Source organism: Amblyomma americanum, chromosome 1 (assembly GCF_052857255.1).
Source record: "Amblyomma americanum isolate KBUSLIRL-KWMA chromosome 1, ASM5285725v1, whole genome shotgun sequence".
In the NCBI taxonomy this organism is placed as follows: domain Eukaryota; kingdom Metazoa; phylum Arthropoda; class Arachnida; order Ixodida; family Ixodidae; genus Amblyomma; species Amblyomma americanum.
The window spans coordinates 291926959-292215316 of NC_135497.1; the positions used below are offsets into that span (position 1 = coordinate 291926959).

The window sequence follows — 288358 nt, forward strand, 5'->3', positions numbered from 1 at the left end:
CTTCGCTTGAATTTTAATACACCTCAGCCACTTTCTTATTCCGGACAACAAGGCTGAGGTCGTTATTTCGTTCTTCGGGAACCTCGAGATCCTTGCTCAGCACAGGATGGTCGCTGAGGTTACCCGACCCTCTTTAATGCTTTTACTAGTAGCCATTTCTAAAATTTCTTTAATTTTAATCACTACGTAGTAAAAATTAACATTTTATGTCCTCCACACCGGCGATGATTTTTCAGATTTATATAAAATTCTGTAGAAAACTTTCCTTTACCTTGAGCTTGGCGCATGATGACTTTAGTTGCCTAACCACCATAATACAACACAACTCACTAGGGTAAGGGTGCGGACTGGTTGGTGATTCACGATGAAAGTACTACAGCTCAACACAGAAACAACCAACAGAGAGACAAGATACACAAGCGCTGCTTCAGAGCCCGAAGTAAAAGAAATGAAATTCACTAGGGTAAGGGTGCAGGCTATTTGGTGCTTCCGGACTAAAGTACTACAGCGCAACACAGGAACAACAGAGAGACAAGACAATCATGCACTTCTTAAGAGCCCGAAGAAGATCTTAAAAAGAAGCACTTCTTAGGAAGCTCTTCAGATGACATGCCGGCTTTTTGATGCTCATCACTTTTCAGGAATTGCCCGGAGTGGCTGTGAACGCAGTGACGCTCTTCTACTTTCCATAGCCGGATGCAACTCTAGAACAAAGCGGCAATTGGCCCTCCAAGAAGGGCCAGGCAATGGCGTCGACCAGTTCTCGTCACGTCGCGGCTCATTCTTTTGTATACCTGCTAACGGGGCATCGCTGGGGTGGATGGCGAAAGAGGATTAACCACGGCTTACTCCAATTAACAGCAGGGTCATGAAAATCGGTCGACGCCATTGCTGCGGGACCTCCTCTGAGGGGCATCTGCCGCTTCGCTCTTGAGATGTATCCGACTATAATGTGTTGAGCGACGTTATCTCCGCCAGCTTTTCGGCTGCTTCCGGCATGCCCGTGCGCAAATGGTAAGCTTGTAGCCCCGCTGAATCTCAGTGCGCGTGGCGCCAAGTCCCGAAGTTGTGAATTTCACATCGTTCTTGAATGCCTGCATGATGCTGGCCGGCCTGCGCTCCTCGATAACGAGCCCGTATTTCGGCCACACGATCCCTTTGGCGTTTCCGACAGCGGATGGGGCAGCGTCCTCGACAAACGGCGCGTGAGCGAAATACCACCTCTACCTCCCTGGCGACCAGCCGCCCTCTGTATCGCTCCTTGCGTTGGTCCCCATCGACTGCTGAACATCGGTCACGTCGCTTGTTCCGGTTTTAGCCACGACCAGCGAATCCCGTTCGGCTCAGGCTAGCGACTCGTGCTAGCGCCAACTCAACTAGGCCAAGATGCAAGTCATCAAATGGTCCATACTTATGCGGAATGGCAAAAGAAGGTGAATATCGGTAATTTCGTAGCCCCGATGTGCAGGGTAACGAATTGCGTCGGCTCGTGGTACTCACATGCCTGTGAGCATCAGTAAACCATAGTTACGAAAGGAAGTATGCGGCGCGATACGAATGTGCACCACGGAGCACAGTGGGCGAATGCTCGTGCTTCGCGCACAACAGCTTCATGAGTGCATGGCTATGCGATGTCGGCATCATTGTCCGCAGCAACGAAATCAGTCCGTCGAAATTATGCGCGGCCAGTTATTGATCAATGACCTGTTGCCAGAAATCCACATGCGTATGATCACCTGGGTATTCGACAGCGTCATCTGTCGTCCTTATGGAATTTGCGATGAACATCGCAGTCAGTTCCATCCACGCTGCCTTATCATTTCCACCGCGGCGGACAAAAAGATCTAACCTGGTCGGCCATCTGCAAACAGCACACTCGCTAGAGAGAGAGAGAGAGAGAGAAAGTAATTTAATGAAAGGAAGGGTGGAGAGGTCGGCCAGCTGTAAGGTGACCCTGGCCGGCTACTCCACACTGGTGAAGGGGGAAAGGGAAAGTAAAAGGAGAGTGAGTGTGCAAATGGAGGGTGATGTAATAATACAATGAATTGCTTGGAGTGGTCAGGGGTGACTACGTACACACTGGGTGGCACTCATCTCGCGAGACGATATGTAGCACATGGAGCGTATGTATTCCTCATGGAGCACATGCCTTGCAAACACGCACAGCGCGCGCGGTGCAGAGAAGGGCTCTGCACACTCTCGCTACACACCCGATGACTAGTGGCTCATAGGACGTGAATGATGCCCATGTCCAGTGGCTGGATCTCGCACGTAGCATTCTGTGGCGAAAAGAGCATGGTCATGACAGTCTGGGAAACAACACGTTTTCCTGCTTGTGCTCCCATATGGCTGTCGAGCACGCCAGCCATGGTGGAAAAATCTCTCCGTCCGTCTGACTCCTCGGTTGGCAGGTGGCGAATCGCAGATGGAAAGCCCCCTCTTCACTTTCAGAATAGAGAGGGAGGACGAGAGAACGTGGAAGAGGAAAGGCGCGGCGGTTGGCGAGAGTGGATGGGATGCGGCTGTCCTACTGTGATTGCTGGTCTGGATCGGGAGAGTGAAGCAGGGTACAGCGTATCACTATGGGGGGAGGGGGGGGTGAAACTTTGTGTACCTCTCAGCGACGACGAATTACAATCTGTAGCGCTAATTCCTCCTTCATTTACGTTCATAGCGTTTGGTGTGCGCGTTATCTCCATGACAACGAACGATCGACCAACGCGGACGGGACGCGGGGGGGGGGGGGGGTGCAGACTGGTTCAAAATCAGGCCCGCATGGGGAGGTGGGTGGATGTATCGTTGTCCGCCTGCTGCCCGAGGCCGCGCGCCGCGCTTTATTTGGGTTTTCGTACATCCTTTCTTTGCGGTTGTGGAATGTTAAAATTAGTTGCGCTGCTGGTCAACAATGGCAACCGCAGCGCTGGGCCAATGTATGGCGAACAGACAACATTTTTCGTGGCTTTATTGACACATATATCCATCCCGTTACTTTCAGTCAAAAAGAGACCTTTCTCAAAATACACTTCATGTCTGCGTTACAGCATTCGGTACAATACAGATAATGTGTGTTGACGCACCAGAGGTGCTAAGTTTATCTCAGACGGCGCACTGAGATTTTCAGTACATCATTTCGCGCATAATTCACGCAATACATATGCGATCATTCCTGCATAATTTTCAAGCATTACAGAAGAATCAGTCTGTGCACAGCGAGTGCATGAAATTTAATGCATGCATGATGTACCAATCATAGACAATTGCAAAAAAAATTGTTTAGTATTTACGTAAACGCGTAAACCACTATCACGCAATGGCCTTCACTGTCCATGCTCATATGTGCGACAATAATAAAATTCAGTTAACATACAGCTGCATAATAGGTTCCCACGGTGTGCCGACTCTTGCGGACCAAACCCGATGACTGCTTCGTCAACAGCAGTGACTAAATCATTGATCATGATCCACGGCGCCCAAATGAGTGGTGGCTCCCGAGAAAGCGAGCGCAGGTAGTGGTTCCCGTCGTATCCGTGCGGGTCTCTCTCCACTCTTCGCAGTTTCCAAGGTCACGAGCACAAAACAAAACACCACAGTAGTTTCGATAGCACCGACATTACTAATACATGAAGGAACACGACATCAAAGTGTCTGTGACCGGTGCCGCAAAGCAGGCGACAGCGCCCGAGATAACGCGCCACTGACGGAGTTCGTGGAACACGCGAATGATGCGTGGCGATTGCAACGGCCGCGAGGGTCAGAAATTCAAAATTATAGGGAGTGAGAGAGAGAAACCGAGAGACCGTTTCTCCTTTCAGAGCCTTCTTGCGGTTAGATATTGTTATTCACTGTGGACGCTAGCGCCAATTCCTCCTTCATTTAAGTTCACAACGGATGGTGTACGGAGTTTCAGCTTCAGCGGAGGTTTCTGCAGTTAGCCGGAACGGAAGTGGCTCGTGTTTTCTTCCCCCTGATATCGCACGGTGATTGAGGGACTGGGTCACGCCACCCGCTCGCATTGTCCGAATCCGTCAGCGGCAGCAGCTGCTCTGGGCGGGAAAAACACTAATGCTAACGCATACTGTGCGCATCCGTCGCATTGATCGTTTATAATTTTTTCTCCCCATGTCACTGTCGAACACAACAAGCAATAAGCGACGTACAGCAATAGACTGTATGACGCCAGGAATCGTCGGGGACCAAGGCAACCAAGGCTCATTAGGGGTCTGAAGTCCGACAGCCTGGCCGTCATCGTTTTTCCCACGCCGGCAAGCATTCAACTGGTCAAGCACACCCCGCAAGAGTGACAGGTGCGCCGGTTCTGAGAGGAGGGCGAGGGAGACGCTCCAGCCTGGAAAGAAGGATCGCCCGAATGGACGGGAAAAGAAAGGAGAAAAAAAGCTAGTCAGCGGGGTGGCGAGCAGGGCCCGAGACGACATCGCTGGCAGTCAGTCCTGCGGCACCCGAAGCGTCATCGGGCAGAAGCTGAGCCGCAGCGAACGAACAACGTCAACTCCGCTGTCTCCGGTGCCAACGCAGCGGCATGTAAGCTTGGGGGCATCCCAGCCTCTGCATCATGTACTCGCTAAAATGTAATGCTAGAATATATATATATATATATATATATATATATATATATATATATATATATATATATATATATATATATATATATATATATATATATATATATATATATATATATATATATATATTAGCAGACAAGTCAAATGAAGTGAGGGGCTCGTTTGACAAACATATATTAAGGAAGCCAACAGTCACCGAAACCAAGGTGCATAGGAGAATGTTTCTATATATATATATATAGTGCCAATCAGTTTTTTTCTCTTAAAGAAAATTACTTATAAAGCAGCAGAAAAACAATCATGCCGCCGGTGGGATCCGAACCCACGACCTCCGAATATCGCTTCCGGTGCTCTTACCAACTGAGCTACGGCGACGGCTGTCCAATCTGCTGCTTTCGTGGGTATTTATGTTTACTGGGTGTAAGCGAACCTTGAGAGTGTTCACCAGCGCCACCCTCGTCCATAGCGGTGGACGTAGCACGTCCTGTAATACCGCAAATGTGACATGGAACGTCATCTAACAGCGAGGGCGGAAACTGTGCGAGAGCCCTCTTATTCTACCTATGGCATCAAGACTGCCAGAACCGAGACCCCCGTTAAGCTATGGACGAGGGTGGCGCTGGTGAACACTCTCAAGGTTCGCTTACACCCAGTAAACATAAATGCCCACGAAAGCAGCAGATTGGACAGCCGTCGCCGTAGCTCAGTTGGTAGTATTATAGTTGTAGTTGTCGGCACCGCGCATCAGAAATATTCCTTCCCTTACGCCGCTGTTCAGGTGTCCATCGAAATATGTGAGACAGGCGTCATTTCCTTTCCTTAAAACCAATTTTTATTTCCCTTTCCGTCTCTTACGGCGCGGTTCGGGTGTCCACCGAGATATGTAAGACAGGCGTCATTTCCTTTATTTAAATTGTCCAACGGGCAAGGCGTCGCGCCGAACGGGCGATGGCGTTCCGTATGCTCCTTCGCAACGCTGCCATAAGCGTCCTCCAATTTTTTACTTACGGCTTTTCTACACCCTGACTCCGCAATGCCTGCATGACTGCTGAAGTTTCGACTGAGTCAAGTGCTTTCTCGTAATCTATAAAAGCTACATATAGGGGTTGATTATACTCTGAGCATTTCTCTATCACCTGATTGATAGTGCGAATATGTTCTATTGTCGAGTACCCTTTGCGAAAGTTTGCTTGATCATTCGGTGTATTGAAGCTTAAGGTTGTCCTGACTCTATTAGCGATTACCTTAGTAAATACCTTATAGGCAACGGACATTAACCTGATTGGTACGCAGTTTTTCAAGTCCTTGAGATCTCCTTTCTTAAGGATTAAGATTAATAATTGGTTTTTTTTTAAAAACTAATTATTAATCTTAATCCTTAAGATTATGTTACCGTTTTTCGGAGATTCTGGCACGCTCGAGGTCAAAAGGCATTGCGTATAAGGGTGGCTAATTTTTCCAGCCCAATCTCCCCTCCCTTCTTCAACAGATCTGCTGATATACCTGATCCTCACCAGCTGCTTTATGTTGTTGTTGTTGTTCCCCTCACAAAATGGCACATACCAACAAGGGGGATTGGCCATAACCAGGCGCCCCGCCGCGGTGGCTCAGTGGGTAGGGCGCTCGACTACTGATCCGGAGTTCCCGGGTTCGAACCCGACCGCGGCGGCTGCGTTTTTATGGAGGAAAAACGCTAAGGCGCCCGTGTGCTGTGCGATGTCAGTGCACGTTAAAGATCCCCAGGTGGTCGAAATTATGCCGGAGCCCTCCACTACGGCACCCATTCTTCCTTTCTTCTTTCACTCCCTCCTTTATCCCTTCCCTTACGGCGCGGTTCAGGTGTCCAAAGATATATGAGACAGATACTGCGTCATTTCCTTTCCCCAAAAAAACCAATTATTATTATTAACCAGGCGGTGACTATTTAAATTGCAGATTGCATATGGCAAGCGTGGGATGACCTAACAAAAATTGTGTAACTCTGTTTCTGTAGCAGAGTAGGTTGCAGGAGGTTAGTGCGGCCTAACAAACTGAAAATTAGGTAAGGGAATCGGTTAAAAAAAGGTTGAGAGAGAGAGAGAGAGAGTTGGAATTGCAAAAAGTAGTTACCCAAATACGAAAGCTTATGATGTCATGGGCAGTACGAAATCTTATGAAGGTAGACGTTTTGATTCTAGGAGATAATTTTGAACGGCAGAGCAAACATACCCATTGATATGGCCAAGCATAGAAGCGCAAGGGACAGAACAACCGCAGAAGACGGACACAAATTGAGATTTTGCATCGGGACCTCTAATAGTCGCCTCCAGATCGATGAGTAGCGATGACAAAAGAGAAGAAAGTGCTCTATTGTTTCCGGCTCAGCACAATACGGACACAATGGGGAGACCGCCAGACCAGGCCTGTAGAGGTAAAAATTTAGTTGCGGCACCCGGCAACGAAGACGCGTGAAGGAAACTTCAAGTTTGCGCGATCGCCATGCTGTACTTCTCCAAGGGAACAGGAAGTGTTGGAAGTCGTCCAATGAAGTAAGCGCTGATGCGCCAAATTCTTTCATTACAGTTTACATTCGAAATCGTTCCGCCGTGTTGTAAGCAGTTGTTGGAAGGGGATCAACAATCGGTCCACTCACGGCTGCCTTCGCTAGAGCATCAGCTGATTCATTTAATAGAAGGTTCTGTGCCCAGGAACCCAAGGAAATCGAAATGATTTGACATGTCCAGGGATCAGGAATTTTAGTATTCGAAAGAGCTGCGATTCAGTGCACGCAGACAGGGAAGTGCATAAGGGTAACGAGTCCGTAACTATTATTACCGCTGATAAAGAGATGGGTACCTTGCGCAGAGCCAGAACCACTGCTAGAAACTCAGCCAGATAGATAGGTGTAAAATCTTGAAGACGGAGAGAAAAAGACCAGTCCAGGGACTGGGAGTAAATCCCTACACCTGCCTTTTCGTCACACACCGAGCCATCAGTCGCAATAGCAACATGTGTGCAGAAGGTCGACAAGTAATCCTGCAACATACCATTTAACAAAGAGAAAGGCAGTAATTTTTCATTACGTGGGTAAATATCGTCGAAGATGATGGTCACAGTTGAGGGGATGGACCGCACCGGAACAATTTCAGGTATTCTCACATTTACTGGACCCAGCAAGGATTCAACGAAACAGATTTGGGGAGATTGAAGCCGAGACCAACCGACACCAAAGAACTCCAAAGGAGTGCCACAGGGCTCCGTTCTCGCCCCCACATTATTTAATGTGGCTTTAATTCCTCTTGTTCGAGCCCTAGAGACCATCCCTTCTATCCGCGTGCTTGCATATGCCGATGATATCACCTTGTGGTGCTGTCATCCAGATGCGTCTATTCATCAGTCGGTCCTTCAACACGCGCTGGATGTATTGACATCTCGCCTCCCACCTCTGGGTCTAACACTCTCTCCTACTAAATCATGTTTCATTCGAATTGGAAATAAAGCCGCCTTACGGAAAGCTCCCCCTTTAAATTTTACGGTACATAATTCTCTGATTACTCAGGTAGAAACTGTTCGTATTCTTGGTCTTCTACTCCATACATCTGGGACTGGCACTCCGTGGCTGACAGCCACCCGTAAATCGGCTGACGCTACTCTAGGTCTGATTCGTCGCATAGCTATGCGCTCTGGTGGCGCACGTGCTCATACGGCCCGCCAGCTTGTGCGCTCTATCCTTCAGCCACGGATAGTATATCAGGCTCAATTTCAACGTCTCACCCGCAGACAGTGGGACTCCCTTGAAGCTATCAATCGTGAGGCTATGCGCGTCATAACATATCTGCCTCGTTTAACACCCATACCTGTGCTACAGGAGTTCGCCCAACTTAATACACTCAGTGAAATCATCGACCAACGGATGGCAAATAGAGCTCGAAAACAGTCTCTCAATCTTCATCGTTTAAAGACACTTACTTCCACCGTGGTCCTATTGCCAGCTCACTGACAATCGCCCCACTGTTTCCCCGTCGGTATCAGCAGCGTATCTGCCTGAAGGGTGCATATTATACACGGATGCATCTCATTCTGCAGAGAGGGGAGTTACTGCTGTGTATAGTCCATCTCATCCGCATCTCAACTCTCGCGCGACGTATACTGCGGATACGTGCACTCCCCTGGCATTGGAACTTCAAGCCATTTATAATGCCATTGCTTCCCTTCCGCTCGTTCCAACATTCAATACAGTTCACATTTACACCGACTCCCGCGCCGCCCTTAAACAGCTTAAGGTTGTTCGACGAACGTTCCAGATTTCACAATCTATTCATGTGCTCTGCGCAAAGTATCCATGTCCTGTGCGCATACACTGGATTCGCGGCCATGCCCAGGATCCACATAACATTCAAGCGGATGCTATGACTCATCTTCATACATTAGACGATCCGCCACCTTCCCCTCTTCCCCCAGATCCGTTCCTGTCCCACGTTTCCGATTCCGAAGTTCTGCGCCAGCGAACACGCGCTCTAATTCCTCCGTGTTCGCACCCTCTCCCCCGTAGTCTTACTCGGCAGGAGGAGGTATCCGTGCGCCGGATTCGGGCAGGGGCGGCTCTGACACCATCTGTCCGTCATCGGTGGCGTGCAAAAGATCTGCCAGTAACTGACAGGTGCCCTCACTGTGGCGCTGCACCGGACGTTTGTGATGTGCGGCACTTGTTGTGGATGTGTCCAGCGACGGCTGCTATTAGAAAACGGCCGCTCAGGAAGGTGGGCCTGCGGTGAAACAGCGAATGTGACTATGTGAAGTGAACTATGAACAATCACTTCATCGGCAACCTATGCGAATACCTCAGCGCAACGGTTCTTCACTCCTTCTTTTAACTTTCAATCCCGTGCATTCCTTCCCCCCCTTTCCTTTTTTCAACTTATGCCTCATGGCACACTTCTCGAATAAAAAAAAAAACTCCACTCGCTGCTCTAGGAAGATCAAATGGGATGCATGCTGCTCCGAGTCGCAAAATTTTAAAAACGTCTGTACCGTCAACAGGCGAAACCTTGCAGTAAGAGGCGGCACCCGCGCTTCCAGATACAAAACATTATTTCCCACGTATTTAGGGAGACCCAAACAGAGGCGCAAAGCTTCGCGCTCTAAGAGCAGAAGTGAGCGCAGTTTATATGCAGACGCGCCACAAAGCAGAACGCAGCCAAATTCCAAGATAGGCCGGATATACATTTTGTAAATCATCAGAAGAGCATGTCTGCGCATACCACAGCGTGGGCTACTCAGCCTTCTCAGAAGACTGACTGCTCGAACCCCTTTCGCAGCAACCTGATCTATATGTGACCGCCAAGAGAGAGAGGCGTCATAAGTTACCCCGAGATACTTTAAAGAACATACCTGAGGAATCACGTGATGACGATAAACCAGTGAAATGTTTACCTGTTAAGAAATCGGAAAAGGTAACAACGTGCATTTGTTTACATTAATACGTAAGTGGATTTCAGATAACCATCGGTCAAGTGAACTTAAATACGACTGTAACACCATATAAACAGAATGTAAATCACTCGCAGCAGCAAAGAAAGCTATATAGACTGCATACACGTATGTAGTCACGTCAGGAGAGGTCGGAATCGAACTGAGTAAGAGATTGAAAAGAACCGGGGAGAGAACTGCACCTTGAGGCACTCCTCTAGATTGACGAAATTTCCTTGTAGAAATCTCGCGTTGACAACAATAAAATTCCCTGTCAGCCAGGAAAGCTGACACTCATGCCACAAAATAACTTGGCAAGCCCAGAGCCCGTAGTCTATGCATCAGAGACCCATGCTCTACACTGTCATATTCTTTCGAGATGTCAAGAGTTACAAATGCAGCATATTGGCGATGGCGGCGAGCTAGTCTGACACGGCTTTCGAGGTCAGTATGCGCACACAATATGGAGCATCCAGACTTGAAACCAATCTGACAGGGGTTAAGCAGACCCTTTTCAATAATGATGGGCATGATTCGTCCATACAGCACGCGTTCAACCAGTTTCACCAGATTCGATGTCAAAGAAATTGGTCGAATGTTGTCTGAGACCAACCCTTCGCCTTGCTTTTTAAGCACCGGGATAACTTTTGAAACACGCCATACATCCGGGATCCATGGGGTTCTAATAGAGTAATTCACCAGCTCCAATAGATCATTGGGGGATTCATCAAAAAGAATTTTAATCATCGCCGAGGTGACGCGGTCAGTACAGGGAGCTGCAGGAGGTAACCGATTTATAACTTGGGAGAGCTTATAAACAGAGACATTAACAAAATCATCATAGTGATTCCCCAGCTTATGTGGGCGGGAAAGCACAGCCGAGAAACGGTGTTCCAGTCCTCTGCCAATTTCTTCTAATGTCCTGGCAAGCTCTACAGGGGTCAGCACATTAGAGGGAATGTTGTGTGCCGGTGGCAGCCTGTTCCTAGACCTCAGGAAGCGTAACAAGGCGCGTCTGTTATTCGATTTTGATAGATGTTCATAATTCTCCTCATCATATTTTTCCTTAGCCCGAGCGACTGTGCGCTTAAAGGTAGCTGCGAGAAATTTATAATCGATCCAATTCCGGGGGCACTGATTATGAATTAGTTTCTTCCAAGCTACCTTGCGCCGCCCATAATCCTTTGAACATTCTGCGTTCCACCAAGGGCTCGGCGGACTCCCCATACTATCGCGCACTATAAATTCTGATTGTCTCCGTACCTGATTTAATGCAGAGCATAATCCTAACACTCTACTCTCCTCAGACAAATTCGGCAAAGATTGTAATTTTTAACTTAGTGAACTTTTGAACTTGTTATAATCGACTAAGGTGCAACTGAATCCGCCGATAGAAGTAATCGGACTCACAATTTCAAAAGTTATTGGAAAATGGTCACTGTTTGTAGCAGAGTCAACAGGAGTCCAGGAGGAAAATGTGACCCCTGGGGTTGAAAACGCTAAATCTAATGCTGATCTTGATTGCCCATGGAGAAAGGTCGGAAAGCCCGAGTTTTTACAGTGTAGGTTATTCGCACAGGCCCAATCCCATAAACGCAAACCGCAGTGGTCTGTTCGAAAACCCCAAGTCAAGTGATGCGAATTGAAATCCCCGACCAGCAACACATGCGATCTGCTGACAGAGAGTAAGGAATCCAATGGACGTGTGTCATGAACCCCAGATAGAAAATATGCATTTGCGACTGTAATAGGATGAAAACCAGGAATTGAAAGATCCGCTGCCTGAACATCGCAATGAGCGTCCACACGCTGAAACACCAGTCCTGCCCTGTGACAAAATCTGGATGAAACCAACAGAAGCAAACCGCCCCCCTCCCCCTTGATGGGCGGTCAATTCTAAAAACTCGATAATTTTTCATACGAAATTAAAACTCTTTAGACAACCAGATTTCTTGAAGTGCAATTACATGTGGTGAAAATCGATTTGAAAGACTTACTAAATCAGAGTAGGCTGACTGAATTGAACGACAGTTCCACTGCAGCACTCTCAGAGACCCTATTCTGCCGAGAGATCTGCAGCAGCAACTGCATTTTCCAAAATGCTGTGGTTACCAGATTTTCCTGAATTACACTTTTTGTTTTGGAATGAGGGGGGCTAGACGGTCCATTAACGGCCAAAGGAGACCGGCTACGTTTTTGAGCTCGAGCATCGAGCTCCATCAACTCAACACACCCATCAATTGCTCCGGTCGAGACTTCAGGTAAATGGTTTGGAAACGTACGCTCTTTTTGTGGCTTCTTTGAAACAAGAGAAGGCTTCTCCGCACTCTGTGCAGGACCTACAGCAGGATCCACTGATGACATCATCGCAGCATTGGAGTTCAGAATTAAAGAGGACATTTGCGACACCATGACTTGCGTGATGCACTCTGTTACTGAAACCACTAAGCGATCCATGACCTTTGCCATAACCTTTTCAACCGCAGTAGCAATTGCAACTGACAGGCTTGAATCCACCACCGCAGTCGTCTGCCGTGCTGCCACACTTGAGTAACCGTACATCCTCTCCTTAACAATAGCCATGGCCTCGCTCCTTGGCTTTTCTAGCACCTCCAACACCTTAACCTCCTCAGCCCTCGCAGGACAATTAGAATATGTTGCAGAGTGGCTACCGCTGCATAAGCAACACATCTCATCTTTTGAGCAACTTCCTTCGCGATCATGATTTCCTCCGCACACACTGCACCGTGAGCTGGATTTACAGGTGTTCGCGCTGTGGCCAAACCTACAGCAGTTGCGGCATTGAAGTGGCCTTGAGGTGTACTGGTCCACCCTGAAAACCAGGGGCCACACCTTCAGCTCAGATGGGCAAGAGGTACCAGCAAAAGTGTCAATTACCGTTTCCGTTGGAATCTTCGTTGGAATCTTCGTTCCCTCAACTACCCGGGTGCAACGATGTACAGCAATCACCCCTGTGGGGGAGAGTTTCTCCAGCGTATCCATAGGACTAAGTCGCGAGTCAACACCTCGCACCAGACCTTTAGAGCACGCCAAGTGCGGCGGTGGGATGAATGCGCTTACCGACTGACTTCCAAAAGAGGTGCACTTTAGCAAATCCATGATGCAGGCCTGGTCTGCCGACCTGCACAACACGCCTCCTCTGCCGTACTGCCGGACGTCACAGATTTTTAAAAAGAGAGGCGAAATCGCCTGTAGCGCAGACTGGACCGCATCCGGGTTGTTGAGCCTAATGGCGCCTCCATCCAAAGGTACCAGAGCCACGGGAATAGTGCTGACGCCACTCCGAAAGAAGGCGTACAGGGGGAGTTGGTTAGGGGGAGGCTGGCCGACCATGGGGAGTTCCCCTGGCCGGGAGAGGACGTCGACATTGGCGGCCCTAACGACCTGCAAGCGCCCTGCAAAAGAGAAAAACAATCAAACAGTCAGAAGCTGGTAAGACAAACAGTCACCGCCCAGTGAGACCGCGCCCGCTTCATGGTTAGGCTCGTGGTTAGCAGCCGCTGGCACTCAGGGAAATCTTCTTCAGGGAAACTGAACGTTTGTGGATCGCTCGTTCAGGCTAGGCTCTCCGCCTTTTGCATTGTTCCTACAGCTTTCTTTACTGGCGGGATGTCCCAGTGCTGTGCGCTACTGCCTCTCTCTAACCTCCCGATTACAATGGCTACTGTATAGATTTATACAGAACTCTTCGGCTATTTTAACGATATTACCCATATTGATAATGACATTGCCCTCTTTGTCTCGCAACGAATGCATCTTGTTTTTTCCTATGCTTAGTTATTGTTGCCTCAAAAGCGATGGCACATACCCACGGTAGGGGATTGGCCAGGGTTTGATGCAGATTCAAACAGGAGAAAACTCATCCAGGTTTGTCTCAAACGGCTCATAAATATAAATAAAGGAATCTGTGTAAAAAAAAAACATGAATTTTAAAGATCTTGAGGAAATCGCAATGTAAATTGAGGAAACAAAGCGGTGAGGGTTGAATAACTAGATTTTAAAGCAAAAATCAGAAATAAAATAATTTTGAGACAAAACTAAATGCAAGGACAAGTTAACACAAAAATCTCTCCACGTCAACACTCTTGTCACGTCATTATTCCGTGTCATGCTCGTCTTCTTTCTTCCCCTTTCCTCTTTTGTCCAACACTTGGGTACAGCCACAGGGCTCTTTTTCCCACCGTTCAGACTTTCTAAACAAAGTTTATTCTCTCTCTCTCCTATTCGAATCATACCGCCTAGCTGTCATGCTAGTTCTTACAATATTTCCATTTCGGTTTCTGATTAACTAAAACCATCGCTATCTTCAGAAGTGCCGCCTAGTGATACTGTTATCGTCCACCTTTTTGTTTCGGTCTCTTTATATTAATTTTTCCCTTCGAAGCATTTGGCTGATTAGCTTCTCCATAGATATCCCAATTTTTAGTTGTTACTCTGCTGTGGGCGCGCGCCATTTGGTGTGATTTTCATCGTCATCATGCCGGTAGGCAGACTGGCCAGGCGCCATTGAGCTGAACTGGAGCGGACTCGGGTGAACAAATGGCGCAAGTGGATTAAGGAAATGCGGGCAGCTATGCAGGTGAGTCTGCAAGGTCGCTAACAATTTGGTGCTCCGCGATCCAGGCGTGTCTTCGAACGATATTGTATCGCTGGTCCGCCGCTGATCGACATATATACCAGTGCAGCGAAAGCGATCGCAGCGCAGGTGGAGGGCGCTACACCTAGTCTTGCAATGATTTCATGACTGCAGAAGCTGGGAATACAGCAGATATTTTCAAGCGTATACATTTGACTGTCGTAAGCACAGAGAAAAGGCCTGGACGTACCAGAAGCCACCCCTCCGTGTAACCCTTGCCTGCCTTGTGAGAGGAGCGGCTGACCGACTTCATATTCGATAACCAGCTGTGGTCTGTGGACAGGCCATGCAGAACGGCCACCGAAGCGATGGGAGACCAGGACCCCCCCTCCATAGCAATAGGCGACGAGACCACATTTCGTCAAAGTTTATTCTCTCTGTCCGCATTCGTACGTCCGTAAATGCTGGTTAAAGGTGAAATTTAAACGCAGCTGGGAACTTTTCTTTCGAACGTATGTGGCATTCCCATAATATCCATGGACACAATACTTATGTCATTGTACGGTCATTCTTTCCACATCGTGGTGGTACCACACAGACACAAGCACCCCACATTAGCAAGAGTGGGCATTATCAGTTTTGAAAGTAATGAACAAAACGCTCTCAAACCACATACCTGTGAGCACACCTGAAACGCGCGCGCTTGGGAGCTGCGACAATTGGTTCTAAATTTATCCGTTCCTGTGGGAATTCGCTTTCGAAGCTTGTAGGGCACGGACCGGCATTGTGACGGTTGAAGAAGGGTGCGTTCGCTGCTGGTGTCCATTGTTTACTCAGCACGCACGACACTCTTCCACTTCCAGACCTATATACCCTCGACGAACGCGGTGATCATTACAGCGACCACTGCGTATAACCAGCGCGAAACTCACTTCTAAAGGTTTATCTTCTCCAACCTTCGCTCGTCCGCTGTCCGGTCGTTGTGCAGGCCCCCGGAAGAGAGAGAAACAATTACCTGCACCTTTCCAGTAATCGTCAGATTTATATACTCAACCTTTCAAGAGTGCACTTCTGTCTGCACAATGCATTTCTTGAACTCTCGCTGAAATAAATGGGGACCAATGCAGATTTTCTATATATTTCTCCCCAATGAACAAACGTCGTTCCCTCCGTCCCCCCTTATATTTTTTTTAAATCCACCCTTGTTTCCACTCGAATTCATGTTTGCTCGAGTCCCTTTGCGAGACAACATACATTTTTTTTTTAAATTCATTAAAAATTTTTCATTGCAAGAGCAGATGAGGTGCACAGAAATGGTTCTCAACAAATTTCACAATTTTAGTACAGATAGTCAAGTGGTAAAACTTGGACATATCTGTCGCATTGGCACTAAATGAGGATAAAGAAAATGGGACGTATTTGTCCCATTCACGTACACATGGGTTTCCTCACTGAGTAAGTTTCTTCTAAGCACTTCATGAACTTGTTCGCACTTGTTCGCTTGTTGCTGAACTTGTTCGCACTACTTCTGCCGTCTCGGAGCACGAACGGCAACTACGCCTTTGTTCGACGTTCACAGGGTTGTGTTCTTTGCCGATTAGTCGACCTTCGCCCGAGATGCCAACTATATTTGGCCATTTTTTTCACCCTCCATGTTCATTCGGAAGGGCTTTTGCTGCTGGCGGTTCTGAATGCGTAGCTATTGATGATTTGGCTCCCAAGAACAAATTCTATTTACGATGTTTGAGAATTTGTAAAAAAAATTGTTTTCCTCTTATTACATGTCATCTCAAATCTTCCCGACAGTATGGGATGGGGTGGGACTCGCTTGGAGCTGAAGGTGAAGAACAGCGCCTGCTCGTGCAGCAGGCCATCGACGTCTTAGGCGCCTAAGTGTTGCGCCTATATAAAACGTCGTACTACTACTACTGCTGCTATCTCAAATCTTCGGAACAAGTGTACATTGTGATCTAGAGTTGTTGCTCTCTATGCAGAAAAAATGAATCACTCATTGGGCTTTTTTTGCGAGATCTACTATAGCCACAAACTTGCAACACGTCCGAAACAAAGAACGAAGTTTCAAGGTCTTGACTCGCTACCTCACCTAGCGGACGCGGCTGAAACCATTTTTAGCCAAATCATTGATACCTTAAGATAGGTGGGAGCACAGCTTAAGTGGGACTGCTGCGTCCCAATGCCTCTTACGAAAAGTTTAGTATGGGGAACAAAGAGGAACGTATGTGTTCCATTGTTCCACAAAGGGTTAACACATCATACGCCTCCACGCAGCGAACTGGCGCGCGGGGGTTCATTGGAAGAGGCCACCCTATGTAGCGCGGCATGCGGAGCCAGCTCCCAGCCTCGAAGTCCAGGTCGCAGTCCTCGAAGACGGCAACATGGCGTCCCACGATTGCGATCCCTCCTGCATCGTCTGCGGTGGCGCCCATCTTACGGGCTCGCAAGACTGCAAAGCCAAATTCCGACGGCTGCAACAACTGGGCAACACGACCGGTCATAGAAAACAACCACTGAGTGCAGTGGCCCCGGGTCCTGGCACCTCTCCGAAAGTCCCTTCGCCTAGCAACAAGATAGTGCAAGGCGCAATCAGACAAGCGCCCCCGGCGGGCGCCTTGCCCGGGCGTGCCCCGAAGCCTCCTCGATCAAGTAATTAGAAGCCGTCACGTGATCTAGGTGCCCCCGCATTCCAAAACGGGGATTTTCCGCCTCTCGTGGGCCCTCCGCCTGGCGCGCCAAAGAAGACATCACAGTCCAAAGTAGGCAGCCGAGATGGGCCTCCTCCGCCTCTCCATACTCCCCTACCTTCTCCTCCACCAAATCTTCCTCCCCCCCCCTTAACTCTGACGTCGCGGATCTCCGCCGCGAGCTCGAGACTCTCCGGGCACAAAATGCTCAACTCCACGCCAAAATTCATGCGCTAGAAACGGCTCGGTCCTCCCTGCCCTCTGCCCAGTTAGCTCCGGAACCGCTGCAAGAAGTGCCGGAGGACCCGACACCCTCTAGCTCTGACGTGCGTTTCACCGCCCTCGAAAATGCCCTCGCCCAATTAAGGACTTAGATGTCCAATTTTGGCCAAATCCAAGACAACCTGCCCAAGGCAGTCATGGCCACAGTTACGGCCGCCGTGACAGCAAACATTTCGACGTGGCTAGAGTCAAACCCTCGGCTTCTCCGCCGAATGGGACCTCTCAAAGACGCGAACCACCCATCAAGATTCATACGCCCCACTGATCTAACCGAATTCCGGAGGAGCCGGAACCGCTCCCGCTGCAGGTGACAGAACCTGTTCCGCCTCTCCAAGGCAATCTCTTCAAATCAGCATGGCTGCGTCCCCTCCCAACCAACCCCCTAAAGGGCGCCGCCCCCCGCAAAGGCAGCAAGCTCCTTCCCTTGTACAGTGGTACTGTCGGGGTTTCAAAGACAGGACCAAACGCGCCAACTTAAGGGCGTACATTGACAACTTCGAACACCCCACCGCAGTCCTTGCGTTGCAAGAAACCGGAGATGCGGTCAAACGACACCCGTTCACCTGTCTCCTAGTCCATAACGCCTACACAGCGCAGGAAGTTAATCTCGAGCTAAATCTGGAATATTCGTACGTGATGGTCTCTGTCCTCCCTCTACAGCGAACAGATAGTCCCGCACACATCCTTAATATCTACGGCCCCCGGAAACTCAAAAACATCATATTTTCTAACATCTTTAGCGCAGCACTAAGGATCGCGGGTTGCAACCGCCTCATTATAGTGGGCGATTTTAATGCCCCCTGTCCCATGTGGGGCTATCGCAAGGAAGAGCCGCATGGTCGTAAGTTGGCGGAGCTTATATCTACGCTGGGAATCAATCTTCCAACTGACCCTGCCCACCCGACACGGGAAGGGAATTGTGTCACTCTGGACACCTGCCCCGACCTTACCCCCACGAAATACATCCGACACGCAGAGTTGATCAACACTGAGGACGCATTCGGTAGCGACCACTGCATACGACCACTGTACGTAATTTACACTCGACCCTTACATCGCCCCTTGCACAAGCCAAACTTCCCGACAGGAATGCTTTCCGCCAGGCGCTCCCAGTAACTTCTCTCTTGGAGCAAGACTACTCAACTTGGGCACGCGGACTCATGCAAACACTCCGTTCACACGAAAAGCAGATCCAGCTTACGGCGCGTGCATCGGACGTGGATAACCACCTGATACACCTCTGGGAAGCTCGCCGCAGCCTCGCTAAACAATGGTGGCGGCAGAAACACAATCGTAAGCTCCGCGCTCGCATCTCTGACATCATCCAGCAAGCTGCCGAGTATGCTACCCAGCTAGCTGACAATAACTGGAAGGATAGATGCAACAACAGCGCAGCAAGACAGATGTCGAGCCGCAACACTTGGCGGCTTTTTAGGAGTCTCATATACCCTACACAAACACGCTCGGAAAACCAGAAACACCTCACTCACGCGATACACAATTTTCAAGGAAACACAGAGCAGCTAGCGAACGTTTTACGCTCACAATACCTCAGTCAGGATCAAGATCTGCGCGGGCAGGATTATTCGTAAGCAGGCAGCGGTACTCCGGAACTGGATCAGCTTTTCTAGCTTCACGTCCATCGCGCGGCTCTTGCCAAAATGCGCACGGGGACGGCGCCCGGGAGGGAAAAGGTAACAGTCAAACTGTTGGCAAACCTCCCCGATCGGGCGTACGAAACCCTGCTTGAATATATCAACGCCATTTTGACCGGGGACATTTCGTTGCCGCCAGATTGGAAGACATCATTGGTAACCTTTATCCCGAAGGCGGGGAAACCGGCAAACACAGACAACCTCCTGCCCATCACCTCACTTCATGCGTAGGGAAACTGATGGAAACGATGGTCCGTGACCGCCTCTCGGAAGGTCTCGAGAGCAAGAACACCTTCGCCGGCACCATATTCGGCTTCCGACCTCATAAGTCCGCACAAGACATACATTTACAGCTTCATCGCGAAATTCTCGAACCCATAGAACGCCCACACAATGACAAGATAGTCCTAGCACTCGATCTGAAGGGTGTGTTTGACAATGTTAAACACGCCGTCATATTAAAACATCTTAGCGAGACCAACTGCGGTCCTCGCACATTCAACTACATCAAACAATTCTTAAAAGACTGCTTGGCCTGCATGCGCATACAAGAGACCGAGTACGGCCTCTTTGAGATGGGAGCGCGGGGCACACCACAAGGCGCTGTTACATCTCGCCTACAACGCGCGGTATAGCCGGCGCGGATGCAACGGACGCCGCGGCTTCGTTCATCGCGGCCGCAACGCCTCCCGCCAAGCGTGTCCAGGCATGTTTCAGTGCCACGTGTCGTCGTGCGTGCGTGTGTGTGTGTGTGCATGTTGGTGCCCACGCTTGTCAAAGCGCGGCAGCCGGGGAGAGGAGCTCCCCAACTGGGAGGCGAGGAGGTCTGACCGGCGCCGGCCTGGCGGACGCGCCCGTCACGTCTGGACATGTCGAAGCGACGCCGTATCGGATGACTCTTCCCAAGCCGTTCCCTCTTGCCCTCGACTCCGATGGTATAAAACGCCGCTGCCCCGGACGCCGAGAGGGACTTCGATTTGCTTCCTTCGAGTAACGTGGTCGCCCTGACCGGCTGCTCTTTTGCGATGCCAGAATAAACAAGTTGTTCTGTTGCCAGTCGACTCTTCCTTTGCGGGACCTTCGGATGTTTCCAGCTTTGCCCCAGGCCGCCAGGCCAACGCTACCCTTGGGGCTTGCAACCCAAATGCAACAACTGGTTGCCAGCGGTGAGATCCCGACAACGGAGGCCAGCAGCGAAGATATGCGGTCAACTGTATGCTGAGCAGCACAACGACCATCCGGGAGCAGTGCAACGAGCCCTGTGTGATGACTGGTTGCCTGCAGCGGAACGACTGCGCTGAATTCTTGGCTGCGAGGTTTGGTGAGTGCGGGACTTTCTTCTTCTGAGTTTTGCCAGGCTTTTGTTAGTGTCAGAAACAGAGCTGGTAATTGTGTTGTCGTTGCTGCCGGGTTAGTTTGCGGCAAGACAATAGTAGGCAGTAGAGAAAGCAGCATTCGGAGCAGCCATGGATTTGAAGTCGTTGCGCAAACCGAAATTGCTGGAGCTTGCAAGAGAGTTGGGTCTGGATGTCTCAGACAAACTCAGAAAACCAGAACTGCTAAGGGCTATTCTTGAGTTGGAGGCTGAGGATGACGAGCTGTCGGAATGCCTTGAGACGATTGAGGAGAGGGAACAAAAAGAAAAAGAGAAAAACGAGCGCGAACGTAAAGAACAAAAAGAGAAAGAGGAGCGCGAACGTAAAGAGCAAAAAGATAAAGAGTAAGAAGAGCGCGACCGTCAACACGCTTTGGAAATGAAGCGTCTCGAGGTAGAGATGGAACGCGCTCGTAATGGAAGTCAGGCACACGGTGCAGGAGAACGGGTATCGTTCAAAATGACTGACCTGATGCGGCCGTTTAAGCTTGGAGAGGACATTGGTTTGTTCCTGGTTAACTTTGAGCGAACGTGCGAGAAGCAGGGGTTCTCTCGGGAAACGTGGCCACAGCGCTTGCTCACTTTGTTACCCGGCGAGGCGGCCGACGTAGTCGCTCGCTTGAAGAGAGAGGAGGCAGAGGATTTCGACCAAGTGAAATCGAGTCTGCTAAAAAAGTACAGGCTGTCAGCGGAGGCGTTCCGTCGGAAGTTTCGGGAAAATGAAAAAGGCAGAAATGAGTCATATACAGAGTTTGCCTACAGGCTTATGTCAAACATGCAGGAGTGGCTCAAAGAAGAGAAAGCGTTTGGTGACCACGAGAAAATTTTCAGTGTTTCGGGCTGGAACAGTTTTATAGTCGGTTACCTGAGAACGTGCGGTACTGGGTCTTGGATAGGCCAGACGTTAGTACAGTGGCTAAAGCCGCCGAGCTAGCCGAGGAGTTTGTGACGCGTCGGGCTCGCGGAGCTAAGGACGGTCAAAAGGGTGAATTTGGCTCCAAGTCTGAGAGGCCGAAGTTCACACCCATGAGAGTAAGGGGGGACACGCGTAGTGCGGATGCGAGTGAAAGCAGTCCGACCGAACGTAAGGAGACGGCGGCAGCCGAAGCCGAACGCAGAAAGCGGTTCGAGAGGAGGCAAGCGCGCGTGTGTTATACGTGCCAGAAGCCGGGTCACTTTTCGGCGCAGTGTCCAGAAACAAAAAGAGAAGTCGTGTGTTTGTCATTATGTAGCACTGACGAGAACATGAAGCTTCTCGAGCCTTACATGCGAGACTTCCTCGTGAACGGGAAAGAGTGCCGAGTGCTTCGTGATTCCGCAGCTACAATGGATGTAGTTCACCCCTCTTACGTAGAACCCGATATGTTCACGGGCGAGTGCGCATGGATCAAGCAAGCAGTGGAAGCTCATAGCGTGTGTCTGCCCGTAGCAAAAGTGCTTATTGAAGGACCTTTCGGAGCACTTGAGACGGAGGCCGTAGTGTCATCTAGGCTGCCCCCCCAGTACCCGTACCTTTTTTCGAACAGGTCCGATTACCTCCTGCGCGAGAAGGGGCTTTTGTTTGGTGAGGCTAGCGTTCAGGCCTTAACCAGACCGAGAGTTCGGGAGCTCGCTGCAAAGGCGGTGGTTGCGGGGCCGACGTTGTCGAACAATGAGAAAGGGTCGGAGGCGCAGCAAGCTGATATTCCGAGCACGTCAGAACTGGATAAAATTGAGCCTGTAGCGTTGAAGGCACCAGGTACTGGAGAGGAAATGCCCGACACGGGCAAGTTCGAAGAGCTTCCGGTCGAGCTTCCGGGACTAGGCTCAGTGACGAACAGGGAAGACACTGATCAGGTCATTAGTGACCTAATCATTAAAGCACCGCTGTCAGCTGAGCAGAAAACCGAACTACACCAACTCTTACAAGAGTTTCAAGGTCAGTTCTCTGAGAGGCCTGGTAGGACTTCTGTCCTTACTCATGATATAGAACTTACCTCCCCAGAGCCAGTACGATCCAAGGCGTACCGGGTGTCACCCCGCCAGCGCGATATTATGGAGGCTGAGGTAAAGAAAATGCTACAGCTCGGTGTTATTGAGGCGGGTGAGAGTGATTATACCTCCCCTTTGATTTTAGTTGAGGTACCGGGCAAGGAACCTCGTCCTTGCGTCGACTACCGCAGGCTTAATTCCATCACTAAGGATCAAATTTATCCGATCCCTAACATCGAGGAGCGCCTTGAGAAAGTTAGTAGCGCTCAGTTTATTTCCACCCTAGATCTTGTCAGGGGTTATTGGCAGGTTCCACTTACAGAAGAGGCTAGTAGGTATGCGGCGTTCATTTCACCAATGGGAACATTCCGTCCTAAAGTTTTGAGTTTTGGTTTGAAGAACGCGCCATACTGCTTTTCAAGCCTCATGGACAAAGTGTTGCGGGGACAGGAAGAATTCGCTTTACCGTATTTAGACGACGTAGCGATATTTTCCGCATCCTGGTCTGAGCATATGGCACACTTGCGGGCAGTGCTAACCCGCCTGCGCGAAGCGGGCTTGACAATCAAGGCTCCCAAGTGCCAATTAGCACAGGCCGAGGTTGTCTACCTCGGTCACGTGATTGGACAGGGTCGTCGCCGCCCCTCTGAAATAAAGGTGGCCGCTGTGCGAGACTTCCCGCAACCGCGCACGAAGACCGATATTCGGTCGTTCTTAGGTGTCGCCGGCTACTATCAGAGGTACATCCCCAGGTACTCCGATATCGCGGCTCCCCTGACGGATGCTCTAAGAAAAACAGAGCCCCAAACAGTCGTCTGGAGCGAGACAAAGGAAAGAGCTTTTAGCGCCCTAAAGAGCGCCCTAACAAGCCAGCCTGTGCTACGATCGCCAGACTATACCAAAGGGTTCGTTGTTCAGTGCGATGCTAGTGAGCGAGGCATGGGCGTTGTACTGTGCCAAAGGGACAATGGAGAAGTGGAACACCCCGTCCTGTATGCTAGTCGTAAGCTGACCTGTCGTGAGCAGGCGTACAGCGCCACCGAGAAAGAGTGTGCGTGTCTCGTGTGGGCCGTTCAGAAATTGTCATGCTACCTAGCCGGCTCGAGGTTTATCATTGAGACGGATCACTGCCCTCTCCAATGGCTGCAGACCATATCTCCCAAAAATGGCCGCCTCCTGCGCTGGAGCCTCGCTTTGCAACAATATTCCTTTGAGGTGCGTTACAAAAGGGGAGTCTCAACGGTAACGCCGATGGCTTAAGTCGAAGCCCCTAACGTAGGAATCCGCCTCAAAGTTGTTTGTTAGTGATGTTTTCTTCCTGAGGCAGGATTTTTAACATATTGCTTTTGTTTAGTGTTTCAAAGTGAATATGTGCTTTCTAGTGCAATTTTCCAATTTGTGGACGCGTTCTGAGTGCTGCTTGACTACTGTAAGGAACTAGGCAGTAGTATAAAAGGGGAAAGAGCCTGGCAGAGCTTAGTGAGGGTTGTCTCGTGCTTGCTGACTGAGCGGTTGCGTTTCGGCGTAGTTCTAACGCTTGCTGGGAACGAGCACAAAAATGGCAACACTCCCGAAGTGACTTTGCAGTGTCCTATGTGATCCTGAACCCGAGAACGAGGCATTCTCTGTGCGCTGCGCTCAAGCAACGTCGAGGGACGATCGGTTTCGATTACGAGCATCATCGAGCGACATCCCTCTGGACAGCGGATGCAGTCCCCTGACCATCGGGATCTCCTTCTCCCGGCGGGGCGGTCTGTTACGTCTCGCCTACAACGCGCGGTATAGCCGGCGCGGATTCAATGGACGCCGCGGCTTCGTTCATCGCGGCCGCAACGCCTCCCGCCAAGCGTGTCCAGGCATGTTTCAGTGCCACGTGTCGTCGTGCGTGCGTGTGTGTGTGTGTGCATGTTGGTGCCCACGCTTGTCAAAGCGCGGCAGCCGGGGAGAGGAGCTCCCCAACTGGGAGGCGAGGAGGTCTGACCGGCGCCGGCCTGGCGGACGCGCCCGTCACGTCTGGACATGTCGAAGCGACGCCGTATCGGATGACTCTTCCCAAGCCGTTCCCTCTTGCCCTCGACTCCGATGGTATAAAACGCCGCTGCCCCGGACGCCGAGAGGGACTTCGGTTTGCTTCCTTCGAGTAACGTGGTCGCCCTGACCGGCTGCTCTTTTGCGATGCCAGAATAAACAAGTTGTTCTGTTGCCAGTCGACTCTTCCTTTGCGGGACCTTCGGATGTTTCCAGCTTTGCCCCAGGCCGCCAGGCCAACGCTACCCTTGGGGCTTGCAACCCAAATGCAACAGCGCTGAGTTGTCCCCGCTTGTCTTTAATATTGCCATGATGCACCTCCCGTCACAACTGGCGGGTGTCGGCGGTGTTCAGCATGCATTGTACGCCAATGACATCACCGTCTGGGCTACTACGGGAAACATAGAAGAGATGGAGGAATGCCTGCATGCAGCGGCGAGCACAGTAGAACACTATGCTACGTACTGCGGCCTCCAGTGCTCCCCGTCCAAGTCTTAATTTGTGCATATTCGACATTCTAGGAAATGCAAAATTTCCGTTCAGCTCTCTCTCTCGTCAGCGGCCCCATCCGTGAAGCGCAGGAGCTGCGAATACTCGGTCTCTTCGTTAATGAGCATCGCAAGGTAGACACGACCCTTTCCAAAATCCGCTAAGTCGGCGACCAGGTGGGTCGAATGGTTCGCCGCGTTTCCAACAAGCGAGGAGGGTTGCGAAGTAAGGATGCAGTTCGGCTCGCCCATGCCTTCGTAACTAGTCGAGTACTGTGCTCGACTCCTTACCTCCGCTTACAGAAACATGAAGATTGCTTGGAGGTTGTCCTCCGCAAAATTTTCAAGAGAGCCCTCGACCTCCCGATCTCCACTTCCAACACGCAACTGCTCGCGTTGGGGATGGTGAACACCTATCGGGAACATCGCGAGGCCCATCGTTAACCAATACACGCGTCTCGCTCAGACCGTGTCCGGTCGCCGCCTCTTGGACCGGTTACATATCAGACATGACCACCATACGATGGAACGGGTTCGAGTGCCCGAACTGTGGAGACGCGCCCTCTACGCTCGACCCCTTCCGACTAAGATGAACAAGGAGGACCATAATGGCCGGCGCCAGGCGCGGGCGGATGCCCTGCACCGCCACTATGGCTCAAAGAAACACGTCTTCTACGTTGCAGGCCCCTACCACTCCAGGGGGGAATAGCACACGGCTGCAGTCATACACAAGGAAAAACAGGTGGACGGCCTCTCGTTCACAGCGCCCAGCTCAACTCATGCAGAGGAGGTAGCGATCGCCCTCGCAGCCTCCCATCCCGACTCTAAATTCATCCTCACAGACTCTCGCGGAGCCTGTCGTAACTTTGAGTTTGGTTGGATCACTCCACTTGCTCACCAAATTCTTCACCAGAGTTACTCAACTGCGATCCAACTCATCGTTCCATCATATGGGTGCCCGGCCACCAAGGCATGACAGGTAACGAAGCCGCCCATGAGGCAGCCCGAGCACTCACTTACAGGGCACTAAGCGTCTCCTGGGCGGACCTTAACCCAGATAACAGCCCTCTTTTTTTTTAAGACATTACTGAGCACTATCGTGCCGAGCACCGGCGCTACCCGTTTCCTATGAAGGGATAGGGTAAATTTGGCGAACGAACTCTCCTTAGGCTCTTTACAAACACCCTGCTGTGCCCGGCGGTCCTCAAGCACTTTGACTCTTCTTTTGACGGCCGCTGCTCATTCTTTGGGGAGGTGGCAGACACCTTTCACATGGTTGGGGCATTCAGGCAAAATCCTTCTCTGCCCCCCATCACCCCTTACCCTACCCGAGAGGACTGGGAGGCGGCTCTGCCCGGCTGCCAGGAACTATCGGCCCAACAGGCCCTGGTTCGGCGGACCTGCGCAGCGGTCAGGACCAACGGGGTCCCGGAATGAGGGTCTCCTCCTTCTATTGTAAGGGGCGATACCCGCTAGGGGCCTCTCCCCGAGCACCTCTCTGTACATATAGATTAATAAATGCTTTCCACCACCACCACCCAGCCGTAAGCTCCAGAAAACCAGCCAAGCGCCTTCGTTCCGCCATGAGGCCAGGGAACTCTAAGACCGCTCACGTACAGGCCCACACCAGACACGTCGCAAAGCGTCGCGCCGAATGAATCCAAATTATTTATCGATCGACTTGCATGAAAGCAGCGGCATTTCCGATACGAGGCTATACCGAGTGCCGTACATGCGTCAGGAGTTTGCTGAGTGGCGATCCTTCCTTATCTCCTTACTCCAAAACGTCGCTTGGAGTGCCCGCCGACCCACCGCGGTGGTTCAGTGGTTAGAACGCTCGGCTACTGATCCGGAGTTCCCGGGTTCGAACCCGACCGCGGCGGCTGCGTTTCGATGGAGGCGAACGCTAAGGCGCCCGTGTGCTGTGCGATGCCAGTGCACGTTAAAGATCCCCAAGTGATCGAAATTATTCCGGAGCCCACCACTACGGCACCTCTTCTTTCCTTTCTTCTTTAACTCCCTCCTTTATCCCTTCCCTTACGGCGCGGTTCAGGTGTCCGCCGATATGTGAGACAGATACTGCGCCATTTCCTTTCCCCAAAAACCAATTTTCCTCTTCCTTCCTTTTTTTCACTCCCTTCTTTATCCCTTCCCTTATGGCGCGGTACAGGTGTCCAACGATATATGAGACAGGTAGTGCGTCATGTCCTTTCCTCAAAAAAACATTATTATTATTATTATTATTTTCCCGCCGAACGCTATAGGCGCCCGTGTGCTGTGCGATGGTAGTGCACGTGGAAGATCCCCAAATGGTCGGAATTATTCCGGAGCCCTCCACTACGACACCTCTTTCTTCCTTTCTTCTTTCACTCCCTCCTTTATCCCTTCCCTTACGGCGCGGTTCAGGTGACCAACGGTAAATGTTACAGATACTGCGCCATTTCCTTTCCCCAAAAACCAATTATAATTATAATTACCTGCCGAGGCCGCCTCTGCGTGGACTGTTAGCCAAAGCTGCTCGGTCGAGCTGGAGTCCATCATGCCTCTCCTCCCGAGGAGATTGTGGGGTTTAGGAAGGTGTAGAAAAAGAGAGATTGAAATTGATTGGCTTCTCAATCCTCGAGCCATCCGTGTAGTAAAGATCGGTCAATTTAAAATTGCAGAACGCTTGCACGTCTCGGCCATTACGCTGCAATAAGCTCAGCAATCAGCACTTACGTCGATTTTGTAAAAATGTTCATATTCTAAGCACTTTTGACTAAGGAATGAGAGACAATAGATCCTTTAGAAAATTCAGTCTGGCAACTTGGCAGGCATCATCATCAGCAACTTCCGTCGGCACCGTCGCCATATTTTGGGCATCTAGAAGACGCACAGGTGCTTTGCTCAGCCTTTGCACCTGTTTCCACCTTGTTGCGTCTACAGTACTTTGGTTCCATTTGTGAAAGCGACGGCGGAAAATTTGCAGTGGTCGAAGGACCTGACCATCATCCCGGGCGGATTTTCGGAAAGGCTTTTGGACTCCTATTGTCATGCCCGCGGTGTGCGCGGTCCGTCCGGCTGCACCTCTCAGCGAAGCTACATGCATGCGAGACTTACTGCGATCCGTCGACAGTGCGCGTTGCCGTGTCATCCTGCAGGTACAGTATTAGTGCCTCTCTTGCGGACTTGCAAAAATTCGCGTTCTCGGTGCTTCTGCTGCGTCCGTGCATACCACTGAAGTGCGTCCGCGATGCACGTCAGTGGTAGAGAACGCGTTTAAATTTAGTTGCTAACCGCAGCATATATGTCTCCTCACTAGGAACAATATAAGCGTAGCGTGTTTAACAAATTTTAATGCACAGACTTGGACTCGGGCGTCATGTTGGGCGAAAATGCGATACGAACGCGACCTCGTACTTAATATTGTCTGAAGCCGTGTTGATGTGTGCACGCTGGTCTAGAGAGCTCAGGATCGGTGGGCTACACAAGTAACCAGAAATCTTAACGTAGCTGCTTTGTGTGAGAACTGCACTTTTTTTATGCTTTGTTTGGCTATGCTGCAGCGATTGCGTGCTGGGATTATCCCTGAAAACGCCCGTTTTTAAATTTCTCATCTCTAGCTTCGCGGGCCTCAGTTCGGGCGCTCTAGACAAGCCTGCGTCTGTACAGTGTTCTGCGCCAATGACTGAAGCGTGCTGCGTGGGCTGCTCTCTGTTCTCTTGGAACAAGCGTGTAGAGGAAGCAAGGGGGAAGCGACGCGACACGCCGGTGCCGTGTGTTCGGTAACTCGAGACGCCTCCTCGCCCATCTGCGCCGCTCGTCGGTCACGGGAGGCGCGCTGCAGCATAAATCTCTAGCCGCTTTGCCCTTTGAGATATATATATCTCTCTCTTTGACTCCGCACATCCTTTAGAATTAGTTTTCCTTTGTCGAGAATCAAGTCTGTGGTGAACCTGCACGCTCAGAACATGTTTCATGCTGTCTGGCGAACGAGGCTCTCGCTACAAACGTATACTCATGTTGCTGCCATACAAGAGTAGCAGGAGCACCATAGGGTACTAGTACCTGAAAAAATAAAAACAATATATTGTGAGCTCCACATGTCATCGTAATGCAGTTTCAAGCTAATGTAATTGTTTGGCATGTCTATAGTTCACCAAATAGGTTGCATGGAGCTATAATGAAAAGTGTACAAAAAACTGATATCAGTATGCAGTGGTCAAAAATTCCTCTAAATGGTTGAAATGAAATTTTTTCATTTTTTTGCAGGCCTGATGAGGTTTATGTCAAGTGCACTTGTTTTCGGAACCAGAAGAAGGCATCAAAGCTCTATGAGGTGTGCTTTACTTTGAAAAGCTGTGGATCAGTGGCGTCTGCAAGATGCGATTGCCCAGCTGGTGCTTGTGGAGTGTGTCGCCACAGTGTAGCTGCATTAAAGCTAGTGTTGCTACTTAAGAGCAATGGCTATAAGGAACCTCCACCAGAGGTAGAATGCATGCACCGAGCTGCTGCAGCAGCGGAGGTGCCCTCGTAGCAGCCCACTTGCACCGCTACCTTTGCAGTTTGTGGACTGGAGGAGTGTGCGACAAGGTGGCCTCTCAAAGCCGATCAGCACCACGTTTTATGATGCAAGACAGCACGCCCAGCCATTTGAGAACCTTCAAGAATAAGGACACTTGGGGCAAGCATTGGTGAACTGTGTCCTTCGTTATTTTCGAGACACCTTGAAAGCACCGAACTTGTTGAAACGACTTCAAAAATTGGGCCGACACCAGTTGGCAGTCCTTTGCAGTATTTGATGCCTCTCGTGCCACATGGATTTCAAGTTCATGTGGCACCAGAAATAGTGTGCACAAATGCTGGCACTGCAGAAATGCCGACTCCACCACGACTGTTTCAGTCGTGTCGCAAGTGGCATCTACAAGATGGGGATTTCTCTGCCGCTGAAGCAGCCATCCTTAAGGTATGTGCACGTTTTACCTGGAGGCTGGAGATAACGGAGTAAATGGCCTGCTGATCCACCTCGTGCATGACTCAATGAGGCCAAAGACGCTCTAGGTGGCATTCCCTCAATGTCATCGCAAGAAGTGGCAGATGGAAGGCAGTTAACAATGACTTAATCGGATTGGCCGCGGCGCAATGAAAATTGGTCGACACCACTGTCTTGTGTGTGTGGGGGGGGAGGGGTTCATTTGAGGGGAAGTGCCGCTTTTTTTCTTGAGTTGTATCCGACTATAGTGTGGCTTCCGTGTCGTGCTGTTTCTTTCATACCTTCCGTGTTGAAAATCTAGCTGCCCCAAACCGCACAGCAGTGTGACATTCCTTGTGTGCTACGAGGTACATTCCCTGTGTGTGCATCGAGTTGGGGCTTAAGGCCGCCCCTCTTTTCCAGCTGCATACCTTTGCAGAAAGCAGGACGCCGGCACACGCGGAAACCGAGAGCCCCCGAGTACATACGGGGAACGAAAATTGTCGCTTGACGCACGGACCCCCTCCCCCCCCCCCCCTTTGTCGTGGGCTATCGCCGGGAAGGCACCCACAGCTTCCCGCCGTGCCTCGTGAACAAAAGCGCATTCCCAGGAGGGCCGTGACGGACACCTGTCATGGCGGACAGGCAAGACTCGCCAAGAATGTGGGAAGACAGGGGCGACCCTTAATCTGGTTTCCCGGAGCGACAGACGAACCCCTTCATGCTTATTAGCTGTGTCCCGCCGTCGGTAGCCCGGCAGCATCGTGGGCCCTTTCGCCCCCTCCTCTGTTGCTGACGGGCGACGCGGACCGATGGTGGGTGGCGGTATGCATGCATGGGGCAAGGATTAGCTCCGAAGGGAGAGCCTGTGGATACTCTCACTTGAGAGAGAGTTGTGGCGTTTTTGTTTATTTAGTTTGTGTTGTTAACAAGACTCTGGGTTCGAGGCTAAGCCCAACCCAAGGGGTTGTCCCCATCTCGCATGTTATTTTTGATTGGAGAATTGATGCTTTGGGCGGGCCACTGAAAATGACCGCCCTTAGTCCTTTGTTAATCAAGTGCTTAAAATCGCATGTAAACGGATGCAGTCCTGTCTGAGCTGGGGCTCCATGCTTAGCATGTAATGTGATGCTACTTAGGCACTAACCTGCCCGGTCGATGAGTAAAGTAGTGCAAAGTTTGTTCTTTTGTAAATTCAGTTCTGCTTTTTCCAGTTTAACTCTCTGTATATGTATGTTGTAAAATTATGCTCTGCTGTCATCATCTACAAGCTCGCCTCCTGTTCATCTTCCAAGCCGAACGACACTAGAGGAAGGGTTTGTGAACCATCCTCGAAGAAACGGACGACATTGAAATTCTACTGCATAGAACGCTCAGGACGACATCGTTCGCCAAGAGGGCCTTCAGCGCCGAAGCCCGACGGCGTGCAGCTTCTGCCAGCAACCGCTCGAGCCCAACTCCGGAGCCACTCCATCGCCCCCATGAAGTCGTCGGCACGTAAGCTCGGACGCCCCAGCCTCTGATGTATAATATTAATCATGTGTAATTATTGAATATACCTGTTTGTTTAAACTGAGCCATACGGTGTCTCTTTGCCTCTCCGTCCCGTGTGGACCTGCGCATTATGGGGGTCATCACAGCAGTCTGTTTCGTAACTGCTGAAAGAAATAAAAATAGATGGTCACCCATGAATGAAAAAAAAATACACAAAAAGCAACAACTAGCAGCTGGTAGTTTAAGTAGCGGGTGTCCATTATAACGATTTCATTATTTCAGTTGCAGAGCAGTAACCTTGACTTCAAGCATCATTATAGTCGCTCAGATATTGAACGAATTGTTTATACAGGCTACTGCCTCGGTTGTGAGAAAAAGTTTGGTGTGTGATTGCTAGACCACTTTGCGCAATATGGGCCTGAAAAAGTGGTCCCTTTTTTTGAGAGAAATTTTTAAGCTATCTACACAAAGTGGTAGAGCCGTAGCAAACAGCACTGCCAATATAATATACTTTAAAAGAGTTAGATGTTGGGCTTGTTGGATTTGTGACAAATTATACATATTTTTAGCGCAACCAGGACAGGGACACAAAGAAAAGAGACAAACCCGAGCGGTCGTGTTTGTCTCTGTTCTTTGTGTCCCTGTCCTGGTTGCACTAAAAATATGCATAATTTGGCATTATAAGTAAGTCTGAGGTGAGAGGTTACACTGGAGAACAACTGTCATATCAGTAACTACATAAAATATGTTTTCTTTCCAGGGTTTGCAAGTATCCAGCCAGGAGGCCATTGATCTCGAAAAGAACACGAGGCAGCAGTCTGGCAGCGAGATGTGGGAGAGAGCCCGCGTCTATCGATTGACTGCTTCATCATTTGGGGTTGTGGTCAAGAAACCTACGTGAACAGAAAAAGGCCTGCAGAACCTGACTGCAGACAGACCTTTCCCGTGTCAGGGCTGTTCAGTAAGTGAGGTCTTATTTTACTAAGTACGGACAATGAATTTCAAACAACACATGGATCATGGATAGTGCTGTGAAGCCTCCTATGTGCACGTCGAATAGCTCAACAGGTGACCACATGCGGTAAATTTAATCACTATTTGAAACACCCAAGGTCAAAATTTTTCCCTTCAGAAAATGAAGAATGAATACCAACAAGTGCGAAGCAGATGACATGGCATGCAGAACGTTGCCTGGAGAGCTCACCATAGTTTCAGCAAAATATGTGGACGTCTGAAAAAAAGAAAACGTTGCCTTTATAGACTTTTTCAAAAAGAGGCCAAATGGTGTCGCCACATTTGCTTCTTTGCTGTGGATATGCACCAAGTCAGGTTCAGAACAGCATGTGTTCTTTCCTTTATCTTCATTTTTTGATTAGCCGACTGCCCTACAATACAATGCGAACAGTTATTTGCTGTAGACCAGGCAAGCACACCCAACTCTGCTCTAGGTGAAAGTTCCTCTTGAGATGAAAGTGCCTGTCTTTTTTATGTTATTGCAGGTACGGCATTACGAATGAGCAGCCGGCTGTGCAGAGAAATCTGAACTCGTCTTTTTACCGCAGGAACTCTATCTACACGTTCCAGGCATTCTTAGAAAATTCGAATTATCCTGTGCGGCCGATTGCCCTAATTAAATCGGATAAAACGTCCGGGCTCCCGCCTTTTTTGAACTGAATGCGGTAGGTAGGCGGAGTCAACCAACACGTGGAGTGCCTTTAAGCCAGTCCAGTGGTGGCTTCGCTTTCATTAAGTTTTAAGGTTTCTGTGAATAAACAGTTTCAGTTGCAGGCAATATAACCACAAATTAGGCCCACGGAAATAAAAATACATGTGGGCTCTTTGAATTACGTATCACTCCACCGATGGCAGAGCGGCAAGCCGCCACGGGACTGGCTGACGCGTTGGTTGACTCCTCCTACCTACCACGTTGAGTTAAAAAAAAAAGAAAAGGCGGGAGCTGGAACGTTTATTCCAATTTACTCAGGGCAATCGGCCACCAAGGACAATATTTCGAAGTTTGTAAGAATGCCTGGAACGTGTAGATTTCCCGCGGTAAAAAGATGAGTTCAGATTGATTCCTCTGTAGTACACCTTTAAGAATGCATAGTGCCTGTAAACCAACGATTCTGCTCTCAATATTGTTAAAAAGACGACAAAGAAAAGCGGGCAGTGGCACGGGACTGAGCGATGGCACTAGGCCTACAGCCATTAAAATTGTATTTCGCCTGCCATCATGTCGTACTGTTCTTTGGCTTGCCACCCCGTATCAATATCATTAAAGGAATGTAGACTCCAAATTTTTGTATGTTTTACCCCTCTGTCATGTGTGAGTTAAGTATAGCTCTTGTGAGACATGAAAACTTCAGCATGATTTCTTTGTCATCTTCATTCACTGTAGCACTAAATTCAGCCTGCCTGAACAGCCAGAAATAGTTGGCGAGTACCGAATGGTCTGTATTTACTAGTGTGGTACGAACCATGAAGAAAACCTAGCAACTAAAGTTTGGTGTCTGTACTGCTTTGGGGCATGTCTTATGTGACAGGGAATAGAATAGTTTTTGTTATCGAAAGGAGATGACAAGCATGTCACAATAATTAATGAACACTGGAAAATACATGCAAATATTTAATAAACTCTGGAAAATACACGGGAATCAATGGTGCCCCGTGCGTGCACAAATACTTGTTCTGTCGGTTCGATGGATATCCAGCAACCAGTTTGGAGTGTCCAAGTCTGCTGACATTCATGCCTCTCTTTATGGCAGTTGTGACTTCCACCTTCATATGCCTGTCTATAGAAACTTATCCTTCCATTTGTTCTTGCTTATTGTTGTGCTGTTATGCTGTAAAGCTGCTAGTGTGCCAAATTGGGTTTTTCATACCAGACTTTTTAATGTGCTTCTCTGGTAACCAAGCAACAAGGGATGAAGGAGACCACTCAGACCTTGTTGCTTTACCTGAGAGAACAACGAAGTCGAGCACTGACATTTATATTGCTCAGTTCTTGCGTCAAGTCGTAATGTGTATTGGGTGCATGGTGCATTTACTGATAACTCAGATTTTCTGGCATGCACATTGTATTCTGTATGTTGCATCCTGTAGCCTTTGTCTTTCTCTTTCATGTCTGTGTAAATAAAAAATGTCATGGTTGTGTGGAAATGGGTAATGGGCTGTACAGCTACCCTATTCACAAAGTCCATTCAGTTTTCAAGCATCACTTATTTGCTGTCACATACTACATAACATCAAGGCTCAGAAAAGGGAGAGCAAAGCTTGCCTTTTATTGACAGGAGCAGATTTGTCAAACATTCACTCATCAGATAGTTGCACCAGCGGAGACTGGAAGTTAGTTAGTATAGCACATACAATCCACATTTCATTTATGATGGGGCCCAGAGAAAGCGGTACCAGCCTATCGAAGATATGAAAACTTTTGATGTGCTGTATGCGTCGCTGAACATGTATCCGCAGGGATGCTATTTCTTCCGTTTCTTTTATCTCCTCTTCACTGAACTGACCTCGTCTGAGGAAAGGCGGGTTGTTCAAAGCCACGTTGATTGTCTTGAGCATATCTTCAATCTTGAAGCCTTTGTCTGCCATGACATCATCACCATCATTGAAAGGAAAGGCCAAGAAACCACTCTTGCTCACACATTCTTTGTCAGAAATAGATCCTGGAAACAAATTGGAGACAAAGGTCACTGTACCATTGGGCGAGATGCCAATCAGTCCTTTGAAGGTGTTCGCTGATTTGTACAATGAGAATGTTGCCGACTGCAGTGCAAGTGAGCTGGCTGCCTGACATTTAATTTCTGTTACATGCAGTATGACTCGAGTCGCAGAATACTTTCCTTGGAAGGAAAGTGGCATTTCCTTTTGAACATGTTCCTTTGACATCCACAAAGGTATCTGTGTTAGTTTAGTGAAAGCAAAACTAGCCCAGGTAATACCGATTCTTGATACTGTGGCAGTTGACGCACAGAACCTGTCAGCAAGGTCCTTTTCAAAAAGTCCAAGGCGCATTCTTACAATTAAAAGGAAAAACTCGTTTTCCACTGTCAGGCTTCTTGGTCTACCTGCCTGCGATGGGTGTGCTTGTGATGAAGATTTGAGTCTGATGTTTTCTCTCTGTTCCCCTGGATTACAGAAAACTAAAATTGTTTTAAACATTCCATATGATGGCAGATTGGTATAAAATCTTATCATCATCACTGTGCTTGAATCGGTCAATAGAAAACTCTCTTCCAACTTTCTTTTCAAGCTTCTCTGCTGTTGCCTTGGTGAGTTCCAGTTCTCTGCTGGTACGAAACAGCACTTCTTTCTTCTTCCTTTTCTTTTGCTTCTTGTTTAGCTCTTTGAAGTTCGACATGAGCCTGTTGGAGTTGTTCTTCGGTAACTTTCAGCTCATTCTTCACTGTTGTGAGTGATTGCCTCAGATCTTGTGTTTCTTTTTGTCCCGTGCAATCCCGTGTACATTGAGGCGGCTGTGATTTCAAGGAGCTGAAGTCCATTTCAGCATCCAGACATGCTGTTGGTACATGAGGCGTTACAGAAAGTTCATCACAAATGTCGTCGGCTTGCATTCCACTGGCTGTTGTCACTTCTCCATTCACAGCAACATTCTGCACGCAACGCTCTTTCGGTGGCTTCCTTTGCACTTTACTTTGCTTGTGTGCGAAACTAAATATGCTTGGCACTGCATCATTTTTGAGGCGCCTTGTGCCGGTAGCTTAGTTTGCATAAAAGTCACCATCGGCGAAGTGCTTTGAGCACACCTTTGTGTGCTTGTTTATGCGGAACTCCTTGCCCTCATCTGTCCTTATTGCGGCAATCCATTTTTTTTTTCAAACCAGGATTTGTGGGGAACCCTAGAAAAGAGACCTGCAAAAGTACAGCCCACTTAGTAATTGGTCAAGGTGCAGGTGTAAAAGCATCAATAAACATACACTTTGAAAAATGGTATCAGATGTCTTCTTGTGTATTCATCAAGGTGAAGAAATTAAAAATGTACATTTTCTTCACCTTTTCAGTACATACAGTTGAGGACAGAATAATGTGGACCATGCTTGTGCAATCAAGCTCGTCTAAGCACCATCTAGCAATACTACTGTAGTGTCTCATACTTCTGCGTCACGTGCACTTGCACATAGAGGAAGAAAACCTTCGTATGTTCATTAATAAATGCGAGGCAGGAGTTGAAGCCACAGAGTGTGGCCAATAATATTTTGTTTGCGAATGTGCTTCAGTCTGGCAGAGAGCTCCGGGCATGCGTATGCACAGGAAAAGTTTATCTGTCACGCAGTAGCAGAGTTAAGTGTCTAAGCGCACCCGTGTACCGTTAGTTACTACTAAGCTAGTGGGACGACTTTGAACTCACTAATAAGGCTGCTAAAGGCTGAGCTCTATGCACACGAAATTTCGAGCGAAGGCCCTAGCGATGAACGGCGCTGTCGCGCTATTTTTCCCGTGTCGCGCTAGGTTCTGCATTCACAAAAAAGTTGCCCGTAGCCCAGAAATGCATGCCGCTTATGCTTTGTTTTAGGCTTCCAGTTTGTGCGCTCCTCCCCATGATCCGGGGTACGGGCGTTCGATCAGCAGAGGCGGTGCGCCTAGCCGTCGGTGCAAAATCACTCGCGGTTTGCTCACTTCCATTAAGACAACAGATTATGGGAGTGTTTGCTAAGCCGGAGTGCGCAGGCACTGACCCAACGAAAACGCTGCTGCTGCTGCTGCTGCACTCCGCTTATGTTGCCATCGTTTGCTGCAGGTTCGCAACGGAGAGAACGACGGCGCTCCTCGCTGCGCCGCATCGTCGTTCTTTTTTTCGCGCACACAGAACTCGCTATGAATGGTTGAGACGTGGATGCTAGCAAATGCAAAAGAAGTGCGCATGAGCAACGTTTTGATTTTCTGACGGGCCGAAACGGTCGCCAGCATCGGAAGCAATGCGCCGGCTGCAGAAGGGCACACAGCAGCATGCCGGCATCGCGACTGTAGCTTGGAGCAGAGAGCCAATGTCAAGGAAGATGTCTAGGACTCAGAAACAAGAAAATTGCGCTTGTGGCTGCGCTGGGCGCCGTACCTTTCAATGCGGCCCGAGCGCAGTCCAGCAGGCCCAAGTAATGGCGGAGGCACCCCAGTTCGCGCGCCACATACCAGATGGCGCTAAATTTTCTAAAGGGTCTATTAGAGAAAACGGCCGCGGAGTAAAACCGCGGTTACATCCTGAGTAAAACGAAGTGGCACGAAACTGCATGAAATCAACAAACCAAATCTGGCGCCGGATCTGCGTAAGCATTTGTTCAAACAGCCAGTTTTGTTTTCTCAAAATATGAAGCTCATCTCGGGTACCGTGGCTATAGTATAATATTCACACTTCCTTACTCTAGACTCTTTCCAAACCCAGCAACCCAGCCACCGAGCGCTCTACCCACTACCAAAATGCTGCCGACGGTGATGTCTATGTTGGCAACCCTTTGAAACGGCGTAACGAGGCGAACGGACGAGAGGAAAGCAAAGACAGCAGTGGGGAGGAAGAGCTTAGGGAGATGACAGCAGGGGAATGGGACAGAGTAGAAGGCAAGGTTCCCATCGGAACGTGGACATGACCAGACGGCATACCTATGAGATCAACTACCATGCTAGGCCAAAGAAGCAAATTGAAATTACGACAGATCATTGAAAAAGTAGTAGGGGAGGAGACGTTCCAAAACACTGGAAAGTGAGCAGGATGAGATTAATATACAAAGGTAAAGAAAACAAGAACAACATTATAGATCCTACCGACCAATTACGGTCACATCAGTTATATGCAGGCTAGCAATGCAGGTGGTGATAATGAGAATGGAAGAATGGGCAGATCGTGAGGAGATCTTGGGAGAGTTGCAGAACAGCTTCCGAAAGGACAGACGGTTGGAGGACAATCTATTCATTATAACTCAGTGTATAGAGGTAGCCGAGACAAGTCGGAGGCATCTATGGTTAACATTTTTAGACATTAAGGGGGCATATGACAATGTGAATAAGGAAAAACTTTGGGGCCAATTGAAGGGGTATGGTTCAGATAGGAATCTGGTTGACTTTCTAGAATCTGTTAATCTAGAAACTATATAATCAGCTGAAATTAAAAGCGGGCTAAGACAGGGCTGCCCACTATCACCCCTACTTTTCATGATATATGTGAGTCAAATGGAAAACAGGTTGGAAGAGAGTAAGGTAGGAGTTGACATGAGTTATATGCAGAAAGGCCAGAAGGTAAGCCAATTGCTGGCTGGACTGATGTATGCGAATGACATTGTACTACAAGCAGACAAGCGAGATAGAGTGCAGGAATTAGTTAAGATCGGTGGTGAGGAGGGCAACAAGCTAGAACTCCATTTCAGTAGAGAGAAGTCTGGGATAATGATATATAATGATGAGAAGGGAGACCCACTAGAAATACAAGTGAGGACCATGTGAGGACTTGTAAGTATCTAGGCATATTGCTAAGTGAAAGGAAAAAATATCTGGAAGAGCACGAGAGGATTCTGAAGGATTAAGGAAAAAGGAATTCAGACATTATGAAGCATATAGAGCACTATAAATAATAATAGGTATGAGGTGGTTAGAGGGGTATGGATGGGTACCAAGGGGTATGGAAGGGTACCAGGCCGCACATTTGGAAATGCAGTCCTGCGCATGAAATCCGAAGTACAATCAAAGCTAGAAGTGAGACAAAGAAGTGTAGGAAGGCTAGCCTTGGGAGCACATGGGAGCACTCCGAATGAGGGAGTCCAGGGAGATATGGGATGGGCGTCGTTCGAGGTTCGAGAGGCAATCAGCAAACAAATATGATCAGAGACTAACACAAATGGAGGAAACGAGGTGGACAAAAAAAGGTGCTCAAGTATCTATACATTAAATGTATGAACACAAAATGAACAAATAGAACCAGAAAGCTAAGAACGAAGTACTTCCAGGTGAGTTATAGGGCTCAGCAAAATGCTAGCGTGAAAGCGGAGGTAAAGGAGACAGAAAGAAAGAATGCAGGAAAAATCGGCGCGTAGGACACGAAAACAGGACATCAAAAAAAACCTGTTATTTGATAATTCGCGGGACAATTCATTGCTTTCTGAGGCTAGGACAGGGGTTGAAGAAGTGGATACTTTGTGTTCTGCCTGTAAAACGGAAACTGCGCCATTTCCTTTCCCCAAAAACCAATTATTATTGACCATAGAGCACTTGGTTTTGAGGTGTGCATATGGAGGAAAAAAAACTTGGGAGGGAGCGGCGACGCCAAGCGGCCAGCCTTCGCAAGTCAAGCGCTCGTGAAGCCGCTCCCTCCCCAGTTTTTTTCGCTCTCCCAGTCAGTCCTTAGTATTTTGGTCTTTGGGTTTTATTGCACAAGCGTTTCGGTGCAGGTGGGCTGGAAACGCTGATTGGTCAAACAAAATGTGACGTCACGCCTAAAACGTCACGTGACGTCATGGTCACGTGACTTTTAATGACGTCGTGTCCGGTTGGGAAGAGACATATTTTCCCTAGGTTTTTCTCGGAATTCCCCACGTTTTTGACAGCGCGCGCGGGTTCAAAATGCGCACCTGATGCGCCGCGCTTTCACACACTGCATGCGCGTTTCTGTCCAGAATGGCGTCAGTGTTTCCAAACCAGAGTGAACGTCAACCTGAGCACGGTGACCATGATCTGCATCATGATCGACGTTGCGGCGTCTGCGACAAAGCCTTCACTCAGCGGAAAAACATGCTGCAGCATATGAGGATGGTGCACAAGTTGGAGACGAAAGGAGCCTTTCTTCACTGCGACCAGTGCAGCAGCCTGCTATCAACACTCGAAAATTTGGTTCATCACTACAACGTGGCGCACAAATTCCCAGCCGAAAATCTGCAACTGTCCTTTGGGAACGACAAAGGTAAGGAGACATGTTTGCAACGCGACGTGCATGAATTTTCCTGCGCTGCCTCTTTGGCTTTTTTTTTGTTTGTTTTGCTTTAACGTTCTTAGCAAGTCTGTGCGAATGCATCTATATATGTGCGCAGCGGGCGAATTTACAGCTTTTTGCAGCGAGCTAAATCCCGCATTTTATTTTTATTATATATGATATCCTTGAACTGCTGGTGTATTATTTTAGTGCGCTCGAACGGCGCGCTTCGTTGTGCATTTATTATAATCGCCACTGCCTGGCGGACCCGATACAGCTTTTGCAGACCTGAGAGGTTAAACACGTACTATCCATGCAAAGCCACGCAAATGCGCCTACAGGTGACCACGCCCGTCTATCAGCGCTCCGTCGAGTGCCTGCATTTACAATCGAGTGCTGTAGGACTATGAACCTGACCTAGAGCATACATATTATAATTTTTCCTTGTATTCTACATTCTCTACATGCAGGAGACTACACTCATAGCTTTCGTTAGTGCAGAAATTTCGTACAACCGTGTCAAAATTTGGCGGTCCGGTTTTGTTCTACACGACGTTTTGGAGGAGAAAAGCATTGGGTCTTTGAAGGACGACAGTCTATATAAACTCCTATTCACTGTGTCGTCGTACCTATCGTAATTAATGACGACATATAAAGGCTTTTGATACAACTCTCGTGATTTAAAACAAAACTGTTCGTTTCACTAACCCGCGAAAAAATATTGCGCGCAATCATTCGCCACAGCCCGTTGCTGCGTAATTTTTGTTTTGTGCGGATTTTCTTTTATAATATGACAGCTGCACGCGATAGCTTATAAATATAGTTGCGCAGCCGACCACTGCAGGTACCAGTAAACACGTACCCCGTTTAGAATGAATTTAAATATGCGGTCGGGAGTTGGAATTATTTGTCCGGGACGCTGCGGTCAAAGTTCGCAGTTTTGAAAATTGAAACACGGAAATTTTTGCGCATAGCTAGTCACTCTTGCATAAGTAAATATCTTATTCCTACCCATCATCCCTTTGTCAGAACACATATATTAATGAGAAAAACGACCCATTTGATGCAATTAAGTTCACAGTCCTACAGGGTGGGTTCCACAACAAAGAGAGCAACGGGAGTCGTACTTTATTTACAAATTTGTAACAATTCCTCACGGCATTAATGAAAGTCCGGGTTTATTGACCTCCATCGCCCCTTTCAGAGCCAGTGCTGACCTTAGGAGTGCCGGCGCGTCAAACCTCGGTCGTTTGCCGCCAGCGGCATCTTTTTCAAGCTTCGCTGCCCGTCCGCTTACACAAAGCTCATAATTCATCCCCCACCCCTGTCTTCCCAGTTCGACGTACCACCTTGTCGAGCGGGGTGCAATTGAAGAACCAAGAACCCTTGATTAAATGCTCCTGCCATTCCCCTTTACCCCCCCACAGGACACTTTCGCAAACTCGTATGTTTTGCCGCCTTTTTTCTTTTTCTTTTGTGTGTGTGTTTCATGCACAGTGCACGTGTGTGTAGTTAAGCTAACTGCGCCGCTGATTCCGCCTTCACTATTCGTACCGAAGACGCTCCTGGAACGTCTCCTGTCCTGTCTGAATTTATTGTTTATTTGTTTGCTCGTTTTGGCCGGCGGCACGGGCAGTACATGCATCTATGATTCTTATCTGCTCCGGGACTCCGCCAAAGTCTGTCATTGTTGCTTTGAGGGCCCGGATGCCCTCCCTCCCCTCGTTATTCCTTTTTTCCCCCTTGCTGGCCTCCCGCGCAAGCTCGCTGGGCGGCAGGGGACAAAGCGTTTTTCTTTTTCTCTTTATTTCTTTCTCCTTTTTCTAGTATTTTTCTTTTGTGCCCATCAAGGGTTCTTGGTTCTTCAATTGCACCCCGCTCGGCAAGGTGGTGCGTCGAACTGGCAAGACAGGGGTGGGGGATGAATTCAGAGCTTTGTGTAAGCGGGCAGCGAAGCTTGAAAAAGATGCCGCTGGCGACAAACGACCGAGGTTTGTCGCGCCGGAATTCCTAAGGTCAGCATTGGCTCTGCAAGGGGCGATGGAGGTCAATACACCCGGACTTTCATTAATGCCGTGAGGAATTGTTATTAAATTTGTAAATAAAGTACGACTCGCGTTGCTCGAGATCTTTTTGTTGTGGAACCCACCCTGTAGGACTGTTAACTTAATTGCATCAAATGGGTCGTTTTTCTCATTAATATATGTGTTTTAACAAGGGGAGGTAGGGATAAAATATGCGCGCGGTGGTTATTAAAGCGAATTCGTATAAAGTTAACGGCCTGCCCAATGTACTGCGTACTGCACACACTGCATCCTAGGAGGTATATTACGTTGCAGAAATCCCAATCAGAGTTGTCATTAATTTTTCATTTGAATCCTGAAGCTGTGCTTATTTCACAGCTTGATGTTTGTAATGTGTTTGCAGACCTGGAATCTACTTTTTCCACAAGGTCGACACCACAAAACCGGCTCTTTATGTGACTGAGTGTATTAGAATGTTTCGAATGTTTTTCGGTCGTCTGTAGACTGCATGAGGGAGAGCAGTGAAAATTTTGGCGAGGCGCTAGCTCGCTTTGTTTGAGAATGTTGAAATGTTTTTTTGAAGATTTTGTTTACGTACGTTAGGCGGCTGGGTTACTGGTGAAGGGAAGTACGAGATTTGCCTGATGGTCTGTTTGCTCGCTGTATCGACGTCACTCCAGTATTTGCTCTCGGTTGGGTTTAGATGTCCTTTGAATGGCATCGTCGGCAATGGCGACGGGTATCGCTGCTTAATGAGGACTTCTTGCATGCGTTTGGAATTTTTTACGAAGTCTTCATCTTGGGAACATATTCCTTTAGATCGATGTGTCTGAGAGTATGGGATGCTTGTTTTAGAGTGACGAGGATGGCAGCTTTGGAAGTGTACGTATTGTTGACGGTCCGTCGGTTTTCTATATACACTGGTGGTGAGTGAGCTTTCGTTTACCAAAATCTCAACATCTAGGAAGTTAATTGTGGTGTGGGTGCACGTGTAAGTGAAAGATATGTTGGGGTGGACGAGGTGTGTCAGTCCAAATTAAAAAGATGTCATCCAAGTAGCGTTTGTATAGAGTGGGCTTAATGGGACAATCTTTCAAAAATTTAGACTTATTACTATGCATGAAGATGTTGACGTAGGTGTGGGCCATCCTTGTACCCATGGCTGTGCCGTTAATTTGTGAATAGTGTTGATTGATGAATTCGAAGTTGTTATATTCGAGTACGATTTTCGACAGTATTTATAAAACACGTGGAGCAGGGGAGCATCAAATCACTGATCGAAGCGTATGAACAAAACAGAAAGGAGGAATCCCCTGCTGCACGTGTATTAGATATGTTGTTCACAGCAACATCTTGCATGAAGCTGCAGGGAAGAGAAAAGTCGATGAGACGTAGCCAGTTGTACTTGAGCCGTCTACATCGAAGGAATCACCACCGATCCTCTCACCAGGTTTCGTGAAGCTTGCGCTTTATCGTGCCGGTTTACCACTGTCCTTGCTAGAGAAGCGATTATTTTTTTAATGTTCTCTTTTTGCCCCATTTGCCATCTGCCATTTTTGATCGTGCCATCTTCTGGGCAAGTACTACGTTTGAGGTTCGAAAAAGGTGCATAAGCGATCACGACCTATGCAAACAATAACAAAGACGAAACACGCTACAAGAGCACCACTAGCTGCATATCTGCTATAAAAGTAAATATTTCCAACAATGCATTATCTTTTAGTATGCACCGTTTACTTGCCATACATACACACACACAAGCAAAAAAACACGCCATAATGAAGAAAACCGCGAAAAACAACGATAAACAAACCGGCCTCCGAACTCCACTTGCCACTTTTACACGCCAGGGCGCGCGGCACATTTCGGCGCGACATCTGAACCGCGCTGTGTGTGTCTTGTGTGTCCCTCCTGTGTCCGTGTCTTTTGCGCTGTTTAAAACAAGTATGCAGCACCAACTAGCCCGCACGTCTACCCTTGTAGCCTTCATTTAAACCGCTTTGAGCGGGCGCTCGAGGCCGCGCTTCCGCAGGACTGTTCCGCATAGTGTAGTCGATTTTTCTGTGCCAAAATTCCAAATTTAATTTTTGGTGGAGGGTTACCCTACCATACTCCCTTAAAGACGCACTGATATCATTGCCTTCAATACCTTTGATATTACTTTATTCATCGGGCGCACACGTCCACAAGACAATAGCGATAACACGAGGGGATCGCATTCCAGGATTCCACCACGCAATTGCATGCTTCAGCGTTAAAGTGGGTATTACGAGATAGTAACTAGGGCCACATAGCAAACACGCGTGCAGATATTGAGCCAGGTGATGGCAACAGAAGCATATAGCGCAAGTATCGCAAACCTTCGTGATATTGTTGAATTGGGCATTTGAATGCTGTATTTTCTGCAAGGTACAAAGTTCCGCTTTTTGGTATGTACAGTGTATACATGAAATTATGGTGCACATAATCCTCCATGTTTTTTCGAATATTTTTCAAGCATTGTTCATTCGTCACTGACAATGACAGTGCCTTCAGTTTTAACACCTTTCTACACAATATTTTCTAAAGTATTTTTTATGCATTTTACAGAGTTCCATGATTGGAAAGGACAGGAGGAAGCGAGCCAGGTGTGCAAGTTCGTAATATCCACAGGTGAAAAAAGGCTCACCAACGGATGTACGAGGACCTACTACGCTTGCAACAGGTCAGGAGTGGCACGACCAGGTCGAGGCAACAAGACTCGTGCGATGAAAAGTCAGGGAAGCTGCAGGAGCGGCAGGACATGCCTTTCTTTTCTGATCGTTACTAGAGACGAGGGTACTGTCAAGGTATCGTACCAAAGGACACATTATGGGCATGATGCAGATGTTGAACACCTGAGTATGACTGACCAGGAAAGGGCAAGCATTGCGGATGACCTTTCGAAAGGAGTGCCCATGAGGACAATATTGAAGAAAATAAGGGAATCGGTGACAAGCAAGCTAACTCCTCTGCATTTGACAAATCGCATGGACTTGCACATCAAGCGGCAATATAACCTCACAGTTCCTGAAAGATGTCATGATAATGATGCTGTGAGTGTAAGCATATGGGTGCAAAGCATGAGGAACAAGGGGCAACCTGTTGTTCGCTTGTACAAAGAGCAGGCAGTTGTTGACCCAACGAATACCTTTAGTACAAAAGACTTTGCTCTTGCCTTAATGACGGAGCCACAGGAAGAGCTGCTGAAAGTTCTAGGTACAGGAACAGTCTGTGTTGATTCCACACATGGAACAACGGGGTACCAATTTGAACTGGTGACTGTTCTGGTGCTGGATGAATATGGAGCAGGATTGCCTATGGCTTACTTCATCTGCAGCACGATTAATGAGAAAACCCTATCAGCATTCTTTGAACCCCTGAAGTCCTCCACAGGAGCCCTGTCAGCTAGAACTTTCATGAGAGATGATGCATCCGAATACTTCAAGGCCTGGTCAACAGTCATGGGCCCACCTCAACATCGACTACTCTGCACATGGCATGTGGACAAAAACTGGAAGCGAAGGATTTCTGAGAAGATAAAAGGAAAAGAACTCGCAGTAGATGTTTACCATGCTGTTCGTACACTGCTAGAGTGCCCAAAAAAAGACGAAGTGGCTGAGCTTCTCGAGTCATTTCTTGCCAACAAAGATCCCAGGCTTCAGGAGTTTATTCAGTACTTCAGAGGAAATTATGCTCACCGCCTGGAGATGTGGGCCTACAGTTTTCGAACTGGACTTGGCATCAACACAAACATGTATCTTGAAAGGATGCACAGGACTTTAAAGCATAGTTTCCTGGAAGGTAAGAAGAATCATCGTGTTGACAGGCTCATCACTGCACTGATGGACATGACATACGAGTCTTTGATGAAGAGGGTACAACACATTGTGAAAGCAAAGAGAACGAGCAAGATGAGCCGGATCGAGAAGAACCACAGATCTGCTGTGGCAATTACTACGCCTGCCAAGAGGAATGAAGATGGAACATGGACTGTGCAATCCCAGTCCACAAGAGGCCTCACATACAGGATTTCAAAAGAGAAAGGTAGTGCCTGCTGCCCTCTGAAGTGCAGCGAGTGCATGGTGTGTGTGCATAGCTATTCATGTGATTGTGAGGAGCACCGAATGAGCTTGACGATCTGCAAACACATTCACTGTGTGGTCATCGCTGGCGCACCTGAAGGAAGAGATCAGAAGATCCTGAAAGCTACTGAAGCAGTGTCATCCAATTCAAAGGCAAGCGAGGCTTTCCACATTTTGGAAAGTGTTCAAACAGCAGAAGCCTCTACAAGCATGACAAAATCTGACTTGGTCTTGGCCAAGATGGAATTGCTCAAAGAGTATGTCGCAGAGCAAGAAATTCCTCAAGAAGTGCACAACAAGGCCAGCAAGCTTTTGGACCCTGTACTGAAGATTTATGAAGGCACTAAGAAGCAAGAAATGCTCCACACATCAAGGGAGCCTGCAAACAAGAAAATCGAACACCAAGTCAGGTTTCATTCCACTAAGAAGCAGAGGCTGTCCAGCTCAGGTACAAGTTTTTCAAAGCCAACTGAGCTTCAGAAGGAGAACATAAAAAAGCAAATCCTTAACAGCACTGCTGAGGCAACTGTTATAATAACATCTCCAGGACACAACTACATATGAAAGATGAGATCGACTCTATGGCACTCTCTTCTGGTTTACAACCCGTCTACAAGTTCATCTCTGTACTTATAGACCTCACCTATGAGGTGTGCAGCTGTCTCGAACCAGATGGATGGTTTGTGCGTTAGAGCGCGAGAGGCACCTCCATACTGGCCATATATGCTGCAGGTAAGTATATTTTCCTTTCAGCAGCAGCTTTGTGGTACCAGTAGGATGGTGTGTGCGTTAGAGCGCGAGAGGCACCTCCATACTGGCCATATATGCTGCAGGTAAGTATATTTTCCTTTCAGCAGCAGCTTTGTGGTACCAGTAGGATGGTGTGTGCGTTAGAGCGCGAGAGGCACCTCCATACTGGCCATATATGCTGCAGGTAAGTATATTTTCATTTCAGCTCAGTGTGTTGCACACTTAAACAACTGAAGCGAAACCTACAGCACAATGGTTTCTCTGCATCTGGCTTAGCCAGACCATTTTTTTCTCTCGGCAGAACCTGACTGCTAGAGAGCGCGTCTCCCAGGTGGCGGATAGGGAGGCTCTTACCAAGCACCTGAAGTGTGCAGCTTGCAAAAGGCACAATAAGTTTGATGAAATGAGGGAACCTTCTGGCATGGTGTGTCTTATATGTACAGAGTGCTCGGTAAGAGTGGTGCGTGCACCCGCGGACCAACAGGGGTTTCACTGCCTTGACACATTCCCCACCTGTACATGCTTCCTTTTTCCTCAGGTCCATGGCTACACATTGCTGGCAATTCACAAAGTTGCTGTTAGGGTGCAACTTGATGCAGAGATTTTCTGAACAACTCTGCTAAGTGGCACATGGTACTATTATGCGCTGTCAAATAAGAGTTCAGTGTGTGCAGAGCTAAAAGCGACGACTGTTCTAATTTGCGCTGTTGTGATTGTCTTTCAGGTGACAAACAACCAAAGAGACGTGAAGACAACATTGATGGCCTTTCATGATTGTACTGAAGATGTCATTAGCATCAGTTATTGAAATACTTGGAAGATCGAAACTTATACTATGCCTTACCTTTCCTTCAGATTCTAGTATATTGCAATCTGCCTGTCATAGCACAGAAATAAACCTATATTTATTTTGTTCCTGCAACTGCGTTGTCGTCCAATCTCTTTGCAGGTACATGCATCCAGAGATTTGAATTCATTACCAGCATTGTCTGGCGTGCAGTGCAGAAATAAACAAAGCTGCAACACTTTTTAAAGATGCATTGCCACCACAAGCAATCGTAAATTATTTTTCCAATAAAAACAATCTATACATTGTAGATTGTTTACATATTTTCTTAAGCACCCACATAAATAAAAGTAGATAAACTGAGGTGTGACAACTGAACAGATGTGTGAATTGAGATATGGTTAAGTGAGTGCACAAAATAGACAAAGGGACCACAATAACACTGTTCATAACACTGCTCAAAATGCTATACTGTTGCAGTACTGTAGAATCTGCAGAAAGGGTCACACAGCATTTCACTGAGTTAATAGGTAAGATAGATTAGCCTGCATTCATAGTGACAGTCATTAGAACAGCTGCATGGCAAACTCTTTAAGAATGCATCCAAGTCATCAGAGCCTTTTTTTATTAAATAATTATTGCATTAGCACTGCACAAATATTCACTGTTTACATTACAATAGACTACATTGGTAACAATAGCTTGGATTATCATCTCCTGATATGCGTATACAGTTGAGCTTAAAGGGGTATAGACACAAAATTTTTGCTTACATCTTCTTTGAAATGATGCATCAAACATTAGTATAGACGGGTCATCACTTGACATTTGCCTACAGCCGCTAAATAATTTGTAACAATGTCACTAATTAGGTTACATTGTTCACGATACAAAATGTGTGATGCATGTTCTAGGTTTGGGCTAGGATTAGTGTAATGTATGCAAGTCATTTTTCATTTACAGGAGCTTATTCTAGATGTTCAATAAAGCCCAGGAAGGTGTTAGCAGAACACACAGTTATTCTTTTGATTCCATGACAGGTATGACTTAAGATGAACACCAAGATATTTATATCTTGTGATAAGCACGCTAATAGCCGTTATCTGGAAACTATCTGGAGGATATTCGGGTACTCTGTGAATGATGAATTCAGCATTAGAGACATTAAGGAGCAAGAAATTGTTTCATCGAGATGTGACCTTTAATATTAGCAGTCCATATGAGCAATCACACTGAGGTAAATCAAAGCATCATCAGTGAATAATCTAGTCATGCAGGCAATCTTATATTACGTGTCGATCAACGACTGGTTCCATGTGATGAGTATAGGGTAAACTGTGCTTGATGACCTGCTTCAATTCGAACTTCCTCCCCCATAAAAAGTAATGCTGATATTCATATGCCCATACACACGCCCATGCCAATATTCATATGCCCATACACAGAGTGTTTAGCGTGGCAGAGTTGAGATGCAAATATGCAGCAGTATGCAGACCTCCATTACATTTCTGCTACAAAACAGCTCGAATGAGTTCTGCACCAATTGCGTGAATTAATTATCAACTCTTGCAGGAGAAAATATACAATTTAGATTTCAACAACATATATCATACAAATGCTCACACTGAATTCGAAAATTTTGCTGAGGCTCTTGAGTCTGCCATATCGAAATGCACATTATGCACAACCCGTAGGTACGAACAATTCTTTGTGCCTGTGGATGAATCAGAACATACTTGAGGCTATACAAGAAAAGGATCAATGGTATCGTAAGTGGAAACGTCAAAAAGAAAACATTTGTTATTCAAACAAGTTCAGATCCTCCAGAAACTATGGAGTGGCATTAATACAGATGAGAAAGAAAGAATACAACTGTATGCTAATACAGAAAGCAGAAGGAAACTCCTGAAAAATGTGGGATGTGGGAAATAGCGTAATCGGTAGACAGTTAAAACAGCGCGTAGTTCCTGAACACATTGATGAAAACACAGTTGATAGGTTTGATAATTCCTTCACAAACATTGGCCCTGAGTTTGTAGCTCATATCCCTAATCTACCATGCTCTGTTAATGACCCTTGTGTTCATGACACCTTCTTACCGCAAGCTGTTGCCGATTGTGACATCACAGCAATCAAGAAAACTCGTTGCAAACAAGGCAACCAGACATGACGGGATTACTTTGAGAGCATTAAAGAGAACATCCACCAACTTGCTCCACTCCTATAAACAATAATGGATCATGCAGTTTACGAAGGTATTTATGCAAATATTTTGAGGATCGCTGCAGCTATACCAGTTCACAAACAAGGATAGTAATGATTCAGGCAGTTACCGTCCAATCTCGGTTTTGAGTATCATTAACACTGTGTTCGAAAAACTTGTCGGAAAGCAACTAAATGACTACTTGGAGAGAACTAGAATCATATCTCACTGTCAACAAGGCTTCAGAAATAACAGGTCTACATCTACAGCAGTAATGGCATTGTCTCAAGAGTTATGTTCATCTTTGCATAATTATGAAATGTCTGCAGCCTTGTTCCTAGACTGAAAGAAAGCATTTGATACTGTTAATCATAACATTTTAATTCACAAGCTAATGAAATATCTGCAGCCTTGTTCCTAGACTTAAAGAAAGCATTTGATACTGTTAATCATAACATTTTAATTCACAAGCTAGAGCACTATGGTTTTAGGGATTCCACTCTTGATTTCTTTACAAGCTACATTACTAACAGAAAACAATTTTTCCACATAAAACACTTAAAATCATCTCGACAGCCTGTGTGTGCTGGAGTGCCTCCAGGGGTCAGTCTTAGGCCCTGTGCTGTTGAGTGTTGCTTGCTAATACTTTGTTCACTGATCATTTATAACCAAGTTTCATGTTGGCATCTTCTGTTGCTGTAATAACAAATGTGTACATTGGGCCTATACTAGTTTCGGCTATTGACCCAGCAGTTTTTGCAAACGTTTTGTAGTATCTGAAGTTAAAAGAAAGTACATGCTCTGAATTAAGCATCTGTGATCACGACCACTGGTAGAGCCGGATCAAACAAGTGCATTACGTCACAAGTTGAAAGTAGTTGATTCACTTCATGAAAGCTTTGAACTGCCTCAGAGTCCCAAGCGAAAGCAACGTAGTGTCACAAGAGCCTGCGCAGAGGCTCAACAACACCTGCATAGTGAGACCACAATTGGGACCACTTGTTAAAACCACTTGTTTTGAGGTGGCACCACTTGAAAACAAGTGGGACCGTTTGGAATCCCACTTCATATTTGGAATCATTGTCTATAAAGTGGGGACATTTGGAATCCCACTTCATAGACACCTCGAATTGCCATGAACTACTTAAGCGCACACTCCAAGGGAATGTTGAAAATCCGCTGCAGCACGAAGAGGCTCATGACTGAAAAAATGCAGATGCAGGAACGATTGGAAGCAAGCTGTTGTCAATGCACAGTGTTTAGAGTAAATGGTACCACAGGCCCACAAAGCGCAGATTTTGTTTAAAAAATTGGCCGTCTTGTTAGCATCAATGCCGCAGTGTCCAGGTATCCAGTGAAAGCGCATTTCTTTAACATGTAGTGGAATGAAAAATCTTAGAGAATGGCCCAGAAGAGCGTCCTTCGAGCCTTCGAGTGAGTCAGGACAGAAAGGCGGTCAGCAAGTATAATGACATCAGTAACGATGCAAGAGACCTTATCTATAGGGCCAACTGAACCCCTAGAAAATGAACAGCGAATATAGGTGTATAATCAGGGGCCCGAAACGAATAACTGCAATCTAGAGCCAATAGCTGCCTATAGGCGACTTCATGCAAACATTTAAAGCGAAAGCCTTTAATGGCTCTCGTTATCCATCCGTCCGCGAAATCTGTCACACTATGACGTCATCAATGGTATAATAATTGATATAACCCATATAGTCTTAGCAATTAAGAAGTAATTGGTGATTAGAAATTGCGCATTAGTTTGTAATTACACAATAATTTGTGAAGTAAATTAATAGCTCAAAACGAAACGTTAAAAATAAAAATAAATAACAATTTTAAAGAAACAAAAATAAAAAGGAAAAATAACCTTATGTGACAATGCAGTTTCAGAAGCGAAAAATTAAAAATAATTAAATAAAAATTAAAAGAAGCAGCCACAGTGGGCGCAGAAAGGCTTTCGCCTCGCGCACTTTACATCGCCAAAGTGACCACTGAATTTTAAAAAAAAGTGCCTCTTCGTACAAGCGATTAATCGCCTTTTCCCGGTTCGCCCTGCACCTTCGAGCAACAATTTCATCCTATGAAGTTGTCCGACGCAACGCCAGAAACGAGCTGATCACGAACAACAGTGTTCACGGAATTGTCGAAGTCGCAGTTCTACGCAGGTTCGCGTAACTGAGCAATGTAAACCTGCAGCTGACAGGCTCGCCAGGGTTCTGTAAACATATCTTGAACCGCGGTAGCGTTCCGTCGTGGCTGAGGACAGACGGTTGCAAGTGCTGAGCGCGGTTTGAAACGTATCTTCGCCTTTCGTAACTTCACTTATGGCGAATTCCACTGGTGGATCTGAAGTGAGGCGCTCGAATCGCAAAAGAGCGCCCCAAACCGCCTCGGAGCAGATCCGCCACTGGTCGGCGTATCAACCTTGTGAGCTCCGTTGGAACGGAGTTGCTCCAATCGACCAGCGGAATTCGCGCGGTCGGTCCAGGTCGACCAGTTGAACTCGAATTCGTCGTCGCGGAGCAAGAAAAGCTGCTCCAGCACGACCAGTGGAAATCGCCATTAATTTAGGTCCCTGCTCCTTCATTTTGCGCTCGTGGCAGGAGGCGTTAATTGCGGAACGACGCTGACCTTCGACGCCGCGCAACTGCAAAGGCATGGCTTTGCGCCGGGTTGCAGCAAACTCAGGCCAGACGCCTCTAAGTAGGTAGAAAACAGTGCCTTCCACTGGTTCCATGGTACTGGTGACTGGCCCGGTGTTTCTAGGAATGTACGAGGGGGCGTAAGATCCCGTGCAACTCATAGTAACTGTTTACCTCGTCGACACGTTGTTGTATTGTAGATGCAAGATCGAACGACACACCGGAGCGAGCGATGTCATGATGACGCCAAGTTTCCGCCGAACCCCCCCCCCCCCTCTACTTTTCTTGCGTCACGTATACGTGGTGTCAAGAGACATGCATGTGACTGAAACTCTGAAGAAGCGAAACTGAAAGTAAGACAACCGAAACTGAAAATAAGAGAAGAGAAACTGAAACTGCCGCACAGTTCATTGCCTGATGGACACATGCAGTATCACGTATTATTTAACGTCTTCATAAAACCGCTGTTTGTTCTTCTATAGGATTAGCAGCATTAGTATATGTTTGCTATTAATGACACCCAGGTAATGAACATGATTTACCAACTTAAGTAGTTTTGGTTCTGGTGTAACACACGAAAAATTTATAGGCAGGCCTTTGTGTATACGCCAGAAATGAAATTGTGAAGCAAGCCTTGAAACTGCCTCTGCATTTCTCATAAAAAAAAAGAAAAACATTATTTTGTTTTCAAAGCATGCGTGTCATCTATATCAGATGTGACTAATGTTGAGCTATAACTTTAAATGGCTCATGCTGGCTGCCATCAAAAATCACTTTTTTTTATTCAACAAACCTCATAACTCATTTCTGTCACGAAAGCAACGAAATGCTTCACTTATATCTCATTGCTTTGGTGCAGTCATGGTTCATTATGCAATGTAAAATCTGATTCACGAATATTTTTGTTACTTGTTGCACGATATGTTTGTTCCTGAAATTCAGCACATCCACCAGTATTGCGTTCCCGCGCGGCTTTCTTTTTTTTAACTGAGTACAGGTGAATAGCCACCGGATTCTTGGCTGATCGCCCAGTGTAGGTATGTGCCATCTTTTGATAGGCTAACAACATCAACAAAATTCGTCTTTCACTTCCAATCATGTGTGCTGCGGTATACTTTTTCTTCGACTTTGTATTGATTCCATCCGTAGTAGGCATGGGAGGCATTGGCCACGCTATCAGCTTCCGCAAGTTAGGTTCACGCAGAATTTGTTAGCTCCGCTTCAAGTTGATCTGATCTCCTTGCAACGAGTTGCTGAAGAAAACGGGTGGACGGGGCAGTGCGGGAAGAAGAGTCGTCGAAGGAAGACATTTGTAATGTTTCTTGAATATAGCCAAAGTTTCTGTTACCGTTATTCAGTTTTTGTCCCCCTGTGATTTATCAGCTATTATTCGAACCCCCAAAGTTCAAAGTAGTAGCATTACTTTTAAATTCAGAAGAAGCTACTAAACATTACAATTGGGATATATTCGCAGGATCTGGCTTGGAGCTATTCTGTTTGTATCCCTGATTATACTCCTATATTCTTCGTAGAGTTTTTGGTTATTTTGGCTCTTCTCTTAATTCCCAGGCATGTAGCTTGAGTTCTCATTCTTGCAGACTGCCTTTCAGTTCTAGTCTCCAAAATTCCGGAAAATCGTTATTGAATTGGTCGCTTAGGTTTTATGTTCCGTGCACAGTGCGTGAGATCCACTTGGTCTGAGTACCTGCCTATTCGGGTGTTTATTTTAACGAGGTGGCTGATTTATTGGCAAGGTCAGCTCTCAGCGCTCCTGTAATCTTTCCTGTCCTTCACCTCATTATGTTGGAAACTTCACGTTTCCAGCGGTTCCAACATATTTCAGCCAGCTTGAGTGATCCGTTGCTCAATACCGTGGATTTTCACCACTTAAATTACCCATGGAATGTCCAGTGGTGTAAATCAAGGCGTTGCGAGGTGTCAGTGACGCTTCTGCGATGCAAAATCCCTCACTTAAATTTATACTTGCGCCGATGCGGGTTCGCTAGCTGCGACAAACCTTTGTGTCTCATGTGGGCAAGTTGAAACAATAGGTCATTTTCTCCTCTCTCGCCGGCGGTTCGCAGTTCAAGGAAAGCAGTATTTGGAGGTCCCTCTTTCGAGGTTAGGACTCCCTCTGTCTCTTCCAGTTCTTCTCTCGTTCGGTGCGAGCGCCAAGGAATTCCCGTTAAGCAGTGTTTGTGGCTACCTTCATGATTACGTAAGTGCGACTGATCGGTCACCTTGTTAGCTGCATACAAAATTCTGTTGCATGTCTAAAATGCTTGATTCTATTCTCGGTAATTCATATTTCTTAAATTTTATTGAATTTTCCAATTTTTATCCTGATTCAGTCTTCTACGCCGCCGCCTCACGTCTTTTTTTCCCCCCGTGCAAATATTTCATTGGCAATCTCCACTGTACCTTGGCAAATCCCCCCGCGTGGGCATGTGCCATATATATTTACTGACGTGAAGAAGAAGAGTGTGGGCTACAAACACTGTCTGTACTTGTGCTCTTCCTTTTATTTGTTGTCTGTTTGCATTGTAAGGCATTAATAGGTAGAAAGGCATGCACGTAATGGGCATACCCTGTACGCATGAATGCGGAAGATGGTCATGGTTGTCCAAGCATTGCCATCAAAGCAACGGGACCTTCAAGAAACAGCTAGGATATGGTTGTGACCCCTCACATGCAGTGATGCTCACACAATTTGAAAATGTTGCAAGTTACAGCAGTCCCGTGGTTATATTGCTGCAAAACAATTAAGCTAGCCCATTCATGCGGAAATATTTTTAGAGGCTGCCAAAAAGGAACATGTCAAAAAGTTACACGTCCTGTTTCATTGTGTTTGAAATGAGGCTTAAGATTAAATTAATGTTACAAATACGCGCTGAAGAAATGAAACGATTAAACTCTCATGTGAAGGAAATATAAAAGGGTATATTTACGAAAACTTATTTACAAGCTAAAATAGCATCGCACACACACTCTCACGGGTTCCTTGTCGTCTGTCACTTGACTGAGTCGCCTCCAAGCGCTGCAGGCTACCGCGCACCTGCAGTGCACCGGAAGCGCACACACACACAAACACACACACTCTCACGCGCACACGTGCATGGGTCCACTTGAAAGGAGACGCCGCATGGCTCTCCGGTTCGTACTTCTGGCAGCGGCGGCATTTCCCGCGGCCCTAACGACCACACCAGTAAGCTAACGAAGCGGGCGCCCATCGGTCCGTTCGCAGAACGGAGGGTGCCGCCAAGGACGCCCTCCCGCACCGAAAGCACACATGCGGGCACAAAAGAACGCTCGCTGCGCAGAACGACACTCGCAGAGAAACACATGTATATGAGAAATGGCCCCTTCTTACAAATGATAGTGGTAAACGAAATGAACAAGCAACTGCTGTGCAATCCATGCACTGTCATGCAGTACTTACACAATCACAGTCCAGTGACTGCAGAGCGGTCTGCAACCAGTAACTTGCAAAAAAACTATACTATGCAGCGAGCTTGTTTGCACGGTATTTGTTACATTTATCGAACGATCACATGAAATTGGTATGGCTATTTCTACACAGTGCATTTCCTAAAGACTCCTTTCTGCCATACTGTACTTTTTACCCAAAATGCTTCTTACAGAGCATAAATTGTTACGTACGCGTATAAAGATGTTTGTAGCAGGTGTGTGAGCCTGAACAAAAAAAAACCTTTTATTTTCCTTAATTCTTCAGTATTCCTGATTATGACGACATATGGGCATTTATATGTTAGTACAATTTTTTTCACGCATCACAATTAACTGATGCACCGATGTGTTTGGTACACATTCATCTTCAGACATTTCATGTCTGTTTGGTCAAAAAAATACGAAATAATAGTTGACTGCATTAGTTTTGACTACCATCACACAGCATGCTCTTGAAATTCCTCTAGCTGTTGTACAGAAGTCTGTAATTGGCTTCATTGCATAGCTTCATACTTGAACCATTTAAACTCTGCAAACTGTTCTTTTTACCGCACATGGCGACATGGCATGCGAAGCCGCGTGGGAACGGGCGAGGAGGATTCGGAGGTACAGCTGCAACTTCGCTGGAATCCAAAGACAGCTAGGCACTTGTCACGGTTAATTTCGGAAAGGCGGCTATGCCCCAGTAAAGTTGCGTAAGGTCTTTCCTCGCAGACCTTACTAAGTTCCTTCACTTCGCACCAGAAATGCTCACCGCCCGATTTTCACGGCAATGAATAAGCTTGCAAGGAATGTTATCGGCGGTCGCACGTGCATGACAATCCTTTCGACATGCGTGACGATGCCCACCGAAGGCATTTCAGGCTGTCGAAGGGACTTGTACGCTGGCTAAGCGAAGAGCGCGGAACATGCGTCACTGACAGCCCCCTTCCTTTCGCCGTCTTGTCCATCGTGCGTCGCGCCGAGCCCGACAAAGAAAAGGCCGTCACCCCCCCCCCCCCCCCTTCCCCTTCTGAATCGAGGGGCGGGGGGGGGCGGAAATTCCGCAAATAGTTTCCCAGAGGCATCCTTTTTTTTTTCATGGGGTCAAGGAAGGTGGCCCAAACAGTGCGAGGCAACGTTCTCTGTTCATTCTAGAGAAGCAAGCTTACACTGCAAAATTAAACCTTGTCTTTCTCTTCCAAATGCAATTAACTAGGAGTCCTGTCCAAAACCATTTCAGGTTGTTATGTGGGCACCCCCAACCTTTTTTATTTCTGTGTAACTCCAGCACTTCTTCACCTTTGTCATTGTAGCCGCTATTGTTCAAGTACCATGCAACATCTTGTTATTAAAGGACCTTTTTAATTGGAAATGAGAGCATGTGCACAGGGTGGAAAGCGCGTGATCTGCCAGGAAACACTAAAGCGGCCCCGAGAAGGGATCTTTATTAAGGATGCCAGCCATCTTGGGCCTCTCCACTTGGCAACGACGACAAAGCGTGTGCGGTCCCTATGGTTAGGCCCCAGCTGTGGAAGCCATCCTCGGACACGACCATGACCTTCGACATCTGATGTTTTTATTTAAAAACACAGGGACCAAAGTCGTGCTGTATGCAGTGCAATCGCCATGTGGTTCCATAATCATCCATTTAGCCCGGCTCTTTGGACGGATTCAGGAAACGACTGAAAAGAACAAAAGTAACGAGCAAACAAAAGTGCGCTGCATAAAAGTTAGAACGTAAAGAGACGAAGGCACGCTGTGCTAATGTTGTAGCGAGGTCTAACATGTAAAATTTCGCTGCTGGCGTCGATTTCTACAAAGCGCGAGTAGTGCCTACGGAAATAAACAAAGGCGCACTGGAGATGGGTAAGTCTGTATACAAGCACGAGTTTTTGTCTCTACCAGCGATTTACTAGCTCACACCGCGCGATTTTGATGTCTGGCGTCGATTTCGACAGAGAGGGAATACGGGCACGAAACGGGACGCTCGCGATCTGCCAGGAAACAATGAGGTGGCCCTAAAAAGGGCCGTTTGCAGGAGCACTTCAACCGCGACCTGCAGCGGCGTGGCGGCGCGGTGAGCAGTAGGCCCAGCAGTGGTCCGTCTTGTGCCCTTTGGCTCCGCACCGACGACACCGGTGCACGACGTACACCTCTCCTGGTCTTGCCCTTGAAGCCGACGCTATCCCTGGTCCGTAGATCTTGACGAGGGCCGCGACGATAATCTGACATCTGGTCGATGCCCCGGTCTGCGGCAAACAAGGACAGCATCGGCTCGCCAGAAGCATCCAGGAAACGATGCTGCAAAAAAAAGTTACGTTACAAGCGCCGCAATTTGGCGAGTTCTGCACGAGAAAACTTGCGAAAACGTTGTTCAACCCTTACCTCGTGATTGAGAACGTGCACGCCAGACAAGCGCTTCATCGTGGCTGTCAGACGGCGGTTCAGATGGCGACGCCGGCGGTCCTCAAACCGCACCTTATGTGGGTCGTCGTAATGGAGTTGCAAAATTTTGAACACCAGCACGACGTGCTCCTGCAGCAGGAAAACGAGGTCCTGGAATGCGCAAGGCATGTAGGTAAGCGGTACAGCACTTCATGAAGCGAAATTTGAGATAAAATGCGTACCTTTATGTCGCTGGCGATTTCTCGCGGGTCAGCGCCTTTTGGGGGTCGTCGCAATGTCGTGGAAGCAAGAACTGTACAGAAATTTCAGCTGGCTGCGCCGACGAGCGCACCACGCAAAAAAAAAAGCCATACCTGGACAGCTTCCGAAACGCGCGCGCCGCCGCCTACGCTCACGAAGAGAATGCCCGCAGACCACGCACGCCCGGCGGCCGGCCAGCCGGCCCTAGCGATTCCCTAGGCACTCTAGGGACAGGCCGAGAGAGGCGCGGCGAACCCACATCCGGTTGAGAACAAGGGAGAAGCAGAAAAACGTCACGGAGAAGCGCATCCCATCGACCAATCAGCGTTTCCAGCCCACCTGCACCGAAACGCTTTTTTTATTGCGCGCGTCTGCGCCGCCCGTGGCAACGTTTATAGATATACTTGAGTTTCGGAACTCTCCCGCCGATGCCGGGCGCGACTTGCCCCTAGGGAGTGTGAGGGCGCTGCAGTCGACGCTTGCGCCATCGTGGCCGCCGCGCGGTGCGGGCGACAGCGCTCATCTCGTTGTATATGGTGGTATATTTACTCTACGTCCAGTTTTTTTTCCTTGAGATTTAATGCCATTCATGGCTTTCAGTAACGGCTAGCCGTTCTCCTTCGCAGTTTGATATCTATCGACGAAAAGTTTTAAGGGTGTAATGGACGACACTACCGCTCATGCATATGCAGCCGCTTCCTGTGACCAGGAAGTGTTATTCTTCGAGCGTTTAATTGGTGCGGCACTTTTATCCTCGCCGATTGTCTGATATTCAACACATATGACTGCCTGCTTCATGCGCGGTTGCACCAGCGGCTGAGGATATGTAAGAATGGCCGCAATTTGCTCACTATGTGACCCTCTGTTCCTGAAAAAGGTAAAAACAGGAAAATCCTTGCGCTGTCAGGCTGGTCGAGAAAACACAATATATGTGATTAAGTTTCATTCAATCACTTAGCGTAAAAGCGTAGACATCAATGGTGACGTCGTGGAGATACACAAGGCGCACTAAAGAAAAAAAAATCCGTTTTTACGCGAATTCCGATCAGTCCTGCCTATACGCCGACTCTCTCCTTTTTAATATTAATTTGTTTTGGGCGATAAGGAAATGGCGCAGTATCTGTCTCATATATCGGCGGGCACCGGAACCGCGCCGTAAGGAAGGGATAAACGAGGGAGGGAAAGAAGAAAGGGGGAAAGAGTTGCCGTAGTGGAGAGCAAGGCCTACGGAACTAGAGACCTGCACATTTGATTTGGCGGGGTCCTATGGGACGACAGCGCAACAGCACACTCACACCAAGTAGGAGACGAGACACAAACTTGGTCTGTGTGTGCTGTTGCGCTGTCGAACCACCACTATGCATCACCAACTAGCCCAATCTGCAGTTCTCTTATGGGACTACGTGCGCCAACTTTCGTTAACTTTTTGGCCGTTGAGGGCGCTGGGTTGACCTGTTTGTCTCATTATCATCACCATCGTCTGCTTTCGACAAATGATTTCTCTTCTCTCACTGCCTACCTGTGCATTTGTCCGGTCTTATTATTTTGAAACTTAGTAAGGAACAATGCAAATACGACATTTCTTCAAGTCCTAGCGGCGAATATTTTGTTTGTGCGCATGCCAGGCGTGAGACTTTCTGGCATCTTTGCTAGGCAATGGATGAATGATGAATACACACAACGTAGACAAGTGACAAAACTATTGCATCCTTGAAGTAAAATAACTGACGTCCTCTTGCTCAACAGATTAATTGTAGCGCCAAGCCTCCCGTAGCTGCCGTTCCCTAGCGGCAAAAGGCATGAACTAGAAGGTGCGCGCTGGAGTAGTGCCAAATGTGCAGGTCTCTAGTACAGTGGGTCTTGGTGGAGAGCCCCGGGATAATTTCGACCATCTGGGGATCTTTTAACGTGCACTGACATCGCACAGCACACGGGCGCCTAAGCGTTTTGCCTCCATAAAAACGCAGCCGCCGCGGTCGGGTTCGAGCCCGGGAACTCCGGATCGGTAGTCGAACGCGCTAACCACTGAGCCACCACGGCGGGTATTCTTTTTAATGCATTTTTACTTTTTACGACTAGGCTTGAAGTGTCTCGCCGGTTGCACCCTCCTCAGTTTTTTTTTTTTCCTCCATGGGTGCTCAGAACTCCGCCCAGCCCTCCCCGAGGGAACAGCAACAGACAGAGAACGCTGGGATTTGCTGGGGAGGACGGGCGAGCGGACGAGAAAAGCGTGACATTAACGAAGGGGAGGTTTGGAAGATTGGTGGAGAAAATCAAGAGAGGGATGAATTTGGAGAGGAAAAAGATAGTAAAACTAACATTTTAAAAGCGAAATTGAAGGAAATAAAAAAGATAACAAAGAGGGAAATATACGCGCAGTGGCGCAAGCTGCCGCCTGATACAAAGAGCAAGGGCATTATCACCTATCCACCTATCCCTCCGACGTCCATGGGCCCTATTCTCGACACAATCCGACAAGCGTTTCGGTGCAGGCGGGCTGGAAACGCTGATTGGTCAAACAAAATGTGACGTCACGCCTAAAACGTCACGTGACGTCATGGTCACGGGACTTTTAATGACGTCGTGTTAGGTTGGGAAGAGACATATTTTCCCTAGGGTTTTCTCGGAATTCCCCACGTTTTTGACAGCGCGCGCGGGTTCAAAAAGCGCACCTGATGCGCCGCGCTTTCACACACTGCATGCGCGTTTCTGTCCAGAATGGCGTCAGTGTTTCCAAACCAGAGTGAACGTCAACCTGAGCACGGTGATCATGATCGACGTTGCGGCGTCTGCGACAAAGTCTTCACTCAGCGGAAAAACATGCTGCAGCATATGAGGATGGTGCACAAGTTGGAGACGAAAGGAGCCTTTCTCCACTGCGACCAGTGCAGCAGCCTGCTATCAACACTCGAAAATTTGGTTCATCACTACAACGTGGCGCACAAATTCCCAGCCGAAAATCTGCAACTGTCCTTTGGGAACGACAAAGGTAAGGAGACATGTTTGCAACGCGACGTGCATGAATTTTCCTGCGCTGCCTCTTTGGCTTTTTTTTGTTTGTTTTGTTTTAACGTTCTTAGCAAGTCTGTGCGAATGCATCTATATATGTGCGCAGCGGGCGAATTTACAGCTTTTTGCAGCGAGCTAAATCCCGCATTTTATTTTTATTATATATGATATCCTTGAACTGCTGGTGTATTATTTTAGTGCGCTCGAACGGCGCGCTTCGTTGTGCATTTATTATAATCGCCACTGCCTGGCGGACCCGATACAGTACTATCCATGCACGTACTATCCATGCAAAGCCACGCAAATGCGCCTACAGGTGACCACGCCCGTCTATCAGCGCTCCGTCGAGTGCCTGCATTTACAATCGAGTGCTGTAGGACTATGAACCTGACCTAGAGCATACATATTATAATTTTTCCTTGTATTCTACATTCTCTACATGCAGGAGACTACACTCATAGCTTTCGTTAGTGCAGAAATTTCGTACAACCGTGTCAAAATTTGGCGGTCCGGTTTTGTTCTACACGACGTTTTGGAGGAGAAAAGCATTGGGTCTTTGAAGGACGACAGTCTATATAAACTCCTATTCACTGTGTCGTCGTACCTATCGTAATTAATGACGACATATAAAGGCTTTTGATACAACTCTCGTGATTTAAAACAAAACTGTTCGTTTCACTAACCCGCGAAAAAATATTGCGCGCAATCATTCGCCACAGCCCGTTGCTGCGTAATTTTTGTTTTGTGCGGATTTTCTTTTATAATATGACAGCTGCACGCGATAGCTTATATATATAGTTGCGCAGCCGACCACTGCAGGTACCAGTAAACACGTACCCCGTTTAGAATGAATTTAAAAACGCGGTCGGGAGTTGGAATTATTTGTCCGGGACGCTGCGGTCAAAGTTCGCAGTTTTGATAATTGAAACACGGAAATTTTTGCGCATAGCTAGTCACTCTTGCATAAGTAAATATCTTATTCCTACCCATCATCCCTTTGTCAGAACACATATATTAATGAGAAAAACGACCCATTTGATGCAATTAAGTTCACAGTCCTACAAGGTGGGTTCCACAACAAAGAGAGCAACGGGAGTCGTACTTTATTTACAAATTTGTAACAATTCCTCACGGCATTAATGAAAGTCCGGGTTTATTGACCTCCATCGCCCCTTTCAGAGCCAGTGCTGACCTTAGGAGTGCCGGCGCGTCAAACCTCGGTCGTTTGCCGCCAGCGGCATCTTTTTCAAGCTTCGCTGCCCGTCCGCTTACACAAAGCTCATAATTCATCCCCCACCCCTGTCTTCCCAGTTCGACGTACCACCTTGTCGAGCGGGGTGCAATTGAAGAACCAAGAACCCTTGATTAAATGCTCCTGCCATTCACCTTTACCCCCCGCACAGGACACTTTCGCGAACTCGTATGTTTTGCCGCCTTTTTTCTTTTTCTTTTGTGTGTGTGTTTCATGCACAGTGCACGTGTGTGTAGTTAAGCTAACTGCGCCGCTGATTCCGCCTTCACTATTCGTACCGAAGACGCTCCTGGAACGTCTCCTGCTCTGTCTGAATTTATTGTTTATTTGTTTGCTCGTTTTGGCCGGCGGCACGGGCAGTACATGCATCTATGATTCTTATCTGCTCCGGGACTCCGCCAAAGTCTGTCATTGTTGCTTTGAGGGCCCGAATGCCCTCCCTCCCCTCGTTATTCCTTTTTTCCCCCGGGCTGGCCTCCCGCGCAAGCTCGCTGGGCGGCAGGAGACAAAGCGTTTTTCTTTTTCTCTTTATTTCTTTCTCCTTTTTCTAGTATTTTTCTTTTGTGCCCATCAAGGGTTCTTGGTTCTTCAATTGCACCCCGCTCGGCAAGGTGGTGCGTCGAACTGGCAAGACACGGGTGGGGGATGAATTCAGAGCTTTGTGTAAGCGGGCAGCGAAGCTTGAAAAAGATGCCGCTGGCGACAAACGACCGAGGTTTGTCGCGCCGGAATTCCTAAGGTCAGCATTGGCTCTGCAAGGGGCGATGGAGGTCAATACACCCGGACTTTCATTAATGCCGTGAGGAATTGTTATTAAATTTGTAAATAAAGTACGACTCGCGTTGCTCGAGATCTCTTTGTTGTGGAACCCACCCTGTAGGACTGTTAACTTAATTGCATCAAATGGGTCGTTTTTTCTCATTAATATATGTGTTTTAACAAGGGGAGGTAGGGATAAAATATGCGCGCGGTGGTTATTAAAGCGAATTCGTATAAAGTTAACGGCCTGCCCAATGTACTGCGTACTGCACACACTGCATCCTAGGAGGTATATTACGTTGCAGAAATCCCAATCAGAGTTGTCATTAATTTTCCATTTGAATCCTGAAGCTGTCCTTATTTCACAGCTTGATGTTTGTAATGTGTTTGCAGACCTGGAATCTACTTTTTCCACAAGGTCGACACCCCAAAACCGGCTCTTTATGTGACTGAGTGTATTAGAATGTTTCGAATGTTTTTCGGTCGTCTGTAGACTGCATGAGGGAGAGCAGTGAAAATTTTGGCGAGGCGCTAGCTCGCTTTGTTTGAGAATGTTGAAATGTTTTTTTGAAGATTTTGTTTACGTACGTTAGGCGGCTGGGTTACTGGTGAAGGGAAGTACGAGATTTGCCTGATGGTCTGTTTGCTCGCTGTATCGACGTCACTCCAGTATTTGCTCTCGGTTGGGTTTAGATGTCCTTTGAATGGCATCGTCGGCAATGGCGACGGGTATCGCTGCTTAATGAGGACTTCTTGCATGCGTTTGGAATTTTTTACGAAGTCTTCATCTTGGGAACATATTCCTTTAGATCGATGTGCCTGAGAGTATGGGATGCTTGTTTTAGAGTGACGAGGATGGCAGCTTTGGAAGTGTACGTATTGTTGACGGTCCGTCGGTTTTCTATATACACTGGTGGTGAGTGAGCTTTCGTTTACCAAAATCTCAACATCTAGGAAGTTAATTGTGGTGTGGGCGCACGTGTAAGTGAAAGATATGTTGGGGTTTACGAGGTGTGTCAGTCCAAATTAAAAAGATGTCATCCAAGTAGCGTTTGTATAGGGTGGGCTTAATGGGACAATCTTTCAAAAATTTAGACTTATTACTATGCATGAAGATGTTGACGTAGGTGTGGGCCATCCTTGTACCCATGGCTGTGCCGTTAATTTGTGAATAGTGTTGATTGATGAATTCGAAGTTGTTATATTCGAGTACGATTTTCGACAGTATTTATAAAACACGTGGAGCAGGGGAGCATCAAATCACTGATCGAAGCGTATGAACAAAACAGAAAGGAGGAATCCCCTGCTGCACGTGTATTAGATATGTTGTTCACAGCAACATCTTGCATGAAGCTGCAGGGAAGAGAAAAGTCGATGAGACGTAGCCAGTTGTACTTGAGCCGTCTACATCGAAGGAATCACCACCGATCCTCTCACCAGGTTTCGTGAAGCTTGCGCTTTATCGTGCCGGTTTACCACTGTCCTTCTTGCTAGTGAAGCGATTATTTTTTTAATGTTCTCTTTTTGCCCCATTTGCCATCTGCCATTTTTGATCGTGCCATCTTCTGGGCAAGTACTACGTTTGAGGTTCGAAAAAGGTGCATAAGCGATCACGACCTATGCAAACAATAACAAAGACGAAACACGCTACAAGAGCACCACTAGCTGCATATCTGCTATAAAAGTAAATATTTCCAACAATACATTATCTTTTAGTATGCACCGTTTACTTGCCATACATACACACACACAAGCAAAAAAAAAACACGCCATAATGAAGAAAACCGCGAAAAACAACGATAAACAAACCGGCCTCCGAACTCCACTTGCCATTTTTACACGCCAGGGCGCGTGGCACATTTCGGCGCGACATCTGAACCGCGCTGTGTGTGTCTTGTGTGTCCCTCCTGTGTCCGTGTCTTTTGCGCTGTTTAAAACAAGTATGCAGCACCAACTAGCCCGCACGTCTACCCTTGTAGCCTTCATTTAAACCGCTTTGAGCGGGCGCTCGAGGCCGCGCTTCCGCAGGACTGTTCCGCATAGTGTAGTCGATTTTTCTGTGCCAAAATTCCAAATTTGATTTTTGGTGGAGGGTTACCCTACCTTACTCCCTTAAAAACGCACTGATATCATTGCCTTCAATACCTCTGATATTACTTTATTCATCGGGCGCACACGACCACAAGACAATAACGATAACACGAGGGGATCGCATTCCAGGATTCCACCACGCAATTGCATGCTTCAGCGTTAAAGTGGGTATTACGAGATAGTAACTAGGGCCACATAGCAAACACGCGTGCAGATATTGAGCCAGGTGATGGCAACAGAAGCATATAGCGCAAGTATCGCAAACCTTCGTGATATTGTTGAATTGGGCATTTGAATGCTGTATTTTCTGCAAGGTACAAAGTTCCGCTTTTTGGTATGTACAGTGTATACATGAAATTATGGTGCACATAATCCTCCATGTTTTTCGAATATTTTTCAAGCATTGTTCATTCGTCACTGACAATGACAGTGCCTTCAGTTTTAACACCTTTCTACACAATATTTTTTAAAGTATTTTTATGCATTTTACAGAGTTCCATGATTGGAAAGGACAGGAGGAAGCGAGCCAGGTGTGCAAGTTCGTAATATCCACAGGTGAAAAAAGGCTCACCAACGGATGTACGAGGACCTACTACGCTTGCAACAGGTCAGGAGTGGCACGACCAGGTCGAGGCAACAAGACTCGTGCGATGAAAAGTCAGGGAAGCTGCAGGAGCGGCAGGACATGCCTTTCTTTTCTGATCGTTACTAGAGACGAGGGTACTGTCAAGGTATCGTACCAAAGGACGCATTATGGGCATGATGCAGATGTTGAACACCTGAGTATGACTGACCAGGAAAGGGCAAGCATTGCGGATGACCTTTCGAAAGGAGTGCCCATGAGGACAATATTGAAGAAAATAAGGGAATCGGTGACAAGCAAGCTAACTCCTCTGCATTTGACAAATCGCATGGACTTGCACAACATCAAGCGGCAATATAACCTCACAGTTCCTGAAAGATGTCATGATAATGATGCTGTGAGTGTAAGCATATGGGTGCAAAGCATGAGGAACAGGGGGCAACCTGTTGTTCGCTTGTACAAAGAGCAGGCAGTTGTTGACCCAACGAATACCTTTAGTACAAAAGACTTTGCTCTTGCCTTAATGACGGAGCCACAGGAAGAGCTGCTGAAAGTTCTAGGTACAGGAACAGTCTGTGTTGATTCCACACATGGAACAACGGGGTACCAATTTGAACTGGTGACTGTTCTGGTGCTGGATGAATATGGAGCAGGATTGCCTATGGCTTACTTCATCTGCAGCACGATTAATGAGAAAACCCTATCAGCATTCTTTGAATCCCTGAAGTCCTCCACAGGAGCCCTGTCAGCTAGAACTTTCATGACAGATGATGCATCCGAATACTTCAAGGCCTGGTCAACAGTCATGGGCCCACCTCAACATCGACTACTCTGCACATGGCATGTGGACAAAAACTGGAAGCGAAGGATTTCTGAGAAGATAAAAGGAAAAGAACTCGCAGTAGATGTTTACCATGCTGTTCGTACACTGCTAGAGTGCCCAAAAAAAGACGAAGTGGCTGAGCTTCTCGAGTCATTTCTTGCCAACAAAGATCCCAGGCTTCAGGAGTTTATTCAGTACTTCAGAGGAAATTATGCTCACCGCCTGGAGATGTGGGCCTACAGTTTTCGAACTGGACTTGGCATCAACACAAACATGTATCTTGAAAGGATGCACAGGACTTTAAAGCATAGTTTCCTGGAAGGTAAGAAGAATCATCGTGTTGACAGGCTCATCACTGCACTGATGGACATGACATACGAGTATTTGATGAAGAGGGTACAACACATTGTGAAAGCAAAGAGAACGAGCAAGATGAGCCGGATCGAGAAGAACCACAGATCTGCTGTGGCAATTACTACGCCTGCCAAGAGGAATGAAGATGGAACATGGACTGTGCAATCCCAGTCCACAAGAGGCCTCACATACAGGATTTCAAAAGAGAAAGGTAGTGCCTGCTGCCCTCTGAAGTGCAGCGAGTGCATGGTGTGTGTGCATAGCTATTCATGTGATTGTGAGGAGCACCGAATGAGCTTGACGATCTGCAAACACATTCACTGTGTGGTCATCGCTGGCGCACCTGAAGGAAGAGATCAGAAGATCCTGAAAGCTACTGAAGCAGTGTCATCCAATTCAAAGGCAAGCGAGGCTTTCCACATTTTGGAAAGTGTTCAAACAGCAGAAGCCTCTACAAGCATGACAAAATCTGACTTGGTCTTGGCCAAGATGGAATTGCTCAAAGAGTATGTCGCAGAGCAAGAAATTCCTCAAGAAGTGCACAACAAGGCCAGCAAGCTTTTGGACCCTGTACTGAAGATTTATGAAGGCACTAAGAAGCAAGAAATGCCCCACACATCAAGGGAGCCTGCAAACAAGAAAATCGAACACCAAGTCAGGTTTCATTCCACTAAGAAGCAGAGGCTGTCCAGCTCAGGTACAAGTTTTTCAAAGCCAACTGAGCTTCAGAAGGAGAACATAAAAAAGCAAATCCTTAACAGCAATGATGAGGCAACTGTTATAATAACATCTCCAGGACACAACTACATATGAAAGATGAGATCGACTCTATGGCACTCTCTTCTGGTTTACAACCCGTCTACAAGTTCATCTGTGTACTTATAGACCTCGCCTATGAGGTGTGCAGCTGTCTCGAACCAGATGGATGGTGTGTGCGTTAGAGCGCGAGAGGCACCTCCATACTGGCCATATATGCTGCAGGTAAGTATATTTTCCTTTCAGCAGCAGCTTTGTGTTACCAGTAGGATGGTGTGTGCGTTAGAGCGCGAGAGGCACCTCCATACTGGCCATATATGCTGCAGGTAAGTATATTTTCCTTTCAGCTCAGTGTGTTGCACACTTAAACAACTGAAGCGAAACCTACAGCACAATGGTTTCTCTGCATCTGGCTTAGCCAGACCATTTTTTTCTCTCGGCAGAACCTGACTGCTAGAGAGCGCGTCTCCCAGGTGGCGGATAGGGAGGCTCTTACCAAGCACCTGAAGTGTGCAGCTTACAAAAGGCACAATAAGTTTGATTAAATGAGGGAACCTTCTGGCATGGTGTGTCTTATAAGTACAGAGTGCTCGGTAAGAGTGGTGCGTGCACCCGCGGACCAACAGGGGTTTCACTGCCTTGACACATTCCCCACCTGTACATGCTTCCTTTTTCCTCAGGTCCATGGCTACACATTGCTGGCAATTCACAAAGTTGCTGTTAGGGTGCAACTTGATGCAGACATTTTCTGAACAACTCTGCTAAGTGGCACATGGTACTATTATGCGCTGTCAAATAAGAGTTCAGTGTGTGCAGAGCTAAAAGCGACGACTGTTCTAATTTGCGCTGTTGTGATTGTCTTTCAGGTGACAAACAACCAAAGAGACGTGAAGACAACATTGATGGCCTTTCATGATTGTACTGAAGATGTCATTAGCATCAGTTATTGAAATACTTGGAAGATCGCAACTTATACTATGCCTTACCTTTCCTTCAGATTCTAGTATATTGCAATCTGCCTGTCATAGCACAGAAATAAACCTATATTTATTTTGTTCCTGCAACTGCGTTGTCGTCCAATCTCTTTGCAGGTACATGCATCCAGAGATTTGAATTCATTACCAGCATTGTCTGGCGTGCAGTGCAGAAATAAACAAAGCTGCAACACTTTTTAAAGATGCATTGTCACCACAAGCAATCGTAAATTATTTTTCCAATAAAAACAATCTATACATTGTAGATTGTTTACATATTTTCTTAAGCACCCACATAAATTAAAGTAGATAAACTGAGGTGTGACAACTGAACAGATGTGTGAATTGAGATATGGTTAAGTGAGTGCACAAAATAGACAAAGGGACCACAATAACACTGTTCATAACACTGCTCAAAATGCTATACTGTTGCAGTACTGTAGAATCTGCAGAAAGGGCCACACAGCATTTCACTGAGTTAATAGGTAAGATAGATTAGCCTGCATTCATAGTGACAGTCATTAGAACAGCTGCATGGCAAACTCTTTAAGAATGCATCCAAGTCATCAGAGCCTTTTTTTATTAAATAATTATTGCATTAGCACTGCACAAATATTTACTGTTTACATTACAATAGACTACATTGGTAACAATAGCTTGGATTATCATCTCCTGATATGTGTATACAGTTGAGCCTAAAGTGGTATAGACACAAAATTTTTGCTTACATCTTCTTTGAAATGATGCATCAAACATTAGTATAGACGGGTCATCACTTGACATTTGCCTACGGCCGCTAAATAATTTGTAACAATGTCACTAATTAGGTTACATTGTTCACGATACAAAATGTGTGATGCATGTTCTAGGTTTGGGCTAGGATTAGTGTAATGTATGCAAGTCATTTTTCATTTACAGGAGCTTATTCTAGATGTTCAATAAAGCCCAGGAAGGGGTTAGCAGAACACACAGTTATTCTTTTGATTCCATGACAGGTATGACTTAAGATGAACACCAAGATATTTATATCTTGTGATAAGCACGCTAATAGCTGTTATCTGGAAACTATCTGGAGAATATTCGGGTACTCTGTGAATGATGAATTCAGCATTAGAGACATTAAGGAGCAAGAAATTGTTTCATCGAGATGTGACCTTTAATATTAGCAGTCCATATGAGCAATCACACTGAGGTAAATCAAAGCATCATCAGTGAATAATCTAGTCATGCAGACAATCTTATATTACGTGTCGATCAACGACTGGTTCCATGTGATGAGTATAGGGTAAACTGTGCTTGATGACCTGCTTCAATTCGAACTTCCTCCCCCATAAAAAGTAATGCTGATATTCATATGCCCATACACACGCCCATGCCAATATTCATATGCCCATACACAGAGTGTTTAGCGTGGGAGAGTTGAGATGCAAATATGCAGCAGTATGCAGGCCTCCATTACATTTCTGCTACAAAACAGCTCGAATGAGTTCTGCACCAATTGCGTGAATTAATTATCAACTCTTGCAGGAGAAAATATACAATTTAGATTTCAACAACATATATCATACAAATGCTCACACTGAATTCGAAAATTTTGCTGAGGCTCTTGAGTCTGCCATATCGAAATGCACATTATGCACTACCCGTAGGTACGAACAATTCTTTGTGCCTGTGGATGAATCAGAACATACTTGAGGCTATACAAGAGAAGGATCAATGGTATCGTAAGTGGAAACGTCAAAAAGAAAACATTTGTTATTCAAACAAGTTCAGATCCTCCAGAAACTATGGAGTGGCATTAATACAGATGAGAAAGAAAGAATACAACTGTATGCTAATACAGAAAGCAGAAGGAAACTCCTGAAAAATGTGGGATGTGGGAAATAGCGCAATCGGTAGACAGTTAAAACAGCGCGTAGTTCCTGAACACATTGATGAAAACACAGTTGATAGGTTTGATAGTTCCTTCACAAACATTGGCCCTGAGTTTGTAGCTCATATCCCTAATCTACCATGCTCTGTTAATGACCCTTGTGTTCATGACATCTTCTTACCGCAAGCTGTTGCCGATTGTGACATCACAGCAATCAAGAAAACTCGTTGCAAACAAGGCAACCAGACATGACGGGATTACTTTGAGAGCATTAAAGAGAACATCCACCAACTTGCTCCACTCCTATCAATAATAATGGATCATGCAGTTTACGAAGGTATTTATGCAAATATTTTGAGGATCGCTGCAGCTATACCAGTTCACAAACAAGGATAGTAATGATTCAGGCAGTTACCGTCCAATCTCGGTTTTGAGTATCATTAACACTGTGTTCGAAAAACTTGTCGGAAAGCAACTAAATGACTACTTGGAGAGAACTAGAATCATATCTCACTGTCAACAAGGCTTCAGAAATAACAGGTCTACATCTACAGCAGTAATGGCATTGTCTCAAGAGTTATGTTCATCTTTGCATAATTATGAAATGTCTGCAGCCTTGTTCCTAGACTGAAAGAAAGCATTTGATACTGTTAATCATAACATTTTAATTCACAAGCTAATGAAATATCTGCAGCCTTGTTCCTAGACTTAAAGAAAGCATTTGATACTGTTAATCATAACATTTTAATTCACAAGCTAGAGCACTATGGTTTTAGGGATTCCACTCTTGATTTCTTTACAAGCTACATTACTAACAGAAAACAATTTTTCCACATAAAACACTTAAAATCATCTCGACAGCCTGTGTGTGCTGGAGTGCCTCCAGGGGTCAGTCTTAGGCCCTGTGCTGTTGAGTGTTGCTTGCTAATACTTTGTTCACTGATCATTTATAACCAAGTTTCATGTTGGCATCTTCTGTTGCTGTAATAACAAATTCGTACATTGGGCCTATACTAGCTTCGGCTATTGACCCAGCAGTTTTTGCAAACGTTTTGTAGTATCTGAAGTTAAAAGAAAGTACATGCTCTGAATTAAGCATCTGTGATCACGACCACTGGTAGAGCCGGATCAAACAAGTGCATTACGTTACAAGTTGAATGTAGTTGCTTCACTTCATGAAAGCTTTGAACTGCCTCAGAGTCCCAAGCGAAAGCAACGTAGTGTCACAAGAGCCTGCGCAGAGGCGCAACAACACCTGCATAGTGAGACCACAATTGGGACCACTTGTTAAAACCACTTGTTTTGAGGTGGCACCACTTGAAAACAAGTGGGACCGTTTGGAATCCCACTTCATATTTGGAATCATTGTCTATAAAGTGGGGACATTTGGAATCCCACTTCATAGACACCTCGAATTGCCATGAACTACTTAAGCGCACACTCCAAGGGAATGTTGAAAATCCGCTGCAGCACGAAGAGGCTCATGACTGAAAAAATGCAGATGCAGGAACCATTGGAAGCAAGCTGTTGTCAATGCACAGTGTTTAGAGTAAATGGTACCACAGGCCCACAAAGCGCAGATTTTGTTTAAAAAATCGGCCGTCTTGTTAGCATCAATGCCGCAGTGTCCAGGTATCCAGTGAAAGCGCATTTCTTTAACATGTAGTGGAATGAAAAATCTTAGAAAATGGCCCAGAAGAGCGTCCTTCGAGCCTTCGAGTGAGTCAGGACAGAAAGGCTGTCAGCAAGTATAATGACATCAGTAACGATGCAAGAGACCTTATCTATAGGGCCAACTGAACCCCTAGAAAATGAACAGCGAATATAGGTGTATAATCAGGGGCCCGAAACGAATAACTGCAATCTAGGGCCAATAGCTGCCTATAGGCGACTTCATGCAAACATTTAAAGCGAAAGCCTTTAATGGCTCTCGTTATCCATCCGTCCGCGAAATCTGTCACACTATGACGTCATCAATGGTATAATAACTGATATAACCCATATAGTCTTAGCAATTAAGAAGTAATTGGTGATTAGAAATTGCGCATTAGTTTGTAATTACACATTAATTTGCGAAGTAAATGAATAACTCAAAACGAAACGTTAAAAATAAAAATAAATAACAATTTTAAAGTAACAAAAATAAAAAGGAAAAATTAACTTATGTGACAATGCAGTTTCAGAAGCGAAAAATTAAAAATAATTAAATAAAAATAAAAGAAGCAGCCACAGTGTGCGCAGAAAGGCTTTCGCCTCACGCACTTTACATCGCCAAAGTGACCACTGAATTTTAAAAAAAAGTGCCTCTTCGTACAAGCGATTAATCGCCTTTTCCCGGTTCGCCCTGCACCTTCGAGCAACAATTTCATCCTATGAAGTTGTCCGACGCAACGCCAGAAACGAGCTGATCACGAACAACAGTGTTCACGGAATTGTCGAAGTCGCAGTTCTACGCAGGTTCGCGTAACTGAGCAATGTAAACCTGCAGCTGACAGGCTCGCCAGGGTTCTGTAAACATATCTTGAACCGCGGTAGCGTTCCGTCGTGGCTGAGGGCAGACGGTTGCAAGTGCTGAGCGCGGTTTGAAACGTATCTTCGCCTTTCGTAACTTCACTTATGGCGAATTCCACTGGTGGATCTGAAGTGAGGCGCTCGAATCGCAAAAGAGCGCCCCAAACCGCCTCGGAGCAGATCCGCCACTGGTCGGCGTATCAACCTTGTGAGCTCCGTTGGAACGGAGTTGCTCCAATCGACCAGCGGAATTCGCGCGGTCGGTCCAGGTCGACCAGTTGAACTCGAATTCGTCGTCGCGGAGCAAGAAAAGCTGCTCCAGCACGACCAGTGGAAATCGCCATTAATTTAGGTCCCTGCTCCTTCATTTTGCGCTCGTGGCAGGAGGCGTTAATTGCGGAACGACGCTGACCTTCGACGCCGCGCAACTGCAAAGGCATGGCTTTGCGCCGGGTTGCAGCAAACTCAGGCCAGACGCCTCTAAGTAGGTAGAAAACAGTGCCTTCCACTGGTTCCATGGTACTGGTGACTGGCCCGGTGTTTCTAGGAATGTACGAGGGGGCGTAAGATCCCGTGCAACTCATAGGTTTACCTCGTCGACACGTTGTTGTATTGTAGATGCAAGATCGAACGACACACCGGAGCGAGCGATGTCATGATGACGCCAAGTTTCCGCCGAACCCCCCCCCCCCCCCCCCGCCCCCTCTACTTTTCTTGCGTCACGTATACGTGGTGTCAAGAGACATGCATGTGACTGAAACTCTGAAGAAGCGAAACTGAAAGTAAGACAACCGAAACTGAAAATAAGAGAAGAGAAACTGAAACTGCCGCACAGTTTATTGCCTGATGGACACATGCAGTATCACGTATTATTTAACGTCTTCATAAAACCGCTGTTTGTTCTTCTATAGGATTAGCAGCATTAGTATATGTTTGCTATTAATGACACCCAGGTAATGAACATGATTTACCAACTTAAGTAGTGTTGGTTCTGGTGTAACACACGAAAAATTTATAGGCATGCCTTTGTGTATACGCCAGAAATGAAATTGTGAAGCAAGCCTTGAAACTGCCTGTGCATTTCTCATAAAAAAAAAGAAAAACATTATCTTGTTTTCAAAGCATGCGTGTCATCTATATCAGATGTGACTAATGTTGAGCTATAACTTTAAATGGCTCATGCTGGCTGCCATCAAAAATCACTTTTTTTTATTCAACAAACCTCATAACTCATTTCTGTCACGAAAGCAACGAAATGCTTCACTTATATCTCATTGCTTTGGTGCAGTCATGGTTCATTATGCAATGTAAAATCTGATTCACGAATATATTTGTTACTTGTTGCACGATACGTTTGTTCCTGAAATTCAGCACATCCACCAGTATTGCGTTCCCGCGCGGCTTTCTTTTTTTTAACTGAGTACAGGTGAATAGCCACCGGATTCTTGGCTGATCGCCCAGTGTAGGTATGTGCCATCTTTTGATAGGCTAACAACATCAACAAAATTCGTCTTTCACTTCCAATCATGTGTGCTGCGGTATACTTTTTCTTCGACTTTGTATTGATTCCATCCGTAGTAGGCATGGGAGGCATTGGCCACGCTATCAGCTTCCGCAAGTTAGGTTCACGCAGAATTTGTTAGCTCCGCTTCAAGTTGATCTGATCTCCTTGCAACGAGTTGCTGAAGAAAACGGGTGGACGGGGCAGTGCGGGAAGAAGAGTCGTCGAAGGAAGACATTTGTAATGTTTCTTGAATATAGCCAAAGTTTCTGTTACCGTTATTCAGTTTTTGTCCCCCTGTGATTTATCAGCTATTATTCGAACCCCCAAAGTTCAAAGTAGTAGCATTACTTTTAAATTCAGAAGAAGCTACTAAACATTACAATTGGGATATATTCGCAGGATCTGGCTTGGAGCTATTCTGTTTGTATCCCTGATTATACTCCTATATTCTTCGTAGAGTTTTTGGTTATTTTGGCTCTTCTCTTAATTCCCAGGCATGTAGCTTGAGTTCTCATTCTTGCAGACTGCCTTTCAGTTCTAGTCTCCAAAATTCCGGAAAATCGTTACTGAATTGGTCGCTTAGGTTTTATGTTCCGTGCACAGTGCGTGAGATCCACTTGGTCTGAGTACCTGCCTATTCGGGTGTTTATTTTAACGAGGTGGCTGATTTATTGGCAAGGTCAGCTCTCAGCGCTCCTGTAATCTTTCCTGTCCTTCACCTCATTATGTTGGAAACTTCACGTTTCCAGCGGTTCCAACATATTTCAGCCAGCTTGAGTGATCCGTTGCTCAATACCGTGGATTTTCACCACTTAAATTACCCATGGAATGTCCAGTGGTGTAAATCAAGGCGTTGCGAGGTGTCAGTGACGCTTCTGCGATGCAAAATCCCTCACTTAAATTTATACTTGCGCCGATGCGGGTTCGCTAGCTGCGACAAACCTTTGTGTCTCATGTGGGCAAGTTGAAACAATCGGTCATTTTCTCCTCTCTCGCCGGCGGTTCGCAGTTCAAGGAAAGCAGTATTTGGAGGTCCCTCTTTCGAGGTTAGGACTCCCTCTGTCTCTTCCAGTTCTTCTCTCGTTCGGTGCGAGCGCCAAGGAATTCCCGTTAAGCAGTGTTTGTGGCTACCTTCATGATTACGTAAGTGCGACTGATCGGTCACCTTGTTAGCTGCATACAAAATTCTGTTGCATGTCTAAAATGCTTGATTCTATTCTCGGTAATTCATATTTCTTAAATTTTATTGAATTTTCCAATTTTTATCCTGATTCAGTCTTCTACGCCGCCGCCTCACGTCTTTTTTTTCCCCCGTGCAAATATTTCATTGGCAATCTCCACTGTACCTTGGCAAATCCCCCCGCGTGGGCATGTGCCATATATATTTACTGACGTGAAGAAGAAGAGTGTGGGCTACAAACACTGTCTGTACTTGTGCTCTTCCTTTTATTTGTTGTCTGTTTGCATTGTAAGGCATTAATAGGTAGAAAGGCATGCACGTAATGGGCATACCCTGTACGCATGAATGCGGAAGATGGTCATGGTTGTCCAAGCATTGCCATCAAAGCAACGGGACCTTCAAGAAACAGCTAGGATATGGTTGTGACCCCTCACATGCAGTGATGCTCACACAATTTGAAAATGTTGCAAGTTACAGCAGTCCCGTGGTTATATTGCTGCAAAACAATTAAGCTAGCCCATTCATGCGGAAATATTTTTAGAGGCTGCCAAAAAGGAACATGTCAAAAAGTTACACGTCCTGTTTCATTGTGTTTGAAATGAGGCTTAAGATTAAATTAATGTTACAAATACGCGCTGAAGAAATGAAACGATTAAACTCTCATGTGAAGGAAATACAAAAGGGTATATTTACGAAAACTTATTTACAAGCTAAAATAGCATCGCACACACACTCTCACGGGTTCCTTGTCGTCTGTCACTTGACTGAGTCGCCTCCAAGCGCTGCAGGCTACCGCGCACCTGCAGTGCACCGGAAGCGCACACACACACAAACACACACACTCTCACGCGCACACGTGCATGGGTCCGCTTGAACGGAGACGCCGCACGGCTCTCCGGTTCGTAATTCTGGCAGCGGCGGCATTTCCCGCGGCCCTAACGACCACACCAATAAGCTAACGAAGCGGGCGCCCATCGGTCCGTTCGCAGAACGGAGGGTGCCGCCAAGGACGCCCTCCCGCACCGAAAGCACACATGCGGGCACAAAAGAACGCTCGCTGCGGTGGTAAACGAAATGGTGGTAAACGAAATGAACAAGCAACTGCTGTGCAATCCATGCACTGTCATGCAGTACTTACTCAATCACAGTCCAGTGACTGCAGAGCGGTCTGCAACCAGTAACTTGCAAAAAAACTATACTATGCAGCGAGCTTGTTTGCACGGTATTTGTTACATTTATCGAACGATCACATGAAATTGGTATGGCTATTTCTACACAGTGCATTTCCTAAAGACTCCTTTCTGCCATACTGTACTTTTTACCCAAAATGCTTCTTACAGAGTCATAAATTGTTACGTACGCGTATAAAGATGTTTGTAGCAGGTGTGTGAGCCTGAACAAAAAAAAACCTTTTATTTTCCTTAATTCTTCAGTATTCCTGATTATGACGACATATGGGCATTTATATGTTAGTACAATTTTTTTCACGCATCACAATTAACTGATGCACCGATGTGTTTGGTACACATTCATCTTCAGACATTTCATGTCTGTTTGGTCAAAAAAATACGAAATAATAGTTGACTGCATTAGTTTTGACTACCATCACACAGCATGCTCTTGAAATTCCTCTAGCTGTTGTACAGAAGTCTGTAATTGGCTTCATTGCATAGCTTCATACTTGAACCATTTAAACTCTGCAAACTGTTCTTTTTACCGCACATGGCGACATGGCATGCGAAGCCGCGTGGGAACGGGCGAGGAGGATTCGGAGGTACAGCTGCAACTTCGCTGGAATCCAAAGACAGCTAGGCACTTGTCACGGTTAATTTCGGAAAGGCGGCTATGCCCCAGTAAAGTTGCGTAAGGTCTTTCCTTGCAGACCTTACCAAGTTCCTTCACTTCGCACCAGAAATGCTCACCGCCCGATTTTCACGGCAATGAATAAGCTTGCAAGGAATGTTATCGGCGGTCGCACGTGCATGACAATCCTTTCGACATGCGTGACGATGCCCACCGAAGGCATTTCAGGCTGTCGAAGGGACTTGTACGCTGGCTAAGCGAAGAGCGCGGAACATGCGTCACTGACAGCCCCCTTCCTTTCGCCGTCTTGTCCATCGTGCGTCGCGCCCGACAAAGAAAAGGCCGTCACCCCCCCCCTTCCCCTTCTGAATCGAGGGGCGGGGGGGGGGGCGGAAATTCCGCAAATAGTTTCCCAGAGGCATCCTTTTTTTTTCATGGGGTCAAGGAAGGTGGCCCAAACAGTGCGAGGCAACGTTCTCTGTTCATTCAGAGAAGCAAGCTTACACTGCAAAATTAAACCTTGTCTTTCTCTTCCAAATGCAATTAACTAGGAGTCCTGTCCAAAACCATTTCAGGTTGTTATGTGGGCACCCCCAACCTTTTTTATTTCCGTGTAACTCCAGCACTTCTTCACCTTTGTCATTGTAGCCGCTATTGTTCAAGTACCATGCAACATCTTGTTATTAAAGGACCTTTTTAATTGGAAATGAGAGCATGTGCACAGGGTGGAAAGCGCGTGATCTGCCAGGAAACACTAAAGCGGCCCCGAGAAGGGATCTTTATTAAGGATGTCAGCCATCTTGGGCCTCTCCACTTGGCAACGACGACAAAGCGTGTGCGGTCCCTATGGTTAGGCCCCAGCTGTGGAAGCCATCCTCGGACACGACCATGACCTTCGACATCTGATGTTTTTATTTAAAAACACAGGGACCAAAGTCGTGCTGTATGCAGTGCAATCGCCATGTGGTTCCATAATCATCCATTTAGCCCGGCTCTTTGGACGGAATCAGGAAACGACTGAAAAGAACAAAAGTAACGAGCAAACAAAGGTGCGCTGCATAAAAGTTAGAACGTAAAGAGACGAAGGCACGCTGCGCTAATGCTGTAGCGAGGTCTAACATGTAAAATTTCGCGGCTGGCGTCGATTTCTACAAAGCGCGAGTAGTGCCTACGGAAATAAACAAAGGCGCACTGGAGATGGGTAAGTCTGTATACAAGCACGAGTTTTTGTCTCTACCAGCGATTTACTAGCTCACACCGCGCGATTTGGATGTCTGGCGTCGATTTCGACAGAGAGGGAATACGGGCACGAAACGGGACGCTCGCGATCTGCCAGGAAACAATGAGGTGGCCCTAAAAAGGGCCGTTTTGCAGGAGCACTTCAACCGCGACCTGCAGCGGCGTGGCGGCGCGGTGAGCAGTAGGCCCAGCAGTGGTCCGTCTTGTGCCCTTTGGCTCCGCACCGACGACACCGGTGCACGACGTACACCTCTCCTGGTCTTGCCCTTGAAGCCGACGCTATCCCTGGTCCGTAGATCTTGACGAGGGCCGCGACGATAATCTTTGACATCTGGTCGATGCCCCGGTCTGCGGCAAACAAGGACAGCATCGGCTCGCCAGAAGCATCCAGGAAACGATGCTGCAAAAAAAGTTACGTTACAAGCGCCGCAATTTGGCGAGTTCTGCACGAGAAAACTTGCGAAAACGTTGTTCAACCCTTACCTCGTGATTGAGAACGTGCACGCCAGACAAGCGCTTCATCGTGGCTGTCAGACGGCGGTTCAGATGGCGACGCCGGCGGTCCTCAAACCGCACCTTATGTGGGTCGTCGTAATGGAGTTGCAGAATTTTGAACACCAGCACGACGTGCTCCTGCAGCAGGAAAACGAGGTCCTGGTATGCGCAAGGCATGTAGGTAAGCGGTACAGCACTTCATGAAGCGAAATTTGAGATAAAATGCGTACCTTTATGTCGCTGGCGATTTCTCGCGGGTCAGCGCCTTTTGGGGGTCGTCGCAATGTCGTGGAAGCAAGAACTGTACAGAAATTTCAGCTGGCTGCGCCGACGAGCGCACCACGCAAAAAAAAAAAAAAAGCCATACCTGGACAGCTTCCGAAACGCGCGCGCCGCCGCCTACGCTCACGAAGAGAATGCCCGCAGACCACGCACGCCCGGCGGCCGGCCAGCCGGCCCTAGCGATTCCCTAGGCACTCTAGGGACAGGCCGAGAGAGGCGCGGCGAACCCACGTCCGGTTGAGAACGAGGGAGAAGCAGAAAAACGTCACGGAGAAGCGCATCCCATCGACCAATCAGCGTTTCCAGCCCACCTGCACCGAAACGCTTCTTTCTCGACACGCATGGCCGCCGTTCGCCGCCATATTGTCTCTCTGATTGGCTTATTGGGCGATCACGTGCAAGTCACGAGTTTTAAATTTGTGGCGCGAAACTATCAGGTTTCGAAATAGCTTTCTGCCGTGACGTCAAAATGACGTGTACTTGAAGACTGCTTTTTAGCACAGTTATATTTTGTGCCGGGTTGGTAAATTTAAATGTCTGTGGAGGAAAAACGAAGCTACAGCTGGCATGGAAGAAAACACTTGGCTCGTTTTAGCAATTTTGAGAAAAAAAAGTTCGTACTGTGAGGGTTGCTTCCTAGAATGTGATTGGCTGGAGGAATGTCACGTGATTCACGTGATATGCAAGCATAATTCAGTGAGGTCAAAATGACGTTTAGTGACGCAAAGGAAATGCTGCCATTGCTGAAAAATGCCCCATTTGGCCGCCATAATTTGAGACGGCCGCAAGATGGTCGAATTATGGTGGACATAGTCGAATTATGACCACACTGATTTATACGGCTGTTAGCTCACCGTAGTTTGGTAGGCGCTTATTTGAAGTAATAAACTGTTCCGAAACATAGTTGTTTTGAATGCAGAAGCATTGAAACGGCGTTATAATGGTACCTTTTAATTAAGCAGCCTTTTAGAGCCTTAATTATCAGAGCGTAATTTTACACCCGCGTGAGGACTAGCTGCGCTCCCGTTTCAAACGCTTCTCTCATGATAAGAAATTATCGGTCCGCGTGGTCGTGGTTGCTACAGCACGGCTATGGCGGCGTCCGTAGCTGCCGTTTGTTGTCACGGGCTGCGAGAAGCGAAGCATTCGTGAGTGCGCCTCAGTGTTTTCGAATGACTGCCCGGTTCGTGAGTGTGACTGCCTGGCCAGCGATATATGGTGTGGTGGCTGTGCAAGAAGATTTGCGGCAAGGGGCAGCTCGTGAGCACACTGGTCTGCCTTAAACATTAGGTGCTCCGGCCGTCACTCTGATCCTGTGTTTCAAGGCGCGATCGGTAGCTGTGAACGTCTGGACACCAATTAGTTCAGTGTTTGCCTCTATTTACACGCTGTCGCTGACCTGATATTCTACTGCGTGAGTGATGAGAGGGTGGCACAAAGGGTTGTCTGCAGGCTGAGCAACATGCTTCCAGAATGTGTTCGGCTTGTCGGCGGGACTGTGCTCATCAGGAAATTGCCCTCATCAGTGCATCATCAGTGTGCGTCAGTGTCTGTGTGCATAAGGGCAGTTTCTGAAGACAGCGGTGTCAGCAAGGCAGCGTACATGTGCCAGGTACATCGTCTCGAGTATCGATGAGGTAAGGGAAACAGCAACGAAAAATTGCTGTTGACTTTCTTCAGATGACTGCATGCAAAGTTCATATTGATGGCTGGTGGCTTTCTTCGGGTGTGTAATAACAAGTCCCTTATGTTCCTACCCTTTTTTGGTCACATGCAAACAGCTGTGAATCTCGTGGCACATTTATTTGTAGCCTATTAAGCGAGGAAGCCTTGCGCAAATAAAAACAGCATTTCAAAATAGTCTTGTCTGTAAAGTAAAACGCACAACGAGTTTTCAGATTACTACAATATGCGGATGTGGGTGACTCGTAGGGCGTCTGCATGTCTATGGTTTTCTTTCATTGCACACAAATGCAATGGCTTGGCATCTGCATTTTGATAAATGCAGTTGCAAAAGCATTCGTGTAGTGAGATTTTAATGCAGTTAAATATTCTGAGGTAAAGTTAACCTTGGACTTCCCCTACAATGTGCCTTGTAGCAGTTGCCTTGACTGCAACACAATAAAAATAAATATGTAATAATTATTTATACCCATCAGTCTGGCTGTAGTCAAGCTGTTTTCACAGTCTTGTTTTACTTCCTCCATCATTTTGATAGAGATGACCAATAAAATATAACTGTTACAAAAGCAGTTTATTTGAGTAGTAGTTAGTCATACATGAAACTTTAGTTTGATAATTACAGCCCTGTGATGTCTCGTATTTGAAAGTCTTTTCTCTTGTGTGTATGAAACTTGCATTGCACTCAAGCTCACGCACTAAAGACAGTGTTGATTGCCTTCCAGGTGACATGTGTATAATGTGCCTCTTCGATGCATCACTGCTATCCTAGGAAGTCATGTGCTGAGGAATGCTGCTGCAAGGTTCAACATCATTCACCTCTCAGCTAGAGTGCTTCTTAAGCAAAGAATCATTCATTGGAAGGGTTGCATTGGATGTCTTCACAGGTGTCAAGTGCTGTACATATGGAACAGGATTCTTTTCAAAGGCAATCACAACTTGCACTGTGCGACACATTGCATGCATCCGCACTTAGCTGCAGGACTCACTGCCATAGTTTTCACCTGTAGTCATGCTATGATCAGTCTATGTAAACATTTTTTGTGCTTCAAGTTTCATTGCACACAGCAAGAAAGCTGTTCAAGTCTGTGATTTTTGTGCTGCTCTTTAAACAGGACCAAATTTTCCTTTCAGTTTGTCACTAGAGTGTGTAATGACAGGTGTGTTTGATGTGTAGACTAGGCTTTTCTCTAATGCTGCAGTTCTTCACGTGACAGGATGCGTAGAAGAAACTTTAATCCTACCATCTGCAAATTGGCCGGATGTGTGCTTATACACATGCTTTAACGCTACTGAACATTTGCTAATTCTTAATGTACTGCAATGCTGTGTGCTTTCTTTATGCAGAATGTGCATGTTGGTGCTTTAGTGCAGTGAAACAGAGGAAGTCACCAAAATGTTTTTCTCCTGCCAGCAGAACTTTGAACCAGTACTTCTTTGATTCGTGTTGAAAGTTTGTGCTCCATGACGTGATTACTGCTTCACTGAAATTTCTTGACATGCACGAAACATAGGGATGTGTATGCAGTCATTTATCACATCTTGCTCAGGGTGCAGTCTGATTTTGTAGGCAACTGTTCGTCCGATAGGACGTCCCTAATGTGTCATCTGTGTGTGCTCACAGAGCAAAGCAAGCTTTGTCTCCTGACATTTCTTTGCCTCTGTGCCTGTTTTCTACTGTTGCTTTTAAATGCTATGTGTAGTGATACAGCAATCCACTAGTTTTCCTCTGAGCAAAAAGTGAGGCAACTCTTTCATGTTTGCCATCTGCCAAGCTTGTATGAATGAAAGACAAGGCAGCTGTCTGCTAGTTCGATTAGTTTCGCTGTGTAACGCCCCGCTTTTACCAACCTTGTTGCTGGCGCTTTGCTTCTTGGCTGCTGCTAATGCTGTTAGGCGAATTTGACAAAAATTCCAGACAATCTGTTCAACCTATGTTTCTTTGGTAAAACTGGGGCATCAATGGATGCATTGCTATTTTTTGATTCAACACAGGAATCTACTGGATTTGGCCTTTCGTGAAATGGGCATTATCAATGTGCACATATACCGCATCACACTTCTTTCGCACATTGCAACTTGTCTTGTTACCGGAGAAATCTGCCTCTGTGACCCTGATGTGTGCGGGATTTTACCACTTTTGCTGTGTGGCAGCAGCAATCGGCTCATTACTGTCATTGCCATCACGTCCTGCAGCAGTCATGAAATTTTCTTTTGTATCAAAAACAAATGTGATTGTTGTGATACTTTGCAGAAAGGAAGTTTGTTCTACAGCTGACTTGCTCCAAAATTTTGCTTGAGCTTCAAAAGAAAATTGGAAGCAAAGCAATTATTTTTTTTAAAACATGCTAATATTTCAGGGGGCTCAAATGTTGTGCAATATATCTTCCAGTGCACTCAATTTCCACTAACATATTGCAGTTTTCTGTGCCTTTGTAGTACAGTTGATTTGTTTAGTCAATAAAATACACCAGTTTCACTTACATCTATCCTGATCACCAGTTTATTGTCTACTTTACCCAGTACTCAGGCCTTCCCTTGCGATTAACTGTGTCAGTGCCACCAATGTCTAATCCCACCTCTGTGTAAAATTATCTATGCATGCGTGGCTGTGCTGATGTTTGGCAAAAAAAAACATGCAAATGACTAAATGCATGAGAAAATTGCATTCAACCCTTTAGGGCACTTTGTACACAACTGCGTACATTGCGAAATAATTTTTCTCGTGGTTTGTTTTAGTTGTCACTGATTTATTCATTTCAATCCCATTTAGCATCCATCGTCCTCTAAATAGGGTGCTTTTTATGGTTGCAGCACATATTTTTCTGGCAGAATACAACAGCATAGCAACTGCTCCAGTATGTATGTTTGTAAACAATGCCTAGATCAAAAATTGGAATGCTTGTTCTGCTTTGTATTTGGCATTTCTGTTTTGGTTTTTAATGGTGTGCCAGCTGTCTTCAATTGTAATGAATTGCAGGGTTGTAGTCAAGTCTTCAGGCCACATGGTCTGCTTTTGATCCCCGAAGTGCAAAACTCAGTATTCTTGAAGCTTAAAGGGCCTTGAAAGGCTAAAACAAGGGTTTTCCTCACCTTGCAGAAGTTTATAGCATGATGGGTGCCTTGAATACTCCACTACACAGCTAAAAAGTGAAGAACCCTGTGGCGTGAAGTCTTCACGTAGTGGTCTACATGCACTGTATCGTTGCAATTCCTACTGCTGACTTCTCCTTTTAGCTGTGTATTGTATGGTGCTGTGAGGATAATTTATTTCGTGTTGAACAATCTCCTGTGGTTTATTAATTATCATGAATACATCCTATGTGGTGCACACATTAAAAAACCTACCGAAAGCCAGTGGCTACCGTCGCTGGCTAGATTGCTTTTTGTGCATCCTGGAGACTTTTATCTTAATAGTACCCTAACCAGAACACTACCGCTGTCTGTATTGGTGCCTCCCATATGTTGTCCTGAGGGCGACATCAACATTGAATGTCTTGCCTATTTTCTGTCTAATCTTATGCTTTTGTTTTTCCTGCCATGTGCCTGCCTCTATTGCTGCAATATTTGGCTGTATTAAATTCAAAAAAGCAGTTACCAATTTTATGTGTTCCCCCACTCTTCTTTGTATACTTCCGGGCCTTCAGAGTATGGAAATAAATTAATTTCCTCCTTGTCTGTAGTGCTCCTAAGTTTACTGTCATGTTTTTGTTCTCCTTCAGCTCTTCGGCTCATGGTGCCACTTAGTTGTCTCTTTAAATACTGCGTGCAAGACCAACCGGAATGCTTGGCCCCAAAACACATGTCGGGCTTTGTGTGACATGTACTAGGCAATGAGTGTGCATACATGAACATTAAATTAAGTTTCTTGCATCATACAAATAAAGCTGCCGCGGTGGCTCAGTGGTTATGGTGGTTGGCTGCTGACCCGAAAGACGCAGGTTCAATCCCGGCCGCAGTGGTAGAGGCCCGTGTACTGTGCGATGACAGTTCACGGCAAAGAATTCGAGGGGGTCGAAATTATCGAGAGCTCTCTACTACAGCATCTCTCATAGCTTGAGTCGCTTTGGGATCATAAACCCCATAAAACAAAGCAAATAAAGCAAGTGTTTTGCACATTGCATGTGTCTTACTATAATATGGTGTCGTCACCGATATTTACTCTCTACCTCTATGTTCCTCCCCTGCCCCTTTGTGGAATAACAGGTGAAGGAACTTTTCCTTATCCGACCTCTCCACCTTTTCTGGCATATATCTTTCTCTCTTACTTGGAAGCTTGCTGTACTGTACTTGATCAGGCATCTAAAGGAGCTGCTTGATTTGTTGTTGTTGTTAGCCTATCAACGAAGAAACTTCAAGACGCTGCTTGACTCGTGTTGCTTGTGTGGACAGCAAGGGAGGTGAGGCGGCCTGTAAGTGCTCAAGAAAATAATTTTGCCCCACCTCACAGAATGTTGTGCTTACTTGCAGCGCACATATAGTGTAGCTGCTTCTGTGTGGTGGTCGTGAGTGTTACGCATTCACTTGAACAAGTAGAAAAAATTTATGCCTTTCTAGGAAGGGAAAAACAAGCAAAATTGCTGACAACATTTGTAATTTTTATGAAGTAATATATGTGCCACTTACATCACAAAAGTGCATGCGTGCAGGCTTGCGAAGCAGAATATGAGTACATCACTGAATTTTGTGAGGGTACGCTCTATTCAAATTATGTTTTGTGTGTGTGTGTGGGGGGGGGGGGGGGTTTCCGCTTTGTTTTATGTTGTTTGTTATTACTGCCAGAAAAGAATCTTTTTTCCCCGGCTTTGCACATTTAAGTTGATAATAAGGGATGCGCACTCGGTGTGTTCTCCTTGACGAGATTTACTCCGATATTCCGCGCTTTGCAGTTCCGTTTCGTGCGCGGGTGCATGCAAACATGACTAACAACAGAGTCTGGTGCAACGCGTTGCCTAAAATGTGCACATCAGCTTGCCTTGCCAAGCATGCATTTCAGCACTAAACACATCTTGGAGGCCTTCCAAGCGCACACAGATACAACTCCGCTGCACCCCGCTCTCTGTTAAAGCCGATACGTAGCGATTAAAAGCTTTAGCACCTTTGCTGACCTGACGGTAGCTGACGCGGCGCCTAGGAAACAGTGGGTTTCCGCAGAGTTTACAACGCTAAGTATGCGAGCGTTGTCCTCAGACAGGGACTGCTGGCCTGCGCGTATTTAGGCGCCGTTTCGGGCGCCTTTTCAGCAGTGGCGGCACCACTCTAAAAATATAGCTCTCGTTGCTTCCTTTCCTGGCCCGGACGAGATGACTTTTCCCCCAGAAAACTGCCTTAGTCTCAGTTCCTGCATTCAACTGTGGCTGGTAAGCAAATGTGCGAAGCTGTCGTCGATCGTTATAAGGAGCAATGCCACAAAGGCATCATGCCGGCCAAAGCTTTCACTTTCCGCTCCCATTCGGCACGTACGCCATTACGAATACCCTGGCCCCGTTCCTGATGTTCGCCAGCTTCTCTGGGCAACAGTACACACGCGTGTGGCGCCGCTCGTGACTCGCGGGTACGCCATCAGTTCACCTCGACTGAAAAGTCGTCTAGGCTGCGCCCTCGCTCGCACCGCCGCATCGAACTCGATTAATCCTTTGACAACCGACGTGCGAGTCTTTCGCACTGAGTAGCCTAAGTCGGTCTGCCCTTAGCTGCTGCCGGACATCCGACATGATACTCAAGAGGCCGCAACATATATCACTCCTTCGCACTGCCCCTCGACGCGTATGCACCGAAGATTGCAACGCAGAGGCTCAGCGCAAGCTCCCGAAGCGGCGTTCTGTTCCGTACTTGGCGCCAATAGTAGCAGACGACGGTATTTATTTCTAGATCAGTTTTTACTTTTTTTCTCTCCTCACGTAATCAGATTCTGTGGGTACGTAACCTGGCACCGCCTTGATGGTTACGTCACGCCAACGTCACAATTTGAACAAAATGGCGAAATGTCGAGAATAGGGCCCCATGATCCAGAAAAAAAAAATGGTTCATGTGAAGATGGATGGATGAATGGATGCGGCTGAACCCTTTACATCGGGCGGTGGCTCAAGCCACCTAGCCATGTCTTGTGAAATTTTACTCCTGTCTTGCTTTTAGCCATCAATCGTATAACCTTCGCTTGGTTACTTCTAACCTCCTAAAATCTACTTTCCCTCCACTATCCCTAAACCCCAATGCCTTGGGTAAGTCAGCCCCGCTGCTTTCCACTGTAGGGTGAAGCCCATTACAGAAAAGTATCAAGTGTTCAGCCGTTTCCTCCTCCTCTCCGCACGCAATACACAAAGTGTATCTCATGGTACCTGACTCTATATGTCTTAGTGCGCAAAACTCCAGTCCTGGCCTCAAACAACAAAGAGCTTCCCCTACAATTATCATAGATATTTTCTTTGACAATTTCCTGTTTAAAGGTCCGGTATGTTCCCAGTGCCGATTTCGTCAGCATCCCTGTTTTCTTCAGAGCTCTCTCTGTTTCTTCAACCTTTTTCTTAACCGATAATTGCTGATTTGCCCCCTTACTGCTGTCCAGATATTTGCTTGTCAATTTTCTTGTTCGCTTTCTCCATTTCGTGTCAACCTTCTTTATATACAGGTATCTGAAAACTTTTCTAGCCCACTGCTTTTCCTCCATCTTTCTCAATCGTTCCTCAAATGCTATCTTACTGCTAGCCTCTCTGCTCTCGAAAGACGCCCATCCCGTATCACCCTGTACCCCCTGATTTGGTGTATTGCCATGTGCTCCCAAATCTAACCTCCCTACTCCCCTATTTCCAGCCTTGCTTGAACATCTGGCCTCATACACAGGTCCGCGTTACCGAAGATCAGGCTAGGGACCATCACCCCTTTCCAGATCCCTCTTACCACCTCATACCTATTGTAATTCCACAGTGCCATATTTTTCATGACAGCTGCATTCCTACTAGCTTTATTCATTACATATTTTTCATGCTCTGTCAGATACTCAGCACTGTTATTTATCCACACCCCACTTTACTTTGCTTTAGCAACTTTAGCGCCATCTATCGCTGCTAATGCGGGACAGATGTAAAAGTGGGCCGCCTGCGTCGGTCGGCCGCTGGCTAGTATCAATTGCAACCTTATTGCCTCTATCAGTCCATATTTTTACCGAATGTTTCATAAAAGTGTAATCATATAAAAATTAGGAGGGCTAAGTGTCGTATGCTTTCTCATACTCGGCTGTCGTCTGTTATTGAGGCGCTACCAGTGGACGTGAGCTGTCTACTCAAACGATCCTCATCTTAATGAATGTAAGTTGTTCAGAATGTTGAGAGGCGTTTAATATAACTAGTGCTTATAAGTCATTCAATATAGCACTTCTGGGGTACCGCTAAGTAGATGATAACCGTGAAAGAGTCGTCCGTTCGGATGTCGCCTTAAGGGCTACCTCGTCGGCACTCGGCAGTGACGACTCGTTTGACGCCTCCGCTGCTCTATGTCGGTCCTGTCAAAACATGACTGCATAGTCATGCATGCACCTCTTGGTTGTTTAGTTTACATCATGTAGGCGCCTTGAAATGTGCATGCCAATCTTGAAGTTACCATGCGATCATAAGGAGTGTTTTCAGGCAGATAACGTAGTATTGAAATAGCATCCGCGTTGGTGTATGTACGTACTTATTGGTTGACAGCATCCCTTTCGTGTTATAATTTCGCTAGCCGTGGGCATGAAGTGTTTATCTGGTTTCGCTTTACGCATACCAATTGCACGGCCCGGTATTTATTGGATTGTGGTTATCATTGCGCTGGAATGCATTTACGATTCTGCCTGTTTCTTTTCTGTCTCGAGATCAATTGTCCAGGTAGCGATTTTAATAGTTATCACTAGGTGTGTATGTTCTCATGATTTTAACTTTCACAGTTTGTGCACCGGACTTAATGAGGATCCTTTTTTTTTTTTTGCGGGGAGGGGGGGGGGGAACGTAAAAGGCCAGTCAGGAAAAATTAATAGTTGTGCTTTAGCCAAGAAAACGCCGGAGGAACTGGATTCGGTGCTTAAGACGAGTTGCTGCCTGCAATTTTAAATGTTTCATGGAATCACTTTGAACTAAAGCTCCAATAGACAGACCTCATGTTTTAGGTCACTGTTAAGATGTTCTACCAGTTCGGTAGCACATCCTGAAACATTCGGTTGATTGCGGGTATGGTCTAGTAATCTGTATCGCCTTTCCAGCATTCGCGTAGTGCTGTATTGTAAACAGCTACAGTAGCCCATGCTTGGGGCACGCTCTATTAAGTCGTCGGAGAATCGAAGCTTATAGCAATTGAGTCATGAAAATCCCCATGAGTCATCTTGAAAAAAATACTCAATGAGTTCTCGGTGGCTGACTTTTTTTTTTCTGTGCAAACAATCGGTCAATAAATTTCGGTATTCTGCTGAAGCGCTGCGTAAAGCTTTTCCGGAGCAGCGCGAATAAGGAATGGCGATGCAATGAGAACAAAGCACTGCCTACTACCAATGTTTTTGTACTGTACTGCTTCAAAATGTCACTGATTGATATAGCGGATTGCTGGGGGCGGGTATTTTGCTTGTTGAGATGAAGGCTACCTCTTTGTGTTTTGGCATTTTCTTCTGGTCTTGGTGGCTCTGAGCAGTGTCTCTCGACTGGTGCCTTAATTTTTTTTGTGCATGCTTCAGATTTCTTTCCTTTTGCAAAATTCACGGGCTTGAATCAGTGCAATATGACAAGTATTTCATGATATTTGGTTTGGGTTGTTGTTTTTTTTGCATTGAATTGCAGAAAAAGTTTTGCACACTTCTCCAAAAGCTTTTGCTTATTTGTCAGATTACTCCTAATATTGGCTTTAATTTTACAGAGAGCTATGTATACATTAAGTTTTATTATACAACTTGTTAAGCTGTAGTTAATATCTTGTTTGCTCGCTATGAAAGAAAAATAAAAACTCTGGATGGAACCACATAGGTTATGTATTCACCATGTCATTAAATTGCTGCTAATGAAGCAAGCTAGTGGCATAATATAGTAGCATTCCTGAGACAGACTTTGTACATAACGTATCCTGCGTACATTAAAATTTTTGAAGTGCAAATGGTTTGGCATCAATTAGCTATTACTTGATCAAAGTTGTGCATGGTGCATTATCTTGACCAGTGAGCACTAACAGTGGTATTTTTACACTAGATGTTTAGTGTACCTGGCTGCTGTTGGGAATGAAAACGAACGTAAAGCCAGCTTTTATTGTTTAGAACATTGTTTAAGGCCATTATTCAATCCTTCCTATGTTTATTTATATGCCCTCGTATGGAAACAATCGTTCTAGCACATGCATAGTGTGACATGTTCTGGGTGTTTAGATTTTCTTACTGTTGATGAAAATTAAGTACATTTGTTTATATGCACATCAGGCTGCCCTCAGGGGGCATTTAGAAGAAAGTGTGTCAGTCTCCCGTGTAGCATTATTGCGTTTAAAAGAGTATCGGCACCAAGTTAGGGTTGTGTCTTTTCTTTGTACTGATGTGCAACACATCAGTATTCATGGATGACCATGTGGTGTACGCCTACAACCTGTAAGTAATTTAAAATTGAAATGCTTGTTTCATGCTGTTTTGGATTCGGTTTCAACAGCCGAAGGATGGCTGTGACGTCAGTATAGGTCACATGAGGTGTGAAAAAAACTGCAATATAATTGCTGCTTCTTCAATGTTATCATTTCAGCTCTTGAGGCAGGCTGGCTTAAGCATTGTAGTGAATTAAAACGAGGAGGCAGTGATTATGTGGCAGGTTTTTCGTACCTCACATGACCTATATTGGCCATTGGTGTTGGCTGCTGGAACCAAAACTGAAACAGCATGAGACAGGAAATTCAATTTCCAATTATGATTATATTAATTATGTTAATTATGATGATACATTAATTTAACATCATTGTGAGCGTCCATACCGGCATTAAATTCTGTTCAGGAATTTTCTCTTTTGTGAATGCTTTCTATTAACATCATTATTTGTTACGATCTGTTTTAAAAGTAATCTTTTTGCGATCAATGAAGGGAGCAATGTTTTTTTAAAAGATACTCAACCGTACATCACATTCAACAGTCTATGAAGCAAATGACAGTTTACAATAGATAGTGAGGTTCTGGAAAATGTTAGGGAGTATGTCCATATAGTCCAAGGACCATGAGAAAATTAACTAAAGAAATAAGAATGGTTGCAAGCGCATTTGGCAGGCATTTTCAAGTAATCAGGTATAAGAGGGAAGTTTGTGATAGTCATATCCTGCTGGTACTCATCTATGTGGCTGAAACTTTGAAGGTAATAAAAAGGCTTGTAGTTGAGTTGAGAACTGTGAAGTGAGCCTGTGGAGAAGGAAGTATGGCTAATGCTAAGAGACAATGAGAGCAGTGTAGATTAGACAGTGAACACAAGTCAATTATATCGAAGCTGAAATCCAGAATAAATGGACTTGGGCAATGCAGGTAACTCCAGACAGCAGATAATGAAGGATTTTTTTTTTTTTCAGTTACAAAGTGGATTTGAAGGGAAGGAAAATGTACCAGCGGATGGCAGAGAGTCAGATGGGATGAGGTTAGGAAATGTGCCGGCAATAGGATGGAAGCAACTGGCATTGGACAGGGCTAATCTGAGATTAATGGGACAGGCCTAGTCTGTCTTGCACTGGGTGTAACCACGCTGATGGTGATGGCTGTCTGTTTACATGCAGAAAAGCTAGCCTTGTTTTGATGCTGTTCAGGAGCAGAGTTAGCTATTTTTATTTGGTTTTTCATACATATTGTGCAGAAATTTCCATCGGCATATCTGCACCATGTATCTAAAATCAGTATGTAGGAGCCTTTTGTCTGATTTGCTGTCACATAGAGAGTAACAGAGTGAATTGTTTGTAAAATTTTTACTTTACTTTTACATCAGCTCTTAAAATTGGCACATAATGAACCCTTTTGAAAATTAGCTGGCTTTCCTGCATTTCATATTGGTCAGGAAATGGCAGTGCATTCAGTCAGATAAATACACAGTGTTTGAAGTGCTTGCCAATGCTTGACAGCAGCATGTGTTGTTGTCATGGCAACTACGCCAACATCTTCTACATCTTAAAACATGGATTGCACCTATATTTTTGTGTTAGAAATTGACTGTTATGCCAATGTTTGATCATGCAGCATTGCTGTGAAGCTGGCTTAACATTTTTGAAAATGGTCCATGGCTCTGGCTGATTTTCTTGATACCTTTGATTGAACTTCTTTGCAAATGTTTAAATATTAAGAGTTTTGAGTATAAACACTAGTTAACCAGTTCATATTCAGTTCAAGAATTTAATATTTACTACCTATGATGTATATTCACCCGCGCGCCAGTGTTTGTAATGCGATTTCTATGCCTGAACTTGTCTTGCTGACTAAATTTTCCTCAAATGAGTGGCTTAATGTGAGGTTCTATAGTATTTGAGCAAAACTAGCATTTGGTCTTCTTTGTAGCAGTTCATAGCACAGTTCATAGTATAGACAACACTCGCTTTGTGTATTTCGTCCTTGTCCATCGTGTATTTGTGCTGGTTCACTTCATGGAATTTGATTTTGTTTCCTTTCTGAGGACAGTTTACAACCATCTTCACCTTTACATTTGTGCATAATCAGTTGAAATTTTGTGTATCCACTAATCTACAGTCATTTTCTTGCACAGTTGTCATGATTACAAAGATTACAGAGACTGCTTGCTTATGCCCAAAATGCTACTGAGCTGAACACTGTTTTGTTTACTTAAATTTATAAATGGCATTACATCCTTTGAAGCGGTTTAGATTTCCTTTCCCTTGCATTCTTTGTCATGAGTGAGGGAAGGAAGGAAGGAAAACGTTTATTGAGATCTAGAGAGTAGGTGAGCAATTTGGCGAAGTCAGGTGTGTCGTCCGTCTTCTTAGCAATGGTCGCCTGCCCCTAGTCCAGGGCTCCGCTGGATGCCACTGCCAGCTGTGCTCGCCAGATCAGCCCAAGTTGGACATCCTGACGGTCGTTGGAGAGCATTCCTTCCCATTGCTCCGCACTCTGGTTTGGTATTTTTGGTGCCACCTCTATTTTCTGGCAGGCCCACGTTATGTGATAGAGCGTGGGTGTTTCATGGCACCATTGGCATTTGTCTGTGCATTGTGTGGGTTGTATTTTGTTGAGTGTATTTAGATTTGGGTATGAGCCCGTCTGTAGCAGCCTCCAGGCGACGGCGTCTTCCCTGGAGAGAGATTTATGTGGTGGGGGGTACCGTTTCCTGCAGCCCTTGTAGTGGTTTAAGATTGCAGAGTAATCTCTAGGGACAGGTTCGGCTTCCTCGAGGTCGCTTGTGGAGGGAGCTCGGTAGAAAGTGTACCCTCGAGCTACTCTGTCAACCACTTGGTTGCCTTCCACTCCCGCGTGTCCCGGCGTTCATACTATCGTATGTTTTATTGGTTCTTGTTCTGTGCTTTGTTTGGGTCGGTCCCCAGAGCGGAGTATGCGGAGCGCTCTGTGACCTATTCTGCCTGACATGAAGTTTTGGCATGCCATTTGAGAGTCGGTTAGTATTGTTAAGGATCGCTTAGTCCGGTAGCCCTCCGCTGCCGCTAGAGTGACGGCCACTTCTTCAGCCTCGACTACCGTGCAGTCCCGTAGCGACGTGCTGATGATTTCCTGCATGTCAGAGTTTATCACAGCCGCTACCGCGTTGGGGTTGTTTTGTCCCGTCCTTCTGGGGTATGTGGCTGCGTCCACATACACCGTTGTTGTCTGGCGGGCTAGTGATTTTTGGATGTACTCGGCTCTCGCCTTTCTGCGTTCTTCGTGTAGGTTGGGGTCCATGTTCTTGGGGATGGGGGTCACTCTAATTGTGCCCCGTGTGCCGTCCGGGATAGTCGCGGTTCGCTGGATTTCTTGTATTTGTTCGTTGCATCCCAACTTCTGCAGAAGCTCCCTGCCAGACGGAGTCTGCTGTAGTCTCTGCAACTGGGCGACGTGTTATGCCTCTCTCAGTTCTTCAAAGTTGTTATGAAGTCCTAGTGCTAAAAGCTTCTCTGTGGATGTGCATTGCGGTAGATGGAGTGCTGTTTTGTATGCTTTATGCTTTGCGTATAATCTCATCAATCTGTTGGATTTTGCTTTTGATTGGGTTGTAGTATGGAAGACCGTAGGTGACTCGGCTGATCACCAGGCTCCTGACCAGCTTTAGTGTGTCTTCTTCTTGCATGCCCAAGCGTTTATGGGAGACGCGCGTGATCATGCGGGCAACTTGTAGGGTGGAAGCTTTGAGTAGAGCAAGTGCATGTGTACACCGTTGGTTTGATTGTATCCACATGCCCAAGATTCTTATGAGTGTTTTCTCTGATATGGGTTTTCCCTCTAGGTTGACGTTGAGCCTAAGCTTATCGCTGTTCGGGACTTCGGGACTGTGCAGTTTTGTTTCCCTCTCCAGACTCTGAGCAGTTCTGATTTTTCGGTGGAGCATGCTAGCCCTCTTGCTTTTACGTAGTTCTCTACGCAGGTCGCGGCCTCCTGTAGTCTTTCTTCCTTTTCTTTTAGTGAGCCCGTATTTGTCCAGATGGTGATGTCGTCGGCATACATGGCATGGTGTATTCCTTCGACTTCCTTAAGTTGTTTTGCAAGGCTGATCATTGCAACGTTAAAAAGCGTAGGTGAGATGACTGAGCCCTGGGGAGTTCCTTTGTTAGGGATGTAGAACTTCTCCGAGCGGAGTTCTCCCAGCCCTATCGTCGCTGTTCTATCTGAGAGGAAAGCTTTGACGTAACCGAAGACCTTCCTGCCGCAGTTCAGGTCGTCCAGGCCTGTCAGGATGGCTTCGTGGCTTACGTTGTCAAAAGCTCCTTTGATATCCAGTGCCAATATTACGTTCTCTCCTTCCCTAGGGACGTTACTTAGAGCTCCTTCTTTGATTTGTAGAAGTACGTCTTGGGTCGACAGCTTCGCCCTGAATCCGAACATACTGTGGGGGTAGAGTTCATGATCCTCCATGTTACCACTCTCTCGTACAGCTTGCCGAGGCACGATGTGAGGGAGATGGGTCTTAGGTTTTCGATTTGTAGCTTTTTACCCGGTTTTGGAATCATAACCACCTCTGCATGCTTCTAATCCTCGGGAACGGTCTCCGCTGCCTAGTGCTTGTTGAGGAAATCGGTTAATTCTGCGACTAGCTCGTCACTGAGGTTGCGGATGAGTGCGTTGTTGATTTTGTCCGCACCCGCTGCCGTATTCCTAGTTGTGCTTCGAATTGCTGCATAGACTTCTCGTGTGATGGGTCTATCTGGGTTTGGATTTTCTTTCCCCCGATAATCTCTTGCATAGGTTCTCGGGTTTGTGTCCCCGAAGCACTTGATGCGCACTTTGTCCAGGAGTTCCTCATCGGTTCCTTCGAACTGGTGGACTAATCGGTATATTGCTTTATTGTTTTCTGCTTTGGTTTTGGTCGGATCGATGAGCGCTTTCAGGATATAGCCATGTCCTAGCTGTGCTCAGAGTTCCGTTGAGGGAGTCACTGAATTGCTGCCAGTTCGTTTTCGCCAACTGTCCTGCGTACTCCTCTGCTTTCGTTGTAATTTCTGCTATGTTAAGTGTGAGCTTCCTGTTGTGTTTCTGTTTCTTCCATCTTTTGATTAGACCACGTCTGGCTTCCCATAGCCTAAGGAGCCTGGCGTCTACTTCGGGTGTCTGTGTTGTTCTCTTGATCTCTTTGGTGTGCTCATTTTGCCTTTGCTTGAGTATGTTTCCCCATTCTTCAATCGACTGAATCCCTCCTTTGATGAGGTGTTCGTCGCATGCTTCTCTAAAGGCGTTCCAGTCTGTGATTTTAGCCGTGCCTAGTTGCCGCTTGAGTCGGTCGGAGGCCACTTGGGTTTTGATTATGTAGTGGTCACTCCCCAGATTTTCCATCAGGTTTTCCCATTGCGCCTGTCCAGGACCTTTAATGAAGGTGAGGTCCGAGCAGGTGTCCGTACTGACACTGTTGCCTATTCTGGTCGGAGTCTCTGGGTCTGTGAGTAAATTGTAGCCTGCAGTTTCTGCCGCTTCCACTAATGTCTTTCCTTTAAGATTGAAATTCTTGTATCCCCGGCTTTTATCCCGGGCATTAAAATCGCCTAAGACGACTAGCGTGTTGCCCTTTGCCAGTTTGCTGGCGCCTTGAAAAAGCTCTTGGAATTTGGCTTTCCTCTGTTTCGGCGGGCTGTAGGTATTAACGATGAAAATGCTGCCCCTTTTCCTCTGTTTCTGTGGAATAATTTCTATGATCACATGCTCTATGTCCGTTTCAGCTATCCTGTCGTGGCTTATGGCTATGATCGCTTTGTTGACTAGGATTGCCGTCCTTCCTTTTTCCTGGGTTTCGTAGCACGTGTATCCTGGGGTTGGGCTGATGCCCGTTTCCTGAAGCACTATAATGTCGGGTGGCGTTTGCTGTGTGTGAATGTACTGTTGAAGTAGGTCTTGCTTCCTCCTATAGCCTCTGCAGTTCCATTGCCAAATTTATAGGTTTTCTTGTTTGCTTAAGGTTTTGTTGGCCATGTTTAAGCTTCCGTGTTGGTTGTTGTCGTGTTGGCGAGGGCCGCCAGCGCGGGACAGTGATACACCTTCTCTCTAATATTCTCAGTGAATTTTTGCTTGCGTATTGAGCTCCGTATCTCTATAATTTGTAGTTGCATCTGTTGCATCATCTGCTGCGCATCATCTGCTGCAATTGGTGTTTGACCAGATATCTGAAGCCAGTTTTTTTTCAGAATGTTAATGCTGAATTCGAAAATTTTTCTTTTGCACACCACTAGCCTTTTATGAGTTTCTGCTGACAGTTTTTATCTTCTTTCAAAGAGCATTGCTCATACTTATTTTTTTTCTTTCTTTTTAGCATTTTCACATGCCGTACAGCGCTCCATGCCTTAATGGGCACATGCTACTCCAGTAAGGGCAAGTCAGCTTCGCTGCCATATTCTTCAGCGCCCATGTCTGCGTCGTCTTCACAAGACAGTGCACTACGTCTACCACGGCCTACACCGTACACCAGGGGTAGTGTTGCTCCCATTGATGCATCAGAGGTGACATTCAAGCGATGCATTCCACCTCCTACAAAGTACCGTACTAATCATGCACCACCTGGGAATGCTAAGCAGTCTCACCCCAAAACTGGTGTCACTGTTACAACGGACATTGCAGAGAGAGGAAGAAAAGCTGTCACTGACAACGCTGATGTGAACAACCCCAGTCTAAACAACAACTTTGTTGAAGGAAACCCTTCCAGGGACATTACAAACTTCAAAGGGAAGATCCTTGACAGTGCCACACTTGATGTAGTTGACAATGGTGCGCCAGAACTTAAAACAGAAGGTGCCAAGTTATCTTTAGAAAACTCTGACCAGTTGCGCATTCAGTATGGTACGACAAAGATACCGACCAAGATCACCGCACACCTAAGTGGGTTGCCAAAGCCTCAGGTTGCTGTTGTGACTACGAGAATCCCACCTGTGCCACAGAGGGCTGCAAGTGAGAAGCTGCCAGCAGCAACACGTGCACTGCAACCGACAGGAGAGGCTGGTGCTGCAGAGAAGAGGACTGTCTGTCAAAACCGGGTGTCGCCAGACAAGGAAAGCATATCAGACAGGAGCCACAGTGGAGACAGCGGTAGCACCGACTGCGACTCTGGTCTGGGCCACTCTGTGAGTGACCCACCTGCTGGTTGTGAGAGTGGCGGGAAGGCTCAGAGCAGCAGCATGACGCTACAGGAGGAGTCGCCGGCTGTTCTAAAGGAGGCCACTGGTGCAGGAAAGGTGTTGGACTCGGCTGTGCTGCCTGCTTCATTCCCTGTAGGTGCACAACTGGCCACAGCTGATGGAGCTGCCTCCAAGATGGGTGTGTATGACCAGCCGGACTCCTACGCGGCGTACCGGGGAATCCTGTCATATAGGCGTATCACCCCAATCAAGAAGTATTCTGAGGCTCCTCAGTGGAAGCGAACAGTGGAGCCAAAAAATTCCAAGGGCCTTGGGAGCCCGTCTCGGGCAGTCATTGCAAAGGGAATTTTGACCAAGGGTGCGAGAGCGGCCCATGCAACTAAGGATAGCTCACTGGAACAGAAAAGAGAGACTGGAGCAAAAGTGGTTTCCACTCTGCCATCAGCTCCACTCACACCAACTAAGGAGGAGAAAAATGGTGGATTTCTCAGCCCTACGTCGGATGGCTTTTTGATTGATGATGACATTTCTGACCAGCCAGGCCTGATTGCCCTTGAGCGGTCTAGGGGACGAGGAGCACCATCAGTCAAGAAGTCCATCTTTGAGCTGCACGCTCTGCAGTCATTTAGTGGGCGACAAAATAAGATTGACAGGACTTTGGATGACCTCCACCCCTTGTGCTCGGATGCTGGGTCATCTTGTTCAAGCCTGGGCTCTGATGACCTCATGCTTGACTTTGAGACTTCATGCAAAGATCCTTTAGACGTGTGAGTAACCATTCTGTTTTATTTCTTGATGTGCATAACTAACAGCGCTTGGGACACTTATTAACTGAACCGCCGCCGCAGTGGCTGAGTGGTTATGGCGCTCGGCTGCTGGCCCGAAAGACGCGGGTTCGATCCCGGCCGCGGCGGTCGAATTTCGATGGAGGCAAAATTCTAGAGGCCTGTGTACTGTGTGATGTCAGTGCACTTTAAAGAACCCCAGGTGGTCGAAATTCCCGGAGCCCTCCACTACGGTGTCTCTCATAGCTTTAGTCGCTTTGGGACGTTAAACCCCCATAAACCATAAACCTTATTAGCTTAACTCCGGTTCTGTGCCTGTATGAATTAAACTGTTAAGGTGTACTCTAGTTACATTTATTGTCGCTTAGTCAACCATAGTATTTTATCCAGCACTGCTGCTTTCAGAAAATCACTAAAATAATGCTCTTTTTCTCTAGAGTTGCAATATTGCGCATCTTATTTTGCAATCTTCAGCTTTCTGGATTGAAATTCTGAAGTTGAATAGAAGTTTAGTCATGGCTCTTCTTTTCACATCAGATGAATCGCCTCGTGTCAAAGAAAAATGACTTTTGGCAGTGCTGCCCTGGTTCCGATTTGGCATTACACGAGGCACGCTTTATATCTTTTTATACAGGTAAAAATTTCACACACTCATGCCTAGCCGCAGTAAATTTTTTGAAAATTGGAGGGGATACTTAAGCTCCGCCTTAAAGGTATGGCGCAATAGCTAATGGGTTAATTCCCATATATGCACATTTAGACATTCTCTACTTTACATTCATAGATCCCAGGGAATCCTCATACCACTCCTGGTGCAGTGGTGCAGTGGTTAAGTGATGCGCCACTGTTCTGCGGAGGTAGATGCTGCCACCGGCGGTACTTGTGCGACCCAGGTTGCTCTTCCCAAGTGACCAATCATTAATTTAACTGCCACCTGCCACGGTTGGGCAGTTTGCTGGTGGCAGGTTGGGATGATGCTTTAAGACCTAGGTGGCCCGCATGCCTCCAAGGTTGCTTCTCTGGGGATTTTTTGGGAATTTTTCACTCATGGTCAATGACACCAACGACGCCGGATTTTCTGTGACACAAGCTCCTTAACGCTATTGCATTAAAACATTTTAGCTCTATTACTTTGTTTGCATTTTTGCGATTGTACTGCTGATATTGATAACTGTTCAGGAGAAGCAGCTGTAGACTGATGCGTTTATTGTCCATGATTGCTCTCAAAATGTATTGTGTGTGTTAGACTGTTAGGCTGAAGGTAGCTCAGATGTATTTAAGCTATAACATGAATGTTTGAGCTCTGCAAATTTTATGTAGATAGTAAAGTGATTAACATCTTAACAATCAGTAATCAGGCTTGTATCCTTATGTGGATCCTCATGATGACTGGTCCCTGGAGATATGTATTAGATTGTTAAAACAGCAGAAGAGCTTGTGTTGGTTCACTTGAGATGAATAGTGCACTCGCACTGCTTGTGCTTATTTCCTGATGTGGTACTTAACCTTGAGTATGCCATAGCTACATCACTCTATTTGTTTTAGAGCACAGCTCTTATGCGCCCGTTCCTGCATTCCGCGTCGGCATCGGCGTTGTCGGCGTAACCAGTTGTCCAAGTAGCAGAGTGAAACACCACCTGGAAAGTGGCTGCCACGGGTAGATCCCGGAGGGTGGCTAGCATAACACGCCACCTCCCATGTGGTGTGTTATACGCATATACATATGCCACCTCAGGTGGCATTTTCCATTTTTTTTTTACAAAAATCTCTAAAGTTTGCATTATCTGGTTGCCACTAGCAGTCAGTTCTTTTCAAGCTGCACTGTGCTTTTACATACTTAATGAATAAAAAATAGTGAGCTGGTATTCTTCATTGCAAACTGCAGTATTTGGCAACATTATTATTCTGGAAATCTTCCTTTCTTCTCTCCTTATTATTGTTTCTTAGTAAGTGGACTGTCTCATTTTGACAAGAGTCAAAATTTATTTAAGTTATTTAAGAACTACATCGTACGTTGTTTATCGTGCATTCTGTCATGTTCAGCTTACGATTCCTACTTTTTAAGTTGATACTATGCTTGTAATTTGTATGTTGCAGTGCATCCAGTCCTACTGTAAAATATACTGGAACACCACTGAGGAGGCTTGCACGCTCGAGCATTGCTTCGCATGCAGAGAAGAGGAACTCGTGGGACAGTAACCACTCTGAGTGAGCTGTGCTGGGATACTGTTTTAGAATTTTGTAGTGCAGAAACTGCAAGTGTTTTAAAAGGCAGTGGCCAAAAAAGGCTTCTGTCTTGTTTTTTAAAATTAATTTTATGTTTCTAACCTTTCTATGTTATTTTCATGACACAAAAAGAACTAGAAGCTTCATCGCTTTTATGCCTGGTGCATGTGTGTGAGGTTCTTGTACAGTTTTCATTTTAGTAACCTCTTAATAGGGAGGGGTTAGGGGTGAGGCAGTTCAGTGAAAATCAGACGTTTTGTACTAGTACTACTTCATTATAGTATCTGTAATTCTAAAGGCTACTCCTGAGAGCCGAAAATTTACACTAGGCCTAATCATTGCTGAAGTTTGCTGATGCGAAAGATGGAGGAAAAAAATGATTCAAGATTAGTTTGAACTGAATTCGTTGAGACTGACCTCGCTTTTCTTCATTTACTTGACATGGCAGGTGTGGCTTATAGTGACTATACTGTGTGTCACGCAGAGCGTGCAATGCTGCCAATGCTAGTGTGCCTCTTCGCGCTGCCTATATCTGCTCCCCGAAAAGTAGTGTCATACGTCAATGTATGGGCAAAGATCTATCGTTGTGAGAAATTTTAAATACTGCAACTGCCAACATTCTGCACTTTATTTTACTTATCACTTTTCCATCCAGCCCTTTGTCGAGACATCGAAGAGTAAGAATGCCATGCGGTGGAATGATACGCGGCTGGCACGCCTAATTGCACTGACTATACATCCACACCCAAAAAGTAGTTCACTATAAGTATAAGTTATAACAAGATTGTTCAATAACTGAACGCCTGCCTTGTTCATGATTTGCAATGCCAAGCATGTCGTCGTACAACCTTTGTCCGTAAAATTCCGAGACCGAGTCGATTAAAAAAATTGCGTTTAACATTGAAATCATTTTTGCAGCACCCCATCGAAATAGTCTCCCTTACAGTCTATACACAGCTTCCAACGCTTCTTGAGGTCTTGGAAACAGTTGGAAAACACTTCTTTTGGTAGGGCTGTCAGCTTCTTTGTCGTAGCGTCTTGAATGGCCTCCACGCTCCCCATCCAGCGACCATTTAGGGCTCTCTTCACACGAGGAAACAGGAAAAAATCGCATGGGGAGAGTTCAGGCGAGTATAGCGGATGGGGAAGTATAGTAATGCTGTGCTTGATGAGAAATTTTGTCGTGCTGAGAGCAGTGTGCGGCCTTGCGTTATCATGGAGAAGGCTCCATTGTCCAGATGCCCATAAGTAAGGGCGACGGTGTTGCAGTGCATCACGCATGTGTTGGAGCACGCATATATAAAACTTTCAATTCACCGTCTGCCCTTGTGGGACGAACTTGTGGTGTATGACACCTCTGGCATCGAAAAAAACTGTCAGCATCGTCTTTGTTTTGGTCTTCTGTTGCCGCACCTTTCTCGACGCCGGAGAGCTTGTGGACCGCCATTCGGCGCTCTGCCTCTTTGAGGATTGTATTGAAAACACCATGTTTCGTCTTGGGCAATGATGCTGTCGACGAATGCAGCATCCTTCTCTGCTTCGGAGAGCAAATCAGCGCTCAGTGATGCCCGCGTGTCCTTCTGGTCCTGTGTGAGGGAGTGTGGCATAAGTCTGGCATTCAGCTTTCATTTCCCCAAGTTCTCACACAAAATTTGGTGCCATGTTGCCTTACTAATGTCTAGAGCATGTGATATCATGCGGACTTTAATGGTGCGGTCTTGCTGTACGATTTCCCTGGTCCGTGCCGCGCTGTTTTCATTTCGTGAGGTTGAAGGGCGCCCCTGCCTTGTGTCGTCTTCCTCCGATGTTCTCCCCGAAACGAACCTCTTGTGCCACTAGAAAACTCGCGCCCGCAATAATGTGTCGTTGCCGTAAGCGTCCCGAAGGAGCTCGTACGTCTGTGTGGCTGTCTTGCCAAGCTTCACACAGAATTTTATGTTTACACGCTGCTCGAGGTAGACGTCCACCTCTCCACATTCACTCTCAGTAGAATGCACAGACGACTAGTGACAACATATTTTTCTACATGTACAGTAGTTGACCGATTTTTCGGACTCGAAGGGACCCGAAAAATGGTCAGAATAATTGAACAGTCCGAGAAATCCATGAAGTACAAAAAAATCACTTTATTGAGATGAAATCGGCTTAAAAATGTCACTGATTTTACCTTGCGGAAAATTTTTCTTGCTGCCGATGAGTTGCGCCTGTTTTTGCGCCAAAGTTGTGCTTTCACTGTACACGCTAGACAGCAAGGTGACCGCATTTAGTTGGAATACTTCTCACGCTTCTTTGACGGACCCGGCGGGGCCATATTGTCCACAACCCGAGTGTGCACCACACCGCTCGTCAAACACACGCAAAGATAAGGCACTTTTTGTTCAAAGCGGCGGAACCGCCAGACGTAATAAAAAAACGGCGAACGGATGTAACTTTGTGAAGACTGAGCGCCACTCAGTCGACGCAGTCAGAGAAACCCAAGTGACGAAACGGCGAATGGCGAACGCATGAGACCTGCTGCGGTGGCTCAGCGGTTAGGGCACTCGGCTACTGATCTGGAGTACCCGGGTTGGAACCCGACCGCAGAGGCCGCGTTTCTATGTAGGCAAAACGCAAAGGCGTCTGAGTGCTGTGCAATGTCAGTGCGCGTTAAAGATCCCCAGGTGGTCGAAATTGTTCTGGAGCCCTCCATTATGGCACCTCTTTCTTCCTTTCATCTCTCAGTCCCTCCTTTATCCCTTCCCGCCGAGATGTGAGATAGCTCCTGCACAGTTTCCTTCCCCCAACAACCAATTTTCAACGTATGGGACAAGCGATAACTGCCTGCGACAACGTCGGCGACAAAAGTGATGGCGATGACAATCCGGCTGCCACCCCGAAGTGTCACGAGATCGCAGGGGCCTCTACTGGCAAAAATGAGGTACTGAAAGTATGTCAAGCCAATCTAACTGCAGCGTAACTCCACCTCAATCCAAGATGGCTCCTTTTGTGCTGGCGAAAAGCCGATAAGACGGCCGATTTTGGCCCGCAAGCGAATGAAATAAGTCCGAAAAATCGAACTTTCAGACTTTTGAAGTCTGAAATATCCGTCGCGAATATGTATGCAATTCTATGGGGCGACTGACGGTGCCTCATCGAGGTCCGAAATATCCTGCAAGTCCGAATTATTGGAGTCTGAATTACCCGTCGGCTACTGTAGTGCCATCTAGCGTCTGCCACAGCAATTAACATAAATATCTCAGGTTAGCCCGAAAAGATGGCACTACACATACACACCAAAGTTTGTTTTGAGGAATCATTTCTAGAGAAGAAAATAAATCAGTCGCGAAACTTTACGGACAAAGGTTGTCTTCGTTTCCATGTTTTCGTCAAAACCCTCACCGATTCTTCGAGAAGTACGAGTGATATGCGGTGGAGTGATTTCATTTTGGAGGCGCACTACTTGTATAGCCTCTGCAGCGTTGCATGCTAAATGTGAAATGGAGTGTAGGACCCAGGAGCTGTGCTTGTGGCTTGTAGAGGTGCATTCTGCCGTGTACATTGGGTAGCTGGTTGCACTTGTAGACCAATTTGTCAGCTTCATCCTTTCATTTGAAAAGGAGAACTGAAAATGCTGCCAGTAGTCTTGTTGGAATCAAGACCGTGCAGTGACATTGAGCTTTATTTTAGGGAAGTTATAGAACGAAAGCAGTCAGTAAGGGAGGGAGCAAAAGCTGACACGTAGCTTTCTACGTTCACTAACAAGAAGTGTTGCATTGTGTTGGGTTTAATGGCGCATATGCAGCTAAGACTATCATGCACCAACTAATAAGAAGTGTATCAAGAAGTTGATTGTACAGACAGTCAAGTTTTGTGTTTTGAAATTCTCTTTGCAGCAGTTTTGTAATTGCTTTGCAGTGAAGGGGCAGCCCTGCGCAGGGCTTCAGATTCGCTGGCATCTCGATGGCCCCTGAAGACGCCATGCAGTGCTGCCGCACCAAGCGAAGGCCGCCCACGTACCATCAGTTTGCCCCTACGGCCACCTCGTCAGGTGGTAATGCAAGAGTGTGATGATGGTGGGGTCAAGTTGGACTCGTCTTCATACCGTTCAGTGTGCCAGGACCTCAATGGTCTCAAGACCATGCTTTTCAAGCTGCGGCGCATCCTGCAAGATGTGAGGGCTTCAACTTGCATTTTAAGCATAGGCGAGATGCCCACTTAGCTGTGTTAGTTTGGAGAAGGGAGAACTTCTCAGTTGTGTTGGCTCTTGACTACTCCCACCTCAGCGCATGCAGTGCATTATGAAATTTGCATGATGATTGTGCTGGAGAAAATTAAACAAAAAAAAAACGAATGAACTGAAAATGGTAACCTTGCTTCGTAGGGGTATTCTCACTTGTGGAAATGAGTTTGTCTTGTATTTATCTTTTTGAGGTAGCATTATTTAATTCACTTCACCTTGAAACACAACAGAATCTTACTTATCCATATGCTTGTGGTTCTCTGTTCTGCTGCTGTTCGCTTGAAGGTTACTTAGTAGAGAGGAAAGCTCATTTCTTTTTGTGCTGTGTAAATTTTAGCATGCCCATGGATAGGACGCGGTTTAGTTGCCTCCAGGGTCCTGTGTTCTATCCTTGTGGAAGAAATGCATACATAGGTGGACCATTCTGAGCAAATGAAAGCCCCGCCCCTTTTAGCTGTTGCAAGTTCTTTTCAGTGTGCTAAGTTTGGGCACTCCTTGGGTCTGAACAGAACAGGAAAATAATTTATGTAGCATAGGTAGGCTGCTCTAAATATCCCAGGTCTGAGTGAACAAATCAGAAGTGGGATTAGCAGCTGTTGCTTTATATCATTGATTTTGGAAGTCTGGTCTTGTATACCGCTACTTCTGAATTATATTCTTCATGGATTCCTGAAAGATGGCTTCCCCCTTCTTGGCATGCAGTTTGTGGTGTCTGTAACCATTGTTTTTTTATGGGAACTAATTTCACGTTTAATATGGATGCTTTTTGTCAGGTTGGACAAACTCCTGCGTCATTGTTTGAGTGCTGATTTGTCGAACTTCACAACTCAGACTGCTTGTAGCTCTTGTAATTTAGAAAGAGACAGCTTTAAATGTCCAGTTTGATGTTGTAGCAGTGCTTCTACCAGTCCTCTCCCTGTACGTCATGACCGCGCTAGATTAGGAGCGACACTGAGAGGTGTTGGAGGCACTTTGTTGGAGGGACAAGCCACCTTTCCCCAGAGGTAATGTGCAAATCTTGGGGAAGGTGGTGTTGGACACTAATAGTCTTGGGGGGGGGGGGCACTCCTATATCATGTGTACTGGATAGGTAGCCCCTGCAATGCAATTGGGGTAGGTAGGGCCTCCAGGTAGCCCCTGTATATTGTGTGTGTTCTGGGGGCCGTTACTGTTTTTATGTGGCAGAGTGTACTGCTGTCTTGGCATGTTATATTTAGAGGGGAGGTAAGTGAGGTGTAGTGTGTGTTTTCAGAGCTATTATTGGATAGCTGGTTTTTCTTTTAGTTGTGATAGAATCAGAAATTAAATTGATGGGGAGTGAAAGACAATGAACTCAGAATTGGAATAGAATCAGAACTGAATAGATTAGTGAGTGAAACAAGCATGCTATCGCATTTCCTCCGGATCAGTCCAATTTATCGCCCCTAAACTTTTTGTATGCAGGTTGATGCACCATCATAAGAACTGACCCCATATGGGTGCATTTCTTTCTTGGCATGGCCATGTTCCCACCGAAAACGTGCATTGATACATGTATTTACAACTCTGGCGAGGACTTTACAGCTTAGTTTGCCAAGCATATTGTGTGGGCACAATAGGACTAAAGGCCCATTCACACTTGCGTGTCGTGTCGCACAGGTTATGGTTGAAAAGTGACAGTCACAGGTCACAATTGGTTGCATTGATCGAAATTTCACAGGTTGCAAGCCAGTCGCATGCTGTTGGAATTTCTAGCTTTGCAACTACTAGTTTCAAGCCACTAACCAATTAGGGGTGCCTCCAAAGTGAACAGAAGCATGTTCCACATCTGGTTTCTCGTTGCCGGTAACAGTCAAGACCGACAACTCTCGTTCCAGGAAGGTTACCCGTAGGTCACCTTTGCAAATGTGGACATCGAGACTGTAGAGGCATTTCCTGGTCGCAAGCGACAGGCGATTTCATGCCCTTTGTGACTCACAAGTGTAAATGAGCCTTAAAGCATCATGTCTGTACTTAATGCAATGTTTGCATGCCGTTTTTAGGGCTATGTCTGCTTGTTTCACGAAGTAAGAAGCCAGCTTACCTTAAGCAGTCCTCAGACTGCCTAATGATATCCAGGCGGGCCTGTTATGGCCCAGGCCCACCTGGGTACCATTTTGATTAGAGCCAGTGAATGTGGAAGCTTTCAGTTTTGACATACAACTGCAATGCTAGTAGCATTGGGGATGCTGCTTATCCTAGAGAAAGTCCTCTGTGCAACCATTGCTTTAAAGGTTTTAGCTGCTGCTGGGCTGTCTAAGCGCTATCTAGGCTAATGCAATGCAGAGCAGCGTTCTGGACACTCCTGGACAAACCTGTAATTACAAATTGAAGAGACCAGAGGTAGCATCACGTTGGTTGAATACAGTACCTTAAAGAAACAGTTCGTAACTTGTCCTGCTGCGCATGGTGCAACTGTGTTTGGTTCATGCATGAAAATGCTGGTCATTGTACTCATTCAGAAAAGCCATTTTTTTTACTGAAACTGCAAGAACTCCAAAGCATAATTCATCAGGCATAAACAAGTGCTGCCATTACAGCTCATTTATGAAATGCAAGTCAAAAGGATATGCTGCTTGTATCAAAGAGCCTTTCGTGATAAAGTCTGGAGGAGGAGGAGGAGGCAAACTAATGCTTGCATATGTTTGATAAGGAACCCTTTTGTGATCTCTTGTAGCTCAGTGTGTGCAAATACTAATGCAACCAATTAGTGCTATTTGGAAAGCTTGTTCTGGTTTCTTGTACAAAGTGGGTGACCGGCTTCACAGCTTTATTTATGACAAAGATGGTCTGGTGGATGCTGTCCTCACTGGTGTATGTTGTGTTCTGAGGGCACTAGATAGGGATATAGCGGCCACTGTTATTTGACTAGTTAGTCAAAATTGCTTTTTTTTTACTTATTAACCTTTTTCTGCATGTTGCAAGTACAGTCTTGAAGTCTGTGTTGATTAGAGACTAATCATTGCAGGACAGCTTGGCGACGTGCAGTAGGCATCCAGATATTCACAGATCAGTTCTTTTCTTTTTGCCGTCTTATTTCGAAACTGTACCCTCTGAGAGCGCAGCAAGTCTTGTCCATAGTGATGTGTCGAGGACCGATAACCTTATGAGGTCACCTGTTCATGATTTCGTACCTGCACTGCACCGCAGCCAACTGTGAATGCGGCAGGCAGGCGCTTGAGCTACGATGTAATTGTCAGTATAAGAAGCAAGCACTTGTGATCCGGGATCGGCACGGGACATATTAGCGCGCGCGTGTATTTCCTTGTCTTTCCTCTCCTATCTTTCGACTCTCCTACTTTCAGCATGTGGCAGTGGTTGTGGCTCAGCTTGAGCCAGTGGGCAGGCCCATGCACTTTCCTTTTCATTCTTTCTGACAGCAATGGCAGAAACAGTAGCATGATATTTCATTAGCTTGTAAAGATTGCCATTATATTGTTGGCTGCCTTTCCTAGCAGGACAGTGCTAGGTCCAGAACTGCTCACACAAGTGCCTAGGTGGGTTAGCACAAGTTTGCTGGCATTCACACAAGTGCAAAGACAGCTGCATGACACTACTGATGTGGACTGTGAGTGTTGTGTTTAAATGGCTGGGCAGTTACGGGTATGATACACTACAGTTGTGAGTTGCAAGTGTTGTGTTGAATGGTTGTGCAGTTTTGGTGGACGTATTCAATGGCTGAAAAGGTGAACATAGTAGTTGTGCGTGTTAAAATTAATGCAATGTTTGCCTCAACGCAAGAGTGCTTTTGGTTGCTTCCGAGCAAGCACCCTTTTCCGTTTATTTGTTTGTTTATTGTGCCCTTGACATTGCATAAGTACTGTCATGGAACAGGCAAAAGGCGGTAAAGATTGCCTGACTAGGCCCCTAGTCCATTGTGTTCATCAACAAATGCACAGTGTGTTCATAAATGTTTATGACCCGTTTTGGACCTTGGAATCAACATTGCGCGAGAGGTTCAAAGTAGGGTCAAAGGCAGCTATCCAAAGATTAGTGTTTTGGCCTTCGTTCATGTGCACCCTGAAGTCAACATCCGACAAACTGTCGAGGCCATTGGAAGCTCCTACTTTTCTTTATGGAGAGCATGAAGGAAACACTACTTTGCTTTTTTATTACGTTTATATCCACCAGGGCTGCGGTGCCGCCGAATGATGACATCGCGGCACGCGCGAAGTCGAGGATCGCGAGGCCAGCGTTCAGAGTGAAATGGATACAGAGAACGATAAAACGGCGTTTTTTGAGCTGGCTTCACCACAGAGCTCAAGAGTGCGAGGAGAAGCCAACTTTTTGAAGGCCGTGGGGCCATGTGGCAAAGAAAAAAAAAAGTAAAGCTGGCTATGAACGTAGAAAGAAGGCGGTGCAGTTCACTGATAAAAGAAAGCTAATAAAGATACAGTGATCAGCTGTGAGGGGAAGAAAGGGTCAAACGTTCGGAGCACAGCAGCGGCAGTGCTGCGTGGGCGGTTTTGCCACGCTTGACTGTGTCACGCGCATTTCTTAACCATTGTCTTTTAAATGACACTGAGGCTGCGTAAGATGACGCTGTGTTCATGAAAAGCTTTGGTTTTTGCATGGAGTCAAACTGGCATTATATTCGTGGTCGCGTTGTATTCGTGCAAATGCAGTACTTCCTCAAAGCATACACGAAATCGAAAATGTGATAACATAAAATGTGACAACTAAAAATAAATAATTACCGCATACAGGATTGATAAGAGCAGGTTGGAAGGTATTTATGACTGCTTCTTTTATAGCCAAACACTTTGTATTTAGCAAGTAGCCAGAGAGCATTCTCAGAGCCATGCCATCACCAACAACTGATACAGTAAAGACACTGATATAGCAAAGATTTTTGCTCGTTCAAGTGACTTCACTATAGAGGGGTTGTACTGTAGGGATTCATGGCATGCATGGCAGTAGAAGGTGTGCAGTTTGAGAGTTTGAGCATTACAATTAACAGCTCACTGCCAAGAAGACAAGACAACAGTATTTGAGTTGCATGCTGCTTATTTGTTTCTGACAAAAACATCAGATTGTAAGGTGACATTGAGCACAGCACTGTTTTCATGTCTAAACGAGGGGGCATAGTGAAAATTTGCGCTGTGTTGGTTGCCAACTATTTGATGCACTGTGAAGGCAGACTATGGGCTGCAGTTTAAATTAGTCAGTGAAAAATGGAGCTATATGAACAGCTTATGGTAGCAGTGTTAATGCAGGTTGAGTGCCTCTCTGCCAAATTCACTGTTGCCTGTAGAACAGTGGAGATAGGCACTTGTGAAAGGGTATCCCCATATGCTTGCCAGTCCCTGGTGTACTGTTATGGGTGAGACTTTTGGCACTTTCAAGAGCCCCAGTTTCAGAATCAGATGGGATAAATGAATATCTGAAGGCCTACTGGACTATGAAAAATACTTTAAATTGGATTAGTCTCTACTCGGCAAAGTCTTCACGATTAAAATTGCAGCATGGAGCATAAGGTGATAAAAATATAATTAAATAATTTTGGCTAATTAGTTGAATAACCATGACTACTATGTTATTATTGTGTGTATGGTAAGGCAACAGAGAGCTGGCTGCCGTGGTGGCTCAGTGGTTATGGTGCTTGGCTGCTGACCTGAAAGACGTGGGTTTGATCCTCGCCATGGCAGCCACATTTTGATGGAGGCGAAATGCTAGGGGCCCACGCACTGTGCGATGTGTGTGCATGTTTAAGAACCCCAGGTGGTCGAAATTATCTGGAGCCCTCCACTAGAGCATCCCTTATAGCGTGAAACGCTTTAGGACGTTAAACACCATAAACTGAACTGCAACAGAGAGCCATTGAGGGCAGCATCCATTTAATTTGTAGCATGTAGCATTGTCATTTTTTGATTAAGCTGTTGAGGTAAAAGAAATCACCTTGTGTATGACTGATTGAATGCTTTGCTCAATAATTTATGGCAGCACGGCATGCAAGCACTGCTATTTGTTGCAATACCAGAAGGAGTACTACTAATTTGCTTCCTTAACCCCCCCCCCCCCCCCCCCCTTTTTTTTTTACAGGCGGAGACACTAAACCCTTTTGAGCTTTCAAACACAAGGGTGAGCTTAGGATACGATTTTCCCCAGGTTGAAATTGTGTGTTATGCATGTGACCTAGTGCAAAGTTTATACAGCTTATTGTCATTATGTTCTAAGTGTCTTTTGCTTGCTGTGTATTTCGAATGAGAAAGCACTGCACTGAGCTTCCTCAGTGGTTCCGTGCTCTGCTTCAGATAAGTCATTCCTTAAAATTTTGCTTTATTGCAGCATAGGGCAGAGGGGTAGTTTAATATGTGCATTTGCTGCATTTGCAGTTGCAGATGGCAGATCATTTAGCATGAGGTCCAGAAATAGAGCTCGTCTTTAGAGCTGTGTATTCTAGGTTATTCGGGTGTGTCGTACTCTGTCACAGGCTTTTTGAGAGGGTGACTGCCTGCATTTTTCCATCCAGCTTCTAATGGTGGCAATGTGTTTGAAAGGAGTGGCCATTGACTATGTTAAATCCACGGTTACTAACAAGAAAGGCTGGTCATTGCTCATTGGTTACGAATGTCTTGCTTTAAATAAAAATAATTGAAACAAGAAACTTGATCAGTACATATATGAGCCAAGTACATCACTCGGTTAAACCCGTTTTGCATTGAACTTGTAGATTATATTTTCTTGCTCATGGTAACACCCAGCCTTAAAGTACTTTACTGAATTAAGCACTGTATCCCAGCTCATGTGCGAAGTTATACTGCTTTAAATTAGCTACCTGAAAATGCTATGAATATTGTTATTCTGTTTTTATTTTAGTCACATATAATGGCTTTGAAATATCTGTTGAAAATTAAAAAAAATTGTCAAAAATAATTGTCTATTGTAACTTCAAATTATAAAAAAACGGAATTCTGATGAATCTAAACACAATGCACTTCCTTTAAAAGTAAATAGAAAGTATTGCATGTGTAAAAGCTGGCTTAGATATTTTCAAGTAATTGGTGAACCATATGAGCTGCACTTTTGTATCGCACAACTCTGTTTTGTAAATGGCTTTGCGTAAAGTAGTGAAACCACTCCCACAAAATATTCTGCAGACTCCTCACATATGTTGTCTGTTTTCTGTACTAATTGTTGACAATGCTGTGCACTTTGTTTGCAGCATGAGACATATACCTGAAAAAAAAAAAAATGTTTAGTGTTCTGCCATATTTTGGCCATCATGGTAAAAAGCCCTCTTTGGTGAATTCTTGCAAGAAATTCTAATTGTTGAAAAATTCAGTTATATTTTATCTAATTATCCTTCTGATATTCAAATGACTGTAACATTTAGATAGACTTATTGTAAATGAGTGTTCTCGATATTGCAACATCATGGATCCTTCAACACGATGACACACGAACTTGCATTTCATGGGCTGTCAAAGAGCTTTTTGCTGAAAAACCAATCCCAGCAGTTTTTAACACACCCTAGAAGACAAGCTCGGCTGTGTAAATCCTTAATTTTATTCCAGAAACAGGACACATTTGAGAGGGCACCACGTCAATGTAGTGGTGAATGTCCAAATGCTATGACAGGCTCTGAGCACATCTGCCGAAGAAAGTTTTTAACTTGGCTGTCAAAAATGGTAGAAGTGCTGGAAACACATGCATGTACTTATACAAAATTAATAGTAATATATTTGGTGCCCTTTTTATATCATTGCATACTTAGTTGTTCAAATGGGAAATTTCTGGGATGTAGTCTCTGGCATGGAATGTGACAAACACATTACAACACTGCTCACAGCTTCAGATCATAGCTTGAAAAATTTAATTAGAGCTTAGTGTAAAGGGAAACAAGTGTGTATTTACAAAAAAAAATATGTGGACTTTTCCAGAATTTTTTTTATCATGCCTTGGCAAGCACTGATTTGCCTCATGGCTTCACAAATACTCCAACTGGAGAGACACCTGACTATAACCCCATTGATCCCAGTGAAATCGTACAGGTAGGTTGCATGTTTCAAGTTTGATCTATACACATACTGCACAAGACTGCTTAAGCTGTCAAAGAAACGTTAGTCTTCTGACACATCTGGAAATTGGGGAAATCGCACAGCAGCCTTAACATTTTGTGCTTTGATTTTCTTAACCCATATATGCCAAAACTCTAGAAATTGGAAAAAATTTAAAATATTTTTCGATATAAAAGGTTTATTTCACTTCACAGTTCAGAATCCTTTATTGGTGGAAATATTTTTCTTCTCAACACCGACTTTGCGCCATAGTACAACGAAGAATACAAGGTGAATTTACTACTTCTTGTTGCATGTGGTAAAGCGTCAAACATTTGACTTCGACTATAAAATCGCATTTGTCATCATGTGTGATGGTTTCCTCATTGCAATGCGCAAAAATTATTTTTCTTGCAGAATCACACTGTAGTCAGTGGGATAGAGTTTCAAAAATGGTGTCTAGAGAAGGCAGGCTGGAGGATCCTTCTGAACGCACACAACACAAAAAAGAATATGCACACAACACATCCCTTGCACAGGAATTATATAGACCCTCGTGAAGCTACGCTAGCCGGCTCAAGGTTTTACACAATCAACTTTTTAGCCGCCGCGGTGGCTGAGTGGTTACGGCGCTCGCCTGCTGGCCCGAAAAACGCGGGTTCGATCCCGGCCGCGGCGGTCGAATTGCAATGGAGCCGAAATTCTAGAGGCCTGTGTACTGTGCAATGTCAGTGCACGCTAAAGAACCCCAGGTGGTCGAAATTTCCGGAGCCCTTCACTACGGCCTCTCTCATAGCCTGAGTCGCTTTGGGACGTTAAACCCCCATAAACCAAACCAAACCAAACAATCAACTTTTAGAGTTACTGCGCTCAAAAGCAGTGTCCTACATGTAGGACGCTAAGCATTTAGGGGTTATTTAAACCCACAAAAAGGTCACTACAGTTGATGTTCAATGATCTAACTGTTGTCACACTCCTGAACCCTTGTTCACCCTTGCAATCCTTCTGGATAATGATTAAAGGACAGTAGACACCTCATTTTAGTTGTATGTTTTCTTCTCTGCAATGATGCATGAGACATTAGAATACATGTATCACCATATGGTATTTGCCTATGACCACTAAATAATTTATAACTGAATTTCTTCTCTCATGCTCTTTTTCAGTTTCGGTTTCACTAATCAAATTTTGGCTGTGACATGTAAGAAGTGTGTAGGTCATGTGAAGCATGAAAAAAACTGCAATATAACCTCTGATGCATCCTTTGTTGTCATTGCAGTCTTGAAGCATGCTGGCCTAAGCATTGCAGTGAATTAAAACTATGTATCAGTGATTATTTTGCAGTTTTCTTCACGGCTCACATGACCTACTCACTTCTGAAACGTCACAGCCACTGTTCACTTGTTGAAACTGAAACCAAAATAGCGTGAGAAGAAATTCAATCATAAACCATTGAGCGGTTGTAGGCGAATACCTCATAGACTTTTATGTATACTAACGCCCAATGCATCATTTGAAAGAAGAAAACATGCAAGCAAAAATTTAGTATCCATCCTGTACAACCCCCACACGAGAACCCTCACAATCAAGAGCTACTCATTAGCCTATTCATGATGAAAATGGGGGCGCAAACAAAAAGAAGACACAAGACCACAGGAGAACTGCCAACTAGCCCAACTTTCCATTCTGCTGAACTTCATTAGCCTATGCCACCTTAAGGCTTCTGTGTGTTTCCAATAGCAGCTGTTTTTTCATGGTTAGAGGCATGGCAGGTGAAGCATGGATGTGGAAATACTTTGATTCTAAGGTGAGTAGGGTTACTGGAAAGAGTAAGAAAGTAACAGGCAGGGTTCACGTGAGCATCAATTTGGTGTAACACGGCTATTATTGCTTTTCTGTATAAGGGAAGTAGTGAATGTCCCACAACAAAATGGATGTTCATGGTCAGTTTTTTTCGTTGCCAAAAGCGGAAGGTAAAATTGAAACCCGAATTGAAGACCTTCTAGGAAAACTTATGAGGGATGCCTGATTTTTACTCTGAATTTTCAAAAGTATAAAACCCAGAAATGAAGACACGTGCTTGTGCAGAATCAACAGTTTTATTGTGTATGACTTCATTATCTGCCACTGAAAACTTTTTGCAGCATGTTTTCAGTGAAGTCTCTGATAATCAACTTGTTGTTCCCCTTAACAGGAGAACATGGATTTGAAGAGGCAGCTCATTTTGATGCAGCAACAGCTTGAGGATAAGGACCACACAATTCGCCTTCTTCAGCAGCAGATGGTGAGATGTATATGGTTTTTAAACCAGACGGCAGAGATTCTTACGTATGCTGAACTTAGCACAACCGGGACTGTCATGGCTATACACAGGAGTCTGCACGCTATACAGATTTAAAAGTTCCAGCTGTAACCACTAACAAGCAATTGTGCCTGCATCATTTGGATAAGTAGGCAATAAACACAGCCATAAATGTCGGAGAGGTATGTGCAGTTGGTTGGATAACTTGCTAACCACTGACTTGCAACGTTCACCATTTCCTAGTACTACTCAGTTTCGGGAACTTATTATGATGAGGCATTTGTAGATGCTCATTGTCAGCGCCACCATTAAACTTTCGCCGCTGCGGTGGCTCAGTCATTATGGCACTCGGCTGCTGACCTGAAAGACAAGGGTTCGATCCCGGCCGCAAGGGTCGTATTTTGATGGAGGTGAAATTCTAGAGGCCCGTGGATTGTGCGGTGTCAGTGCATGTTAAAGAATCCCAGGTGGTCGAAATTTCCTGAGCCCTTCACTACGGCATCCCTCATAGTCAGAGTTGCTTTGGGACGTTAAACCCCCATAAACCATCCAACTTTAATTACCTGAGGAATTGTGGAAAGCTCATTGCAAGGTCCCCAGCCCGCTTAGACGTAATACGTCTGGGCCAGCTGTGCTTATTTTTGTAACAGTTCCAGCCAGCTTGTGCACAATCTGCTGCCGGCTTAGGTACGCCATGTCAAAACATTGTGTACCAAGATTTTTTTGTGTTTAGCTGCCTGTATTGCCTTTCAGAGTGGAGTGCAATGCATATATTTCTAAGGATTTGATGGCAATTTTGATGGCGCATACCTTGAAGCACATGGTTGCTACGAGGAATTCGGAAAGTAGTTTAGTTGTGGAGAATCAAAGCTTTCAACCTATTGCCTTCAAATATAAAACTTCACCCTTGGTTTGGTAATGAAGAAATGTGATTAGTAATACTTAAACTAATTATTCATATGCTTGTTATGTTAATCTTGGTTGTAGGGAACTTTGAAAGAGAAAATTGTGTAAAGGCCATTGCTTTTTTTGGAAACCTTGGTGCACTTAAAAAAAAAAAACGCCCTGTATATATTGTTGTAAGTTACATTTTTGCCCTAGAGCGGTATTAGTTGCCATTGAGCATGATTGCCAGTACATTTTGTAATGGTATTGATAACTGCAGACGAATTACTCTGTAATATATTGTTCATTTTCTTTGTAATGAGCCTGGTGTCTGTGTACATGACGGAAGCAAAGTGTCGCGAAAAGCAATGAGCAGAGGCGATGTTTTTTTTCCTTTGTGGTGTGGTGTTTATCAATGGAAGATTAGTAAGGTAATTATTTTAAATATAATTTATAGTTGTTTATAGTAGTAGTACGTAGTTTAGGTTTTCTACTTTGCTAGAGGCAGCCATGTAAAGTGGCAGCCATCTAGAGTGGCAGTATAAGGGTGATAAAAACAAATAGCTGTTGGTGTGGCTGTTGCTGACAATTGCATGCTGCAGGCTCCCATCACATCGCACATGTGTATTTGGAAGACAAATATTTATTTGTTCCCTGCACAAACATGTAGTGGTACGATCATTTTCGTAGTACAAGAGCTGTGGAGATAAAAGAAAAAGCGAAATTTACCTGCTGGCTTTCAAATAGTGTTGAAGGAGTTCAGACAAAAATTTTTGTGGTGCCAGCTGCTGCAGTGGCCGAGTGTTATGCTGCGCAGCTGCTCCCCTGAAAGACGCGGGCTTGATCTTAGCCGCGGCGGTTGAATTTCAGTGGAGGCGATATGCTGGAGGCCTTCATGTTGTGCGATGCCAGTATACGTTAAAAGAAACCCAGGTGGTTGAAATTATCTGGAGCCCTCCACAATGGCATCTCTATAGGCTGAATCGCTTTGGGAGTTTAAACCCCATAAAACCAAACCAAACTCATTTTGGCTGTGTAGTTTCTTCTTTGGAATGGTTTTGAAGACATTAATTAGTATATGTGAACCACCACATAGATTTTGCCTACAACTGGTAAATAATTTGCAATTAAATTCGTTTTCTTTTGCTATTTCAGTCCTGGTTTCAGAAGCTAAATTCACAAATGCTGCTGTGTCTGCTATAGGACCCCTGATGAGGTTTGGGCATTTCAAATAAATAAGCTCAGTTCATAGATCGGATTGTTATGATCGTCTATGGAAAATATTAGAACCATGGATGCCCTGAAAGGTGGTGAAAATTCAATTCAAAGACCACTTGCACTCTTTCGACAAAGCTAAAATCTCATCCACTCCGCTGGCATTCAAAGATCTGTGATGGCACTGTGAACTGTAATTCATAGGTCTATCATTCCAGTTCAGGGGCAAATGGTGGATGATGCTTTGTCGTCTGCTAGTTGCTCTCACCCTTTACTGTTGTGCCGTTCGGTCTGGTACAAAAAAAATGTTTTGGTTTCTTGCCGCGGTCCATTTGTCTCTGCGTGGTATAGACCCTCCGCTCTTTGTTTATCGTTCACCTCGCTCATTTCTTCCTATTTTACTGCGCATGCGGGTGCATCATCTTTGCAGAAAGCTGCTACTCTGTGCCCCTGCTTTTAAATGCTGATAATCTTGTTTTATGCATGCTGCGACGCACATTGAGGCATTCTCTTGAGACGACAGGTTCACATAGACAAGCACATGGAGACACCGCCATAAATATGTGGCAAGAAAAAAGCAAAAAGAAAGTCACCTAGCGAGGCTGGGCTTTGATCGGTCTAATCCACGCCTTCCCATAAGTGCGTAGGAGAGAGGGAAATTTCGCTTGTGAAGGCTTGTCGCCTGGACGGGTGAGAGACTACAGTGACTCTTAGAGGGCACGGCAGAGAGAAGCGTGGCGAAATTGCTTGCCTGAGACAGCTATAACTCTGCTGTTAATTAGTAATATGTAAAAGTTTTTGCAGCTGCGCATTCTAGAGACAATGCCTGACAACCTCCAGAACATAGCAAATTTTTGACGAGTGGGTGATCAGGGGCAAAGTAATGCAGAGAACAAGGCATTAGCAAGTCACATGACAAGGCATGCATTGATATACTCCGGAAGGGGAAAATCATGCAAAGAAGTGTTAAGGACATTCCATAATTTAGAGGTTGTGGGGAAAAGCAGAAACTTGAAACAGTGAAAAAAAAGACAAAAAAATTCTCCGCCAAAACTGCCACAGTGTTCGACTTAAGAGCGTTAGCTACGGGAGCTTTAAGTGTTTACATCGGTGGGCTTGGCAAACGTGGAGAGGACCAAATCCAAGCATCCGCGGATGTTTCTTTCCTTTCTGGAAACATCCCTGGATGGATGGATGGATGGATGGATGGATGGATGGATGGATGGATGGATGGATGGATGGATGGATGGATGGATGGATGGGCGGGCGGGCGGGCGGGCGGGCGGGCGGGCGGGCGGGCGGGCGGGCGGGCGGGCGGGCGGGCGGGCGGGCGGGCGGGCGGGCGGGCGGGCGGGCGGGCGGGCGGGCGGGCGGGCGGGCGGAGTGGCCCAAGCCACCTAGCCATGCCTTATGAAATTTTACTCGTCTTTATTTTAGCCACCAGTCAGATAACCTTCGCTTGGTTACTTCTACCCGCTTAAAATCTACTTTCCCTTCGCTGTCCTTAAACCCCAATGCCTTTGATAAATCACCCTGCTGCTTTCCACTCTAGAGTGAAGCCCTTTACAGAACAGTATCAAGTGTTCAGCCGTTTCCTCCTCCTCTCCGCACGCAACGCACAAGTGTCTATCTCGTGGTACCTGACTCTACATGTCTTAGTCCGTAAAACTCCCGTCCTGGCTTCAAACAACAAAGAGCTTCCCCTACAATTATCATAGATATTTTCTTTGGGAATTTCCTGTTTAATGGTCCGGTATGTTCCCAGAGCCGATCTCGTCAGCATCCCTGTTTTCCACAGAGCTCTCTCTGTTTATTTAACCTTTTTCTTAACCGATAATTGCTGATTTGCCCCCACTACTGCTGTCCAGATATTTGCTTGTCAATTTTCTAGTTCGCTTTCGCCATTTCGTGTCAACATTCTTTATATACAGGTATCTGAAAACTTTCCTAGCCCACTGCTTTTCCTCCATTTTTCTCAATCGTTCCTCAAATGCTATCTTACTGCTAGCCTCTCTGCTCTCGAAGGACGCCCATCCCATGTCACCCTGTACCCCGATTTGGTGTATTGCAATGTGCTCCTAAAGCTAGCCTCCCTATGCCACGTTGTTTAATTTCTAACCTTGCTTGAACATGTGGTCTCATGCACAGGACCACCGCATTACTGAAAGTCGGGCTAGGAACCATCATCCTTTTCCAGATCCCTCTTACCACTTCATACCTATTGTAATTCCACAGTGCCCTATTTTTCATGACAGCTGCATTCCTACTAGCTTTATATTCATTACATATTTTTCATGTTCTGTCAGATACTCAGCACCATTATTTATCCACACCCCAAGATGCTTGTACTCATCCACTACTTCTAGCATAAAATCCTGTATTCTATGCTCACCGCCCTCATCATTAAATATCAAGACTGCAGATTTTTCCTTACTAAACTTGAAACCTAATCTATCTCCCTCTGAACCACATATATGTCTATCAACTTCTGCAGGTCTTCCTTGTTGTCAGCCATTAGCACTATATCATCGGCGTATATTAGTCCCGGTAATGTCTGTTTAATCCATTCCCCTTGCTTGAAAGAAGAAAGGTTGAAGCCTAGTCCGCTCCTCTCTAGCTTGGTCTCCAACCCTTGCAGGTACAACATGAACAACAAAGGAGACAGAGGACATCCTTGCCTAAGCCCCCATTGTATCTCTACAGGCACTGATACATTTTTTTTTCAGTTTATAAGCACTCTGTTACCTTTATATATATATCTTTTAAAAGATTAATTACTCCATCTTCCACAGCCAATGTGCCCAGTATGTCCCACAAATACTCTTGAATAGCATTGCCGTAGGCTGCCCTAATATCCAGAAATGGTAGCCATAGGGGCCTGTGTTCCTTTCCAGCAATCTCTATACACTGCGTCAATGAAAACAGATTGTCGTCCAACCTCCTTTCTACCCTTCTAAGACATAAGCAACGTCATCTACCTCGTGGGTTTTGCACTACTATTGTGATTTTACAGCGACCTTCGCTATATCCGGTATATTTCCTCGTTACATCAGTTTAAAAATTTTATAAACCTGTGCATCACAACATGATGAATCGTTTGACACCATCCGAAACCCCTTGCGACAAACGGTTCGGCTGTAATGGCTGTCTGAATGTCCTCGAAATGCACAGTTCGGGGGTGATAAAGTCGTCGTGAATCCCACGCATATTTTGGGCTTCATCTCAATCCGTAATTTTATCCTGAGGAACATTTGACACCACTTAGAACATTCAGCGTCAACAATCGGGTGGCCCCCAGAATTTTATGCAAATGGTGGTCCCGGGGTGGGGGGGGAGATCCCACTTCAATGGCCGCTGTACTGGCTCATGTATAACGGATAGGATGTATAGGTATCATTTGAGACGCTGTTGCTATGTGATATAGTGTGGTCACGTGGTTATTGTTTTGGTCAATTTGACCTTCATTGCAGACCAACACGTCCTTGACAAAAGTAAGTAGTAAGAGCTAACGCTCTTAAAAGTTGCAATATTCAGTGGATTAGTGCGTCGGGTTTTGCACAAGGAATGATCAGTGAATGTGACGGTAGGGACTGAAGTGGGTGTTGGAAGCGTGGACGATCCTGTGCAACATGACAATGTGGTTGCATACGCGCCTATACTTTAGTGTTTGCAGCGATAATTCATTGGCATGTGATGAAAGTGAGTTGAGAAGTCGTATTAGCAGTAAATAAATCTAACTGCTTGTCAGAGTTACAAGCACTGTGCGAGAACTGGGCAACAAAAGCGTATTCAAGAATGGGTCATGCAAGGGTATTGTACAAAGTAATTTGCATGCTTGATTTGCATTTTTTGGAGTACTCTTGAAGTATTGAGTTTTGTGGTTGCCTTAGCACATATTGTATCAACATGTCTGCCATTTTAGGCTAGAGGTGAATGTGACTATGAGGTGCAGGGGCGATGGAAAGAAACGCGAACAGAGCGGAGCCTACGCACTCCGCTGTTCGAATTTCTTATCATCACGCTTTTGCTTCAGTAGTAGCAAAAAGGCGCGAGAGTCGCCCGTGATGCATTCTAAGATGTCTGTAACGTCATTTTCTTGCCACCCAGGTAAAAGAGCGATCAAAAGAAACTCTAACAGCCGAGCGCTTAGTCGCTGCGCTGTTCGCGTTTCTTTTCTACGCGATAGTACCCCTTGTTACAGTAACTGGGTTGTGGCGGTTGTTTTTTTGTTAGAAAATGTCATGGCAGTTGTTTGTTTTTATTTCATACTGATTACCTTTCGCCATTTTTCACTCCAGTTGCAAAACAGAGAGAATGTGTCGTTCAATACCTGTTGGTCATCAGGGTTATTCACATAATCATGTTAAAGTACAGCACACAATCAGCACCATATAAATGCCAAGGTAACCAATGTGCAGTAAATAATTTATAACTGAATTTTTCTCTGGCATGTTGTTTCTGTTTCAACTGCCGATTTTTGACTGTTAAGTAAAAAACGAGTGGAGGTCATACGAGGCGTATACATAAATTCCAGTGACAAAAAAATGGTCAAGCAGCAATTATATTTCAGTTTTTGAGTGCCTCACACGACCTCAACTCATTTCGTACATCATAGCCATCATTTGGCTATTATAACCGAAACCAAAACTTTAGAGAAAATATTCATTTATAGAATATTCGGCTCGCGTAGGGCCGCCGCGGTTATGGTGCTCGGCTGCAGACCCGAAAGACGCAGGTTCAATCCTGGCCATGGCAGTCGCATTTCGATGGAGGCAAATTGCTAGAGGTTCGTGTACTGTGCGATGTCAGTACATGCTGAAGAACCTGGTTGGTCAATTGTTATCAGTATGCACTGGTGATGCACTGCTGACAGGTCACCTTGAGCACACGAGTTATGCCCATGTCAAGTGGCTGGTCTTTCTTGTTGAGTTAGGTGGCAGAATAGCATGGTCACTGCAGCAAGGGAAGGCAACACAGGGTTGTCAAGTATGAGAAGGACCTTCCTATTTTTTTTTCACCATGTCATGGTTGGACTCAACGAGCCACGTGACAAACAATTTGCCTATCATCGACATGACCCCTCTAGTCTAAAAAAAAAAGTCTAGCATTATTCAGGTCTTTTTATCATGCACAGGGTGTACGAGAACGTAGCTTCTAAAGCACTGCGCCTTGCAAGTCTTCCCAGTGACAAATTGCGACTAGCAGTCGCTGCTGTTTATGCTCGTGCACAGAAAGCCGCCAACGTGAAGCTTACTGCACTTTCCACCAGCACTAGGCATCACCTCTCAAGGCATTTGTTTTGACGGCCGCATCTGGTGAAAAGTTTTGTCGGCATTCCATACGTCCTATATTCCTTGATGTTTATTTTCATTGTTTGCTTTTTTTTGGTCACCTCATTATTTCTGTACGAAGTAGGGAGGGGAGGCTGACACGGAGGCTAGGAGATGGCCGGCGCTGTCCGCTTCTGCAAGAATCAGTGGTTTCGACTGTGGGGCTGAGCTTACAGCACCTTTTCATTCGCTTTAACCGAGTTGTGCAGCCACAGGCGTTTGTTATATCTGAGATGCAATGCCATTGCCCTCATACATATTTTGATGGCAGCACCGCCTTCGTTCATAATAAGCAAGCGTTCATTATAACTGTAGCCGTTATAAGTGGGCTTGTCTGTAATTTCTTGCTCACTGTTCTGAAGAAGAAAAAAAACTTGCAATCAGAAGTTTGGTGCACGCTCCTTCATGATAAAGTGCAAGCTGTTAAGCTCATGTGAGTGATATTTACATCGAAGGTGTTTGATGTGGTGATAATCTGAATTATTTCCCTCGTGTATGCTTGCTGTGGCTTCAACTTTGACTTCAGGACATATGAGGCACAAACAAACTGCACCGTAATCACTGCTTTATAATTTTAATTTGCTCCAACTTTTATGCAAGCTTGTCTCAAGAGCCAGAATGGCAAAAAATGAACAAGCGCCTATATTATCACGGCGTCTTCATGCCTCACATGACCTGAAGTCAAAGCTGATATCATTTCCACCCTTTGGTTGTTGAAGCCAAACTGAAACAGCATGAGAGAAGGAATTCGTTTACAGAAATAGTTATCAGGTGTAGGCAGATTCCACTTAGCAATTTATGCTTTCTAATGTCGTACACATTATTGCATATAAAGAAACACCACCAAAATTTTGTGTGTTTACTCTTTAACAATGACAACATCCAGTTAATAAAAAACAGCCTGAAGGTCAGCCACCTCTGTATGCAGTATGTATGCAAGGGAAAGCGCACAAGTGATGTATCAGGGAAAGCATACAAGTGATGCATATATATGTACAGGCGCAGCCAGAATAATATGGAGCACGCAACAGGTGACGCATCGAGGGGAAACTAGTGTTCCTGTATATGCTCCCGCAGGGAGCAGAGTTGCGCGAAGGTCCGCCATTTTGTTCCAAGCTCTGCGGGAAAGCTGCTTCTCATGTGGCAGGAGCCTCATGAGAAGGCCCTTTAGAAGCACCCTAGGACCTAGGCAACCTAGGACCATCCTCCTCCCAGTGGGGGCTTCACAATACCCCCTCAGTCGGATAACAAAGGAGACTGTGCTCAAGATGGGAGTGGCTGTCCCTTTCCCGCTCATGTGTTGGACATGAGCAGACATGGTTTGGAACAAAATACGTCAGCGTGAACACGTGATCGCCGCTCCGCGAAAAGTGTTACGAGCGGCGCGGGGAAAACAGTCGCGCAACTCTGCTCCCTGCGGGAGCATATCTAGGAACACTAGGGGAAACTGGATGTAAGCGCCACCTATCAACGACAGAAAGAAACACTTGGCTCTCCGCGTGCAGCGAGAGTACCCGCCACCGAGCCCCGCTCTTTGCTTCAACCCTGGCGTTATCTTTGCTCGAAAGATGCTGCGCTGTTCCGGGCAATTCCGCCAGGTGATGCCTTCCTCCAAGCGGGCTGAGTTTATCGTCGATGTCGCACGCCGAGCGCCAAGTTGTGTTGCACTACAAAGCACGCGGGCTTTCCTTTGCTACAGGCATGCAGACTATACGTTTAGCAGTGATGCTGATAGGCCTGCGGCAAAAAAGTGGGTCCGTGCCCTGGCGCCTCTCTGCACGTGCCGACACGCATAGTTCCCTACGCTCATGCTATGTAGCGCTCATAAGCAGTTCACTGCAGTTCTGCGGCCATTCCTGTGCTCCGTATTTTTCTGGCCGCGCCTGTACATATGTTCCTCCAGCAAGCTGTCTATAGCAGCATAGTTATTAACATGTTATTCCATCTTTTTTCAGTATTTAGGTTTGTTCTTGGACATTATTACCAGAGAAATCGAGCTGTATCAGCTTAATGAAAGAAGACATGACTGAGAGCAATTATTCTCCATCTGTATATTTTGTTACTTTTTATGCCTTTGGTCTGAGGACAAGTGGCACTATTTTGAGTCCGATAATAAATTTGACCTTTTCAAGAAGGACACCTAAAAGTAACACAGAAATTGATTGTTACTGTACGTCCTTATCTGCTGTCATGCACATATTCCTGACTGATTTTGACCACTTCTTGAAGAGCCTTCAAAAGCAGTTACGCCATTGCTTGCAGTTGCTGCATTTATTTATTATTTGCCTTTTTTTATTTCCAGACCAAGTACATGAATATAGTAAGCACTGAAAAGGACCCTGGGAAAGTCAATGCTGCGGTGCAGACTGAGAGGGTAAGCCAGGTTCTACTTCGGTTGAGTGGAATCTTAATTCAATAAGCACTTCATTCTGTGCCAGAAGAAAGTCTAAATGTATGTACAAGCTGAAACTAGTTGTGTTTGACCAGTGCTGAAATGTGGAAGTAATCAGCTAGCGAGCATTGTAATCTGGTAACGCCGAAATTTGTATTCTGATATGTGCAGTCCATGGTCATGGCAGACAAAATTGCTCTGTGACAGAATAGTCTTAAGGGAATCTGGCAAGCATGTCTGCTTTATTTGTCTGGAAATTTTAAGGGTCCAGGTGAAGATGGCTTTGGTTGAGCCACATGCGGGACAACCGCGGGGGCGTCTTCATTTCCAGGCTCTTTATACTTTGCATTGTAGTAATCCTATATAACTCTGAATAGTCACTGCAAGCCACAAAGTATTTTGTTTTACTGCTGTAGTGCTGTAGTGCCTTGGTGGTGAAACGGCGCACCAGCACAAGCACAAAGAAAAGTACAAAAGTGCAAGAAAAGTACAAGTCCACAGAGCTGCGTCTTAGTGGCTGTGTCAGTGGCTATTGCGTTTGGGTGAGCAGCCCAGCACTGCAGGGTTGAATCCCAGCAGCAGTGGCTGCAATTTGCCAGTATTCTTGCACTGTCCAGTTTCAATGCTCTTCAAAAGAGCCTCGGGTGGCCGAAATTAGTTCGGAGACCTTCACTGTGGTATGTGTTGCAGACCCCATTCAGTTTCGGGACATTAAGCCCCACGTATCATGCAGCAAAATATTTTGTTTTGTCATGCTCTGAATACTCCTATTTCTCACAAACAGTTTACAAAGCTCATCTAAACAGCTGCTTAATCACAGGATTGTAATTTCTTGTAATGCAAAAAAAGTGCATGGGGAGGGAGTTGCACCAGGTACTTTATGTTTACACAACTTTCTGGGCTTGTAAAATCTTTGTAATTTATATTCTTGAAAGGTAATTTGTCTATATGAACTGACTACATGTCAGAGTGTAGGCTTGCTCAGGTGAATAATAGAGCACGACACAGAACTCAGTTAGAAATGTAAGCTGTAATGCAAGAAAATTGTCTTGATGCCTGCAGAATTTCAAAGTTGTGGACTAGCAGCTATAACAGAAAAATTATCAACAAAGGTTAGCTCCCCTGGGAATTCTTTGAGCTCAAAATACTGGCTCTAGGGCCGATGTAACAGTTCAATTTTTCGAGTTTCCCATTGTTTGTGATTGCCTTAAGTGGCACCACGCCCCACATACCTTCGGTGCTATTCGTGCAAGCATAGCAATGTTGGGGTCATGGCATTGTTTGAGCCAGTTACAGAGGTCAAAAAGAAAATTTTTTAGCCTGTCTGTGTGCAGTCTTTTTCTTCAACATTTTATGTGGTTCTGTTTGGTATAGTTACTGTATAATTGTGTACTGTTTTTTTGCTTTGAAAAGTAAAGGACATTAAACATTCAGATGTGGAAAAAAAAAAGTACAAGGTTCCTGGGAGCAAAACTAATAACTTGCATCTCTCTTCTCTTAACTCAAAGTGGCAATCCTTGCTTGCACTCTTTTTTTTGCTTTCATGGTCCCAAAATATGCTGTATTGTTTCAAACCATTGATGACCAGGGTCATTAAAAGAAAAAAGAGCAGAGAAAATAATTTTAGCTAATTTTCTAGCATCAATAATTCTTACAATTCTTACAAAAAAAAAAAACACTGTGCCATGTTGTATTTTTTTGCTACTTTCTTCATTGTCATTGTAAAGGTATAACTGGTTGGAAAGTGAAGGTGTTTAAAGGTGCAGCCATTAGATAACAAAGCTGTGCATGGTCCATTATGTTTTACATTCTATTAGCACATTCCATTATCTTGGGGTGTACACCGCAGTGTTGGTTGCTTGAATTCTTGCTCCTTTATTACTTTGTACTTACAGAAGAGCACACGAGGCTTCTGGCTTATAGTTGATCACGGCTAGGTGATTTTCAGTGCAATGAATTCAACTTCATCACTTTGGTCATGTGTCTTTAGTGCAGCTTTCCCTAAGACGTAGATGAGTGTCACTGCAGGCGTTGCTTGTCAGGGGAATATCTCTCAATTGTGGTGCTTGACCATGTGATCAGTCACAGTGTGTACTGCTTATGTACTACTCATGTGGCCACATATACACATAACGACACTTATGTAGCTTTGTAGCACACATAACTGTGTTGCGTGTGCAGCTTATGTAATACATGCGGCACTCACAGAGCACTGTGGCAGTGGCTGTGCTGGCAACAGCCTTTATTTGTTTGGTGGGAAAAGTGGGACAGTCGGGCACGTGCAGCGGGAAAATAGCATCAACTCGTAGCATTGCCACACACATCGGCAGTTTAGAAGTCCTGCATTTAGGTTGGATGTAAGCCTGCTGTGGATTTCTCTTGGCTGTTCAGTTGCTATTGTTCTACCTGCCACATTTTTTTGGTCATGTTTGTGATTACTGTACTTCATAACAGAAAAAATTGGGCTGACTTAGAGCAGGGTATGTTAAGCTTGAGTCAGAAAGGGTGTATTATGTCCTTTTTAAAAAAAAGGATTAACCATTTAGGACATGCACCCGAGTGTTCCCATATGGCTGTAAAGCAAACCTGTCTACCCTTTTTAAGTCTTCATGGTTGAAGAAAAATTTGTCCTGGTCGGTAGCTTAAACACAGGATGACTGTTGTACTGGAGCACTAGCAGTGCCACTGGAGCTAACTGTCAAATGGCTTGCAGGTAGCAAGGCAAGGCTGAGTTAATCAGTAGTCTGAAGTCACTGTGATGTTATTTGAAAGCTTATATTAAGCGTATGTGAAGATTGAAATTTTCGAATATGAATAAAATTTTCTTCAAATAAGGAATATCTGTTCAGGAAAAAAATAAATGTCAGAAAAAGATAGTCGAACTTTGTCTTTTTTTTTAAAACTGGTCATCCAACCGAAGTTAACAAACTGGACTGAATCAGCAGCATGCCAAAAAAAAAAAAAGACATGGCATGCACAGAAATATGTGCTGTGTGATTAGATAGCATAACAGTGTGCATCTTGTAATGTGGTCTAGCAAAATCTGTAATGGATTGAAATTCATGAATTGACACATGACTATGAAGTAAAAATAATATGATGGACAGTAAAACGTCATTAATTCCGACTTCATGAGTCCGGAAGAAATGGTCCAATTATCCGAAGATTGAGTTTCGAAATTCCCCACCCACTGAACAAAAAAAGAAAAAAATACTGCCAAGAATATGAAAATGCGATGATATGTATAAGGAGGCCCCCATCGCACTAACAACAGCAAAAAGCCATGACAAGCGTGCACTTCTGGCATGCTGGAAGAACAATGCTGACTTAAACGAGGGGAATGAACATTGGCATCAGAGCGGCGAGACTGCTTTTGAAACAAAAGGGAAATGGTGATTGATGCGCCCGTCAATGTCCGAACGTGACGTGCAGCTGGGTTCGGGCGGCTGGCAAATGCGTAGCCGATAGCCGCCGTCACCGTGGACTGATGGCAAGGCTCAGAAACTGAAACTACGTGGTCAGGCAATTGTTTGGCTTTAGCGACAGGGCCCTCCTTTCATTGTAACAGCTGCTGTTGCGTGCACATCAGAGGTGCACAGGTTACAGCGCACCATGCAATAGGCAGCATTTTTTCATGATCGCTTGCCCTGCCAGTGCCGCCTCATGTGAGATTTTGCAAGTGGGCTTCTAGCATATCATAGTTGACGAAAACGATACGGTGGAGCTCATGCTAGAAGAGTTGTGCAGGACGAGTGCCGTGAGTGTGGGCATTAAATATGAAGCACATTAGGGAAGGATGAAATAAAAAAACCTCGCTTTTTCGTATTGTGATTTTGTTGGCCATCTTGGCTTTTTTGTTCACATCACATATGATATGTGTAAAATCCCACATGCCGAATTTTGCATGAGGTCCAAGCCTAGCATTGTCTGGATCTGACCAGCCCACGCGATAAATGATGGAGCAGAAAGCGAGGAGGACGTGTTTGTACGGTTTTCCTGGCACTTTATACTCGATCTTCGTATAATTTGCCTAAATAATGTGGTTTTTCCATGCTTGGATGCTGAATGTTGGGAAATTTACTAATGTTGATTTCTCAAATCAGATATGAACAGAATAACAAACATATTCAATTCATATTCAAAATTTCGAATATCACACACTCTTACTTATACCCTTTTCTTTTCCTGTTTAGCTTGTCCTGTGGGCTACTTTCTTCCCTCTTTTTTTTACCTTGGTTAATTGCTGTGGAAGTCTGTTGGTGCCATATGTTCCTGACTTTGTCATGTCTGTTTGCTGAGACATGCTAGCAATGATTTGAAAAGGCATATTTTTGTACAATGTCACTGTTAAGGAGCCGAAGCGATTATGTGGTTGTCTTTGCATGACTTAAATGTTTCCTGTGTTGGTGAGCTTCAGATGTGGAGCATGGCTTTTGGTACCCTGTGCATGTCCCCCAAGTGTGGTTCTTTATTTTCTATTCTGTCTTTCTCTCTTTGTTGTACAGCCAAAATTTCTTCAAAGCATCTCGTCTTCTTCGGAGGAGGTTTCTTCTCGGGGGCGATTAGTCAGGTGGGTTTGAGGAGCGCTTTCTTTGTTGGCTGCCTGTTACTTGGAGGCCTTGTCTTGCTTGTTTTGCTCTCTCTCTCTCTTTCTCTCTCTCTTTCTGTCCCTGAAAAGCATTCATGTTTTCAGGTCCAAAACTGTGCTTGTTGCCCATTTGTTACCTATTATGCTTTATATGTCCAGCAGTTCAAACACGAGTTCAAACCCAGCCGCGGTGGCTGCGTTTCGATGGAGGTGAAACATAAGGTGCCTGTGTACTGTGTGATGTCAGTTCACATTAAGGAACCCCAGGTGGTCGAAACTAATATGGGGCCGTCCACTGCGGCATCCCTCATAGCCAATGTCACTTTGGGCCATTAAACAGCATATGCCTTTGCCTTATTGAGCTCAATGGGCCTTAGTCTTGCTATGAACCTTCTTCCAGCCACACAACAAAGATACCCACCTTGGTGGCACAGTGCCTGTGACATTTGGCTGTTGAGCGCAATCTTGTGGATTTGATTTTGGCAATGGGCCTCGTGTGGTTAGGGCACTCAGCTGCTGAGCCTGAAGATGCAGGTTCAATTCTGGCTGAGGCAGCCACGTTTTGATGGGGTGAAGCGTAAGGCACCTGTGTACTGTGCTATGTCAGTGCATGATAAAGAAGCCTAGGTGGTTTAAATTAATCTGGAGCCCTCCACTGCAGTGCCCCCAGATGGTGCAATTACTTATTCCGTTGCTTCATGGAGCCTTGTGCTAAGTGTGCCTGGCAAAAACCATGTAGTGAGCACCTCTCTCTCTCTCTCTCTCTTTTGCGCTAGTAGCATCTGTGGAAGCAGTTTCGGAGATGCAAGGATGCAAGTTCTTCTTACGTTCAAAAGATTTGCAATGCTGGTGATGAAAAATATCCACACAGCAGCATTGCTTAGAAGCAAACCCCTTGGGCTCTTTACTTGGACCGAGGGTTTGTGTGATCTATGACATGCTAGGCATAACCTACTAGGGAGAGGCAGATGATGATGGGATGCCAGCAATAGACCCAAGTGACGTCAAACTAATGTGACCAGTCAGTAATGGCATCATGACACAAGGCAAGAGTTCTTCCTTTCAGGAGTAAGTACTGAGGCTTTGAAGCACAAAACTGTTGTCGGCAATGTTGAACAACAGCCTCGTCTCGGCTGATTTTGTGGTTTACGAGCTATAGCCTGTCATTCTGGCATTGTGTCTAATAAAAATGCAACATGTAAATTTTGTCCATCTGCTTTAATGAGAGGCAGAAATTGGTAGTGGTATGAATGGGCCATGATGCCGAAGCTGAAGGTTCTTTGAAGATGCCCAATAGTAGCCCTCTGCCCAGTAGTATTGGTGCACATGCAACAGTCATGGCAAACAAAAATTTGGCGGTTGACATTGTGCCATAGGTGTGGCTCATAAGTGGGGACAGCTGTGGTCTCAGTAAGATCTGAAAATCTGAAAGCTGAAAATCTTTTTATCAATTGGCATGCGTATGAGAAATATGGTAAGGTAAGTGACAAAAATAGAACTCATTACCAAGCTGGCCACATTCCTTGGTATTGCACTCTTTGCAAACAGGACTGGGAGAGGTCTATGGGAAGTGGAGAAGGAAAAGTGCTAGTGACGGCACCAAGAAGAGGCGAAGAGTGGTGGCCACCACTCTAAATATTTGCCGGCCTTTATAAAAAAATTTCTTAGCGCTTCATTCAGCCTTTCTTTAAGCCCCCCTACTGGCCAACGAGTTTATGAAGCTGTTGCTACTGTGGTTTGTTCACTTTTATATTATTTTATCTTTATGAGGAGCAATGCCACAGTGGCATCATGTCTCCATAAATTTGACTCGCCAGCCCGCTGTGCAGATCCTGGCGCCATTCCTGAAAATTGCTGTGTACTGCAATAGAGTGTACTCAGTATTTAGTAGTATACTGCAGTGTACTATGGGTAAATAGGATAAAGGCCCTTTCTTAATACCCGGAACAAGAGGTAGCTAGGGAAGAGGCCAACAAAGAAGCCAAATATGAAATAGGACTCATGTAATGTTCAAGTCCTTGTGTTGAGCAGGTTGCTGTTGTTGATGGAGGGGGTATTATTATTGTAAAAATGAGATCAGCCTTATACGTGCAGGTTGTTGCAGTGTTGGGTTCGCTAAAGTTCTGTCTGCATCAGACATCAGATGGTGTGGTCCAAAACTAACCTAGATTTGGAAAAAAGAGCGTAGAACAGTTGTCAGAAAGTGCAGGCTGGGCTGTTAGCAGTGAGTGGAAAAGTGCAGTTCAAACATCTGCTTGAGTACAACTATCCTTTGTCGTAGCAATGTTGCATTGGAGGGCTTAAGTTCATTTGAAGTGAATGTGGTATAATTCATGGAATGTCATTTGCCCTCTACTGTTGCTACATGGCCAAAAGTAAATCAATTTGCGAATGATAGCTATGGAAATTGGAAGATAGTAATACAACAGGTAAAAAAGGGCACATTCATAGTGTTTGAAATTGTAGTGTGATGCTTCAAGGCATTCTTTATATTCTTTTAGAAGCAATACTTAATTATATATCACTACTTCAGCAATACCTGTCCACCATAAATCAAGGGAAGGCTAGTCGAGCAAGAATCCGATAAATTTAAACATGGAACATGACTGAGCAGGAGAGTGGCATAAAGTGGCATGAAGCTTGTTTGGGCATTCACGAGATGAAGGCCTCTGCTTAACAAGCAGAGCCATGTAGATCGTGTTGAATATTAAGTGATCGTGACAACTGTGTCCAAATAGCCAGTTTGATAGTCCTTTCAGGTGCCATTTTTTGTTTTGTTTCAAAACAATTATTTTTTCACGTAAACAGTGTATTTAGGCATCAAGAACAGCAATTTGTTAGTTTTATAGCGCAAAAGCCCATGGGGAAAGTTTTTACAAGGATGTGCAAAGTCCCGCACAAGGTGTCAGGTTGGTTAGAAATTGTAACATCAAAATGCCCGCATTTGTCAAGTAAGTGCCCGAGGGATCATGGATTCACTTTGTATTGAAGGTGTCCATTATGGCTCGACATTGAGCAAAAAGAGTCGATGTTATTACTGGTGGCAGAATCTTTCTCCATAAAAATGGTGGGCAACGTGCTACTCAGCTCACTGTTTAGTGAAATATTATTTACTGCATTCACTACATGGCACAAAACACCAACTTATTTGTGACAAAAAGGATGCTAAATTTGACTGAAACAATAAAACCACTCCGGGATGCAACACACTCTCAAAAAAATTTGCGTGTTCACTATGTGCATAATTGTGCACAAAGCTTCTGAAAGGGTTGAGCAACTTGCACAGTGGTGCTCATATGCTACTGGCATGGAGATAAGGAACTCTCTCTCTGACAGCTTGTAATGTGGGTCAGCTTTCTACTGGAGCTAAATGGGTGTTATTGAATGTAAAAAATAACTTCTTCCATCAGTGGTGTGTGGATTATTATTGTGCTGTGTAAGTTTTCACTGCTGGTCCTAAGTAGATATTAGGCATTAGGTTTGAAGTCAAATGCAGAAGAGTTAAAAAAACAATATTGAATGTCATTTGAACCTAATGACATTAAATAATCTCATAAAGCAGCCTCTTAATAGCCTCACATGCTGATATCATTAGCTTACAATGACATTAAATCATCCAGTATGACCGGAGTATTAGCTTTTGAGGACATGATAGCTCAGTGGCAGTGAACGACAAAAGTAGTATTGAGCTTGCTAGCAAAATAAAAGGTCAGGTAGCAGCAAGGAAACTGGCACACCCTTTGAGGGAACAGAGGACGTAATTAGCTGATTCCAGCAAGCCCAAGATTAGATACAACTGGCAAGACTCAAAATCTATCAGAAAGAAAGGGATTGACTCTGAAGCAAGATTAGATACAACTGGCAAGACTGTCAAAATTTATCAGAAAGAAAGGGATTGACTCTGAAGCCTCAGTGCAAAAAAGTTGAAACACTGAAACGTGAAGGGTAGCATGAGAACAGTCGAAAGACTACTAGGCATTGGTGGGAAACTGCGTATGTCATAGGGGGTAAAGTTGGCTTATCAGCAATATAAATGGCATTTCCCCTTCTACTGCATTGTGCCATTAACAAACCAACTTGGGGGCCATTTCTAGAAACTAGAAACATTAGTGTCACAGAAATTAAATCTCCAACAAAGAACAAGAAAGGTGTTTCAAGCAATGACACTTTGGTCTTGGCCAAGAGGCCGAGAATCCCGGCTGCGGCAGTTGAATTTCGATGGGGGTGAAATTCTAGAGGCCCGTGTACTGTGCGATATCAGTGCACGTTAAAGAACCCCAGGGGGTCAAAATTTCCGGAGCCCTTCACTATGGCCTCCCTCATAGCCTGAGTCGCTTTGGGACTTTAAACCCCCATAAACCAAATTATCAAGCAATGACTAGGAGAAATGATGTTGGTAAAAGAAGCAATAAATCTAGATTTTGTAAAACACAGCGGAGGTATCGTGCCGAGGAGGCCTGCAGTCCTATGTACACATTGCCTCTTGACATTGAGTACATTACAGCTGCATTGAAGAATGACAACCTGATTCTAATGGATGAGAAAGTTGATGCCAAAGAACTGACAAATTGCAGACTCTTAGCTTGCTTTCTGTCATCTCCAAGGTGCTTACTGTTGCCATTTGCAATGGTGGGAATGCTGCTCCAGTTGTGCCAACCTGCGCCACTGCATTAAATCTGCTACATGCTGCTAAAAATTGAGCCAAGGCTGCGCCAGAATTCTATTCCAGCAACCAAGAGCCATGCCAAATGTGAAGAGGCAGAGGCTACTGCCCAACGTGCACAGCTGCTACCATCTAATGTGCAAAGGCATGAATCTGGCCCCTTCTCCTGATATGTGATAAGATAGATGACTGATGTAATCAAACTGCATCCTGTTTCATGTTGAAAGCACAGGAAAAGAAAAAAATTGATTTGAAAGGGAAGCTGAAGCGGTTTTCGAATCGCATGAAACGCTGTGGTTGAGAAGAAAGGATCTTGAAAAACGTGTGTAAATTTTTTCCCGATTCTATCCGCAAACGGAGCTGCAATCGCTTCTTAAAAACCCGCCGCCGGCACGCCCTCGTCACTTCCGGAAGCGCCGGGTGGGGGGACGGCAGAGAGGGAGAACTGGCGGAAGTAACGCCATTCACGGAGAGTCGGCCGGCCGTCCGGCTGCGCTTGCTTCGCAGCGGCCCGCGGTTTGGCGAACCAGACCAATGTAATCTTCTGCCGTTTCCGTTTACTTTCTCTCGTTCGGGCGTTCCGTGTAATGCTTGAAGCCTGTATATTAACCACTTTTGGCATGGTACTTCTTTCGAACAGCGCTCAGCACACAGCGTGGTAGAATCCATCGGTTGTTCTCCCCCAGCCTCTTCCATGTTAACCAGACAACCTGGTAGTACGCAGCATGCCGAAACTGCCTGCACAAAATATGTGCTTCAGTATTTCTCTTTTTGTTATATTACTTTATTACCTGTATGTTAACTCTTTGCCTTTTCCAGCTGGTTCACATCCATGCTGAGCTAAGACCACTTCCAGCATTGTATTTCAGACACACAGTCTTGAACTCTTTTGAGCTCGTTACGCACTGTGTTCCTTTTGGCTTTTACCTGATTACTTGCACCTCATGGCAGCACAAGCAATTTTCTTAATCCTTCATCAGCGCGCAGCACATGCAGCTGCACCTAACTGAACAAAAAAAAACGATTATATAAGCCTATAGCATACTTGAGCAAAGCAAACATTTGCATTCATGAGCGCTTGGTCATGGCTGACGATCGTTAAGGGCGCCTGAATTCATGCTAATTTGTCCTTGAGTCAGGACGGCAAAGTTGTCGAGCCGCGGTACGCATACATCTGTCACAAGCAATCCTGCCGGTTATCTCGATACGCAACAGCAGCAACTATATCTCGCAGCACACCAGTTTTGATGAGCAGCACTGCGAGCTCTGAAACGCAGCCATAATTATTTTCCAAAAGCGTAGTCAGCATACAAAAAAAAACAACGTACGGGGGGTAAGTGCAGAAGCTTCATGGTTGAACAGTAGCCCGAACATGCGACAGAAGGAAAGCGCACACGGGAGCTTCCTCCTGGTCGCCTCGTCTCTTCGCGCTGCAGTACTGCCATGCACGCACTCCAACTCATCTAGTTTGGCATTCTTTTGTAGTTCTAAAACGCCTTCGGGAGTAATTAGGCAAGTAACTATAAATAAATGAACAAACAAATGCTTTATCTCGCGCGACTCGTGACGCTTGCCGATGATCTGAATTAGATCATGCTTACAGGTGTTACAAGAAGTTGGTGGCCAGGCTTTTATGCAGCAGCAGTACACAAAAACGTTTCTACGCAATTTACTTTTTTATTGCCACTTGCACCTGCACAAAAGCTTTGCACGCGCATGCACCTACGCAAAACATGCGTATCAGTCGAGATTTGGCTTTCGTGTTACCCTGGTAGGACGTGAAAGGCACATACTGGGTTAACGAAATTTCCGGCTTGCAGGCGCTGTTATGCGGTCGCTTCTCTATTACTTATCTTCTTATCAGGCGGTGGCACCAGTTTTTTGTTTAGTCTGTAGTTCTCAACAATTTTGGAATACGTTTGCGCGCGCTCGTCCAGGTTCCGACAGTCCGGCGGTTCCACAGTTACCCGGAAGCAGAGAATATGGGAATGCGCCGACTACCCCGGAGTCGACGAAGATATTGATAGCAGAGAAAGCTGGGAAGCCCTGCTGCGCAGCGAAGAACCCGCTCGGCAGAAACAAGGCAATCCGCCTGGCGGCTGACGCCGCGAAGAGATAAAATCTCTTTGTTAGCCTTTAGTCACGGAGGCTCCGCCCCGCCCTCCAGGCCTGCGTGCCGGGGCAGTGAGTAGTAAGGGGTCTCTATTTCCCGTGGAAATAAAAGCTCTCATCCATCCATCCATGCAGAGGAGATTTTGAACACGTGAAAATATCGCGACTTGACTTCTGCTGCCGGCGCACTCCGCGGCGTCGTTGGTTCCGCCGTTTTCTGAAGCTGCTGATGGCTCGAACATGTATGGCGAAAGTACAAACTGTTCAGTACTGCTTGAATTATCCATAATTTCCAAAACGTAGTCCTTAAAAGCTAGCTGAAGCAACGCGCTGCGCAGCAACGTCGGTGCCGGCCGGAGATCCCCGTGGATGACGTCACGACGGTCCCGGCCAATCGCGGGCAAGAGCGGCGTTCGCTCGGTGCCCTGAGGCGGTGGGGCGCGTTTTCTTCTAAAAAACAACTTTTTGCGTTTATTCCCGCTCTTTTTGAATGAGATATTCTTTTTCAGCGGACTAAAAGCTATAAACTGACGTAGAGAAGTCATTTTTTTCGAAAAGTGCTTCAGCTTCCCTTTAAGAGGCTCAAATAGCGCTAAATTTCTTTTCTTAGTACTGTCTCATGTCCGATAAAGTCAGTGAAAGACTGGAAGAAAAGCTTCGGACGCACTTTGGCTGATACGGATCGATTTCATGGACCCGATTCATGCTCGCTATCTGTAACAGTGCCGTCAACATGAGCTTTCAATTTCTTTGCTCAATAGACCAAGTTAATTTGAAACTGCAGTGTACAGCTGGTTACTATGAATAGGAGTTGTAACTAAATTGAGCCTGGTTCAGTGATCGGGTGGCATTCTCCATGGAGTGGCATATGGTGACCATAATGTGTGCACTTGTGATATTAAGCTGATGTCATTGTTGGACAACTTCCTCCACACGAGCTTGAACTATTTGTTGTGGTGCGAGGAATTCAAACCGAGTCTCTTTGTGGCAAAACACTTGCAAAGCAGCAAACCGTGAGCAGCGAAGTGCGTGGGAAGCACGTGACAACGCTGAACCAGTTAACTGAAGAAGATATAAGACGAGGACTGTGCAGCGCGATAAATGCTTCATCACGAAAGGTGCGCCCATGTTGGACTGCATGAAATCTATCATAGACACCTATGAACTTAAGCTCTGCCTAGGCACTGGCCTGTGCGATGCTATATAACAGAAATGGTGTGGTTACGCTCATGCTGCAGCTTCATAACTTCAACGAAGCAAAGCGGCTGCGCTCATCCTGGAACCATCGCTGTGATCACGGTGGTCTCTTCATTCATTCTTGTTTTTCTTAACTGAGTTTGTTCAATTACAGTGCGTTGTGGAGTGTTAACATCACGACGTAGGAGCGTAGTGATGTGCCTGCTTTTAAATCTCACGGGTTCTTTTTAAGTTTTAAAGAAGAAGAACGGAAAACTGAGCGAGTTGGTGTTATTCATATTGAACAGCCCGAAAAAGGCGAGGATGGAACAAGCACAATAACACAAGCACTGACTTTCAACTGAAGGTTTATTACCAGAGACTGCATTTATAGATAGTCCCGCAGCTAAAAAAAAATCTCTAAATGCCGTCTCTGGTAATAAATCTTCAAATGAAAGTCGGCTCTCAGCCACCGTGGTGGCTCAGTGGTTATGGCGCTCAGCCGCTGACCCGAATGACGCGGGTGTGGTCCTGGCCACGGCAGTTGAATTTCGATGGAAGCGAAATTTTAGAAGCCCGTGTACTGTGCGATGTCAGTGCACGTTAAAGAACCCCAGGTGGTCGAATTTTTTCTGGAGCCCTTCGCTCCGGCGTCCCTCATAACTTGGGTCGCTTTGGGACATTAAATCCCCATAAAAAAAAAAGTCAGCGCTCATGTTGTGCTTGTTCTGTCCTTGTCTTTCTCGCGCTGTTTAATCTGGTTAAGCAAGAAACCATGCTGAAGTGATATTGCAGAAAACAACTGAAATGGGCGTTGCACAACCTTCTCTGCAATTTGCACAGGAAAATTTTCATTTATGGTAGCAATACAATATTTCGCTTGTTTCGATTGTTGATGACAGTGAATTTTTATGGTGCAAGGGCATCTGCAGCCAAAGAGCACCATGAGACAAGGTATTTTCTTGTGCTCAAGATGGGGTCAAAGACCCATTTCCCAAGCATTTCACGCTGTTTAAGCCGAGCACCAGGCCAGGGAAAGCTTGTGCCCATTGTACCACCGGTGGGTACCCAGTGGCACTGGGGATCGAACCCCGCACCTCCCTTATGTGAGGCGGATGCTGTACCACTAGGCCACCGCTGCGGCTTGTTTCCATTGTTACTCATTAATGAATTTGGGTGCATTTAAATAAATACGCAAAGCTGGCCAAGACGGCAGTCTACCATCTTGCACCACTCAAATCTTCGTGCAGCGCATTGTCATTTTTCAAACAGTGGCATTCTCACTATAGGGATCATGCTACAAAACATGAAGAAGCTGCTCTAAATTGAATTTTTGCCTGCTACAAAGCCTGCTCCACAATGGTCTTGGCAATTCCCACCACTGTATTTTAATAAAATCAGTTCAGCATTATATTTCAATAAAATTCGATAACAAACTGGATAAGCTAGTTTTTGGAGAACCGGCTATTGACCAGACTGCTCTTTCGGGTGTCCTTTTTTGAATGGTTTCTAGCAATGGACTGCACCTGCCTGATTAACTGGGTTATGAGGGTTTATCATATTCTGTGCTCTCTCGATCCCTTTATGCCCTAGTTATTTTTTTTGGCCCCTTCATTAACTGGATGGTGAAGGTGTCTCCAGGGCACAGAATACAATAGGCGTGCATGTATTATCTTCGTGGCAGCCACATTTCGATGGAAGTGGAATGCAAAGATGTGATGTGTGCTGTGTAATGCCGTTGTACATTACAGAACACCAGGTGGTCGAGATTAATCTAAAGCTTCGCACTGCGGCATCCCTCACGTCCCATGTGCAGCTTTGAGATGTTAACCCCCACATATACTATACCGTACCTTATATTACCTTCACAGGCTAAGAAAGGCATAGGTTTATTGCAAATATTGGGAGCCATGCAAGTACTTGTATAATTAAGGCATTAAGAAAGAATGCATTTACCAGTGTAGATCGTAATAAAAATGAAGGAATGGGCATAGGCAGGGCATGCAATGCAAAAGCAAAATAACTGATGGTTGTTAAAGGTAACAGGCTAGATTTTAAGAGAAGGGAAGTGTGGCAAGGGGTGACAGAAAGTTGGGTGAAAGTTAGGTGAGCAGATGAGATGAAGTTTGTGGGGATAAGGTGGCCGCAGCCAGCACAGGGCCGGGTTAATGGAGAGGCCTTTGCCCTGCAGTGGGCATAGTCAGGCTGATGCTGATGATTATGATCAGAAGAGTTGCAAAAATACAACAGTCTGTAAAGGTGTTATGCAAGAAAGCAGTATCTTTATTGCTACTCATTGCACCTCTGTTATATGTGTTAGAGCACAAGATTGAGAAAATGAAGTGTACATGTTTACAAGGAACACCTCAGCAGCCTGTGGTTTAGGAGGTGACCGTGTTATGTTTTGGGAGCTCGAGAGATGATTTATAGTGAATAATAAAGAACCTGAAATGGTGAAATAATATTGGTAAGCTTGATATTGTAAAGGAAGCTAAGGGAATGTTAGGATAGTAAGGGAAGTGAGCCACTGGAGTAGTGAGTGAATGGTCACAGTTGGCTCAGAACAAGCCAGAAAATTAGCAGAAGGACAGGAGTAGCGTTGAGGGCAATTGGTGGAGAGCATGGAGAGAGAAGCAGGTTGCTGATATGTATTCTGCAAACAGTCATCTATGCATTCTGCCAATAGTCTTTTGTGGAGCTGAAACTTTTAGTATAATGATAAACGTAAAAAGGGAATAGCAGGGTATACGTTGTATGATAGAAAGGGAAATGGCAGACATAACATGGTAGGGTAGAGAGCAGCATGAATTGGAAACAAACATGAGCTGATGTGGCTGAAGTTTAGGAGAAGAGCTTGACTTGGGGTGGAACTTGTACTGTATAAGAGCGATAAGCTGTAGGCTTAAAGTAATGGAGCTGATGCAAAGGGAAAAGAATGTAGTTGGGTGTGGTGTGTGTGTTGACAGTTGGATGGAGGATTAGGTTAGAAAACTTGCTTGTAAAGAGTGGGTGTGGTCGGATCAGTGACTGGTAATGAATATGATGAGTGCGTTTTTTTGTGGTGTAATCAATGGGCTATGAATTCATTTCTACTTTTTTTTTCTCATTTGTTACTGCTATCTCTGAGCAGCTTCCGGATTGGACAGGTATGGTGTCCTTTATAAAGGCACATGCATTGTATGCTACAAGCTTTGCTGGTGCTGTTTTTTCTAATTTTTTTATGACCTCACTGCATGGCTAAAGGGGGGAGGGGTAAGTGCACGGTATTGGCAAGGTTACTTGCACTATACTGGCAAGGTATTTGGGATGCAGGAAGGACACCTAGACTGTGTGGTTTGCTTTACTAAAGGACTTCTGTGCTGCGTTTTTACCTGCATGTGCAAACTATATCTTCAAAGAACTTGCGAAAACAGCATTCTTGATGTTCCTAGCCTTAGTCCATAAACTATTCATGAGCTTGATCATGAGCTATTCCTTGCACGTTTGTCGTGACATTCTCTATAACAGGGTACCAAGCACGATTGCCTAATGGTATGTTCATGATAATAGGTCTAGCACTTGCAAGAAGGCTGGCAAGAATGTTATGTTTAGCTTAGACTGGCATTTTTTCCCAGCATTGTGTTAGGGACCAATGACTCATTATTGCATTAAAATATTTTTAGCGAGGGTGCAATTTACATGTCATATGTGTTATGTTTCAATACTGAAATCAGCTACATCAGGAACTTTTTCTAAGTACAAGGAGCAGTTATTTGCTGGTGGATTTTGGTCAACTGGGACATGGGGTATAACCAAAGACCAGATATTCTGGACTCTGCTTGTTGGTGATTTCCACATTCTTTTTGACACATTAACATTGCATGTGTTTTTTCTTTTTTGCATGGCTTGCTCAATTTGCTGTGTGCTACCAGCTATAAAACAGTACATGTTATATGTTTGCAGTCTTGTACAAAACAAAACAGTGAAACGTCTCCTAGCCTGTTGTGTCATCCTTCTGATCAGTTGGATTTTGTAGGAGTAGTAGCAATGTGGGATTGCATTGGTTGGCAAGTGTAATCAGACCTATGCTGTAGTGCATCTTCTGTGATGCAAAATGTTTAATGTTTGAGAGGTATTGATAAATTTGTCAGCGTGATGATTTGCTTCTGGTCTGAAAGCATGAAACATGTACCACTGACATGGTTCGAAGTCCAGGTCTCTCATATTTAAATCAAATGTGGTTCAAAATCATAAACAGCTCTCGTGGGATGAAAAGCTGTATTTTTTACTTATTTGGCAAGAAGTGAGTTTTATTTGCTTCCCAACTATAGGAAATGTCTTTCTCGTAAATTGGAGCCAACTCCCTCATTTTCATTTGGTGTTTCGTTGATCTTTGGATTTTTTCTGCTACACATATCTGCCATATAAAAATATTTCAAACAAAGGGTGATTATCAGTAATTATGCATTGTTGTTTTTTTCAAATTTTCATAACAGAAAATATCACTTGTAGAATTAAAACACAAGCATAATATTGTATGGCATTAATTTGCAAGTTGTTATGCACATTTCTTAGGACCTGATTTTCTCGTGATGTTTCACACTTAATAGATTGTTTAACATATAAACTTGTGTAAGGATCGCACTTTGTGGTGCGGCCTGTACACGAATAAAAAAAAACATACAACCACATTTTTTTCGCAATTATCTTGTACAAATCAGGGGGTGTGGTCCTTACATGAGATTATGTGGTATGTTAACCTGAGAAATTTACTTGTGTGTTAGAAACTGGATTACCAAAAAAGAAAGTTTTTTGAGGCTACTCGAAATTTAGTGCTGTTACTCAAACTTGCTGAATAATGTTGTGTATGAAACAGTGTTACAGTGAAATGTGACTTTATATTGTTTTGATTAGACACTGTTGTAAGAATGCGAACTCGTTGTTTCTGTGCCCTGTATATGGAATGATGCAAGACTATGAACATGAGACTTCCTCTCCCTTAACACTGTACATCAGTATATTTTATTGTCGTTCATTATTCTTAGGCTGCACTACTAAAAGCTGTTTAATGGAACATGCTTCTATTAACATATTACAAGCACCCTTAAGAACCCCTTGTCTAGTGTGTGTATGTGATATGTTAAGTTTGAACAAAGGCACAATAATTCATTTAGTGGTTGTCTCGTAGGAATGGCCTTAGCCGTACTGAGAGCACCCAGAAAGCGGCTCACACTTTCCTCTAACTAAAGGCAGAATGTGCAGCAAGTTTCACATCTGGTATTGTCAAATATACGTGCTTTGATGAAAATGTGGGGCTCAACTGATCGAGCTGTTGAGATGCAAGCCATGGAATCGTGACAGCACCCATTATGTTACTATTTGTGCTTCTGCTCAATTTCATGCAGCATTACTTATTGTGTGTGAAGCCTCGTTGATTTATACAGTAGTTGGTTGAGACACCATGCAAAAAGCTGCATCTATGTAAGAAAAAGCTGCAGTCATCATGCACTGCACAAGCCTGGTAAATGAAACCTGCACCAGAGGAGCTCTTGCCCTGAGAAAGGGTAGTGTACCCCCCGCATCCGCGTGGGCCTTCAGATTGGTAAAGCTATATTCCGGGCCAGATGGTATACGCTTATCGCGGGCAAGTTCCACTGCTGCGACACTACAGGGCCTTGTGTGTGTTGTTTTTTTCCTTTCTGCCCTGAGTCCTGTGGTGTCTGTGTAGCTCCGCTTGTCCACGCAGCTGTGTGTAGTGCTCTTCACTTGATGGAGCATGCATGAAGCAGTGAAAATGGCAGGGACCTTGCATTTTCTGTGCTTGTGGTGTATCTCTAGATGCTGAATTCACTTGCTTGTGTTTGACTGCTACAAATTGCCATCATAATTGCACTTCTCATTGCTGGATTATTTTTCTTCATTCACATAATGCTTTTGCTGGATCACGTATGTAGCTGCACACCAATTATGTACGTATGGAAATTTTACAGAATGTAATAGTGTATTTTATTGGGTGTTGCTTAATGAACAGGATGCTCAAACAGCCCTTTCCTTTCAAACACATTTTAAGTAAAGGCATGCAAACATATATACAATGTGCTGCAGCTAAATCACAGCAAGGAAAACATTTCAAGCATGTATGAAAATAAAACAGACTCCATGTTGTTAACAAGCTTGTTGTGGATGAGTATTTATTAAAGAATGATGCAGAATAGTGTTTAGTCGAGAGTAATGTTGGTCTAAGGATTATTTCCTAAAATATTGCAAATCGTCTTTATCTCGTTCAATTTTTTTCGCCATGCTCCGTTTGGTTTGGTGGCTTTTCTTTTGTTGCAAATAAAGCCCTAGAAACACTAAAAGAGCCTGTGTGGTTCAGTTTTGGCAAGCATATTGCTGATAAACAGACCCTTGGTTGTCTGGCCGGACAGTCCTGTGAAAGTGAAAAAGCTTACAGCTTGCTGCAGCATCTGAAACCAGTCATACGTGCATGTAGCCACCACTGCTTCATCACCATGTTAATCCGATAAGTCTGCCAGACTGAGCAGAGTTTAATCACTTAAGGTTTTTAGAGAGTAGTACTGTAGTATACTAGGAAAGTGATAATCATGTGATTTTTAAGTGTTCTTTTGATTTTTTTAACAGCAAAAGCATTACACAAAACGGAGCATACTGCAGATAACTGGACATAAAATCTTCAGTCGCCAGCTTTCTAATTTGTGCATGGCCCCCTAAATTAAAATCGAGTGCTTTGCTTTCATCTGATTAACCTATCTGATTGACCACGTGACAAGGAACACTACAGCCTTCACAGTATGACTATAACAGTACAGCTTGTGTAATCGATGCAGTGTGGTTTCGTTTTAAGATTTGTGTGATTAGTTGGGACACCGTGTATTTGTTTGCTGCCTTTATTTGCAAAAGGGACGCTAAAGTGGATTTCACTCATTTCTTTATATTGGAAAGTAAGCTCCATGGTTTAGTGTTTTACCTTTCATCTAAGCTCCAAAATCTATGCGTATATCAGGGGTATGCGAATATGTGAAATTTAGAATATGAATCGAATATGTTGTTCAGTTTGTATTCAAATTGAAGAAATTAGTATTCGAGACATTCTAAATATATTTGCCACCAATCTAATACTGCGCGAACTTTCATAAATCTTGCTGTGGATCACAATAACTGGTCAAATTATCCAGTGTTAGAGTGAATGCTGGTAGGCTTGGACCTCATGCAAAATTCTACAAGAGGCCTTTTCCACATATCACCTGTGAGAACAAGATGGCCGATCACCCCCTTTGAACAGTCGCAGCATGGAAGCGCCCCTCTTTTTTGTTTGACCCTTCCATAATGTGTTACATACTTAACACTCACGCCGATGTCACTTGTTCTGTCGCCTTCACAACTCTTCCAGCGTGATCTCGTTTTGGCCAGCAATGATATGCGGTAAAGCCCATTTTTGGAATTTTGTGTGAGGCTCCGTAAGGAGCAGGTTGAGGTGTCACAGCAAGACAAGAGATTGTGTAAAAATCTCTTATTGCAAGGTGCATTCTGACACGTGCTCCTCTTGCCTGTGTATAATGGCAGGTGTGACTATGATCACACGGGGCTCCTGTAGCTAGGCTAAAAAATATCCTGACCTTTGCCGCTAGCCCACGGCAACAACGGCTGACGGCCGCGCATTCGCCAGTTGTCCAAAACCAGCTACACGCTCCTTTCATTTGCCGACTGGGGAAGCACGGGTCTTTTCTTTTTCCTTTTTAAAAGCATTCTCGCCCTTCCAGTGCCATTGTGCGTTCTCCTTACTTCAGTCCATGTTTTTTGCCAGCACGCAAGAACTGCGCACTTATCACGAGCTTTCTCCTGAAAGCCTCCTCATAAGGCTTCATCGCATTTTTTTTTTTTTTTCAGTAAATTGGCCTTTGGATAATTCAGGCATTTCTTCCGGTCCATTTAAGTGTGAACTATTGAGGTTAGGTTAGCCATCATGTTATTTTAGCTGCCAGTCATATGTCAATTCATTTTGTTACTTATTTTGCATGATCACATTACAGGTTGCATGCTGTCTTATCAAGCAGTTTGTTTCAATGCACATCATGTTTTTTTTATTTTAATGGTGTTAAGTCAGTCAAGTTTTGTTTATTTCACTTGCTAAAAACAATACACTGCTTTTTGAAAATATAAGGGCAGCATTTTATATTTATCTTTTTCTGAAATTGTTTTCATGCTAATCAGTTATTCGATTCTATTATCGATGGCATTTTTTCTTCATGTTTGTATTCGATTCATATTCGAAAGTTTTAATATTCGTTCATCCCTAATGTTTATGAAATGCAGAGAGGGAGAAGACATCTGGTAACTTTGGGGGACCCAAGATGGACATAGCGTGAACTGACGCCTTGACATGTTTACTTTTGCATGCCATTGGCTTACACTCTGAAGTTCGTTGCACTTGGCAGCAAACATAACGCACTTGAAAGAATCTTTATAAAAAACAAGCTGTGTGTCGCTTTTCTCAAGTAGTTTGTTTTGTTTCTCAGAACAAAGTGGCACTGAAATGTCAGAAATGATGTTACTGTCTGCTTTGAAAGTGTGGGAAATGGAAATGATCTATTTTAATGCTTTTCTAGAGAAAAGGTTTCAAAACTTGTGCAACAGCACTCGTAATTTCCTTTCGAACTTTCCAGGCAAATTTACGATTCATAAAAACATCTTTAGTGTCCCTTTAAACATGCCTTCTGTTATGCTGTTTTTCATCAGTGATTTTATTGGTGCCAGCATGTGGTCTTATTGTTTTCAGTTCAGCACGCTATACAAATTATACCTATGCCTGCTGGGCCCTACTAGATCGCTTGCATATCATTACAATCACATGCGGGATATTGTGCTACATTCTAGGCTGCTTACAGTGAGGAAAGCTCATCATTTAGATTCCCAGTCATATTAAAATGGAGTGCGGGTAATGGTTACTTTTTTGATGGCTGCCAAGTATGTGTATACTATTGCCACCACCGACTTGTCCTCTTGATTGTGGGCATAACCTTTCCTGAGTAAATGCTCTCAGAGCCTTCGTGAGCCAGCTGTTCTGCCTGTATTCACCACAATCTGAGACCTTGTAGTCAGTAGGAAAACAGTGTGCATGCACAGTTAGTTCGTAATTTTGTAGCTTTGTTTGTAGCTGCTGTGGGCATGACCTTGGTATCGTTTCTAGGAAGAAAAGCCAGTAAAGCTTGCTTGATTCTTTTTTCTTCGTTGTACTTGACTTTTGCACTTTGCATTTCAGTTCTAGAATGAAAGAGGCCCTTGAAGAGCATCTGAAGTCAAGTTCCATTGTGAGTACAAGCCAAGAGCTCAGTTTTTTTCATCATTATTTTGATATTCATATTTAGCTTTTTCTGACTCGTGCGTGTTTATTGTGCAAGGGCTATGTTATGGGCTCAAGAGGCAAAGTATGTAACTTGAAGTTAAAAGAGCATATTTTGTTCATGTTAGCAACATGTGTGTTCATTAAGGTGAAGGATGGGCCTGAGTCATATTCGGCCTGAGTCATATTCAGTCATATTGGCAGTACGGTTGCCAGCTATTAAGTGGATAAGTCGGGACACGCCGATAAAAGAGGAAACAAGCAGGCAGTGGGCAGATTTTTATGCGTATCTGCACTGTACTGATGCAAGCCAGTTGGCTGCCCTTATCTGCTCCTACACTCCTGTCTCTACTTCTGCGGTCTGTGCTTGGCACTGTAGGACTAGATAGGCATATCTACAGCAATACTTTGCTCACTTTTTTGTTTTTTGTTATCCCCGCCATGCTGCAACTTGAAATAAAAAAGGGGTGGTAATTGTGATCCTTCCAAACACAGCTACTCGTCGAAAGAGGAAAGACAGGAATTGCATTAGTACAAATAGCAGTCGGGCCACAAAATGAGACTCAGGGCATGACAAGAATGAAACCTTGTTGTTTCCACTTACAGTGCAATAAGAGAGTTAAATACATTACAAAATAAAGTCCTGCAGTATTGAAACCAAATATTTTTCATGAGTAAAACCAGTACCATAATGAAGCTTGTCGCTGAACCACTTGGTGCATATTTCATAGTTTTGTGTGCTTTCCTGCCTGATGTTTCTTGTTTTCTGTAGGTAGAGTAACTTACTACCTGTACATGCTGGGATCAGCTGTCATTACTGCCAGCAGCTGTGAATGTTATTGCTGCTTTAGTATTGGTTCTGGGTACTTGTGACACATACTCTGGAATTGTGTGTCCAAGCAGACCTAAATTTATGACATTTGGTTGTCCTGACAGACCCAGTTTAGGAGTCGGGACATTAGACTGAAAGTCAAGACTGTCCCACCAAATTCGGGATGATTGGCACCCGTAGCCAGTGGTATCATCTACTTTGAATTCTTCAGTTTAGGCGTGAATTACTAAAATTAGTTGCAGCTAATTTCAGGACAGTTGAGGTTGTTATACTGAAGCTAAAAATATCTGTCGTTATATCGAAATAGAGTTGTGAAACATGAAATAATTTGTTTCATCAAGCATTTTGTTGAGTTGTTCATTATGTCGAGTTGGAGCTGCATAAAAGACCAAGTTGATTTCTAGCGAGCAGACGTTGTGATGAAACACGGCTTTGGAGTCTGAGAATATTTCATACCTCTAGACTTCTATTAAAGTCAATACTGGCATGTATCGATATAAACATTGTGTAAAATATCATATAAAGTGCTTTAAAGGTGCATTAAAGAGTAATCTGAATTCGCCTTTGTACCACGGGAGCTTGATCTACACATTCTGACCATTCTTAGAAACTTGAAATTATTAATCTTTGTTTCCGATTTCCCTCATTTAAATCGGATTAAGCACCCCGGCTCCCGCCTTTTTTTGAACTCAACGCTGACGGTAGGAGGAGTCAACCAACACGTGTAGTGCCTTTCAGCCAGTCCCGTGGCGGCTTCGCTTTAGGTTTTGTTTATTAGGTTTCTGTGCATAAACAATTTCAGTGGCAGATAACATAGCCGTAAATTAGTCCCACGGAAATAAAGACGCGCGTGGACTCTTTGATATACATATCACTTCGCCGGTGGCAGAGCAGTAGGTCGCCAGGGGACTGACTGAAAGGCACTCTCCACATTGGTTGACTCCCCCTACCTTCAGCGTTGAGTTCAAAAAATGGCGGGAGCCAGGGCGTTTAATGCGATTTAGGTTAGGGAAATCGGCCGCACAGGAAAATAATTCGAAGTTTCTAAGAATGCTTGGAACGTGTAGATCGAGTTCCCGCAGTAAGAAGACGAGTTCAGATTCCTCTTTAGTACACCTTTAATGTAAATTTTCTCCTTCTGTCTTGTTACTTCATGCTTATTGCTTAAATTGCAAGTTTTCATTGAAACTTTTACCTGATAGTCGAAACAATGTGTAGTATGGTTATTCAGTTAAATTAATGAAACATTTACTCAGTTGTGGTGACACATTTCCACCTAGTTTATTAGGAGGTGCCTCGTAATGTGAGTTCAGGCCATAAAAAGTTGGCGTTATTTAGTATGCATCAGAGGGATTGTTGAAATGTGCACAATTTGTCTGTGTAGAGCAGCACTTATCTTTTATACATGTTGCACGTTCTCTTTAACCTGATGGTTTTTAATTTTCAGTGCCATGCGGCTTTTCGTGACAAAATTGATGACCTTTCCAAGAGCCTCTGCAACATCACACAAGCTCTTCGACAGCATGGTTCAACGGCCCAGCTGCCTAGCAGGTCTCAGTCAAGCTGGGAACTGCTTTCACATGGTGACACATAGCTACTATAACAGTGCCCTTTACAAGCGTCTTTCCTCAAGTGTTTTCACAGATTATTTTTCATGTCTAAAATTAAATGCACTGCTTGCTTTTGTGTTTGCTTGCTGTGTTTGTGGCCATGGCATTAATATATATTGGTCAAGTTCTTCGGTTGAATTGCTTTCTTGTGTGCTCGTGTTCACCCAAAGAAGTGTATATTTTTTTAATGGAGCATAAGTGAATTGATGATGATGGATTTTTATGGCGCAAGGGCATCTATGGCCAAAGAGCGCCATGGCACAAGGTATTTTTCAAATTCTCAAGGTGGGGTCGAAGGCCCATTTCCCAAGCATTTGACCCTAAATAAGCCGAGCACCAGACCAGGGGAAAGCTTGTACCCATTATATCACCGGTGGGTACCCGGCGGCACTGGCGATCGAACCCCGCACCTCCCGCATGGGAGGCGGATGCTCAACCAGTTGGCTACCGCTGCGGTATAAGTGAATTGGAGATGCAAAACTAGTGGCTGAATATTCATCTTTTCTTCTTTTAACCATGTTTTATGCTGCCTATACACTGTTTTTTTTTTGGGCACTGCGAAATATTGGCTGTTTCCTTGCGTTAGGGGGCTTAAGGGGGGAGGCTACCCTTGAACACCACCTTTTTTGTTTCTTGATATATCTGAATGAAATTTTCAGGGTAGGCTCACAGCATAACCATTTGAAGAACTACCAAGTTTCATGGAGCTGTGGGCACTGGTTCTCAAGTTACAGGAGTATATAAATGTGGTTCACATAGGTTGTTTATTCCGGGCCTGGAGAATTCGAAAATAGTGTTGGCACTGTGAAATTCATTGTGGTCATTCCTGGATAGGTGCCCCAGGGCAAGACAGAGCCCTTTTTCTAAACTTCCTTGCTGGAAACGTTTAGCACAGCACTGAATTTAGTGCTGCCAATTAGACCTTCATTAGGCAAATTTTAATTGCTTATGACAAATTTCAAACACAATAACTTGAAAAAGCGGGCTTGTCTTGCCCTCAGAAATTTATTCAGGTACGGAATAAAAAAAACCCCATGGAAATCCGATAAGCAGTTCCCGAGCAACAGCCAGAATGAGCAGCCACGCCAGGCAAAAAATACATTCTGAGAAAACAGCCCTCAAAGGTTGCGAGAAAACCAGCTTTCTTGTTTCTTGAGATATCTGAATGAAATATTTAGGGTAGGCTCAGAACACCAACATTTGAAGAAATACCAAGTTTCATGAAGCTGTGCACACTGGTTCTAAAGTTACGGAAGTATATCAAAATGGTTCACATGGGTCTCTTATTCCAGGCCTGGAGAATTTGAAAACAGTGCTGTCACTGTGAAATTCATTATGGTTATTGCTAGATAGGTACTGCAGGGCAAGACAAGGCCCTTTTGCTGAATTTCCTTGCTGAAAAATTTTAGCACAGCACTGAATTTAGTGTCACTAATTAGACCTTCATTAGGTAAATTTTAATTGCTTATGACAAATTTCAGATACAATAACTTGAAAAAGTGGGCTTGTCTTGCCCTCAGAAATTTATTCAGGTACAAAATAACAAAAACTTAGAAATCCGATAAGTGGTTCCCGAAATGCAGTCAGAATGAGCAGCCACACCAGGAAAAAAGTCATTTCTAAACATGGCCCTCGAGAAAGTTTCAAACCTATTCCTAGGTCTAAAATGACCCTGCAGAATAGCTGGTGGTGTCCTTGCGCACTTTTTTCCTTTGCCTCCTCTCATTCTTCACCCGATTCCTTTTCTCGGCCTTGTCCATGCGCAGGGCATCTTTTTCTGCAGCTCGATGGATGGCTAGGTGGCCAGGTGTGAGCCCCACTGACACAGATTTCTTTGGTGGCCCTTTGATAACCAGCATTATATCTCAGCACTGCTTCATGCAGTGCTGTCTGCACAGCAATCAGACACAAGCTGCTCCTTTGGCATCAGGGACCATAGGACAGAGTGGAAAGACTCGGACGCATTTTGCGTCTTTGCACCCGGGCAGCGTTGCAGAAGAGAAGCCTGCGAGAGGCGCTGGTAAACAGGCAGCATAGCCTCAGCGACGTAGCCTGGAAGGCTGTACTTGTGCTTTGGCTGTGGTGAATCACTTGTTTCGGCAACCTTATGACGGCACCACGAGTTGGTACCCTCTGGGCAGAAGTCATGGCGAGGCTCCTCTTCAGTTGATGTGACATGGTAGTATGATGCCATCACTGCACGCTGCACTGTAGCCACATAGTTTTTTTTTTTAATTGGTTTTTGGGAAAAGGAAATGGCACAGTATCTGTCTCATGTATCGTTGGACACCTGAACCGCCTTAAGGGAAGGGATAAAGGAGAGAGTGAAAGAAGAAAGGAAGAAAGAGGTGCCGTAGTGGAGGGCTCCAAGTAATTTCGACCACCTGGGGATCTTTAACGTGCACTGACATCGCACAGCACACGGGCGCCTTAGCGTTTTTCCTTCATAAAAACGCAGCCGCCGTGGTCGGGTTCGAACCCGCAGCCACATCGTTGGAGTTGTTTTTCAGGGCCCAGCCATAATAGTCTGTCAGTTTATCAATGAGAGCCTTTGTCAGCCTGCCCTTCCCTCCCAGTGACTTTTCACTTTTTTGCACAAGGTTCCTCAGTGCCGTGCCCATCCTCTTTTGGACGTAGTTGAGGCACTCTTCTTTAACAATGGGGACTAGTCCGTAGACGTTCTCTTCCACAAGGGCTGAGAAGGTGGCGCTGTCTCCATCAGAAACAAGCATTGTGTAACGCAGGTTGTGCTTTGAGACTGAACGGTTTAAAAGAATCAAAGCTGCTTCTACTTCCATCCTCCCCGATTTAGCATCAGTGTTTTTCTGGAAAACATGACGCTCATGCCAGCTTGAGTAATCTGCATCTCCAGGTTTTGGTCCTACTTGACAACCAAGGCACAGGTTAGACAGAACCGCAGCATCCATGATGCCTGTATGGTACTCAATCACCGCCCCAACTCCAATGTGGGATGTGCGGCCACGCTTATGCCAAGTTCCATCATATGCTACAGCGATATCTCTGCAAAAGCTTGGGTCCATCTCCTTGTAGGCCTCCTTCACTGCAGCAGCTGATTCGGCGTAGAACTTGTCCATGCACGATCTCTGTCCCTGAATGTTTTCTTCAGGTGCTTCTGGAATGTGCTATGATGAAGCCCTCTGTGAGATACATTCATCGTTGCCCAGAAGTCGTTGAGAGCTGTCTGGCCCTTGCCAATCTGCTTCATTGCCATAACGGCTCGTATGTTCACTTCAAAGGCCATTGCTTCATTCTGGCGTTGGGAGTTCCACGAGCTTGCAACCATCCCACAATGTGGGCACATTAGTTCAAGCTTTGTTGCCAGTCCAAGCTGGGTGCCTTCTTGAACGGTCAACCCGGGCGCAAGGCAATGCTTGCACAAGGTTCTAGAGAGCAGGTCGCGTAGGGTATCCACTTGCACAAGGCAAAATTTCGCACCTTCACTTGTAGCGATGGCAGATCTGGGATCGGGCGTCATCGCTTCAAACTTCCGTTGTGTCGCTGGCATGGCGCCAAGCCTTTCTTGAACAACAGCATGTTGTGCATCCGCCGCCTCGATCTCCTCGCGCGTCAGGAAATGCGTTTCCAAGTTAACGGCGCGCGGCGCGTTGTCACGCTTCGGGGTAGATTCCAGACCGGAGCTGGAGGCCGCAATCGCCGAGGTTGAAGAGTTCGGTACACAAGGCGTGCCCGAAGCAATGCTTTGTTGCACCGAAGAAGCTGCTGGTACGTCGCTGAAAGCGGCGACGCAATCACTGTCTGGTAGCGATGTAGCAGAAGCTAAGCGGCTGGAAGCATTGACGCAGTGGCTGTTGGTGGCACGCTTCGCCGCACGAACCAACTTCATAGCACGCTTCCGCGCACCGAACGCGTGTAGCGTCTTTCGCTTTGTTGGGCGCATCGTGACTGACCGCGCAACAGTCTGCAGGAAACTGTTCGGACGGCACAGCGAGATATCGTAAAGACGGTGACAACAGCGAACACAAACCTGGCGAAACGTGAAGAGAGTGCACAAACCACAAAGAGCGCCAACAACGAGAAAAGGAAAGAGCCATGGCGGCCAGTGCAGACGATGCGCCGGCCGCCGCCGAAAGGGGACCGCCTCGTCAGCACGTGCAGCAGCCAATAGCGGCCGCGCGATCCCCCGCGTTCTCGAGGAGCGCGCCCTTAGCCCAATCGCAGCCTCGCATTTCAAATGCGGGAAGCTCGAAAGGCGCTTTGAGGGCCTTCATCACAAGCGAGCCACACTTCCACCATGCTGCCGCCGCGGTCGTCGGAGGAAGCAAAAAAAAGAGCAAGAATTCACGAACAAAACAAGACCAAGATGGCGGCGCTCGGTTCGCTGGCTGAGAAACGGCATGCGCTCGAAGTTGGGGTATTTTCGGCGCTTTCTCGCAGCTCAGCGGCTGCCGCAGCTTCTTCGATATTTAATTTGAAGTACTTTCACGGCGAATTAGGCGTTGATATTTGCAGAACAGGTAGTTTATGACACAAACTGTCAGAATATTCACTTTTCCAAAAATCGACTTTTTCGCGATTTTTCGGTTTTCAAGGGCCGCGTCCCCCCTTAAACCTTGTGAAGACATGGCACTTAGTGGTTCATTTTGCTAAGAATCATGTTTGTATGTAGCATTTAGCTGTGTCGTTCAGAATAAATTTAAATATGCTGTCATCTACAGTGATGCTGGATTATGTAAGCAGGATTTTACACAATGTTAACTATGGCAACATCTTTCAGTTATAAAGGGAAACTCATGCCAAGATGTGGTGACACCTGTGCGAGGTGTTTTGCACCCTTGGTAACAGATGCCACTAGCACTGAACCATTAAATGCTATTGTGAAGTTTGAATGGAAACCAGTCAGTGGCTTATCTCGAAAAGCAGTGTAATGCAATGGCCTTCCACTTGTAGCAGGGTGGCGGTGATTGTCATTTTGCCACTCAGTATGGCACCGTGCCAATCCTCCTCCTGCAGCCATTGCCAATTTTCTCCTTACTTCTTAACACGGTCTGTAGGAGACATTGTCATGCATAGCCATGTAGGCCTTGTCATCACGGATGCCTCTGCTTTTTCGTTTCCTTTGTCACTGCTTGACCACATGCTGTATTTATCTCTTGTTACTTCGCACCTGCTGTGCAGTTTTGAGGCGTAATTGAATGGACTTCCTGACTTGTCATTGCTACTGGTGTTCCATCAAGGAGGGACAAAATTTGAGATTTGTTATGGCTGCTGACAACCGTTGCTTGCCCTATTGATTTCTGTGGCACGTATCATTTCTGTGTGCAGACTGATTCACAACACGGGTCATTTATGATATTTTTGCCTTGTGCTACTATAATGCACAGCCGTTTAGGCAGCAGCTCCTCAAGAAACATTTCCATTGGTGGGCAGCTTTTCTGCTATCTTCATGAAGCTGTCACATGGGCTCCAAACTAAAGGTTGCGCATTCTGGGCCAACATAGATGACATCAGTGCTAAAGACTTGCATTATCTATATAGTACTGTGAGCAGCTTAACATATAAACTCTGCTACAAAGAGTGTATCCATAGCATGTAAGGGATTCATTTGGAAATGACAGGGAGCATAGGATTGTTGTGTCCTACTTTGCAAACACACAAGCTTGTTAGCGTTGTTGTTAGGGCGTGCATGCTTTTTCATGTGTTTAGTGATGACTGCACTTGACACATCTTTTTGTTGTGCACGAATTTTTGCCATTGTAAATTTGTTTTCGTTTTTGACTGACGCTGCAGAACAGGGCAGTGGCTTACATTGTTGCTCGTAACATCACTGTTGCTAACTTGGTATGCCATTATGTTGTGTACTATATTACTGTCCATGCCAGAAGCAACACATGGCTTGATAGATGATTTGGCTAATAGGTGGTGTCCAAAAACCACCTAGCGAATGTTAGGTGACTTCTCATCCGAATTCAGGGATATATGCTGTGCTCATAGCTTGATTTCATGTGATTGAAACAAAGTTGTCAGTATACAGAATGCTTTGAGTAATGATTAACAACTTTTGGTTTGATTGAGCCATGCTGAAAAGTAAAATAGAGTAACCTGTCTCTCTGGAAAGATATGAATCTGTAATCTTAAAAACTAGCTACATGTGCAGTGGTGAAAATGGTAGTCTTGCTGTGCTGCATTTTATGGCAGCTTGTCATGTATTGGAGCAAATTCTACCGCTAGATTTCATGAAGTCTTAGCTACTTGCTGTGCTGCATTTTATGGCAGCTTGTCATGTATTGGAGCAAATGCTACCGCTAGATTTCATGAAGTCTTTTTTAACGTGTTAATGTTGGGCACAGTTAAGCTATCTGTTGCCTTCTGTCGTTCTGGCTCACATCATACTGTACTCATTAATTCCACTTAGCACACACAAATCTCATCAAAACATAGTTTTGTATGAAATTTTGTTATTGCAGAGCGGTAAAAAGTATAATGTGGATCAGGTGTTCATTGAGCACAGTGCAGGGCTTTAAAAGTGGCAATTTTAAACGTGAAGGGCTTTTTGCTGTTTTTATATGATGTAGTGACACTTGCATATTTTAAGACCTTGGCTGCTATTTACTTATCTCCCAAGCAAATAACACCTATACCCTCAAAGTCAGCAGCCTTGACTGATGTGTTTCAACATGGGTTTTTGCTTTAATGAGATTTACGTGGGGTTGCTACTTTCATGCATTCCTTCAGTAATTGCGCTACATAATGAAAGTTTTGATGGCATCGATTAAAAGACAGAATACAGCACAAGAGTGGAAGAAGTGGCATGTAATGAACTTGCACAAACTAATGCGCACTTCTGGAGATAGATTCTTGCGTGTTCATGGTTGAGGGAACGAATTTTAACTCTAACTTTTTTCCACTGCATAAAGTCCAAATGACATAACTCGTGGCAGATTTGGCTAAAAGCGTTGTACCCTAAAACAGATTTGTTTGTGCCTTCATAATGGGAAGTTATGGCTGCAGACTAACTGTGCCATATGTTGAAGTATTTCGGTTTGCAGCAGTTCAGAAAAAAGTAACCAATTAGTGTGACCCCTGGTAAATGCTGTACAAATGTAAGCAGCATATTTAGAGCTATCAGAAAAGACATGTGATGTGGGAAACAGCTGTCGGTAGTCTGCATGTTATGTAGGATAACTGTTTTTCTGTGGCTTAGTCGGAGTAGCAGAATCATGTAGCGGGCAGTATTATTTCACTTTAAATTATTTACATTTCTCAGTGTAAGGGCCAGATGCTGCATTTTGCATGCTAGGTAACATGTGCACCCTTTGATTCAGCATTGTTGCTAGACATTATGAAACCTAGTAAAAACAGCCAGCATTGCATGCTTCTCTGTGCCCAAACATCAAAGCAGCCAGATTTTTCATTCCTGTTGTACCCTGTTCTGAGTGGAACATAAAGTGTCATATGCTGCAGGGATGCCAAGGTATTATGCAGGGCTTTGCCACTGTTAGTGACCACAGTTATTTTTAGAGTGGGAAACTGAGAAATCTGGTACCAGAAGTTGAAACATTTTCGACCACATTACTACCACCAGTCGAAGTTAAGGCATGTTTTCCAGCCTTTTACTGCAACCTTTCTTGCTCTGTGCTTGCTCACATTCCCACCGCAGACGCCAAGAGCAGCATAAGGCCTGTTGAGGATATGGGAGTGTGGCAGTGTGACGTGGCTTGCAGAGCGTAGTTGACGGCCATTGTTCATTGCTCTGTCACCGGTACTCCAAGCTGGCTAGGTCGCCCTGGCCGGTGGCGAAACTAAGCGTGTGGTGTCTCGTATGAAAATCTGCCCGCGTCACAAAAGCACGCTTTCTTGGCAACAAACGGAGAATGTCGCATATTTCTGAGACTGCAGTTTGCGATTGTACGTTGAAATGGATAGTGGGCTGAATTTTGTTGACGTCCGCTGGTTGTAGTGGCGTGGTCGTGCAATGGTTTATGCCACGCTTCATGTTTTTTTTTTTTAACATGGTAACGTTGATTCTTGTGTATGTAGTATTTGTTCATGTTTGGGCGTGCGGATTCTTGCACCTTTCAGTTGCACGCTGTGGTGGTGAGCTTTGTGTTTTTGGTCGCTGTAAATAAAGAAACAGCATTTCTTTGAAACTTCATAGTTTGTTCTGCATGTTCAAACGATGGCGCCTTTGGCACTCGTTCTTGTCTTTCACTTGCGCTGTGTGGGTCCGAGCCTTGCTCGCGACACTGGCAGCAATACGTGTTGGTCATGTGGCTTAAGCATACACGTGTTCACACATAGGATGCGACAGCAGCAGCCAACCGTATCTCGATCGTTGCAAGCAGGATTGTCATGCGGGCACAAGGGAGGCATCCGAGAGACTGGTGTGGACTCGTACCGATGCTGGTTCCATGACAACATGTCTGCGGTGAATTTTTTTCGAAATGAGGCACAACATGTCACGTGGCAAATCGCTGAATTCTCACCTTTCCTGCAGCATCGCCAAAGCTTGTGCTATTGCAAACCTTTGACTTGCATTTGCCAAAGGTGGAACGAGCTGTATGCAGTTTTGGAATCATTCCTGTCTAACCCCTTGCATCCAAATGGTTTTCCGGCTTGGTTCCGAAATCCGTGAGGAAATTTCTGAAGCATCTCACGAGAAAATGCATGGGCAACTTTTTCCATCACATGACGTCGTCTCATATACTTAGTGTTTATGCAAACATTTTCGAAAGTTCCTAAAAATATGCAGTTCGAAATAGAAGCGGGTGACGTCAGTACTATAAACATGATCACAATTAGATAACAAAAATTCACTTCAAAAACTGCCGGTGCACACCATGTGCATGACATGGTAAGTGCCATGTCGTGCATTACCTGGAATCTAACGTGCACTGACATTGCACAGCACACGGGCGTCTGAGTGTCGTCTCCATCGAAACACGGCTGCCGCAGCCGGGTTCAAGCCTAGGAAATCCGACTCTAGCCGAGCGCCCTAACCACTCAGCCACCGCGACGGGTGGACCAGCTTAATGTTTATAATACTCACCATGACACGAGGGTACTTTTCTTTTTACTTTTATGGGTATACGACGCAAAAGCATGCAGTAAAGTACACGAAAGAGAATGAACTGATCAGTCACTGAGACAAAAGTAAAGAAGCAGAAAAACGCGCGAATTACAACTTGGCAAAAAAGATCAAAAAGTGCAAGAAAACGTGGCATGTACAAGTACAGTTATGCCTTCCTAATTAAGATGGCCCATGATACAGTTTCACTCCCTCAAAATGTGCGCTCTCTGTTGCCTGCTCCTTCCAGCCCCTTTCCCTCCTCCTTAACAATGTTCATGATAGTGTCGGAGTTCATTCTGTGCCTCTGTCCACCGGCCCCACACTCCACTGCAAAAAAAAAAAAAGCACTGCCCTGGTCGACAGTCTCTTCGGCGCGTTCGAAGCCGCGCTGGTGGCAAGAGTAGACTGCAGCGGTACCCTCTGCAGCAGCTGCAGTGGCTATATGATGACTCCACCGCCCTAGACTGCAATCGGATGCTCCGCTTCGCCGCCGTCGCCACCTCGCGCGACGTCATCGACAGTCCGGCTACCGCAGCCAACGTTTCTTCGGCAGTGCGCCCCCACGGCTTGAAATGTTTCCGCTTCCTCCTGCGGCTTGTATCCGGAGGTCAAGGGCTCCGGCCCAGCTGCTTCGTTGGCGGACGTGGACGTCAGCTGCGCCTCCGAAAACGCCGCCGCCGGCCACCCTGCAGGTCCTCCACGCTCACCCATCAAGCGATGCAGATACGCTCTTCCTCTGCGCTCCGCTTCTGATCGGTGTCGTAGCTGAAGGAGCGGGAGCGAACGAATTCCCCAGGATGGAAACACCCAGCACCCTGCGGAGGTCCTCGCTCTTGATGCAGGAGATGGACACCAGAAGCCTGACCTGTGCCTCCGCCTCGGACTGCGCGCTCTTCTGTGCGTCGTTGCCAAGCTCGGATCCACTGGCACGCCATGACGTCGCGTAGAAGGGCGGCTCAGGCAGGAGCTGCGGCCGCCGCCACCACCACCCCGGCTTGGAATGCCGCGTCAACGTTGTTGTTGTTGCCTGAAAAGATGATGGCACATGATGGTGGTGCAGGTCTAAACAGGGAATGTCTAATCCAAGAGAATCTCAACCGGCTTATCAATTAAGATGATTGGGAGTGAATAGGAAATCCTTTATTTGATTGAGCATGAGGAAATCAAGTTGTAAATCAAGGAAACAAAGCTCTGCGAGTAGAATTACTGTGAGGATTGATAAGAATGCAAATAATTTTGGGAGAAAGAAATTTTAAAAAATCTAGAAACACAAAAATCTCCCGGTTGCACTGATTCTTGTGGAGTAGTTGGCACACTTGCGAAATGGCATGCCCTTTGACGGTTGCACCGAATGAGAGGACGGGAAGAGTGAACGGCAGTCCTAATTGAGCGAGCGGATTTACCAAAAACTGAATTCTCTGGCGTGCAAACCTCCGGCAGTAGAGGATGAAATGATCTATGGATTCAACGTCCCCGCATGACTGACAGATTCGACGGCGTGAACCCCGAACGGCATAAGTATAGATTAAGGCGAGGTATCCTACAACGCAGCAGTGTCATAGAAACCTCACATTGTCTTGATGTACAGTAACGTATATTCCATGGGAATTTCAAATGTTCGAAATCCGCTGTACCAAGGATGGGCTCATGGCTCAGGTAATGGTGAATTTGGAAGCGTTCATACCGGGACGTGGTCATTGGAAGCGTTCATACCGGGACGTGGTCAGAAGTATGAGGTTTGGAACGCCCTGGGCAACAGGGCCATTGATGGCAGATTTCGCTAGGAAATCGGCCATAAAATTTGAAGAAATGCCACAATGTCCTGGTATCCACTGAAAACGCACCTTTATGACATGACGTGGCACGAAGTACAATAGGGATCGGTAAAGGAGTGTTTTGCGAGCTTTCCAGTGCAGCCAAGATTGAGCAGCAGTCCGAGAGAATGATGACGATCAATATTGCTGGGAACGTTTTGAAGGGCCAAACCGATAGCGAGGAATTCAGCAGTGTAAATTGGAGTATAATCAGGGATCCGGAGAGAGTAACGCCAATCTAGTGTTTGTGAATAAACACCTACTCCTGCCTTTTCGGCTTGTTGAGAGGCATCTGTGAAAATTGCAGCATGGCTCGGAAACTGCAATACATATTCCTCCAGGAGACCATTTAGCACGTTGGCAGGTAATTGCTTTGCGTAAAGCGGCAGCACATGGTCGAAGCAAACAGCTGGTGCAGCCTGCAAATCGCTGACACATTGCACAGACCTAAGAGAGACTGCAATTCTAGACAAAAGGTGCTCGGTAAACACAAATTGAGGCAGTTTGTAAATCGGCCAATGTTTATCTAGAAAGAATGCTGGAGTTGTCAAAAAAATTGAAGGAGCCACTCCAGGCATTGGCTCAAGTCCCCGTAAGAAGGTGCGCACTGTGTGAAGTTGGAAGCGAGAGTTCAAGTCCCGTAGGCGAGCTTCCAGAAAGAGGACAATTCGCCACCGTTTTGGTAAACTCGGGCATAGCCGTAGAGCACGCCTCTCCAAATGAATTAGCGGTTGAATTTTATATCTAGGGCAACCGGAGAACAGAACGCAACCGAACTCAAAAGTTGGTCTTGCGTAAGTTTTATAAAGAAATATGAGAGTGTCTCTGCGCATACCAAACTTCCTATTGCTGATTCGCATAAGGCGACCGAGAGCTCGCTCACCATTTAAGACTATACTTTTGATATGAGGTCGCCAGTCGAGGTGAGGGTCGTAAATGACACCTAGATACTTTAGGGACTCCACTTGCGGGATTTGGGCGCCACAATACTGTAGACTTGTATAAAGAGGGGATGCTGGAGGAAAAATGAGAACTGAAGATTTGTTCACATTTAGAGTTAAGTGTAACTTGCCCAGCCATACTTCCAGTGCATTCAGGTAGGTCTGCAAAAGCTGGTAAAGTGAGTGTATGTCTCTAGAAGAAGCGAAAAAGGCGATGTCGTCCGCATACACGTACACCTTGACGTCACCCTGAATAGGTATATCTCGCACAAGTATGCTAAAAAGTAACGGAGACAGTACGGAACCCTGCGGCACACCTCTAGTCTGTGAAAAAGACTCGGAAGTAAAGGAACCGTCTGAACAGAAGAACCGCATTTCTTTTAGGAATTCCTGAACCCATGCAAGAATATAAAAAGGCGGCCAAATTTCGTCCAGCTTGTGCAATAAAATCGAATGCTCTACACTGTCATACGCTTTAGCGATATCCAAGGTGACTAAAGCCGCGACCTCTTCTCCATTGCCATCCTAATTCTACTGTCCAAATCCAAGTGTGCGGTCCAAATCGAGCACCCCCAACGAAACCCTATCTGAGAAGCACTGAAGGCTTGTACCGCTAGAACATGATCTGTTAGACGGGTGTGCACAATTCGTTCAATAACTTTAACCAAATTAGACAAGAGGGAAATGGGTCGAATGTTGTCATTTTCTATCCCCTTTTTGGGATCCTTAAGAAGTAAGATTATTTTCGCAATTTTCCATTCAGGAGGAAGCCAAGCTTTCTCCAGGGACACATTAACCATATGCAATACATCCGAGGTAAATTCTTCCACAAGCGACTTTAACATGCCGATAGAGATCCCATCGCATCCGGGAGCTGCAGGTTTGAGGCAATTAACAAAGGAAAATAATTCATAGGGTGTAACCGCAGTGAAGACTGCGCGCGGAGGGGGTAGTACGAATGGAACCACCAACCGCGCCTGAAAGCGCAAAGCAAGGCCTTGTGCTATCTGGTCAATTTGATTTTTTGCATCCTCTGGTGTTAAGATCACGGACTGTGTAACATGAGAGGTCGGTGTTTTATGGGTGCGTTCTATGAATCGGCACAAAGCTTCGCGGTTATTAGGGCTGGAAAGATAACTGTTCAAATTCTCATTCTACTCCTTCGCTTTACCAATGGTCCTCTTAAATGCAGCCGCTAGAAACTTGTAATGTATCCAATTCCGCGGGCAGTGGTTATGAGAGAGGGTTTTCCAAGCAGCTTTTCTAAGGCGATATGCTCTCTCACAGTCATCATTCAACCACAGGGAGGGCTGTTTGTTCTTGACCGTAGACTGCACCGTGAACACGGAACGCTCAGAGGCCTATATATTTGCGCTATATTTGCCTGCTTATTTTTTCGAGGCGACCATACATCGCCGTAGGTAGGTAGTTGTCCTCAAATTATGCTGGCACACCCACTGCGGGGGAGTGGCCAAGGTATAGGCGGTTAATTGCTGGATACAGGAACGCCGTTCGCCGCAGAAAGGAGGGATCATATATAGTCAACCTTCTCTTTTCTTTTTTACGAGTGTAGCATTGTGCTGTGGTATTAATTGCCCCGTTCGTGTGCGTTTTACTCTGGCGACAGATCTCCCGGTGTACTCGCGCTGGCGTCGAGGCCGATGCCGTGAAACACTGAAAGAAAGGCGAGGTAAAATTTGGCTGAACGCTTAGCTTGGTTAGGCCTGGAAGATTGCGAAACCAATACTTTTGGCTGCGCCTTGGTTCGGCTGATGGTGTGGACATGGTTGCCCTTTGTTAAACTTATGGCTATACATTGTTTTGCTTGGTTTCTGCTATTGATATCCTTGGTACACTTATGACTTATCTATGTTATGCATGGCTATACATGGATTCACACTGGACACAACATGGTATTACTGGGATGTTGGCCGAGCTGTAGCTCCATTTATCCTCCTAGCGTGACGTCACACCAGCGAGCGCCCTCTCTCGGTAGCGCCGCAGCAGCGGCGCGCAAAGCTTCGCCTCCACCATCTATGCCGCGAGCTGGGGCCCCCTCTCGGTATGGCGTGATGTCACACCAGCGAACGCCCTCTCTCGGTAGCGCCGCAGCAGCGGCGCGCAAGGCTTCGCCTCCACCACCGATGCCGCGAGCTGAGGCCCCGTCTCTCGGTCTGGCATGACGTCACACGGTCACGTGAGGCGCAGCTGTGTAAGGAGGCGCCACGACCACCGATGGGCCGAAAGTGCGAGCAGTATTGCTTTCGCAATAAAAAATTGGCTGCGGTTCAACTATTGCTAAACCTGGTTAGATAGCGAAAGCTGTGGTGTATCTGGCAACTATACGCGGCTTGGTGTCTGTAACGTTGAGTGCATTCCGGGCACTGGATTGGCAGCGCGCCCCCCCTGCCACCCTGGCAGGCGGCAGTTAATGATTGATCGCAAGAGGTTAGTCGCCCAGTGAACGCTGCGACCTATTGCTACAGTGCCGTGCGTCTGCCCAACGTCGTAAGCGCTAATGCATGCAGTGCACATCTCTCTCAGCCGCCGCGGTGGCTGAATGGTTATGGCGCTCGGCTGCAGGTCCGAAAGACGCGGGTTCGATCCCGGCCGCGGCGGTCGAATTTCGATGGAGGCGAAATTCTAGAGGCCCGTGTGCTGTGCGATGTCAGTGCACGTTAAAGAACCCCAGGGGTGGTCGAAATTTCCGGAGCCCTTCACTACGGCGTCTCTCATAGCCTGAGTTGCTTTGGGATGTTAAACCCCCATAACCCTAGCCAAACATCTCTCTCCCCACCGCCACGAACCTCAAATCGCGATTGAGGCGTCCACTGCCCCAGGGAGCCAGTTATGCTCCTTCCTTTCCTCAAAATCATCGGAGTCTCGAACGCTGTCAACGCCAACGGCAGTGAACACAATGGACGCCGAGGGTATATAGCTTCATTGCCGAGTTTCTCCTACAACATTGTGAATGCGTAGGTTAAGGTGCGACTGAGGTGTCCACTGTCCCAGGGCGCCAGTTATACCCCTTTGCGGTGGCTGAATGGTTATGGCGCTCGGCTGCTGGTCCGAAAGACGCGGGTTCGATCCCGGCCGCGGCGGTCGAATTTCGATGGAGGCGAAATTCTAGAGGCCCGTGTGCTGTGCGATGTCAGTGCACGTTAAAGAACCCCAGGGGTGGTCGAAATTTCCGGAGCCCTTCACTACGGCGTCTCTCATAGCCTGAGTTGCTTTGGGATGTTAAACCCCCATAAACCTAGTTATACCCCTTTGCTTTCGAAGAAAATTGAAGATAGGTTTTTAAAATTGGTTTTGAGGAAAGGAAATGGCGCAGTAACTCTCTCATATATCGGTGGACACCCGAACCGCGCCGTAAGGAATGGATAAACGTGCTTGGGCTGAAGGTCGTTCAAGGCCATTCTCTGGCCTACCCAACGACTGCTTTACCTAGCGCAGTGAAGCTTTTCGCTTCAAATAGCGGCGAAAGGTCAGACGGCGGCCACCTGCGCGGTGCTGGACGTCACTCATGCTCCGACATACGGCGGGTCGCGCGAAGCGCGGTGTTGACTAGCGTAGTGAAGCTCTTCGCTTCAAAAGAGGACCGCAGGCTGCTAGCTTACCAGCAGGGAATGTGATTCAAGCAAGATTTTGGAAGAAAATGAGGAATGCTGCTTTTGAGAATGGTCTCATGCATGGAGAGAATTTATCGAACTACCCAGGCCTCGCACTAGGATTTCACATGTATTCTCGCCATAATTAACAGGAAGCGTGGCAACTGGCCAACCACTCCAATAAAGCCGCTTAGATACCTTCCAAGTAATATTGCGCTTCCAAATAACCAAGGCGGAGTTTATAGCCTATAAGACATATTTTCAGTTTATAAATAGCGGACGTGGCAGCAGGCGCGCTGTTGATGAGAACGTGGCGCCATCTCGCGAACTCAGGCCGAACTGCGCATGCGCGGTAGCGGTACGCGCTCTGGTAAACTATTACGGGGATGCTACGACGGCTTTACCGCCCACACCAATCCACAGGGTTCAGACACGTCCGTCAGACCCGGACCAAATTTGGTGGTCGCCATCGTGCCGGGCAAGATGAATTGGGGTTGACATCGATTTTGGTCCAAATCGGTCAAAGTAAGATTCCAGGTTGGGGCCAAATTTTGGGGGCTGCCCGGGCCAAACTTGGAGGTCCCCATTGTGTTCGGCGCGGTCATTTATGGCTAGACATCGATTTTGGTCGAAATCTGCCAAGGTCAAATTTCAGGGGTGGGTGGGCCAAATTTGAAGGTCGCCATCATGTTCGTCGCGGTCAGTTTTGGCCAGACATCGATTTTGGTCCAAATCTGCCTAGGTCAAATTTCAGGGTTGGGTGGTCCAAAATTTAGGGATGGTCCGGGCCAAATTTGGAGGTCGCCATCGTGTTCGGCGCGGTCAGTTATGGCTAGACATCGATTTTCGTCCAAACTTACAAAGGTCAAATTTCGGGGGTGGGAGGGCGGAGATCAATTTCAATGACCATGCCACCTTGGTGGACCAGGGTGGTCATGGTGAACCTTGTAGCCATAGTATACATTATATAGCTTACAGTAACGATTATCCTATGGTAGGCATCACAAGGTTATTTCAAAGTCATCCGGAGACAGAATCTGAGATAGTTTTGCATCGAGTAGTGCTTTCGCTTAAAAAGGCACGGTATGTCTTGGCAGGCGTACATGTAACAAGTCAGGTCCGCGGGCATGTGCCTGCCACAACACACAGACAAAAAAATTAACTGCTACAGGATCAGCAGCTCGCATGTTGTGTTGCGTACATGAAATAGAATAATGAAATTGCTGCTGACTCCTCTTCCCTGTAATGGGACTAAGATCAGAGAGGTGGCAAGTCAAGAATTTTTGAAGTGCCAAACTAAATATGCTACCACGAAACTTACAGAAGCAACATACAGCACAGTGCAAATAGGCTTCCACCATACAGGCAGGACCTGAAGTGAAAGAACCAGTCTGAATGGTGCGAGCATGTGTGGTAAGCATTAAGGACCAGGCTAGATTAGTATCTGATCAAGCGATTACACATGTGTTAAATAATGCCCCATAAGTGGCAGCAAATAAAATAAGAAAATGATAACCGAAACGATTAGCAGTCTATTAAAAGTCCATTCATCGAAGAAGAAACGAGCTCCCTCGCGGCACAATTTCTTACGCACCAAAATCGCTACAGGCCGAATCAAACACACGAGTAAAAATTTTCAGAGTGAGTAGAGAGATATAATAGGGAACAACACAAGGTGAAATTTCCTCTAGGAACAGTACGCCACATCTGAGGTTGCGCATACTAATGAAGCGTAGGCAAATTCGCGCAATTTACCTCCATAGTGTGAACAGCAGTAACCAAACACCGTATGATCGCACGACACGAAAAAAAAATGCAAAGGGTGGAGCGTCTTACTCACTTCAGTAGCAATTTGAAAACAAAAGTCAGCTTAAGTAAATCTCAATAACGACACCGTCGGCGCTTCTAATCACTAGGAAAAAAATTCCTTTCAATAACTGGAAATCGCACGCAAAAGCTCAAGCCACGAGCGGCTGTTCCACCGGTGAAACACTCATTGTCTCCACCTCAGCGGACGACGTTCAAGGTGTGTATCAAACACAACAACGACACCGCGTTGCATGCGTCGGTATGTGTGTACACGAGTTCCTAGACTACATTTAAAAATGCGTCCATCGCCAACGACAAATTTTCAACCCTCATAAACCAAGTCTAGCTGCCTGTTCCAGAGCACGTCCACGCATTTCGAACACATTACTGCTCAGACGCCAACAGAACAGCTAGGTTTGTTGATACGCCAACATGACAGGTTTATTATGGTGTCAGAAGTAATGCAATTCCCACAGTAAGCCAAACCGGGGCTGCGCCTTCTGGCTCGGATACCCATCTACAGTGGCACACGTCACAGCAGCGTCTACGGCCTGGACTACGCGGCCAGTACATGGTGCCCTTCATCATTCAACCGCCCGAGGCCTTCTGCTTCACGACCCCTGCCCACTGGCCGAAATGTAAGAAGCCGTTCGAGCGTTTCTACCCAGCTTCCGGTCTCTGCGACAAATCAGGGTCACACCAAGTGGACACGCTTCTTTACTTGATGGGCGACCAGGCCGAGGACGTCTTCGAAACATTCAAACTCTCTGGTGAGAAAGCTCAGAACTTAGAAGTCATCCTAAAGCAGTTCGAAAGCTACTTCATACCGCGGCGGCTGGCACGCGTCTCGTGCTCGTTTCGGTATTCGACGGGCAGGAATAAACCTGTCTTGTCGTCTCAACCATTACCATGTTCTTAACCTGCATCTCGGAGGACCCTCCCTTGGTGAGCTATCAGGGAAAAACGCGCGAGAAATGAAAAAATTACGGAAACTATACTTACTGCGGACTTGAATGACGTCAACCTTTGACATTCTGTCTTCTCCGAGTTGATCATCGAAGAATGCCTAATCCCTTTGCGGTGAGGCTGCCTAGCCCACGACCAGCAGAGGTGGAACCGTGCTTGATGTAAGGACGTTGATGTCAGGCATGCGCAGCCGCTGCCTTAGTCGTCGCTACCAGGAGCCGGGTTGGACTGGGAGCCAGCCGCCGAAACGAGCGGAGCACCGACCGAGTTCGATCGGCCACCTGCGCGAGATCAAATAATTTCGAACAAATCGGAAGTTCGCCGCTTTCAAACCTCTCTTCAGCGTAGCGAGGACAGAATGATCCGCTCGTCCCGTGCGCTACTGGTGACGTGGCGTCGCGTTCTCGTGTCCTACTTGTGGCGCACGGCAATTGGCTTTCGCGTTCTCGTGGCTTACTTGTGGCGCACCGCCATTGGCTGTCGCGTTCTCGTGGCCTACTTATGTCTCACCGCCACCGGCTCAAATAATAATTGTTTTTTAGAGGAAAGGAAATGGCGCACTATCTGTCTCATATATCGTTGGACACCTGAACCGAGCCGTAAGGGAAGGGATAGAGGAGGGAGTGAAAGAAGAAAGGAAAGAAGAGGTGCCGCATTGGAGGGCTCTGGAGGGCTCTTGAGAGAAGAAGAGAGCGCTGCAGCAAGGTTTCCTCTCAAGAATTACTATCCGTTCCGGCTTGACCGGTCATCACGAGGGGGAGGGTTGTTAGTGCTCATCTCTACAAAGTTTTGCCACAGGGCATGCATTTCTTTCCAATATGCGGACAATGAATGTGAAATCCTTGCGGTTGACCTCAGCGTCCCAGGTCAACAGCCCTGAAACTGCCCTGAAATAGTCCTGAAACTGGGAGCCGAGACATCGGGCAAATGAACCATCTTGTGGCAGCAAGCGCTGTTTTTCGGTGTCTCAGTTTGCAAATGACTAGAAAATGAAAGCAATTTCTTGCTATTTCAGGTGTTTAGATGGTATGTATCGACCATTAAGGTGTATCGGTTTCTGTATTGATCTAGTACAAATGCAGATACAACCGACAGAGAAAATATGGCACCAATGCTAATTTTTATGAAACCAATAAATTTTCCTATGGATTTTTTGCAAGGGACCTGGGGACGGCGTTTCAACCAACGACGGCTTGCCTCGGCGTCCGTTGTGATGAACCGGCGTGGCAGGGCCTTCACCACGAGAACCACAGGGGCCACGTCGCGCAGCAGCTGCAGGACGGGGGCCTAGGATAGCATGCGAAATGATAATTTAGAACTCATTACTGAAATCGGCAGAAGTTCGACGCGTTGCACCACCACGTACATACCTTGAGGTTGTCGCAAATCTCCTGCGGTCTTGTGTTGGGCCCCGAGAGGTCGTTGCCTCCCAGACTGCACTGAAGTCTGCGCGCAGCAGGCTGATGCGCCGCACAGCGCTTGCAAGGCGCACGCGGCGTCATAGCCGCTGAAGCTGAATGTGCAGGTCTCGACCGATGTGCTTAAGCGCAGACGAGACCTGCTCAAACGCTTCAGCTGACTATCACCAACGAGTACTCCTCGCAACATCACGATAGATAGATAGTCACTGGGGACGACTGAAGTTCGCCCACGTAGAAAACGTGGAAAGACGCACGCCTCGCAGTCATGAACATTGATTAGGGACATCTAAAAGACTACAGGGAACAGGCAGCGTAAGGCTTGTTTCAGCTAGGGACCGGACAGCATAGGGACGGTTTGAAATTGGGTTCAGCTCGGTATTTACTCGGACTTGCGATCGAATGCGTCTCGAATTCGCGTCAACCGTCTTGGTAATATTGACGCAGGGCCTCTGAGTTGAAAATGTGCGGCTAAGTATGCGACCGTTCGCCACAACTTGGTTAATCATACGAGATACTTTCCGCAGATTCCACGTTTTTGCGGCAGCTCAGTGGTTAGGACGCTCAGCTACTTATCTAGAGTTCTCGAGTTCGAACCCGACCGCGGCGGCAGGAGGCGAAACGCATAGGCGCCCGTGTGCTGTGCAATGTCAGTGAACTTTAAAAATCCCAAGGTGTTCGAAATTGTTGTTGTTGTTGTTAGCCTATCAAAAGATGGCACATACCCACACTAGGGGATCGGCCAAGAATCGGGTGGCTATTCATCTGAACGCAGTTAATAAAAAGGAAAAGCATGTGGGAGCGCAACACCGGTGAATTCTTTGCCATGAACCGAAAAGGGATGAGAGTTTTGATTTCAAAATTATAAGAATAATAAAGAGAGGGATTAAGTAATAATGATTAAGTCAAAATGTAATAATTGATAGAAAAGAAAAGTTTGGAATACTTAGCAAGGCAGTCGGTGAGATTATATCAGGAAATTTAGAACAGCGGTACAAACAGACCCGCCGCGGTGGCTCAGTGGTTAGGGCGCTCGACTACTGATCCGGAGTTCCCGGGTTCGAACCCGACCGCGGCGGCTGCGTTTTTATGGAGGAAAAACGCTAAGGCGCCCGTGTGCTGTGCAATGTCAGTGCACGTTAAAGATCCCCAGGTGGTCGAAATTATGCCGGAGCCCTCCACTACGGCACCTATTCTTCCTTTCTTCTTTCACTCCCTCCTTTATCCCTTCCCTTACGGCGCGGTTCAGGTGTCCAAAGATATATGAGACAGATACTGCGCCATTTCCTTTCCCCAAAAAACCAATTATTATTATTATTACAAACAGATCTGTGGCTGAACCCAAATGTGGTGGCGCCAAAAGATAGCAAGAGCGGGCTGCTCAAACTAAGGCCTAGATGCTGCAAGGGCTCCTCCAGAAACCTTTTTCTCAGAGAGTTGAATCGGCGACAATACAGCCAAAAATGTTCAATAGATTCAGGCTCACGGTAAAATGCACAAAGGGCAGAGAGCGCCAAACCCGACTTGTGTAAATAGAAATTTAGAGAGAGGTTGCGGCATCGCAGCCTCGTCAGTGATACTTCAAGCTGCCGAGAGCAACAAATTTTCTTGTTCCAATAATATTTAAGATGCTCATAATCCGCCGATGTTGAAAGTGTTGTGTCTTGCGTGTTTAAAAACGCACGTCGCCGAAATCTAGATGCTGTAATATAGGCTGTAGCCGGGATGATTGGCAACACGGGGCCGCTGAGGGAAGCCTTTGCGAGATTGTCAGCAATCTCATTTACTGTCACACTGCTGTGACCGGGATCCCATACTAAATGAACAAGGCTCAAATGCGGATTAAGTAGGGATAAGAAAGTTGTTAAAATGGGACCGTCAACATGTGCAGCGAGGGACGAACACAAAGATAAAGAATCAGTAATTACTGAAACTGCTGTAATAGAGGGGTATAGCTTACGTACAGCAAGTACAACTGCTAGAAACTCTGCTTGAAAAATGGGGGTGAAATCTGGAAGGCGCATTGAAAAGGACCAGTCTAAATGCGAGCAAAATATTCCCACACCTGCTTTTTCATTGCATTGCGATGCGTCAGTTGCTATTGCTATATCTGTAGGTAGGGTCCTCAGATGACCTTCTAGAAGACCATTTAGAATACTCGGTGGCAAAAGTTTTGCATTTTTTGGGAATATGTCGTCGAAAACAATGTGGATAGCGGGCCCATTGCGAAGCGCAGGAAGGATATCATAAATGTTTACATCTAAAGGCTGAAGTAATCTTTGCACAAACACTACCTGAGGGGAATTGAAACGAGACCAGGGGAAACCAAAAAAAGGAGGTCGGCTGGCAACAGAAAATGCTTTGGGAACGGTGGGAAATGGGATTCATAGATCCTGAGGTAAGTTTGCACAGTTAAAAATTGAAGTCGTGATAAGAGAGGCGGAATGCGGGCTTCAAGGTACAGCACATTGGTAGCCACTAATTGCGAAGGCCGAGGCACATGCGAAGTGCTTCCCTCTCTAAAAGGACGACAGAACGAAGTTTATATATAGCCGAGCCTGAAAACAACACTGATCCAAATTCTAAAATTGGCCTGACATACAAAGTGTAGATCATTAATAGCGCATCACTGCGCATGCCGTACCGGTGATGACATAATCTCCGTAACATGGCCACGGCACGAGCCCCATTCGCCGCGACATGGTCAATGTGAGGTCGCCAGGTGAGTTTGTTGTCATAAATGACCCCTAGGTATTTTAGGGATTGAACCTGCGGTATTATTTTTAACTCGCAAGTGAGAGAGACCACTACAGGAGTGTATAGAGGGAAAAACAAGGGTGGCGCACTTGCCAATATTTAACTTCAGGTGTAATGCGCTCTACCAGTGCTCAAGTGTATTCAAATATGACTGCAACAGACCATACAGGGAATGTATATCTGGCGCAGCAGCAAAAAACGCAATGTCGTCCGCATAGACGTAAGTGCGTACATGGCGGTGGAGAGGAATTGAGCTCAACAGAATATTAAAGGTCTTTAGCACAGGAGAAAGAACAGCTGCTTGCGGTACACCTCGCGTTTGTCTGTACCTCTCTGAATGAAGACCATTATGGACGCAAAATAATTCCCTGTTATAAAGAAATGCAGATATCCATGCAACTAAATAATATGGAAATTGAAGAGACTGTAGCCTATGTATCAGGATGGAATGTTCTACACTGTCGTAAGCTTTGGCGACGTCTAACGTAACCAAAGCCGCGACCAGGCGTTGACGACGAGCAAGGAGAATTCTGCTCTCAAGATCAGCATGTACATCCCATATCGAACACCGTGGCCGGAAACCGAGTTGGCACGGGCTGAGTATAGTTTTGCGGTCCACAATGGCTGACACCCAAATTAGTAACACCCTTTCTATCAACTTTATCACGTTTGATGTTAAAGAAATTGGCCTAATATTATCCAATTCATAGCCTCCACCCTGATTTTTAAGTAAAGGAATAATCTTGGACAGCTTTCACTCAGAAGGTATCCAAGCGTGTTTGAGAGAGTAGTTTATTAGATGCAATAAGGAGTTGGGAGACTCTTCAAAGAGAATCTTGAGCATCTTTGTAGTAACACCATCAGGACCAGGAGCAGCAGCTGGCAATCTCTGGACAACTTGTGAAAGCTCTGATAGATTTACTTGTGATGCATTATCATTTGGCACGACTGGTGCAAATAACAATGGGCGCAAAGGTAGTAAAGACGAGAACCGCTTTTGCAGGCCTGTGGCAATTAATTCAACCGCCTGGATAGCTTCTTCAGGTGACATAACTAATGACTGAAAATTATGAGAGGACATGAGCTGTTTCCTAGACCGTAGAAAACCGAATAGTGCACGTCGGTTGCCCGCCTTTGAAAAATAATCGAAGTGTTCTGAGTCATATTTTTCCTTCGCGCGAGAAACTGTGCGTTTAAAGGTGGCTGCAATAAATTTATAATCACTCCAGTTATTCGGGCATTGGTTATGAAGAAGCTTTTTCCATGCTGCCTTCCTCCGCCTGTAATCTCTTGTACAGTCCGCATTCCACCAGTTAGAAGAATTCCCTTTTGTTGGCCTCACCAAGAACTCCGACTTTTTACGGCTTTCCTCTATAGCCAGACATAAGCTTGCTGACTGGTGGACGTAGGCGATGTTAGACACTGAAGCAAGGGCAGAGCGCAACGCCGTCTGAAATCTGTCATAATTTACATGTGACCGCAACTGAGAAGATGCCGGAGTAAAACGACATATGATATCAAAATGAATAGGTATATGGTCACTTGAGGTGCCGCTATCAACAGTCGACCAATTCGTTACGCCAATTCCAGGACTAATGAACGTGAGATCTAAAACAGATTGTGTATGTGAGCGAAGATAAGTGGCCGATCCTGATTTAAGCACATCAGGTTGTGATCAGAAACCCAGTCCAAAGGCGCTTGCCGCATGTATTAGTCCTAAAACCCCCACGACACATGGTGAGAATTGAAGTCCCCAGCCACGAGAACTGGGTTTTTACAGTTAGCGAGTAACAAGTTCAGAGGTCTAACATCCTGGACTCCATTGGGGAAATAACAATTTGCTATTGAAAATGGAGAGCACCCAGGAAGTACAAAGTCTAGTGCCAAAATCTCACAGTCAGGAGACATTTGTTGAAAAGATACCATAGCCCTGTAGCAAAAGTTTGACGAGACTAAAATTCGTAAACCCCCTCCTCTTGACTGGCGGTCTAGGCGAAATGAACGGTAATTTTTGACATAAAAATGTTTGTCGGTTGACAGCCACGTTTCTTGCAGAATTATGACATCCGGATTAAACTGGGTAAAAATGCAGTGTAAATCTGTGGAAGCGAAAAGAATAGAGCGACAGTTCCACTGCAGAACTCACAACGACGCTATGGTTGCGAAAGCCTAGCAGCAGCAACTGCCTGCTCCAAAATGGTATCCTTGGGTTTAGTGCCAAGCTGCTGCTTCTTTGATTTAGGCTGTGTGTCCAGAAAAGACAACGAATGAGACATGGGGGACCCGCTGCGCTTAAGAAGCCGCGCATCAGGCTCCTCCATCTCGGAATCATAGATTATACCAACATCTCTCGAAGTACCCGAGGTAGGTACAGCGGAAGGGGCAGAAGTTTGTTCCTGGGGCTGTGATGCTACTGGAATTGTAGACCGGATAAGAGGAGAGGGAATTGCTGTCGAAAAAGGTGCCAAACCGGCCTGCACGGCATATGTAACTTGAGTCGCTAGAACGTTTGTCGCTAGACACACTTGCGACAATCTTTTCTACCATTTTAGACATGGAAGATTCCACAGCAGCCGCAATTGCCTGGGACAGCGTTGAGTCTAACATGACACCTTGCCGAGCGGTCACACCGGCATAACCGTGGGCACGTTCTTTGACCTCTGAAATAGCGTCACGGCGCGAACAGCGTTTTCTGTCAATTATCTCTAGAATTTGGATTTCCTGAGCTCGAGAGGGACAATTTGAGTAGTTTTCAGAGTGGGCACCAACGCAAAGGCAACACTTCTCAGTCTTCTCAGTGCAGGTGCTCGTTGAATGACCATCCCCACAGTTGCAATACCTCAGGTTGGATTTGCAACCGCCAGCGCTATGTCCATAGCGCCAGCAGTTGTTACACTGCAGAGGCCGAGATGATAACGGGTCTACCCGAAAAATTAGAGGCCATGCCTTGATTTCAGAGGGGCAGGAAGTGCCGGCAAAGGTAGCAATCACTGATTCAGTGGGCATCCGCAAGTTGTTTACATCCCGGCTACAGCGGTGCACAGCAACAACACCTGCAGCCGACAGAAGCTCCAGAGTCGCTGCCGGAGACAGGGAAGAGCCTACGCCTCGTACAATACCTTTCGTGCACGCCAGATGTGAAGGGATGAAGGAACTTACCCGAAGGGAGGCAAAGGATGAGGAGTTTAGCAAATCTCTTACACAGGCGAGGTCTGGCGATCTGCACAGAATCCCGCCGCGTCCAAACTGGCGTACCTCTGAGATTGACTCATAATGAGAAGTCGCCGACTGGAGAGCAGCCCGAACAGCACCAGGGTTGTTCATCTTGATTGCACCACCATCCTTAGGCACCAGCGCGACAGGGATACTGCCGACACCACTGCGCAAAAAAGCTTCCAACGGCAGGAGATCAGTGGACAGAGAAGCCGACCAGAGGGAGTTCCCCTGGCCGGGAGACTGGGTCGACATAGCCCAGGCTTACTGCCTTACCACGCAAAGACGCAGAGAGAAAAGGCCACAACCAGCCACCCGAAACTTAGCCGATCGTTCCCAGCAGAGCAGAACTTCCAGGAAGTTGCCTGGCGAGGCGAGGCCTTCTTCCCGTTTCAATGTTCCAGAGAAAGCACGACCGATGCAGAGGAAGGAAGGAAGGAAGGAAGGAAGGAAGGAAGGAAGGAAGGAAGGAAGGAAGGAAGGAAGGAAGGAAGGAAGGAAGGAAGGCCTCAGACGTTTCTGGCACATACCCACTACGGGGGAGTGGCCAAGACTCAGGCGGTAAATTGCTGGATACAGGAAATTTTTGACAGGAAAAGGAGTGGTAATAGGATATAGCCGGATAGATTGGAAGACGGAAGGACAGGGATCCTGATCGAAGATCGAAGACGGGACAATGGCTTAATGTGCATAATAGTATACAATGCCTGTAATGTTTCAATGTCGTACTGACTGTGAGCGGGAAGAAGAAATTAGAATGGGAGGGCGCTGCGTTTCTTGAAGAAAATTTTGCACAGCAGAGCGCACACTCCTGTCGCTTCGTCCAAGCAAAGAAGCGCCAATGGAAAGAACAACCGCGGAGGACACAGGCAAGCCCAGTTGATGAAATGGAATTTGCAAAAGACGCTTCCTCAAATGAGAGAAGCGGCGACAGAGCAGCAGGAAGTGATCTATTGTCTCACGTTCGGTACAAAAAGGGCACAGTGGGGGAGCCGCTAGGCCAGATCTGTGAAGGTAGAAATTTAGAAGGGGAACCTGGCAACGCAAGCGCGTGAAAGAGACCTCTAGTCTGCGTGAGCGCCAGTCTTTGCTACTCCAAGGATGTAGAAGATGCTGATATACGGGAGATGATGTAAGAGCCGAGGCAGAAAGTTGCTGAAATATTGTGTAGCTTCGAAACCTCACCGCAGCTGTATATGCACACGTTGGCAGGACAGCAACAATTGGGCCGCAGAGAGAGGCTCTTGCTAAGGAATCTGCAACCTCATTTAACTGAAAACCCATGTGACCTGGTACCCAAAGCAACCTTACCGAATTTAGATGGAGCGGAATCAGGAACTTAAAGAGGCGTAATGCCCGAGACTCAGTGGGTAAGGATAAGGAAGAGCAAATGGACAGAGAGTCTGTAATAACCACAACATGGGAAACTGTAGTTTCTAATTTTCGTAAGGCTAAGAATACTGCTAATAATTCAGCCAGAAATATGGGAGTGAAGTCAGGAAGACGGAGAGAAAAAGACCAATCCAGTGAAGGCGAAAAAATTCCTACACCTGCCTTCTCGCGATCCTGCGAGGCATCGGTAGCAATAAGAACATGAGAGGGAAAGGACCTTAGGTGGTCCTGCAACAGACCCTGAAGAAGCGGGAAGGGCTGCAGCTTTGCATTCGATGGGAAAATGTCATTCAATCTGGACAGATACAATTGGCGGACATCTGTGAAATGAATATTTAGGGATCAAGAAGGGACTGCACGTAACATATCTGCGGGGTATGAAAACGAGACCAGGCAGCACTAAAAAGGGCGGAAGGTTGACTAAGAAATATTATACTAGAAGCGTGAAGAGGTGAGTCGCACAATTTTAAAAATGTTTGAACTGTTAAAAGGCGAAACCTAGCTGATAACGATGACATTCGCGCCCCAAGGTGCAGAACAGCATTGGCAACATATTTTGGAAGCCCAAGGCAAAGGCGGAACGCCTCACGCTCCAACAGCACAAGAGGGCGAAGTTTATAGGCAGGAGCTCCTGAGAATAAAACACACCCGAACTCTCCAAAATTGGGTGGACGTACATTTTATAAATCATCAGAAGTGTATGCCTTCTCATGCCTGAGCTAGCACTACAAGGCCTACGCAGGATGCAATGGCCCGCTCTCCTTTTGCAGAAAGTTGCTCAATGTGTGGCCGCCAGGAAAGAGTAGAGTCGTATATTTACTCCGACATACTTCACCGTCTGAACTTGAGGTATTATGTTATTTCTATAGACCAGGCAGATATTTACAGGAACAGAAACTAGAAATACTAACAATGCGCATTTCTTCACATTAAGGGAGAGATGAATTCTTCCTAACCAGTTATCAAGAGAATTGGGGTAATTTTGCAGGGTTCGATAAAAAGTGTGAATGTCACCTGCTGTTGCAAAAAATGCAATATCGTCGGCGCACACATAAGTGTTCACATTTTGAATGCATAGAATTGAGCTTAGAAAAAATGTTAAAAAGAACAGGTGAGAGAACTGATCCTTGTGGTACACCTCTTGTCTGTTGAAATCTCCTTGAGGAAACACCATTTTGGCTGCAATAAAATTCTCTATTTTCCAAAAAAAGCAGAAATCCAGGCTACAAAATAGCTTGGAAAGTTCAGTTCCTGTAATCTTAGTAATAGAGTCGATTGCTCAACGCTTTCGTATGCTTTACTGACATCCAAGGTGACAAGCGCAGCAAACTGTTTTCTGTTGCGAGCTAATTTAATACGACTCTCTAGGTCATTATGAGCACACCAAATTGAACAACCCGGCCTGAAACCAATTTGACATGGATTCAATATAGCATTTTCTGAAAGGATTGACATGACACGGCTGAGAAGGACCCTTTCCACCAATTTCACTAGGTTGGATGTTAAGGAAATAGGGCGTATATTGTCTAAAGTTAAGCCCTTGCCTTGTTTTTTAAGCAGTGGAACTATTTCAGCAAGACGCCACTCATGCGGTATCCAAGGACCTTTGATAGAATGGTTAACTAGAGCCAACAGGTCTGCAGGAGATTCATTGAACAAAATTTTGATCATAGATGAAGTGACCTTATCGGGGCCAGGAGCCGCTGGGGATAAGCGCAGAACAATTTGCGACAGCTCAGGCATAGAGACCTCAGTAAAATCACTTGAGGTGCGTGCAAATATAGTAGGAGAAGGTAAGACAGATGTAAAGCGAAGCTCTAAGCCACACGCAATATCCTCTAAGGCATTTGCGATGTCAGCACGGGACTGACCGAGGGATTCAATGTGGCAGCCGGTGGAATCACCTTTTTGCGCCTCATGAAATTAAACAAAGCTCGTTTATTTCCTGATTGTGAAAGAAAATTGTAATGATTTGTATTATACTCCTCCTTTGCACGGGCGACGGCGCGCTTAAATGTTGCTGCTACATACTTATAATCCAACCAATTTTTTGCGCATTGATTGATGAGAAGTTTCTTCCAAGCTGCTTTCCATCGTCTATATGCACGCGTGCACTCAGCATTCCACCAATTGTTCGCGATAGCACCCTTGGTTCTCTTAACCAAAAACTCAGACTTTTGCCAAGGTCCAGTACTGAACATAGATGTGCAGCCTTGCTTCCGGCACTTGTCTGAGCGCAAGTGTCTGAAGTGATTTGGAGGGCTGATTTTAGCGTGTCTCTAAAGCAACTGTAATTTATTAACGTGCGCTGATGTTGCTCAGGAAGAGTTAATTTACACGCAAACTTGAAACTAATCGGTAGATGATCACTGTTTGTTGCATTGTCAACAGGCGCCTAAGACATAACAGAGACTCCTGGGGAGGAAAAAGTTAAATCCAAGGCAGAGCGGCATTGACTGCGAACAAACGTAGGCAATATGGAATTGTTGCAGATCAAGTTATTGCCAGAAGCCCAATGAAATAGTCTAGAACCAAAGCTGTCTGTTTTAAACCCCCAAGTCACATGGTGCGAATTGAAGTCTCCAAGTAATAAAACCTGAGATCGGCTACTAGACATGAGTGAGTCAAGGGGCCGAGTGTCACGCACACAAGACGGGAAATATGCATTAGCTACCGTAAACGGCTGTTGTCCTGGGACGCTCAGGTCAACCGCAAGGATTTCACATTCATTGTCCGAATATTGGAAAGAAATGCATGCCCTGTGGCAAAATTTTGTAGAGATGAGCACTAACAACCCTCCCCCTCGTGATGACCGGTCAAGCCGGAACGGACGGTAATTCTTGAGAGGAGACCATGCCCACAGCGCTCTCTTCTTCTTCTTCTTCTTCTTCTTCTTCTTCTTCTTCTTCTTCTTCTTCTTCTTCTTCTTCTTCTTCTTCTTCTTCTTCTTCTTCTTCTTCTTCTTCTTCTTCTTCTTCTTCTTCTTCTTCTTCTTCTTCTTCTTCTTCTTCTTCTTCTTCTTCTTCTTCTTCTTCTTCTTCTTCTTCTTCTTCTTCTTCTTCTTCTTCTTCTTCTTCTTCTTCTTCTTCTTCTCCTTCTTCTTCTTCTTCTTCTCCACCCCAGGTATATGGCACATACCCACGCGGGGGGATTGGCCAAGGTATAGTTGAATAAACAAAAGTTTCCATGGAAGATGATGACAAAAATGTAGCACCAATCATGAATTTTGAAAAAATCAATGAATAAAAACAACAGAACAATATTGACAGTTAAATAACAGACAGCATTTTGGTGAAAAAGAAGAGCTCGTAGAACTTTAAAAGAATTAGCACATCAACCTACCAGTTGCAATTATGTAATCGTGGAGAAACCCACAAATAGAACCCAATGCAAATCCCTTGGCGTTCGCACCAAACGATAATAATACTGGCAAAGATAAAGGGAGCCCTAACCTGGAGAGAGAGGTTCCTCCAGGTAAATCTTTCTCTGAAGTGCGAACTTTGGGCAGTAGAGGAGAAAATGGTCTAAAGATTCAACTTTCCCACATGCGTCACATAGGCTCGTCGGTGTCAACCCACACCTGCATAGATATAAATTCAAAATTGGAATCCTACACCGCAACCGCGTCATTGTTACCTCACACAGCCTGGGTTTACACGAACGGACGTTCCAATTATATGCTAAGTGCTGATAGTCTGTGGTATTTAGTAAGGGATCTCGTAACCTGGCTGATATATGCAGGAACCGCTGAAACCTGGAAATCGCCAGCAGGCTGAAATTCGGGACGGTATGTGTCACTGACCCGTCAAGAGCCGACCTTGCTAAGTAATCAGCCACCTGCATGGCCAGGGACCCAGACAAATCGGACCACCTTCAAAGTGCATGGGACAAAAAATCGCAGGATACGGCTCAAAAAATCTTCTTGTGAAGTGTCAAGGGATACTAACACTGACAAACAATCAGCGAGAATAATAACATGAGACACATGGCATGGAATTTTGTGAAGGGCCATACCAAGAGCCAAAATTTCCGCAAAGAAGATAGGAATATAATCTGGGATGCGGACGGAATAGCTCCATGCCAAATACTGCGAAAAGATGCCAACTGCAGCTTTTTGGCAGTTGACGGAGGCATCGGTAGCAAGCACCGTATGATGGGGGTATTTCTCTATGTGATCCGAGAGAATACCGTTTAAAATGTTTGCTGGCATGTGTTTCGCATGAGATGGGAAGATGTGGTCGAAATGGAATTCCACTGATGCCGGCGTGTCATCAACCCACTGCAAAGAACTGAGATCAACACCAATCGGTGTTAAAAGGTTCTGAGTTAACATAATTTGTGGCATTTGATAACGTGGCCAATGATGAGAAAAGAAGGCCGGCTGAGACACAAAAAATAGGAGTACTGACATCAGTCACTGGGTCCATCGACCTGAGGAAAGTTCGCACCGTGAGTATTTGAAAACGGGAAGTTAGATCAGGGATACGGGCTCCCAGATAAAGCAGAGCGTTTGAAACTGATTTTGGGAGACCAAGGCAGAGGCGGAGAGCGCGACTTTCCAGTAAGATTAAGGGTTGAATCTTGTAGCTTGCGCTACCAGAGAACAGAATGCAACCAAATTCAAGTATAGGTCTTACGTAGGCTTTGTATAGTAATAATAACGTGTCGCGGCGCATCCCAAACTTTTTATTGGCGATTATTGTCAGCCGGCCTAGAGCGCGTTCTCCTTTAAACGCATTGTTCTTTATATGAAGGCTCCAATCTAATGCTGGGTGATAAGTAACGCCCAGATATTTTACGGATTCCACTTGTGGAATCTGGAGAGAGCGATGGACTAATGAAATGTGCAAAGGCCTGTCTGGAGGAAATACCAAAACTCCGCATTTGTCTACATTCAGGGATAAATTAATACCCTGCAACCATACTCCAAGAGCATCCAAATATCCCTGCAGAATGTGGTAAAGGGAGTGGATATCCCTGGCCGAGGCGAAAAAAGCTATGTCATCTGCATACACAAAAACTGTTATATCAGGACGAATGGGGATGCCACTGATCAACATATTAAAAAGCAGAGGGGATAGCACCGATCCTTGCGGCACACCTCTTGATTGATAATATGTATTTGAACATAGGGTTCCCTCGGCGCAATAAAAGAATCTGTCCTTCAGAAATTCAGATATCCACGCATAAATGTAGGTTGGAGGATGTAACTGAGCAAGTCGGTTAAGTAAAATAGTATGCTCTACACTGTCATAGGCCTTTGCTACATCAAGAGTGACCAAAGCTGAAATTTCTCTTCTGCGTAGCGAGAGCCGGATTCTGCTATCTAGATCCACATGCGCGGACCATATCTAGCATCCACTACGAAAGCCAATCTGGGCTGAGCTGAGACCGTTGATGTCATGAACATGTTTTGTGAGGCGACTGTGCACTATTCTTTCTATTAATTTGACTAAATTTGAAGTCATCGCAATTGGCCGAATATTATCTAAGACGTATCCTTTTCCTACATCTTTCATTAATAAAATAATTTTCGCCGTCTTCCAAATGCTTGGAATCCATGCATTTTCCAGAGAAGCATTGACCATATCTAAGAGGGCGCTTGTAAACTCCTGGGCTAAAATTTTAATCATACCAACAGTGACACCATCTGGTCCAGGAGCTGCAGGATGCAACATTGCTAGGACTGAGAGGAGCTCTGATGCGTCAACCTCGGTATAATCTGAAGAGGGTGAAATTGTGCACAAAGGGACCTTGCTCTGCGTCTGGAAGCGTAACGCCAATCCCTGAGCAATACACTCCAGGCTCTCCTGAGCCTTTTGTGGTGATAACACTGTTGAACTAGTGAGAAGCGGGACGAAAGAACTCTTGTTACGTTCCATGAATCTATACAGGGCTTTCCGATGACGAGGATTTGAAAGATATGTGTTTAAATTTTGGTTGTACTCCTCCTTGGCTTTTGCAAGTGTTCTTTTGAAAGATGCAGAGAAGAATTTGTAATTTAACCAATTATCCGGACTCTGGTTGCAGGACAGCCTCTTCCAGGCCGCTTTTCTGCGACGATAGGCCTTCTCACATTCTTCTGTCCACCAAAGAGACGGCTGTTTATTAGTGGCTGCTACGGGCACAGCGAATATTGAGTGGTCTATTGCATTTTGCAAAAATGAAACCGTCTGCTGAGCTCTGTCATCCCGGCTTGTATTAACTATAGAGGCAAGTGAGGCGGACATCAGATTTTTATAAATTTTGTGGTTGACAAATTTATGGGTTGCGCAACTAGCTTTAAGAGTAGATAACCGGATAGTGAAAGTTATAGGAAAGTGATCACTAGACGTACCCGAATCCTCTGTCGACCAATCAGTCACATCTAGCCTACCTGCTGATAATGTTAAGTCAATGGCTGAGCGAGTAACCCCTCGCATAAAGGTTATTTCTCTAGAATTGCAGCAGCGTACAGCATTTGCAGACAGCCACGACCAGAGAAGCTGGCCGCAGGAATCAGTACGACTTCCCCAGTCACTATGGTGAGAATTAAAATCTCCTGCGATGACTGTACTGTTTGTGCCAGTCACCAAGCTGTCTAAACAGTCTGTCCTGTGTACACCAAAAGGAAAGTAGACATTAGCAATTGTAATATCAGCACAATGCGGAAATGAAATTTTGATCGCTAAAAGCTCACAGTCAGGGAGAACAATTTTCTTAGAGATAGATGCCTGATGACAAATTTTTAGATAGCATGGTTACCAAGCCACCTCCCCTGCCAACATTTGGATCTGACCGGAAAACTCGAAAGTTTCTAATTGAAAATGATTTATACGGTGATAACCACGTTTCTGGTAAAAGTACAATATCAGGCTTATGCTTGTGAATAAGTATGTCTAGATCTGGAAGAGAAGACAAGACGGAACGGCAATTCCATTGTAATACTTTGATACCTGCCATGATTATTGACCAATTGAAGAGGGCGAAACTGCCTCTTTAAGGATATCAACATGGGGATGAAGTTTGGGTGGTCCCTTTTTAGCTTTCATCTGTGGAGAACTAGAATTAGATGGTGATGAGGAAGCACGGTGCTTCTGCGTAGGGCACGACATTTCGACATCTGTTGTGCAGATGTCACTGCGACATTCACTGCTAGGAACAGAGATGTTAGGTGGGACCTGGGGAGCGTCAGAAGGTGATGTAGAGCGGCTAGCACTAGCTGCAGAAGCTGAAACAGATGCAGACGTTGCTGCCAGGACGGGTGTTGATGGTGACGCAGACTGAACTGCAACAAACTGAGCCAACGCCTCAGAGAAAGTGTTTAGCATTCGCTCAACCACATTATTAAGAGCTTTTTCGACTGTGGTCACAATTGAGGCAGTCAAGTTGGACTCGATGTCCCCAACAGAAGCGCGCACACGACTAGCATATGAATCTTTTTTCCTGTTAAGAACAGCGTAATCATCTGCTCTTGAGCACCGCTTCTCTTTTGATAATGTCCAACAAGCTACGCTCTTCACTACGTTTTGCGCAGTTGGCATCATCAGCTGAGTGAATGTTGCTGCAGAGGCAACAATGAGGCTGCTCTGACGTGCAGTTATCAGCAGAATGACCTTGTCCACATAAACGGCAGCGGGTCTCCGACTTGCATGCTTTGCCGCTATGCCCGAACCGCCAACAGTTGGTGCATTGAAGAGGGCGGGGTTCTAGAGGGTCCACACGGTATACAATGGGCCAGATTTTTAGTTCAGCAGGGCAGGAAGAGCCAGCAAAAGTTGTTATTACCGACTCAGTAGCAACGCGCGAGCCGTTTACCTCTCTACTACAGCGGTAGACTGAAAGGACCCCAACGCCTGCATCCTGAAACTCCTGTAGAATTTCTTTCGGGGACGATGCTGGGTCGACACCTCTTACGATACCATTGACACATGCAAGCTGTTCGGGAATGAATGCTTTCACCGGCAGCGAGCTGAAAATTGCGCACTTAAGCAAGTCTGCAACACAAGCGATGTCCGAGGACTTGCACAAAATTCCTCGACGGCCAAATGGACGCACTTCAGAGATCTGCAGGTATTGGGCAGTCAATGATCTTAGCTCCTGTTGAATTAGTTTGGGGGTTTTCATTTTGATCGCACCCTCACCGATTGGGACGATAGCCACGGGAACCGCATCAATGCCATTTTTTGTAGAAGGACTCAAGTGGCAGGCTTTGGGCTGGCAAGCTGGCAAACCAAGCTGCCGACCAACCACTTGGTGAGGTCAACGACATCTCTCAGCAAAACGCGCTCTGAGGTTCACATGAACTTCGTCTTAAATTACGCCTTGGCCAAAACCCCCCAACGTAGAACGGGCTCACCAAGGATGAACAAGCCGGAACCACCAGAAGATGCAGAAAACAGCAGCGGCCAGCAAGAAGGAAGGAAGGAAGGAAGGCCTCAGACGTTGCTGGCACATACCCACTACGGGGGAGTGGCCAAGACACAGGCGGTTAATTACTGGATACAGGAAAGTTTTGACGGGAAAAGGAGTGGTAATAGTATGTAGTCTGAGAGATTGGAAAAGGGAAGGAAAGGGGTCCAGTTAACTTGGAGATCAAAGACGGGACAATTGCTTAATGTGCATAATAGTACACAATGCCTGTAATGTTGCAATGTCGCACTGATTGAGGGCGGGAAAAAGAAATTAGAATGGGAGTCGCTGCGTTTCTTGAAGAAAATTTTGCACAGCAGAGCGCACACTCCTGTCGCTTCGTCCAAGCAAAGAAGCGCCAATGGAAAGAACAACCGCGGAAGACACAGGCAAGCCCAGTTGATGAAATGGAATCTGCAAAATACTCTTCCTCAAATGAGAAAAGCGGCGGCAGAACAGCAGGAAGTGATCTATTGTCTCAGGTTCGGCACAAAAAGGGCACAGTGGGGAAGCTGCCAGGCCAGATCTGTGAAGGTAGAAATTTAGAAGGGGAACCCGGCAACGCAAGCGCGTGAAAGAGACCTCTAGTCTGCGTGAGCGCCAGTCTTTGCTACTCCAAGGATGCAGAAGATGCTGATATTCGGGAGATGATGTAAGAGCCGAGGCAGCAAATTCCTGAAATATTGTGTAGCTGCGAAACCTCACCGCAGCTGTATATGCACATGATGGCAGGACAGCAACAATTGGGCCGCAGAGAGAGGCTCTTGCTAAGGAATCTGCAACCTCATTTAAGTGAAAGCCCATGTGACCGGGTACCCAAAGCAACCTTACCGAATTTAGATGGAGCGGAATCAGGAACTTAAAGAGGCGTAACGGCCGAGAGTCAGTGGGTGAGGATAAGGAAGAGCAAATGGACAGAGAGTCTGTCATAACCACGACCTGGGAAACTGTAGATTCTAATTTTCGTAAGGCTAAGATTACTGCTAATAATTCAGCCAGAAAAATTGGAGTGAAGTCAGGAAGACGGAGAGAAAAAGACCAATCCAGTGAAGGCGAAAAAATTCCCACACCTGCCTTTTCGCGATCCTGCGAGGCATCAGTAGCAATAAGAACATGAGAGGGAAAGGACCTTAGGTGGTCCTGCAATAGACCCGGAAGAAGTGGGAAGGGCTGCAGCTTTGCATTCGATGGGAAAATATCATCGAACTCAATCTGAACAGATGAGGAGTTGTTAAATATTTGGCGGACATCTGTGAAATGAATATTTATGCGATCAAGGAGGGACTGCACGTAACATATCTGCGGGGTATGAAATCGAGACCAGGCAGCACTAAAAAAGGCGGAAGGTTGACTAAGAAATATTATACTGGAAGCGTGAAGAGGTGAGTCGCACAATTTTAAAAATGTTTGAACTGTTAAAAGGCGAAACCTAGCTGATAACGAAGGCATTCGCGCCTCAAGGTGCAGAACAGCATTGGCGACATATTTTGGAAGCCCCAGACAAAGGCGCAACGCCTCACGCTCCATAAGCACAAGAGGGCGAAATTTATAGGCAGGAGCTCCTGGGAATAAAACACACCCGAACTCCAAAATTGGGCGGACGTACATTTTATAAATCATCAGAAGCGTATGCCTTCTCATGCCTGACCTAGCACTGCAAAGCCTGCGCAGGATGCCAATGGCCCGAACTCCTTTTGCAGAAACTTGCTCAATGTGGGGCCGCCAGGAGAGAGTAGAGTCGTATATTAAACCGAGATACTTCACCGTCTGAACTTGAGGTATTATGTTATTTCTATAGACCAGGCAGATATTTACTGGAACAGAAACTGGAAATACTAACAATGCGCATTTCTTCACATTAAGGGACAGATGAATTCTTCCTAGCCAGTTATCAAGAACATTGAGGTAATTTTGTAGGGTTTGATAAAGAGTGTGAATGTCACTTGCTGATGCGAAAAATGCAATATCGTCGGCGTACACATAGTTTTCACATTTTGAATGCATGGAATTGAGCTTCTTCTTCTTCTTCTTCTCCTCAAGTAATATGGCACATACCCACGTGGGGGGGATTGGCCAAGGTATAGAGTAGAATGCCAATGAAGCATTTGCGCGGGGAAGGAAACGTCAGAAGACTGAATCAAGATAAAAAAAATTGGAAAAATAAAATGAATTCAAGAGGTATGAGTCATCCGGAATAGAATCAATCTAGCCTTTTTTGGACATACGAAAGAATTTTGTATATAGCTAACAAGATAATCGATTAGTTGCACTTATGTAATCGTGAAGGTAGCCGCATACACTGCTTAACGGGAATCCCTCAGCGTTCTTCTTCTTCTTCTTCTTCTCCTCAAGTAATATGGCACATACCCACGTGGGGGGATTGGCCAAGGTATAGGGTAGAATGCCAATGAAGCATTTGCGCGGGGAAGGAAACGTCAGAAGACTGAATCAAGATAAAAAAAAAAATTGGGAAAAATAAAATGAATTCAAGAGGTATGAGTCATCCGGAATAGAATCAATCTAGCCTTTTTGGACATGCGAAAGAATTTTGTGTATAGCTAACAGGATAATCGATTAGTTGCACTTATGTAATCGTGAAGGTAGCCGCATACACTGCTTAACGGGAATCCCTTGGCACTCGCACCGAACGATAGAAGAACTGTAAGAGACAGAGGGAGTCCTAGTCTCGAAAGAGGAACCTCCAGATATTGCTTTCTCTGAACCGCGAACCGCCGGCAAGAGAGGAGAAAATGATCGATTGATTCAACTTGCCCACATGATACACAAAGGTTTGTCGCAGCGAACCCGCACCTGCATAAGTACAAGTTTAAGTGAGGGATTCTACATCGCAGGAGCGTCATGGACACTTCACAAAGCCTTGACTTACACCACCGGATATTCCATGGGTACTTTAGGTGTTGAAAGTCCACGGTATTCAGCAACGGATCCCTCAAAGTGGCTGAAATATGTTGGAACCGCTGGAAACGTGAAGCCGCTAACAGAATGAGGTGAGGGACGGGATATATTACAGGTGCGCTGAGAGCTGACCTTGCCAATAAATCAGCCACCTCGTTAAAATAGACGCCTGAATGCCCAGGTACCCAGACCAAACGGATCTCGCGCACTGTGCTCGGAACAAAAAACCTAAGTGAACGAGTCAAGAAAGATTTTTCCGAATTTTGGAGAGAGACAATAACTGAAAGGCAGTCTGTGAGAATAAGAACCCGTGCGACATGTCTGGGAATTTTGAGAAGAGCCAAACCAATGGCCAAAAACTCTGCGAAGAATATAGGAGTATAATCAGGGATACGAACGGAGTAGCTCCAATCTAGATCCTGCGAATATATGCCAATCGCCGCCTTCTCACAGCTGCCGGAGGCATCAGTGGAGAGAACAGTATGATGTGGAAAATTCTGTAGGTGTTCAGAAAGAAGACCATTTAGGGTATGTGCGGGCATATGCTTCGCATGGGACGGGAAAATAAAGTCGTAATAGAAGACGGGATCAGCCTGCGTGTCAGCAACTCGTTGCAAGGAGATCAGATCAACCTGAAGCGGAGCTAACAGATTCTGCGTGAACCTAACTTGCGGAAGCTGATAACGTGGCCAGTGATTAGTCAAAAAAAGGTGTGGTTGGGATACAAAAATTGGAACACTAACGCCTGGGGCCGGGTCAAAAGACTTGAGGAAAGTACGCACTGTTAGAAGTTGGAAGCGGGAATAGAGGTTGGGGATACGCGCTTCCAGATAAAGGACAGCGTTTGAAGCTGATTTTGGGAGCCCGAGGCATAGCCGTAGGGCACGTCTTTCCAGTAAGGCTAATGGCTGCAGCTTGTAGTTCGCGCTACCAGAGAACAAGGGGCAACCAAATTCCAGAATCGGTCTCATATAAGCCTTATAGAGCAACAGTAGCGTGTCACGACGCATGCCAAACTTTTTATTGCCAACTCGGGTCAAACGGCCCAGTGCACGTTCCCTCAGCGTTCCTTCATCTTCTTCTTCTTCTTCTTCTTCTTCTTCTTCTTCTTCTTCTTCTTCTTCTTCTTCTTCTTCTTCTTCTTCTTCTTCTTCTTCTTCTTCTTCTTCTTCTCTTTCCTCTTCTTCTTCTTCTGCTTCTTCTTCTTCTTCTTCTTCTTCTTCTTCTTCTTTTTCCTTCTTCTTCTTCTTCTTCTTCTCTCCAGAGCCCTCCAGTGCGGCACCTCTTCTTTCCTTTCTTCTTTCACTCCCTCCTTTATCCCTTCCCTTACGGCTCGGTTCAGGTGTCCAACGATATATGAGACAGATAGTGCGCCATTTCCTTTCCTCAAAAAAACAATTTTTATTTGAACCAGTGGCGTTGAGACATAAGTAGGCCACGAGAACGCGACAGCCAATGGCGGTGTGCCACAAGTAGGCCACGAGAACGCGACAGCCAATTGCCGTGCGCCACAAGTAGGACACGAGAACGCGACGCCACGTCACCAGTAGCGGACGGGACGAGCGGATCATTCTGTCCTCGCTCCGCTAAGGAGAGGTTTGAAAGCGGTGAACTTCCGATTTGTTCGAAATTATTCCATCTCGCGCAGGTGGCCGATCGAACTCGGTCGGTGCTCCGCTCGTTTCGGCGGCTGGCTCCCAGTCCAACCCGGCTCCTGGTAGCGACGACTAAGGCAGCGGCTGCGCGTGCCTGACATCAACGTCCTTACATCGAGCACGGTACCACCTCTGCTGGTCGGGGGCTAGGCAGCGTCGCCGCAAAGGGATTAGGCATTCTTCGATGATCAACTCGGAGAAGACAGAATGTCAAAGGCTGACGTCATTCAAGTCCGCAGTAAGTATAGTTTCCGCAATTTTTTTATTTCTCGCGCGTTTTTCCCTGATAGCTCACCAAGGGAAGGTCGTCCGAGATGCAGGTTAAGAACAATGTAATTGTTGAGACGCCAACAAGACAGGTTTATTCCAGCCCGGCGATTACCGACACGAGCACGAGACGCGTGCGAGCCGCCGCGGTATGAAGTAGCTTTCGAACTGCTTTAGGACGACTTCTAAGTTCTGAGCTTTCTCACCAGAGAGTTTGAATGTTTCGAAGACGTCCTCGGCCTGGTCGCCCATCAAGTAAAGAAGCGTGTCCACTTGGTGTGACCCTGATTTGTCGCAGAGACCGGAAGCTGGGTATAAACGCTCGAACGGCTTCTTACATTTCGGCCAGTGGGCAGGGGTCGTGAAGCAGAAGGCCTCGGGCGGTTGAATGATGAAGGGCACCATGTACTGGCCGCGTAGTCCAGGCCGTAGACGCTGCTGTGACGTGTGCCACTGTAGATGGGTATCCGAGCCAGAAGGCGCAGCCCCGGTTTGGCTTACTGTGGGAATTGCATTACTTCTGACACCATAATAAACCTGTCATGTTGGCGTATCAACAAACCTAGCTGTTCTGTTGGCGTCTGAGCAGTAATGTGTTCGAAATGCGTGGACGTGCTCTGGAACAGGCAGCTAGGCTTGGTTTATGAGGGTTGAAAATTTGTCGTTGGCGATGGACGCATTTTTAAATGTAGTCTAGGAACTCGTGTACACACATACCGACGCATGCAACGCGGTGTCGTTGTTGTTGTGTTTGATACACACCTTGAACGTCGTCCGCTGAGGTGGAGACAATGAGTGTTTCACCGGTGGAACAGCCGCTCGTGGCTTGAGCTTTTGCGTGCGATTTCCAGTTATTGAAAGGAATTTTTTTCCTAGTGATTAGAAGCGCCGACGGTGTCGTTATTGAGATTTACTTAAGCTGACTTTTGTTGGCAAATTGCTACTGCAGTGAGTAAGACGCTCCACCCTTTGCATTTTTTTTCGTGTCGTGCGATCATACGGTGTTTGGTTACTGCTGTTCACACTATGGAGGTAAATTGCGCGAATTTGCCTACGGCTCATTAGTATGCGCAACCTCAGATGTGGCGTACTGTTCCTAGAGGAAATTTCACCTTGTGTTGTTCCCTATTATATCTCTCTACTCGCTCTGAAAATTTTTACTCGTGTGTTTGATTCGGCCTGTAGCGATTTTGGTGCGTAAGAAATTGTGCCGCGAGGGAGCTCGTTTCTTCTTTGATGAATGGACTTTTAATAGACTGCTAATCGTTTCGGTTATCATTTTCTTATTTTATTTGCTGCCACTTATGGGGCATTATTTAACACATGTGTGTTCGCTTGATCAGATACTAATCTAGCCTGGCCCTTAATGCTTACCACACATGCTCGCACCATTCAGACAGGTTCTTTCACTTCAGGGCCTGCCTATATGGTGGAAGCCTATTTGCACTGTGCTGCTTATTGGTTCTGTAAGCTTCGTGGTAGCATATTTAGTTTGGTATTTCACAAATTTTTGGCTCTCCACCTCTCTGATCTTAGTCCCATTACAGAGAAGACGAGTCAGCGGCAATTTCATTGTTCTATTTCATGTACGCAACGCAATGTGCGAGCTGCTGATCCTGTAGCAGTTAATTCTTTTGTCTGCATGTTGTGGTAGGCACATGCCCGCGGACCTGACTTGTTACATGTACGCCTGCCAAGACATACCGTGCCTTTTTAAGCGAAAGCACTACTCGATGCAAAACTATCTCAGATTCTGTCTCCGGATGACTTTGAAATAACCTTGTGATGCCTACCATAGGATAATCGTTACTGTAAGCTATATAATGTATACAATGTCTACAAGGTTCACCATGACCACCCTGGTCCACCATGGTGGCATGGTCTTTGAAATTGATCTCGGCCCTCCCCTAGAGTTTAGCCCACCCACCCCCGAAATTTGACCTTTGTAAGTTTGGACGAAAATCGATGTCTAGCCATAACTGACCGTGCCGAACACGATGGCGACCTCCAAATTTGGCCCGGACCATTCCTAAAATTTGGCCCACCCACCCCTGAAATTTGACCTTGGCAGATTTCGACCAAAATCGATGTCTAGCCATAAATGACCGCGCCGAACACGATGGGGACCTCCAAATTTGGCCAGGGCAGCCCATAAAGTTTGGCCCCAACCTGGAATCTTACTTCGGCCGATTTGGACCAAAATCGATGTCAACCCCAATTCATCGTGCCCAGCACGATGGCAACCACCAAATTTGGTCCGGGTCTGACGGACGTGTCTGAACCCTGTGGATTGGTGTGGGCGGTAAAGCCGTCGTAGCATCCCCGTAATAGTTTGCCAGAGCGCGTACCACTGCCGCGCATGCGCAGTTCGGCCTGAGTTCGCGAGATGGCGCCACGTTCTCATGAACAGCGCGCCTGCTGCCACGTCGGCACCAATCAGCGCGTGCGCAGTAGCAGGCACGCTGCGCGGCTCTTGATAGTTGCCAGACTGAAAGCCATGGCTTAGTTATTGGCGTTTTCAGTGATCGTGCATGCACCGTAGTGTATCGAGCTGGTCTCAGGTTCCATAGATTGCGCCCAAAGCGCGTCTCAAAAAAATTTCAAGCGCAGGCGTACGTTACGCAGCTAGCGAAAGTGAATCGTTGCTAGGAGCTACCGCTGCCTTTTCACTTGAGGGCCTTTCCCATGATGCCTTCCATTATAAATTGTATGACTAGGCTTCAGGAATCTCACGTGATGCTAGCTCAACTAATGCCCCTCAGCGGACAAAGGTAGCGCACAATCTCCTCTCTCCTTAACAGAACAACTTGTTGGGCTAGTTGGTAATTGATCATTGTACTTTTAAGGCGCTAAAACCACACACACACACACACACACACACACACACACACACACACACGCACGCGCACACACACGCGCGCGCGCGCACACACACACACACACACACACACACACACACACACACACACACACACACACACACACACACACACACACACACACACACACACACACACACACACACACACACACACACACACACACACACACACACACATCTGAGCACTCTCCGCAATAATCGCGATACGTATGACGTCGCTGCTTTCATGAAAATTGGTTTTTTGGGTAAAGGAAATGGCGCAGTATATATGTATCATATATCGGCGGACACCTGAACCGGGCTATAAGGGTAGGGATAAACGAGGGAGTGAGTGAAAGAACAAAGGATGAAAGAGGTGTAGTGGAGGGCTCCGGAATAATTTCGACCACCTGGGAATATTTAACGTGCACTGGCATCGCACAGCACACGGGCGCCTATGCGTTTCGGCTCCATCGAAACGCTGCCGCCGCGATTGGTTTCGACCCCGGGAACTCCGGATCAGCAGCCGAGCGCCTTAACCACTGAGCCACCGCGGCGGATTACGCTGCTTGCATAATAATAATAATTGGTTTTGGGGGAAAGCAAATGGCGCAGTATCTGTCTCATATCGTTGGACACCTGAACCGCGCCGTTAGGGAAGGGATAAAGTGGGAGTGAAAGAAGAAAGGAAGAGAGAGGTGCCGTAGTGGAGGGCTCCGGGATAATTTCGACCACCTGGGGATATTTAACGTGCCCTGACATCGCACAGCACACGGGCGCCTTAGCGTTTTGCCTCCATAATAACGCAGCCGCCGCGCTGCTTGCTTGTAGTAGTAGCGTTTAATCAAAAGTATAATAAAAAGGAAGTTAAAAGATTTTTGCTCACCCGGCATCTGCCATCACTGTATCGGCGGCACCTGAGCTGGGGCAGCGGAAATAAAGGATAGAAGGCAGTATGAAGGAGGGAAATGAAAGAGGTGAGGGGACAGCAAGAAAGGACATAGGGAGAGGTCATATATACACTATTTACAGAGTCAAAATAAAGTTGTCCAGGTCGTGCGCGTGTACAGAAAATGATAAAAATAAAAATAAAATCACACGCGCACAACACTTTGCACACAACAGCCGGGGTAGGGCGCCCAGCTGTTAAGCGTCCGAGGTAGTGCACGGGGAGCGTTCCGTCACAGCGCATCACTACCTGGCGCAGAACAGACGGGACGTCAAGCCCGTCTGTTCGAGAAATGCACAGAGGTTCACCATTGTTCGCTCACGGGTGCGCGCACTGCCCTGCGGCCACAGTAGTGTCTTGAGCGAGTCCAGGAGTAAGCCCAGCTCTCTGTAGGCCGCGAGCATATCGCGACGAGCATCAGCGAACGCGGTACAGCGAAGGAGCAGGTGCTCCGGTGTCTCCACTGCACCGCATCCATCACAAACTTCACTCGTCGCGAGTCCGTGACGCACCCGTCGGTCCCCGGGCCACACGCAGCCGATGCGCGCACGGAGGATCATTGCGCGTTGCGACCGCGATAGAGCGCGGCAGCCGTTGATGCTGGCGATGTGCTCACTTCCGGCGATGCGTGGGTCGGGGTGCTGCCGTCGGAGATGTTCGTGAATGACCGCTCGCACGTCCTCCAGCGCAAGGGGGAGATCTCGTGGCGGTAGCTGGTGTGCGGTGGTCGCGAGTTCGTCGGCCTCCTTGTTGCCGGTGATGCCGCAGTGGCCGGGCACCCACTGTAAGCGCACAACGCATCCTTGCTGCGCTAAGCACAAGACGCTTGCGCGGATGTCGCGCAGTAGTGGGGTACCACGGTCGTTGCACTGCAGGCGGGTGAGGGCGGCGCGGGAGTCGCACAACAGAGCACTCCTGGGTGGCGGAGGGACGATGGAGAGCAGCAGGTCCAATCCCAGCTGGATCCCCATCAGCTTCGTCGTGGTGGAGGAGCCCAGGAAGGTGGGGTGTGTCTGGCTGTGCAGCCGCAGGGCGGGTATGGTAGCCGCCGCTGCGAGGGAGCGACTGTCGCGGGCCACTGAGCCGTCGGTGTACACGAGGAGATGGTCCTGGAGCTCCTCGTGTATGATGGGTCTGGTCAGCTGCTGCACAGCGCACAGGGGTGTGGTCCGCTTTGCCGCGATGCCGACGATTTCTCGCTGTATCCGAGGCAGCAGGCCAGGGCGGGCAGGGGTTGTAGGAGGGGGCGGCTTCTGTGAGGCGCTCGTATTCCTGCAGCACCGCACCCATTCGTGAGCGTGGGTGCGTGCGCATTCGTTGCAGAAGCGAGCCGCCGTCCAGTGCGCGATGGAGACGGTCGATGTGATGCAGTGCCCTGCGCGCTGCTTGGAGCTGGAGGGGCCATGCTCCTGCCTCGGCCAGTGTTGCGGCGCACTGGGAGTTCTTTTGCAGGCCGAGGCACACGCGCAGGGACTTGCGGTGCTGGAGCTCCAGTTTCCTCCAGCACGGCTTGCGCACCGAGACGAGCGTCAACGCGTAGAGTGCCGCCCCCAGTGCTGCGGCGTTGTATAGACGCAGCGCGGCTTGCTGGGAGATGTCCTGGCCTCGAGCGGTGAGCTTGTGCACGGCGGCGGTGATCCTCTTCATCTGCAAACAGGCCTTGGTCGCTGCGGGGCAGAAGGAAAGGCGCCAGTCGATGTCCAGGCCAAGGTACCGCACCGATTTACGCCAAACAATCGGAGTCCCGTCCAGTGACAGTGGCGCAAGGCGCGCACGCGAGCGCGAAACGCAAGCCATGGCTACCGATTTGTCCGCGCTCAGCGACAGACCTAGGCCGTGCAAGCAGGCGTCAATTGCTGTCAGCGCTCCCTGAAGGCACTCTCGCACGCGTAGCGCCTCGTCCGGTGGCCCCCGGCACTACAGAGCAATGTCGTCCGCGTATATGGACATGTACTCATGGTGTCGGCCGCTCTTAGGGAGGCAGGCCGGCACCACCGACATGGCCACGTTAAACAAAAACGGGGATAGGACAGAGCCCTGCGGCACGCCGAGTTCCACCGGACGAGGCTCGGAGAACTTGCCCCCTACTCGTATGCGCATGGTGCGCCCGCTCAAGAAGACGCGAACATATTGCAACAGGCGCCCGCTCACACCGGCTCTCTAGAGCACCGCGAGAATTGGTGCGTGATGGACGTTGTCAAAAGCGCTCGAGACGTCCAGCAGCAGCAGCAGCGTGACCTGACTTGCCGCCCTGGCGTGCTCCAGCGCCGCGACAACGTCCGAAATCGAATCTGCCGTGCACCGCAACCCACGGAAACTCGTCTGCCGCTCGTCAAACAAATCAGCATTCGCGGCTCGCTCGTTCAAACGCTGCCACGCCATATGCTCTATGAGCTTACCCGCCGCCGATGTTAGTGCCACTGGTCTGTATCCGCTCAGCTCCGTAGGTGGGCGCCCTGGCTTTCGGACAGGACAGACGACCGCGGTGCGCCAGTCCTCCGCGGTAGCTCCCCGCGTTCCCACACCAGGTTGATCTTCTGCAGGAGGATCTGTCGTTGCTCCGCATCCAGGTTTCGCAGCATCTGGTAGGACACCCCGTCCGGTCCGGGCGCCGATCGGCAGCGGCAGCGCTGCAGCGCGTTGTTCAGTTCAGCCGCGGTGGAAGGCGAGTCGCAGGGACCTTCCGAGGTGACGAGAGAGGGAGTGGCACCGCTTCTGGGGCTCTCGGGTGCAGCCATGCTAGCTGCACCTGCTGGGCTGGGCGGCACGAACCGGTCGGCAAACCGCTCAGCGCGCCCTTCGTCGCTGAGCCCGCTGGATATCGCCAGGGCAGCAAGTGGCTGCGGGTTTTCCTGTGGTTCCGTGATGCGCTGCAAGGTGTCAAACAGCCTCCGCGAGCTGGTGTCTTCCTCCATCCTTTGTCATAATAAAGTCCTCTGCCGGCGGCATAGTTTGTTGGCGTGGCGGCGCGCTGCCGTGTATAGGCGGTTGTAGACCGTCCAGTCGGCGCCCTTGTCTGTCCGTCGCGCCCTTCGCCCTGCGTGATCCCTTTTTTTCGCGAAGCTCGAGCAGTTTGTTGTCAGGTGTGGGCTGCCCCGCCCTCACCTCTGCTCTTCGGGTGGATGTGAGGGCGCTCCGTATCAGACTCGTGAAAAATGGGGCGCCTGAGGCGGCCGCCTCGTCTACAGCCTGCCTGAACGCACTCCAGTTGACAATGGAGTATGTCCGTGTGGCGCGCGCCTCCGTCGCAGTGGGTTCAATCAGGATGGACTAGTGGTCCGAGCCCCAGAGAGATGGTGATCGGTGCCATATCGCCTCGATGCCTCTGGATGCGAAGGCAACGTCGATGCAGGAGCCGGGTGTTCCGCGTCGTCGGAAGGTGGGCTCGCCGGTGTTCTTTGGTGTGAGTCCCAGCGGCATTGCTGTGTCGTGCAGGTCGTCTCCTCGCGCGGAGTGGTGCGCACTGCCCCACGCACTGTGGTGAGTGTTGAAGTCACCGCAGATGATTTGGCGTGGGACACAACACGAACTCACTGCACGAAAACACAGCGCCTTCCACGCGACAGCTGAGCGCACGTAAACACAGGCCATCGACGTGTCAACACCACCGACGCGCACTGTCACCACCAAACACTTCTGGGCATCGGTTGTCGCCGCCGCCGAGCCGACGCGAGTATGTTGTACATCCCGCCGCACATACACTGCACACCGCGATTTCCCAGGCCGATGGGAGCGGTCCACACAGAGCACTGCAGCACAGGACTTCTCCTCACATGTGGTGGCCGAATGATTACCAACAGAGCCGGGTAGTCGCCGTTGGGGCTCCCCATCGTGGACCCGCACATATGTCTCCTGCAGCGCGATAACCTCCGGCGTGCTTTCGGTGATGCGCATGCAAAGCTCGGAGTACCGCGCTGCAAGAGATCGAACGTTCCACTGCAGGATAGTGGGGATCCCTGATGGAGCCCGGCGGCCAGCCATGTTGGGTGGCATCCAGTCAAGGAGAGCCTGCAACTTCTAAGCAGGCCCAGCGTCCTTCTTAGCCCCTCGGAAGCAGGGAGCTGAGCGCCCGCAGGGAAAGCTTCAGCATCTCAATCTCCCGGTCCCGTGTATCCGGAGGCTGGCCTGGGATTTTGGCAGCAGGTGCGGGTGGTGCCTGGCGGGATGTGCGCGGGCCCGGTCTCTGCCGGTCCCGCTGTGGAAGCTGCTGGCTGCGCTGGCTCCGTCCACCGGTCACCACCTGAGCGTACGAAAGAGCGCCAGGCGGTGTAGTGCGGTGCTGCGGGGTGGTCTGGGGCACCGTTTCCGCGGTGACCATTGCCCGGACAGCGCGCCGAGACAGAGGCACCTGCGACGTGGCAAGCACGGTAGCCACATGTCTCTCGCGCTGCCAGTGAGGGCACGCGGGGTCCGTGGCCGCGTGTTGCCCGCCGCAGTTAATGCAGCGCAGCTTGCGGCGAGGACAGGCGCCCTGCTCGTGGGGGCCCCCGCAGCGGGTACAGCGGTATGGAGCCCGGCAGGCCCCGGTGGTGTGGCCCAGTCCGCCGCACCTTCCGCACTGCAGTGGACGGGGTCTGCAGGCCCGCACAGCCAGCCGCCGCCTATAAATGGAAATATGTGCCGGGTGCACCGGCGCCGCAAATCTGACAGTCAGCGTGCTGTCAGACAGCGACGCCGACACTATCTGCACGGCTGACTCCGTGGCGGCGAGCAGCTCAGCAACCGTCCGGCGCCCGTCTACTCCGAACACCAGGAAAGCGCAGTGGTTCCGAGGGGCAGGCTCCCTGGCGCTCACATCCACCCCGCGGATCACCGAGGTGGCGAGCAGCTCGCGCATGGTGGCTGCAGTCTCCACGTCCACCGCCACAACACCGCGCCGAGTGTTGACGCGGACGGCCAGGACTCCAGGCCGCGGCCCAAGCTCCTCCGCCGGCTCCCAGCCTTGTTCGCGCGAGAAGGCAGCGTCCTGCTGGTCTGGTCGGAAGAGGACTGTACCATGGACGTTGTCCGGGACCTGCACCGCGGTGGCAGCCCTGGCCAGGGCAGCCTGGCGTCGCCGCTGGGCCCGCGACGTGACCTGCCTCCACGGCACCAGGCTGCAGGCCAGTTCCCCTTCATTGGTGCTGTGCGTGCCTTGCTGCTGCGTGGGCGAGAGTGGTCTACCCGCCGCCAGCTCGGCTGCTTCTGCTGTTTCCTCCCGGTGGCCCGGCGGCGCAGAATCCGTCGTCCCCGTATCCGGCCTCCCGGCAGCCTGCGTGGGAGAGGAGGTGCCCTCCTACTCGCTGGGCCCCTCTCCCCTCGCGCCGAGTGGGGCGAGGCTGAGAGGAAAGGGGAAGAGCCCTTCGCAATGGCGGTCTGGTCGGGGCGATGCTGGAATGCCCGCCATTGTGCTGCTCGGGTCACCCTGGAATGCGGTCCGGCCAGACGACGAGGCGAGGCTGCCTGCCACGCTCCTTGTCGCTCCACGTGGTTGCCTGCCGCGGGCATCGTTGTTCCCAGCGGATTGGGAAGGCGAGCGACGGCGCTTCCGGTGAGTAGACTCGTCCATGGCCTCGTTTCCCACGTCTGAGACCACGGCTGCACGTGGTGAGTCGCTCTCCGGTTCCCCTGGATGGTAGTGGGGAGGCCCGCCGTCTTTGCCAAGGCCGCTGGTGGTGGTGCAGCAGCGGACCCAAGTTGTTGCTCCCGGCTTGGCCCAGGGAGTTGCAGGGCCTGTACTGACGCAAGCGCCTCGGCCGGGGACAGGCTGACAAGCTGCACTTCCTGTGTGGCACGCTCCAGTGCCACCAGCAGCCTGGTCAAAGTGGCAGCATCACATGGCCGCGCGTTGAGGCTGATCGACCTCGGCAGCGGCCTCAGTGCACTCGGGTCGCGGTGAACGTGTCCGAGGCACGTGGGCTCCATGCTGGAGCCCGTCGACGCGAAGAAGGCTTAGGCATTGCGAAGAGAGAGCCCCGAAAAAAAAAACACGTCTGCTCCCTTCGAACGGCCAAACCGAACTCCCTGCTTGCATAATAATAATAATTGGTTTTTGGAGAAAGGAAATGGCGCAGTATCTGTCTCAAATATCGTTGGACACCTGAACCGCGCTGTAAGGGAAGGGATAAGGGAGGGAGTGAAAGAAGAAAGGAAGGGGTGCTGTAGTGGAGGGCTCCAGAATAATTTCGACCACCTGGGGATCTTTAACGTGCACTGACATCGCACAGCACACGGGCGGCTTTGCGTTTTTCCTCCATAAAAACGCATCCGCCGCGGTCGGGTTCGAACCCGGGAACTCCGGATCAGTAGTCGGGCGCCGTAACCACTGAGCCACCGCGGCGGGTTGTGCTGCTTTCATGCGCCGTTCGCATTTTTTGGCACCGTGGGGGAAGAGCATGGAAGAAAGCGCGTGAAAGCACGTGGCGGCGTCCGGCCAATGGGAGGGCCTGATGTCGAAAGTATGGGCAGTATAGGAGGTGAGCGGCATCCTTCAGAAGTTTATGTTGGAAATTATTCCGGAGACCTCTACTACGGCACCTTTTTATTTTTTTTTCACTCCAACCTTCCTCTCTTTTACGGCGCGGTTCCCGTGTCCACCGATATATGCGATTCAGCAAGATGCTTCATCGTAGCGTAAAGATGGGCTGCGCAAAAGCGACGTTCACATGAAAGAAGACGGGACAAGCGCAGTCCTGTCTTCTTTCATGTCAATGTTCCTTTTGCGCAACCGATCATTACGCGACATATGAGAGACAATTACTGCGCCATTTTCTTTCGTCAAAAAAACAATTTTAAATTGTTTCTTCGGAGGTTGATTTTATTTTCAGTTCATTGAGTGGATTCAGATAGCATATTGAGAACGATTAGATGCGTGTTTGCATTGCTTGCTCAGCTACTCTCGACGTAGCCTATGCAGCTACTTGACGCACGTCACTTGATGGCTTCAACAAAACATGGAAACTGGCCTGTGGAAGTGTAAAACCCGTATGGGCTCGCTGAATGTGCTCGCCGAATTTTTCATTGCGTATTTTTGCTTCCGAATGATGCTCAAGACAAGAAAATCCTCTTTTTGAATGTGGTGTGTATATTTTTTCATGCAGGAAACTCGAAATTTCATAACAAACACGTCCCTTTCCACCCTTGCTTGCTCTTAGGAGAGTATGCAGTAGGAAACCTGTCCCGAGTAGTTAGATTCCTCTAAAAAGGAAATGTCACCAAAAATTGATTTTTTAAAAGTACTAGTCCGCCAGCGCCACAGTGAGATCCTACCAACCCTGTGCATGATAGCCGCAGCTGCTTACGCTCCATAAAACCACACACACACACACACACACACACACACACACACACACACACACACACGCACACGCACACGCACACACACACACACACACACACGCGCGCGCGCACGCACACACACACATCGCCTAATTTATAACTGAATTTATTCTTCCAGGCAGTTTCAGTTTTTCAACAGTGTCACAAGTGAGCACCAGGTCTAGTGAACTATACAAAAACTAATATATAGCTTTTTATTCATTTGCTGCCATCATGACTTCTGCAACAGTTCAGTACAATAGTTTGAATGAATTAAAACGACAAAGCAGAATCCATATTGCAGTTTTTGTGTACCAGACCAAAAGTACATTGCCAAAAATTTGGTGTTTTCACTCCTTCAAAAAATGCTTGGTACTCTCGCTGGCCTTTGTTACAGTGCTGCGACTGACGCTGCAAACCTCAGGTTGCCTACAGCTGTCACTTCGCCCCACAGGAGTCTCTTGAATTGGAATTTTCCGCGTTTCTCTAAAAAATTCACGGTAATTTAGAAGTGAAAGATAAGGTATATTGTGTTCGATTTAGAGCTCATTGGAGTGCACTCCGTGCTAGTAGTCCACAGGCGAAAAAGTGAGTCTCACAGAAACAAAATTTCGAGTTCTCATCCACAATATAGACACGTGACAATCTGTCCAATGCATTCCATTCACTTTGCATTCTCTCCTTACTTTACCGAGATCATTTTGACCTCTCCATATCAACAGCGTGACGCGTAACTCAGATCGGGCAGTGTGGAGGAGTTGACTTTTGTCTTTTATCGATTAACCGATGCATGGAGGAGTTTACTTTTAAACAGCTAACGTAGAGGCCAGGCGTAGTTTACGCGCGAGTTTTGTGCGCAATTCATCCGCGTACCCAACAATTCTGGACAAAAGATCTGCAGATCTCCCGTCGGCAGGCCTGCATTTTTTCATTAAAGTTTTTTGTACCGTCAAAAGCGTTCCTATTGTTTTTCTATAGAAGTCTTAACTGCTGATGCCAGCTAGTAAAAAAAAAATCATTCGTACTTAGACCATTACCTTCAGTATTTCCAAAAGGGTACGTTACAATTTTCCAATTTTCAATATTTTGTCCAAAAAAGGTGGACACGAGTTGTGCACTGTGGGAATTTGAACCTTATCCGCGGACTGCCCTGGCGCGGTCTGCAGGAAATCGAGCGGACCCTGCCGTCACATTTCCCGCGCCGGCCCGCGCAAGGCCAACTGGGCCCGCCGATCCAGTTGACCGCCAACCACTTCAACATTGACATTCCTGCAGGAAACGTTTTCTACTACGACGTGGAGGTCTGCTCCGAGACGCGCAACGAGGCCAGAGTGCCCGAGAAGCGCAAGTACCGCTGCATCAGCACAAAGATCAACCGCCTGGTCATCGAGTTGCTCGCCAAGAAGTACCGGGTCGACCTGAACGGCTGCATGCCCGCCTTCGACGGCCGCAAGACCCTGTACACGCGCCGTGAGCTCAAGTTCCGCGCGCGTACCTTCACGGTCGACTTCGAGGAGGATCAGCGGATTCAGAAGTTCATCGTCAGATCCAATACGCGGCCACCGTTAATCTGGACGCGCTATACGCGGTCTTCGACAAACGCGTCAGCCACGTTCCCCAAGAGGTCCTCCAAGCCGTGGACATCGTGCTGCGCCACACACCGTCGATCAAACTCACGCCCGTCGGGCGGTCCTTTTTCAAGCCGCATCCCCGAACGACTACAACACCCTTGGAGGTGGCCGAGAAATCTGGTTCGGCTACCACACGAGCGTTCGGCCCGCTCATTGGAAGCCCATGCTCAACGTCGACATGTCGGCCACCGCCTTCTACGAGCCTCTACCCGTGACCGACTTCATGTGCAAACTGTTCAGCGAGGGCCGGCGCGAGATTTCTGCCAGAGACTTCAGAGAACTGCGCGATTCTCAGAATGTTCGTCTCAACAAGGAGCTGAAGGGTTTGCGCGTCAAGGTCACCCACCTTCCATACCCTCGCAAGTACAAGGTGGTTTGCATCACCAAGGAATCAGCCAGGAAGCTCTTCTTCAACATGGAAGACGGCTCCTGTTGTTCGGTGGCCGACTACTTCCAGAACCGTTAACACCGCCTCTCGTACCCGAACCTGCCCTGCCTCCAGACTGGCTGCGTGGCCCACCCGGTCTACCTCCCGCTGGAGGTCTGCGTGATCGTCAAAGGGCAGCACTGCAAGAAGAAACTGGATGAGAACCAGAAGTCCGAGATGATCAAGCATACGGCCCAGCCAGCGGCCAAGCGTTTCAACGAGATCCGACAGTCCGTGCGGGACCTGGTCAGCAGCAGCGACCAGTGTCTGCGCGAGTTCAGCATCAAGATCAGCACCGAGCCGACGCAGCTTAGGGCCCGGGTGCTCGACCCGTCGCCGCTGGTCTTCGAGAACAACTCCATCGGCAAGTCCCGCGAGGGCACCTGGGAACTGCGGGGCCGTCAATTCTACAAGCCAGCCACGCTGACCCGCTGGACGCTGCTCAACCTGAGCCGGTTCGCGCAGCGAGACAGCCTCGATAACTTCGTCAAGATGCTCATCCGCGTCGGCCAGGAACTGGGCATGCGCATCGAGCAGCCGCTGGAGGTGACCACGACTGACGCGAACCGTAAGCCCGTGCGGAACATGCTTCCCGAGGAGCAGCGCAAGACTGCAAGCCTCGAGATGGTCATCAGCGTGCTCGCCAAGAACACGAACTACGCCGAGATCAAGCAGGTAGCCGAGATCGGGCTGCGCACCCAGTGCGTGATGGACAACAACGTGATCAAGAAGTGCAACGCCACGCTCATCACCAACCTCTGCCAGAAGATCAACGTCAAGCTGGATGGCACCAACAACAGCCTGCTGCCCAAGGAGAAGCCGAAAATCTTCCAAAAGCCGGTGATCATCATCGGCGCGGACGTGACTCACCCGGCGCCCGGGGACAGGCTGAGGCCGTTCATCGCGGCGTGCATTGGCAGCTTGGACTCCATTCCGTCCAAGTTACACGCCTCCATTCGCATCCAGATGGAGGACTCAGCCACCACTTCGCGCCTGGAGGTCATCAAGGACCTTAAGGTAATGATGAAAGACATGCTGATGGCGTTTTACCATGCTATCAGGCAGAAGCCGGAGCACATCATCTTCTTCCTGGACGGAGTGAGCGAGGGGCAGTTCATGGAGGTCCGCAACCGCGAGGTAAGTTTCGAATGCAAAATGATTTATCCGCGCATCTTTTTGTGAGTTGTTTACAATTGAAAGGGGCAGCAGCATATTGCCTCACGGATTCAACATCGGACATCATCGACTGCGGTAACTGAGGCGTCTTAATGTAGATAAAAATGAAACACACCACAGCGCTGGACACCAACGCGCTGGTGTTCATCGTACCTGTCTTGTACCCTGTTGCATTTTTAGCTGTCATGAATTACCTGCTAGCCCGATCAGGCACGCTTCCAAGTTAATCTGGGTTCTACCAGTTTTCCAAATACGATACGAATTTACTCAGAGCGCCATAAGTTTCTCCGAACTTAATTTGTGCGAAAGAGGACGGTTCGTAGCTGTTGGACTGTGCACGAAATGGTGCTGTCCTGCCCATCCCCTGTGTCAAGCTCCAGAAGCAGTGTTTAATCTATTAACCGACCATTTTAGGAGTACAACTGGGCCGTGATCTTATTTCCAGGTGAGCGCCATCCGACTGGCGTGCCAGGAGCTTTACCCGAACGAGACGTACGAGCCGGCGCTGACCTTCATCGTGGTCCAGAAGCGTCACCACACGCGTTTCATGCCCGCCAATGACCGGGACGGGGTTGGCAAGTGCCGCAACGTGCCGCCCGGCACCACCGTAGACTCTGCGGTCACGCACCCATTCGACTTCGACGTCTACCTCTGCAGCCATTTCGGAATTCAGGTGCACAGTAATGGAATGCCGTCTGGGGCACCGAGTGTCAGTAGTCGGTACTTCTAGCTGTATTGGATCACAGGTTCGCAGAAACTCCCTAATGACGCAGAAACGAACTGCACGTGCTCAGAACTTGTCAGTGCAACATTGAGCACACCACTATGGAGGCAGTGACGGCGAGTTTGGGCGCTTCTTACACATTATAGAGCACAGGATGACTGTTAGCTCTGGGCCCGAATAGCAACTGTGCATGCGCCAACTTTGATATTCCGTTGCGCAACAGCCAGTAAAGGGTTCCCGCAAAGTAGGATGTGTGTGGTTTATGGAGGTTTAACGTTCCAAAGCGACTCAGGCTATGAGAGACGCCGTAGTGAAGGGCTCCGGAAATTTCGACCACCTGGAGTTCTTTAACATGCACTGACATCGCACAGTACATGGGCCTCTAGAATTTCATCGGCCACAGGCGGGAACGGGATGTGTTCCAAAAAGGGGACCACAATGTAGTAAAAAATTTTTGAGGCACCCAAGTTCATCATCATCAATATTATCAGCCCGACTATGCCCAGTGCAGGGCAAAGGCCTCTCCTATATCTCTCCCATTAACCCTGTCCTTTGACAGCAAGCCTGTTATACGTAGTGGCACAGGCAGGGGCTTAATTGTTTACATTATTTTTAGGCTGCCCCTCCATACTTTTTGTCCTTTGACAGCTGCTGCCACCGCATCCTGGCAAACTTCTTAATCTCATCCGCCCACCTAACTTTCTGCCGCCCCTTGCTACGCCTCCCTTTTCTTGGAATCCACTCAGTTGCCCTTAAGGACCAGCGGTTGTCGTCCCTTCGCATTACACACCTTGCCCAAGCCCATTTCCTTCTCTTGATCCCTACGTTAAGACTGCGTAAGTCTTGGCGGGGATGTGACGCGAGGTCTATCGTCTACAACTAGGATATCATGCTGCGGTTCCGCGGTTTTAACCATCCCTATGGCGTCTGTGGTGCAGGGCACGCGCAGGCCGTCGCACTACTACATCGTGTGGGACGACTCCAGCTTTACGGCAGACGAGCTGCAGAAGCTGTGCTACTACCTCTGCCACACATACGCCCGCTACTCGCGCAGCGTGAGCATCCCGGCGCCCGTCTACTACGCGCACCTGGCCGCTTACCGAGCCAGGAACCACGTGATGAGCAAGGTGGACGTGTCTAGCTCGAGCAGCGACTCGTCCGGAGGCAGCGCCGACTCCGTCTCCGTCAGTCAGTACGTCGAGGCCATCAAGGTGCTCGAGACACTCCAGAACGCCATCTACTTCGTGTGAGGAGGCCCACTGCCGGGTGAGCGATGCTCAGTTCACTGAGCTGTCATGACGTCTCCGTGCCATACTAAAGTATAGCATGGTAGGTGTGTAACATACCAAAGTGGCTCATGGGATATGAGATATTGTTGTAGAGGGCTTGGGATTTGGGTTGAACACCTGCTGGTTCCTTAGCGTGCACTGCGATCGCATGACACACGGGTGTCTTCCCATAGCCACTGTGCCATCAAGGCGGGTCAGTTATAGGAACAATGTAAGCTATGTGCATAAGAACCAACGTCTAGACACGAGGTCTCATTGACAAAATAGTGCGCTAGACAGCGCCGTTAAGAAACTTGAGTCTTGTTGGCAAACAAAACGCGGGACCTAAGGCCTGGACAGGCTGGGTGCCCACAGTTAATGCCACCAAAGCGGCTCCATCAAATAATTATACGATGTTTCGACGAAATTTCGAAAATTCCTGGAAGCAAGGTGACGTGTCTTTGGAGAGGCGTTGCAATCCCGGCGGCCTCCATTTTCGAACAGTCTGCGCTATTTTGCCGCGGTAGCAATCACTTTAGATTCGTCCTTTTCCAAAACGATGGCCACGTAGCTGGTTTACACTTAGTTTTCTCGCGGCGCAATAATGAAAATGGTTCGAATTGAGCGCCATAGAGATTGTGTTGCCTCGCCAGCTGACGTTGCATTTGCACTCACCTTTCTAGGCACATCGTGTGCTGCTGCGGTTATGGGGGTTATTCTTGTCATAACGCGCAAAGGGCTAGAAGCAGTAGCCGCTCTCTAGCACCAGCGTGCCAGCCATAGCAGTCAGAGCTGTGACCTCCCAACCCGCGGTGCGGTAAGTCGCAACCACGGCGGGTTCGGACCAGAAGGGACAAACACGAGTATTCTACTCGGATGAGCGTTTATTGCTCCCGAGCAATACAATTAGCAGCAAGCAACAAAGCAACGAGGGAGTGTTCCGCTCGCGTACGGGGGTGAAAGGCACAAAAAAGCTGGAACGCACACAAAATGGTGGGGGAGGAAGGTTCCGCTCACCTCGCGTGGCTCCTCGCTCACGGCCCGCGGCGGTCAGTTCCCACACGGTGGCCGGGCGATAACGGCAGCGGTCTCCGTGGCAGATCTGCGTCCGTGCGTGTGCACCGCTCCCGCCAGAAGACCAGCGGGCACCAGGAGAACCGCGCGACCGCGCTTTCTCCCGGGCTGTGGAGAGGAGGTCTCTCCGTGCTAAGAGGGGAAAGAGGGAAAGTCTTCGCGGCGGCGTCACTGCGGGGCTCGAAAGGAAGCGGGGGAGCGTGAATGCCCTTCCTCGCAAATCTCCCGAACGGCGCGCGCATAACATCGCGTGATAATTACGCGCGGCGTTTACTATGGGACAGGGGATTCGCGTGTATCCCCACATCCCCTCTCCTTATAGGGGCTGCGAAACACCGCTTGAACGGATGTCGGTTACATTTCAGATGGATTCTTTATGTCGCAAAGATGCTGACCCAAAAAGAATTACGAGAATCGATGCATAGGAACGGAAGTTATTCAATGAAGAGATATCAGAATACAAGCAAACAAAATGCTGCCCTCAACTCGATTTTCGCGCAGCTTCCCATTCCCATTTCACTCTCCCAATGACGACACACTGTGCGACCAATCAAAACAGCCTATCATAGCACGTGGCGGAAGTTTACACTCCATGGTTGTCTGTTCTGTGTAACTCGTTCATGCCAAGGTTGGCGGCGCCGTTTGCATGGTTACAACAACCATGTGAATGCCCAGCTGACCCAGCGATGCTTCATCGTCACCTCGACGGCGCAGAAGGGAACACTGATCAGTGACGTTCCCTTACTTATGGATTCCAACTCGAGCTCGAGATACTGCGACGGTGTGACAGCCTGCGCAAGATATCAGGCACATTTAGCATAGCGCGTACCGCTACTGCTTACCGCCAACCATCGCCCCTAGCGCGGTGGTTGGTCACGGCGAGCAAGGAGCGCGCGCTGTTGACGGGAACGTGGCGTCATCTGGCGCCGCCGCCCGGTGATCCTCCACAAGCTGACGATGCGCACTGTCTGCTAAATGTGAACTGAACGCATCATTCCTTGGCACCGAAACGAACGCCTATAGAGTGCAATGGCTCGATCGGATCAACTCCGCAAAGCCGCTCTCAGATACATAGAGAGCACCCATAAGTGTTAGTGCTAAGTCGTAGGATGTTTACAGAGAGGCGCAAAGTCCGTCGATGCAAAAAGTAGCCAGATCTTCTAGTGGTGCATTTTTGTTTTACTTGCTTTACAGTGCTTTTATCTAGGGCAAACAAGTTGGTTTAGTTAATGTATTATAGAACACAAAAATTTGACAAAACGTATCTCTAGTTATTAACACAATTTGCAGTATATTTACTCTTTGTCCAATCATAAAGCTAGCCCTCCGTGATGTCATATCCGATGCTAAAAACCGCCACTGTATGGTGACACCGTCAGCGCCATGAATTTGTTTTTGCGAGCTAATCAAAATATTAAAAACAGGAGTATACGCGGTACGACCCATGCTAATAGCATCACTATAACTCATTCTATGCAACCAACGGGCAAAACAACGCACTGAAAATGCGTTTCGGGGCCCCTTCAAAACTGCCCTACGGCCGAGAAGCGACTGCGTTCACCGAGGGGTGTACCGAGTGGGGCCGGCGAAACGCCGTTTAACTTTAAAACCAATTAAGGAAACTTTCAGCTCACAGCCACCGGTGCCGTAGTCGAAGGCCGTGGACGCCAGGACAAGAAGCCAGTGCAGACGACCGCCATGGATGACCGTGGAGCCAAGCACTGAAGGGGGTCGATGACCGGAGGTCCCGCTTCAGACGGTCACTCGGCCAGGACAGACTTCCCGGGACGCGCAGGCGACAGGCAGAGTCGGGGCAATTACGCACCGTGTTGTCCCGTTGCATAGCGTACAGCAGGCCTCCATTCAGCTGGTTGCACCGTTCGCTCTTGGATCGCCTTCTATTCCTTTCGGCGGGGCCGGCAAAGGCGCGTCGACCCATTTTCCCGCGGCCGCCGAGGGCTTGCGAGGCGGGTCCAGCGGGGTACCAAGGTGCTTTCATGGGCGAAGGCTCTGCCGCGGGGAACGGGGGACTCCAAGGCGGCTTCTTTGCTGCAGCATTCGCTGTGGAAGACACAGGCGCCGGCTTCCCCGAATTTTCGCTCGCTCGTCCCGCGGTCGACCGGAAGCTGTTTGTTTTCGGCCTGGTTGCTCGGTGGTGACAGCGGGCTCTGGTTCTGGAATGCGGCCGTCCTCCAAACGGCCTGGCTTTGGGTGTTCGAAGCAGCAACGGTCGTCTCAGCGTCCGTTAGCTCTCCTCCCTCCGGGCTCGCTGCGAAGGCTGGCCTGCGACTGCAAGGCGGTCTTTTCTTTCTAGTTATTTTCACATTTTACACTTTCTTTTTAGTTTAAGTTAATCTAACCCCGCTTGGCCTTTTCCGAAGAGAAAGCGTGTGCTCGCCCTGGCAGCGACAGTGCGAAACATGGAAGCGGTGTTCCGTCCATATTAAGCAGGAGAAATTACTCCCTGCGCGTTGGCCAGAGTTAGTTCTGCCGTGGGCGCAAGTTGTAACGAGGCGCTGGGCTCTGTGGTCGAGCCTTGCTTCTCGGTGCGGCTGTCTGCTGGCAGAGGAGGGTGTTCTCCACCGGCCACTCATTCCCTCTGTCAAAGAAGGGTTTGAGATCACAGACATCCACCGGTCCGCAGGTCGGTCTTAGCGTCAAGTCCACCACCCTGTAGACGAGAGAGGAAAGTTTCTCCCGAACTACATACGGGCCCGTCCATTTCGGCGCCAGAGAAGCAGAGAATTTCTTACTGGCGTCGCTCAGGACGTGATTGCGCCTCAACACCAGGTCACCCGGTTTGTAGTGAATTTCCCGGTGAGAGCGATCATACTGCGCCTTCTGCTGGGCCCGAGCAGTGCTCAGATTCCGGCGGGCTTTGTGTAAAGCCTCAGTCATCCTCGCGCGCAGCCCGGTCGCGTAGTCGGCGCATGCCGACGAAGCAATCGGGGTGTTGCTTCGAACCTGGAGAGTAAGTTCTACCGGGTTCGTCAGCTCCCTGCTAAGGTTGAGAGCTGCAGGTGTGTACCCAGTCGAGCGGTTCACGGTCGACCTGAGAGCAAACCCAATCTCGGGGAGACAGGTGTCCCAGTCGCTGTGCGTCTCCGCAAATGCAACGAGCACGTGCTTGATGTTGCGGTTCACGCGTTCCGTGGGATTCGCTTGGGCTTTGTACGTGGTTGTTCTCCTGTGCTTAATGCCAAGGGCCACACAGGAGTCCACGAAGAGTTTGCGCGGTGAATTACGATGCATTGTACGTTATCAACTGCCCGGGGTAGCCGAATCGTGTGAACACCTCGATCAGCTTCCCCATGATTACGCGTACCGTCAGCTTTCAAAGTGGGAACAGCTCCACCCATTTGCTGAAATGGTATGTGACAACGAGCTGGAAATGGTTTGCGCTCGGAGTCCTGGGGTAAGGTCCCATGACGTCAGAAGCCGCAATTTGCCAAGGACCCTGGCTATTGATCGGCTGCATATAAGCCCGGGTGTGCGTCCACCACGCGGCTTGACCCTTTGGCACACGTTGCACGAGCGGGCGTAGCGAATCGCATCCCGCTTCATGCCAGGCCAGGTAGCGAGGCGGCACAACTTGAGGGCCACTGGCATGCCCAGCGATGCACGTGTCATGAAAGTAGCGTAAAAGTGCTCCTCTCACCGTGCTTGGTATCACCACCTTGAAGGACTCGTGTGCATCCTTTTCGGAGGGGATATATCTCAGCAGGATGCTTCGGAGTCGAGCAGATAGAAATCCACAGCGCTCACAGCATTACCAGCTGTGTTCGAGCACCCCGCACGGAAAACAATTCCAGTTGCCTCCATGTGCGCCGCGGCCGCGCCGCCTGGCTCCCTGGGCCCGTCGAATACTTTTCCACAAAATGGATCCTCCCGCTGTGCCTACAATAGCTCCTTTCTGCTGAAAACGCTCACCACTGAACTGACGAATTCCAAGTGGTTCACGCTTTTGCCCTGGGATGGTGGTTGTCCCTTCCCTCGGGGCGTTGGGTGAGCTTCGCGGCAGTCGCGCTGCTCCGGCTGTCGGGCGCGGCGGAGTGGGCAGTGTTACTTCCCACGCCATCAACGGGCGCGCGCGAAAGTGCGTCCGCCACTACGTTGTTTTTGCCCCTCCTGTGGCGCACGGTAAAGTCATAACGCTGGAGGAGTAGCGCCCATCGCGCTAGGCGTCCGCTCGGCTCGCCTAGGCGCCTCAGCCACGTGAGTGCCATGCGATCAGTCTCAATCACGAAGGCGACTCCGTCGACGCAATAGTGGAACTTCCGCAGAGCGAAGATAATCGCGAGACATTCCTTTTCTGTCACGGGATAGTTTCTCTCTGCGGTAGTTAATGATCGGCTAGCGAACGCCACCGGTCTCAGGCTACCTTCGTGCTCTTGAAGCAGGACTGCTCCTAAGTCCAGGTCAGAAGCGCCTGCGTGGATCACAAATTCTCTGTTCAGGTCATGCAGCCTCAGCTCTGTGGTTTCCGCGAGCGCGCAAGTGAGATGGCGTAGTGCTGCGTCTTGCTCGGGTCCCCAATGCAACTTGACACCTTTCCTCAACGATGCTGTTAAGGGGGCTTGCAGAGCGGCGCAATCTGGGATAAACTGGCGACAAAAGTTCACCAGCCCCAGAAAGCGTCTCAGTCCGCCTATGTCTGCCGGCGACGGGAGCTGCAATATAGCCCGCAGCTTGTCCTCGCACGGCATAAGGCGTCCTTTGTCTAGCGTGAACCCCAACAGAGTTATTCGGGTCACCGCTATCTGGGTCTTGTTCGGGTTCAGAGTGATCCCCGCTGACCTCAGCCTTTCCAGTACATCCCAGAGATGGCGTAAGTGCTCATCAAAGGTTGCCCAATACACGACAATGTCATCCAGGTAAGCAAGAGCGTGGTGCCACCTTGCATCGCCTATAGGACACGGTCCATCAGACGCTGGTACGTCCGGGTGCTCCGACCAGGCCGAAAGGCATTCGGGTAAACTGGAAAAGTCCCCTGTGACAAGTGAAAGCTGTTTTCTCTCGGTCACTGGGAGTCATCTTCACCTGAAAGTATCCTCTGCTGGCATCGAGCGTAGTGAAGTACTTCGCTCCACCAACATTAGACACGATCGAGGGAATGCTCGGAAGTGGGTATGCGTCCTTCCGTGTCACCTCATTCAGGCGTCGATAGTCCACACAAAGGCGGGTAGTTCCATCCTTTTTGGGCACCAGCCCCACTGGAAACCCCCAGGGGCTGTTTGAACGTTCCACAACGCCTGTGTCGAGATGTTCGTCTAGAGCGTCATCGAGCGCTTTCCTCTTAGCCAAGCTGACTGGCCGAGGATTGCACTTCCACGGAACGGCGTCGCCTGTCTCAATTTTGTGCCTTACCTGCGTAGTGCAGCCAGGCCGCTCCGTGAATACAGCGTCGTATTCGTTGAGGAGCAGAGACAAGCGCGCTTTGTCCTCGCCTGACAAACCGCCTGAGTTGTCCAGCAGCGGGTGGGAAGGCCTGCATGCCGCCGCGGCGCAGAGTGCCGCCGCAGGGGGTCAGGGGGTCGCACCGGAAGGGAGGGGTTCCCTTCCGCGCTTTTCTTCTCGGCGCGGTCGACAGGCTGGTATGGCAGCTCGGCCGAAGGCGTTTTGAGGGGCTTTTTCGGGCGATCGTTGCGTTCGTCTGCGCGCGTAGCACCGGAAAGCGAATATGCTTCTGACGCTTTTGGGGTTTAACGAAAGGTTTCAGGGTGCCACATGTTCGCTCCCTATATCCTTCGTTGCAGACGTCAATAGCAATGCCCATCTTGGCGAGGAAGTCTCTACCAAGAATAATGGGAACCGATAGGCCGGGGAGGTGAACGAAGCGTTGGCGCCTCACTCGTTTCTCCCACCGCACCACAAGCCGCGCGGCACCGCTCGCGTGCGGTGTGCCGCCGGCTAATCGGAACTTGAGGTTGCTCACTCGCAGTCGGAGTCCGTTCCGACGGAGATGCTTGCATACCTCGTCGCCAAACTGGGATGCGCGCGCTCCTGTTTCTAGCAAAGCCATGAACTTACGTCGAGCGACCGTAAGCTCAATAAGCGGCACTGGCGTGTCGCTGGGCGGTTCCAAACGGCAAGCCTGCGGGGCTAGAAGTTCGTGCGACTCACTGAGCACTGCAGTTGACGCCGCCGGCTGTGCAGCGTTGCTCACCGGCGTTTCCGTTCGTTTCCCGAAAGCGCGTGCTCTCGGTTCACGGGGCGTCTGCATTCCCGGGCGTAGTGCCCTCGTTGGTTGCACCGGTAGCAGAGGGTGTTCGGCCGTTGCCGGGCGAGGCAGTTGTCGCCTCGCGCCGGTTGACCGTTCCTGCCTTCCGGGCGTACCGTCGCAGCTCCCCTTTTCTCTAGCGTCCTCGGGTCGGCATGTCGGTCCTGATTCTGCGTACCTTGGCCAGGTGCAGCGTGTGCTGCCCGCATAGCATACGTGCACGGGTCGAGAGCTCGGCCAGACAATCAGCCTTTTTCACGACGCGACTGCGCATGCGCCCATCCCCTGGCGGAGGTGTCACGAAACATATTGGAAGGGTCGTGCGCCACTCGAGACCGGCCGTGGAAGTGTAAACAAATCGGCTTCCTACGCGGGGTGCGTTGCTGCAGCCGTCGAGCGTTCAGTGCGACGCATTTGGCAATGCCTACGACATGTGTTGCATACGGCTGCATTGCCCAATATGTAAAGGGAAGCAAACTCGGATTTTTTTCGCTTTCCGAACGCTTCCCGGGACCGCCTTCAACGCGAAGCGTGGATAAAAGCCGTTCGCCGGCTCGACGATCGTGGCCGCCATTGGGCACCGTCAAGACTGTGCGGGAATCACTCTGTGACAGGTGCGGACGAGGTACTGTGGTTAAATGCGTGTGCAGTCCATCACGAAATGTTTTATTGATGGGCAGGAAGGCCTCGAATGTCACCGCGGCACCCAGACTTCATTCCGATGCTTTTTGCATTCTCAAGCAAGAAGGCCAAATGGGCAAGTGCTGTGAGCCGCTTTCAACGCGCGGTGGAGCGGACAACGAAAAAGAAGCTACGAGAGCATTCACGCATGGTGCTACAATTTTGTCGTAATCTCCTAAGGAAATTTCCTTGTTTGTGCCTTTACATCTTGGCCAATACCTCCATGTAGGTATGTGCCATGTATTAAGAGGCAGAAGAAGGCGCGTCATGCGTGTGTTCGCATCATATCCACGATGAAAAGTTTTGCGTGGTTTCGTCGGAATGGCTCAATGTGCGCTTCTCGCGCACGCCTTTATGGGCGCGCATGCTTGTTTAACCTATGCAGCGGTGTGCTGCGGAAAAATAAAGTAAAATGCTAGCAGAGCTGCCATGTTGCGAGTACGCTTGTGCTTGTATCGCTCGTGTAGCTATTCGGAAGCGCTTGAGCACAACGATTGCTTGTGAAAACTTGGTTTGGTTTGGTTTAGTGGGGTTTAACGTCCCAAAGCGACTCAGACTATGAGGTACGCCGTAGTGAAGGGCTTCAGAAGTTTCGACCACCTGGGGTTCTTTAACGTGCACTGACATCGCACAGTACACGGGCCTCTAGAATTTTGCCTCCATCGAAATTCTGCCGCCGCGGCCGGGATCGAACCCGCGTCTTTCGGGCCAGCAGCCGAGCGCCATAACCACTCAGCCACCGCGGCGGGATTGTGAAAACTGTTGTCCCCAGTCGTTTTCTGTGCTACGGCGTGCACAATGTAGTATCCACCTTTCATGGATGGCAGACATATACAGCGGAAAACGCCATTCTCACTGATCGGGGATATTTCATTGAACATTGTGTTCCGAATGTAGCCTTCATCTCTGAAGCGGCGGCCCTCGCTCAGCTGGCGATCGCATCGCATGCCGCATGATCTGAGATATTGAAGAATTTGCTCTTCGGTGGGCTCAGCAGCTTGCCTCGGAATTCGCACACAGCCACCAGTCAATCCTAGAAGTCCTCCAGGCACCAGGTGCTGCCCAGGACACGCAATCGTTGACAGAATCCTACAAAACGTGCTCCGCAACGGCACTCAATCCGGCCGGGTTGGGCGCACAGTACCCTTCCAATGAGCTTCCAGCGCTGTACGCGAGGTGGCAGCACAGGAACATGAAAAAGGCGGATTCCCAACCGTTTCTCAGTTGCCCGTCACTGAATGCAACCGTTTCAGCACCCCGGGAACGAATGCGGAGAGCGTCTCCGTTCCAGGCGCATCGCGGCTCAAGTGCCTGCGACGCTGGCGGTGGTGGCCGATACGCGCGGGAGGCGAGTATGTCCGCCTGTATGCGCTTGGCTGCCGAGGCGAGTTCGTCCAAGTCCCTGAACTGCACGCCTCGTAGGTAGGCTGCGAAGGTAGGGTGAGCTTGTCGCGTGACGCGCTCTACCTTCTCGCCGTTCAGAGCTGAGGGGTCTGCGATACGATAAAGTTCGTCCATCGCCCTCACGTACTCAAGCAAGGATTCGTCCGGATGTTGAGTACGCAGCTCCAACTCGCGCCGCAGACGACGTTCGTAATCTGCGGGCAAGAACTCCTCGCGAAACTTCGCTCGGAATTCCTCCATTGTGCGTAAGTAAGGCGAAACCGGCGGGCAGCCTGATCAGTCAGTGCGACTGGCACGACACGCGCCAGAACCTCGCCATCGGTAAGCCCCGTCGCCTGCTGGTAGGTCAGCAAGCGATCCATGTACTCGTTGGCGCTGACAAGATCATGATAGCCGCCGTAGCTGGGAAGGTCCACCCGGAGCCTACGTCTCGCCACTGAAGCGGGTGTTTGCAGGTTGTTCTGCACGATACCCGTGAGCCCTTACAAAAATTTATTTAGACAGTCTATAGACTGTCCATAGACTTCTGTCTATAAAGTCTATAGATTCTCTATAGACAAACCCTAAAGAACAGTCTATAGACAATACAAATCCTATAGACAATCTATAGATTTATGGCCGTACACTTCTAGTAGACATTTGTCAATAGAAAATCTATAGACTATGAATAGACAAAAAGATATCTATAGGAAGGCAATAGAGTCGATCAGAAGTCTATAGGCTGTCTATAGACCATTTTTTTAAGGGAGGCTCTCTATGAGGCGCAAGTCGTTGCGCAACACAGCCTCTTGGGGGTTGGCCTGGCCAGGAAGTTCTGCCTGATGGGCCGCTTGGGATGAGCAAGGCTGCGCATGTTGCGCCGTGCTTTCCGTACCTGGCGGCATAGCGCTTGGCGAGAAGTGCCTAACGTCGCCGCTCGTCTGAGCCAGTGTGTCGCGTGAATCACCGCTCGGCTCAAACGACATTATATCGCAGGGGCTAGCGCCAGCCTCTGCTAATACGCCAGCAGTAGTTGTTACTGTCGCGTCAATCTGTTGCTCATGAGATGCCATATCGGACAACCACAGCAGGGACTGGAAGTCAAGCCCGCTGGCCGCCATGGCTAGCCTGTGTGTCGGCAGTCGGTCACACAGACACTCGGTTTGTCGCACCTCTGGCTCCACGTTGGGCGCCAAGAATATGGGGGTTATTCTTGTAATAACGCTCAAAGGGGCTAAAAGCTGTAGTCGCTCTCTAGCACCAGCGTGCCAGCCCTAGCAGTCAGAGCTGTGAACCCCCAACCCGCGGTGCGGTAAGTCGCATCACGGCGGGTTCGGAACAGAGGGGACAAACACGAGTATTCTACTCGGATGAGCGTTTATTGCTCCCGAGCAATACAATTAGCAGCAAGCAACAAAGCAACCGCAGCAACGAGGGAGTGTTCCGCTCGCGTACGGGGGTGAAAGGCACAAAAAAGCTGGAACGCACACAAAATGGTGGGGGAGGAAGGTTCCACTCACCTCGCGTGGCTCCTCGCTCATGGCCCGCGGCGGTCAGTTCACACGCGGTGGCCGGGCAATAACGGCAGCGGTCTCCGTGGCAGATCTGCGTGCGTGCGTGTGCACGGCTCCCGCCAGAAGACAAGCGTGCCCCGGGAGAACCGCGCGACCGCGTCTTCTCCCGGGATGTGGAGAGGAGGTCTCTCCGTGAAAGAGGGAAAATCTCCGCGGCGGCGTCGCTGCGGTAGTAGTAGAAAACTTTATTCACAAGGAAAATAAAAGACACTAGGAGAAATATACAATGGGTGGTGTCTTCATTTCAAGACTCCACTGGCCTTGGCCGCCGCTCTGGCCTGCGCAACTAGTGTGCGCTGCTGATGAAGCTCCGAGCTGAGCTATGTTCTATGTGTTGTGATGTCCGGGGGTTTCGGGCTCTTACATCCCCATGTAATGTGGTATGCATCGGGCCGGTCTTCGCACCACGGGCATTCGCCTCTGTAGCGCTCGGGGAAAATGATGCTGTATTTATCGGTCTGGAGTATCGGTCTGGAGTTGCCTCCAGTCCCGAGCTTCCTGAGCGTTAAGCTTCTTATGTGGAGGGGGGAAGTGCTGTCGTTGTGTTCTTATGAAGTGGAGTCGTGTGTTGTAGGTGACGGGAACTTCGGGGAGAAAGCTTGAGTCGGGGTTGGAGCCCGCTCGGTTGGTATGTCCTCGAGCTAGTGCGTCCGCGACCTCGTTGCCCTCTAATCCCGCGTGACCAGGCACCAACGTTATCTGATATCTTAGGGAGGAATGGGCGCTCATAGAGTTGCTTATTATGCCCAACAGCTTTTTGGGTATTCTGCCTGCAAGTAGGAGCCGACAGGCTGCTTGGGAGTCGGTCATAACGTGTACACCCTGGTTGCGGGCGTCGCCGTACTGGATCGCCAGCAGGATTGCTGCCACCTCTGCTTCCGTGATCGTCGTGTGCTTCAAGGAGGCCCTGCAACCTCGTTGTGGGAGGAGTTCACCGCAACTGCCGTCGCCCGCGTGACCTCGCTGTGTGTTGCCGCGTTGACGTACACCGTGTGGGGGTTGCGTGCCGCTGTCCGCTTCAATTAATCTATTCTGGCTGAGCGTCTACCCGACCCGGCTCCGCTCGACATGTTTTTGGGAATCGGGGAGATGTGCACCCGCGAGCGATATGTTGTTGGGAGGTTGGTCGTGCTCTGTATTATCTGGACGTCTGCCGGGTAGCCCACCCGCTCCAGAGTTTGCCTTCCGGTGTCCGTGCGAAGGAGGCGTGCACGTTGCGAGAGGAGAACAGCCTCCTGGATCTCCTCGAATGAGTTAGAGAGGCCGAGGGCCTCTAGTTTGGCATTTAAAGTGTAGATAGGAATGCCCAGCGCATATTTGTACGCAGTACGTAACATGGCATTGACTTTGGTTAGTTCTTGTCTAGTTAATTGCAGGTACGGTAGGCCGTAAGAAACGCGGCTCACCACAAGTGCTTGGACGAGGCGTAGCGTGTCCTCCTCGCGCATGCCTGTTCGGTTGCGTGCCACTCTTCTGATCATTTTGGCGACTTGCTGTGTTGTGGTGGATAACAGCTTGATAGCGTGGGTTGCTTTTCGATTACTCTGAAGCCATAAGCCAAGGATGCGTATCTGTCGGGTCTCCCGGACGGGGACGCCGTGTAGGAGGACCTGAATGTCTCCTGGAGACTTGTAGTTACGTCCTTCTATGCGGATGATCTCTGACTTTTCCGGCGCACAGCGCAGTCCGCACTGGGAGGCCGTGACCTCGACGCAGGTAGCAGCTTGCTGCAGAGTTTCTTCTTTGGTCGCCAGAGAGCCTTTGGTAGTCCAGATAGTTATGTCGTCGGCGTATAGTGTAAATCCGATGTTCGGTACTGTTTGAAGGCTTCTGGCCACGCCAACCATCGCGATGTTGAAAAGGAGAGGGGAGATGATCGAACCCTGAGGCGTGCCTTTGTGCGGCATGTCCTGGGGGTCCGACCGTGTACCTCCTATGCCGATCGTAGCTGTTCTGTTCGATAGGAAATTTTGGACGTAGTGAAAGACGCGTTCCCCACAATTTAGGTTGTTCAGTTCTCTGAGGATGGCATCGTGAGACACGTTGTCGAAGGCACCTTTGAGATCAAGGGCCATCACAAGGTGCTCCCCTCCGCTGGGAACGTGCGCCAGTACCTCCTCCTTGAGTAGAAGGAAGGCGTCTTGAGTAGATAGCCCGGATCGGAAGCCGATCATGGAAGGAGGGAAGAGGTTGTTGTCTTCGATATAGTTCTGCAGACGAGTTTGGATCACCCTCTCGTAGAGCTTGCCCAGACACGACGTGAGCGAGATGGGGCGGAGCGCCTCAAGTGTGGGCGGCTTCCCCGGCTTTGGGATGACGATGATTTCGGAGTGTTTCCACTCTAGAGGGATGATATTCTTTTCCCAGAGCTCATCGTTAACGTACTCAGTTAGATCCTGAATTTGGTCCTTGCCGAGGTTGCGTATTATGGCGTTGGTGATTTTGTCCGCACCTGCCGCCGTATTACGAAAGCAGGATCGCGCCGCAGCATATACTTCTGCCGTCGTTATGAGGGCGTCCAGAGCTCGATTTGGGCTGCCCTGGTAGGTAATCGTGCTAGGTGTTGTAGTCGCACTTCCTATGTATCTGTCGCGGAGCGCTGCGAGAAGAGCTGCGTCGTCACCCGGGAACAGGTGGGAAATACGCTTGAGTGTACGGGTCCCTTCGGACTGAGACTTGGTTGGGTCTATCAAGTTTCTGAGAATTGCCCATGTCCGAGACGTGCCCAAAGTGCCTCGCAGAGACTCGCAGAACTGTTGCCAGTTCTGATGCGAGAGTTGCGTGGCGTACGTTTGTGCCTCTTCCGTGAGCTCGACTATGCGGGTTCGAAGTTGGCGGTTCAACTTTTGGGTCTTCCAACGGCGAACGAGTTTCGCGCGCTGATCCCATAATTTGAGTAGGTGCCTGTCTACCTCAGGTGTCTCGTTTGTGCGCTGTACGACTTCGGTGGCGGTGCTGTGAGCCTGGCGAAGGGCCGCGCTCCAATCCTGGATTGATTCTATATGTCCCGTAGGGAATTCCGAATTGCGAAATTTTGGCCAGTCCGTTATTCTGGCTGGTCCAATGCTTCTCCGGATTTTGGATGAAGTGATAGAGGGGCTTAGGATGCAGTGGTCGCTCCCCAATGTTTCGATTAGGTTGGTCCACTTCGAGTAGCTTACGTTCTTGACCAGGGTGAGGTCAGGACAGGAGTCTCTAGTCACGCTGTTTCCCTCTCGTGTAGGAAAGGCAGGGTTAGTCAGGAGTTCCAGTCCTAGCGTGTGTATCGCTTTCACTATAGACTGGCCTCTTGCCGTGTTATCGCAATACCCCCCCTCTCTGTGGGGTGCGTTGAAATCTCCTACGATCACGAGCTGATTACACTGCGCTTTGTGAGAGGCAGCCAATAGTAGGTCTGTGAAGCCCCTTTCGTAGGCTTGGGGGCTTGTAGACGTTTATGACAAAGGTGCTTGCTCGGCCGCGCTTGTTGGGCACAATCTCGACCGTCAAGTGTTCGGCGTCCAGTACTGGCAGGGCGTGCTCGACCACAGTTACATCTTTTGCCACTAGGATGGCAACCGATGGCATCAGGGGCTGACTAATCGTATAGTATCCCGCCAGCGTCGGGGCCTTATCGGCTCCCACTTCCTGCAGGCAGATAAGGTCTGGACGGATTGGAGTGGTGGCAATGAACTGTTTGAGAAGACCCGATTTGCGCTTGTAACCTCTACAATTCCACTGCCAAATTTCTATGTGTTCTGCATTTTGGCTGCTTTTAGGGTGCGTGGCCACCTTGGACGTGTCGGAATGACGTGCGACCCGCATCGCTGCTGACTGAGCTGGTGCGACTGCGTAACTGCGAGGGGCCCTGGCCATGTTCGTCCGACGAGGCTTGTTTACGGTATTGAGTTTGAAGCGCCTGGATGGCAGTTGTGTGCTGATTGAGAATAGTCTCATGTCGCGCGAGTGTATGGTGAATGGTTTCTATTTTCTCTGTTAGTGTTTGGAGAAGTGTGGACATTGAGACCTGCAGAGAGTTCATTATCCGTTCTTCAATGTCGCGGATCATTTGGACGGTTACGGATTCTGTCGGTTTTGCGAGGGGTGGCTCTGCGTCTTTACGTGGGTGCGAAGGTGTTTTGATTGTTTGGTTCTGTTTTAGGACCTGTTCTAATTTGGTCGTTAGGGCCTTAATTTTCGTGTTTTGGTCGGTTATCTTGGCGCTTTGCGACGCAATGGTAGCCCGCAGCTGTTCGAAACGGGGGTCGTTTGAAGGAGCGGGAGGTCCCTGCACTTTCTCTGCCAAGCTCACCTGCTTTTGGCCTTGTGGTGGCGTCTTCTTATTTCGTTTTCCCTCGTCCGCGGCCGGAAGGGCTGGGGGCGAGACTGGTGTCTTCGTCCGGGGTCTGGAGTTGGAACGGCTCCGTGAGCGGCTGCTGCTCTGGCTACGACCTGTAGTCTCCTCGTCGTCCGATGAGAACCATCTGTTGTTGTAGATCCTGGGTCCCGCGTCTTCGTCGCTGCGGGGGCGCGAAAGGAAGCGGGGGCGGCGTGAGTGCCCTCCCTCGCAAACCTCACGAACGGCGCGTGCTTAACATCGCGTGATAATTACGCGCGGCTGTTACTATGGGACAGGGGATTCGCGTGTATCCCCACACGGTTTAACGGGAAGTATTCCTCACTTTGCAGGGCATCCCCTCTTGCCCTTGGCTAGGATCTCGCCGTTGGCTGCGACCACCAGACTATACTAAGAAATTTTTATTAGCTAGACAATCTATTTTTTTTACTTATGCCGCGACTGAGTTTTTTCTGGTTAACACCTAGTATAACAGCATCTTTAGGTACTAAAATTCCAGCATTTCCTGCCCTCAGTTAAATCCTGCTGAGAGATTCATTTAAACGATTGCTTAAACAACGTCGCATAATGGTCACGACACGAAACTTTATTTGCTTTTATAGTCACGTTAGAATACAGTCAACAAATTTTCTCGAGGACCTAATTTTTCGAGTTTTCATATTTCTTAAAAATTAGGCCAAAATGTCGACTTGAAATTCGCGAAATTGTCTTGAAAGAAGCACATTGTTCCTACCTTCAATTCCTGCCTTCCTAGGAAACACATTGAACTCCCTTGCGGTTCAGCGTTACTCTGATTTTATTTTCGAAATAACTGACCAAAGTTTTGTAGGAATGACTTTCCACTCCTTCAATTCACAGTAAATTTCAGCGAATCTTGCCACGTGTAAGAGCTTCATCCGTTTTGCTGCTAGGTCCAGCATTACGCACGCTAGAGCATGACCTGATACAATGCTTCTGTAGGCGCATCATACAAGCATGAAACAATCTCGCGGAAGAGGTCAGGGCCTGCCTCTTGCACTTAGCGAAAGCTCGTGAATATAACGCGATAGTTTTAAAGGCCCCTTTTTCCAGAAATTCTGGTATTTGCGTTGTCGGCGTCATAAACGAAAAATCAAGGGCATGTCTTTTGCAGGTGGTCTCCAGAGAGCAACCTGTTGGAGGCTGGTGGGCCACCTAGGTGACGTTAAGCGTTACGCTATCGCGCCATACCCTTAAGGCGGATCTTGTGTCGACTCCAATTTTTCTTAGCAATGAATGCATAAAATACGCGAGTATTTAAACTTGCAAAAACTGGCCCCGGGATAATTTGATCATGTACAGATCAGGAGAATGTCTTTCGAAGTAGTTGTGCGCAGCCTACGTGTGCATGTCTGATGTTATTCGGGTGTTCGCCCTAATATTTTGTTCCCGCTTTTGTTGGCGATGCTCACGGCGCAGAAAGCTGTGTTCTCAGCACGCAAGCTGGCAATTTGAATCAGTGGCATAACTCTATGCTTGCACGTTTTGTTTCAGGTCTTCAGCAGCAGGGCAGACCGGTCGCACCCTTTTTTTCTTTTTTGTGCGCAGTGACATTCAGGGGTATTTTATGCATTTTCTTGTTTTGCTTGTACTTTCAAATAAAGGAACTTGTACTTATTGTATCATTGCGTTGTTTTATTTACAATTGGCGCACAGTAATTGAAATGACTCCATTTCCTGTGAGCAATAGGGGCAGGGAGTAACAGTAAGTAAATAAGGTAGTAATTATTCAGCATCCTCTGTAGCCATATGGCTGCTCTTGCATGGATGCTAACAGGCAAATTGCCAAGACGATTACTGCGCGATTTCCTCCCCCCCCCTCCCTGCTATCCTGCTCGCAGTCCTGGTTAGCTCTGATCCCCGGATGTTTCTTCATAAACAGCGGGGTTCCATGGTTTCATCGCTCCCTTTTTAGCCGTATGGCTGCGTTTGGGTGGATACTAATGTAAAATTAAACCTTTAAAACCCTACTCCCTTTGGGAATTGGGCCTGTAACTCAACTGGCTTCGTGGCCATACGCCCCCTGGGGATCCACCACTGCGCAGCAGCAACATCAACGTTATCACACTCGGAACGTATAAAACCTGGCATCGAGTGCTCACTTGTCAGTGGGCGCGGAGGCACGATGAAGAAAAGCATCAATGACTTACGCACCTTCTTCGTTCTACAGGTTGGTTATCTTTCCAAATTACCGTTTCCTTGCTTCAAACCGGATAACCGCTTTATCGTCGTGCTTCCGTGCCCAGAAGCAGTGATTGCGCCTTTCTGTTCATTGTTATTGCTCTTATGCGGCGACATCGAAAGCAGTCCGGATCCTGAAGATCTTGCGCAGATCTTGCGAACCATGAAAGACATGAACGAACGCTCCAAAAGAATTGAATTAGCGCAAAATACTATGTTGGAAAGCATCTCAGAACTGAAACAACAGCAGCAGTCGGCTTCACAGGCGATGACGGAAATGAAGGAAAGATTGAAAAAAGTAGAAAACCAAACTTCGGTTTTCGAGCACTGGCAGCAGGACATGAAAGAGTTGCATGCCACAGTAGAGCGCCTTGAGAAAGACAATATTGCGCTTCGATCCCGTCTTGACGACGCAGAGGACCGATCTACACGCAACAATTTGGTCTTTTATGGCATAACTGACAGTGCAGATGAAACATCGTCCGAATCGGAGCACGAAATTCTCGAACAAAGAACACTATGAAAATTGATATCTGTAGTTCAGATATTTCCCGTGCACATAGAATTGGGCGTTTCGTCAATGACAAAACACGACCACTTATAGCAAGGTTTGAGAACTATAAAACAAAAGAACTAGTCATGTCAAAACGGGAGTCATTGAAGAATACCGGGAAAGGAATTGGTGGAGACTTCGGCCCAGCCACGCGTAATATCAGAAAAAAATAATAGAGTTTGGCAAATCGAAAGGCAGCCTATCCTTCAAACTCGGCTATAAGAAAATTTTTATAAAGTTTTATCTAAGGAAAGTGCTACGGCTACAACGAAAGCGAAGGCGTCATTTACGAAATCAGCAATTCCTCTGAAAATGCTTCTGAAAATGCCTGGAAGTCGACTAGGTAGGATCATGAGAGAGGAGGTGCTTCGAAAACTCTCGCCTGTTCAGTTCTGTACACAAACATACGTAGTCTTTACCCAAACAAAAGATGAATTATGCGCGATGATCGAAGACTGTAATGCTGATATTATTGTATTAACCGAAAGGTGGCTAAACAGCAAACAGATAGTGAACTGTTTCATTGTAAAAATATGTTGTCTTCCGGAGTGACCGAACTGGCAGAGTTGGTGGTGGTGTCCTAATTGCTATTAATGAATGCATTGATTGTTTTGTTGTACCTGTTATTACTAATTTAGAGCTAATATGGTGCTGTCTAAATCTTAAATTTAAAAAATTAATAGTAGGCGTATGTTATCGATCCCCCTCGGCCGACACATCCTTCTGTGATAACCTACACGATTCTCTAAATCAGATTGTCACGCGTTTCCTTGCTGCTCAACTTTTACTTCTAGGTGACTTCAATTTTCCGAATATCGTCTGGTAACATGATCATCCCTTTTCTAATCCCTCGTCTGCTGAATCCAATCTATTTCTTTCCGTTTGTTCAGACTTCAGCTTATCACAGATCGTTAGTTCTCCTACACGTGTAACACCAAATATATCATCAAATCTCGACCTTATTCTTTCGACAGTAACAGACAACTTATCGACTGTTTCGCACCTTCCTGGGCTGAGCGATCATGATGTCTTACATTTCACGCTAACGGTGGCTCAAACAAAAACTAGCAGACAAAAAAGAAAATTTTGTGATTTTAACAAAGCTGACTACCCTGCCATCAACAGCGAACTCTGCTCACTTCTAGATGTGTTTCTGCCATCATATCTTGATCGGTCCAAGCTAACTGGGGCATGTTCAAAAATAAAATTTCTGAGTTAATCATCCGATTAGTCCCCCTTAGAACTACCTACACAAGCAACAAAGCACCTTGGTATAACACTCATCTAAACAGGTTATTGAACAAGAAAAAGTGTTTATTTCGCTCAGCTAAACACTCCTCAAAATTATCTCATTGGTTAGCGTACAAAAAAGCGGCCAAATCTTATGTCACGTCTTTAAGGTCAGCCAAGTTTTCGTTTTTAAACACTACTCTTCCACAGTTACTAAAAACTAACCCAAAGCGATTTTGGAATGTCATTCGAGGCAACACTAATAAGAGTGTCTTATCACTACTCACCAGTTCTGGGGACTCAGTGCCGCCTTATCTCTGTTCAAATGTGCTTAACAACACAGTTATTATGTCATTTTCATCCCCAGTACTCACCACTCCGATGCCGGTTTTGAATGCTACCAATTATCAGATCATGGACCCCATAATATTTGAGTCAACAGGTATCAAAGCTATAATAAATAACTTAAAACCCAAATTATCTTGCGGAGTGGACGAGATCAATATTAAATTTTTGCAAAATACGGTGGAATACAGTTCAATATTACTAGAGTGCATTTTCTCACAATCGTACAACTCTGGCACTATACCTCTTGACTGGAAATCTGGAAAAGTAATCCCCATCCACAAGTCAGGTCCAGCACATGATCCCCTCAACTACAGGCCCATTTCCCTTACATCTGTACCATGTAAAATCATGGAGCACATTATATACACACATCTTGTTAACTTTCTTGAAAATAACAACTTTTTCTCAAGTGCCTAGCATGGATTCTGTAAACATTTCTCTTGCGAAACTCAGCTTGTCTCCTTCACTAATGATTTGCATGCCTATCTGGACTCTGGTTTTTCAATTGACTGTATATTTCTTGGTTTCTCTAAAGCTTTTGACAAGGTAAACCATGCGCTACTTCTTCATAAACTAAACGTCTTAAGCATTGACCCTGCAGTAATTGATTGGATTCGCGCTTTCCTCACGTCCCGCGTTCAGTTTGTAACTACTAATGAAGTTAACTCACCTTCGGCCCCAGTCCACTCCGGCGTTCCGCAAGGGTCGGTTCTGGGTCCTCTCTTATTCTTGATTTACATAAACTACTTGTCTTCTTGCGTTTCTTCCAAAATTTGCCTATTTGCTGATGACTGTGTTCTGTACCGTAAACTTACTGATAATTCCGATGTCCTATTAGTTCAGAATGACCTTAATATTAACGAATGGTGCAGTACATGGTGCATGCCATTAAATATTAACAAATGTAAATCAATAAGGGCATCTCGCACTAACTAATCAGATCCCACGTATACGCTTAATAACGTCTTATTAGAGTCTGTAACATCATACCGCTACCTTGGTGTAACCATTACAAATGATCTCTCTTGGAAATCACATGTCAGTTCCATCATCGCCAAAGCTAGTCGTACTCTTGGATACATTCGTCGTAATTTCTCTTTTGCACCATCATCCTTAAAATTATCAATGTATACAGCCTACATTCGTCAACAACTCTAATACGCATCATCTGTTTGGGATCCCGGCCAAGTAACTCTCATACAGTCCCTTGAGGCAATACAAAATCGCTCAGCCCGGTTCATCTTAAATAACTATCAAAGGACAGCCAGCGTTACTAATATGGAAGCATACTTGCATCTTCCGCCCTTATCAACTCGAAGAAAGCTATCTCGCCTCACACTTTTTCATAAAATATACCACTATAACTCAACATTGTGCTCCTTGTGGATTCAACCCCCATCATACATTTCATATCGCCGTAACCACAGTCAAAAGGTCTACATTCCACACTCAAACACGGTTGCCCATTCTAACTCGTTTCTTCCCAGGACTTGTAATGATTGGAATAACCTATCCGCATCACTAACAAGTATAACTGAAGAAGAAAACTTTAAATCCGCGTTGCAAAGCTTCTTTCTTGCATAGTGTTAAACCATTTTTCATTTGTCTATCTTCATTGTGTACTGTGTTCCTTGTCACATTTTTATTATGTTTTTGACACCAATGCCGCCTTAGAAATTATATTTTGTATCTTGTTGTTCTATTTTCTTTTGTTTTATTGTTTTCTTCATGTGCTAACTTTACTTTTTATGTGTATCCGCCCCTCCCCTCTGTAACGTACATCTGTACCCTGAGGGTATCTTCAATAAATAAATAAATATGTACAACCTCTGTCAAGACAATAGCTTTTCAGCAGTTTACAAAGGTCTGTTGTAGCAAAGTCCACACGTTATGTGCTACTCCCGCTTTCTCCAGGTACGTCGTGCAAAATATATTCGTTTTTGTGTGGGACTGCAAATGTTTCGTCTGCAGCCTTTTGATCTTTCCACCCACTGTTCCAGTGTGGCGTACGGGACTGCAGTGATTGCCGAGTCGTGCTGAGTCAAGACTGCTGAGCCCTTTAATTGTTGTGTGGCAAATCTCCGCACCAGGAGCTAAGATGCAACCAGATGACCAGCACTGGCTGATGGAATGGGCACACACCGCCTCAGGGGCCCTGTGCTTAGGTTCTACCTTCACAACCCTATTTGATCAAAAGAGCAATAAGCTTTTCACTCATTCATTTCTAAGACACTTTTGAACTTATTTCCATATTAAACCATGCCGTGTTTACCAAAACAAGATGTTTAAAAAATTGAAAACTTCGCTTCATACTCTGCTTAACCGGAAGCAAAGCAAAGCTACAGGGTTTCATACTTTTTGCAAAGGCTTTTCACGTAAGCTGCGTCTTCCGGTTGCAGCGACATGGCTGTATTGAAATCTGTAACGTTCTTGCTAACATCCACTACTAAGCATTTGAGGTTACAAGGACTCCCAAGACTGCCGCAGGAAGTTAATATCATCATCATCCCTCCCTTAGTTTGACCGCAGCCAAATTAGGCCTACGTTGCCAGTGCTGCCAGCTGCTTTGCAGTGGTTCGACCATCGCGAGGCTCGTCCTCGAGCAGCATAAAATTGACAAAATGCACGGCACACTTATTACAAGCTGCGTAGGCTGCCTACTGTTGACAAGGTCGTTTTCCATTGAACTTGGTCGTCGAAAAAGGAGAGGATGCGATGTACCACATTTTCCACCTTAACTGAACGCTAGAAGACATGCGTACTTCAGGAAACAACATTCAGACATTGAATGGGTTTCCTTCACACGCACGCTATGGCACAGCATACTAATTAAAATTCCAAACAAAAACAATAGACAAATTAAGTGACGGTGCTGCCTGTCTAGAGGCACGACAGCAATCGTCGCGATTGGTCTTGTACCCCACAAACACAAACGTCCTGCTGGCGTGAAGTGTTAAAGGGTGGCATCCAAGTTCGCACCCCTGGCTTCCAGCAAAAACCACTTTGTCTCAAACAGTCGTTAAGTGTTTGCTCGGACACTCCGTGCTCCGGCTGCATCGTCGACTTCCATCACTGGCAGTCTCGAGCGTGAGACGAATACGATGTCATGTGCACAGAATACGACCGATCGAATTCTTGTGCTTTGTGATAGTATAATTCTCAGGTGTCCAAGTAGAGGAAGATCGTACTTGGACGGCAGGGATCTTTAATGCCGTCTCTTTCTACCTTAAGGGTAGGTTAAGCATATTCCAAGTTTTTGAACCCTCGATCCTTTGACCCCACGGTAAAAGCACGCAAAGGAATAGGCGACTAAGTGCATATGCACAAGTCATGTCAGAGTTCGAAAAATTTTTTTTAGACCACACCTCCCTCAATTGAAAGCATTTAATTCTGTTCACTTCTTTTGTAGTTAATTTCAAACTATCATGTTTATTAGAATTGCTGAAATGCATTGGGTGATTTCTGTCCAAGCTTGTTTGGCGTTTTTTTTAATTTTCAGCTATTAATGTCCCAATACAAGTGAGCGCAATGGATGGGTAAGAAAACCGGCAGACGCGGTCAACGACACAGCGTCTTGGTTTCAGATTTTTGAAGATACAAAGATTATCAGCAACGGTAATAAAATATAAGCACTAGCCTGTTCTCTGGATATGCCTAGATGAACACATAAACTGTTACCCAAGTAAACATGGAATCATTTATTCAGTGGTTTTGAAAACACAATAAACACACACAATATTTCTGTTTATGGGAACGTGATCATTCTTGCACTTTTTGAAAGTAGACGTGTACGTTAAATAGATGACTGTAATTGACAAAACAGTAGAGATTTCATATATACAATGACTGACGTTTTTATCTGCTGGATTAAAAAAAATTCATGTGCGCAAAATCTGGCCTAATAGAGAGAAAACACCGCTCACAAGATAGAATGTTATTGCCCAAGTTGTTTGAGACCTAAATAAACATCGGTTCTTGCAAGTATTTGGTGGAATCAGCGAGAAACTGTTTTCGGCTACGAGGGCAGTTTTTGCAGACGCGAGCCAAGCAGCCGGTCTCACAGGCTGCGCCATCTGCCGGACGGCGACGAAAACGCCGTCTTGGCTCGGTGCATGCGAGAAGCGCGCTCTCTTCGAATGTGGGGTTCGTATGCCCGACGTAATTAATATCACAAGGAACATCACTGCCTCTGCTACTAAATACAGAACTGATAACGTGACATCAACAGCACCGCACACATTAAACACTGATAAGTTGTCGCTTGTGAGTTGCATGTTCATCCGGCAGATGGCACAGCCTGTAAGACCGGCTGCTTGGCGCTCTTCTGCAAAAACTATACTCGTAGCCGAAAGCAGTTTCTCGCTAATTCCACCAAATAGAGGCAAGTACCGATGTTTATTTGGACCTAAAACAATTTAAGCAATAATATTTTACCTTCTGAACGAAGTTTGCTCTCGATTAAGTCAGTATTTTGCGCACAGAAATTTTTTAAAATGTGGCACATAAAAGTTTCTGTCCCTGCACATAGATGCAGAATCCGGGATCCGAAGCAAAACTTTCGCGGGACTTCATATTCCTGCTTGGTGACGCAAGGCTGACTCCAACACAAGTTTTGCTTCTTCCATCCGTCCGCGCGATTTTGTTCGAAGCTCTTGTCTTCGGTATGAGTCGCCAGATAAATTTATTGTTTTAGGAATTAGCCCGATATTTATTGCCCGAGAATAAAAACAGAAAACCCATATACACAGTAATTGCCACAGCTCACGTATGTGCCCTCGCTTGTTCTCTTGCTTTGTTCCTTGATTCGTGCCGACCGCGGTTCGCTGACAAGCGCCTCGTAAAGTAAATTATTTCCTAATGAACAGAAGCGGCGAAAGCACGTTTGGTACGCATTCATGATCGAAAACATTGTGTCATGCAACTTCGGATGCAAACAGGCAAGCGGCATCCAATGGCCGGTTCGGCCCTGAAGCGTGCCTCTTTTTTTTTTTACTCTGAGCAAGACGAATACTGCGGAAATGACATCTGAACAATACAAATGTATCACTACACTTAGCTGGATAAACGCAAAAGCGGTAAATCGCAACAAAAAGAGCACTGAACCAACATGCGGCACGTACACTACAGAGACATGAGGAGGACTAGCCCAACAGCAAGTACTTCAGTTCGGCCGTTGCCACTTCTCACGATTGATTCGGACCAGCCACAGAAGCCTCCTTTTCGGGTCTCTTGGAAAATGGAACAACCTCCAACCATTTCTCGTACGTTTGGAGCACTGCGGAACACAACGTCCAGGCATTGCACTGCGATGAAAGCCGCGCGAACGCAGGCACGCAGCAGTGACGCCCGCACGACAGAAGAGCGGCGAGGTCGACCGGTCGACGCGGGCAACACAATGGCGGAGGGAGAAGGCGAAAACAGGATGCGGCGTCGAGTGGTTCAAACCTCATCCTAAGCGGGGGCGCTCGCATCGCATCTCAGGAGCATTTGTGGGACATACTGGGCACATTGGATGTGGAAAATGGAGTAATTAATCTTTTAAAAGATAAATATATATATATATATATATATATATATATATATATATATATATATATATATATATATATATATATATATATTGTTACAGGTTCTATTTACAAATAATATTTACAAGGCAGGTCGAGAGGAGCCTGGTGCGCCGGCGGCAGGATACTTGACTTCCTCTTCTACTTCCAGCCGCCGCACGTCTTCTTTATTCCTCAGAGCCCATGCGCAGCACGTGACATTTCCCCGTTCGCAGACGAAGCCCTCTGGGCCAGTCAATCAATCGGGGTCCCGAGAGTGGAATGGCTTCAGCCGTGCGACATGCACGACCTGGGTTGTCCTTGAGCGGCGTCCTTGCGTTGATTGGGGAGAGATGACATAGTTGAGGTCATTGAGGCGAGCAACAACGATGAACGGGCCTGTGTAGTGGGATAGCAGCTTTTCTGATAAGCCACGCTTGCGTAGGGGCGTCCACCACCATACAACGTCACCGGGCAGGTAGGAGACATCCTTGCCCCGGCGGTCATAACGCTGCTTAGAGCGATGCTGTGATGCCAAGGTGCGTATCCGGGCAATCCGACGGGCTTCTTCAGCGCGACATAGAGTGTTGGCAATAGAAGGCTCGGTGTCGAGAGAGAAAGGTAAGATGCTGTCGAGGGAGCTTCGAGGCGGACGGGCATAAAGAAGGAAGAATGGGCTGTAACCAGTTATTTCATGCCTCGACGTGTTATAGGCGTATGTAATGAAGGGAAGCACGTCGTCCCGGTTCTTATGGCGGGAATCGACATACATGGCCAGCATGGTCGTGAGTGTCCGATTGGTACGTTCAACCAGTCCATTAGTCTGGGGGTGGTACGGCGTCGAGTGGCGAAAATGGCATGAACTAAGACGCAGAAGCTCTTCCACAACGTCTGCCGTAAACTGGCGACCGCGGTCACTGATAACAACTCGAGGAGGTCCATGCCGGAGGATGACAGCACGAAGAAGGAAGAGCGAGACCTCAGCAGCGGTGGCGCAAGGTAGGGCGGCGGTCTCACAGTAACGGGTGTGGTGATCAACGCACACTATAATCCAGCGGGTACCGTTGGACGAGCGGGGAAACGGGCCGAGCAGATCGAGTCCAACTTGATCATATGGCGTGCTTGGAGGTGGCAAAGGATGCAGGCGTCCAGGCGGAGAAGTCGTGGGAAGCTTGAACCGCTGACACTGCACGCAGGTGGCCACGTAGCGCTGAACCATGTGACGCATTTTTGGCCAGTAAAAACATTCTTTGATGCGGCTAAGGGTCCTGGCAAACCCCAAGTGCCCAGCCGTGACGTCATCGTGCATTGGCTGCAGAACAGAGGAGTACAGAGTAGCCGGAACGACGAGGAGAAAGCGCGCACCTCCAGGCGAGTAATTCGTTCTGTAGAGTAAACCGTCGCGAACGCAGAAAGGGCTTGCGGATGTCGGGTCACGGGCTTCGGCAAAAAGCGGCGCCAAGTGCTGATCCTTGCGTTGTTCCATCTGGAAAGTGCCAAGATCTGGAAACTCTTGGGAAACGGCAGCGAGATAGTCATCGAAGTTTTCATCATCGGAAGTAGTAACCGTGAGCGGCAGCCGCGAGAGGCAATCTGCGTCGGCGTGTTGGCGGCCACTTTTGTAAGACACTTTGAAGTTAAACTCTTGGAGGCGTAACGCCCAGCGGGCCAACCGACCGCAGGGGTCGCGTAGATTGACCAGCCAGCACAGAGAGTGATGGTCTGTGACGACTGTAAAAGCACGTCCATAAAGGTACGAACGAAACCGTTGTACGCCGAAAACAACGGCGAGACACTCTTGCTCTGTTACAGTGTAATTGCGTTCCGACTTGCTGAGGGTGCGACGTGCATAAGCGACAACGTGTTGATTGCCCTCATGGCGTTGGATAAGCACAGCACCCACGCCGATGCCGCTGGCGTCAGTGTGGAGTTCAGTCGGTGCTGTCGGGCAGAAATGACGCAATATTGGCCGCGAGGTGAGGAGAAACTTGAGCTGCCGAAACGCGGAGTCGGATTCGGGAGTCCAGTGGAAAGGGGTGTCTTTCTGCAGGAGACTTGTAAGCGGGTAGGCTAAATCAGAAAACTTGGGAACGAAACGCCGAAAATATGAGCAAAGTCCTAGGAAACTCCTGAGCTCTTTCACTGATTTGGGTTCTTTGACACTGCTTACAGCTTCAACCTTCTGCGGGTCGGGTCTGAGGCCATCGCGTTGGTCATCTCCTCAAGGGCATCGCAGAGGACGTCTACAGCTTTCTTATTACTAAAGAAAATTTAGACTCGCCCGCGGATATCATCAAGCACTGCCGCACCTTTGAAGCTCTAAAACTGCGTCGAATTACTCCCAAGTTCGGTCGCCTGCCTAACGTCACCACCGTCGCCAGCGTGGATTTCCACGAGCCTGTGGATGCGGCGACTCTCCCTGACGTGATTCGTCAAATCGTGCGTGACGAACTCTCCCGGCATCAAGATCTTGCGCGCCGCAGTGAGGTCCCGTATGGGAGCTGTTCTCTGCAGGCGGCTCCCGCCTCCCGCTCCTCCCCTTGGAGTTTGTCTGCCCAGGCCCCTACCAGTGCTACTCGCATTGATTACAGCGACGCTCCCCGGATCACCCGCCCCGGCCCCAGGGCGCCAGCTCATCCGCAACGCCACCTGCGGCAGCCGGAGTACGATGGTCGTTTCGACACTGGCTACGAGGAGTGTTATCCCGAGTGCCCCCCCGACCCACCACTTTGTTACCGCTGTGGTATGATCGGTCACATCTCTAGATTCTGCCGTCGCCGGGGCCAGTTTTCCCGCTCCCAGCGCCAATGGTCGAACTCTCGCCTGAGTTTCAATGCGCCTGTTCATGACCGTGTCTTCACCTCGTCTCAGCGCCCATCCAGTTACGCGCCACCACGGAACGACTCCCCTGCCTCTGACCGAAGTCTGACTCCACCTCCGCACCGCTCTCGCCGCTCGCCTTCCCCCCAAACTCGTTCCCCACCGTCCCCGGGAAACTAGCGTGTGCGGCCGATGGAGGTGCGGTCGCCGGATCATCGATAGTGCCAATTCCTCTGCCCATTGTTATGTTAAGGAACCGCCTTGAAGTTTTAGTGGATGGTATTTGCGTCATGGCCTTAGTGGACACTGGTGCCACGGTGTCAGTGATGAGTTCAACTTTCAAGAACCGTCTGGGTCGTAAAATAATGTTCGCTTGGGATCGTGCTGTTATATTCCGGGGTGTAGGGGGAGAATCATTGGTTCCGATTGGTATTTGTTTTGTGAATGTAGTGATCGCTGGCCACATGTTCCGAACTGAATTCACGGTGCTCCCTCGTTCTACGCATGACATCATCCTCGGTATTGACTTTTTGCACCAGTGCGGCGCTACTCTCGACTTCCGCAGTGGTGGCATATCGTTAAGTCCTGGCCTTCGGTCAGCTCTCATAGAAGACTCGCCAGTGGTTGCCCAAGTGTTTTCTGTCTCTGAAGATACCGTCGTTCCAGCAATGTCTGCCATATTCGTTCCCGTTGTGTCCTCGAGCACGATTTCTGATGCCTTCGATGCTGTTGTGGAACCTTGTTCCCTTAACTGTGCAAAGAAAAGTGTGCTAGTACCCCGCACCTCCACCACACTGTTACAGGTTCTATTTACAAATAATATTTACAAGGCAGGTCGAGAGGAGCCTGGTGCGCCGGCGGCAGGATACTTGACTTCCTCTTCTACTTCCAGCCGCCGCACGTCTTCTTTATTCTTCAGAGCCCATGCGCAGCACGTGACAATATATATATATATATATATATATATATATATATATATATATATATATATATATATATATATATATATATATATATATATATAGGTAACAGAGTGCTCATAAAATGGGAAAAAATGTATCAGGGCCTGTACAGATACAGCGGGGGCTTAGACAAGGATGTCCTCTGTCCCCTTTGTTGTTCATGTTGTACCTGCAAGGGTTGGAGACCAAGCTAGAGGGGAGCGGACTAGGCTTCAACCTATCTTTTTTCAAGCAAGGAGAATTGATTAAACAGACATTACCGGGACTAATATATGCGGACGATATAGTGATAATGGTTGACAACAAGGAAGACCTGCAGAAGTTGTTAGACGTATGCAGTACAGAGGGAGATAGATTAGGCTTCAAGTATAGTAAGGAAAAATCTGCACTCATGATATTTAATGAAGAGGGCGGCGAGCATAGAATACAGGAGTTCGTGCTAAATGTAGTGAATGAGTACAAGTATCTTGGGGTGTGGATGAATAACAGTGTTGAGTATCTGACAGAGCATGAAAAATATGTAATGAATAATGCTAGTAGGAATGCAGCTGTCATGAAAAATAGGGCACTGTGGAATTACAATAGGTATGAGGTGGTAAGAGGGATCTGGAAAGGGGTGATGGTCTCTAGCCTGACCTTCGGTAATGCGGTCCTGTGTATGAGGCCAGATGTTCAAGCAAGGCTGGAAATTAGGCAACGGGGAGTAGGGAGGTTAGCTTTGGGAGCACATGGCAATACACCAAATCAGGGGGTACAGGGTGATATGGGATGGGCGTCTTTCGAGAGGAGAGAGGCTAGCAGTAAGATAGCATTTGAGGAACGATTGAGAAAGATGGAGGAAAAGCGGTGGGCTAGGAATGTTTTCAGATACCTGTATATAAAGAAGGTTGACACGAAATGGAGAAAGCGAACTAGAAAATTGACAAGCAAATATCTGGACAGCAGTAAGGGGGCAAATCAGCAGTTATCGGTTAAGAAAAAGGTTAAAGAAACACAGAGAGTTTTGTGGAAAACAGGGATGCTGACGAAATCGGAACTGGAAACATACCGGACCTTTTAACAGGAAATTGTCAAAGAAAATATCTATGATAATTGTAGGGGAAGTTCTTTGTTGTTTGAGGCCAGGACTGGAGTTTTGCAGACTAAGACGTATAGAGTCAGGTACCAGGAGATAGACGCTTTGTGCATTGCGTGCGGAGAGGAGGAGGAAACGGCTGAACACTTGATACTATCCTGTAAAGGGCTTCACCCTACAGTGGAAGGCAGCGGGGCTGACTTACCCAAGGCATTGGGGTTTAGGGATAGTGAAGGGAAAGTGGATTTTAAGAGGTTAGAAGTAACCAAGCGAAGGTTATCTGATTGGTGGCTAAAAGCAAGACAGGAGTAAAATTTCACAAGACATGGCTAGGTGGCTTGAGCCACCGCCCGATGTAAAGGGTTCAGCCGTATCCATCCATCCATCCAAGGGGTACCTCGTTGCGTGCACACCCGTTCAGGGTGAGGACATCTGCGTCGTCTGCTACGGCGGCCGCCATTCTCGCTCCCGCGGCATGCAGGTTTCGTTCTCGTGGGGTGAGGGCTGCTCGCTTCTCGCTTGCTGCGGGCGCTTAAAATAAGAAAAATAAGGAGTCTTGCGGTGCGCTTCTGTTTTAAATGAGAATAGAACACTAAATTTTGTTGGAGAGCCTTCTGCTTTTAAAAACAGGACAAGCAGCCAACAACAAGGCGTCGACGGTAACAAGGAAAGCGGGTATGCAAGATATCCACCAAATATGTCAGTGAAGCTTCTCTCGAATCTATCGCTATAGTTCAGAACCTATCTCTAATTATTCACTGACCCCGTTGGTGCGTCTAAACAGCACTCAACCCCAACATAAATTTGCGTCGTCAGCTAGCTTACTCGCGTCAAGCTACCATCCTCCTAGAGAAGGACCGGAAAAAAATTTCTGAAAACGCTTATTGACCGAGTTTTGCGATATATTAAGATAAAGGAAACCGTTACTAAACAGAGGAGCATGCAATAAAAAGTTTTTAGCCGCTTTTGAGATGAGTTAAATCTCGATGACGGTTATGTCAAGGCATGTTCTTCATACCACCGCGGGTATTGGCAGACCCATTGGTGCTGACCTTCCTACGCATGTTTAATCTCCGAGCGGACAGAACACTCGAAAAATGACACAAACCACGGCATGGAGGGGAGAGTTTGAAAATTTATATTAGAGCACACCTCCCCCAATTGAAATTTCTTTCGTAGTTAATTTCAAACTAACAAGTTTAATAGATTGCTGAAACGCAACGGATGATTTCTGTCCAAACTTCTTTGGCGTTCTTTTTTAAAATTTTAGCTATAAATGACACAATACAAGTGAGCGCAATGGATGGGTAAGAAACTGAGCAGACACGGTCAATGACACAGCGTCTTGGCTTCGCACGTTTTGAAGAAACAACGATAATCATCAACGGTAATAAAATATAAGCACTTGCCTGTTCATCTCGGTATACCTAGATGAACACAAACTGTTACCCAAGCAAACATGAAATCATTTATTCAGTGGTTATGAAAACCAATATTTCTGTTAATGAGAACGTGACCATTATTGGAATTTTGCAAACATCTGTGTTAAATAGATGACTGTAATTGACATAACAGTTGTGCCTGCGTATATACATAGATGCAGAATTCAGGCTTCCAAGCTATACTTTCGTGGAACTTCATATTCTGGCTCGGTTACGAAAGGCTGAGTCCAGCACAAGTTTTGCTTCCATGGCCACTGGAATGAGGGCTCGGAATTTGGCGAAGATGAATTCGGAGCCTCACTCTGGGATACGCAGCACTGAACATTTTTTCTTGTTCGCTCTTTGTGAACCACGCAAGTCTTCAAAGAGGGCTTGTCTAGAGTCACTAAATAAAGACTTAGAGTACCGTGACTGCAGCACGGCGGTAAGCAGGGGCGGCCATTTTGTTGTTTATCATTGTTGCCAGATTGCCGCTTCGGCGACCTCGCCGCTAACTTTGGCCCGGCCATTTTGTAAACAACGCTGTTAGCCACCCTGCGCTGCGGCGGGGATCGTAGCCGTACGGCATGGAGGAAAGCGCATGAAGCGTTTTCCAACATTCTGCGAGTTGAAACAGCCAACAACGCAGCAAAACGGCATCCTCGTATGCTCTTGTGCAGCTGAAATGCTGCGAGGCGCGGAATCCCTGGTCACTGAGTCGGTCACCGGCAGCACTCGCAGCACTAGGACTACCACAGTTGCCCGACTGAAAACGCATAAGCCACAAAATGGCAGCCCCCATGAACCGTCGCAGTGTAAACAAATATTACGGGATGCAAACTGACCAATGATCGTGGCGGCGGCACAGAACAATAGGAGAAAAGAGTGCCGGTACTCTAAGTCTTTATTTAGTGACTCTAGAACGAAGTGGCGACTTCATGGTGAAAAATGTGCCGGTACACCAAGAATTGACGGCGGTAAAATGCTCTTCATAGTTTTTCAGTGTTTTCATTACATCCCTGCTGGGTTTTGTCCATCCCTGACGTATTCCTTGAGTGCTGTGAGGGAAGCATACCCATCGTCAGGGTTGCCAAGGAGAGCAGCCTTGCACTGCGCACAAGTATAGAATTTTAGAATTCCATCCAAAATAAAACCGCCGAGGTAAAACAAGATACTGCACTCGGTTGACGTGAGCTCTTCAATGAACAGGATTTCCGAATCATTGATTTCATCGACTTCATTTTCTGTACCTTCCTTCTGGGCGTGTGCAAGCAGATCGACAAGTTATTCACGGTCATCAAGTTTGTAACTTGTCGACCTGGGAGTATGAAGAAAGTGGCTGACGCTGATGAGTCGAAGTGCACACTTCAAGTCGTACGCTGTGGGCACTGGCTTCATGGGCCGCACCACAGAGAGAGAGAGAGAGAGAGAAAAAACTTTATTGTAACACCAGTCAATGAACGCCAGGAGAGAAGTCCATCTCCCCTGTCGGCCCTAGCCGTCGGCCGGGATCCCTTGGGATACAGCAGCAGCAAGGGCTGGACCGATGATGTCCAAGGCGGCATGATATTTAGTCATGTTTCTGCGGCTTAGCGCCATGGTGGAATTACGCGATGACATAAGGGCGTACCACCTAGATACGAGGTCCATAAACCACGCTGTTGTTTCGGCATCTGGTTCAATCACTCCTTTTATTAGGAACCGAATAGCTGGCGGGGCTTCGCAGAAGAGCTGGACAGCGACTTCGACTTTCATCTTGGTGAAGTGTCCACCACTAATGTGGATTTATGATAAATTTGGTGCTACCTTAAGTTCATTGGTAGCGTCATAGTCCAAGACGACCTGTACATGCTCTAGTTTCACCTTCGAGGAAGTCAATCCGTTCTTGCTTACTGTATCATCACTGAGCGTTAAAAAATTTAGAGCTTAGAAGCTGTCCTTTCAGGTTCTTAAGGATATGTGCTGGGTCAGAGATGAAAAAAAGTTCCTTCCCATCGAAGGTTGGGTGGAGTATTGAGCACGAAGTTGTCAAAGAACGGTGACTCGAAAAGCCAAATTCTCTCCACGTAGCGCGGTTTGCGGCACCCATGTCACAGGTGACTGCCCGTACTCTTAGAGAAATCCGGCTGCATATCTGCACTATATCCAGGACATGTCTTGAGTACAGAGCCGTTTACGTGCCTACCAGTAAATTCATAGGCTATCACTTGCTTCCATCTTTGGTATGCCCCACCTAGCACAAACACCAAAGCATGGTTGGCTGCCTCTTCAGGCTTCGATGGCGAGGTCGTTCCTCCCAAAAGCACGTCTTCTGCACGGTCGAGTTCAAATCCGGGTGATATCTCCATTTCATCTAGAAGGAGAACACATTCTTTTTGCGCATCCTCCATTCCCTCTGCTTTCGACCTCATTACGTCGATCACTTCTTGCAGTATACCTGGCAGAAACTTCAGGCTCTGAGTTCTTGCTAACGTTCCGCTTGATGGGAGAGGGTAGCCAATCTTTCTGAGCGTTTCATACCCAGTGGTTCTACAAGCAAATTGAATTTTTAGGCCTTGTTTTACTGTTTGCGCTGACCATGAATTGCCACGATTGTTGTTCCGAGAAAGGGCACGAATTTGGTCTTGATTTAAAAACTTCGTATTTCGTGAGAAATTAGCTGCCTCTTTCTGTAGCTTGCGATTCTGCTTCTGTAGTTTTTTGACACCGTTCTTAGATTATTTGTGGTGTTATTTCAGCTTAGTATTGGCTGTTGTGAGATCTACTATCTTCTTCCTCAGCTCTGCTACCTCAGAATCAAAGGGTTGGGTCGCACGAAGCACTGCAGTTTCTTGAGGCCGTACATCCGTGTCGGTCGAAGTAAGTTGCTCATTAGAATTGCTGCTTGCTGTACCCACCAATGACTCATTCATCACTCCGTCAGACGATGAATCTGCTGGAAGATATTCTTGCGTGTTTAAGGGAAAGACGTTTCTCACTTCTGGTGAAGAAACTTGTGCGGCCGCGTCATCACTGAGTAATGCAAGCACGTGCGCACTTCAGTCCCTTGGTGGCCTTCGCTCTTTAGCAAGTTCTGGAAGCAGATAAATAAACGAAAATAGCACATTACATATTTAAAATACTTGACATTTTGCAAAACCTCGAAAGTAAGCTTTTCTGCATTGCAAAAGACCCTTCACCATGGCGGCCAATCCTAAACGTCACGTGCAGCTGTTTTTCACCCCTTCAACAAAAGGAGTGGCTAGGCAAAACTGGTGCTAATCCCTTTATTCCGACAGCGTGACGTGTAAAGGAAAGGAACGCGGCATTGTCCAGGCTATATATGTCTGCAGCATTGCACCTCTTTTATCCCAAAGCTGGTTTGGCGGCCAGGGTGAATGAATTTTGTTGTGCCAAGAAGCTGACCTCCAAAGGTTTGAAAAGGGTCCATAGAAGACGCGCCAGAAAATTTAATATGCATGCACACCAACCACATCCTCACTGAACATTTTCAAATGTAGAGGACGAGGCGATAAGCAACATGGCAACAAACACCAAGGTTAACAGGTATCTGACCTCTGAATGGGAACACCGTTGGGACCGCATTGGGCTTGAGCTTCTTCCATCCGTCCGCGCGGTTTTGTTCGAAGCTCTTGTCTTCGAAATGAGCCTGCAGATGAATTTTTTATTGGAAGTAGCCCCACATTTCCGGCTCGAGAATGAAAACAATGAACAAAGCACGCAAGAAAACCAAGTAGTCCAAATATATAAGTCGAATTACTCTAATGAGCGCCTCAATCTGCACATAACATATTCTGTTAATCTCATTTACTGACCTAATGCGGCGTCGTTGGATGAAGCATCGGGCTAACAGTCAGCGCACGCTACCCAACGAAGTATACGTGTCAAAAACTAAAAAAGCGTAAGTAAATTAATCCGTATTGGCTCCTAGACGACCCAGATGCACAGTAATTGCAACAGCATATGTGCCCTCGCTTGTTCTCGTCCTCTGTGCCTTGATTCGTGCCGGGCGCGGTTCGCTGACAAACGCCTCGTAAAGGCAAATTTTTCTGATGAACAGAACCGGCGAAAGCACGTTTGATACGCAATCACGAGCGAAAACATTGTGACATGCAATTTCGGATGTAAACAGGCAAGCGACAGGCATTGGCCGGTTCGGCGCTGAAGTGTGCCTTTTTTTTACGCCGAGCAAAACGAATAGTGCGGAAATGACATCTGACCAATACAAGTGTTGCACTACACTTAGCTGGCTAAACGCAAAAGCGGTAAATCGCAACAAAAACAGCACTGAACCAACATGCGGCACGTACACTACAGAGACATGAGGTGTTCGTCGGTTGCCACCTGTCACGCTTGATCCGGACCAGCCACATAAGCCTCCTTTTCTGGTCTCTTGGAAAGTGGAACATCCTCCAACCATTTCTCGAATGGTTGGAGCACTGAGGAACACAACATCCAGGCATTGCAGGGCGATGAAAGGCGCGCGAACGCAGGCGCGCAGCAGTGACGCCCTCCCGACAGTACAGCGGCGAGGTCGACGCGGGGAACGCAATGGCGGAGGGAGCGCGCGAAAACCGGTTTAGGCGGCGTCGAGTGGTTCAAAGGGTGACTTCACCCTAAGCGGCGGCGTGCGCATCGAGGCACCCTAGGCACCCTACTGGAGCTTCGAAAAAAGTGTCCTCGTCCGACCGCATCACGAGCCACCGGATGGATGGATGGATGGATGGATGGATGGATGGATGGATGGATGGATGGATGGATGGATGGATGGATGGGATGGGATGGGATGGATGGATGGAAGTGGGTGGATGGGTAAGTGGGTGGGTGGTTAGGTGGATGGATGGATGGATGGAAGTGGGGGGTTGGGTAAGTGGGTGGATGGGTAAGTGGGTGGATGGATGGATGGGTGGGCGGATGGTTGGATGAATGGATGGATGGATGGATGGAAGTGGGTGGATGGGTAAATGGGTGAGTGGGTGGGTGGATGGATGGAAGTAGGAGGATGGGTAAGTGGTTGGATGGATGGATGGATGGATGGATGGAAATTAGGGGCGTCCCCTTTGAAACGGGGCGGTGGTAGTGTCCACCATGCTCAGTTTTTTTCTTTATTTTTGTTAACTCTGCTGTAAGTTAATAAAATTCGCTATTTTCTTTAAAATACGTCTTCCTACACTTTCGAACTTATGTCACCTCTCTGCTTTTGAGCCAGCAATCCTCCAATTGCTTTTTGGTAATTTCCACCTCAGATTTATTTACATGACTATTGTTACTTCTAAACCCTAGGGCCTGAAGAAGAGTGACAGTGCCTGCATCAACATCGGGACGGACACCATCACATTTTAGAATGAGGTGTTCTATTGTTTCTACAGATTTACCAATTATACTCTGGATAATATTCACCCAACTTCCTAACGTCTAACGCGAATAAATATTTAGAGGGTTTTTACAGGCTGGAATAAGCTATCATCATCGTCATCCGCCTAACTACGCCCACTGCAGGACGAAGCCCTCTCCTCTATCCCTCCGAATACCAGTGACCTATGGCCGCTGCGGCCGTCATAACCCCTCGAACTTCCTGAACTTATCTGCCCACCTGACGCAATTCTTTCCCTACTACGCTTGCCTTCTCTTCGAATCTAGTCAGTTACCAAAAAATGCCCGACAAATTGGTTTCAGGCCCGACTACTGGATATGCAGAGAGCACGCCGACCGGCAAATCGTCATTGGATTTGTACGGTGTCTGAACCAATGTGCGCTTCTCTGGTCACTGCCAGAATTCCAGAAACAGAGACATCGCATTTGCCATATCAGTTCCCAGTAATTTCCCCCGCGTTCTCCTGAGTGAAATAGTAGTGAGAAAAACACGAAGCACATGAGAAGGTTCATCATGTGACAAAGCTGCTTGGCGCCGTGCACAGCGTCGTATATGCCCTACTTCTTTCCATAGCAATTGGAGTTGCTGTATTGGTTAGTTTCTTTGCCTATACCGTGTGCTTTCTCAGTTTCATTTAATCAATCAGCGTAGTTGCTCGCCTTTGCTAGCTGTTACTTGCTGCCAACTTAGAGCGGGGAAGGAAATATTCAGTGCTTCGCCTGGTAATTCCTTCTGGAGAATAGGCTGAAAAAGTGCAGTACGACTGTACGGGGATAAATAAAAATGTCTCTAGCCTCAACCGACGCGCAGGTTTTAAAAAAATTCGGATACGCTAGCTGGTTTCGAAGGCAGCGTCGCTTGGTGCAGTGTAGGCATGCTGTGGTTTTGCCTGCATCCCGTGTAGTTGCCGACCGGAACGCCACGTTTATTTACAAACATTTCGCTTGGCTAAATATGCCGCACGAAAAGCCGCTCCAATTTTCTAAGAGTCGTGCTTTTCAATGAAAGCTTGGATGTTTTCGGTGACAACAAGGCGAACCTCTCTCGCTTTCGTGAGGAACATCAACAGAAAATTCAGGGGGGCACTTTGTTGACCTAAAGTGCGTTGTGGGGAATGTCTTTAGCGTGGTGCTGCTGCTTGTGTCGCTAATGTGTGGGAAAGATGCTGATTAAAGGTTACAAAGAGCGATTAGGTGGCATCCTTCCAGATCGGTGTTCAAGAGGCGTCTGACTGCGCAAAACTGCTTCCACATCAGATAGATAGTACTTTTATTGTTGTCAATTCTCGTACACCAAAAATCAGGCCTACCAAAGCATCAAAGGGCTTGAGTGGCAGCGCCTGGTAGACAGCGAACATTGGCAAAACAAAGGAAAACCCAGAGAGACAAATAGAGAGACAACTATTACAAGATCAAAAGGGATGACAATATTGTGAAATTAAGACAGTAACATTAGATGAAATAATTATGGGGCAGGAAGGAACGCGGAGACATACCGCAAAATTTTTTTCAGGGCGTATATTGTTTTCCTGCGGAATACATAGATGGTAAACTATTAAAATAGGCAGGTACATTGTATTGACGTGTGCGCTTTCTTTACCGGGTTGAGGAGCGAGGAATGCAGTAACGGTATTTCGGTCTTAAATCACGTGCAAGAACATATGGAATGGTGAACTGACTACCAGAAATGTTTAAGCACAATATTTTCTGTTAACAAAGCGTTAAAACTTGGGAGCTTTAGTCTTTTAAAAATTTCAATGTTATTACTAATGGGCAGGTCGTAGGCAATATTCTTTGAAAGTTATCGCAGAAGTGAATTGACCTTGTGCTACCAGCGAACCGTGCAGTGAACATAAACAGTGTGATTCCGTATCTAAACACACTCTAGGTTAGAGCGTGTGTAACACATTTACGAACAGAAAAAGGCATAAAATATCTAATATTACACAGGGCACACGATACAGCACGAAGTCTGGCTAACAAAAGAAAGGTGTGAGTTCCAAGAGAGATTTGAGGTTAGCTCCCTGGATACTTTCTCTCTATGTTGAACTTTTATTTTGGTGCACTTATTATCTTTTTTTTTGTTGTAACTGCATATACAATAGCAAGAAAGCATAAAAACGATTCATTATTTCCGATCTTTGCAGTCGTGGTGACCGATGCGCCCGCACGTCCTCCCCGCAAGCGTGGATGGTACACCCGAAGCCATGCGCGAAGTGCAGCCATGTGGTCGGCCTAACGCTACGCAACGCTAGAACAAGACAGGCAAATTGCCGGAGAAGTTACTTGTGCAGCCCAAGGGGACGGAGCTTCTGTTTTATGCCTTAAACGTGCCGAGACCGCCTTCTGCCAAGGGAGAGCACGCAAGTGCTAAGCGTGTGTTCCGACAAGAATACAGAAAGGATAAGAAACTTGTGTTGGTGCTAATGTAGCCTTTCGCTGTGGTAGAGCGACTGGTCCGAACAGGCGGTGGTCCAGGGGTCGAGCCTCGGAACAAAACGATTTTATCTTCAACTACGAAGTTTCTATGAAAGATCTACCGCTTCCGTTTGCAGCCGTGCATGACAGCGCTTGGGTGGATGCTAATGAGTAACTACTCCCTTATTACACATCTAATTCACCATGGGAGATTCCCCTAACCACTGAACCAAGTACATTCTTGTAGATAAGATATGTGCATGCGCTCTTTTAATACATTTCTTAATTATTTTCAGTGTACCTGTAGCATGAAGACCAAGCAAAAGAGCCAAATTGTTGTGATCTTTATTCTGTTTCTTGTGTTGATTCAAAATGCTGTTATTTATTGCGCAAAAATAAAAACTGCATTCATAATATCGCTTCAGTTTTATTTCACTGCCAGTTTGGAGCTAAATGACATATGGATAGCTTTGGGTGCATTTAGCTTGAGTCTGGCTCCTTCAAATACATGCCCAACGGCAACCCTGCACTCTTCGGACTGGTGGACTCGCCGGGTGAAGACGTTTCTGCGCGGCAAGGCGGTCTCTGCCATTGGGGCAAGGCCTCCCGAGAACGTTCCCGAGAACGTCCCTTTTGGTAACGAAGTTTCTCCCCTGTCCTATAGAGTGGGCGAACATTCGCTCGTAACTTCGCCGGTGAGTCGGACAACCTATTTTGTTGCTAGTGGGCGTTATTATCGTAGTAGCAATCAATGCCTTTTGGTGCCGGCCAGTATCGTTCCTTTATACCCACAGAGTCGGGCCCGCCATATAGTTAGCGTGCCCTCGGTAGCGCGCGCTATCACGGAGTTTTGAACAGTCAGTCGCGAATAAGTCCCGGGGAAAGCATAACAATCACCCATATTAAAACTTACCCCAGAAAAAACCCAGAAAACTTACTATATTTTTACCGTCGAGCGGGATTCAAACCCGCGGCATCTAGAAGAGATCAGCAACCTGACCACTGTCGCAGACTTTCTCCCTGCGCGCTTAACTGCCAGCCTCTTACTTTGTGCTCACGGTAACGAATTGCTGCCAAACATTAGTGTGCGCATTTGCGCACTGAGGGCGACACAAATCCTTAACGGCGGAGGGAAAAATGGCAGGCACTGATAACAAAAGGACCACATTGACGAAGGGCCTGAGCGGTTGTGCAGTGGTTATGGTGCTCGGCGGGTGATCACAAAGACGCTGGTTCGATCGCGGCCGCGGGGCTCGCATTTCGATGGAGGCGAAATGCTGGAGACCGGTGTAATTTGCGTCCTTCGTGGCCTGAGTCCCTTTCTGACGTTAAACATCATAAACCAAACCAAAGCAAATGTCGAAGGAGCAGAGATGAGAGATCGGCAGGTGCGCACCGCTGGGGACAAAAGTGCGCAACCGACTGCGGGCGCCGACGACAGCGTCACAGCATCGTACATGTGACTACCAGACCACCGCAAGGCGCCCAAGAAGAAGGGAAGAGGACGAGAAAAAGAGGCCACAAGAACGCCGGGCAACCGCAATAAATTCAAGAAGGATATCAACCCAGACTTTTGCAGAAAGAGGCAACCAGTGGGTCTGTTCCGCACCTGCCGAAAGGAAGGAAGTGATGCTGGTCGGTGGCAGTAATGCTGGAATAGTGGAACCTTTACGAGAGGCGATAGCGGCGCCCGAGTCAATGGGCTGCATGCTTGGACGTAAGGCAGACATCGAGCGCAATGGACGACATATGACGGTGCGAGCACACCGCCCGCAGCCACTAGCGTCGCAGCTGCATACTCCAATACCCCTGTCACACGGCCAGTTTCAATGCCGATCGAGTCGAGGGTCTTCGAGATTCTCAATCACCATCGAACTCGAAGGAGTTGTGTCGCTGCTACACGGCAAATCTCAATGGCCATTGAAATGGTTCTCGTGTCTCACGCTACGCTTGTGTGGCGCCACAATCGCTACTTTAGATTTTACAAAAATAACAAAAATATTTGATAAATGTACACGAAATGCTTAAATACACGCATGTCGTTTAAACCCCTTTTAATTGCACGCACGCGACGGACAGATGCAGACACTGCTGTAGCCACTCTAATACAAGACGAGCCAAAACCAAGCCAGCCCAACTGCGTTGGAGCGCTGCTTCGTCAGGCTTAACACATGGGAAGTCGCCTTGATATCCGAAAAACAAAAGCTATTTGTCTCTTGAAACTTTATGCGAGGGTAAGAATGGGCAAATCGAAGGCGAATACAACAGCTTAGAACACGATATTGCTTTGAAGGATTAGCGACGAAGTTGTTATCGCTGCGAAGCGGGCGGGCAGGGCGCCGCCATGTTGTCAACGCTAAGTACGCAAACAACGCAAAGACCGCAACGCCAAATTAATGCGCTTAATGCGTTTAAAACCAGTCTGATACAATTTTAGAATTATTGTACAGACTGCTAGCATTAAATTCTCGGCGAATAATGTTTGTTCATGCTTTTGTATCTTGAATGTGTCGTGTACGAAAGTGCGCTTGGCGCCGCTCGAAGCAACGCTAGCAACCTTGGGCAGTGCTCGAAGACCCTCGATAGGGTGGCTACCCTCGAAATCTCGATGGAGTTCCGTGCTGCTCCGTTGACTCGATAGGCTATTGACTCGATCGCCATTGAAACTGCCCGTGTAGCAGCACTCGATCGCCTTTGAGTCGATTGGATATCGGTTCGAGGGCTCTCGAAATGCCCGTGTGACAGGGGTATTAGCCTTGCAGAGGTACTCCGGAAAGCAATCTCACCTCGTGACCGAAGCTCTGGAGGCTGCTGAGGCAGATCGCAAGGCGCTGAAGCGGTGATGCAGACGCAGAAAACAGAGTCCTCAATCTCTGGAGAAGTTGGGAACCAGCAAAGATGGACATAGACGGACTTCATTGCAGCCCAGACGGAGCGCGCTTCGTGGCGGAGATGATACGCGAGGTAACGCTAGCCTTTTAGTACCCAACCCCGTGCCGTAATCGCTATGCGGCAAACCTCAAACGTCGCCGACAGGGACAACACTGCCAATAGCACGTCGTCGGCAAAGCCCCTAGACATCGCCTGGCGACGCATCGGACCAAACGGTTGCGAACAGCCCTCAGTATACTGCAGAATTCACACAAAGCCCACGAGCAATGCAACTGCCGCAGACCCCTCCAGTTGAGTTAGGGATGCCCACATCTCCAATTTGGGGTCAAGCGTCGCTGCAGCTGTAGAATCAGCACCACGATCTACCAGTAATATGCAATACAGTCGTAGAGATGGTTTGTCATCACCTTCTGTTCGTGCACCACCCCCTCAACAAAGTTGACAGCCTGGTCGCCCGCGCCGGTGCAAGTATGCGGTCAACATAAATGAGTTTTTTTAGTCTACACGAAGCACGAAAGGTACTCAAGTGGTGAGAGCTCTCCAGGACTCTGAACTCTACCGCTTTTGGAAACTCACTTGCGCAAAAGAGAGGACTGCTTCTGATGCAACTGTGTGGCAGCGGATCAAGGTTCGCCGAGAGCCGTGCGTTCTGTATCAGAACTGCAGTCGGTGGCGTATGCGTCTCGCAATAGTGGAGGCGTCATCGTGGACACACCGTGGCGTTGAGGGGAGTGGTACCTCGGGCGTTGCGGTCACCACCTTCTCTGCAGATGCGTGAGGGCTGTTTGTCCTCACGAAGGAGAAGAGGCTGTTGCGTTAGGGCCTGCGCGCGCTCAGTAACAGTGCATCGAGGAGCTCCTCGCTTTCGAACCGCGATGGCCGAAGGGATCCATATTTAGCAGGTCGTTTGAAACTGGGCTTGGCCAGGGAGGGGCATAGGAGGGCTTACGGAGCTTCTGCCATCCACACATCCCGGAAGAGAGCCGCGCGCCAGGCCGGGGGATGCTTGAATCCATTTTTACCGGTGGGGTCCCGCTCGACATGGGCGGTATACCTGAGGCTAAGGATAGTCATACACCAACTATAGCAACGCAAGATGGCGGAACACGACGAAAGGAAGCTGCGGGAGATAGCCGTTGGTTGGCGAAACGGGGCTCCAAGATCTGGCAATATGTCTCCTGTTTAGACCGCAAGCCATCTACACAAGGCTACAGGGATGAACAAACAGGGCAACCGGTGCCACGGTTAGTTCAGCACCTTACTTCGCACATGCGAAAGCTTTATGAGAACTCGCTGCTAGGTATAGCAAGGGACTCGCCAATACCACATTCTCCTGGGGGTAACATCCATGTCGTGGGAAGTGACCAGATTGGCGATTGACCGCGCCCTTGCTGTCATGGATATGCGCACACCGCCAGTTCAATGCAATCTCCCGCCCGGATTAGCTAAGCGCCGTGTGGACACAGCACAAGAAAGGATCTCAAAAATATACACCCGGATGACCAAAGGCGACCCGATTCTGGACGACTGGCTGTATGATAAAGTGAAGCTCATCCCGAAGAGGAACCAGTACAAGACCCCACTGTGGGACCACAGGCCACTGACAGCGACGACTTATACCGTGTTTTTGCGCAGGTGGTGAAGTGCCAAGCGAAAGGCCCGGCGGAGAAAAGCGCTCAGCATAGTGAGCTGCAGATTAGGTCTCGTCATGGCAGGTGGCTTGAGGACAATCTATTCGTGCGTGGCCGAATGCAGAGATTCCGCGTAAGGAGTCCAGCGGCGTTGTCGCACTCCTTTAAAAGAGAGACTCGTCAGGCGTGCCAAATGTGCCACTTTTCTCTCTCATTCGTTGGCGTCGATTCGCCAGACCGTCATGGCCGCGAGATGCGTATATGCAAATATGTGGCACCAGAGGCGTGTTTCTAGGCCTCTGGGAACGACGACCAATAGTAGAGAAACAAATGCTTGAAGAATGAAATGGATCGTTAGAAAATGCGGCCCCGGTAAAGGAAATTAATCCGCAGCCTTCACGATAGCGTCTCACAAAGCTCTGGTGTTACATGAGGATGAGAGCGCACACATATCACACCTCACCGCACCATACCATACCATATCACACCATACCATACCATACTATACCATACCATACCATACCATGGCTTTTTTTCTTTCCTTCATCCCTTTCTTCACGGCACGATTCAGGTTCATCGAGAGTGCGACAATTGTTTCTCCTTTCTTATCCTCATAAAATAATCTGCTTTCTTTTTTACACCTTAACTGCTAGTAGAGATTTCCGGTTGTCTCCATTTCCGTTGGCGTAGTAGCACGGCTAGTCACCTGAACTACCTCACAACCGTCGATAACCACTTCAGGGCCATCCTCACGCTATGACCAGCGTCACGGCGCTTGTCAGCACATTACCAGCCGCTGACATCACCCGAGAGGTCGAGATCGCGCCGGCCACGCGATCAAACGCAAGAACAGCCGTCTGCCAAGGTAGATGGAAACTCGTATCGAAACTTTCAAAGACGCCCATACATCATCAACATGGCGTCTCATGGGGCTCACCAGCGCCCCTGGGTGACGCGGGCTAGTTTATTTAAGAAATTACTTTGCGTGATGTCACGACGAGGTTCGGCTTTGCGTGAATTATTAAGTTGCCTTTCTAGATTCGCCCCGTCGCACTTGCGAGCCCGTGCCTCTTAGGACAGTTGCCTTTCAGAGCACACAACCTTAGTCACTTAAATGTCGCGCAGGTCCCCGTAATCTATTAAGTTGGCGCAAAACGAAAGTGGCTGGCAAATAAGGCGGCACAATCTACAAGACAGAGGCTATATGTCTAGACAGGCAGGCTCAACATAATCCGTGGCGGATGTGCTTGCGCGAATACTCTGTTTCAAAGTACTGCAAGAAATGACCTATAAGGCGCTGGTATATTCTCAATATTAGCAATAAGTTATTGCATACAAAGACGGCTGTTACATTCGTTATTTTTATATCAACAACACAAACAGTGATAAATCATACCAGCAAAATATACGACACAGGCAGTGACAAAAAAAAATTAAAGAATGGTTCACGAATGCGAAATCAAATGAAGAGCGCTAGCTAATTTGTTTTCGACTATACTTTGGATACTGTGGATACGAACGTGTACATCACGAAACGACGATCCGTTTGGTACCATCCACATCCTTTTTCGACTGCAGCCCTCCCATTGTCGATCGGCATTACGGTTTCCAGGAACAAAGGTCATCGGTACGAACCCTTAAAACGCACCGCGCTTCAACTGAACTAAGGATTTTGTGCGCCGAATTTTGCCAATTCGTTTGCAACTACCCCGAACGCTCTCCGCAAAACTGGTGTCAAGGAATTTTGTCACCAATGGCGAACAAACTGGCACCATTATCGGCACCCGCTAACACGGTAAATATATATAGCGAAACGCGAGTTTGGGGCGTCCGACCCCACGACTCTACGCACGCGGTCACGTGATGGGGGTCACATTTTGCTTACCTGAGATCCGGCCGCCATCTGCTAACCTCAGACGGACAAGAAACGTTCGAATGCCAGTATATATAGTAGTAAGAGCCAACGCTCTTGAAACATGTCGGGACCATTGCGCATACGTAAAGCAGACGACGCTGACAATAGCACAGCTGTGAATGTTCCGCGGGAAACGATACAGTTACACTGACGATGTATTTTCCCCGCTGTCGCAAAGTGCCATTGTGCAATGCTATTTCATGTGCCGAGCGTAGAGTTTCTTAACTAGAGGGAAAGCTGTCGGCGCTACACCTTATCCACCAAGGATGATGTGCAAGCCGGGAAGACGAGATTTTTTACTTGGCTTGGCTAATGGGGATAAAATGTGGATCCAGCCGTATGAAAAAAACGATTATACTCGAGGCAAACCTAGAAAAAATGCTGTAAAAATTTCAATACCAGCGAAACACCGAAAGCTAAATACTACGTAATATCTATTGAAGAAGTGAAAAACGGAGTATTGAGCTTCCTTAATATGGACGCATAGGAGAGTACCGCGGCGCAACTACCAATTTTGAGGTACATTCCACGTGTTCGGCCTAACACTAGCGAAGTCTAACATGAAACCCCCATCTTCCTGACGTTCCCACGGTGGATGAAGTCCTCTTTAAGAAACTAGCTTAGGAGGTGGAGCCAGCTTTCAGTCTAGCCAATATTCAGAAACCATATGATGCTACGAGCTCATGGCTTCACAGAGCTCCGAGCGCTTCAGATCGTATAGTGTGCTACGAAGGCACAAAAAGCACTTCGCGTTGTCCACACGCTGAATAAGATAATGGCACTCCAAGAAAACTCAGAAACAGAGGACCTACCAAAAGACAATTACAAGGAAGCAATCAGAGTTCAATACGAAACATCGCGAATGGAACTTTTGAAGACCGGCGAATAAAATTTACACCTTTCTGGAGAGCGCCAGGGCTGAGAGTCTTTATGACAGCAATGAGCAACTGCCAACTGCTCCGTGGCAGTGTCTTAACTCTATGCTTTGTAAGTACTGCAACTGCAACGGAAGCAAGACCTGCAAAGTCACACTACCAGTGCAGAGACCGTCATTAACAGGGGACGCTATAAAGGTGTTAGAATAAAATGACTCAATTTAGCATTTCGTTTCTGGTAACATACTCTGACTCATAAGGCAGTGTATTTTAATAATCAGTCTTGCTTTGTTGGTGGCCTGCATTAGAATTAGCAGTTTCATAGTTTTATTATGAGTATTTCACCCCCCCCCCCCTTTCCCCCACTGTTGCTGTCGACCGCATTTGGGCCGCGCCATCGGCATCAGTTTTAATCCGCTTTGCGTCCGGCGCAGAGATCTACCAGCCCTCCACGTGACCCCCGCGTCATGACGTCTCAGCGAGGATGGCTCTAAAAGAAGACGAGGAGCCTTTGCAGGTTGTCAAATCGCATAATTGCACACGGCAAAAACATACAGCGGCTGCGCTGGATAAAGACATTAATGGGAAGCATTACCGTTCAGGCAATTTCTTCTTGACGGTAATTGCAGAGATAGCACCAATAGGACATCCAGATCCACAACCTTCCGACCCGTTCCGCAAGGACCTGTGGAGCACGGCGAATCTAATTTGCAGCAGATTTATGCATAATCTCATTGAAATGGGGGAGGGCGGGGGGGGAGGGGGAGATCTGTAAGTATACTTCGCAACCGAGGCGCAAGGGCCCAGCACGATACGACTCGTGAAGAATGTGCCGACTAACAAGCTGGCTAGAGCAGGTACGTCAGCCCCGTCTTTCCCTTCGTTCGTCGCAGGGTATTAATTGAAGTGGCTGTTTATTTTATTTTCTACTCTCCCAAACTTTTTTTTTTACTTTGAATCCTGTCGTCTATTTTTAGACACTGCAGGGAGCGCCATATGAAGACAACTCAAGACAGACTCCTCCATCTCGTTGCGTTCTTCACGAACCCCACATCGCCACTTGCAGGCCATAGAGGCTGGACTCTCCCTTTGTGCCTGCCCGCAGCTACTGGTAGCAACTCCTGTACTTTCTCCCACTCCTCCCTCCAGGGAAATGATCCGTTGGCCGCTGACGCGGAAGAGCCCTGGGGCTCTGAGCCAAGCGGAAGGCTGACACTAGAGGGCTCCTGAAGTGAGGGGCCCTCCCAGAAGAGGAAGACTCCACCTATTTCCTTCAATAAGGTTTCCATTACTACAACTATTTCTATTGGTCTAGTAATTTTGGAAATCATGCTCATTAGGTAGCTAATGAACTAAATGTATAACTTATTAGCAAAGTTCTGTTCAAGGAATGGCGAGCTCGTATCCAAGAAAAAGACGTAGTAACCAGAAACGGCATCCGCTTAGCAGAAGCTCACCACCCGTTTTATAGCAGCGAGCCACGCAGAAAAAAGAAAGTGCGTGCCGCGATACAGTATTGTGCAGATGATTCGAAATGCGCGCCGTAGGATTTGCAACGCGTCACTAGCTGACGTTGTGTATGTCCTGAAGAAACATCTCATACGCTCCTTTAGGGTACCTCACTGTGATCGCAAGAATAGGAAGACCCCTCACCGGACAAATTCACAGCAGCGGCGGACGCTAGTAATTTTGGAAATCATGCTCATTAGGTAGCTAATGAACTAAATGTATAACTTATTAGCAAGGTTCTGTTCAAGGAATGGCGAGCTCGTATCCAAGAAAAAGACGTAGTAACCAGAAACGGCAGCCGTTTAGCAGAAGCTCACCACCCGTTTTATAGCAGCGAGCGACGCAGAAAAAAGAAAGTGCGTGCCGCGATACAGTATTGTGCAGATGATTCGAAATGCGCGCCGTAGGATTTGCAACGCGTCACTAGCTGACGTTGTGTATGTCCTGAAGAAACATCTCATACGCTCCTTTAGGGTACCTCACTGTGATCGCAAGAATAGGAAGACCCCTCACCGGACAAATTCACAGCAGCGGCGGACGCTAGTAATTTTGGAAATCATGCTCATTAGGTAGCTAATGAACTAAATGTATAACTTATTAGCAAGGTTCTGTTCAAGGAATGGCGAGCTCGTATCCAAGAAAAAGACGTAGTAACCAGAAACGGCAGCCGTTTAGCAGAAGCTCACCACCCGTTTTATAGCAGCGAGCGACGCAGAAAAAAGAAAGTGCGTGCCGCGATACAGTATTGTGCAGATGATTCGAAATGCGCGCCGTAGGATTTGCAACGCGTCACTAGCTGACGTTGTGTATGTCCTGAAGAAACATCTCATACACTCCTTTAGGGTACCTCACTGTGATCGCAAGAATAGGAAGACCCCTCACCGGACAAATTCATAGCAGCGGCGGACGCTAGTAATTTTGGAAATCATGCTCATTAGGTAGCTAATAAACTAAATGTATAACTTATTAGCAAAGTTCTGTTCAAGGAATGGCGAGCTCGTATCCAAGAAAAAGACGTAGTAACCAGAAACGGCAGCCGCTTAGCAGAAGCGCACCACCCGTTTTATAGCAGCGAGCGGCGCAGAAAAAAGAAAGTGCGTGCCGCGATACAGTATTGTGCAGATGATTCGAAATGCGCGCCGTAGGATTTGCAACGCGTCACTAGCTGACGTTATGTATGTCCTAAACTTGAGCTTTCTGCACCTCAATGGCTCTGGTTCAGTTTTGTGCGGAGAAAAGCAAAGCATCGGATTGCTTTGTGAAGGGCTTTAGATCATGACTTATACTGCTCTTCAGAAATTCGTAAGACATTGTCTCTGCCGCGGCTACGAACTTGCCTTTGGCTATAACCGCCAGTTTGTTTGACGTACAGTGAAATTTAGCTGCATTTCTAGCTAATTAACGGGATTTTTAAATTACTTTAATCCTCCACGGCTCCACCTTGAAAACTGACAATTGGTTTTTAGAGAAAAGGAAATAGAGCAGTAATTATCTCACATATCGGTGGACACCGGAACTGCGCCATATTAGACGGGAGGAAGACGGGAGTTAAAAAAAAAAGAGATCAAGAGGTACCGTAGCGGAGGACTCCGGAAAATTTGCACCACCTGGGGATCTTTATTGACCTGCACGGACATCGCACAGCACACTGGCGCCCTTTTGCATTTCGCCTCCATTGAAACGCGGCAGCCGTGGAACTCGAACCCGGGAACTCCGGCTCAGTGGCCGAGCGCCGTAACCGGTTAGCCACCGCGACGGGTGGACCAGCTTAATGTTAAGAATTTTGAAAGTATTCTCCGTGACACAAGGGTAATTTTTTTATTTTTATTGGCACACCAAGTGAGAGCGCAAGCACGTGAAAGAGAAAATGGACTGACGAGTCACTGACACAAAGGTAAAGAAGCAGAAACGCGCGAATGACAGCTTGGCAAAGTCGCGATAGAGACAAAGAAGTGCAAGAAAGATATATCAAGAAAATGTGGCAATGAAAATGCGACCTATATACAAGTGCAATTATGACAGCCTCTGTTGCCGCCCCCCCTCCCCCCCGCACCCCCGCCCCCTTCCCACCAAAGATGGCCACGATAGTTTCAATCTCTCAAAATGTGCGGCCTCAGTTGCCTGCTCTTTTCCAGCCCCTTTCCCCCCTCCTTAACAATGTCCATGATAGTGTGAGAGTTCATTCTGTGCCTCTGTCCACCGTCCCCACCGGCCCCACAATCCACTGCAAAAAAAGAAAAAAAAATGCGCTGCCTTGGCCGAGTGCCTCTTCGATGCGTTCGAAGCGGCGCTGGTGGTAGAGTAGACCGCAGCGCCACCCTTGGCAGCAGCTGCGGTGGCTATGATGACCCCACCGCCCTAGACTGCATTCAGGTGCTCCGCTTTCGGCGCCGTAATCTCCTCGCGAGACGTCATCGACAGTCCGGATACCGCAGCCAACGCTTCTTCGGCAGTGCGCCCCACGGCTTGAAATGTTTCCGCTTCCTCCTGCGGCTTGTATCCGGAGGTCAAGGGCTCCGGCCCAGCTGCTTCGTTGGCGGACGTGGACGTCAGCTGCGCCTCCGAAAACGCCGCCGCCGGCCACCCTGCAGGTCCTCCACGCTCACCCATCAAGCGATGCAGATACGCTCTTCCTCTGCGCTCCGCTTCTGATCGGTGTCGTAGCTGAAGGACCGAGAGCGAACGAATTCCCCAGGATGGAAACACCCAGCACCCTGCGGAGGTCCTCGCTCTTGATGCAGGAGATGGACACCACAAGCCTGACCTGTGCCTCCGCCTCGGACTGCGCGCTCTTCTGTGCGTCGTTGCCAAGCTCGGATCCACTGGCACGCCATGACGTCGCGTAGAAGGGCGGCTCAGGCAGGCGCTGCGGCCGCCGCCACCACCACCACTCCGGCTTGGAATGCCGCGTCAGCGTCCTGGGCCAGCGGCGGTTGTTCTTGTTGTTATTGCCTTCTTGACATGGCACATACCCACGACGGGGGATTGGCCAGGGTTCTGTGGGGAGACCCCATTGAATAGGTTAAACTGGTATCGAGCTAATGATTGAGCCTTAAGTGAAATTTCAGAGTAATTTAAAAGAAAATGAAAAAAAACAACAAAACATCTGTAGAGGATATTTGAGTATTAAATATATGAACGCACTTTTAATGGCAGATATTTTGGAAACAATTAGCAATGGAATCTGCCTGTAGCTGTTACATAATTGTGGAGGCATTCGAAAACTTGATGCAATGCAAAACCCCTGGCGCTCGCGCCGAAAGAGAGGAGGAGGGGAACCGACAAAGTGAGAGCCAACTTTGTAATGGGAATTTATAGTTGTGCTCTCCTCTGATGTGCAAACCTCCGGCAAGAGAGTAGGAAATTCTCAAATGTCTCGACTTCACCACAAGCCGCACAAAGGTTTGTGGGACTGAACCTGCATCTACATAAGTAGATTTAAACGAGGAATCCTGCACCGCATGAGTGTCATCGCTACCTCACACTGTCAGGTTTTACACGCACGAGCCTTGCATGGGTACATGAGATGTTGGTATTCAACAGTAGAGAGCAAGGCATCGTTGCACGTGGTGGTTATAAACTGAAAACGCTGAAATTGAGTCATACCGAAAAGAACAAGATTAGGGACGCTACTGGCAACTGGTGCATTTAGAGCTGATTTTGCCAAAAAGTCTGCTGCTTCATCTTGTAAAATACCGCAGTGACCTGGTATCCAAACAAATCGCACCTCTTTCGCGCATACAGGAATAAAAAAAAACTTTAGTGAGCGTCTCAAAAGAGCGTTTCGTGTGGACTCCACCGCCAAAAAAAAACAAAAAACAGAGAGACAATTTGAGAGGAATATCACCTGAGAAACAGTTGTGGGAATTTTCAAAGCGGCCAGCCCAAGAGCCAAAGACTCTGCTAGAAATATAGTTGTGTAGTCCGGGACACTAACCGAAAAACTCGACGAGAGAGAGACTGAAAAAATAACAACCGCTGCTTCCCGGTCGGCCCCAGACGCATCTGTAGCAATCACAGTATGTTGCGGGTACTCGGCAAGGTGATCAAAGAGGAGTCCAGTTAATGTCCTGGCAAGCAGATGCTTCGCATTAGGTGGGAAAATATAATCAAAAGCAATATCCACAGGGGACGCTGCCCAACCAGCTCTGCTTACAAAATTGAGATCCACACCAATGTTGGATAAAAAGTTCGGAGTAAATACAACTTGAGGGACGCGGAACCTTGACCAATGAGGAGTGATAAAAAGGGCTGGGTGCGAGACGAAAATAGGTGCAGGCACACCACGAGCCGACTCAAATGCCTCGAAAAAATTCCTGACAGTTAAAAGGTGTAAACGGGAGTTAAGGTCGGGGATACGAGCCTCCAGGTACAGAACTGCGGTGGAAACTGAGGGAGACCTAGGCAGAGGCGCAGTGCTCGCCTTTCTAACAGCAGTAACAGATGAAGCTTATATTTAGGGGAGCCACAAAAAGTATGCAGCCAAATTCCAAAGTGGGTCTGACATAGGCTTTGTAAAGAATACAAGCGTGTCCCGGCTCATGCCAAATTTCCTATTACTTATTTGTAGTAGCCTAGCTAGTGCACGCTCACCTTTCTCAACGTTAGTCTTGATGTGGGGCCGCCAATCCATACTGGCATCAAAAATGACGTCTAGACACCTCAAAGATTCCACCTTAGGTATGCTCTCCGAGCGATATTATAGCGATGTATATAAAAGCATGTTGGTTTTAAAAACTAGCACGCTGCTTTTGTGCACATTTAATACCAAATTTAATGTATCCAGCCAAACCTCGAGCGCACTGAGGTAATCCTGGAGAGAACGATATAGGGCATGAATGTCTGCTGCAGAAGCAAAGAAGACTATGTCGTGTGCTTAAACATATACTGTAACATCAGGGTGCACTGGAATGTCGCACATCATATTGAATAGAAGTGGCGAAAGTAGAGAACCTTGTGGCACGCCTCAGGTCTGGACATAGGTGTCTGAGGAGTAGGAACCGTCAGAGGAAAATAACGGCCGTCCTGTTGAAAAATTCGCGGATCGATGCATAAATGTAGTACGGCGGGTGTAACAATGCCAATTTAGAGAGAAGGGTCGACTATTCGACACTGTAGTATAGCAATGTCAAGCATCACTAATGCTGATACTTCATTCTTGAGCATAAGAACCTTAAACATTACTTAATAGGTAGTAACATTCATATTTCATAATATTTCACTCGAGATTTCCGTACAGTTAATGTGTTCATCCCGTGAATCCTTTGTTTGAAGATTATGTATTCTGATGAGTAAATCTTGGTTGTGTTGCTTGTTTTGTGAACTTCATGTAGAAAAATGTGCGTTGCAAATTGTTTTTTGTGCATTAGTGTGTTACAACCTGCATATGCGTCCTCTTTATTATTTTTTTCGAACTTATGCTACAAGTAAGATTTTTATTTTGCCACTGCATTGCCAACTGTATATGGGTGCTGATGCTTTTGTCAGGCAAGTCAGCCTTTTGCCTCAGCTCCGCCTTTCCATGGAAAGCAAATAAATTGAATTGAACGGAATTGAATTGAATAGAAAGGCGGACTCTTCTCTCTAAATCTACATGGGTGGACCATATGGAGCATCCGCGGCGAAAGCCAATCAGGGCAGAGCTCAATGCGTTGACTTCTGAAACATGTGCTGGTAGGCGGCTGTGCACAATTCTTTCTATGAGCTTTACCAAATTGGATGTTAGAGCTACCGGCCGAATGTTATCAATATGGAAGCCTTTCATTGTAACTTTTTAAGAGCAACATTATTTTCGCCACCTTCCAGGAGGGCGGCAACCATGCATTTTCCAATGAAGTATTGACCAGACCGAGGAGGTCCTGAGTGAAGTCTTGTGCTAAGATTTTCAACATACCGACCGTAATAAAATCCCAACCCGGAGCTGAGGATTGCTTTAAAGAAAGTGCAGTTGTTAACTTTGATTTGTCAACCACCACATAGTCTGAGCAGGGGTAGGGGGCGAACAGAGAGACTCTACGCTGCTCCTGAAAACGTGAAGCAAGCCCTTGGGCAATTTGCTCTAACTCGCCTTTCGCCTCATGTGGAGAGAGCACCACCGAGCTGGTTAACTCCATGGCTGAGGAGTTCACATTCCGTTCCATAAAACGATACGAAGCCTTCCTATTTTTTCCTTTGCCTTCGCTATGGTTCGTTTAAACGAAGTCGAGAAAAAGTTGAAGTTGATCCAATTTGCCGGGCTCTGATTACGGGAAAGGCTCCTCCACGCTGCTTTTCTACGACGGAAAGCTGTCTGACACGTTGCCATTCCACTATGGGGATGGTCATCATCATCATCATCATCAGCCTTACTACACCCACTGCAGGGCAAAGGCCTCTCCCATGTCTCTCCAATTAACCCTATCCTTTGCCAGCTGCATCCACCCTTTGCCTGCAAACTTCTTAATCTCATCCGCCCACCTAACCTTCTGCCGCCCCCTGCTACGCTTACTTTCTCTTGGAACCCACTCCGTTACCCTTAAAGACCAGCGGTTATCTTGCCTTCGCATTACATGCCCTGCCCAAGCCCATTTCTTTCTCTTGGTTTCGACTAGGATGTCATTAACCCGTGTTTGTTCCCTCACCCACTCTGCCCGCTTCCGATCTCTTAACGTTACACCTATCATTTTTCTTTCCATGGCTCGCTGCGTTGTTCTTAACTTAAGCTGAACTCTTTTCGTTAGCCTCCACGTTTCTGCCCCGTAGGTGAGTACTGGTAAGATTATGCTGTTGTACACTTGGGGATGGTGATTTATTGCAAATAGCAGAACGCACAGTGAACTGAGAGCTCTCCGTAGCCTTCAACGCTGAAGAAAACACTCGCTGAGCCCTGTCGGTCCTACATGAACAAGGATCAGATGCAAGGGAGGCGCGCAAAGAGGATTTGTGGGTGAACAGCGATGTAAAAAACGAAGAAAGCAAATATTGAGCGCTACGCGAACACTCCCTCCGCTAAATGGCGGCTCCTTTCGCAAAACAATTTAGCGTGTAGTTACAGAAGACTAGTGAGCTACTTGTTAACACCAGAACCGTGCGGTATGAAAGGCGCTCCAAAGACTTTCCAGACAGTCTGCAGACCTCGGTCGTAAAGCGGGAGCGACGACTACGAAGCTGGAACCGATGTAGGACACGCGCATTGCCGAACCACCGCTGGACCGGAACACTGACGCGCCCCTCCAAGCCGGGGCGGTGGTGGTGGCGGCGGCCGCAGCTCCTGCCGGAGCCACCATTCTACGCGACGTCATGGCGTTCCAGTAGATCTGAGCCTGGCAGCGACGCTCAGAAGAGCGCGCAGTCCAAGGCGGAGGCACAGTTCAGTATTTTGGTGTCCTTCATCAAACGCTAGGAACTCCGAACGGTGCTGGGTGTGTCCATCTTAGGGAATTCGTCTTCTCCCGCTCCTTCAGCTACGACACCGATCAGAAGCGGAGCGCAGAGAAACACTGTATGTGGATCGCTTGATGGGTGAGCGTGGAGGACCTGCATTGTGGCCGGCGGCGCGGTTTTGGGATTTCTTGCACTTGTATTTCTTCTTTCACTTTTTTTTATTGTTTGCAAACTTGTAATTCTCGCGTTTGCTGCTTCTTTAGGCCCCGCCGCGGTGGCTCAGTGGTTGGGGCGCTCGACTGCTGATCCGGAGTTCCCGGGTTCGAACCCGACCGCGGCGGCTGCGTTTTTATGGAGGAAAAACGCTGAGGCGCCCGTGTGCTGTGCGATGTCAGTGCACGTTAAAGATCCCCAGGTGGTCGAAATTATTCCGGAGCCCTCCACTACGTCACCTATTTCTTCCTCTCTTCTTTCACTCCCTCCTTTATTCCTTCCCTTACGGCGCGGTTCAGGTGTCCAACTATATATGAGAGAGATGCTGCGCCATTTCCTTTCCCCCCAAAGCCAATTATTATTATTATGCTTCTTTACTTTTGTCTCAGTGACTGCTCACTTCATTTTATCTTTCATGTAGTTTAATGTGTCCTTTTGCGTGGTGTGCCAAAAGAAGTAAAAATAAAATGTGCTCTTTGTCACTGTGCATACTTTAAAAAATTCTTAACATTAAGCTGGTCCACCTACCACGGTGGCGAAGTGGTTAGGTCGCTCGGCTACTGAGTCTGATTTCCCGCGGTTTGAACCCAGCTGCGGCAGCCGCGTTTAGAAGGGGTCGAAACGCAAAGGCGCTTGTGTGCTGTGCGATGCTAGTGCGCGTTAATGATCCCAGGTAATGCGCATGACATGGCACTTACGATATCATGCACATGTCGTGCACTGGCAGCTTGAAGTTAAGTTATGTTATCTGCCTATCCGCAGCGGATGATTGTTGATTGTTCCTGAAAATATTTAATATTTCGAACTGCATATTTTGGGAAGTTTTGAACTCCCAGCATGTGCGATGGCGTACATGTGATGGAAAAAGTTGCTCATGCATTTTCTCGTGAGATGCTTCAGAAATTTCTTCACGGATTTCGGAACCAAGCCGGGAAACCATTTGGATTCAAGGGGTTAGACGGGAATGATTCCGAAACTGCATGCAGCTCGTTCCACCTCTGGCAAATGCAAGTCAAAGGTTTGCAACAGCACATGCTTTGGCGATGCTGCAGGAAAGTTGAGAATTCAGCGATTCGCCACGCGACATGTTGTCCCTGATTTCGAAAAAAATGCACCGCAGACATGTCATGGAAGCAGCATCGGTACGAGTCCACACCAGTCGCCCGGGTGTTTCCTTTGTGCCCGCATGACAATCCTGATTGCAACGATCGAGATACGGTTGGCTGCTGCTATCGCATCCTATGTGTGAACAAGTGTATGTTTAAGCCACAAGACTAACACGTATTGCTGCCAGAGTGTCTCGAGCAAGGCTCGGACCCACACAGCGCAAGTGAAAAACAAGAACGAGTGCCAAAGGCGCCATCGTTTGAACATGCAGAACAAACTATGAAGTTTCAAAGAAATGCTGTTTCTTTATTTACAGCGACCAAAAACACAAAGCTCACCACCACAGCGTGCAACTGAAAGGTGCAAGAATCCGCACGCCCAAACATGAACAAATACTACATACACAACGAAGAATCAACGTTACCATGTTGAAAAAAAAAACATGAAGCATGGCATAAGCTATTGCACAACCACGCCACTACAACCAGCGAACGTCAACAAAATTCAGCCCACTATCCATTTCAACGTACAATCGCAAACTGCAGTCTCAGAAATATGCGACATTCTCCGTTTGTTGCCAAGAAAGCGTGCTTTTGTGACGCGGCCAGATTTTCTTACGAGACACCACTCGCTTAGTTTCGCCACTGGCCAGGGCGACCCAGTCAGCTTGGAGTGCCGGTGATGGAGCAATGAGCAATGGCCGTCAACTACGCTCTGTAAGCCACGTCACACTGCCACATTCCCATATCCTCAACAGGACTTATGCTGCTCTTGGCGCCTGCGGTGGGAATGTGAGCAAGCGCAGAACAAGAAAGGTTGCAGTAAAAGGCTGAAAAACATGCGTTATTAACTTCGGCTGGTGGCAACAACGTGGTCGCAAATGTTTCAACTTCTGGTCCCGGATTTCTCGGTTTCCCACTCTAAAATAACTGTGGCCACTAACAGCGGCAACTCCCTGCATAATACCTTATAATCCCTGCAGCATACGACGCTTTATGTTCATGTCAGAACAGGAATGAAAGATCTGGCTGCTTTGCTGTTAGCGCACAGAGAAGCAAGCAACGCTGACCGTTTTTACTAGGTTTCATAATGTCTAGAAAAAATTCGGAATCAAAGCGTGCAAACGTTAGCTAGCATGCAAAATGAAGCATCTGGCCCTTACACTGAGAAATGTAAATGATTTGATGTGAAATAATACTGCTGTCTACATGATTCTGCTACTCCGACTAAGCCACAGAAAAACAGTTATCCTACATAACATGCAGACTACTGACAGCTGTTTCCCACATCACATGTCTTTTCTGATAGCTCTAAATATGCTGCTTACATTTTGTACAGCATTCACCAGGGGTCACACGAATTGGTTACTTTTTTTCTGAACTGCTGCAAACCGAAATACTTCAACATACGACACAGTTAGTCTGCAGCCATAACTTCCCAACAGATACCCCTCCCCTCGCTTCTGCTTCCGATCACCCCCACCCCCTCCTTTACCGCCACGCATGATGTGGGAGTGCAATTGCCCTTTCAAACAGCCCATAACTGCACATTCCCAGGCGTTTCTTGTTCGTGGGATGACTGGCGACCCTCCCCTTGCCGTAGTGCCAACGAGCTCTGGATCGCCGTATGCGCTGGACTCTTGGGCGGAGGGTGCCACTTGCGAGATATAAAGTTTGTTCTCTCTTTCTTTCCAAAGTGGGTGCCATCTCTCTGTCGGCATTTCGCACGTAACTTAACCGACCTGCACAGGCAGTCATAACAGTACTCATTCAGCTGTTCGTCAAGGCAAAGATGGAAACAAGAGATCCTTTCCCCGTCACATCATCATCACCATCAGCCTGACTACGCCCACTGAAGGGAAAATGCCTCGCCCATGTCTCTCCAATAAACTAGGTCCTTTGTCAGCTGCTCCCACCGCACAGCCGCAAACTTCTTAACCTCGTCCGCCCCTCTAACTTTCTGCCGCCCCTGGTACGTTTGCCTTCTCTTGGAATCCACTCCGTTACCCTTAAGGACCAGCGGTTATCTTGCCTTCGGAGTACATTCCCTGCCCAAGCCCGTTTCTTCCTCTTGATTTCGACTAAGATGTCATTAACGCGCGTTTGTTCCCTCACCCATGCTGCCCGCTTCCGTTCACTTAACGTTACACCTATCATTTTTCTTTCCATGGCTCGCTGTGTTGTTCTGAACTTAAGCTGAACCCTTTTCGTTAGCCTCCACGTTTCTGCCTCATAGGCGAGTACCGGTAAGATACAGCTGTTGTATACTTTTTTCTTGAGGGACGTTGGTAATTTTCTATTCATGATCAGAGAGAGCCTGCCATATGCGCTCCAACCAATTCTTATTGTTATAGTTATTTCTCTCTCATGATCCGGATCAGTGGCCACTACCGGCCCTAAGTAGACGTATTCGCTTACCACTTCCAGCACCTGGCTACCACTTATGAACTGCTGTTCCATTCCTTCTGTTCCCCCATCTATGTCAGGATTTATTTTCATTAAACACCCACTCGAGCCCGCCTCGAAGCTAACCGTCGGACAGCGTCCACATCGCGATAGAGGACGCGCTCCTTCTCTATCACCGGAGCATCCAAATACTCGGGCTTCGACCTAACTGAGGATGGAAAAGCCAGTGACTGAATTCATACTTGCACACTGAATATTTAATGACATAACTCGACGCACGGCGCGCCGACGGCAAAGCCGCGGTGGAGCGCTGCGGCTGCGTCGTCCCTGCAGGCAGCCAACGCGGCCCACAGTCATGATAAGGAAAAAGGAGCGGAGAGGCATCTTTCGTCGGTAACCGCTGAACGCAGCTACGGCAGGAATGCATGCGCCCTTCACGCGGCGCCAAGCCCAACCAAGGCCCTTCGATTGCTTTTGCTGGTCATGAAATTTCTAACAAGAGTGGTACAGGGACAGAACCGGGTAAAGCGAGAGGCGCCAGCGTAGATAGGAGGGTAGCAAGTTGCTGTTCTTCCATAAAGAGCCTTTACACATGTTTAGGGAGCATATTCTTGCACAGATGGTTCGAGTGCACCTATTATAACAACAACCCAGATTCCACTCCGTACCACCTGCCTCACCAAACCCAAGTCTATCAAGATCACCCCGCTGGACCGGCTTTCCTTGTATTCATATCGCCGATCTACCCCTCATACATTCGGTGAAACATGCTGCCGAAGGAAGGTCTACCTGTGCAAAGTTCACACCTCCACCTACATCACCAAATTTACCTGTATTGATTCTATGCGCTAGCGCATGACATCAGTACAGGTACACATTTTGGTGTACTTTGCTTTGCTGAGGCCCACGCAGGTGCGGTGACTGTCGTCCCCTCTCATCGGGCAGCTGTCGTCTAGCTTCTCAGCACATGACATCAATACAGGTACATATTTGGTGTACTTTGCTCGCTCAGACTAAGGAAAGTGCGTAGACTGTCGTCACCCCTCAACGACCACCTCTCGTCTCTCACGTCTCAGCTCATGACATCAGTACACGTGCACATTTCGGGGTATTTTGCTAAGCTGAGACTCAGGAAGGCGTGGTGACTGCCATCACCCCTCATGGACCCCCTCTTTCTCCGCTTCTCAGCGCGTGGCATCAGAAGAGGCGTACCTTTTGGGGTACGTTACTTGGCTGGGGCTTAGGAAGGTGCGGTGACTGTCGTCGCGCTTTACCACCTCTCGTCGCACTTCTCATCGCATGGCATCAGTACAGGTACACATTTTGGTGTATGGTGCTTCGCTGAAACTCACAACGCCATGGTGACTGTACCCTCAACTAGCCCGGAAGCGTGATCTCGAACTGTGGCCGCCCCACTTTGGCCACCTCTCGTATCTCACTTCTCAGAGCATGACTTCAGTGCACGCACATATTTTGGTGTATGTTTCTTCGCTAAGACTCGGGAAGGCACGGTGACCACTGTCACCGGTGATCGACCTCCTCTCGTCACTCACTTCTCAAATGTCCCTGCCACCCTCTCCGTAGAATCTAAGCCATGTTCTCAGCCATATACTGACCCACTTTTCCCTGCCATCACATCTCTTACCGACAGTAGGTAGGTGGTCCACCCTAACTACGTGCTTCTCACCCGCATCCTCCACTATCTCTTAGTTCACAAGCCGAGAGGATACAAGTGCCATAAATACTGTGGTGAAGTTGAAACCTTTCACACTGCACAGATTTGATGTACAAGGCTGGGCACTTATTTCAGCCCGCCGTGGTGTCTCAGAGACTATCGAATTATTTTACTGCGCACAAGTACGCGTGGGTACGATTCTCAACCGTGGCGAACACATTTTGGTGAAGGCAAAATGCAAAAACTCCAGCGTACTGAGATTTTGGGTCCTCACTAGAGAACCCTACATGGTCAGAATTAATTCGAAGCCCTTCACCATGGCGTACTTCGTCGCATAATAGCTCTTGTGCAGTTTTCACATGTAAGATTGTTTATTTCGAGAAGTTATCACTTCGCTTACATTTGCCAGAAAAAGGATTTGTCTGCTTATGGTTGGTTTTGAAAAGGCTGAAAAATCCGCCGATTTGTGACATGCAAAAGGGCGCTCTCAATTCTAAGATTACTTTGAGCTTGCCACGTCACGTACACATTTACGTGCATCGGCAATGTTCAACGTGTAACGGGGCCTTGCGCGCCGTCATGCCGTCTGACGCTTGGCCGTCTGTATCGACAGCGACGCGTGCTGTCGCTTGCATTTCCTTACTTTTATACCAATAGGAGAAGAGCAAAATGAGCGCCATTCAGATAAAAAAAGAGAGGAAAAACGAAAAAAAAAGGCGGTGGATAGGACCCAAGAATGTTCGATAAAAGCGAACGCAAACAGGGTGCTTTCAAGGTGCTCCGGAAATCCGTCGTTACAGGAGGGGCCGAAACCAGCGTTTGCATCTCGCTGGAAATTTGTTCCCAGATACGTGTACGGCGAGGGGCGATGCGGGCAAGAGATTAGATTGCTCTCGTCAGTGGTTCGATGGCTGCACGCAACGGCCTCTCGTTTTTTTTTTTCTAACGGCATGCTCTAACCTTTCGATGATACCCCATTACGGGCGTTTCTAGAACGGCTGATATGTTGTTTTATTGGTTGGATGCGAAGCTTGTAAATCAACAATAACAAGAAGAACGTTCTCCCACTGAATGCGACGAGATCCTTGTGCAGCCTAATGCGTTGGCCGGGGTCGGGAGTCTTGGGACTCTTCAGCAAGCTTTGGGACCTTGGCCTGCGACTTGCTGGCAACGGCAGTGATCTGAGGAACTTGGTGGAAGACGCCGGAAACCTACTTTCTAGAGTAGACGAGGGTGCCTTTTTGTTTCGCGTTCGGTTTAGTTTTATGCGCGCAGTTTTTGAGCGATGGAGATCAATCTAAGGGACGATTTCTCTTATTGTTTTTGTTAATGGCTGATGTGTTCCAAATGACGAGCCACACACTCTAGCTGTTATTATTATTATTTCGAGAACTTGCCATGTGGCTAAGATGAAGCAGTCAGTATAGTATAGAAGGTCGTGGCGTGGGTATTTTCACTCACAGACCTGAGCAGGTTCCGGCTCTTAGTGTTGTCGGTCAGCCTGAGGGTGAAGTCTTCCTCCCTAGTAGCCGTTAGAACAGCTTCCTGTAGTCTTCTTGTTCTTGAAGCCTTTGTTCCGGGACACGCCCACTGCAGGTAGTGAACATTCACGTCAGCGGAGGGCGTGGATCATTTACGACGAACTAGGGACTGATTATTCTTGAGAACCTCATGGGCACTTCACCGTCGGGATAAAGGCGCCTCAGCCCTAATCCATCTATGGGACACCTCTTCCAATCTCGTTAAAATCTGAGTGAGGGAGTAAGTGCACCGGAGAATCGGTTCACATGTACTTCTCCTTAAGAGGACATCAAAATCGGAAGAGCGGAGCGGTGATCAAAAGGGGGGCTAGCTGGGGAGACATTCGCGGTTGGCGCTTGGTGTGTTAGAGCGTATGCTTTCCTCTGGTAAACGTTCTGTAAATATGGGCTTCTCCGAAAAACGCCAAGTTAATTGGCGCTCCCATAACGCCACGGATAACCTAGAGATCCATCACAAGAGGGTCCGGGTGGCCAGAGAACTATTTCCGACGTCTGATTAACTCAGTGTGTATTGGACTAGTAGTTCTACCGCCTTCGTACATGACAGGTGCATCCGTAAAAGCGATACACTTTCCTGAGCTTATGTAAACCGCAGTTCGAGGTATCGGCTTCTCTTTACGACGTACGTATTTTAGTCGTCTTGTTTGTAGTTATTATGTATTTCCGTGGCGTTCAATTTGTCATTTTTGGTGTTTTTGCTGTCAAGTCATAAAAACGGCTGCGATGGGCATAACATAGTTTCTCTTTAATGGTGCGCATTGCATTCCTCTTTATCGTTTCTAGGGCCTCCCACTGTCGGCTGCTGAATCGATGAAACTGGGCCTGGTATAGTGTTGAAGTACTGAACGTACAAGACGTCTGTCTGGCCATCTCTGTTCGGGTCGCTCCTGCCCTATGTGATATGCGTTTGATCAAGTGTAGCGTAGTGGCCACTGCCTCCCTTTTCCTATGGATCCATTGTGTTCCTTCGTAAGGCTTTTTGAATGTAAAGCCCAGTCACTCTCAACCTTTAGAATAGGGTTACCTTATCGGTCAAGGGCACAGGGGAATAGCGGGCACCACTGCGCAGGCGTAGACGAATAACGCGCGTCAGGACAATAACCGGAGGGGCGTTACTCTCCTACGCCTGCGCACTGGCACCCCGTTATTACCCTGTGCCCCTGACCGATAAGGTAACCTTATTCTAAAGGTCTCTAATGTCTAGTTTTCAGTTTTGAGCGTGACTTCTTTTAGTTGCCAATTGCTTTATTCTGCTTTTGTTACCCACGTGAACATAGCTGGACATCTGTGGCGACAGTTTAATCCTGCTTCGCGGACGTACTCTTGCAACGTATCTAACACCTCTTGCATCTTAAAGTTCTGCATCTCCAAGTGTTTATGAGCGGACTATATCGTGACACTATCTGCGTAAATCGTGAACTGTGCACGTGGTATTTCCGCGCCAATGGTATGAACGCAATATTAAATAGTAAAGAGGCTAAAACTGAACCTTGTGCTACACCACTCTTTGAGGCGTAATTACCAATTTGTTCTCCGTTCAGACGAATATAATGGCAGGTCCTTAAGAAGGTCATATACAACTTTTGTTATATGTATGATAATATACCCATATCTTTCCTATTCTCGCGAATCTTGGCGTGTGACATGCCGTCATATGCCTTCACCACGTCCGTAACCACCACTGTGCGTGCAAGGTAGCTATGAGGCGGCACATGCATCACCTCTTCAGCCTTCAGTTAATCACGCCACTTGCGGGAAGCTTGCGGTGTCTGGGAATAAATAACCGCACGTTTGGTCTGCCGCCGATAACTGTTGCGCCGCCTTTATAGAAACTTGGTGTCAGGCATATACACTGCTGAGTTAGCGTAAAAACACTGAAGAAATACAGTCACACGTCTGCACAGGCAGTAATCTTGCTGAAACATCGAGCATAGTTCAGCACTGCGCCACACAGTCCTTTTTTTTTTCAATTTCGCCTGTGTGGCCATTTGCATACAATAAAAATTATAAAAAATTGCGCGGAAGCATTCCGGAGAGGTGGGTGGGATGGAAGAAATGAAGGGCACCAATGGCTGCGTTTTGAATGCGTGACATTCTCATATTCGGAATAACCACGTGTGCGTCGCGAATTCGCATGAGGCGCGCACATATGCGTGCATACATGCACACACACGCACACGAGCTAAATACGTTTTTTGTTGTGATTTTTGTTTCGTACAGACGGCAAAAAGTTTCTCTATAACAACTTCTGGGCGTGTTTCGGGCTTTACACGCGATATATAGCGATAGCGTTTGGTTAAAAATGCTCTGGATGTAAGCATGTGCAGTTAAACTCATAGATTTCATACTAATTTTTGCCTTCCTGGTCGCCGCGGCTTTGGGAGCTGCGGAACACACAGTTCGTTCGTTCTAGACATGTGTTTTGCCCGCTGTACGAAAGTGTTTCCATGATACGAACTTGCAGTATGTTCTGTCGAAGAATGCACTTCATCGATTTCTAGTGCACGTCTTGGAATATAAGTGGCCCGCCAGCTCGCCCGGTTCGGTAAGCTTCAGAGTTAAAGGATGTAATTTTTGAGCGTACGCGTTTTTTTTTTTTCAGAGCAAGGTATAAAATGCGCGCGAGACTGCCGTGAGCGTTGGAATGTACAGTCATGTACAGTCGACAGCGGAAAATGGCGCGAAGTCCATGGGTGGGTGGGAAAAAATTTCCTTTGACGCCGTCCCGCCAATCACCTTATTACTTCAAGCATAGAGGTATTTTAATACTCAGTTCACTGGTATCAATGCCTGGAGAATGGGTCGCTAGGCAGCGCTGCAAAAAAATTGTCCCAGAGCACTCGCGTTCCGCAAACTTTTTTTGACGACTGTCGTGAGGTTCCATTACAAAATCGAAAATTCCCTTAACTAGTCCCAAAAATTTCTTTTGTGGCCCCTTTTCCTGGCCGCAGTTCGGAATATCCGGAAATTTAGAAAATAACGAGGAAATTTCGGCTCTAAATGTTGTCTGAAATCCCATGAAGATTCCCTTTTCGTCAAACCTTGCTCCTAAAATCCCCTCAAAAGGAAAATTTCCCGAAGGAGACATTGGCCGACTGTACGTACACAATTTATTAAATGTATTTATTATTTATTTATTATTTCCGGCAAGTCGACCACTTGTCTCTACGCATATGTACAGCTGCCACGAGTTGTTAAGATGAAAATCCGAAAATTTTGTCCCCCGACTTGTAATCTCGAGTCACATGTCCGAATAGCAGACGTATTATCGAGGAACATGTCTCCAGGGCGCACAAACAGGAACCGAAGCACATAGCAACGCTATCATCGGCTGGTGGCTCGAAACGACACTTGCGAAGGTGGAAGTCGAACTCATGGGATCTCATGTGCACGGGCAGCGCAATGAGGCATTCGATCCATGCGCCTAGGTCGCCTTTCGTGCGTCCTGGAGACTTTTGTTCCCGACTACCAGTCCCACACTTATGCACACATTGAGTTCACAAAGCCGAATGCAGCAGCCTGAACATTTCTGTAGCCGAGTGTTTTCAGGATGGATGCGCCCCTCGATCGAAACTATATTTACTCGCGAACGCATCAGTAACGAATTGAGTAATCGGACATGCGCAATTCAACACGTTTTATTGCCGGCCTTAGCAGTCGTATCTCAATGAATAAGAAATGCCAAATACATGTATTGAGCTTCCGGTCCATGTTAAATAACCTGAAATGGTTGAAATGAATCCAGAGCCTACGGTGTGCCGCATATGCGCCAAATGTAGACTTGTCATATGCAGGAAAAAAAACCAAACATAGCGCGCTGAGTAAAAATGTCAGCAGCCGCGGCGTTCTGACACATGAGGACGAGACTACAGGTTCTGCCCCTAGACGCGTTAAGAGCTGCTTTTGACACGCGCGCGCGCACGCACGCGTACGTTCGTCCTCACGATCACCAACATCACCGCCTAGATTCGTGAAATCAGACCTGTTTTCACATAGTGCCCCTTGAGCTGAGGTTCTCAAGAACGCTGAAGTACCCCTCTACCCCTCGTTGCAATAACCGTTTGCGCGCTTCGGCGCCCCTGTTTGCACTTGGATCTAGCGGCATACCTCCCACTATGTTGTGCCAACCGCCGCAGACATACATAATGCCGACTGCCAGCAGTTCCCAGAGCGTCCGCACTGGTGTCTCTTCGCCGCCGATAGCTGGTATAAAGCCAGGGTCCAGACCTAAGCCCGCTTTTATGTCCAAGACGCGCCGTATGTAGTTTTAAAATAGCTTGCAGCTTATAACTGAATCCCTAGTTTTCTCAACGCTCTTTATCCCTTTCAAGCTGAGGGTCACAGTGCAGCAAGTACTCGATAGGAACATCCACCACAACTTTCTTACCAATCATCATCATCATCATCATCATCACCATCATCATCATCATCTTTATCATCATCATCCAGACTGAACCCACTGCAGGGCAAAGGGCTATTCCGTGTCTCTCCAATTAACCCTATCCTTTGCCAGCTGCGCCCACCCTGTGCCTGCAATCTTCCTAATTTCATCCGGCCACCTAACCTTCTGCCGCCCCCTGCTGCGCTTGTATTCTCTTGGAATCCACTCCGTTACCATTGAGGACCAGCGGTTGTCTTGCCTTAGCAGTACATGTCCTGCCCAAGCCCAAGACTAAACAATGAAGCAAATTACGGATCATTTTCATTTTATTCTGTAGCTCCACATTGGTGGACTAAGTTGCCGAGCAGCATATTTCCATTTATATAACATCAGTTTACGAAAGCAGGCTTTCATTTTACTTCAGGGTCATAATAAATATAACCACAGCGTTTGAACAATAGCCGGACTGTACTTTCTTTTATCATACTCCAGTTGTTTTAATTTTTTATTATTCTTACATCGTATAGCTCTGTTTTTGTACCCCCAATTGCATTTCGTATTCTTGTGCTTTGATTCACTTAAATTGCCAAAATATTTGATGTCTATTCAAGTGATCCCTTTCAGAAATCACACTCGAGTTCTAGGGCCCACTTGTATAAAATATGCATGTATATATTGCCTGGAATTGATTGATTGTTTGACTGATTGATTGAATGATTGAATGATTGGGCGAGTGAGTGAGCGAGTAAGTGAATGACTGTGTGTGTGTGCGCGTGTGTGTGTGTGTGTGTGTGTGTGTGTGTGTGTGTGCGCGTGTGTGTGTGTGTGTGTGTGTGTGTGTGTGTGTGTGTGTGTGTGTGTGTGTGTGTGTGTGTGTGTGTGTGTGTGTGTGTGTGTGTGTGTGTGTGTGTGTGTGTGTGTGTGTGTGTGTGTGTGTGTGTGTGTGTGATTTGGATATGGAGGTTTTCGCGTCTCCGTTAACGAGACGCAGCGAGTGGACAGGTCGCTGGGCACTGCTGTACCTCTCTGCAGAGTAAGCAAGGAGACTTCAAGGTCAGGCGCTTTTAGCTCATACTCTCGCCAAATCCAGCCGAACAGTTTCCGGAAACCACGGCGAACCTGAAGCCAAGCATGAAACTCAACCATTCTGAAATTTTCCATCCGAATGATAAACAACAGAAAAAAAAACTGCAGCTAGCAGTGTTCGAACCAGTGGCAGGCAAAAGGAAACTCCGCCCCTATAAAATTGGTCTATGACCACCTATAGACTTTTTATAAACTCTATGCCTCCCATAGATATTTCCTTTTGTCAATTCATAGTCTATCGACAAAAGTCTACCAAAGGGGCACGGCGTTAAGTCTATAGATTTGTATTGTACTGTACGATTTGTATTGTCTATGGACTAGTCTATACGGATTGTATATAGAAAGTCTATAGATATTAACAAAAGTATATGGGTAGCCAATAGAGTGTGCAAAATTTTTGTAAGGGCGTTTCCCCGGTGTCTTAAATGTGTTCTAATTGGTATTCTCCCAAGATACTGTTGTGAATAGTCGTCTTCCTTACCATTAATTCGTTACTTCTGCGCTTCCAATTGCGGGCGGCAGTATAGGGCTGCCGTCGTGGCCATGCAATAGAGCCACGGTTCAATTACGAGATAGAAAGGCTCTCCTGTATAGTCAACGACAGCTTTAAGGCAGTCCTCCAAGGGGTGAAGTTTCGCTGCGAATTCTCCTGGCGAAAAATCTTGCGCAGTGCGCTGGCACGACTTTGGTGCAGAGTCCTCCATGCCAGGAAGCAGCGAACGCCGTCGGCGCGATATCGGGAGCCAGACGCAGTGTGTAGCCGTCGCATCCACACTGTTAGTAATCGAAATGGCTGCCGGGTGCAAAAGAAGCGCCTACAACATACGACCAAATACCATACAAAACGACGAATTAGCGTGAAGAAAAAAAGCGCGGCGGACACCGGCATCGTGCCCTCTATGTTTGAGTAGCAGCCGGGACTAACTAGAGCCTTGACCAGCCGCTAAGTTTCTTCACTGTTGTTACACGAGTTTATTTATATATTCTTCGTAAGGTTTTCATTCTTGTTATGCTTACAAGACATCAGTAAACATAAGCCATACACTTGACATGATTATAAGCGTTGTTCATACACACTCCGGCGGCAGCAAACGTATGGTACGAGACTAAACGCCACGAACAGACGTGGCGGCGTAGATTGTTGGAGAATATTTTTACGTGACGGCAAGTTGACGAAGAAAGAACGACATTACAGATGGCTATGGCATGATTTAATGGTGGTGGGCCTAGCGCGAGCGCTCCGTACCGCGCCACTGCTCACTTTGTCGTCTTCTAGTCTGTGACACTACCCGGGCCACCGAGCGATCGTCCAGATCGGACAATCTGGAGGAACAGTGAAGATGAAACTTAAGACGTGACAATGGGCGTGACAGGAGGGAGGAACAAAGAAGAGAAGACGATGTAAGGCTTGCCGTCACGATGGGAGAAATGCGTTGATCGGATGAGCAGTGGTCCACAAAGCTTCAGGCAGACAGGTCACCTTGAGCAGACGGCCGAGGTCTATGGGCGCACCAAACGGCATGGGCAGGGGGCTATGTGCTGACGTATTTTGGATCGGTCGGGTCGCGTAGGGTCTGGTCAGTAGGATCAGTTCATCGTGTCTCGTGGTCGGGGCGGGGGACAAGGCTGGGGCGAATGGCGAGGTCGGCTCTGGTCAGGCGGGCTGGGGCACAGCCGGGCGGCGCGGAGCAAGAATACAAGGCCGACTACCACGTCAGACGCAGCACGCCGAAGCTCCAGTACCAGCATGGCGATGATCACCCCGCGCCTCCACCGAATGTTACGTGACGGCAAGCCGATGAAGAGAGTACGACATGACAGATGGCTATGACAAGATTTAATGGTGGTAGGCATAGCGCGTGCGCTCCGTACCGCGCCACTATTCACTTTGTCGTATTCTAGTCAGTGACAGTATTTACTCAGTTTTTAATCTCATAAATAGTTCCGCATCATAGCTAAGGCGAGAAAAGTGATTGTAAGCATTCTTTAGGCTATTTCAATTACAACGATTGAGCCCGAGAGAGAGTCAAAAAATGGCTGCGGCTTAGCTCGGCTGAGCCCGGTTACGCAATCGAAAGCTTTGTTACGGATGGTTATGCTGTGTTGCTAAGCCAGGTTAGACTCAACCTCTTAGTCCGTCACCGAAGCTGAAGTCGTGGCGGTGGCAGAAGCAGCAGCGGCTGCCTCCAAAGCCCTGCTCTGCATGCTGCCTTTCGGCATCCTTCAACCGCCGTTGAGCCAGTTGACGCCATCGTTCTTCGTCGGTCCTACCCCTAGCTTGGCACGTTTAACTTATTCCCTGCCTCTAGCTAAATAATTAGCATGATTGACAACATCATCCAGATGATCAGACTCAGACCGTCCCGACGGCGTAGACTGTCCGGGCCGACTTGCTTCAATAATAGCGCGAAACTGCGAGGCGGCAGTGTGTATGCATGCGAGAGCGGCGCCGTCTCTCTTTCAAGAAGACGGAAAGTTACTTGGTTAGTCACGCGGCTGACACATCTCTACTCATGCCTGCACTCCTCCACTTGAAGGTCAAATGCACCGCGCTGGTGACCTTGGCTCGACGAGGCTAGTAAAGCTTTTGCTTTAAAAACTTGTTTTCACTACACTTGAGTAGCCGGTGCGCTACGCACGGAGTCGGCGGCTTTTCAAGGACGCCTCAAACGCTGCAAGGACATGTGCTAGTTTCGATCCGAGATTTGGTTGTCTTTGTCAGAAACGTAAAGGTTCATGCCAAATGAAAAGATTGTTCATACAGTAGTTGCAGAATTGTGCTTAAATCAAAGCTGAGGTCACCAACGGTCATTGTGGAAAGCGGGGACAAGAACCAGTTCTGTGCGCCGATTGGCAGATGCCCCGCCGCATGGGACAGCGGCGGATGTCGGCGAAAATATCTGACCAAGGTATATCGGGATAGGACTGCCTGTAGCCGCTTGCGAAGGCCTAGGCGGCCTGACACGTCGCCAAGGCCGACGAATAGCGGCCGAGCGCTATGACTCGTCAAGCACCGAAAGCAGCGAGGGACGCTCAGTACGCTGCCTGTCACCAAAAAGAGGCGGCTCACAGCCGGAAGAGAATTGGCTGAAAGCGGCGGCTCCTCAAGCCGCAAAAGCAGCCAGGGAGGACTTACAGGCTGCTCATGTCTAAGGATTGAAGCAGGTAAAGAGAGCGGCCCATCCAGTAGCCAAAGGACCTGACCATACCCGAATGCAACTACCGCCATCTATGAGGTGTCCTTGAATGTGCCATGACTTTCCTTGCAATGTACGTATTTCATGCTCATATTTATTATAGACGACGAGATAGACATTTTTTTTTCCATTACACCACATTCAGCGCCAGCTATAGCTTCTCGCTTAGCAGTGCAGGGCGATCGTATCAGTTTTTTTACATCGCAGCTCACATACATTCCAGTGATTTGGATATCGCCACCGCTCCTTGCAATAAGCACGTTTTTGACAGAGCTCTTTCCTAGCAGCCATTATTTCATGAAAACAACTAGGTGTAACCATTTCTTCCTTAAAGGCGCTTGCAAGCAGGACTAATTGTGCGCCCTATGTGACTGACGGACTGTTGGCCGCCCAACGCAAGACAAGTACCATCGAGACAGGTGTCGTGGGTGCGTATACGGGTCATGTTATAAAGGAAATAAAAGGTCTGCGTCGGGGAAGGCGAGCCTGATGGCTCTCACCAGTGAGAAAGAAGAGGGGAAGGAGGGGTTGGTCTTATTTGAATAGTCTCGCAGATTACACTCTAGAGAGGAAGTGCACTCCGAGGTCCCCGGTCTTTCATCTGTGTCTGTGTGTCTTACCTATGAAAACTAGCTAGGCAAAGTGCTCCCACATTTTCGTATGGTGCGTGCATTTGCTCGTCGCGGGCTAAGGAGTGGCCGAGCCCCGCTGAAAAAACTCGTGGGGGAGGGGAGGGAGCCCACCCCGACTTTCAGCCCTGTGTTGTACCCTTTAAGCCCCGACTGCAAAGCTGGCTCGCTATCCTCTCTGCAAACATAGCGGCTCCGGCGCGATGGTAATCGATTCTGGCGCCGGCAGCCTACCCGCTGGGCCACGGCGGCCCCATTCTTCGTCTTATTGCGCGCGGGAAGGAAAGGCGTACGTTGACTGAACTGACGCGGCCTTGAAGGCACCCGCGTGCAAGATTCCAGTTTCATAGCTGGCGAACAGTTGAGCGAAAAGGCGCCTGGTCGATCCCCTATGCCGCGTTATGCACGGGCGCTTTGGGCCGTATCGTCCTTGGCTCCGTGAGTGAAATAAAGACGGTGTTCGTATTCTACGCTTCTATTTCACTCGCGTGTTTCTACTGACAGGAGACCCCTGCCGCAGGGTAGACAAGGAAGGAGGGGTCTACGTCGTTCCAGTGAAACACTTCTTAACAAACGGATCGGAATCTCGAGTTAAACGATACAATCTGTATTGCGCCTGAAGTTGGTAGCGTGTCAGCAAGTAGCTGCAAAGTGACTTTAACTATTTATTCATTTTGCTGTTCTGGAAGACGTGCAGGCTTTAGAGCTGCTTGCTGCAGACACGGACGTGCGCCTTCTGAAGAACGATGGTCAAGTGGCCAGAGCTGGACTTGCAAAAACAGGATGATCGATGGTCAGCAGCTACCAAGTGTGTGTCACGCATTTTACATTGTAAACTGGTGTTATTTAACAAAGGAAACAAGGCTGTTCTTCTTCAGCCGACGGCTTCACTAAAACGCTGTCGACACGACTGTCACTTTCGTTCGTAACTACGTGTTTGTGTGGTTACGGTAGTACACCCAAGAAACACGCAGAGATCGATCGGATGACCGTTGAACGTTCGTTTTCAATTATAGGCAACCTGCAGGGCTCCGGTGGCGATGTAATTACTGTCTTCCACTGTGACCTTGAAAACTGCTGCCGTCAGCCGCTTGGGTCGCAATAAACGCGAGACCACACTCTAAACGATTAAAGGCGCACGCGCCTGCCCGCTGGATTTTTTTTTTTGCGTATAAAAAAAAGAGCTGGTGCCAGTAAGCGCAGGATGAACTGAAAAATGCTTCCTACTGTAACTATGCTGTGTTTTACAGCGCTGCGATCGCCAAAGGAATGGGATGCATCGATGCCTGCATGCGCCTGGCAAATCGAGGCACGCTACAACGGAAACTGCATTGCCGGTTGCCTGCAATGGGCGCAATGAAATGCCGCTGCGACGCCCATCAGGTGCTTCGCGAGGTGTGTGAAGGGATTCTTTTCGATGTCTGAAACTGTACATTTGCTTCAAATGTGAATACTGAATGCGTAAGGCATTCAGAAGTGCAGTTACCTCCATATTTCGCACAAATAGAAACAAGCACCTCACAGCAGTGACTAAGGCTTTTTTCCAGATTCATCTTTGCTGGCATTTTGTTTTTTGCTGCAAAATTCAGGCTCGCTGTTTAACGCACGTTTGGCTTTGCTCTTCGGCATTTTGCATTATACACACGCGCGCGCACACACACACATACACGCACGCACGCACACAAAAATTAACCGTGCAAGCAATGCTTTCTGTATTTGACAGAATGAGACTACAAAGATATAAATTCCAAATTGTGGGGTTTAACGTCCCGAAGCGACATATAAGCTGGGGGGGGGGGGGGGTGGGGGGGGCTCCGGATTAATTCAGGTCATATGGGGTTCTTTAACGTGCGCTGACATCGCACAGCACACTATCTTTAGTATTTCGTCTCTATCGAAATACCGACGCCGCGGCCGAGGTCGAACCTGCGTCCTTGGAATCAGCAGCCGAACGCCAAAGCCACTGAGCCACTGCGGCCGTTCCTACTGAAGAAGTCTACAGTGCGAAACATTCTTTATGCTGCTCTTTTTGTTGACTGCATCGATGGTCATACACTGCATTAATCGGTAAATAGAGAGGACCTACCTTTCAGGTTCAAGACACAGCGTAAAAATCACTTAACTAGTGTCCAAATAATGCGTAGTTCCATGGTTGCTTTTCATTTCATTGTCTAGGCACTGGCAGCAAGTATGAAGACTGGTTAGATTTACTCTCGCGCCACGAAAAAGCATTCGACTAGTAGTTCCTGCGGGTAACTCCAAAGTGATCTCCGTAAACAATTTTACATCAGCTTATGCGGTGACCATCTCGCAAATATTTCATGCATATCGTATACCGATAGGTATAGACGCACTTGGGTGCCACTGTTCATTCGTATTTGCTTCAATATTTCAACAGCTATTTTCAACTTTCAACTACTTCAGAAGACGGATCCAGTGGACGCCAATTTAGAGACATTTGGGGTTCCCTAACTGTTTGGTCTAGGGCCCTTATTGTGGAATGCCAAGGCGACGAGGGCCGGGAAAAAATAAATAGATATAAATTAAAACTAAATTTAAAGTATTTTATTATAAATAAGATAAATATAATAAATTTAAATTAAAAAATGCATATTAGTATATATAGATAAATTAATATGAACTGTTGTCACCGTGGGAAAAGTTTCAGCAAGTGACTAACGTCACCCGCTCACACGTGCTCGTCACTTCGCAAGTTCAGTTGATTATGTGTTCTATGGTGAATAAATTTTTACTGTCAGGAAAGCTGTCGCTAAGCTTCGGTTACTGCTTAGCGTTCAAGTGCACGGAACCGCTTATGCTAACCGAGGCACAAAAGTGTCCGCACCCGCCGCCGACTTCGGTCGTTCGCCCAAGAAACGCAGAAGTATACAGAATCACGTGAGAACTCACCCGGCCCCCATTGGCTTGCTCTGCTTCCGGGAGCGGGACGGCTTCGCCTTTTTCCGTTCTACGGAATATCCGGCGTCGGTGTTGTAAACGAAAAATTCCCGGAGAAGCAACCTAGGTGAGCCATCTAGGTCACATGACCTTGCGACGTCATCACAACCTGCCCAGCGGATTGTGATCAAACTGACCACTGTGGTAGGCGGCAGTTAAATTATTGATTGGTCGCGAGAGGTTGGTCTGTAAGAGCAACCTTTACAGAGCAACCTTGTCACAAAAGCCCCCCACACGGTTTATTTGGAGCTGCTATCGTTGTCTCCAATTACGGCGTTTTTTGCTCGTCATGTTAGGATGGGCGTTGACGAACACGAGCTCTTGCATCCTGTCATCGTTAAGCTGCCAGTTCTTCAAGCTGACAGCATGTTCGTGATATCTGACCCCTCCCCAGGAATCTGTTAAGATCCTACGCTTCTCTAGCGAAGGCCGCATTTCGTCTTGTCCCTACCCAGGCTCAGACAGCCAGGCGTGGGCTGGTAGAAACTGACGGCGCTCCGGTTAAGGTTGCAGGGACGGTCTGTGCACATAAGCGAGCTACACAAATACACAGCTTGGCTTGCATAACCGCGCACGAATCGAAATGATCATCCATAAATGCTCTGATGCGATGCGTGCGCGAGAGCAGGCCTCGTGGTCGCTGCGGGTCGGGGGCCGGACACCATTGCCGGGGTGTGCGCCACCGCAGGCCGGGTTTTAACGACTCCGAAGGCTGTAGCTTGGAAAACCGTCTTCTAGACCATCCTAACTGCGTACTGCACTGGCACAGGTCAGGTTTACTCTAGTCGGACGCGCCAGGTTTATTCGTGCCGTTAATGCAGGCCCTGAAAAAAACTGACAGACGATTACGATAGCTGGTAATGCGAAATTTGAGTGTAGCTCTTCATCCGTGGCAGCCGCGGCAGCTACTACGTGCCACGGATGGCAGGTGTCGTGTTACGCTGCTAGCCACTTTGCGGGATCTTCGGGTGTCAGCCATCTTCCGGTGGTCCATTCCTCCGCTCTCGCCGTGGCAGGTGGCATTTCGCTCTGCTGCTGCCTGAAAACACGCCACCTGGCATACGCCACCTGACAGGTGGCGTGTAACGCCGAAGACGACAGCAACTACGACGAGGAACACAGGAAAGCGCGCCTACGAGCGGCGCTCTAAAACGTCAATAGATTGTGGGCACCATTGAAGCCTTCCCTCAGCGCATCTAGCATGAGCAAAGTTTCGGAAGCTTGAGCGTTCGCAAGATGACGTGCAGGCTCTGTCAGCAGGTGGTGCACGTCAAACACTTGAACCTCTAACATGCACACGGCATTACACAGTGTCACAGATGGCCATTAATCCAGCATTCAGTCCTTCAGAATGACCCTTATAGATACCTGTCGCAGTGGCTCAGTGGCTATATGGTGCTCTAGAGCACAGCCTGATGGGCGAATTGGTTTGCATTGCATATTACGTGCGAGCGCACACAAACGTGGACAAGGAGTGGGGTTTATGTTTTGAAATAGAGCTTGTGCTGTCTATATACGTCTTTCCAAGTCCTAGTTTGTGTGCGCTCGTACTGTCTTCGCCAAACGTAAGCAGGTAACATAGTTTCCTTCTCAACCATAGAGAGGATCCCTTATGGCATCCCCAAAAACCAAAAGGTCTCGAAAGGCTAGGACAAGGGTGCTTCTTATTTCACACAACTTTAGAGCTCAAGGGCCAACTCCGGCGGTTTTTATAGCATTTTGAGTTGATAATCACATCACACTGCTCAGAGTACCCTCTTTTTGCTACAAAAAAAAAAAAACGTTGTTCAAAATAATGAGTGCAAGTACAACCTTCTTCCGTAAAGTTTTGAGACTGATTTATTTTCTTCTCTAGAAATGATTCCCCAAAACAAATGTTGGTGGGTATGTCTAGCGCCATCTTTTTGGGCTAACCTGAGCTGTTTATGTTAATTGCTGCGGTAGCCGCTAGATGGCACTACATCTAGAAAAATACGTTTTCACTAGTCTACGCATTTTAGTTCTACTGCGAGTGAATGTGGAGAGATGGACGTCCACCTCGAACAACGTGTAAACATAAAATTCTGTGTGAAGCTTGGCAAGGCAGCCACACAGATGTATGAGCTCCTTCGTGACGCTTACGGCAACGAGAAATTATCGCGGGCGCGAGTTTTCGAGTGGTGCAAGAGGTTCGTTTCGAGGAGAACGACGGTGGAAGACGACACAAGGCAGTGGCGCCCTTGAACTTCACGGACTGAAAACAACGTGGCTCGGATCAGGGAAATCGTACAGCAAGACCGCACCATTACAGTCCGCATGCTATCAGATTTTCTCAACATTAGTAAGACAACATGCCACCAAACTTTACGTGAAAACTTAGGGAAACAAAAGCTGAATGCCAGACTTGTACCGCACTCCGTCACACAGGACCGCAAGAGGACACGCAGGCATCAGTGAGCGTTGATTTGCTCTCCGAAGCAGAGAAGGATGCTGGATTCGTCGACAGCATCATTGTTGAAGGCGAAACGTGGTGTTTTCAATACGATCCTCAAACAAAGAGGCAGAGCGCCGAATGGCGGTCCACAAGCTCTCCGGCGTCGAGAAAGGTGCGGCGACAGAAGACCAAAAGAAAGGTGATGGTGATAGTTTTTTTTCGACGCCAGGGGTGTCATACACCATCAGTTCGTCCCACAAGGGCAGACGGTCAATCGGGAGTTGTATATCCGCGTGCTCCAAGACATGCGTAATGCAGTGTGATGCCGTCGCCCTGACTTATGGGCATCTGGACAATGGAGCCTTCTCTACGATAACGCAAGGCCGCACACTGCTCTCAGCGTGACAAAATTTCTCGCCAAGCACAGCATTACTGTACTTCCCCATCCGCCATACTCGCCTGACCTCTCCCCATGCGATTTTTTCCTGTTTCCTTGTGTGAAGAGAGCCCTAAAAGGTCGCTGGATGGGGTGCGTGGAGGCCATTCAAGGCGCCACGACAAATGAGCTGACAGCCCTGCCAAAAGAAGCGTTTTCTAACTGTTTCCAAGACCTCAAAAAGCAGTGGAAGCTGTGCATAGACTGCAAGGGAGACTATTTCGAACGGGTGTTGCACAAATTATTTCAATGTTCAACTCATTTTTTTAATGGAATCAATCTCTTAACTTTACGGACAAAGGTTGCATGTTAAAGGAGCAAAAACCACGAAACTAAAACCGAAACTGGGTTTCGGCCAACCAATGACGTCACAAAAGACTAACCAATGACATCGCGGATACTGACACAAAACCAATCGTGCGCGCGTAGACTGGCTAAATTGGCGACTGCAAGTGACTGCTAGAATCACGTTTTTGAAATGTCCAAAAGCAAGCTCGAAATTTTTGTCCTTCAGCAGACGCAGAGCGAATATGACGGCCGTGCGTCCAGTGACATCACACACGCAAGGTTGCCCGTATAAACCTCCCAGATGGAGGCCACGAAATGGGAAATTTTAAAATTAATTTCCGCTGCAACAAAGCACCGCCCAGCTGCGAAATTTGGCACAAAAGCCCAGAAAATTTCGGGAAACGTAGCGTATAAAGGGGAGCAAACTCCGTAGCTTGGTTACTTTCGGCAAAGACAGTACGTGATATGGTCCGCAGCTGTTAAGCCCAAGCCCTCAGGATCGAGTGTCAGCCGCTTTTCTGCGAAGGCGGAATGCAAGCACGGCCGCGCGCTGTGTGGTGTCAGTGTCAACCCCGGATAGTCGAAACAAATCCGTAGCCCCTAAATACGGCGTCTGTCGTAGCCCCCCCCCCCCAACCTCATCTTCAACTTCAGTGCGCTGAACCTCGCATACGTACATAACTTACCGACCGCTATGAATAATCATTCGTAGTGATTCGTAGGTAGGAATATGTCTGCCCACGATGCTTATCTGCTACTGAATGCTTATATTACTTGTGATTTCTGTGCTTTTTTCGTATTTTTCGGGAAGCAAAGAAAACACTGGGTCGACTATTTGCTCCTAAGAAGGTCACTCGATCTGTCTACCCCTCCCCTCTTTCTCTCCCCTTCCCTCCCCCTTACACCCACGTTACTTACCTTGACACGGTGTTGCAACTGTTTATGGTTCCAGACTGCTGTGCACTACCACCGCACCCGTGACACCGAGTGGTTGTTTCAATCATACAACAGCTCAGTTCTCTCATAGCATTTTTGCTCTCGAAGGAAACAACATTTTCATGCTGCTCAAGAAAATGTCTGTGAAATCCATGCGCCTACTTTTGTCATCTAAGTAAAGCTCGTACCGTCTCTTCGAGTTCTGTCTTGATTATACACCTTGTTCTTGCCCACAGAAAGCACAAGCATTTATGGCGCTGCTCTGAGGGATTTCAAATACTTTATGAAAACAAAAACGCAATCTGGACCTCTGCACAGGATGATGAGCAAGATGCTTTGTGCTCGACGTCTAGAGGTAGCAAAATGCGTTCATGAGGCCTGTAATTATCAGTTGCACTTTCATTTCTTTTGTTAATTGTTTAAATAAAATGACCAACTAATGATTTTCTACTGAGGTAAATAACAGATCGAACCTCATCTTGGACCCTCAAGCACAAAATCAGAAACCGAAGTTATGAAGCCTCGCGAATATGGTGTGAAATCTTCTATTCCGTGAGAACCTTGCACACTATTTCGCTTGACGCAAATCAAAATATTATTTCGACCTGTGTCACGCAACGTGTTTTGGTTGTATTGAGGTTAAAAAAGACATTCGTAGAGAACAGGGGTTCAGCATAACACACATCGTTTATATCATGGCTTCTACAGATTCCCGGTATAAAGTAGACACACAACCTCAAGAAAGGTTTATGGTTGGCACATGGGAACAATTGACAACCAAATGTCGTTTCTTGAGAATTTGTTATGAACAACAAGCATATTCTGCAAGCAGAAGCCTTTTGTGCAGATATATTTGCATAACAAGCATACTGAAACTTTTACGCTCGGCGGGATAACAACACCCAGAAACATTTTTTTCTTCGCCTCCTACTCAGCGTAAATAAGAGTATGGAAATGCAGTTTTTTTTTCTTGTCTGCTTAAGTGAGCTGGATTGAAGAAGCCAATGATGAACTTGGGGAACACTTCTGAACCTTTGTAGGATACGAGGCGTAATACCAACACGCTTGTTCTTGACTCTTGCAGAGGAAAAACCTTGCTGCCGTAAAGCGAGGGCAAGCAATTCGGAACGGCAAATACGTTCCGCCCACGCGAGCACGAACAGAATACACAGCGCAAAGAATCACCCGCTCGCTTGCTCGTCGCCATCTCTTCGCTGCGACAAAGTTTTCCAGATTCGTACAGTTGTACATCCGTACAACCCTTTGTGGATGTTTTTTTTACTGGTGGAACAAAAGCGGATTGCATCGCTCTACTCTCTAAAGTGGCTGAGAAAAAAAAAAGTCTCGTCATCTAGGCGCACGTGCATCGGCGCCTGAGCAAAAACATAATTTCTGCATGTACATACAGTTGTTATCCAATCTCGTGGCTGACTCGCTTCATGTCCGCCTTCAAAGCGGGGATAGGCACAGAACATCAAGCCCCGTAGTTGGCTGCTGTGTAAATATACCGTGCGTGTGTCTTTGGTCGTCGTATCATAAGCCTGAACAAACTCGCCATTCGGAGCCATGCACCGGTCATACTTTCCGCGGGTTCGATATGACTCTGTCCTCGACTCGACCGCCATGAAACTGTCCCGAATGGTTTTGCGTTCCCATATTTGCTTGGCTGTTCGACTCAACCAGACGGCAGTATAAGGTACTGCGCGCGTTGGTCAATATATGTTTCTGGGTCCATCCGCAATTGCAACGAAGTTTCATCCTACCGCAGAAAATTTCAGAGCGAAAATCCACCTCCGTTGCCCTTGTTGGTGCGCGGAAACTGCCCATGAACTGAAGCTATGAGCCCCAAGGTACTACTTTGTTCCGCCGAATGGGTTCGTCCCTTGTTTGTTTTCGCCGATGGTGCGCATCTCGCGCTGCGAATGCGTGACCTCGGACTTATTTGCCTCGAGTCCTCCAAGAGCTGAACGTTTCCTGCTAGCATATGCGATGGCAAAGCAGATGCTAGCCCCCCAGTTGCGCTTCCTTGAGGCGCGTGCCTGTGCCTATAGTGCAAGGTCAAGTCACTATTTCGCGCCAGATGAAGAAAAACGCTGGGCCAAGATGTTTCCCTGGACCACTTTAAGAGTTTGGATTGTTTTTTTTTATTTATTTCCTTCCTTCTCCTTCGCAACTCCCTTGCCTGCCTCTCGGCTGCTCGAAATGTTGACCTTTCAGCGACAGTTGTTTGTTTCTTCTTTTTGGAAGGCGTACGTAGCCTCGAGTCCGAACTCACAGAGGAAAGTTCTCTTAATGCTTTTTTTTCTTTCTGAAAAAAAATGAACAGGAAATTCCGTCCCTTTACCCAAGCTCAGTAGCTGCATCGCATGAGTTTCATTCACCTCCACATTTGTTGTAGAGCTAGAATCTCCTTTCTGAAATCCGGATAACGGGGACAGCCTTGTCGGATGTTTTGCACCGTGTGAAATAGTATTTATTA

At 47.3% G+C, this 288358-nt stretch overlaps 5 protein-coding genes, 2 long non-coding RNA genes and 2 pseudogenes across 14 annotated transcripts; 5 read left to right on the top strand and 4 right to left on the bottom strand.

Moving 5' to 3' along the window:
• Positions 1 to 28004: 28004 nt before the first annotated feature.
• Positions 28005 to 32529, top strand: LOC144098136 (uncharacterized). Its single transcript, XM_077630671.1, has 3 exons — positions 28005 to 28266; positions 29378 to 30071; positions 32332 to 32529. Exons 2-3 carry the CDS (start codon positions 29907 to 29909, stop codon positions 32470 to 32472), a joined length of 306 nt encoding a protein of 101 aa, XP_077486797.1. The 5' UTR covers positions 28005 to 28266; positions 29378 to 29906; the 3' UTR covers positions 32473 to 32529.
• A 2351-nt stretch (positions 32530 to 34880) lies between these two features.
• On the bottom strand, positions 34881 to 35734 carry LOC144119066 (uncharacterized). The gene has a single exon (XM_077651794.1). It carries the CDS (start codon positions 35592 to 35594, stop codon positions 34881 to 34883), a length of 714 nt encoding a protein of 237 aa, XP_077507920.1. The 5' UTR covers positions 35595 to 35734.
• Positions 35735 to 58121: 22387 nt separating this feature from the next.
• Positions 58122 to 59342, bottom strand: LOC144098146 (uncharacterized). The gene is made up of 2 exons (XM_077630677.1): positions 58841 to 59342; positions 58122 to 58756 (listed from the first exon to the last, which is right to left on the bottom strand). The coding sequence occupies exons 1-2, from the start codon at positions 59027 to 59029 to the stop codon at positions 58373 to 58375; spliced, it is 573 nt and encodes a 190-aa protein (XP_077486803.1). The 5' UTR covers positions 59030 to 59342; the 3' UTR covers positions 58122 to 58372.
• A 9916-nt stretch (positions 59343 to 69258) lies between these two features.
• On the top strand, positions 69259 to 69792 carry LOC144098157 (uncharacterized). The gene is made up of 2 exons (XR_013307136.1): positions 69259 to 69503; positions 69595 to 69792. It is a non-coding gene; the product is annotated as an uncharacterized LOC144098157 (long non-coding RNA).
• An 11828-nt stretch (positions 69793 to 81620) lies between these two features.
• Positions 81621 to 85945, top strand: LOC144115247 (uncharacterized). The gene is made up of 2 exons (XR_013311320.1): positions 81621 to 82226; positions 82995 to 85945. It is a non-coding gene; the product is annotated as an uncharacterized LOC144115247 (long non-coding RNA).
• A 3371-nt stretch (positions 85946 to 89316) lies between these two features.
• Positions 89317 to 158821, top strand: LOC144115248 (uncharacterized). Of its 7 annotated transcripts, XM_077649544.1 has the most exons (13): positions 89327 to 89573; positions 98175 to 99761; positions 101877 to 101987; positions 105900 to 106155; positions 112285 to 112323; positions 114126 to 114236; positions 116437 to 116526; positions 126277 to 126348; positions 130872 to 130936; positions 142036 to 142051; positions 144839 to 144853; positions 148165 to 148213; positions 150525 to 150592. In XM_077649544.1, the coding sequence occupies exons 2-12, from the start codon at positions 98209 to 98211 to the stop codon at positions 148168 to 148170; spliced, it is 2334 nt and encodes a 777-aa protein (XP_077505670.1). In that variant the 5' UTR covers positions 89327 to 89573; positions 98175 to 98208; the 3' UTR covers positions 148171 to 148213; positions 150525 to 150592. The 7 variants fall into 7 exon arrangements, 6 of the variants coding, with proteins under 6 accessions (XP_077505673.1, XP_077505670.1, XP_077505668.1 ...); XR_013311321.1 differs by lacking the exons at positions 142036 to 142051; positions 144839 to 144853 and adding an exon at positions 157457 to 158821 and having other exon boundaries at positions 150525 to 157400; XM_077649542.1 differs by lacking the exons at positions 142036 to 142051; positions 144839 to 144853 and having other exon boundaries at positions 150525 to 158821.
• Positions 152349 to 154606, bottom strand: LOC144115249 (uncharacterized; annotated as a pseudogene).
• A 646-nt stretch (positions 158822 to 159467) lies between the features above and the next one.
• Positions 159468 to 169248, bottom strand: LOC144098164 (uncharacterized). The gene is made up of 2 exons (XM_077630688.1): positions 168914 to 169248; positions 159468 to 160763 (listed from the first exon to the last, which is right to left on the bottom strand). Exons 1-2 carry the CDS (start codon positions 168965 to 168967, stop codon positions 160440 to 160442), a joined length of 378 nt encoding a protein of 125 aa, XP_077486814.1. The 5' UTR covers positions 168968 to 169248; the 3' UTR covers positions 159468 to 160439.
• Positions 169249 to 201123: 31875 nt separating this feature from the next.
• On the top strand, positions 201124 to 224064 carry LOC144119077 (protein argonaute-4-like; annotated as a pseudogene). The gene is made up of 5 exons (XR_013312253.1): positions 201124 to 201132; positions 203158 to 205186; positions 205671 to 205898; positions 206888 to 207215; positions 223998 to 224064. The product of XR_013312253.1 is annotated as a protein argonaute-4-like (transcript).
• Positions 224065 to 288358: the final 64294 nt, after the last annotated feature.

Coding starts and splice junctions, on each gene's coding strand:
- LOC144098146 (XM_077630677.1), bottom strand. CDS start 59,029: ATGCCTTGCGCATTCCAGGACCTCGTTTTCCTGCTGCAGGAGCACGTC. Junction 58,757..58,840: donor TGCACGTTCTCAATCACGAG/GTAAGGGTTGAA, acceptor TTTTTTTTGCAG/CATCGTTTCCTGGATGCTTC.
- LOC144098164 (XM_077630688.1), bottom strand. CDS start 168,967: ATGATCAACTCGGAGAAGACAGAATGTCAAAGGTTGACGTCATTCAAG. Junction 160,764..168,913: donor TGACGTCATTCAAGTCCGCA/GTAAGTATAGTT, acceptor TCATCTTTTCAG/GCAACAACAACAACGTTGAC.
- LOC144119066 (XM_077651794.1), bottom strand. CDS start 35,594: ATGCGCCTTGGACTTTTTGAAAAGGACCTTGCTGACAGGTTCTGTGCG.
- LOC144098136 (XM_077630671.1), top strand. CDS start 29,907: ATGCCTCTCGTGCCACATGGATTTCAAGTTCATGTGGCACCAGAAATA. Junction 30,072..32,331: donor CTGAAGCAGCCATCCTTAAG/GTATGTGCACGT, acceptor TTTTCTTTCCAG/GGTTTGCAAGTATCCAGCCA.
- LOC144115248 (XM_077649542.1), top strand. CDS start 98,209: ATGGGCACATGCTACTCCAGTAAGGGCAAGTCAGCTTCGCTGCCATAT. Junction 99,762..101,876: donor TGCAAAGATCCTTTAGACGT/GTGAGTAACCAT, acceptor TGTATGTTGCAG/TGCATCCAGTCCTACTGTAA. Junction 101,988..105,899: donor TGGGACAGTAACCACTCTGA/GTGAGCTGTGCT, acceptor ATTGCTTTGCAG/TGAAGGGGCAGCCCTGCGCA.